The sequence below is a fragment of the Vigna unguiculata genome, chromosome 4, assembly GCF_037176805.1.
Source record: "Vigna unguiculata cultivar grain cowpea cultivar isolate G323 ecotype 2 chromosome 4, ASM3717680v1, whole genome shotgun sequence".
Classification (NCBI taxonomy): Eukaryota; Viridiplantae; Streptophyta; class Magnoliopsida; order Fabales; family Fabaceae; genus Vigna; species Vigna unguiculata.
In genome coordinates this window covers 3,639,322-3,879,420 of record NC_140795.1, presented here as the reverse complement: position 1 = coordinate 3,879,420, position 240,099 = coordinate 3,639,322, and the positions used below count along the sequence as shown (strand labels likewise).

Genomic DNA, 240,099 nt, shown 5'->3' with positions numbered 1-240,099 from the left:
CGCACTATTAATCGGGATTGGCCTTAAAATTTACTTCATAACATGGTACATGATATGAGAATCATATGTTAAAATTGATCCCAACAAAATTTATTATTTGTTGGATCTATTGTTTCACATTCACTAAATGATAACCTTTTAATAGTTTTATAAGTTTTAACTAGACTTAAAATTCAATTATTATCAAAATAGAAGAAAAAAACTTGTTAATTATTTAGGTATATATTCTTATGATTTAAGTTTGAGACAATTGTTAATATAGCATCCTGACATAATATTTTAAATTAATTAAGGTTGAATTGATTTAGTAAAGATTTTTAACCATATTGTTTCAAAAAGTAATGAAAATTTTACTTTAGGATTTTTAGTTAATCGATCTACCTAACAAAATTTCTAAATTAAATATATAAAAATGGATAAAAATACAGTTTATATCCGTTTTTTTTTACCATCAATCAAGAATGTTGACACTCTAATTTTAATGTTTGTTAGAAAGAAAGAAAGAAAAAATCCTAGATTACTTGTAAGAAGAATCAATTTAAAAATATTCATTACACCAAATTTTCTCACTATCAATTCTTTTAATGTTGACGCCCGTTACAACTTTTTAAATTTCTAATAAAACATTCTAAATTAAAAAGTATTTTGTAGTTTTTATTTACAAATATATTCTCATTATTTCGTTTTGAATCCCATTTTAAAACTTTTTGATTATCTTTTCAACGAATTCATACTCTGAGGATAGTATTTTCAAATTGACGTATCCATGACTTAAAGAAAATAAGTTTTTAAAATCACCCCCACTTCAAAATAAAGTGAAATTGGTCTTCGAGAAGATGTAGCACATGTGAGAATAGGATTTGAAGAGAAAATTATTATTTTTTCAGATAAATTTAATGGTTTAGTAGACGAGTTGAGCAAAATAATTTTGGACAATATAATTTACTCAATTTGTAAAAAAAAAAAATACTATGGGGTAGAATATAAAAGAATCACTCAAAGAAATAAATTTGCTTAAATTTAAAAATATAAATAGTTATTAATTGGTTAAAAAGTTAAGAGATAAAACATTCTACATATATAACAAAGCCTCTTTGTAAATTGCTAGCAAAGTTATATTTTTTTATCATAACCATGAATATTCTACATAAGTAATAATCCTGCTAGACTTAGGAACATTTACATTATAAGAGATTTATCCCTTGACATTTTTTCTTTTTCATTTGAATTCAAAACTATTAAAGAGAATTAAATCTTCAACAAACAAGCCATAATGTCAGAAGAATTTAAATACTAGTGACTCATTTAGAAAATAAAACTTGAAAAATATACGTGATAACTATTAATAATTCAAGTGTGAGTTTAAGTCTCACGTTGACTAAATTTGAGAAAGTAGAGTACTATATAAGAATAAATACCCATCAACTCATTGTCATGAGATTTTGGGTTAAGAGTGATGTAAATACCTTATATGATTGGACTCAGGTCTCATTGGTGTTGCATCTCTCTAGTGAAACACCATCTATAGACCTAACAATAACACTCAAAGATTAGAGGATTAATTTGAGATTAACACTAAACTATTTGCTTAGTTTCACTAAATAAGTTGAACCTTAATTTTTGTGGTAAAATTTTGATGATATAACATCAAAATCTCCGACAATATAATGTGAGAAGCAAATTAAGAGTTTACATTGCTTAATTTTTTGAATCGAATTGCTTGTTTGGATATATGAAAAAACAGTGCCTGGAATCACAAAAGCATGTGAAACAGAAAAATACGCAATAACTGCAAGTAATTGCTTCTCTCATAACGTAAATCACATTTCAGGTTAAGCATTAAAAACATGCACTAATGAAGATCATCAAGAGTGATAAGACGTGTTAAAATTAAATATGAAAATCATTCATGTGCTCTCAAACATTAATCCTCGTCAAATCTAGGTAACTAAGTTTTCAAAACAACAATTTCTTGAACCACATTAAACTCAACAAAGTTTCATGGAGGATGAGACTATGTTAAGTTTTCAATTTTATTTGAGTTAGAGATCGACATGACTCATATCCTTTCTATTTAAAAAAAAAAAATACAAGTTTAACATAATTTTAACAAATATTACTCAAGTTTTAAATATCAACCACCTTTAAGTCTTTAAAACAAAGTTATTATATAAAACATTCAAATTCTATTATAATAAAACATTGAGATGTGTTAGTAGATTAGAAAATGATCTTTTGACAATATTTTTTTATAAATTTAACAATTTTTTCATAAATAAAAATAAAATAAATTATTTTTTTATTTTTTAACTAAAATAAAGTAATAAAGTAGTATTTTTTTATCCAAAATAATAGTTTGTCAAAGTTTGAAAAAAAAAATCGTTAATCTATCATTTTTGTAATACAATATCTCGTCCTCGTGTTGTGAAAGAATGTGTTTATTTAGGTTTAAAACTCTTTTTTTTTTAATTTAAATGAAATACTAATATATGAAATAATAAATAAAGTTGAACTAATTGATTTAATACTTTAAAATTTAAAATATTATTACGATAATTTAAGTAATATTCAAAATAAAACTTTCAACAGTAATACAAATTTATAAGTAAATAACACAATCTTGAAAAGCTGATACATATATTAAAAAGAATCATTTCAAAAGGGACTGAAAATCATCAAATTGTGTGATAGTTGAACCTGAAACATTAAGTCGAATGATAATCAAAGTTGCGTAATCTCCCACCAAATTTCACTCAGATTAATAACCCTAGTTTTTATGCCCATTTTTGATTTACACTTAAAAATAAATTTTGATCTGAAAAACTCAGTTCTGTAAAAACGAAAACTTCCATCATTTCTACACTTCACTTTGCAAGCAATTCATTCAAACAACATCCTCAATCATCGTTATCATCATTCACGTCCAGACACTAATTCGCGTGATTTTATATGAACACTCTTACGTTGAACAGTGTCCAAAACTAACCCGAAGTGAAAAAAGAACTTGAGAAACAAACCATTTAGTTAAAACTACTAATTCGAATTTAAAATAAAGAAGATGAAATGATGTTTTGGAAGTAATATTTGGAAATGGAGGTCGAAAACACAGATAGAGAGAGAGATAGAGAGAGAGAGAGACAGAGAAACACAGTTTAGTTATGAGTATGAAAGAAGTTGAAAAATTGATGCATTGAATGAATGTGAATTGCTATGTTGTTTCATTTATCCCAGCTGCACGTCAAGTTGTCAACCCAAATGCAGCAAGATTTCATCTTTTATTCAAAGTTTCATTACTCTCTTCAAAATGCATGGAGCCCATTAATGATGTCAAGCCACAAAAGGTATCCAAACTGTCAATATCTCCCTGCCCCCACTTCCCCCCCTCGCATAAATCCCTCACCAACTTCTCAATTCATGCACATTTTTCTCTCTCTCTCTCTCTACATCAATATATATATATGAAAAAAAAAGGGGGTTTATTATTACACCAGAAGGTAAACAAGAACAATAATAATATGAATAACAATAATAATATTCAAGTCTCTTCACAAGAAGTCAATGCCCGAACCATACACATTTTCTATGGAGTGCTAGCTAATCAGGGAATGTATGTAGAAAACAAAAACACCCCTAAGTGTGTGTATATATATATGTGTATATATATGGTGCGTTCTTGACTTCCTCTTCTAAGACTGCAACTACTACTGTTACTACTGCTACTATAGCTATTACTATTACTATTACGACTCATAAGACTATTTCTGCTACTTGTTGTTCAAAACAAAGTATGCAAGATAACAAACAAACCATAATGTTTTTTTTTTTGTTGTTGGAAAAAAAAAAAAGCACCTTACTTAGCTTACCCTTGAAAATGAAAGAAAATAAATTGGTAGTTGGAGTGAAAGTTGAAGGATTGAAGCAAAATACAGGTCTGATCAGGTGGAGCAGTAAATAATGAGGCCTTGTGGTGTTGATGAGGGGGCATTGAAGTCCCAACTAACCCAAAACACTTCTCCCACACATTGATTATAGCAGCAGCACAAACAGCCTCAGCTCTGAACCATTTCTGATAACCATATTTAAGGAAGGGAAACAAAGTAGCACACAAGCAGGTCCTCATCAGGAACTTGGACAATTCAAGGCAGCTTTTATTTGCTGCACAGTGTTGCCGATGAGGCTATTAACAGTCGTCACCGACTCAAAGTTCAGTTTTGCAGATGGTAAGCTGCTAACTAGGATTTGGAATGCAACAGTGATGAGTGATCCACCAGAACCCCCCATCACCCTCCCTGAGCTTGTGCTGCTTGAGGCTCCTCCACCGTCTTGTTCACCTTGTCCATCAGGTGAAATGGTGAACCCTGAAGGAAGGAGGGGAATGTATGAAGGGTCTTCCCCACTCATTGCTATGTTGATGGCTGGAAGATCAACCGGACAATACACCACTAAGGACCCTGATGAGTCCACGCAGCTCTCTTGGAGGATCAGCATGTTGTTTTGACTTGTGTTGAAAGCCTACAATACAATTAATTAAGTACACATTGTAAGATCAATGCGTGCAGATATAAGATTGGAAAAAAGAGTGAGATAGGTTGTTGGTTCAATAATTTCACCCCACTATCAGATACTAATAACTAACATTGCTGAGCAATACAATTAAAGGCATGGTTTTTTTGCAACATTCTATGACTAAACAAAGTAATGTCTTAAACTGGATGATGGGGAGAAAGCATGGCTTACCCGAAGCACAGATATGCAGTTACCAGGGTGTGCACCATTTGCTATATGAGCAACCTCTTGTACAGCATTGCCATTGGAAAGAACATCCCACTAAGACAACAAAAGAAAATTGTTAGAACATTTCTGAAGAAGAAACATCAGATAAGACAACTCAGACAAACGTGTCACAACCTGAGGTCTTTTCTTTTCATCTTTGAAGAAATTGAACACGGTTTGTGGAGGGATTGGGAGCCAAATGGTGGTGGCTGCACTTAGCACGACACCGTTAGGTTGGCCAGGGTCTGTACTCTTATGCACAGTGACTCTGACTCCAATCTCATTCATCCCACTACCAGAGAGTGTGGTCCATCGGTGCCCAGCTGATGCACTGATGCTTGCACAGAAATTTGTAACCATCCTTTGTGCAAGTTTCATCATGCTTCTCTTCCCCTCAGGTGAGGGAATCACTGAAAAAAGAAAAATTTTAACATCAAGTTCAAATCATAGCTAGAAAGTTCATCACACACGAGATTGTAACAGTGCAATTTGTATACCTCCACCGAGATCGCGGGTGGAATTGCTCGTCACCATGAGACAAGCAATTCTTTCACACATCCTCTGAAGTGTAGTTAGCCATCTTTGCGCTCCAAATGCAATGCCACTATAAATCATGCTTCTGTAGAGCCTGTGAACTGGTGTTTTGTCTTCAACCTCTACATGTTCAATCCAGGTAACCTACATGGTAACAAAGAAGGGTGAACAAAATTGCACATAAATGGGTAACAAAGTAGTCCACAGCAGCATATATTAATTACCTTGGAATATCCATTGGGCAAGTCTTGGATGAAGACACCAGAAGGAAGACGATGAGATCGAAATTGAGGAGCAAATTGGTTGTCTTGAGGAAAATCATATGAAACATCCACTATTGCCCATAAGCCTTGTTCAATTTGCTGACAGTATCGCAGGAAGTAGAACTCTCTAGTAGAAACAAGTGGAGAAAGCACTTGCAACTCCTCATACATCTACATCATACATAATCAACAATTAAAGTGGAACAAAACAAGAACGAAAACTGTAATAAGATATATAATTTGGTCAAATTTTCAACATACCAGTTGCAAACAACCGCTATGACCCCCCATCATTCCAGAAGATATAACCTCAATCGTTCTTGCTATAGTGACAATGGTGGGAAACAGCTCCAACCACTTGTTCTGCAGAAACAAAATCGTGACATTTGAGTAATTTAAGGAATTGAACTGAAGGTTTCATTTTCCGGCAAATCAAAGAAGTTCTTACCGGGTCCATAAACATGTCAACCAAGGTTAAGCCATTCATAATAACAACTCCTGAATCTCTTGAAGCTTCAGCATGAACATTGGGGTTCTTCATGTGACCATTAGCCTTGGGGAACATTCTTTCATAGGTATCAAGATCAAGGACATCCCTCCCATCAGGACCTTTCATCCACAAGGGCTCATTTGTTTGCAGTAGCCTGATCATTTCTTCCATGGCGTTTGAGGCAATGTCGGACATGAGGGACTTGTCCATGTCTGAAAGACATGCTGGTTGGAAAGGAGGCACATTCGGCATGGACGATGAACTCCCGGGGAGAAGATCAAGATCAAGTGAAGGGCCACCCATCCCTTGGCTTGCAAAACTCCCCATTGACAAGTCCAGAGAAGATATATGAATAGGTTGAACAGGTGGGAGTTGAGAAATTGGCCTTCCGATGTACTTTGCTGCAATGCTAGATACTCTATCAAGCTGCAAATTCAACCAATCTTTCAATGGACAACAATCTCAACACAAACATATATATAAATTCATAAATCTAAACAAAGAATCCATGAATTAGAAAAGCATTTGCACCTCCTCTTTGAGTTGAGCATTCTCCAATCTCAACTTTTGCTCATCAAAATAACAATCGTCATTGATGGGAGGACCCCCACAAGAGGGGCAGATAACGTTTTTCAAGGCCTCCCTTATGGCTATGTTCTCACAGCGTATCTTGTCGTTCTCTTGACGGAGTGCAGAATTATCAGCTCTCTCATGCTGAGCCTGAATTGTTGTTGAATTAACCAAAAGAACAAAGCCTTATGATCATGAATGACACGTTCAAAAACATAACCACGCAAAAAAAAAAAAAAAAAAAAAAACTGAACTTTTCTATAATCCAAAGAAAAAAAATTAAAGAACTTAATATTACCTTCATCTGGGTCCTCCTGTTCTGGAACCAAAACTTGATCTGTCTAGGCGCCAAGCCTAACTCCCGACTTAACTGCATCCGTTGTTTCTCATCTGGGTGAGGACACTCCTTGAACATCCTGGGAAAACACCAAACACACAGAAAGGAAAAGGAAAAGAAAAAGAGAGAGTGTGTGAGAGAGAGAGAGTGGGACCACAAAATTAGAAGGGTGCAAATGAGTTTTCTGTGGACTGTTCATGAAGAAGAAGCAACCTCAAAAACAAGGAATGCAAAAAGACATCACATAAAACAAGGAAATGAAAACAACAAAAGTTTGAAGGGAAATGAATGAAAATCAAAACAAAAATGGTTCTTACGATTCAAGCCTCTGAATCTGGTTGGCTGTGTGACGGTGGTAACGCTTCTTCCTTCTCTGGGAATCAGAAGAACCATCATGGTGATGATGGAGATCACCAGGAGACCCACTTCCATACTCCATTCTTGTCTCTTCTCTCTCTTTCTAATTGTCTCTCTCTTGATCACTCCCACCACCACCACTTTCTCTCCACTGAATCAGCTACTCCCATGACATCATCATAACCATTGAGAAAAAAACACAACAAAAGACAGAAGAAACAAACAAAAAAAAAAACTTAAGAAACGAGACGATGGAGAAGAAGAAGAAGAAGAAACAAGGGAATTTGGAAAGTGGGTGTGAAAAAAGAGAGAGAACTTTTTGTGATGTGATTTTGATGGGTAAGGCTACAACAAGGCTATGTGGCTATTATGCTGTGTGTGTTTTGAGAAGCAAAGCAAAATGGCAAATACAATAACATCATAACATCAACAATCAAAACAACATATATAATTTTATTAATTATATATTATTCTGAAACGGCTGTGACCATCAAAGATAGCGGCATGATTTGAGAGAGAGAGAGAAACAGTGAGTGAGTTATGGCAAATCTCAAGGGATGCTGAATACAGAAGATGCTGCTGCTGCTGATCTAATAATCAACCAAGAAAAACGAAAAGAAAGAAGAAAGAAAAAAAAAAAAAAACATTCACTCACCAACATAACACCATACCTCACCACCACCACCTCTTCTTCTCTCTCTATAAACTCTTGTGTCTGTGTTTGCACCTATGAATGAAAATGAATGAATGAATGAACACTCTCACTTGTACCCTTTTAAAGTATAGTATAATATAATATTATATATGTATATGTGTATATATTGATTATATGGTGTCACAAAGTGAAAAGAAAGCGTAACTGATGGAGGGGCTTTTAAAGCGTCGTTGGGTTTGTGAGAGAAAACGCGGAGAAAGAAAGGAAGAGACTTAAAGAGGTGCTATCTAATCTCTATCTATCTACACTCACACACTGCACTACACTACTACTTCTACATCATCATAATAATAATAATAATAAAAACAATAACAATATACACACACTAACTCGCTTTCTCTCTCCTAGAGTGGTACAGCCACACACCACCAGGGTGTGCCCCAGTTGAGCCTTTAATGAGGAACCGGTTTCCGGGCAGCCGGAGCACCGGCGAAGTGCGGCGGCACGTGGCGGGGGGTTTTGGTTTCCGCCACCCTCTTTCTCTCACCTCATTTATGGTTATGCATGCCCTTGAGTCTTCTCTCTCTTGGTTTTCCATTCTGAGGTCACACACATGGTGGGAGGGGTGCCAAAAGTCAAACGTTGGTATCCCATTGGAGGAGTTAAGGATGAGGAATCATGCGATGCGAGATTTTGCACCTTTCAGATTTACCCACGAATGAAAAAACCAACCAATGCATGTTGGTTGCAGTGAAAATCAAAATTCTAGACTTTTCTTTTTTAACATAATGAACATTAAAATTAGAATTTATGATTTTATGCATATTAATTAAATTTCTGACTACTAAACGACACTAATACTTATTTTTTTTCTATTATCTGCTGGAGTTATGTTTGGTTCATTAAATATAAATATTATCATTGTGTGATAAAAAAAATGATAAGTTTTAATTGTATTAATTGAATTTTTTAGTGTCATAAATATATTATTTCAGCTACTCTCATTTCTAATCATGTTAATTGGTTCTTTAAATATCATAATTATGTATTTTCACTCACCTTTGCATTACAATATGAATTCCAATGAATTTTTTTATTCAAATTTGAAGTTGACCTACGGTGATAATTAGGAGACCTAATTAAAACTTAAGGAATTAAATCAACTAAATTATGATATATATCCTTAAGGATTAGCTCTATAATTAATATTTTTCTATATTTAGGACAAGATAGGCAGTTGAGATTGTTGTTTTCTATTTGATATGATTTAAGATAACTCGTTTTAAGAAAATAATTGAGCATGCTAAATTATAAGATCAAAATTATTCTTATTGTATAAACAATCAATTATTTGATATTAGTAATAAATGGTGTATACACTAATAGAGGAAATATTGTAATTCAATTATAAACTGCTTTATAAATAATGGCATTTAAAAATAATGATTTTGTACTGATTGAGTGTCTAATTTTGTTTTATATTAATAGAACACTAAAATTAAATTTGCTATATAATCATAGTTAATTATCTTGTGAAATATATCATGAAAAAAAAAATCCTTGGTACTTTCATGGTCTTCCTATCCATAACATAAGGAGACACAAGTTTCCAAAAAAAAATATAGATAAATGTAACAAAACATAAAATTTAATGTTTATGTTTACATTTATTACAAAAATTAGTGGTTGTGTTATTTACATTTTACTTATATATCAATCCCTTAAGCAATCCCATAAGAGAGAGACAAAACTTGCCTTTTGTCGACTGAAATGTTTTATCTAACCTGGTCTTATGAACACAATTCTGATTTTGAAATCTTATTCATTGAAATTAAATAGGAAAAAAATAAACATGAATTTTAAGGATGAGGCTATGTTATGAAATCCAACCGAACAAACCATATGTTTTCCCTTAATTTTCAATAATGAGATTTATACATGTTTAAATGTGTGTAAATGTGAATATATGAATAAATTATCATAGAATACAAAACCAATGCTTCATTACACCAAACAATATGTAGTATTCATTCTAAATCATTCAAACAATTTATTTTATAAAATTAAATGTTCAACTCCTTATATTGTTCATCAACTATTTTTTATTTTTATTTTTTTTTAATTATGATTAGGGAAGGAGCACATAAAGTGGGATTAAAAATGTGTGTAGTTACAATTTTGAACTTAACTCAGAAGAAGGGAAGTTAATTAAATTGTATATATTTATTTTATATTGAATTGGATGTGTGATATGTATTGTTTAGTTAAATTGAAATAAAGATATTTGAAGTTGGAATATAATTGTATGTTATATTATTGTGTGATTAGAGTATCCAATTAATATATATATATATATATATATATATATATATATATATGATAGTTAAGTATTGTTGAAATGTATATTTGATATTTTTTATTATTGAAATATAATGTAATCAGTAGAGTGGTGATTGAAATCATAGTGCAATGTGCAATATTGTTCTTTTGGATTTATATTATTCAAGCTGGAATATGAGGTTTAAGCGAGAGAATAAAGATAATAATTTCTTATGGTGACACCATTGTCACACTCCAAGCTCAATCAGAAAAAAAATGTCATTTAAGTATTTTGTATGGTGTGACGGTATGGTGTTTCTTAAACTTGTTGAATTAATCAAGAAGTATTTTGTTTAAATAAGAATGTAAATGTTAATAATGTAAAAATGTTTATAATACAATTATTTTCAAATATATTGTATTAAATTATTTTTAAATAATTTAAATAATTTATTTTTTAAAAATATTATATACCAACTACTTTTAAACAAATTTAAAAATCATTTTTTTACAATATATATTAAAAATGATGTCATGCTTTGTACTATTTTTTAATTTAATAAAATTTAATGTAATAGCAAATAATTGATAAATTTTAAGGTATTAACATAAATAATAATTTATATGTCAAAGTTTAAAATAATGACTAGAATAATATATTTGAAAATATAACCATTATGATAATGGAATGAAACCTTTAGTATTATTTTTGTTTATTTTATAAATTTTTTAGTCAATGTGATGTTTCATACCTCAATATTTTTTTGTTCAGTGATCTAATTTACCTAGTGAAGCGTCTCCAACTTTGTTTTATTTAATTATTTTTTAATCTTACAATTATCTTTGTTTAGTAAGATATTTTTAGTCTCATTTTATTTATTTATTAATTTTATCATCACCTTCACATTTTGAGAGGTTTCTATTTTATTTATCTGTTTATTAATTTTAAAATTATGTTAATTGTTTAATATCATATTATTTATTTATTTAATTATTTTATAAATATATTTGTCTAGTGAGGTGTCTAACATCACTAGGTTTTATTTTAAAATTATCATTGGTGGGGCGTTTCTAATCCATATTGTTATTTAATTTATATATGTGTATACACATATTAATTATTTCTTAATTTTAATATTCATTATTTTTTATTATTAAATAAATATTTTTTTATCCTCACAATTTTTCTTAATTTGTACATTTCACGTAAAAACAATAACTATTAAATTCCAAATAATTAATTATAATAAATATTCAAGATTTGATGAAACAATATATAGGTTTGGTCATATTTATTCTTATTAGCAGTTACAAAATTAATTTAAATATATTTAATGTACGATAAAATCAAATATATTGAAATTTTAAAAGTAATGATATATATATATATATATATATATATATTTTGGTTTATTGTTATATTATTTTATAATATATTTTTTTCACAAAAATAATTATGGAAATGTTCATTTACAAAGATAAATACTGAACATTCTACTTTTAGTATTTTTTAATGTAATAGTCTACATCATCCTAAAAGGTCGAAGATATATATATATATATATATATATATATATATATATATATATATATATATATATATATATATATATATATATATATATATATATATATATATATATATATATTTATTTATTTATTTATTTTGTTGTACACAATTATTATTTCACATTTTGTCAACAAAATCAATTTATGTAATAAAAAAGATTTATTTGCATAAATGTCCATCGTTTGAATATTATTTTAACTCTTGAGTGATGTTATGTGATAAGTTTCAAAAACATCAATCATAGTGTTCTCATTAATTGTTGAAACTGTATTGTCGATTAAGTATCAGCATGATGTAGTTGAATGAACTCGTATATTAAAAAAAACTTACATACCAACACTATATATCGACACTTAACTTGTTGTTTAAGCATCACTTACTCCAAAAGAGAAAATTCTCTAAGTCTTATCTTTATTCAAACCTCAATCTATAATTTGAGCAATATGTTGTATTAGTTAGCTATAGCTTAAGCAACATTGAGTGGTGTATGTAGTGATCACTCACTACTTAAATAGTAGTCTATTACTTGAGTGATAGCAACACATAAAGACAAACTTTTATTAATAGATAGTTCAATAGATTTTAACTTCAACACTATATACATTTCAAATTTACTCCAAGCTACCAATTAAATCACCAATATGATTATATATCACTTTTTTTATCTTTAAAACCATATTTCGAACTATGTGATGACTCTTTAACTTATATTCCATTTTAATCTCCATAAGTCTACACATTTAAACAATATTCATCAAATAAATGGTACACTAACTTCTCTTATATCTTATCTTAGGGTAGTATACATATTAGAAAAACCTTCTTTTATATAATTAACTCCTATGTTGATACCAATTGTTTTTCTTTGCTCTCATTTGTCTACATTGTATTGTTTCTCTCTCTTTTTTAGTTTGTCTCTCGTGTCCTATCGCATTTATTCCTCACACTTCTATAACAACAATTTTGGTTAATTTTTAAAGAATTTATTTTAAATTAATATTGAGTAACTACAAAAATGAAAAAAATAAGTTCGAAGTAAAACTATTATATTATGTATTTGATGTAGAAAATAACATGTGCGAGTGACAAAATGAACTAATAACTAGTCTGACCTATTTTGGCCTGCTCCTCTCTTAGTTTGTCAAAAATGGGTCGAGTTGAGATAGATCACCACTATAAAACTAGGGATGGCAATTAGGGCCTGGCCCGCGGGCCCGGCCCGCAGGCCCGTAAAAAAAACGCGGGGCGGGCCAGGATATTGAGCCCGCAGGCCCGCGCGGGCTCGGCCCGCATAGGCCCGCGGCCCGCGCGGGCCGGCCCGCAAGCCCGCATAAAATTTAAAAAAAAGAAAAACTTGTACTTGTGTATATTAATTACTTCTTTTATGGACTCTTGCATTAATATTTCAAATTCTTGTATAATTGGAAAAGACAAGTATTATGTAATTTTTAATGTGCTAAAATTTAAAGAATACATTGTGTATGTCATAGTATGAATATGATGAAAATGTTGAATTATCAATTTATCATCTAATTCCCCAAAGTCTTTACTTAATTTTGTGAACTTCTTAAAGTTTCCCAATTTTTAAACATTGAAAGTTTTATCATAAAAAAAATAAATAAATTAAAAAAAAAAAAAAAAAGCGGGCCGGCCCGCGAGCCAACGTGTATGCGGGGCGGGCCAGAGTATGCGGCCTGCATAAAATGTGCGGGGCGGGGCGGGCCAGCCCGCGATATGCGGGCCTTATGCGGGGCAGGCCTAAACGGGACGGGCCGGCCCGCATTGCCACCCCTATATAAAACGGATCAAGAATTACAACCCATTATGTCACAGGGCAAACTGGCCTGCCATTTATTTATTTATTTAAAATTTTTAACATTTTATTTATAAAATTTGTTTATATATATTCTTAAATATTTAAAACATATTTAATCGTATAAATATTTTCTAAAATTTCAATTGATTAATTAAATTTTTAATTAAATAAATTAAAATAATTATCATATTTACACGTTAATTACTCTATTATAACCTATAATTTGAACTTAGTTTGTAAATTTTAATAATTTAAATTATAATAATATTGTATTTTTACATCTTTACAAAAATATAATATAAAAGATTTTTTTTTAATTAACAAAAAATCAACAAATCAGTGACGGACTAACCCGTATTTGACAGAATGGGCGAAACGGTGAAATGAGACTTCCAAATCGAAAATGTCAATTTAACACATCCCATATTGCTAGGTTGATCCGTCATATTAACCCATTTTAAGATCGTTATAAATCGTTAGTTATGTTTTCATTTTAAGATTTTTTGTTTACATGTGTTCTTGAAATTCTATTTATTAGTTTAAGAAAATTTTAGAATTGATTCAGTTATGAATAACATAGAGTCGATATCATTGTCTAGTTGTGCGACTGTTTTTCCTATTACATGAGAAAACGTTTAAATCAAATTAGTTTAAAAAGAAAAAAAAAGAAAACACTGTATACAACACCCATCATATTGATTATGTCTGCTACCAATATTAAAAGTAACATTTAACTTTTTTTTCTAACATTAAAGTAAAATTTTCTACGTCAATTAATTTTTTTCATCTAATTGACATGAAAGTAAAATTTTGAACATCAATTACTAAATTTTTTTCTTCTAACTCACTTTACTTTTTATATTAATAACACCTATATTAATTTGTGAATCAACGTAGAATGTTTAAAATAAATGAGATAGAATATTTTTAATATAATAATAAACATTACAAAGTGAGATATACATTTTTTTATTCATAAGTTTATTATTTGTCATCATTTTAAAAAAAATTTCGAATTCCAATACTTTCACTCTATTCTTTTCATTGTAGAGCATGTTAATTACAATAAAGTCATGCCAACACTCTTCAACTATTTTTCCTAGGTCTGAACGTGCATAACAAATATTTATGAATACCTAAAGAGTTTGTGAATACGATAAATGCAAATTACCAAACAAATGCAAATTTTTCAATTAAATATTTCTATGTTGAACGTAAAAAATGATAATTCGTTAGGGTTAAATTCAAATTTTATAAAGGATAAATTTTAGGTGTACCTATGCGATTTATATGTTATTGTATAAAAGAATTAAATGATTAAATGTATCTTTTATAATTTTTGAAAAGAAACACGTAGAAATAATTTAGAAAAAAAATGTTGCATGGACAATTTTTTTATAAATCTTGTTGGTAATTGAATAGTAATATGAGTGTACATTTAAGAAAAATCAACATTAATTACTCTAACCCTTAAAGGTACATGTTTTAATTCCGGTATACTCGTACATTATTATCAAATTAGCGAGAAATAACTCTGCATTTCAAACCACGTGCCAAGTATTAACTAAGCAATGAAAAATTAATCTTCTTTTAAACCATCAACAAAATCATGTGTGACAGTTAATATTTATAAATGACCCATAACATTTCAAAATGATAAGTCCAACAAATAATTATATCGGAAAATAAATTTATGTTTAATTTATTTTTATAAAATTGATCTACAAAATAAGAATTATTTTTATTTATATATTTTAAATTGACTTTATTTTTATTTATTAAAAAATATCGCTAATTGAAACAGTGGTTTCACAATTAAAAAAATACACAATTTTTGTCAATTCTCTTTCGAATTTTTTTTCAGATAATATTTGTAAATTTTGTTATAAATAATGATTTGTAAAAAATTTATACCATTTTTTTTTTGCAAAAATATTTCAAATTATTTTCCTTTGGCAAAGTAACCATAAAGTTTGGTGAATAAAATCAAGTAACTAATTCGGGTAGCATATTGTTTGACTAATGAACTTGAAAGGTGATGTTTTACAAAAACTGATATCTGATCTTAATTAAAAAAAATGGAATTAATTAATATTTCAATGAGTAACTTTATGATTTTATATTATATATAAGAAGTAATGATTTTAAATAAGAACCCATCATGGCCGAAGTTAACAATAGTGCTAAGTACATCAATTAATAAAATAAAAAATAATAATTATCAATATTACAACATATTACAGTGTCACTCATATCATTAAACAATAATTAATAGAAACCAAAATTATAATTAATAAAAAAATACTTCTGAATGTATAACTCTGACCACTGAAAGTTTTTGAAGCACAACTTATATCTATTCATCAATTTTAGATACTACGTATACTATGCTTATTTAAAAAAATAAATAAAAAATATTATAGATGTGATTAAATTAGTGTAAAGATTAGGATAATTTGAAGTCAAGGAATGTATTAAAAGTCCATTGCCGCCAAACCTATTAGAGGGAAGGGCACACCTCCCCACGTGTCTTGGGTTGCCCGACTAAACAAGTATCTCAATTCTTTGACTATCATCAATTCCTCCAAACACACAAAAATCAAAACAATTTTCATTTTCCCATAATATTATATCAAATATAATTCACTCTATTCTACATAACCAAAAAAAATAAAATTGTCTGCATTAAAAGATATTAAGCGCATCAAATGCTTAAAGGAAAACTAGACCAGATGATTAATGTCAGAAATTTTATATAATAATATATAATTAAGTCAAATTTTATTTCGTAAGTAGATGCAAATTTCATAATAACTAAAATATCTCAAATAATAATTTCATAACAACGTCTAAGTTAATGCAAATTATTGTTTACAAATGACATACGTTTATAAGCTTTCAATATGTTTTTTTAATACACATTTGAATGATCAAAGCAAACTATAACTAAATAGAAAACCAATCATCATTTAAAAGAAATGGTGTAAGCAAAAGATATCTAACAAACCTCACAAGAACGAAATATAATTTTAGTCAATAATTTAAAAATAAAAAATATATTTAACCCTTTTATTTATCACTTTTCTCCAATTATTTTATGTAGACCGAAAATTTAAAATTATGTCACATCTAAACTAATTAATCTTTAAGCTATTTCTAAAAACATTATCTATGTTGAATTACCTCCGTACAACAATATATTTTCATTTTTACCACAATTTATTAGAAATTAGAATATGGGTTAGATCAATAAGAAAATAATTGTTCTAATTGGTTGAGTCACACTTCAATTCTTATAAAATCTGTTTGTTCCAATTCAATACGTATTTATACCTTCATCCCTAGTATTTTTTTTTTTTATCAGCCCCTTCATCACTAATATAATTGTTTATGATTTTCTTTATCCTTTTCAAAGGACTATTTTTAATTTTTTTTTACCTCAGTTATTATACACTAATACACTCTTGCTTATTTTAGCTCAAATATTAAATGTTACAGTTAACTATTTTTTATTCAAAAATTAAAATCCTGTTACTATCATTCTGGTTCTACATTTATTATTTAAGATTAATTTTGAAAAAGAAATCATAATTATAAACATTTTTTTTTATATAGTATTAAGCCATATAGTGAATTTAGGAGGTTTATGTCTCTTAAATTAATTATTCTAAACTTCATGTAGAAGGCAGAACTACATGGGATGCTTCTCCAAATGATGTTGTAATGACATAATCATCATCTTAATGACTTTAATTATTTGAAAGTTGAGTTAGAGGTCTTGACATCATATCTTAACATATAAAAGAACTTAGATTATAAAAATCGTTAAGAGATTCCTAATTATTTTTCTTAATTTATCACATAAAAGGAAACACAACGTACCCACTTCTTTTAGATTAATCTAAGATTGAACCTCTTTTTGTTTTTCTCAAATCTCTACAAAATAAGTGTGGAGTTTTAAATTTTATACGTTTTTATTTTTATAATCTTCTAAAAAACTTTTAATTATGCAAATCCCGAGTGAATAATATATATCTTTCTATTACACCTTTATTGAGAAATTAACTTAATTTAATCCATATCAATAATTTTTGTAGTAATATATATTATTGTTTTCAAATTTATTGTATTTAAAACCAAACCGACGACGGTTGTGTCTATTCTTATTCTCCAACATTTAGGTCACATGTTAGTAATTTATAAAAGTATATGGTAAAAGTATGTCAATTAATTAAGGATATTTTAGGGTAAAATAATTAATTTATCAAAATATAATTAAGCGATTTTATAAAAAATATGGAGAATTTTCTAAAATATGGTCTTGTAAACTAGGAGATGGAGATATCATTGAGATGGTGTTATGTGTTGTTGAATTTGATAGTAGTATCTTAAAGCACAACAAACATATGAAATTGAAATGTAGGATATTAAATTATGTGTGTGCAACCCATCTTGTAAAACATTCAATGAATTTGTGACCGAATTTAATGACAATATTATTTTCCTTTCGCTAATTATCGACTTACTAGATTTTATTATAACTTTTTAAAATTACATATACATTGTTTCATCATAAAATTTACGTTTTTTAAGTGGTGGAAAAAAGTATTATTTTTAATCTAATTTACTTTTACTCCGGTCCAACCCATTTAAAAATTATTTTATTAAAATTTTAATCAATTTAAAATTTATTTTATTAAAAATTCAATCCATTTTATTAAATTTCAATTTCAATATTGTCTACATTTTATAATTTTTATTTGGATTGGGTATCCATTCTTTGAATCCAAATTTTTAAATATAGAAAATTCAAAATATTCAATCTAAATTTTTACATGACTCAAGGTCGAGACGAGTTGGCTCTGACTGAAGGTTGACTAAAATTCAACTCCAACTGAAATTTTGGCTGAGTCGACCCTGGTCGAAATTTGGCCAAATTCAACCAAGTCGACCCTGACAACACAACTTTTAGAATATTCAATTTAAATTTCTTTTGTAATATATAAATTATAGATTTTGAATTTGATCGAAATATTTGGATCTGGATTAAAAAAAAACTAGTTCTGTAGGAAAAATGAATTTGGATCCAAAATCTGATTTAATTATTTGGATCTAAAATGGATCTGGATTGAATCTTTAAAAATTCAATCCATGATCACCCATATTTTTCAGTCTTGAACGACACATGCAAAAAAAATAATGATCTTTGTTTTGTAAGGGTTACTATTATAGTAAAGGAACATTTATCATTTCTTATGTTTTGAGAATAAATGGCTAGATTCTTACCATTGTTCATGACTCTTTAGTGGAGTTGAAATTGTGTTCACAAGGTTTTTGCTGTAATAATCCTTTCAAGACAAATCTACATTGGTGTAATGTGTTAGAATATTGTTTGATTCAAACTTTTATCATTCAAGGTTAGTATTAAAATCGTTTTTGTTTCTTCAAGAATTATAACTTATTAGTAATTCTTAAGTTGCCATCTAGGTTGATGTATTTGCTACATTTTTATTTTTATTTTTATTTATCTTTTATTTGATGAATTATTGTATCACTCATTCTTAATTAAAAATGTTGGGAATACCTTTTATTTTATATTAGAGTTTGTTGGAGACCCCACATCAATTAGAAATAAGATAAGTTTATGGTATATAAGTGATTGTAAATCATTTTATAAATTAGTTTTGTAAGACTGAGTTAGGTTTAAAAATTCATTTATTAAAATGATATGATCCTAGCGAAATTTAGTATTTGTTTGGCCTATTGTGTCGTTTGTTATTAAAAGATTTATTGTTTGTTGGATTTATTGCGTTGCCTGCTACTGGGTTACTATCAAATGAATTTCTTTTTATGGATAAATGTTAATTGTTAGTTTTTGTTAGTGGGCGGAGTTCAACCCCCAACCTCTCCCGCTCTCCTTTTTAAATCCAAAAAACCAACATTATTTCTCCAAATTTTTAGTAGGGGGTTTGAACCCAAGACCTTTTTCTCTTGTTACTTCAATCACCTTATCACTTCAAAAGTGAATGAAATCTAATATTGACAATTGTAAATATTTTATGTTAAATTTTTGTTGCACACTAACTATTTGATAAAAATACAAAAAGAGTTTATTTTTGTTTTTGTGACTTTGTTGTTTAATTAAGTTGGGGATTGTAAGAGTTGTCATATGTTTCATAAGTCTCTTGAGAGAGAACGACATTCATCACTTGTTAACCAGTGCACTTGCCATTTCGTGATAACACACATTAACTATAAATATAACGAATTTATGTATATAAGTGAGTGTAAACCTCACATTTCATATTTTGTATGGTTGAAAGAAGTTTAAAGTTTACTTCTTAAGATTTTTTTTTTTCATAATAAGTAGGACTAATTTCGAAAAATTGAAAATTAAAATCGTAGTTACCTAATAATTATATTGTTAAAAAATTTAGTTCATCCAAGAGAATATATAAAACCCATTAAAGTTATATTATTTTTTGCTCATTTTCAATCCATTTTTATATTCAATTCAATGCATTTTTCTCTAACAACAAGAACTTAAAAAAGGAAGCATTGAAGACATTGAAGCCAAAAATATAGTTCATTGTGTTAATTGCACTCACATTTGGAGAGTCATTCACAAGTCATAAGTAGTTAAATGCTGTTTTTAATTATTGTGATAATCTAATTAATTTGACTTGAATAATTTGAAGTGAACATTCTTCATGAACTTGTGTTGTCCTCTAAAAGACACCATTGGCATCTTAATCACTTGAATGTGGTTGCTAGATATTTCCTATTAAATTAGAAAGTGAAACTTTGATAGACCAAATTAAAAACGTAGCTATATTGACCATAATTAAATCTACATAATTCTAGTAATTTATATGGCCCTTTAATGAAACTTTCACATTCAAAATATTTTTCACCACCAAATGATTTAGTTACTAATCATCATCACCTATTTATTGTTCACTTACCAACAAATACTTTGATGCTTCAGTGACTCGTTTCAAGCATTTAATTGCTTTCATTAATCTTGCCCTTTCATGCTACAGAGCTCTCTGCCTATGCTAATATCTCTGCAAATCATCAATTAATTAATCTCCATCAATGAATTTTAAAATCCTAACCACTAATTCAATAGCTAAGTTATTGGGCAATAATAATGTTTTATCCCACCTCGGAATCAAATCATGTTTAAAACTGCTACTTAAAGATATGTATTTTTAATGTTTTGCAATATATTAAATAATAAATAAAATTTAAATTAACCTAAAAGAATAATATATATTATATACACTATATTTTACAAATAAAGTAATGAAAGTTAGATATTAAAAAATAGTCGTAATGCAAATACACAAAAACATTATGGGTAGAATTCAAACAGTTTTGATATAATTTTCCTTAAAATTCTAGTGGTATTAAACATTAAAAGAAACATTAAATTGTGTAAGACAATTTTAATTTCTTGTACTTTATTTTGTCAATAAAAGAAATACAATATAGGTTATACTATTTTGAACGAAATGTGGTGATGAGACTCTTTTAATTACGTATTTCCATTTATTTATTTTTTTGCGTTTAAGTTTATGTTTCTCTTATTTATTTTTATTATTATTTTTTATTTATGTATTTACATATGTTAATTTGGCAAAATAATAATATTATTTGATAATAATTTGTTGCTTCCTGAAATAAGAGATTCATGTTAGAAAACAAATAACAAAATTACTTACTATCTATAATGATGATCTAGTATCACTTTTAAATTATTTATCATATAATGTTAGCGATGATTGCTACTAAAACACACCGTAGTTTAATTAGATAGGGTAAAGATATATTTTACTAAAATAATAAAGATATTACTTATATTTTTTATAACTTCATGAAGTTCATTAAATTTCTGTAAATTTTTAAAATATTTTCAAATTTTGTGACTTCATATTTTAGAAATATATTTTCAAATATTATAATTTCGTATGACTAATTTCTTTATAAAAAAAGTTCTAATCATAAAATTATTTTAAAAAACTTACATTTGCAATCGTTTAAATTGTAAGAATTGTACTTATTTAGTTCCAATATAATCATAGTCAAGAGTTTCATTAGTAAAACACAAAAATATATATATATATATATATATATATATATATGTGTGTGTGTGTGTATGTACGATATTAGAGAGAACAAACCAACGAAAAGAACTATCAATATAATCTTTAAACAAGTTTTTCAAAATCTTCAGATGTATTTTTTTAAATGCATATTGAATTCTTTTAAAAACAATTCACTCTTTAACTATCATTATAATAATACAAATATATTAAAAAAGGAGAGTGCTAATTTATGTCCATTTTTTATTCTTGAAGATTTTATATTGAGTTTTACTTAAAGTTTGAGAGTGCAATTCACAACTACAACATTAGGATTGGGTCTTTCATTGATTATTTGCACTGAACTTCCTGTGTTGTTAAATTAATGTTTAATGACTTTACCTGCAAACCTACACATTATTTACCTGTTTTAATAATTCATATTTATGAACTGGTTGGATCCCAAAATTCTAAAATTATTTACTTAACATATCTCTCATTCAATTTTGGATTCTATTTTTTTCCTTTTCTTTAATAATAATAATAATAATAATAAATAAATAAATAAATAATGAAGCATCAACCTATAAATTAGAGACAAGGCTAAAGGGTGTATAAATTATGCTTAACAAATATTCGATATGGTTTGAGTTTGTGTTTTGAGACATAGAAAGATAATTAATGTTTTTCTTTTACTGAGTGCTAGTCAAGTAATAAGATTTTTAATTCACTTCATAGTTAAGATAATCAAACACATTTTTTATCTTTAATAATTTTTTATGTATTAAACAAAATTATGTTAATATGTAATTAAATTTGAAAAAACCATTAGAAATGGTGATTTTAATTTAGAAATCAAAAACACAAAACTTAATGCATATTAACGCTAATTTTTTTATTATACAAATATATTAATTACTAAAAGCGAAATATATGTTTAATTATCTTAATATTAAATAAAATTAACAGGATTAACATTTTTATATTAAAATAATATTTTTTATTATACTAAAAATAAAACATTTCAATAATTCTTGTACTAAAATGATTATTTATCTTTTTATAATTATTTACAACAACATATATAAATCTTTTAGACACAAGATTCCAACAAAAAAGTTTTATTATAAGAAATTTTCTATAGTGCTACTTTTTTTCTCTCTCTTTATTTCTCTATCATTTATCAATCATTTCATCATTTTTTGTTGTTGTTTTTTTACAAGCATTTGGCTAGGGCACCAGCCATTAAATGACTTCATATATAAAAAATCTTGTTTTTCTTTTAAACAGTTTCAATATGCAATGGAACACTCAGTGATTTAAATTCAGATGAAGTCTGACCAATATCTGTTGTATACATCAAAAGAAAAAGAAAAAAAAAAAAGATTAACCATCGAGTGTTCCAAGGTTTTGAAGAAGGTGTTGATGGGTCACTTTCGAGCAATGACGATGATAAAGAAGATCATTCATGTCACCCCAACAAGCACACAGAGCAGAAATGACATGGTTTATCTATCTCACACACCGAGAAGGAAACAAATTAGGTTAATTAATTGCATGGTGCCATCCCAACCTAATTCCTCTTGCCAAACACTTCAAAAAAATTATGTTTTAGGTTAATTTCATTTTTACATTACCTATTTCAGTCTGCTTTTAAAAGAATTACGGATAGAGGTTAAAACGTGTTTTGTATGCACGATTTCATTTTGAAATCGTCCATGCTATTCATATTAAAGTCGTCAATACGATTTTAGTATTTTTAAGATTGAAATTTTCAATAATGATAACTTCAAAATAAAATTATCTATCGAAACATGACTTAACCCCTATTGGTATTTTTTTTAAAAAGTGGACTCGTATCGGTAACATAAAAAGTAAATTAATCCCTTATACAAATTAACCTATGTTTTACCTCTTTCTTTGTAAAATTACTCCATGCATGTGCTTGTGATATGATTATATTAGGTATGTTTGTTTTTTTTTTTCTTTTAAAAGAAATATTTGTTAATAAAACAATAATTGGTTGCTAATATTTGAGTAAAATTATTTAAAAAACATAAAACAATGTTTTTTTCTATATAATTTTTTTACAATTACTTCTATGAAAATTACTTAAAAATAAAATATTTTTTAGCAATTACATTATTTTTTTCAATCACAAAGATACCATTGTGTAAAAAAATTTGTAAATAACATTCTTATAAGTTTCAATTAAATGTACATGTCTCCACTAAGAGTTAATCATGTTACTAGAGTGAATATGTTTAATGATGTATATAAATAAGTAAGTTAATTATAAACAATTATTTATTATTTTTCTCATTTCTGGATAATTATCCCTTGCTTATCCTAATACGGTTTCATGTTTTTGATACTAACATTTTAAAGTTTAACTCAACCTTACACAACAGATTTATTAGGTGAGGTTTGCATCCACTAATAGATTATAAACTAATCTTATTTCTAGTTGATGTGAGATCTCCAACACACCTCCTCACGCCAATGCATATATATATCGAGCGTGAAATTAAACATTAATGGGTGAATCGAAACAATTGGATAACAATTGGCATGATAATCCCAACAAACAACAAAATATCAAAAGGATAAACTCTAACCCAAGAATGATAGGTCCAACAAAAAACAAAATCTCATTAGGTTAGACTCTAATCTATAGCTCTGATACCATGTTAAGAAATGGACTTTAAGTCAAACTCAACATTGCAAAATCGACTTGTAAGACGATGTTTGCATTCAAATATATATTGTAAATCAGTTTTGTCTCTAGTCGATGTTGAACTTTCAGCACATTCCCTCACACCAAGACATATACATATCAAACATGAGACTAAACATTAGAGGATGATTTGATAACTGGTAGAACAATAAACCCAATAAACAATAAACATTGTTATGGTAAATTTTAACACAGGACTCTAATATCATGTTAAGAAGTGAACTTTAAGTTTAATTCAATATTATAAAAACCAGTTTGTTAATTAGATGAAGTTTGCACCCAATTATATATTATAGTTCAACCTTAAGTTTTAAAAAATAAAGAAACTAAAAATGTATTTTCAAATAAAATTTTAATCAGAAAAAACAGTTACGTATAATTCTAATTTCTTCTACTTTTAACCATGTTTGGCAAACCAGAATCAAAATCTCGATTATTTCATTAGTGATTACAATTTCAATATATTAATTTCGTTACTAAGTTCTTGACCCTTAATTAAAGATTATTATACAATATTTAAGAAATACTAAATGTTATTAATTAATAATATATTTGATCTAAAATACTTCTAGCCAATATCTGTCGTTTTAACTATTATTCCACGTTACAATATAGGAAAATATATCTGTTTCCACATTCAAGTATACAAGTATAAATAAAAAAAATTACATTTAAAAACTATGAAATATCAAGAGTTTAAAAATGGATGAAGGGTTTTTATCTGTTACTACTTTTAATCAATTCCTTAACTAAGTGATGAACATTGAATAGCCAAAAGAAAACCCTTGTTAAAAAAATTGTTTCAAATTCGAAAGATGATGATGATGATGATGCAAGAACAGAAACAAAAAAAAAGAAAGATAATAGAACACATGGATGGATGATGAATAGGATATTAATGATATCCTCTTTAACTGAAACTTAAATATATTGAAAACTTCATCTACTTTACCATTCATTTATTCTTTACCAGCACTTGATTGCTGAAGCATTTAATTGCCTCACTTTTCCTCTTCCTTTTTACATCACAATTTAATTTCTCTCCGATTGAATCGAGTGGGTGGGGTGCCCAATTTACAACTTGTTAACTCTTCATATATCATTGCCAATTTACCATCATCAATGTTTGTGCAAGACAAAATTAACCATATTCAATTCACATTTTTTATTTTCACAAGTCCAATGTATATGTGAAAAATATTTACACCACTACTATCAATATTTTTATTTCTCAATCAATTAATACTCCTATTCTTGAAGTTCATTTTTTATTTATTTCTTATGTTAGCAACTAATGTCTTGAAAATTAGATGAAAATTATAGGGTTAAGTACGTTTTTAGTCTCTGAACTTTGATGGGAAATTGAAATTAGTTCTTATATGAAACTTTGATACATTTTAGTTTTCAAACGTGAAAAATTAATAGATATAGTTATTTTAACTCAATTATATTAAGTTTTTTTTTACGTTTCGAACATATTTTGTGTCAGCATCGGAGTTGTTTACACCGTTTGACACATTTCTGTTTTAATATCTTATAGGAGATGTGTTCTACAAAAAGTTAACATAATTGGATTTAAAAAACTATATTCATTCATTTCTAAATGAATTTTAATTTTGGATCAAAGTTGAAAGACTAAAAACATACTTAATCCAAAATTATATATTGATAAAAAGGATATGACTGTATAGATTTTCTCCTGTCCTTTATGAGACAAAATTAAAAAAAAAAAAAATCTTGGGGGTTTTGCTATTTTTATGAGATATTAAAATAAATCTTATTTATCCTGTTTGTATCTGCATCAGTAAATAATGAGAATGAATTTTTTAAACTCAGAATAAAAGTATTTGGTCCATTGATAATATAGTAAATATGAAAGGTAAATGGTTTTTTAATATTTTAAAAATGAAAGTATTTTGATGGGTTTGTATTAGTAGAATTAGAGAATTAAAGTTTTAGTAGTACATTATATTAGGTTTCTTATTGGGAAAGTGTTTATCCAATATCCAGCTCCAATTCTTCTATTATCATTATTTACATTACTAAATAAAGAAACTGGTATTCATGAGTTTGGACACACACTTTAATCTAAGCTTTTAAACAAGTGAATTTATTGTCATTATTTAAAAACTTGTAGGCAGAGGATCCTATGTGTTTGTATTTAACAGGGTGTCTGAGTTAAAAGGTTTGTGTTCAAATTCATTAAATCAAAAGTCATCATTAAACTCTCTCTGATCACTGATCATTATTATTATTATTATTATTTTGTTATCGTAGTAGTGTGGTCATGCTAGGGTTTTTACAATTTCTATTCATCAAAATCTAACAACAAACATTCCACAAATTATCTGCATTATGGCTTAATATAGAATATTATTGTAAAGAGAAGGTACAGGTAGGTATAATTGTGGATGGTTTATGGATATGTTAAAAATGTGTGTTTCAATAATCTAATTGTTGATAAATTAATATTGTTAAATATGCATTATGGTAATTAGGAAGATGCATTGTTGAAGTTATTTTGGATTGTGTAAAAAATGAGTTAAAGTGAATAGAATGATGATGATGATTTATATAAATAGGCAAAAGAAATAAATATAGATAGAAGAATAGAATTAAATTGAGTAGGACAAGGATAGCTGAAGAAGGAAAAGTGAAAATGGATGACAGAAGACATTTGAAGAGAAACATGGTTTAAATGGAAAATAAATTAACAAGGATTAGATGAAAGACAAGCTGTGTTCGTACACTTCCAACTCTACCTCCCAACGACCAAGCATCACTGCTATCTGTTTCTTATAAATATATAAATATATATATTAATCGAACATCTTGAAGTAGAAAATACATTTTAATATTAGAAAGTTAATTGAAATTTAATTTAAGTTTAAATATGTTTTTGTCCCTCAAATTTCAGTGAAATTTGGAATTAGTTCATCTTTGAAATTTTTGACCAATTTAGTCTTTCATATTTAGAAATGTATGAATTTAGTTTTTTTTTTAACCAGACTTTATTAAGTTTATATGATGTTTCAAGTGCATTTCATGATAGTATTTGAATTGTTTATGTTGTTTGACCCATTTTTATTTAAATGTTAATTCAAATATTATCATAAAACGCTTTTGAAATTTTAAATAAACTTAACAAAATTTGATTAAAAGGACTAAATTCACGTATTTCTAAAGATAAAAGACTAAATTTGTCAAAAATTTTAACGAAGAACTAATTTCAATATTTAACCTTTAATTTAATTATTTTGTAAAATCAAATTTTAAATTATAGCTTATCCTCACTTATTTATATGTTACGTTTTGATATTACTAAAAAAAATTATTAAATAATGATCATTTTTAATAAAAAAAAATATGTTTAAAACTTAATCTAGAGATCTGTCTTTTATCTGTCAAAACTTTGATAAATAATATTACCAATTATAATAAAAATTATTTTAGATATTGATTTAGAAATTAATTATAATTTTTTATTTATAATAAAAATTATTTTAATTATTAATAATTTTAATTTATAAATTAATCATTACAAGAATTAATTATTTATAATCATTAAAATTAATTGTTATTTAATATTTTCTTATAATAGACCAATCAAGAATATCTTGAAGAGGAAAACAGTAATCATTGAGAGGTGAGTGTTTTAATTATATTAATTTCTAATGGATGATTGGCCGGACACGTTAATAAAGATAGAATGTCAAAGTGAAGGCAAACGGTAATAAATAATTCTTTTTTAAAAGCAGTGTAAATATTTATTACACGCAAGAGTTGCCAAATTAATAAATTTATGGGAGAAAAGTTTATCAAAATGTTAAAAAATTAATGAAATTTATAATTATTACACTAAAACATCAAATATCAAATATTATGGTTTAAAATATTAATGTTGAAGATCATCTAACAAGAAATTTGTGTTCAATTCTTATTATTTACAAATAATTGTTGATAAATTTAGAATCATGTAAAAGTATATATTGTCAAATCAAAATAATGTGTTTGGTAAACTTTAGTATGCAATTAATCAAGGACATGAAATTACTTATACCTGTGACTATGTTTTCAATAAACCAGCTTTCGGTGTTTGTCTGACAACATAGTAAAGAGAAAATGGAAATAATACCGATTAATGAATGCATAATCATAAAAATTTTGTTCATGTCATTTTGCATTGTGGGTCAAAAATTATACATACAAAAACAAAACCTTAAATATCATCAATCTTTAGAATTTAAAATTAAAATTTATTATATTGGTAAAGGTAATACAAAAAAACTTTCATTTTCTTTTTCTAAATTTTTATAATTAAAATTATTTTACCCTACCACCTAATTACAAATTTTTATATATTATGTTTGATAATTTATAACAACTTTAAAACCATATACTTAATGATTAAAACTGTATGAATGAATTAAGGATACTTAATAATTTAGTCTTATATTTTAGATTTTTTATTTGATTTTGTCTTAATATTTACTTTTATTAAATTAAATTTCTATTTTTATAAAAATATTTGATATAGTCTGTTTTGTTAAATCAACCTTAACACTATTTTATGTGAAAAACCTAAATTTTGATATATGGTATTTTAAAAAATAATATTAATGTCAATTTTAAGAAAAGAAACCATATTAATTTATTTATCTTTTACAGAAAAAAGAAAACTCAATTAAATTTTCTTTTATAAAAATAGATACTCAATTAAATAAAAAAATATACGAACTAAAACATATTGAAAACCTAAATATATAACTGAAAAAACTAATTAAATTAATATACTTTCATATATCGATTTAGCTTATATATCGATATAAATAATGTGCTTCACATAAAAGTTATATATCTTAATCTTATAAAATTGATCTAATATATAATACTAAAAATATTAATATCAATTTTAAAAAAAGAAATTATATTAATTTATTTATTTTTTACAAAAATAAGGACTTATTTAAATTTCTATTATAAAATAGATACTCAATTGAATAAAAAAATATGAAAACTAAAACAATTTAAAAACCTAAATATATAACTAAATTACTAATCAAAACAATATAAAATTAATATACTTTTGAGATATCGATGTAGCTGATATATGTGATTCACATAAAAGTTAGATATCTTATTCTTATAAAATTGATCTAATATATAATATAAAATTTGTCTAACCTATATATTATAATTATAATAATTTTGAGTAATAAGAAATTAGCCTTAATTAATCAATATTTTTGAAAGAACTTTATTCACTTCATAATCTCATGAACAGATTAATTGACATGTGACATGATTAATCAAAGGGGTCAAGCAAAAAAAGTGATTCATTTAAACATTGATAAGATCAACTCAACTGTTGAATTAAGAAATAAGAGAAAATTTCAACGATTCATTAAGAGATTTGCAGAGACAATCATTGCAGTTTAAAGTTTAGTGGTGAGGGAGAAGATAGAGTTATTCATTTGGTTGTTCAAATTCCAGAAGCAGCACCCATTTTTGGTTCAATAATTTTTATGAAAAGCAATGTAGCATTTACGCAGTTGGTGAAGAACATTTTCAGCATTAAAACCCTATGGTTTCACAAATTTAACCCTTATATATGCACACACCAATACAAATTATAACACTACATAAATATATGCTATCACTCATAACTCTTCCTACATCTATTTACTTTTCCTTTGCACTCCTTTAAAAACCACAACATATTAATGATTAAGAATCCTTTTTCAATTAATATTGCATGATTTTACATAATCTCATACTTCTTTTCAATCTTGTTTAAGATTTTCTCAAAAAATCAATGAATTAAATAAATTTTCTATTTTGTAAAAAAGTAATAAGTATTATCTTCAATAAAAAATAGATAAAAAAAACTTAAAAATCTTTTAAAGATGAAAATTAAAAAAATATAGGAAAAAGGTATATATTTTTTTCTCACACTTATAATTTATGAAATAAAATTTAATTGTCTGATTGATATGAGCTACATTAACATTAGTAATAATCTATACTCAAAACTTACCTAATTATTTTGTTCGTTTGCTTTTTATGTACCATCAATATTATAGAGGTGAGAGTAGATCCGATTAAACTAGTTTATTGAAACTAACATTAATTTATGAAAAAATGAGTACGGACATGAAAGTTTTTTTAAAGGATTAAATATGTTTTTTATCCTAAATTTTTAAGTCAAAATTGAAATTAGTTTATTTTTTAAATATTTGTCAAATATAGTCTCTAAATTTAAAAATATATAGATTTAGTTATTTAAAAAAAAAATTGGTAAGTTTATTTGACGTTTCAAATACGTTTGATTATAGCGTCTGAGTTGTTTATATTGTTTGACACATTTTTGCTTCAGTATTATATTGAAAAACACGTTTAAAATGTCAAATAAACAAAACAAGTTAAAATGACTAAATTCATATATTTCCAAATAATGAAATAGTAAATTGATCCAAAGTTTTAAAGATAGACTAATTTCAATTTTTACTAAAATTTAAGAGAAAAAAATATATTTGAGCCTTTTTTTAAATATTTAACTTCATAGGTATAACCTTGTTTATAAACATGCTTAAGAACCTATTTTGTTTAAGACTACTAAAAAAGTATGCGACTTATTAGTTTTATATTATTACGTGTAACATTCATTAGATCTATACTATTAATAAAGTTGTTTTTTTGGTGTGTATACACCTTTTCCAATTTATTTTTAATTAATTATTCTATTAGACTCTAATAACTAATAATAAATTTTAAAAAATATTTACTGTATAATTATTTTTTATAAAAAACATTCAATAATATTTTTATTTCAATGATATTATAACGATAATATTTTTTTTGTTATAAAAAATTAAAACACCTTACACATAAAATATGTGTTTCCACTATTATACTTATTATATACATGTATATATAGTTACGTTGGTATGTTAAATTAGATAAACCCTTTTTTACCGTAGTGAACGAATTAGGTCAAATGAAAACCTATATACCACTCATAAGCCTTTTATAGGAATTATACTTTCTAGGTACTTAAAAATTAACAAATTTATCGAATAAGTTATAAAATTTTCTTTACATACACTGGTTTTTGTGTGTGTGGAAGATGAATAAAAATAAGGGTTAAATATGTTTTTGTTTTTTAATTTTCAGTGAATTTTGAAATTAGTTTATTTTAAAACTTTGAACTAATTTAGTCCTTCATCTTTTAAAATACGTAGATTTAATCCTTTTAATCAAATTTTATTAGATTATTTGATGTTTTGTACGTATTTCAAAATTGTATTTGAGTTGTTTATATTGTTTGACACATTTTTGTTTTAATGTTAAGTCAAATACTATAATAAAACACGCTTGAAATGTCAAATAAACTTACCAAAATTTGATTAAAATGACTAAATCAACAAATTTCGAAAGATAAAAAACTAAATTAATTTAAAGTTTTAAAATCGACTAATTCTAAAATTTACTTAAAATTAAAGAAAAACAAACATATTTAATCTTAAAAATAAAATATATTGATGACATAAAATATGAATTTATTTATTTTTAAAATTGAGTGCACAGAAGAAAAGAAAATTATAGATGCAGAGTTAATTATATTAAAAAGGTCTTTTTCTTATTTTAAGAGAGAGAAGATTGGGGAGCAACCTCTGACTATGGCAGTTTGAGAGGCAGGTCGTGATCACCGTGTGCCTTAAACAACACTTCTTAAATTCAGTAACCAATTAAGTTTCATGGTCCACACTTTTTTTTTCTCTTTTTTTCTTTTTATCTGCATTCTCAAAAACAAAATCCATCATCATCAAAATGAAGTAGTTGAAGAGAAAAAATGAAAAAGGAGAAAGAAACAAACTATGAATTGCGTGTTGTCTCTTTTTGAGTTGACTTTTAATTCTCAAATTGCAACGTATCTTAGTTTTTCTCCACCACTCACCCTGCATGCTACTTCTAGGTCATCAATCTAAATTAATCTTCTTCTTCACCATTAATTCATATCAAACTTGTTCTTTAAGTCATTGTCTTCTTTTCTTTATCATCATTCTTATCTTTTTAAGAGATCTTTCTGTTTGTTTTTCACTAATTTTACAAATTAATTTTACTAAAATATATATCTTTTCTTAAATACTTTCTTTTATAAAATCTACGAGGTGTTTCGATCAATATTAATATTAATATTAATATCCGTTAAGAATTTAAGTATGAGTTTAAATTTTACACTGATTAGAAAAGAGACAGTAAAACACTATGTAAGAATAAAGACTCATAAATTTATTATCTTAAAAATTTAGGTTAAGAATGATGTCAATGTCTTATGTTATTGAGCTCAGATCTTATTGATGTTTGTTCTACTCCGCGAAATCTCCTCCTCAAAACCTAAGAATATTGCACTTTGACCTATAAATAAACTCATTTGATTAGATTTTTTTTATGTTTTAGGATGCATGCATAACTTGAATTTAATTATTACATAATTCTGACAAAGACAATGATTATTATACTATGAAATAGGATTTAATTCTAACTTAATATAACATAATTTATTTAACTTGTGCAGAATCACTAAAAATATATATAATTTTATTTTTTTATTATATTATTCTTTAGAAGAGTAGCTTCTAGACAATATATTTAAATGATCACTAACTAACATAGAATCTCACCTGGTGGTGGTTAAATAAATTAGATCATTTACATTCCTGTAATAAACAGATTATAATCAATGTCTTCTACAAAACACTTTTATGGTTCTACTTACTAAAGAAAATGGTACAGTTCATAAAGGCATGCTTATTTATGTCATGTTAATTTCTTTTAGAGTTTAGATCTAATTTAATTTAAAACTTCATTCGTGACATCTCTTAAATGAAAATTAATTTTAGAAATTAGTTATATAATTCTAATTTAAGGTTGACTTGATGAATGGTAAAAGTTTAGATGTCGAGAAAGGTTGTGAGTTAATTTTTCCCATTAATATTCGAAAAATATAAAATTGATTTGAAGAATTTGAAAAAAAAAGAATAGGTTTTGAGTTTACCTCTGTTAGGAATTCAAGTGTCAAGTGTGAGTCTAAGTGTCAAGTGTGAGTCTAAGTCTCACATTGACTAGAAATGAGAAAGTGAAGTACTATATGAGGATAAAGACCTATAAACTCATTGTCTTAAGGTTTTGGGCTGAGAGTAGTGTCAATACTTTATGTGGTTGAACTCATGTCTCATTAGTGTTGTTCTCCCCAGTGAAAGCCCTTTATAAACCTAACAAGTGGTATCAGAGCCGATGGTTAAAACCAGCTTAGACGAGTGCAGTATGATCTTTGTATCGAAAGTCATCATGACAAGGGTTTCATGTAAGTGTGTCCGTTAAGAAGAACGGCGGTGCAGAAAAGGAGTACTTAAGGTTTCAGTGAAACTCGTTCTATACACCTAACAAACTCTCACACTAATAACTAATATTTATCGATACGAGATCTCATAGATATATTTATTCACACTCAAAAATCAAAATTCTTATATATATATATATATAATTAACATAAAGAGAAAAAAAAATGTAATTGTATATGGATGGATCGATGATGCATGGGCAGAAGAAGCAGCATTAAGAGGAAGGATGAAATTGAATTGAAGTAGTTCAACTGACAAGAAACAGATAGCTAATAGCATTATATATGTAACCTATGTTTGGTTCTGTCGTGTTCCCAACTGCATGCATGTTTCTTGTTGTACTGTTAACTATGTCCATCAATATAAATAAATATATATATTACGTATTTGTGTATAGTATACATATTAATACGTATGTACGGAGAGTAGTGCACCCTTATAATTGGCTGGTAATTAATTAACACCTATTGTTGAACTACCTCTTTAATTTATGTTGCACCGTAATATTTATACCTTATTTTTTTCCTACATTATATATATACACACACAACTGTATAACAAATATCGAATCACGTTCAACTCAACCAATTTCCAATTTTTTTGGTACTTTATATTGGTACAATTAATTTTCGTAGTCCTTCAGAAACTGTATTTAGTTGTCACGTCACTTTTTTAAACCTAAATAAATTTCTGTTTTTTATTTTTAAAGATTTAAGATCCTGTAATTAGTGATTTTTATTTTATTTTGATACTTTTTTATTTTCGATAAATTGAGGGACAATGACAATGTGTGTCTAGAGATGAAAACGAAGTTAAGTCAAACTTTTTAAAGAGTTCCGAAATTTATTTGAGGTTTTTTAAGAAACAAAAATTGATGGTAAAATACAAGTTGGGAAAGTAAATTAGCTATTTAGATTATTGATTTTACAAGATTGGTGTTTACAAATTATGTAAAAGGGTGTTTTGTTCTAAAAAAATATGATTCTTATTAATAGAGTATAATTGTATCAGCATAAAAGTTTGAAATTTTCTAAAATTTACAAATTAAATTTATTTCTGTACTTAATATTTCATCTTTTCTTTTTCAATCAACTAAACTATGACCCCAACAACTTGTAAATTAACCGAACAGAGTAAAATTTTGGTTATTTTTTCCAATTATCTTTTTGTTGGTAAAACAAATCAATAATTCGTTTGAATCCCTCAGTTCCTATATTTTGACTTTGATATGGGAAAACTTCTCTCCTCTTAAATTTTGTTAATTAAAAATATATACTCCTTTTCATGTTTAGGGTTACATATGTTTTTGTCCTTTAACGTTTAGTAAATTTTAAAATTAGTAAATTTCAAAATTTTAGACCAATTTAGTCATTTATCTCTCGAAATACATGAATTTAATTATTTTAATAAAATTTTGTTAAGTTTATTTGACATTTCAAGCGCGTTTCATAATAGTATTTGACTTAACATTAAAGCAAAAATGTGTCAAACAGTATAAACAACTCAAATACAGTACTGAAATGCGTACGAAACATCAAATAAACTTAACAAAATTTGATTAAAATGACTAAATCCACATATTTTAAAAAATGAAGGACTAAATTGGTTCAAAGTTTCGAAATAAATTAATTTCAAAATTCACTTAAAGTTAAGACCAAAAACATATTTAACCCTTATTTTTATTTATTTATTTCTAAAAGTAGTTACTCGTTTAATGGTTTATATATGGGATATGAAAGATGGAGCATAAACTATTATAATATTCCCTCAATTCTTATATAATATTCCCTTAAGATTTTTTCATTCAAATTAGAAAAATATTTAATTTTTTATTTGCAATGCACTTTTAAATGAGCTATTCGGTATATCTCTTTAAAAAAAAATTCCAAATAATTTTTAGCATATAAGAAAAACGTAATTGAAAAAATAGTTCAAATTCAAACTTCTTCCAATTAACATCTTTTTCATCATATTTAAAATTGTTATTTTATTTTAAAAGTGTTATTTAGGTCTTACATGTTTCTATTGGCATGCTCATGATGTTGCTTAAAAAGAAAAATCTTGTAATATTGGGCTTCGAAACATAAAAATAACTTCACGATAGGCCCAAACCGAGAAACCCAAAATTGGCCTTTTGAAACATGAGTTCATTGTTTACTATCACTTATGGACTTAGTAACACTTTATTAGGCACACTATGATAAGATCATTTTTTTTCTCTGTTTTTTTAAGATAATTTTCCACAAAATTTAATATAGCTAATAATAGTTACACGTTTTTATCTTCAAAACATTAATTAGAATGACGTGTAGAATAGTAGTTTTTGGAATAAATTATAGTTTGGTTACTTAGATTACTGATTCATATTCATTTTTTGTTTTTATACTTAAAAAAACTATTTTTTTTCATACAAGTTATTTTAGTTTATCTGAGTTCTAGAATTAGCACACTCATTTAAGATACTATAAAAAAATAATCAATTAAATAAAAGATATAAATTCAAATGAATTTATGATTTAAAAAAAATAAATATTGAAATTAGGAAAAAGTAAACTAGTAATAAAATTTTTAAAAAAGACTAAAACTATAATTTAGTAAAAGATTTTAAATTTAAAGATAAATCCCATGATGCTTATTGGTGGTATAGGATAAGTAAAATTTTAATTTTGACTATTTCATTACATGATTGAAAAGAGATTAAGATATTGCATTTTACGTATTAAAATAAAAAAATTATTTTAACACAAAACAGTGATTATATAGTTAATTCGATAATGAAGACTTGTCAATGATCATTTATGATTAAAAATAATTTAAAGTTGTAGTTTTATAAATTATTTTATACTGCTAATTATATATATATATATATATATATATATATATATATATATATATATATATATATATATATATATATAATCAAAATTATCCATAACTAGTAAAAGTACATGTGTGTTATTTTTTATTTATGACAATAAAATGGTTAAAATAAAAAAATGATCAAATTGACTTAATTTAAAAGAAACAATGATTTAAATGTAAAATTGATAAAATAATTATTTTAATTTAAAGAAAATTATATTTAAAAGATAAATTGAAAAACGGACGTGAAAAAAAAAAATCCAACTTTTATATATAAGTATATTGTATACGCATCACGTTTGAGCGTTTAATATGGTTGAATTTTACAAGCAATGATTATAAATTATTTAAAAACAAAACAGTTTTTGTTCTAAATAAAATTAATCTTGTATTCTTTTTATTAGAATTTGAATTTAAATTTTGCACTTGAAAATTTTTGTTTCATCGAATGTTTTTTTTAGAAGATATACTTGTGGTACTCACTACAAAAATAATTATTTTTAGCAGGGGTTATTTTTGGCGTTTCTGGGGGTTTTAACCCCCACTAATGGTTTTACCAGGGGTTTTCCTTTCCCCTGGAAGAGTCACCGTAGCTAAGATATTACCGGGGGTTTTTAGCAACCCCTGGTATTAGCACAACTTTCCGGAGGTTTACAGAACCCCTGATAGTGGTGGGGGTTTACGAAACCCCTGGTAATGGCGGGGGTTTACAGAACCCCTGGTAATAGTGGAAGTTTACAGAACCCCAAGTAATAGCGGGGGTTTACAGAACCCCTGGTAATGGAGGAGGTTTATAAAACCCTTAATAATGGCAAAGGTTTACAAAATCCCCGATAATTGCAAGAGTTTGAAATCGCAATGTTGCCTACAATTTAAAACCACATGTTGCTTTTAATATCCTTATGATTGTTACGTTTTCTATAATAATACATAAATCTTAAAATGAATGAAAAAGTATAAAAGGCAAAATTTTAAAATTTATTTATTTATAATTTTCCTATAACATTCATAAAAAGATAAAAAAAACAAAATGTATAATTTTAACCATTCATAAATTCAGAGCATAAAGTATACAATCCTTTATAATTCATTTACTTCTCTTTTCCCTCTCAGTACAGTCAAATGCAAATCTGCTTGCAAGCATGATGGCAGCATTCCTTTCTCTCTTTGATTCAAAAGCTAATACAAAAGAATGTCCTTGCTTTGGCTGCCAAAAACCTCCCTGTGCTGCTGCATGTCCACCCCCTCTAACACCACAAAGCTAAAGAAAACAAGATCAAAGAAATATGGTCAACCAAATTTCAGTTTAACATAAGTTAGAAGTAGAAAAGAAGAAGATAAGAGCACAAAAATAAATGCATTTTCATGTGCACACAGATGGAATCGGATAATTCAATGCACAAGGTATATATATCAGCACAGTGATTAACATAATGTACAGAATGAGTGCAAGAAAGATGTTGGAGCATTGAGTTGCTTTGCTTTTCACAATCTAAACATAGATGGTATCAACAGTTTTAAATACATGCATTGAACTTGAATAGTATTCTTTGGCAATTGTGGTCTTTCCTTTGCAGAGTTTTATCCTCATCTTTCCAACATTAAGCACATGAATAGATTCAGTTGGGGGTGAACCATTCATTTGAGTTACAACTACCTGAAAAAGTAATAAAGGAAACTACAATATTATTATCATGTACCGTAATCTGACTAGATTTGACTTCTAAACTTTATTTTGAAATGTGAAGAACAAAGGACAAGATAACAACAACCTATGAAACCATACACCTTTGGGTCAAAAAACAGTTCAACATAACAAGGCGCGCATGTAAATAAAATTTAAAAGGAACAGAACAACATACGTTAAATTCAGTATCATGTTTGCGCACAAGTGCCTCAACATAGGTTTCCAAACCAGCAGCTGCATGAGAATACAGAAGAAATTTAAGCTCAACATGACTGCACAGCAAAACATGTCTCAATATCTTAAAAGAACATATAAGAAAACAACTTTATATTTTTAAAATAGAAACGTGTACCGAAGTAATGTCTGTCAGTGACTACTACTAATGCAAATGAGGATATGTCAAATTGAAAGCAGACCTGGATCTATTGGACCAGCAGTTGAAACTGTGACATGCTCACTTTCTGAAATAACATCAGCTTGCAATACATGTCCAACATCAAAAGGCTCAGGGCCGTAAACTGATTTGGTTGCTCCTGAAAAAGTTATATTATATGATAAGGGAAGATATAAATGAGTCTTTGTAACTTTTTCCAGCAGCAACTACTTTTACCTTCAAACTTTGAAGAAGGTTGATGTTATATGACAGTGTTTGACAAGATTAATTAATTTATACTTTATTTTTCTTATTTTCATCTACTCTAGATCTTTTATGACAACATAATTAGAGAATGCTAGTTTATAATAATTATGCCTTCTTTTTTTTTGCGTGATAAGTTTCTAGAATTGAGATGTGTAAAAATGAAATCACGATCAATATGCACCAGTCATCAAGAAAAAATAAGAAGAAAAGAAAAGAGAATATTAGGTCAAAAATATGGCAACTCATTATGATATAGCAATCATGTTCTAGCTTCTACTGGAAAAATCTAATCTATAATTTAAAGCTTACATGTACATATGATATAATGAGATTGGCAAATTTTCTGTTGGTCCAATATATTACCCTCACATTGTCAGAAACTTTGTACAGAGGTGACCACAGGATGCAAGGCTCACTCAAACAGTTTCATTATGTTTATCATTAACTTTAAAATGCTATTAATATAGATCGATAACACAAATATTTTATATTATTATTTTTTCATAAATTGTTATATAATTATTATTAACTTTAACGTCATATCTAAAATACTGTAACATTCTGCAATAGTATCAGAAACTTGCCATGCTTGGTCTCTATCTGCCAGGGCCCATGACCCCTTACATATATAACGATAAATACTCTTAAAATCTCTCCTGAAGGATTTTCCATTACCTATAAAATTAGAATGTCAACATTTTTTGTGCTTGATAAAACTAATATTCAATAAAAAAATTGTTTTGAAATTAACTACAATTTTTTATTAGTTATATATAATATATAATTGCTTGAACCAAGTAATTATTTTCCTTATTTAATTTGCCAGTCATGATTTCAATTAAACCTATATATGGGTCCAAAATAATTTGTTAGGTGAATTATACATTATAAAATAGTTTGAGTCTAACTAAATTAATCATTAGTATTTAAACAACACAAGTAGTTACATTGAGATGAAAAATGTTAAACAAATTATAGGTATATAGCTTTCTATAAATACTAAAGGATAGAATTTGCATAATCATAACTGTTATTTGCCTTCCGGGAAAGTGACCAATAATAGGAAATGCAATACAATAAGTTGAAGAAATGCATAAATCAAGAGCTAGCCAAATCGCTAGTTGAACAGAATAAAATAAAACAGAAAACATTCTGGTCTAGAACAGAAGTACAGTAATGTGTTGCTCAATTCGTGTAATTATTAATCCACCAACATAAACTAGTAATTATTAATCCATACCTTCCGATTTAATAAGTACTTGTACGATGGGAACAACAATAGCAGGTGTTATATAGCTGAAGTGTAGAAAATAGGGAAGGGGTAGAAAAAATGAAACTGATAAGTATTCAAAAATACCAAATTCTGTAAACAACAAAAAAAGTTTGAATGATGAATCCTAAGTACACCTCTCAATTACAGAATAAAACCTTTAAACAAAAAAAACGAGTTCAGTAGCTATAAGGTTACCTGAAAATTCTGAAACTTATGGTAGCCTAAAGTGCTCCAGATGAAAAGCTAGAGAACTAAGGGCCTGGAGAAAGGCCTGTAAAATAACAAAATTACCAAAACTCAGAATTTGAAGCAATAATGGTAATAACAACAACGACATATTCACTAGGAAACTAAAAAACTCGTAGACTTTTGTTGTGCTTTACTAGCAGTATTAAGTAAAACAAGCATACCAAATATGTGGTTGTCAAGACTTTTGTTGGGAAGAAACTCGTAGAAAAGGAGCCGTTCTTCTCTTTCAAAACAGAAACCAAGGAGCTTAACTAAACTTCTGTGCTAAAGCCTTGACATTAACAGATTCTTGAACTCAATATCTCCTTGGCCAGAGTTGCTACATAACCTTTTGATTGCGACTACTTGTTCATTGAAGAGCGTGCCTTGTGAAGATGTCATGGTAACAGTGTTTCATGCATGTAAAATTGGTCAACAATCACTTTTTGACATTAAGATAAATTTAATCGTAAGGGTGGAATGTTTCTCGCGCTGGGGTAGAATAAAGCAACAAATGTTGTATATTTATACTTGTAAATGGCTCTTTACATGTGCAATGCTAAGTCCTCTCACATTCATCAACTGGAGAACCAACTTGGGCGTTGCTCCAGTACACAAAATTATCAAAGAAAATGTAAGATTATGGAATGTTTGCAAAAAATCTTTCAGAAATTAAAAAGAACAAACATTAGTAACCTTATGTAACACAACACAAGTAGTCAAAGTTTGAGTTAAGGTTTTCAGTTCAAACACATTGTCTTCATTGTACATAAAAAAGAAAAAAAAAAACAGTATATGCTTGAAGAGAGTTGCACTTACTTTCTTGTCCACCAAGCCTCTCAACAACATGCACAAAACCTCTATCCTTCGGATACCAACCAATGAAATCCGGAAACAGATAGAAAACTATAAAGTAGACTAAAGAATATGAAACTTTACAAAAAAGAAAAATACAGAAGATACCAAGTATGATTTATTTGCTATATCAAATTAGCAGTGAAAAGGAAAGAAACTACTATAAGAATAAATAGTAACCATAATTTTGTCAGAGTACAGTATATATTTATTTGCAAAATTGTTTCCTTTTCAATAAGATATATCCTCACTTTGTAATTGTTCCATCTACATATAATATCATTATACGAGTATTCCATTTCCACAAATATATTTGAGCATCCACCTGAAAGTCAAAAGAGTATTTTAAAATAAAACTCTAAACACATAAAATAAAACTCAAAAATATAAAAGGATACATATAATCAAGGTCATACAGATTGAATAAGATAAAAATACAATATATTAGACCAGAATATTCAAATTTCGAATAAGTAAATTAAAAATATTTATTAAAAGAACAACTAGAATTTATTTATCTTGGAATATATAATTCGATTTTCTTTTTATATTTTAGATTATATAATTCATAATACAAAATAAAAAATATATTTCAAATTATACCGTCTAAAATAGAATTTTTTTATATTTCATATTATATACTTCAATTTTTTTTTGTATTTTATATTATATAACTCAGAATATAAATTTCGTATCCAAATTATACAATCTACAATACAAAATAAAAATGCATTTCGAATTACATAATCTAAAGTTTCAAAAGATAAAATAAACTTTCTGTTATGACCGGATAATATTGTAGGTATAATTTGCTTTATTCAACAAAAAATTAATAAAATTGTATAATCCAAAATATTTACGGATTGTTACGATTAAAACACGAAAATATAATTTTATTAATTTTGACAAAAATATAATTGAAATTAAAAAAAAATAGGGGGTTCAGGAATAAAATAAGGGGTGTAGGAAGAAATTCTCTCATCCATAGACAATAAAGCCCAATAAAAATATGACAAATAGAAAAATAGCCTAATAGAACCTATAAGTAAATAGATTTAATTGTTACTTAATTGCAAATTATATTGGATAAGTTATTAGAGGTTTAATTAAATTGTAAGTTGAATATAAAATTGGATACTTTTAATTGAGTATATTAAATTTTCTGGTTTATTGAATATTAGAATTTTTGTATTTTTGAATGGAGTATTTAATTTTGTACTAAGTGGCTAACCTAATTATTACCTTATTTCGTCATCTTGTGTAATTTCTCTAGGTATTAAAAAGATGTGACATTTTATGTTTGAAATAAAATTACATTATAATTAATATAAAACGATAATAATTTTTATTATTTTTATGGATAAGGTGTTGTATAACAAGGGACTATCGCCACCAAAATTTGTAGTGGTGACTAAAATAGTTGCGTGACCGTAGGTAATAATATGAAAGTCATAAAGAATATGACAAGTTATATGAAGGTGTTTAATTGAAAAATAAAATAAAATAAATAGTTAACAAAAAGAAAAATGGAAAATGTTTGAAAAAGTAAATTTAAAAAATCACTATTATTACAAATTTTAAAACGTGTGCTCTTCCAAACATTTTATTTTTCTTTCATTGCAACAAGACTCACATTAAGAAGTTATAAATAAGTATTTGTAATTTAAGTTATGGTTAAATATATTTTTGGTCTCTCAAGTTTCAGTGAAATTTGAAATTAGTCATTTTTCAAAATTTTGACTAATTTAGTCATTCATATTTAAAAATTCGTGAATTTAGTTCTTTTAACCAAATTTTATTAAGTTTATTTGACGTTTCAAGCACATGTCATAGTATTTGAATTGTTTACACCGTTTGACACATTTTCGCTTCAAATTTAACTCAAATATTATAATAAAATGCGTTTAAAATATAAATAAACTTAACAAAATTTGATAAGAAAGACTAATCACGCATTTATAAAGGTGAATGACTAAATTGATATAAAAGACACAAATTCCAAAATTAACTGAAATTTAAGGAACTAATAAAACATATTTAACCCTTTAATTTAATTCAGTATCTTTAAATTCGTATTACTGCACAACCATTTTAAAGAAGGCATAACATTTTTTCAATACAAATTTTCTAACAAATCTCATTATTAGATAATAATACAAAATCTAAATCATTAATAATAAAGTGGGTGAACTGAATTCATTAAAGCTTACACACAACAACACATGCATCTTGTGGGTTTCCTATATGTTTCAAATTTGTGTTGATATCCAACATGAGCATGCTTGTTTTATAAGTTAGGTTGGATCATAATAAGAAAATTCACAGGTTGTCTCAACTTCTAAAACACCCTAATGACACATTCATCATGTGTAGAAGAGGATAATTCCCTCATGAAAGGGGCACCTAAAATCATGTTCATCACATGTAATCTTTAAAGAGTTGAATTTTAACATGATTTGAAGAAAAATTTATGGTTAGGTCACCATTTCAATCCTCTATATATTATTATTTCATGGTCATTTAGATAGTTTTTTTTTTAATTATGCTATTTAAGAAAATGTTCTCACAAACTCAAATGATTACTAATAAATTTGCTTTAAGAGTACATGTGAATTCACATTGGTTTTTAAGAACTCATTTGCATAATGTAATAATCAAGTCATTTGAAACTTCCAAACTAACAAAAGTTGATAACTTTAGAAAGAAAGAAACTTTAGAAGTATGAAATAAGGTAAGTTTAAGTCAATATTAGTGTATATATATATATATATATATATATATATATATATATATATATATATATATATATATATATTTGTATAAATATTAAATTAATTCAAAAAGGGTTTTTGAACTAATTAATTAGAAATATTTAGCTATTATTAAATACCCAACCAAAGTCAAAATATATAATGTTTAGGAAGTTGAATAAGTAAAGATACGTAATCCCCTTAAATAAATACTATAATGGAGACATTTTACAATGATAAGAGAGGAAACTATATATTTAATAGATTGAAATTATTTTTTTATAAATAATTTTTTTAGAGAAGTTCGTATAAAAAAATTGTTTCAAAATTAATATACACATTAGTCAATTTTAATTTAGACATTTTTTTCTTTGTATAAATTTCTTTTTCCAAAATACTTTGATGATGATAGGAAAGAAAAGTCTTAAAAGAGAAGCAATTAGTGAGCAACACTCACAAGATTTAGGGAGAATCATTGGTGTTATAATTTCTAAGATAATAAACATGTGAACGCACATTTCAGTCATATTTTCACACCAATCATGATCAAAACCGTTTCTAGTGGACACGTTTTATCTTTTTACATGTTAGTCATGAAAATCATCAAGTTTTTCCTTTGCCAAAACCTTAGCTCACCCATAAGAATCAGTGTTCAAAACATTTTGTACATCTACAAAAATTGACATTTTTTTTTTCTTTTAATTTAATTCTAGTGTTGTATAATGTAGCAGACACGCAACTATCATTGTATCAAATATGAACTCAAATAAAATAACAAATTAAGAGGTTGATTCAACAATCTCCCTGCAGAAAATCTTGAAATGCTTTTGTCTTGTACCTAAGTGGTAAAACAGTTTTCTGTGGCACTGAAATTTTCTGCAAGTTTTCATTGTTTGATGAAATTAATGGAGAAAGACATTAGAAGTAGATTTATAAGGCAGATTATGTCAACAATATCAACAAAAACATTAAAAAGAAGAAGCTTTGAATTGTACATAGATAAGTAACCAGTTTGTACAAGTGGAATAGCCATTTATATTAGATACAGAAATAGAAGTTTTAGGTGCATACAATAGAAAACAACAATGTAATACAAAATTCATATCTTCGTAGCCACAAAAACCTGGGCTGGTTGTTCACTAAAACTTTCACACAGCCTAGTAGTGACTGTTTTCTAAACCCTATCATCATCATCATCAACACAAGCATGTTCCAAAATTCTCAGTGCATGAGCACTGCAGCTTCTTGCACAAGAGGCTGTGTAACATGCACGAAATGCTCTGCCTCTCTCTCCATCTCTTCCCAACACTTGTTTGCCCCTTTCCCTTCTTTCATCTTCTTCACAAACGCCACAAACTTCCTCCAGTTATCTGCTTCAAACAGATGAGGGTTCATCCTCAGGTATGTGAAGGCACACATCTCTCTGTCACCAGACTGTGATGCCCGTATGATCTGTTCGTGAGCATAATCATCATAGCGTGGCAGTGCATTTTCGCCGGCAAGTGGTACCTGCGCCTTCTGTGTTGCCAGAGCCACTTGCTTCACCAGTTTCTCTGGAGCACAGAGGGCGTCCTGTGGCTGCTCGTGATCGCGCATCTCGATGCAGGTGAAGTTGAAAACGGCACCGTGGCGTGCCAACATTTGAGCAATGGGGAGGTAGCCATCACGGAAACGGGTGTTGTAATAGCCTGCTGTGAGTTCTGGAGCATGAGACCTTGAACCGTAGTGCCAGTGAATCCCAGCAATCTTCACTGAGATCTTAACTCCAGTGTTGTCCAAGATTGACTTGGCTGATGTCAGAATCCTATCACCGTGCTCCAGCAGCATCTGAGAGTACCATGTGAGGAAAAACTCACCATATGGACCATCCCACCCTCCACCTTCTTTGCGGAAAAATTGAGTGTCTTCTGGCCAGTTGTTATAGTTGCCAGCATCGGTAGGGCCTGTGCTTCCCCATTCTGGCTTGCCCTGAGCTTCAGCAGCAGCTTTTAAGCTTTTCAGCATATACTGCACCACAGCGCATCATTAAGCATTAGAAATACAGAGCAAAGAAAAATCTATATAATTTATCAGCATTTGTAATGTATTTTGGATCCATTAATTTTACATTAAAAAATGGTATCTTTTATTCTTGTATTTCTGAAAAGGTGGTCCCAAGTAATATAAATAAGAAAAATCGGGTTTATGATAAAATGTGTTTTGGGAGCATTATTTTCATATAAAAATAATAATATTTTTGGTTCTTGTATTACTTAAAATGTGGTCCCAGGCCAAATGGATATGAAAAATAAGGTTAGAAATGAAGATCAACCACATTTATAAAAATATCAACCTACAAAAAAGCATACAAAAGATCAAAATTACCAGTTTTGAAATATAGGGCTAAAATAATTTGTTGACAAATATTAAGATATTTAGAACAAACAAAAGCAATTATATACAGAGGGCAAAACAGTACAAGAAAAAAAAACAAACAAGTATACCTTGTCAAAGCATTGAAAAGCACCGATTCCTGGAAATTTCCATGTCCCGTTTTGCTCCGGGTAAGAAGGGTAGCGCAGCTCACCGGCTGGTCCCATCCCAACTTGGATTTCCTGAATCATGGCAGTAACAGGATTTCAGGTAAGAAATTATGGAACTTTCAGGTAAGAGAAAAATTGTACACAAAGTGAGGTAAGAAATTATGGAACTTTCAGGTAAGAGAAAAATTGTACACAAAGTGTGACAGTTATTTACCACTATAGTGTCACCAAGGAGGTGCTTGAAAGTGTCTCGGAAAGCTCGCATGAAATCAGCATAACATTGAACTGGGGTTCGACCCTTGAGCACAGGCAAAGTATCACATCCCAGTGATACATATTCATAATTTCTTCTTCCCCATTGATCGGTGTATGCAAGATCGGAATCGTTGTTAATCTCCTCCACAACCCATTTTGGCAAGGGAATACTACACACAAGAACTACAATCTCATAAGAAAAAAAATACTAGTAGCTAGAAAATCACACCAGTAATAAAGAAGTATATTATTCAGGGATCCAGTTCGAAGTTTCAACTTGTCACGTTTATAGATTAATTTATTTAAAAAGTGAGAATTTTAAAATACTTGTTTCTTAAAAAATGATTTTAAAAAAAAGTAAGATCTCGGATACGGATACAATAAATTATAGGAAGATCCTAAAAGCTTTGTCTACTTTTTGTGCGATACGACTTGAACAGAGGAAATAGAAGCCTCACGTGGTCCCATTTTGGGACCTTCCCATAGCTAAGCCACACACTTTTCTCATGTATTTTGGATACTTTTCTCGAGAACCACAAGGAACGAAATCAAATAAGGTTAGCAGCACCGTATTCACCACGCCTCTTTGAATAGTAATATTTTTTAAAATTGTTTTTGAATTATTGTAATTAAATAAAAATATAATAATCATGTTTAAAAATTGAAATTGATTTTATCCCTGATTTTAAGAGAATGTCAACTCATTCCAAAGAGTACATACAAGGATTATAATTTAATTTTCCAATCATCATGAAAATAAAACACTAATAATTCATCTAAAGAGAAAAGACTAAATAATACTAAGACTCAATTATTTTAAGTTCCTAGTTCATTTAATAGAAAAAAACCAATAACTTAGAAGCAAAGTGATACTAGTCCACCTCACATGGCATGGGTTCATCTCCCTATCAAAAAACCCCTTTTACTAGTTTATTTTGTTTTTCCAGAAAAGTGTTGCACCGAATAACGATGAACGAAAATTTCGGATGAAGATTTTACGTAATTTCAGAAAAACGTAAAGAAACTTAAATCTGAGCCCTTAAAAACCATTGCTTCTATGTCAAAAAATAAAAAAAGAAACTCTGCAATTTTCTTTTTATTCAAATATTACGTCTCTATCTTATTTCATGTGAAATTAATATCTAGATTCCAGAACCATGTAGAACTCTTTTGCAATTGATCGAGTCACTATCACAAATTATATTTTCTTTCAAGTTGTCATAAACTAAAATTCTTTTTCCAGATCAGTCACTATATTTTACATACAAACTTAATACAAAGATTCTTAACAATATAACAACTAACAGATTAATTCAAATCAAAAAATATTAATCCTAATAATCTATTGACATGAAATTAGATTTCGATCTTTCTCATACATAAGAAACAAGAAATACTAAAAACTAATGGGTTAAATATGTTTTTGGTCCCTCAAGTTTTAACGAAATTTGAAATTAGTCCCTCATCAAAACTTTTAATCAATTTAGTCCCTCATCTTTCAAAATGCGTGAATTTAGTCCTTTTAACCAAATTTTGTTAAGTTTAGTTGACGTTTCAAGCGCATTTCATAATAGTATTTAAGTTAACATTGAAACAAAAATGTGTCAAACAGTATAAATAATTTAAATACTATCATAAAATACTATCATGAAATACGTTTCAAACGTCAAATAAACTTAACAAAATTTGGTTAAAAGGACTAAATTCACGCATTTTGAAAGATGAAGGACTAAATTGGTCAAAAATTTTGATGAGGGACTAAATCCAAATTTCGGGACAAAAACATATTCAACCCAAAACTAATAAACATTGAAACCCTAACAATTAACAGAAATGAAAAAAACGAAGAGATGGCATTACTCACTTGCAAGAATCTCCTACGTTACCGCCACATTGATGAAAGGACATAACGGCCTGCACCTTGAGGCCATGTTTCTTAGCCATTTCCATGAGTTCCACGTACCCGCCCCAGTTATACTCTCCAGGCTTCTCTCTCTCCACCAGGCCCCACCACACGTCCATCATCACCCCTTCCACTCCGGCGCTCTTCAGCGCCGCCATCGCCGCGTTCATCGCCTTCTTCCGATTCACCGTGTTCCCCGCCGACACGCTGTCCAGCGGCATCATCACGAAAACCGGCACGCCACTCCCCTCTCCCTTCTTCGCTCCCACGCCGTACTCCTTCTCTTCCGCCACCTCCGTCGCGAAGGCCTGACACGCCGCCGACAGATCCGACCTGCACGGACTCGACGGCGGCGACAGTCCCTCCACACCCTCCGTCCTCACGGCCTTGCACTTCATACCCACCGCCGGCGTCTTCAACACCACCGCCGCCGGCGAATCGCCGGTGTTCAGGGAAGAGTCCATCGCCGCCGCCGCCGCGCTGGCCAAGCTCCCCATCTGGTTAGTCATGCTCAACGCCATTCTCGAAAGAACAGTGGAATTAAAACCTTGGACAGTTTTGCGATTCACGATTGGATTGAATTGAAATTCTCTTAGATTTTATGATTTACAATAGATCGAAATCTTGTTTTGTTATTAGAATTCTCCTGAAAAAAAAATGGCAGGAGAAAATAACAACAATGAGAGAAAAAAAGAAAAGTTTTTTCGATAGAAAGTTGTTTAAGGTTTAGTGAATGTAGTGAGGGAAAAATTGGAGGGAGGGGAGGCCAATTTATAAGGAAAGAGGGAGGGAAATGAGGATAAGGTTAAAATAACAATATTTGGAGAACCGTTGGTTTGGTGCCACGTGTGTGCTGGTTGCGTGGCTGATTCGGAAACGGGTGAGGAATGGACGGTGGGATGGAGAAGGCGCGTGAAGGAGGCAGAAAGAGTGGTAGAGAGAGATCCCTTAGAGGATGGAAAGGTGACACGTGAGGGGTCACGTGGCTTTAGGAGAAATGAGTAAGGAAAAAGACAGAGAAAATAAGGGTGAGATTAAGATTGGATCAGATTTGCAACTTGGCACGTGTCAAGGTCCACGCCCAATCCAACACCCAAACACATGGATTTCATTTCACAAAATTCAAAATTATGGATATTATTAATTACCCTCCTTAATTTTGATTTCCTTCATTATTCAAATTTTATTGGACTATTTTTAAATTATTATTATTATTATTATTATTATTATTAATCATTGTTAAAACAAAGTAATACATTATTAATGAACATCGGAAGATTTCTTTCAAGGATCATCGTTTCCTGCGACAAAGAAGGGAGAAAAAAAAAAACATCGAAAGTTTATTCCAAAAAATACCTCATATCTTGATAAAGTTAGTTCTCGAAAATTCACTCCGAAGAATATTTTATATGTTTTGAAAAGTTTAAAAATATCTCACATGTTTTAAAATCTTATCCTGAAAATTCAATTTCAGAGATGATGTTTTGAAAATCACGTTCAATAAATATGCATGTTTCCTGAACAAATAAGCAGAAATCACCATGAATGCGATAAAAAAGTAAAAAAGTTGTTTTAAAAATTATGGGATGTAATTAATAATTATGGAGATGCAAGTAATTAATAATCTTTTCTCTTCTTCTACGGCTCAAAACTCAAAAGGTTTAGTTGGGTGTAGAGAATGTTTTAAATTTGGAATTTTAAGTTTGATTATAGAATGCTTTACGATTAGAGTTTTTAGGAGCCTTTCATAGTGTATTATAATGCAATAAAGATAAAAACAAGGAAACTAATTCTATTTAGATTTTGAGCGAGATAATGTTTTTTTACATTATGTTCGTGCACGTAATTAATGTGAAAATCAAATTGAGATTATGTAAAAAGTTTTATGTTAAGAATTAGGTGTTAAAGCTCAATTTTATTAAAAATGCCATTGCAGCTTTTTGAAAGTTAAATCAACAAACTAGTCTTAACTTTGAGATGTGGCACACAGTCACTACATTATCCTGTTGTTTCCATTATCTTCTCCTCTGTTTCAGCTAAGTGTATGTTTGCTTTTATGTTGGGAGAGTTCAGATTCTAGTTGAAAACCAAAATATCAAGAGACAAACTTTTCCATTTGAGTGAGAGAAACTAGGAGTAAAACCTTCACTAGCCCTAATTTGTGACTTCTATTCTTTCTTTCTGTCTAATCTTTTCTCCTTTCGTTTCTTACAATCAAATGCTAAGGTTAAAGCTTCCCCTTTCTCTTTCTTGCCCTCTTTCTATTCACAATTTTCCTCCTTTTCTTCTTTTTCATCACTTCCATTCACAATCTCACCCCTCATCCTTTCACAATCCCCAAGACGCCGTTACCTTGTTCAATGGCATGCTTCAGATGCATCAACCACCACCCATCATTCAGTTCAATCGCATTCTAGGATCACTTATGAGGATCAATCACTACCCTACAGTCATTTCCCTCTCTAAGCAGTTAGAATCCAGTGGAATTATTCCCACCATTTGCACTTTAACCATCCTCATCAATTGCTTCTGCCACCTCCGTCAAATGGCCTCTGCTTTCTCTGTGTTCGGCAGAATTCTCAAGATGGGTCATCACCCTAATACCGTAACCTTCAACACACTCATCAATGGTCTCTGCATCAGTGGTGAGGTCAAGAAAGCACTGATCTTTCATGACAATGTGGTAGCTCAGGGAGTTCGGTTGGATCAAGTTAGCTATGGAACCTTAATCAATGGGTTATGCAAGAGTGGAGAAACCAGGGCTGCTGTGCAGTTGCTGAGAAATATTGAAGGACGATTGGTCAGGCCTAATGTGGTAATGTACAGCTCAATCATTGATAGCCTATGCAAAGATAAACTTGTTGCTGAGGCTAATGATTTATACTCTGAGATGGTTGTGAAGGGAGTTTCTCCCAATGTCATCACTTACACTGCTTTGATGTATGGTTTCTGTATTGTGGATCAATTGCAGGAAGCCATTGATTTGTTTAGTCAAATGGTACTGAAAAACATCAGCCCGGATGTGTATACCTTTAATATATTGGTTGATGCCTTCTTTAAGGAAGGAAAGGTGGAACAAGCTAAACATGTGTTGGCTGTGATGGTGAAAGCGGGTGTAAAACCTAATGTTATTACCTATAATTCTTTAATGGATGGGTATTATTTAGTCAAGGATGTGAAGAGGGCCAAAGATGTATTTAACACTATGACTTTAAGGGGAGTGATTCCAGATGTTCGGAGCTACAACATCGTGATTAATGGATTATGTAAGAATAAGATGGTGGATGAGGCGGTCAATATGTTTGAAGAAATGCATCAGAAAAATATTGTTCCAAATACAGTGACTTATAATTCTCTTATTGATGGTTTGTGCAAATCAGGAAAACTATCTTATGTTTGGAAGCTTATTGATGAGATACATGATAATGGTCAACATGTTGATGTAGTCACCTACAATTGTTTGTTACATGCTTTGTGCAAAAACCATGATATAGATAGGGCAATTGAACTATTCAACAAAATTAAAGACAGTGGACTTCAGCCCACTGAGTATACATACACAATACTTATGGATGGATTTTGCAAAGTTGGAAGACTTAAGAAAGCACGAGAGATTTTCCAGAATCTTTTGATTAAAGGATATCAACTAAGTGTGAGGACATATAATGTTATGATCAATGGACTTTGTAATTGGGGCTTGTTTGATGAAGCTTTGGCCATGCTGTCAGAAATGGAAGAAAGTGGTTACAACCCTGATGCTGTAACTTATGAAACTGTTATTTGTCATCTCTTTGAAGAAAATAAAAATGATATGGCTGAGAAACTTCTTCGTGAAATGATTGCTAGAGGCTTATTGTAGGATTTAAACTAGGTGAGATCCGTTCTTTTGCCTAAAGTTATTTTGAAGTTTAATGGCGATTTTATGATATTAGAGCTTCAGATATCAAACCAAGCTGAATCTGTTATGATTATTTGGTATGGAATACTTCATCTCTTTGATTTTCAGATATGCAGGATTTGCTAATGAATAAAGGGTCAAGGATTGAAGGTTAGCATTTAAAAGGCATGATAGTTGAGGACTGAATTTATATATTCAATGCAAGGTTAGATGTGAAATTGAAAATTTGTTTACTAATTTTCTCTTCTTTGTGTCTTTTAACCAGGTGTTTCTTTTAACCAAAATGAAGCATTGAGAATTACACTGATATAATGGACATTTTTAGAACTCCTTGTCTTTTCTTCTTAAAACGAAACCCAACCTCAACTTTTGCCTTTTCTCCATGAATCCATCTTCACTGTGCCTGCTGTAGTAACCTTGAACTCAAACCTCTATCTTCTCTACAATCAGTTCATATTTGTAGCTTTATCTTCACTGGCTCATGACATCATTTTTGGAATGCTCATACCTTCATCTTCTTTGAAGGTCGTGGTTCCCATCATTCAGGTTTGTTTTGGTCCTTGATTATTTGGTTTTCTTCAATTTTACTAATTTTTGTTTGTGGATCTCCTTAACAAGAGAGCTGCGACTATTTTTATTATTATAAAATTCTTATTCATATCAGCTGTCCATTTCCTGTTTGGTGAAATGCCACAGTGGAATCAAGTTTTGTCAGAATGCTGTCATTAGAGTCCATGGACACAATTAAATGTGAGGGGTTTCCTGCTGAATTATACGTTGGTACGTGTGAGCGCTTAGATGGTTTTTTGATGAATGAAAGTTTAAAAGCATCCATTTTAGGATTCTCCAGACTTGCTTGTGTACCTATAATTAACATTTGACTATAAACTGTATAATTACTTGTAAACTTCTTTGTTCTTCTCGTTACATTGTTATTGCCAATTTTTTAATGATTTGGAATCAATACTTTAGGTTGATGCTTTGAATATAATCACTTTGTAAATATCCCATGACATAGTGTATAGTCGATTAAGGATTGTGTTTTTGCCAAAGATGAGAATGATACGGCCGAGAAATTTCTTCTTCAAATGATTACTAGGAGCTATTCTAGTTTAACATAACAAGATGGACTGTGTATTGGGTTCATTATCACTTTATTTTCATTGAAAGTCATGTATGTTATTAAGTTCATTTTCTAATTGTGATGATATTCATGGTCATGTTTTTTGTGATTTTGCTTCATTATTGTTTTTACTCAATGTACCATTGTTCTGCTTCATCTGGTTTCAAGAAATTTTCAGTCGCTGCACATTGTATTTAAATATCAACCACTGAAATGAACATGATTACTTGGAATGCTTCATTTCTTAGTGTTTCAGATTTGTATAACTTTTTAATGTAGGGTCAATGAAGGATAATAGTCAAAGGGGTAGGTTAGCATTTGAAGGCATAATGGCTGCCTGCCAATTTCACTATATTATATGGAATCTTGTTTACCAATTTTATTTCTCTCTTTCGTAAGAGTTACTATTATTTTATTTCATTGATTCTAAATTCAATATTCGATTTAAACATTCCAGCAAAGCACTGCTAAATCATTTGCTTGCATTTGGTCATTATTTACTTTTGAAAGGAAAAATTGTATATAATAGAGTCTCTGCCCATATATAAATAGGACACTTATTCAAGATTATTAAAAGAAGTTGGTTATTTTAGTTAATAATATTAAATTTATTACCTCATTGCATTGTTTTTTCAAAACTACCAATGTATTTAAATTATTGAGACCTAGTTTTGTGGAGAGAAAATAGTAGTTTGTATAATTTATCTTATTATTGTGGTAGTAGTCACAAGAAAAAAATATCTTTTTAATTTATAACATTTATTTACCAAAATATTATCAAGTAATAAAAGGTATCATGGTTAACAAAAATATTAACAGAAGAGAAAATTTGAAAAAAGTCTAACAAAAAAGACATAAATTTCTCGGAAAATTGCCATGTTCGGATGGAGTTAACAGTAGGAAGCATGGTGAATATTCTATAAGCTCATTGATTGATCTAATCGTGAGGTCATAGAATGACTTCTACGTTTCTTCCTGTATCTCCATGCCACCTGAATTCGAGTTGCTGCCAAGGATCGCCAGTAAGGTGATTCATACCTGGCATGACAAAAGATCAAATGATCATTGACAGAACCACGAATTTAGTGAAAATCTGAAACTTGTGAAAATCCCAAAACCAGGAAATAAATTACCTTAGAGATCCTTGAACCCGAAGATTCCGCAAGAATCTCATGAACCGGCTTGTGACTTCTTCAAGATCCTCTGCTCGAATTGAAAATGCCTCAACATTTGTTAGGCACTTTACTGTCCTGTTGCTAAGCCACCTCTGCCCTGGAAGCCTTACTTTCTTACCATCTGCTAGTGAAAAAATGTTGATTACTTGTGTTGTTTCTCATTTAGTGTTTTTGCTCATTTCCTAGTTAAGTGTGGTTAACAAGCATGTTGCCATTATACCAAGTATAAGCATATACCTGTGCTTACAGAAGAAGAATGTTCAAGATACCATGTCAGAAGTTCTTCACCACAAGCATCTCCTTCAGACAAGGGAACTCCAACTCCATCTTCTCCGATGCTTTCCAATTTTCCGCGCACAATAAAGACCATCTTCTCAACTAGACAACCTTGGTTCAAAATTATACTTCCTTTTATGTATGTCTTCTGTCTCAGTCTCTCACAGACGGCATCCAAGATAGGTTCATCCATCAGAGTGAAAATTCGGACCTACCAACACTTTGAATCCTCAGGTATGCATACAAATTGATATAAAGGAAAAGAGTCTAATATAATTTGGATCTTGTGTATAGTGTTGGTTTGACCATGAAGATACATGACTCTTTGCCTTCAAAATGGATTTTAAATTTAAGTTCCATCCTTCATTTCTAGTTTATTCATAGAGAGAAAAGACCCAAGGGCTATAGAACTTTAACTGAGACTTTGTGTGGCTTTGACTTTGAACTTCATCCAATATGTTAACCACAATTATTCTCATAGCAATCATGATAATGGTGTTACTATAATAAAATTATTGTGGCACAAGTACTGTAGTACATACTTTCTTAACAAATTTGAAGAGATGACGTCTTATGTCTCTCTGGAGATCTTCTGGCAAATTCTCCAGAATCATTTCCTCATTCACTCCTTTTGTTGCAGCCCAATTATATCGTTCCGCCCTTCGTACTTTCCTGCACAAGAAACATAATATCTATCACTTATATATTAATTGTGGTCCTAAATTTCCGGTGACAGGCTAAATAAAGATACAAAATTATATGCATAAGCTAATCATTATCTATTATCTATTATCTATTCAAATGTAAACTTATGTGTGTATATATATATATATATATATATATATATATATATATATATATATATATTTACTTCCTCGCAAGGTATATTAATATAATTTGTTAAATAAATTGGAAAATTTTGTACTTTCTTAGATCTTCTGGTAAACGACGATGTTTCATCCATTGCTCAACATCGCGGCCTCTGAGTTGCATTTCTAGCCTTCTGCAAGTGATATGTAAGGAAATATATCAAATGCATTGTATAAAACAACACTAGAAAAAGTAACACGTAGAAGAAGATAAGTTATGTGTGTACCTTCTTCCAAGACCTTGAAGAAAGTTATGTATGTTTCCAATAAGAACTGCAAAAAGCAAGAGTCCCAATCCTATAATGGCCATTGTAAAAAGGACCTCTCCCCAAAACCTGCTTGGGGTTAAACTACCAGCGAGAGTACTAATTTGCTGCATTAAACATCATGCAGGTACAATTGGCAAGACTTCAAATTTGCTGCGGTAAACATCATGCAGGTATTATACTACAATTACCAATGAGATGCATACCTGGAACCCCCAAAAAAGGGAATAAATATATTTGTTAGTCAAACTAATTTCCGTGGTGAGAGGTACAACATTGAGATAGATTCCATATGGGAAACCACCGGGTGAGGAATTCAAACAAGCAATGGCATCTGTGTTGTTGTTCCATAGAGCTGATGCTTGGTCAGAATAGTTGTTTCTGATATAACCTCGTCTTCCACAATCAATCACTGTCATGCATCTATCAATATGAGACTTTCCGCAGGCATCTCGCAAGCATTGATTAACCCTCTATGATAAGGAAGATATACAAAAAGAGACAGTAAGATAACACCAGATTCCTGATTCTAATGGACCACTCCTCTTTAAAGAATCCAAGACTATATATGGTAGTTGAATTTTAAAATCAATATCAATAAATTAATTGGAAGGATTAAACTTTATAGCATATACTGATATCATACTGATAAGACAGTAACACTTCATTTTGCCTGTACTGTGTGCAATATCACTTGAAATCAGATTCATTCATGTGAATCCAGTAGTATTTCTTTTGTTTTTTATACAGTGAGGGTACAAATAATGAAATTCGGCGAGGAAGAAATTCATTATTGTTTTTTCTGCTTTTGAAGAACATTTAGCAGAATAAAAATATCATAAGACTTGTTTGGTGAATTTTGTGTTGAGAGCTTAAGGAAACTGTAGTAGTGGTTTGAAGTAAGAGTGGAGAAGTCAAGGAAACAAGTTAAAAGAGAAAAACTAAATTATGTTTTCAAAACAAACAAATAAACTTCAAATGTTGTTTGACTCACCTGCAGACCAAAGAGATACCAGCAAGAACCAACAATATGGCTAGCAAGCATGAAAATGAGAAGATTAATGATGAAATTTGCCCAAGCTGACTCGAATATAAATCCTGTTGCAGATTGTCCAATTAGCAGAGGCAGGATCCTGAATAATCTGGGAACATACTGCACAAGGATCGCTGCACGAAGAAGATTCTTTGCATAGTTTGCTCCTGATGCCCCCAAGCGGGTTGGTAGGACAAAAAATATCATTATCTGCACATATTTCATTATGGCAAGGATTTTTTATGAGCATTTAGTAAACACCATATTTGATTAATTTTTTCACATAATTAAAACACTTTTTTACCTGAGGAAGAGGAAATACAACAAACAAGTCAAAAAGAAAATAACCCTTCAGGTAATGAAGTGCAATTTTCTTGGGATGATCAACTAAATCTCCAGCACCAACCACCCTTGACTCTGGAGAAACATAGGCCAGCCTAAACTGCAAAGAGAAAACTTGATAGTTATTATTATTATTAAGCTTTAAATTATGAAAAAGCACAAAAATTTTATAAAATTAAACTATGGACCATATGCAGTAGCACACTTTTTGGGAAGGTAGTTTAGTCAGAGAGAAATCACCTGGAGAAGAATGTTCAAGAAATACACAGTATCATTCAATGTTCTAAGAAAAACAAGTATTTTTCTGGTGCCCCAGTCGATAGCTATACATTTATCATCCTGCGTACAATGAATGGGAAAATGTAAAGTAAATTTGAAAAACACAGTAACATGAAAATGTCAGTACTACTCATTATATAACATATATGATTTTTTCAATTAAATGAAAGGAAAATAATCATACCTTCTGTGCATAGATTAAAAACAAAAATAACGGATCCACAAAAATTGCTCCCATGCAAAAAATGGCCAAAAGCTTGTTCCATTGTTGTACAACTTTTGAGTGAGGATTCATAACTCCAGGAACACATGAAGAGCAGAAAGAGAGAATCTTTCTCCCAAAACCCTTGGCATCCCCATAAAGAGCACTGCGGAAGTGAAACTGTAAGCATTGAAAGCATGAATGAAAACAAGCTTCATTTAGATAGAGTAAGATCAAGAATTTTGATACAAAAGAAAATAGAAAAGTTCACACAGTAAGATCAAGAATTTTGATAGAGTAAAGTTTGTCATAGTGACATTCAGTGAGTGTTGAACAAACAAGCAGACAACTGAAAATTGTCAATCGACAATGCATGCATTGACTCATTGGTGGATACAGACAATAACAAATTTGTTTAAAAAACATCCTTGTACTTTCCAAATTACATGAAAATTTTCTCTTATCATACACAATGTATTACAATGAACTTGAAAATATGAAAGTCCATGATTTCTAAACAAAGGTAGTAGTAGTTTATTACCTGAGGATCAAACACAGAAGAAGCATTTGGAAGTCTTTGCATAGAGGCCTTGAAGTAAGTTGGACAAGTAGTACAATAAGGATCATTACATGTTCCCAGTAGCCTAGACCTCACAAAGTGTTCATTCTTTCTATCATAGTTGTTATTGCAATGATTTTCATCTTTCTCACTGAGATTACAAAATTTTTCTGTCTTGCTCTCCACTACTTTGTTTCCTTCCACAACTATAGTGTGATTCAAAGGATTTTCAGTTCCATTGGTAGTAGTATGACCCACAAGACTAATTTCTCTCTCATATGGCTCCATGGAGATCACAGGAACAGAAATTGATGCACTTCTTGTCCTTGATACAACCTTTACAAACCTAGAATGTCCATTATGTTGTGCATGTGTTTCGCATGAACTAGGCTCCCCAGTTTGTTCAAAATTAGCCATGTTTCGTTGTTGATTTCTGCACCATATCAGTTTTAAAATCAAACACTTCAATGTAAGCTGACTTGAAAGGGGAGAAAGTAAACCATAAACAACCAATATTACTATATAACCAGTGCTGTATGAAAAGTCAAAGATTATACCATATGGAACAATGCATGTCAAGGAATATCATAATTCACAACAAACAATTAAGAAATTGTTGAAGTAACAGGTGTAAGTAAAAAAGTTCTACATCCAGTAGAAATATGCAAATTGAGTATCATATACGTGAGAAAGATTAATACACCTAAACTTTTTCTGTTATTTTTCTCTTCTACAAGTTTTTATAAAGAAAGATTAACACAGCAATGCTCAAAACATTTTCAAACTAGATGGAGTTGTTCACATATGCATGAATGAAACGATGCCATTGTGTTTTGTCGAAAGCCAGTACTTTGGGAAACTTCCTTGAATTCTGGTGTACTACTTCAATAATTTTACTTAAAATCTTTCTTAGTCTATCTATAACTTTAGATATTGGAATATTCTGGATATATGCATGAATGAACAGGAATAACTAAGAAAAACAACAGAGAAAAGAAACACAGAGAGTAATTAAGACCTGACTGAAGAGAAATTCCCAGTGAAAAGTCCACCAACTATGTTTTTGCCATTGAAGTTAAAGGATGTGTTCTTGTGAGCTTGTGATTATGGAAAAAATGGAGAGGTTAATGTGTGTAAATATGAACAAGTTCATGACTTATAATGCAACAAAGTGAGTTGAGTTGTAATGCAAGGACGGAGCAAGAAAACATCTTTGTTGGATGTCACTTAGTTATCAACGAAACTGCAACAAAGCTAGTGAGTTATAGATAATAGCTAGCATGGATTTGGATTTTTCAAGTTTTTTTAATGTTTATGGATTTTTCAAGTGTTTTTAATGCTTATGGATTTTTCTCTCATTTAAACTTGATCCTTCAAATAAAAGTTTCTAGATTTGAATATGTTTCTATTTCTGTAAATAGAAGAATATTGGTTTTACTCTTCAAAATAACTGTTTCGTTTTTAATACATATGTTAGATATGATCTTTGTAATTTAAAAAAAATGTCTCTTTTTAATCTTTTTTCCTTAAAATAAAAATGACACATTTTTATACATCTTTTAGTATTAATTATGATGATCCCTTGTGCTAATCAATTTCATTTCCTTTTTAAACATCTATTCATGGTTGCTCAGGCTATTTATTTTTTGGAGTATGAAGAGTACTTAATATATTTTAAAATTAATCAAGAAAAAACCATTGATATACTAATCCTATTTAATGAGAAGTAATTTTGAAATAACAGTTAAAAAAAGAAAGTAACCCAAATAAAGAAATGGTATTAAAAACAAATACCACCAGTCACAACATACAGAGACCATAAACCAAATAAAACAACTAAACAGAAAATGCTTTCCTTATTTTATTTTTAAACATTTTAATTCATGGTAGATAGGGATGTTTATGGAAGAGCCTTTGTGGCAATTCAAAATAAATAAAAAAATGTTTGATCAGATTATTTATTCAAACATCAATTCAACTCAATCAAGACCAACAGTATGTGAAACATGATAAGTTAACTCAACTTAGTATAACATTATATATTGTTAATAATATAATTCAAAAGCATTCAACTATATATATAGAATAATATATATATATATATATATATATATATATATAATCATGTTATTTTTTTATGTAAATACATTCGTGCTATTATACAAACAGGTTCAGGTTCAAGGCATCTTCAGTATGACAAGGTGAATCAGGGAAACATGATCATGAACTTCTCTTATGATTCAATTAGCATATTTTAAAGGGTTAAATACGATTTTGATCCTTTAGCTTTAGTTAAAAATTGGAATTAATCCCTTTTAGAAATTTTGGTTCGATTTAGTCCTCCAACTCTAGAAGGATTTGGATTTAGTTCTTTTAACAAAATTTTGTTAAGTTTATTTGACGTTTCAAACGTGTTTCAAGATAATTTTTTAGCTACCTTTAAAGTGGAGATGTGTCAAGCGGGATAACCAACTCAAATGCTCTCATAAATTACGTTTAAAACACGTTAAATAAAGTTAAAAAAATTGGTTAAAAAGACTTGATCCAAATATTTTTAAAGTTGAAAAACTAAATTAGGCCAATATTTCGAAGAGAACTAATTACAATTTTCACTTAAAATTAAAATTAAAGACCAAAAACATATTTTACCATATTTTAAATACTCGCTGGGTTTAAATAACATCAAATTAAAAATAATGGCAAAACAAAAAGCAACGACCAAAGACAAAGATTCAGAGACCCAACATTCTACACACACAAATATTGAAAAGAAAAACATGGGAATGTTGAAATGCAAATATTCAAATTGTTACCTTCACAAAGGCCTAAGAGAGTTCTTCCTCAACTTTTTTCTTTTCACTTCCAAAACTTCAAATCTGTGTTTAAAATGTCATGAAAAAGCAAAAGGGGTGTGTGGAAACTTCACTAACAGTTGCAGATTCTTTCTGTGTATACAGAAAAACGCGTTCCTCGTACCTTTGTGTTGTGTTCCAAATGCTTCTATTCTAAGTTGTGAAGTCAAAGGAAAAAAAAAAAAAAGCAGAATGAAGAAGAAAAGGTTAATCAGCAGTACTTGCTTTCTGTGTAAGGAATGCAGTAAGAAATTTTGAAAAGAAGCGAAAAACTCTTTATGGCGAAATTAAATGCTAAGGAAAAATGAAAGGTAATTAGATACACTACTTTTTAATTACTCTCTGACTTTGGGGTAAAGACTTATCATTTTTATTTTTAATGCACGTGTAAGCTTTTGGTACATGAAATAAGAAGTTAATTAATATTTTAGGTTTTATGAATGATTAAAAAATCCATTAATATTTTTTTGGATTCAATAAATATGTTATCTTCTCTGTTCTAAAGTTATTACAATTTTAGTATTTTTTTTAAAAAATTATGAAGCAGCTAATATTCCCGATTTTTAATGAATTTTTTTGTTCTTAATTCTTTTTTAAATTAATCAATTTCTCTGCTTCAATAAAAAAAATACTGTATTTAACATTGATATAATTATTTTAAAAGGAGACATATTTATTATTATTATTACTATTATTAATTTTTGGGAAAAAAATTATACTACAATAGGAAATGATGTTGTGTAATTTCTTAAGATTTTTAATGTTTTAATCGATTATTCATTTACTTTGTTAATATAATATTTTGATGCATGAAGTATTAATAAGGTCTGATCAAAGAAAATATTTAATACACCTCATAAACACATAAATTTTAAAAGAAGTGTCATTTTAGTTTTTAAGACAAATACAATATTAACTTATTAAAAAAGTTATATTCTTAATGAATAACACCACCACAACCACAATTTTAAAAATGAATAATCAGTAAAACATACAAGTAAATTTCTAAGAGAATGAATAACTTTAAGAAAAATATATTAAGAAAAATATATTAATAAAATGGTTATATAAAAAAATGATTTTATAATAGTCACTTTTAGTATTTGACTGATTTATTTTTATTTTTTAATTTAAAATATAATTAGTTATAAAATATTATACTTTCTTTATATATTGTTATGTTTCTTATTTTTAAAATATAACTAAGAATAAATAAGAATACGAAATCTGAGAAATTTTTGTATATATGGTTATAGAAAACAATGTTAAAAAGTAATAATACAATGTTTCATCGATATTATCAAAGGCAATTTCAGAAAGACAACATATTTTTTTACAAAACTGATTAATAATATTAACTAAACTAGTTATTTTCTTTAATTTTGGCGAATTAGTTAATTGGATCTTAAAACATTACGAGCCAAAGTATTTATTTGAGGCGAATATTCTCGAACACAATATTTATGGCTGATTAGAAAGGTTGAAAATTACATTAGTATGAGAAATACTTATTAAATAAGACATGAAACTTAGAAAAATTGTGACATGTCCACAAAAATTAGAACAATAACCAGTATTTGGAAAATCATTTTTTTAACTGTTTTTCTATGACAACAAGTGCCCCTATTTTGTAATCTTGAATACAGAAAAATATAGTGTCACACCATACACTACATTTTATTTCACGGACCAATTTAACCCTTTCACAGAATTAATATTACAATAATCTTACGATGCACTTTACTGCATAACATGCCATTTCAAGAAATCCTCGTACAATTGAAACTTCTTCTTTCTTTCTTTCATTGACTGTAACACCAAGTTGACTGAGTCAACTCGTTTGACTACATATAGGATAACTTTATCCAGTGACTGACTTGACTCAACTTATTCATCTATTTTTTTTTAAATTACCTCGTTTCAAGTAGTCAATAAAGTCAAAATAAATTCTTAAATTAAAAAAAAAAAATCTTGAAATCAATCAAGATATTCTCTATCAGCTGAAATGAGTTCAAACAATATCTACAACAGATATGAATTTATTTGTCATATCATATATTTTGAAATGAATGCAACATGTACATGGAAGAATGAACTTGTGAGTACTAGTAATGATTTCGGAAATAAAATATTGTTCAAACTATAGTTTGATCTTGGCCCTAATCTTCACTTAATATTGGGAGCTCTACTTTTTTTTTTTTTTTCTTAAGATAAAGTAAATATTGTTCAAATTATATAACACAACTCTAATCTTGCAGTAGCATTTACTAAAGAATAAATAGTATATACAGTGATGAGTACAACCTATGACCTCGTGTGGCTAATGAGTACAACCTAAACATCAGAATGTTTGATCTGATTGAGAGGTATAGGCACGACTTAGACGCTTCTTTCTGTATCTCCATGCAACCTGAATACGACTTGCTGCAAGGGATCTCCAATATGGTGATACATACCTAACATCATACAATTTTCAAATCATTTGTTTTGAAAACTTATGAGGCATAAAAAGCATCCTAGTTACATGCATATTATGGTCATTCTAAGAAAAAAATATGGATTTGAACACTTTCAAGCTATGTAACAAAGTTGTAAATGCTTCCTAGACATGTCAAGAAAACGTAATGGAAGAATGCTCTTCAAGAAATGATACAGTTGAATGATATTCATTTTGAGGCGACAGCATAACTAAGATATCAAAGTTCATAGTGATGCCTAATAATTATATAGTCTTATTTGGAATGATGTTCATTTTTGTATGTCAGAAGGTTCAAGGTTAAGTTGAAAGATAAACCAGAATACAACATGGAAATGGAGTGAAATGAAAATACCTCAGAGCTCCTAGAACATGAGGGTTCCGCAAGAATCTTGTGAAAAGAATTGTGAGTTCCTCAAGGTCTCCGGCACGAAGTGAAAATGCCTCCACATTTGTTAAGCATTTTACCGTCCTGTTACTCAGCAACCTCTGTCCTTGAACTCTTACTTTTTTCCCATCTGCAAAAGACAAGAAAAACATTGGTTAAACATGTTTCTCATTTTGTAGTGAGGCCAAGTTGTTGAAAATTGCAACTTCTGCTGATGTCTACTTTAACATGCATGTTATCATTGTACCAAGTATGGTTGTACCTGTGGTTACAGAAGAATGCTCAAGATACCATGTCAGAAGTTCTTCACCACAAGCATCCCCTTCAGATAAGGGAGCACTAGTTCCATCATCTCCAAAGCTCTCCAATTTCCCTCGAACAACAAAGACCATTTTCTCTACAAGACCACCCTGAGTCAAAATTTTACTTCCTTTGATGTATGTCTTTTGCTTTAGTCTCTCGCATATTGCATCTAGGATAGGCTCATCCATCAGCGCAAAAATGCGAACCTGAAGTGTTCAGATCCTCAGAAAATTAAATTCTCATAACAGAACTTACAAGTGTGTTGAATGCTTTGGCTTTTGATGAGTCACAGTTCTGGTTTCATGATGAATAAGAATAAAGCTTTTTCAAAGAGGTTTAAGTTTTTCATATTCAACTTCTAGTTAAAATCTAGTTGGTTACAGTAGACAGACACCTACAAAAGAACAGAATTTAGAAAGAAACACCCCTTTTAAAGTTTCAACATAACAATTAATCATATTTTCATTTAAGCAACAAATTTTCTGGGGGCATACTTTCTTAACAAACTCGAAGAGATGACGTCTTATGTCTGTCTGGAGATCTTCTGGCAAATTCTCCAGAAGCATCTCTTCATTTACACCCCTTGTTGCTGCCCAGTTATATCGTTCTGCTTGTCGTACTCTCCTGTATGGAAGACAAAGTATTGAATCAACCAGTAGACAGATATCTTTCTGAAAATGTGAATTTTTGAATTGTGAAAAGAATAAGAACATTTCTTACCTTCTTAGATCTTCTGGCAAGCGACGGTGGCTCATCCATTGTTCAACATCACGACCTCTAAGTTGCATTTCTAGCCTCCTGTAATCATGATGAAAGAAAATATATCAAGCACATTATGATCCTTACAGAAATTAAGGATATCTAGATGTTGTGATTCCGTGTGTCACACATGTACTGTACAAAGAGAATTAATCATAAACACAATCAAATCCCAAATTAATGATTAACATACAAATATTAACGCGTCTGTTTACCATGGGTAACATGTCATAATTACACTGACACATCCCTCCATCCCATTACTTTTAAATTTTCAAATGAAAGAAATGGTAAAGAGAGGTTTATTTTATGGAAATAGATTATTTTAGTGTGTTTTATCCAGCTTACTTTGAAGAAACAAATATTTTTTTCTGGCTTTTAGAGAAGTCTTTTGAGGGAAAAAGTTAATATAATCCATTTAAAAACATGCATTAAGAGAAAAACTGTCATCAACACGGGGTATGGCAAATAAAATGGCAAAAATTTCTACCTGCGTCCAAGAGCCTGAAGAAAGTTCTGTATGTTACCAATGAGAAGTGCAAAAAGTAAGAGTCCCAAACCTATGATGGCCATCGTAAAAAGGACTTCCCATATAAAATAGCTTGGGGTTTGATTACCAGCCAGAGTACTAATTTGCTGTAAGAAATATGACAAATGTATAACTGTTGAGGAATATCATATTAAAAACCACTATATACAAGACTTTGTGCTTCTTAGATCTCAACAGACATAGATCAATTGATCTTACATGGGTAATCTTAGAGGAATTGATCCTGACATACACATACATTGATCTATGTTGGATTCACATAAAAGAGGATTCATTAGGGAGAGATTACATAATTGTGACCTGAACTCAACCCACGTAAAAGATTGACACCATTCTAGGTCTTCTTTCTTATATGATGCTCAACTTTCTTATTTTTACCTAATGTATAACTTAAATTCACTCTTGGATTTCTAATAATCTGACAAGTAGTATCTTCATAGATAGACAAACATTGACATATATCAGGTGAGACCGTCAGTGATTAGAGGAAATACTCTTAACCATCATGTAAGATTGAATAGTCAATATTAATTCATTTCAAGCTCTCACTTGATATGTGCCCCCTATATGTATGTATGTATTTTATTAAATTTATTTGAATTTTCATAGCTGTAAACAATTACCATAAAAGTAAAAAAATAAAAGAGAAGAATGAAATACACACCTGGAAGCCCCAAAACAGTGCAAATACATATTTGTTGATCACCTTAGTTTCTGTAGTAAGTGCTACAGCATTTACATAGACTCCATATTGAAAAGCACCGGAAGTGCCATTCAAACATGCAGTGGCATTCACATTTTCGCTCCATATATCTGACTTACGGCCAGATAAACGACCACAATCAATAAATGTTGAGCATCCACGAATATTAGAATCACGGCAGGCATTTCGCAAGCATTGATTAACCCTCTGGAAGAAGGAAGAGGAGGATAAAAGAGAAAGTTATAATTCAATATGACCCTTCGTTTACGGAATCAAATTCCTGATTCTAAACAGTTCATTTAGCATGTAGGGAGACAACAATTCTGATAGTTGAATGCCATTATCAACATTACAAAAGTTTAGAAGGAGTAAATTTCTTAGAACATACTACTTTCATACTCTATTTTTGCTCATACTCCCTGTAACATATTACCATATTATTTACAACCAATCCTCCTTTTCCATGCAACATGAATTCAGAGTAAATTATGAAAGTTAGATAGGAAGATGAGATTTTGTACTTTCTGAAAAATGAAGCTTTAAATAACAATTTTACTCACCTGTAGACCAAAGAGGTACCAGAAAGAACCAACAACATGGCCAGATAGCATAAAAATGAGAAGATTTATAATGAAATTTGCCCAGGCTGACTCAAAAATGAATCCTGTTGGAGACTGGCCAATTAGCAGAGGCAGAAACCTGAATAATCTGGGAAAATACTGCACAAGGATTGCTGCACGCAGAAGATTTTTAGCATAATTTGCTCCAGATGATCCCAGGTAATTTGGTAGGACAGATAATATCATTACCTGCAAATATTTCACTACATGTCAAAACAAAGAATTTGAAAAGTACACAATAAACCATTAATCCTTTTCACGAATTGTCAAGTACATTTTTATGTCAATTCTCCACAGACTATTTATTCATCAGAACACAACAAAAGGTTTGGTTCATTTGAATTTGAACAAGACAGCATAGAACAAAGCAGTTTATAAAGATAAAGAAGACATGACAACAAAAAAATTTCAGAGCACTTAAAACATTGTTCTGCTATAAATATCATTTCTACCCTACAACTAGCAGCTTAAGCTTTTAAGATAGTTGATTGTTAAACAAGTTATCACAGCCTTTACAACTAATTATAAATGTTAGATCCTCAATGCTCTCGTTTCTTAATTTTAATTTCAACAAAATAATAAGTGGGCCTATGGAATATACATGTTTCAAGGTAATTGGATATTAGCGAGTCATAATAGCCTTTATGAGAAACTGTAAAAGATAGATCTACAATGCTCTCATGTTCTTATTACCTGGCAACAGTAATTAATTACAAAAGATTCTATCATAGAAAACTTAATAGCTAGTTTCAAGCACTCCATATTTAATCTGAATAATAAAAACACAAGTAAACAACTGATATTTTGAAAGAACCAAGAAAAAACTCAACTTCATACAAAATCCAAATCCCAGTATTGTGTTCTCTTTTGGGTGGGGAGATTTGAATAATATTTCAATATAAAAATATCTTATGAAATCCAAACTCATCATCTCAGTGAATGGCAACATCAAAGAACTTCATGTTTTCTAATTAATAAAAAGATACAGAACTACTGAAATGAAGAGAAACATCAAGCATTCATAATCAATTGTATGGATGGAACATCTTATACTTCATAGTAAACTTTTCGCTTTGTGGCACATAAAACTAAATACCCAAAATAGCAAGTTACAATGAGCAAACTCAGGCAAGGAAACAATATAAAAAAAAAGTTACCACAAATCAAAAAGGGTGAAGGTAAGAAGTTTACCTGAGGAAGAGGAAATACAACAAATAGGTCGATAAAAAGATAACTCCTCAGATAATTAAGAGCAATTTTCTTGGGTTGGTCCACTAAATCTCCAGCACCTACTACCATTGACTCAGGAGAAACATAAGCAAGCCTAAACTGTAAAAAGCAAACAAGACTATAAAACTCAAAAGTCATATTTAAGATTTAGGATGCATGTACTTTTCTTTTCATTTTGACCTGAACTAATTATAAAAAACGGTAAGACATACACAAGATGCAGCGATATATTATCAATAAGGTCAAGGTCCAGCATTCTATATCATCTAAGTCATTGTCTTCCAGATTTGACACCATATTGCTAATTGCCAAACATTAAAAAATATATAAAAAAAAGAACTTTTAGGGGTTCGTATCTAAGTGGAAAAAACTCCTGCAACTAAAAGATTTTCTGCAACAAATGTGGCAATAGGGTGAATGGGTGAAATTTTGACAGGGAAATATTGAAGTTTAATGCCAAATACCCTAAAGTATGTCCGGAATTGCAGCAGTACAATTAATTAGTACAATTACAATATATATCTTTGGTACTTGGTCCTCCACCAGATAAGAGTAAGTGTATGACCTTCATTTTCTGAATGTATAAAAGATGGAATTCTAGTTTATTTTTTTTCTGGTTTAAATATAAATGTGCTCGTAGTTGTTCATTTTAACCTGAAAGTTTAGGAAATTTAGAGTAAGTATCATAAACAATCTCATGCATTGGTTAGCAGTTACTTCAAGAGAATCTTTATCCATGAATCATCACATGCTCATTTATATCTGTGTTTTCTCATGAAGTCTACTAAATATACTCTACTTCCACCAGATACATGTTCTTGCACTCTCTATCTATTAAGATTGTCTGCATGCATTTATCCAAAAACAAAAAAGAGAGTACAAACTACAACATGAAGCACTCTGTAAACAACGCTGTATCTTTAAGTTAAAAGTGATGTATACAAAAACAAAAGATAATTTCTATCTTTAACAGGAAATGCTTAGCACACACGAGGGATCTCCAATGATCTTATTATTCCTCTAGTGAATATTTATGTATGATTCAAAGCAACAAAGAACCTAAACCCTGTTATTCTGTTGCTAGAAAATTGTTCTGGAATACATTTGACAGTATATTTACCTTCTCAAAAACAGAAAAAATGAATAATAAACACTTGTTGACAAGGAAGGATCTTATCAAATAATTCAATCCAACGAATTGGCATCATTATTGTATTTGAACATAAGGGTATGAGGGGAATTCTAAAAAGTAGTTACTGAGAAATTACCTGGAGAAGAATGTTAAAGAAATATATCAAATCATTAATGCTTCTAAAAAAAACAAGCGTTGTTGTCATTGTCCAATTGATTGCAATACATTTATCATCCTGCACATAATAAGTGGAAAAATATAAAATTGCAGAAATAGTAGCAGGGCAAGACAAATATCTGCACCTAGGAAGATTTAATTAAATAAAAGGAAAAGAATCCAGACCTCCTTCACATATATTAAGAAGAAAAATAATGGATCAACAAAAATTGCCACCAAGCAAAAAATGGCCAAGATCTTGTTCCATTGTTGTACAACTTTTGCATGAGGATTCATAACTCCAGGAACATAAGAATAGCAGAAGGAAAGAAATTTTCTACCAAAACCCTTGGCATCCCCATAAAAAACATGGGGGAACTGCAAACATTCAAATTGCAAATGAAAGTGAGTTTGGTTATGAGAATGACATCATACAAGTGTCTATTAAAACAAATGGAAAGGTCACAAGAATATGAAGTGTAAGGATACAGAAAAGTCTTGATAGTAGTCTTCAGAATTTAAGTGTTGCATAAGTAATGAAACATTGTCTGCTGAAAATACTTCTATTGCCCCCAAAATGGACAATGACATCAACAAAAAGAACAATATACATAGTTCATCTTGAATACATTTTCTTTTAATTTGAAGAGCAAAATCATAAGCATTTAATTTTACTAAGTGATTATACAAGGACACATAGTGAAGTTGTGCATAAGTATGACAAATGCTACTTAAGAAGCAAAAAAGTTACAGTATAACTCAATCAAATGTCTATAAATCATTAGGTTAATTAAATCATCTATCCTGAACACCTGAATTTGGTCAGAAAAGAAAAATGAATATGCAGTACAAAATCACATCAGTGTAATACATGGTTATGCAGCATATTGTTAAAGTCAACTTCAAAACATAGAAGACAATGTTTTCTTAAATTTAAGGAGAAATAGAAGTATATTTTAGGAAGAAAAGTACCTTGGGATCAAATATAGCTGATGTTTTTCGAGTTCTTGGCTGAGCAGCCTTGAAATAAGTGGGGCAAGTAGTACAATAAGGATCATTACACATTCCCAGTTGCCCAGACCTCATTAAGTGTTCATTCTTTCTGTCATAGTCATTATCCCAACGATTTTCATTTGTGCCATTGAAAGTAGAGAAATTTTCTGTCTTACTCTCCACTACTTTGTTTCCTGTCGCAGCTATATTCTGTCCTGAAAAATTTGAAGTTCCATTGGTAGCATACAGTGGACCACTCATCTGCACAAAGGGGGTCTTCCTCAAACTACGAAGGGGACCGGTATGTCCCACAAGACTAGTTTCTTTCTCATATGATTCCAATGATGCCATAGGAATGGACATTGAAGCACTTCGTGTTCTAGATACTAGCCTCCGGAAATTAGAATCCACGAATTCATCAGATAGTTGACCACGTGTTTCAGACAGCATAGGAACCTCATCTTTTTCAAAACGAGCCATGTTTCCCTGGTGATTGTCCTTTTTTTATTAAACTAACAAAACATCAATATATACATTTCTGCAACACATCAGCAATTTTAAAGCAAAACAATCCTATTTAGCTCCAAACTTGAAAGGGCAAAGCATAAATTAATGTAAAAAGAAAACAGAAAATGAAAGACCAAAGACTATACTGTTCCTAAAGTAACAAACTTAAGCATAATCACAAGGAAGATTCTTGTTCTATAAGGCTGAGGGTTAATTATAAAATGATATATTTGTCTATACATTTTGAAATTTTCTGAATAACTTATATCAACAGACAAGTGACAAATCCCCTTATCTTAAAGGAAGTAACCAATTACTAAATTGACCTAAACTGGCAATACAATCATTGAAATTGATCTACCATCCAAGTTTTAAGAGAATTTAACAGTTTCCAAACACAGTTATACCTTTTCGACAATGTCCCTACCTATGCACACATAAGTGCTTGTGTATAAACTTTAAATTTAACACATATACACCAACTTAAAAACAATATGAAGCACCATAACCTATTGTGACAAATTGCAACTGGGATCAGGAATCAGTTGAAGAATTCCAGTATAATGTAATAATAATCAGTAAGCCCACTTTGCAGAAAATGCCATGAACAATAATGAAAAAAAAAAAAAAAGCAAGAGAGAAAACAAACCCAGAAAGTGCAAGAGCTGATTCAAGGGGAATTGAATTCCCAGTGAAAACCCCACCAAGAATTCAAGTTGAAAAATGCAATTTTGGGAGCTTGGTGATCATGGGGAGAAGCAGAAAGCAGTTTCCAACAGAGAGAAGTTGAGCTCAGAAAATAAAGAAAATGAAGTGTGAAAGTGAACACTTAAATACGAACAACCGTATGAGAAAGAGATTGTGAAGAGGAAGACTTTGAGTGCTTGACAAAGTCAATTGTGAATTTGTCTGTGCGTGTTTTATGTTTTACTTTCAACAGACCAAAACATTGCAAACTTTATGTTCATAAATAAGTAGCAGTTTCATTTTAATAATAAAATACGTAATACCATTGTTTTAGATAATGATGTCACTGTTAGACGGTAATCTATCGAGATATTTTAATCTATCGATATTTTAATTTGCGTCTTTTCGATATGTAGTTTTGTAAGATATTGTATTTGGGTAAGATATTATTATGATACTACTAAATTGTTTAATGTATAAAATAGTAATATTTTTATAAAAATAATAATTTATAATTTATTTATGTTAATAATTTTAATATTACATATTATATTTCATAATTTTAAAATAAATATATCGACATATTAAATACATATTTTATAACGTATAGGATACCTTATTAGGTGTTGGACAATAGAAAGAAGAGTTTTAAGAGTTTTTATCCATGAAATTCTAGGATTTCTTTTTCATATTATTTTTAATCTATTTTATTTTATTTTAAATTATCATTTTTTTCAAAAAACTATTAGTAGTTAAAATATCATGGTTTACATTTTCTTTATAAAATTAAAATATTTTATTTATATTATTATAACTTATATTTTAAATTTGTTATTTGTTATAAGAATCCTTATATGAGGCAAGCATTAATGTTATGCAGTACAAATAATAAAGTACAGTATATGTCTCTTTTATCAATATTTGAAACCTTGTCAATATCTCAATATTTATTTTTAATTAATTACTCCCAAATACATATGGTTGAAATAGTAGGAGTGTAATGTTCCATACCATCATGGTATAAATTTTCTACCAACATATAATTTTTAAACATAAAATTAACAACTTTAGCATATATAATAGTTTATTTAAAATCATATCTACAAAGCAAAAGTCTAACTATATGGGAACATCTTTCACCAAAACATGAATATAGATTTATGTAGGTTGACTTGAGTTTTATTGAATTATGGTAGGATTAGATAAATTTATTCTCCAATCAAATAAAAAAAAATCTGACAGTTGAATTTAATTGATTTTTTTAACTATATTTAATTCAATTTTTGAAAGGGTTAGATAAATAAATTTCTAGATTATAATTAAAATTTTAATTTTAAATTATATTTTTTACAATAATATAATCTATTTACTGATATTTAAATAGTATAATATTTTAAAAACATATATTTAATTAATACAATAATAAAATAAATTAACTAATGATGATCTTACTATTTAATCATTTTAATTTGATTGAATTTCAAATAGTACTTACCCAGTTAATTATGTAACTCTTGAAAAATTGGATTACGTTTGACCTAATTATAAAAGTTTAACTTAATCTATTTAAGTTGAATTGGTTCATCATGTTCCATTTCATTATCATATATATAATACTGTGTGGCCTGCAAAGCGATAAGAATGTCTTAATTAAGGAATGGTTCGTTGAATGTCACTTTTTAAATGAATAACCAAAGAAAAACTGAGTCAATAATATATATATATATATATATATATATATATATATATATATATATATATATATATATATATATATCACTTTTTTTTCCCAGCAATGTTCCTAAACAAAATTACTTTATGGAATGATATTTTTTCAATAAATTAAAGATTCTAATTAAAAAGTTTGATACATAATTTTTATGATTTTAAATAAAACTTGTATAAATATTTTTAACAACATAAAACCAAATGTAATAATTCATAAAAATCATAGTTCCAGTTTTACAACGATACATTATCCGGTTCTAATTTAATGAAGTGTGTTTAAAACATGTTTCTGCTTTTAATAAAAGATCCCTTGAAAAATAGGAAAATAAATTACTTTTTACTTCACATTTATTCTTTTACAATGCTAAATATATTTATATATGTGCCAGTGTGAACAGTGAAATAGGGGTGTGAATAGAAATGTCTTTGGTACATGTTTTGCCGGCATTTTTCAAGATGGATAGCAACCAGGGTGGGTTGGATGAAGGTGAGTTGTTAATTGTTTCCTGCACCCATCAATTTCTTCTTGCACTCCATCTATTTTAAAAAATAACCATTTTAATCATAATAAGATTTTTAGAATTTTTAGAATAATATTTCCAAGACTTTTGAATAATATTTCCGAGACAAAATTTTCGAAATAAAAATTTCAAAATGCGTGAAATATTCTGAAACATTTTAAGGGTAGATTTTTGGAACAAACTCATATAATACCTTATGGGAAATTTTAATAACTTTAATAATAAGGTACAAAACTAAGAAAAATAAAAGCTATTATTTTAATAATTTAAAATGAAAACAATAATAAACATTGGAACAAATATAAAATTGAAGATGAATATTTCATCCCTATATTCGAGTCAAAAAATCTCCACTTAATACAAAAATTTCCCTTTAAAATTGAAACGAATTTGAAGTATACGAATGGAGACACTTTCATTATTGGTTTAGTACACGCAACTTCGAGACAAAAGTCAACATGAGACATGTTTGAACTCAAACAACTAATGTGTCCATGCAAAAAAAAAAAATATTTTCCTCATAACTATTTTATTTTATTTTTTTACAAAATTATTAATATTTTTTTATGATTAAGATTCTTATAAGAATATAGTATAAGAAACACAAAATTATAGTTATAAGTCAAATGGAGGACATATAATAATAATAATAAGATTTAATTATCTGGTGGTACCCACTTTAATAGAAGTGTGTTAATTTGAAATTTCTTAAAAAAATTAACGCACTCCTACCAAAATGTGTATCATCCGAATAATTAAATCTAATAATAAATATAGCAACCAAACTGTGTGAACGATTTTTCTTTTCAAACGTAAATTAATTTATAGAAGACTTTCAAATTTTATATGAAATCCTAGTGTTTTATCTTTTCTTGCATATTTATCTTACTTTTCGATTATGTTTTGGTTGACTTGAATTTAGTTGAATTACATTTTGATTGATATTTATGAGAATTTCTTTTTAGATCAAAATCAATTATAATTACTTTTCAACCAACATTGCTTATAGGTTAGACTTATTTATTGACAGATATTAATTAATTTTTTTATCAGTGTTAGTAAAATCATTTCCTAATACAGACCAATTAAACTTTTCAAATCTAGGCCCCCGGTGTCTGTATTGTTTGTTGAGTTTATTAAGATTGATATTTAAGGCTTATAAAGACCTCACTCCTTTCATATTTTTCTTTCATATGTACCTGTTGCATGAGCAGAAGAGGAACCTGCTCAGTGAGAGTTGTTCGGGATATTATTGGTGGATCTTCTGAAGATTGACTCATGGATAATTTCTATTAATATCTTTAGGAGATGTTAAAAATATAGAAAATCTTCTATTCTGATGTAGGACTCTTAATATTTAACAAATATATATTTTTGTAATATTTCATGAACAATTACATAGATGCAAACTACATATATGAATATGAAGTTATGTTATTATTAATGTTCTCTCAAGGATAATCTCTAAAAAAAAAAAATTGATTCCATATCTTTTTATCAAATAATAATTATTTAGTATAATAGTCAGGGTGTCACAGGGTCGCCCAGGCGACCCATTGCACTTTTGGGCGAGCGAACGTCTCGCTTAGGCGAGGAGGGTCTCGCCTAAGCGAGAACGCGCGCATGGTTCTAATTCTGGAGGTCGAGCTCTCGCCTAGGCGAAGGGAGCTTGCCTGAGTGAGGGTCCTCCTCGCCTGGGCGAGACTCTTCTGCCTGAGCGAGATGTTGGGCGAGAAGGTGGCTGGAATTGATATTTTCTTTGATTTCAAAAGTGGACAACATGCTTGTATGAGTATTCTTTTAAGTTTATGAACTGGATGGCCTTTGTGAATGAGGTGGTGTATGAGTTATGATTTGTGGGCTTTAACATGATGTGAGCATGACGATTGTATGAGATGATTCATGAAAATGAAATGATGAGTTTGGTATGAGTTCAACATGAGATATGAAAGGGTTGGTATCAATGTGACATGGTAATGGTATGAGACAGAGCTCCATATTCTGGGCTCGAGAATAACGAGTTGGCAAGGTTTGGTTGGGAATACGAAAGATGCGGACAATGAGAAATTGTATGAGATGTATATGTATATGTATATTGTGTGTATGCATGCTGAATTTGTTTGATTGATTAAGAAAGCTTGGTCCGTGTCAATGCGTAAGTCCTTGGGATCTCTAGGTGAGATTCCCAGGGTCGTGCTTCAGTGGTCGGGACGTAATTCCACGGCCCCTGTTAGTGGGTGTCCATGGTGGTGCCCCATTTGTATAACTAGGAAAGGATTCAAGGTAAGGACTGCATCCTGACACTCTAAGGGGCCAGTTAGTCTCACTTAGAGCGGACTGACTCCTGTGGTGAGAGTAGCAGGAGGCCTGAAATTCATTAAGGGCTAACCTTGTGGTGAGAGAGATTTGATTCATCGTAACACTTGTAACACATAGCTCGGAGATGAGCAGCTCAGGGTCGAGCAGGGGTATCCACCACAAGTGCAAGCATCCGCTGAATCCGACCAAGTTATACGTATCCGGATGAGTCGAGTCAAGTCGTAGTGTATTGAATGAAGAGTCATAACATGCTTGGTTGTTATATGGATACTGAATGATGAAATATGAGTGACTATATGATGATTATGTTATTGGCTCTAGCTTACCCTGTGTATTGTATGGTTGTCTTGTATGTGGTTTTTCTTTCTTGCGATGATTATCAATTTAATTGATGGGAGCAGATGGGCGAGGTTCCAGGAGTCAGCAAGGAAGTGGAGACTCTGCTGCATAGTCACTGGTTGCTATTCCTGTATGAGTTCATTTAGGGTTGCAACCCATGTATCTGTTCGTCCTTAGTTTTATGCACTCTGATTAGCTTTTCCTCTAGTTTCTTTTAGGCATCGTGATATGCCATGGGTTGTATGGAGTTGATCCCAGACCGCATTTTTATGTTATCTTTATTGTGACATTCCTTTAATTTCACGTACTTAATTAAATGGGGTGTTATAATTTAATATTTTAAAAACATATATTTAATTAATACAATAATAAAATAAATTAACTAATGATGATCTTACTATTTAATCATTTTAATTTGATTGAATTTCAAATAGTACTTACCCAGTTAATTATGTAACTCTTGAAAAATTGGATTACGTTTGACCTAATTATAAAAGTTTAACTTAATTAATTTATTTAAGTTGAATTGGTTCATCATGTTATTCCATTTCATTATTATATATATATATATATATATATCACTTTTTTTCCCAACAATAATTAAAGATTCTAATTAAAAATTTTGATACATAATTTTTATGATTTTAAATAAAACTTGTATAAATATTTTTAACAACATCAAACCAAATGTAACTATTCATAAAAATCATAGTTCCAATTTTACATGAAATTCTTTTGTATAAGAGTTCCAGATTTACACCGATACATTATCGGGTTTTAATTTAATGAAGTGTGTTTAAAACATGTTTCTGCTTTTAATAAAAGATCCCTCGAAAAATCGGAAAATAAATTACTTTTTACTTCATATTTATTCTTTTACAATGCTAAATATATTTATATATGTGCCAATGTGAACAGTAAAATAGGGGTGTGAATAGAAATGTCTTTGGTACATGTTTTGCCGGCATTTTTCAAGATGGATAGCAACCAGGGTGGGTTGGATGAAGGTGAGTTGTTAATTGTTTCCTGAACCCATCAATTTCTTTTTGCACTCCATCTATTTTAAAAAATAACCATTTTAATCATAATAGGATTTTTAGAATTTTTAGAATAATATTTCCAAGACTTTTGAATAATATTTCCCAGACAAAATTTTCGAAATAAAAATTTCAAAATGCGTGAAATATTCCGAAACATATTTTAAGGGTAGATTTTTAGAACAAACTCATATAATACCTTATGGGAAAATTTAATAACTTCAATAATAAGGTACAAAAATAAGAAAAATAAAAGCTATTGTTTTAATAATTTAAAATGAAAACAATAATAAACATGAAACAAATATAAAATTGAAAATAAATATTTCATCCCTATATTCGAGTTAAAAAATCTCCCCTTATAAGAATATAGTATAAGAAAAACAAAATTATAATTATAAGTCAAATGAAGGACATATAATAATAATAAATAGCAACCAAACTGTGTGGAAGATTTTTCTTTTATAACATAAATTAATTTATAGAGGGCTTTTCAAATTTTATATGAAATCCTAGTGTTTTATCTTTTCTTGCATATTTTTCTTTCTTTTCGATTATGTTTTGGTTGACTTGAATTTAGTTGAATTACATTTTGTTGATTGATATTTATGAGAATTTCTTTTTAGATCAAAATCAATTATAATTACTTTTCAGTCATCATTACTTATAGGTTAGAGTTATTTATTGATAGATATTAATTAATTTTTTTATCAGTGTTAGTAAAATCATTTCCTATACAGATCAATTAAATTTTTTCAATGCTTGTAAGTGTTTTTTGTTATCAAATGTTACCAAAGTTAGTTTTTTGTACAAAGTGGGTCCAAATTTATTCACTATATTGATTAGAAAAACTCTAAACCAATCTTAATGCTAGTCATGAGAAAATTTTTAAACCAATCTTATGCCAGTTATGAGAGTTGAAATTAATTGTGGTTGTCACTAATTAAACATAATGTCATTCAATCATAGAAAACTTTGACATCAAACATGTTTAAGCCAAAATAATAACATCAATGGTTAAGTAGAAGACATACATTTTTTTAATTATTAAAAATAAGTTATAATGATAATTGAAATATTTTGTTTGAAAAAAGAATTAAAATTTAATATCTTATCCAAACAAAATACTAAAATAAATAAAATAAATATACTGATTTCAAAATCTTTTGAAGACGCATCAGATGAACAACACAGAGAAACCTAACAATAGATAGAAAATCTAAATCCAAAGAATTCCAAATTTATTCTCTGGCTAACATGGAGTAGGTCCTATCAATCAAATTCATGATGAACCCTCAGAGTTTCTTTCAATTTGAATGCTAATGCTATCTGTTTCAACAGAGCTTCTTCTCCTCCTGTTTCTCCATGCAGACTGAATCCGTTTAGCTGCATGTAATCTCCGATGAGGCAATTGATACCTAACATTATCTCCAATCCATGGTTTTCAGAATAGAAGTTAAATAAGGCATAAAAAGTAGAAAAGCAATTTCAAAACACTCATCATTTCTCTTTATTCATGTGTTTTTCAATGAACCATGTTACTTAAGTGTAAGTTAACATCATTTTTAAGGAAGAAAGATGAAAAGTGTGAATATTATTAGGTTGGAACATAAACTTAAATGCAATGATAAAGAATAATAGAAGACCTTATTGCTCCTTGAACACGAGGGTTCTGCAAGAATCTTGAGAAAAGACTAAAGACATCCTCAAGGTCTGCACGCCCAAGCGTAAAGGCCTCTACATTTGTTAAGCACCTTATTGAACTGTTGCTTAACTTTTCACAATCTGCAAGAGAAAGCATATTAGTGAGTCATGCATGTTGTTACTATAACTATGAAAACGTACAATTTTTTTGTGATAGCAATAAATAATGAAATTATAACTATAACAATAAATATAAATAATATTTACACTTTAATTATAGATAGTTTTTATTTATTTAATAGATGATTTTTTTTATTTAATTTAGAAAAATAGTTAAATTTGAAAAAAAGTTAATTTAAATAAAATAATAATTTGAGGAGTAAAAATGAGATAAAAAAAGGACACCAACATCAGAAATCCTAGATAATGTTCTATGTAAATATTATTTCTATATCTTACTTTGTACAAAAACTAATTCATACAGTAATTTAATAACTTCTTGTAGAAAACAAGGTTAGATATGATTTTGGTCTCATAACTTTGAGTGAGAATTGAAATTATTTCTTCCTTGAAATTTTGGTCCATTTTAGTTCGCAAATTTTAGAACTCTATAAATTTAGTCTCTTTTTAACCAAATTTTGTTAAATTTATTTGACAGTTTCAAATACATCTCATGATAACATTTGAGTGTTTCCATGGTTCAACACATTTCCGTTTTGATATTAATTAAGAAACTATCATGAAACTTGTTTGAAATATCAAATAAAATTAACAAAATTTGGTTAAAAAGACTAAATTTACAAAATTCTAAAATTAGAAGACTAAATTGAGCCAAAGTTTTGAAGAAGATCTAATTCTAATTTTCACTAAAAAAAACAAAAACATATTTAATCAAAAAAACAATTAAGAATTTATCACTATAGATCCTTGTAGTTTAGAGAGGAAATGATGATCGTTATAATCAAGGATTGGCAAACCTGTCCTGACAGAATCAGGGTCAAGATACGACGCGAGAAGTTCTAGTCCACAAGCATCACCAACCGATAGAATTCTAGTTTCATCTGCTGCAACGCTCTCTAACGTCCCACACACAACAAAGATCATCTTCTCTACAAAACCCCTCTCACTCAAAATTTTACTTCCCATCATGTATCTCTTTAGTTTTAGTCTCTCACAAATGGCACCTAACATTGCCTCATTCATCAGGCTAAATATTTGAACCTGCACATATTTTAAATCCTCAGAAAGTAAAATCACCATACATATGTTAACTTCTAAATCACACAGATCTTAAATATTTCACTCAACAACTAATCATACTTTATTTAATTGTTAATAGTCATTTAAGCCACAAATTTCTAGGGCATACTTTCTTCAAAAATTTGAAGATATGGCGTCTTATGTCTGTCTGGATATCATCTGGCAAAGTCTCCAGAATCGTTTCTTCATTGACACCCCTTGTTGCTGGCAAATCAAACCGTATAAATATTCGTATTCTCCTGCATTGCAGACACAATATCTCTCAGTTGATTATTATCCGTAATTCTTATAGGCTCTGTTTAGATACAAACTAAAAATGTTTCTCAGATTTTCTTTTCTCGAAGTGTTGAGAGTCTTTTGTGATTTCTCTACAACCTACAAATATTCTAAGTACAAAATTAAAATATATTATTATTGTCAGAAACATGAGATCTAACTGTAAAATTTATATGAAATATTAATCTTCCTAAAATCAGGAAAAAGATGATATTTATAATACTATAAACAGATAATACAGCTTATAACAAACTTAATCCAGATATTGTATCCGTTAAGATGTTATAATCATGTTAACCAAAAGACAAAACATTATAGTAATAATAACTTTATATAATAAAATTATATAAAATATAACAAACATCTCATACCTTCTTAAATCTTCTGGTAATCTAAGACGGTTCATCCATTGCTCGACATCACGATCTCTAAATTCCATTTCTGTCTTCCTGTAAGTGTTATGGAAGAAAAGAAACATGTGAAGCACATTATGACCAAGCAAGAGTATTGTTACAAGTTTGATGGATACCCAAAATGTCTATCAATATTCTGGCAAAAATGAAAAAGTAAAAGAAAGAAGCAAAAGCCGAGATTAGAAAAAGGAGCACCATGGGGATATCTGTCAAAACAAGTTTATGCTGTTTGTTACGTCTTTAGACGGAAGAGATTTACGAGGATATCAATAAGATTTGAGTTCAACCAAATAAGATATTGACATCGTTCTCGATCTAAAACTTTAAAACAATAGACTTATCGGTCTTATTCTTATATAGTATTTTATTTACTCATTTTTACTCGATATAAAACTTACACTCACTTATATTATAATATTATAGCAATAAGTTGTACCTGCTTTGAACGGCCTGAAGAAGGTTCTGTATGTTTGTAACGAGAAGTGTAAAAAAGCAAAGTCCCAATCCCATGATGGCCATTGTAAAATACACTTCCAACGGAAATTTTGAGCTTGGAGTTAGATTATCTGCTAGAGTAATGATTTGCTGCATCATAGATCACGAGGGTATGCTTATCAGTAGATGAGAGGAAATTTACAGTAGGATATAAAAACTATATACATATAAGAGAGAATTAGTTTGCAGTATATTGAAGTGGTAACACTCAAGGTAGAAAAGAAGTTAGAAAGAAATAAGAAAACAACGTACCTTGAAGCCCCAAAACATTGAAAATGAAATTTTTTTTGTGAGACTAGTTTCAGTAGAAAGTGGTACAATATCTTGAAAGATCCCATAGTGACTAGCGGAAGAGGAACTCAAACAAGCAGTGACATTTTCATTATCTTTCCAGAGGCCAGGTGCATCGCTACTGCTACAATAAGTAAATGCTAAGCATGTAGTTTTAATGGAATTGATATTGTTGCAGGCATTTAGCAAGCATTCATTAACTCTCTGCAACAAAGAAGATGAAGAAAAAAAGAAGAGACATCACAACTCATCTCAACAATTATCTTCAATATACATAAAAAACTGTAGAGAACACAGAAAGAGAAGAAAGAAATAATGAAAGAAGGAAAACAGTGCCCTTCTGTCAACAGTGATCGATATGGGTTTCTTTAATAAAATCATTTATAATTATATAGTTATTCACTCTTATTTTCTGTTCACTTTCATATTTTAATTTTACCTTTTATAATATAATTATGTATTAAATAAATTATAAATGAAAATAAAAATTTTTATTTAAAAATATATTACAGTAATGAAATAATAATTAAAAATATTTATTATATTTAAGACACAATCAATAAAACATAATAATTTGCGCTGCAAATCATCTAGAACGGACATAAATGTCTAGTCCACCCCATATTTTATTAAAACAAACCAGTCTGTATAACCCACCCCGTTAGGAAATTGCTTCTTGCACCCCTCGAACTTGAATTGCATCTCAAATGTGTAAAATATGATAAATAATTTTACGTGTTTCAAATTTAATCATAAATTTTATCTCTCTTCTCCGTTCTCATCTCTCCTTTCCCCCTACTTCCTATGATTTTATCCCAAAGTAATTCTATTTTTCATTTCTTTTTTATTAGGCAGCACATTGTATAGTAATTTTAAGTTGAAATTATTTATTTCAAAATATTTAAAATATTTAAAATCGAAGTCGACTCATGATTCTACGACTTCAATTTAAAGAGAACTTCAATTTAAAATATTCAAAACTAAATTCATATACAGCTTCAACTTTTAAAATATTATAAACTAAAATCGTGTTATTTTAGTATGACCTTATATAACTTCATCACTTTCATAAGTATTTCAAACCTGTCCATTTCGGTCATCTTTAAAATTGTACTAGAATAGTGTTTTTTCCGATAAAAGAGATCAGTTTCAAATAAATCTGAAAGTAAAATTGAAATTCCAAAATATGAGAGTGCGGGTAGAAATTGATAGGGTGCAGGAAGCAACTGCGCATTACCGTCATTTAAGGGTTAAATATGTTTTTATCTCTTAAGTTTTAGTAAATTTTGGAATTAGTTTCTCTTTGAAATTTTATACCAATTTAGTCCTTTAAAAATGTGTGAATTTAGTCATTTTAACCATTGTTAAGTTCATCTGACGTTTCAAGCGTATTTCACGAAAGTATTTGAATTGTTTATCCCGTTTACCACGTTTTTGCTTCAATGTTAATTCAAATATTATCATAAAATGCGTTTAAAATGTCAAATAAACTTAATAAAATTTAGTAAGAAAAGCTAATTTCATGCATTTCTAAATATAAATAACTAAATTGGTATAAAATTTTAAAGAGAGACTAATTCTAAAATTGGTTGAAATTTGAGGGACCAAAATCATATTTAACCCAATATTTAAAGCAGAGGTATGAAATTTAATGAGGCTTCAAACACTCACCTCTATACCAAATACATACCAGATGGAACCAACAACATAGCCGAATGGCACAACGATGAGAAGATTTTTAAAGATTTTAGCCGGGGTTGACGTTTCCCTTGTAAACCATCGAATTCGCAGCAACCTGACTAATCTCAGAAAATACATCGTAAAGATTTCTATTCCCCGATCAAATATGATGCTAGTTTCTTCAAAAAATCCCAGGTCATAAAGTGGTCCTAGCAATAACTGCATGCAAATATTTCACTATATATGTTAAGGAATTTCAAGAGTACATTCACTATTGAAAAGTCTTTCCTTCCTCACATTATTTATGATTTGTGTTGGGTTTATAACAATACAAAACACATAGTATAAACTTGGTTATCTTAAAATCCTTTTTTAACTTTCTTTCTCGTACACAGTTGATACCAATTGTCAGGTTTGAAAATGCAGAATACAAAATAATCGGGAGCAAATATTGTATTAAAAATAGCAGATTGTGTATGATTTGTTAGAAGAAGATGTGAGAATTAGAAGAGAGAACTTAATTTTCTTGCTTGAAAATCTAAACTCTTTACTAGGAGTTTCTTTGATTAAGATTTCAGTACGGAATTTTCTACATCTTTCTTAGTTATAAACTTTCTAATTTTCATAGACTTTATTTAAGAAAACTCAAAATACATTCTAGACTTTTTTTTTTTTATTTCAAATTTCAATAACATGATTATCTGTAGAGAAAACATTGATATTAAGCTTTCATGTTAAACAATAATGACGATATAAGTTAACCTTCTATTTGGACGAAACATTTCAACAATGCTAAGAAATGCACTGTATTTGAATTACTTGCAATTAAATTTCTTTTATTTTCTAAATAATTTATTTGGACAAAGAAATTAAAATATCTTACATTTCAATTTCTTTTTTGGATAAAATAATTGAATTTCTTGTGAGATAAAATTTCATTTTATCAATATTTATTTTAAGTTTAATTATGTTTTGAGTTCATGATAAATTTGAAACGGGTCAGTCAAGCTTATCGGGTCAACATGTCAGTCGGGTCGTTGGGCCTGCCTGACACGTTTGGGTCGTCAGGCCCGTCTGACACCTCTAGGTCATTTGGCCTGCCAAAACCGTGTGGGTCACTAGGCTCGCCAATCCTGCTTGGGCCATCAGACCCGCTGACCCGTCTTGGTTGTCAAGTTGGTTCAGCCCGTCTCTGTCTTCCAGCCCACACGACTTGTTTGGGTCGTCATGCCCGCCCGACCCGTTTATGTCGTAGGGTCAGTCCAATCTGTCTAGGCCGTTGGGCCAGCCCAACACATCTTAGTCATCGGGCCTACCTGGGCAGGGTGGGTTGTTGGGGTTGACCGACATGTTTGAGTTGTCAAGCTCGCCCGACCCATATGTGTCACCAAGTCACCCCCCATTCGTTTAGGTCGAGCCCTCTTACATGTCTAAGTCGTCGGGCTTGCTTGACCCGTCTGGGTCGTCAGGCCCGCCTAACCCGTCTGAGTCGTCGGGCCGTCTGGATCATTGGGCCGCCTGACTCATCTAGGTCGTCAGGTCCGCCTGACCCGTTTGGGTCATCAAGCTCGCCTGACCTGTCTGCGTCTCGGGCCCGCTCGACCCATCTAGGTCGTCGGGCCTGCTCGACCTGTCTGAGTTGTCAGGCCTGCTTGACCCGTTTGTGTCGTTAGGTTGGTTCGATCCGTCTGATCATCTGGCCAACCCAACCTGTCATGGTTGTTAGGTTTGCCGAGTCCATTTGGAATTGAGTCAAGAGTGTGAGGTTGAGTAAGAAGAATTTCAAATTCCACATTTTTTTAGGGTATTTGAATTTTTTCTAATTTAACTAATTGAAATACTTCAAAGAAATGCATGCATTTTAAATGCTTTTCAATTTTTCTATCCAAACAAAGCATTTCATTACAAAGAATTTCAAATTCTCCAAATAAATGAATCACTTTCTTGAATTGTCTCATCCAAACATACCATAAAGAAATTGCAGCGAGCAAACTCTGCTAAAGAAATTTAAAAAACTGAAAATTCACAAAAAAAAAAGAAGGGAAGAAATTTACGTCAGGGAGGGAACCCGCAATGCATAAGTCGATTAAAAAATAAGTCTGCAGATACTTAAGCGCAGTTTTCTTGGGATGGTCAATTAAATGTGCAGCTCGTGAAGATGACTCATGAGAAACGTAGGCCATCCTAAACTGCAGAGAAGCAATTTAACAGAGTTATTTACGCTTTAAATTATGAAAATGAAGCAAAGTACAGCGAAAAAATATCCTACTCCCCATCATTTAATTGTTTTCATTAGTTTACTCTCTTCTCACTCACACTTCATCACCTACCATGGTTGATCATGAGTCTAACAATATAATTTTTCTCATACATGTGATATTATTAGGTATCAACATAACAGCATAACAGCACACCACAGTTAAAAAGTTATTCCGTGATCATAGTCGTGACTGTTACACGAACCTTACAAGAAAAAAAAAATGATAAAAATGGAAGCCAAGTTTTAAATTCAATAGACATTTTTATTATAATGGACAAATTTTAGGTATGATGCAAAAAGGAAACAAAAGCATGATTCTGAGACTGTTTAAACGAAAATTCAGCAGATTATGTTATATACACTAACAGAGAAAGCAGCTTAAATATATGTCTCAAAAGTAACAATATAGTTATAAGATTGAAAGAAATAAACAACCATGAGAGAATTCTTAAGAGTTACCTGCAAAACAATGTTTACCCACTGCATGGCAGTATTCAACCTCCAAATTGTTTCAGAAAGCAGAGAATCAGTTAGGTCCGCAGAAATACACATATTTTCCTGCATTCAACAAGCTAGAAAAAATAACCTATGTGTTTGGATGAAGCATTTCAACAATGTTGAAAAATTGAAATACATTTTATTTGAATTGTTTATATTTAATTCCCTTCATTTTTTAAATAACTTGTTTGGATAAAGAAATTAAAATACCTTACATTTCAATTTCTTGTTTGGATAAGACAATTAAATTTCTTGTGAGATAAAATTTCATTTTAACAATATTTATTTTAGGTTTAATTATGTTTTGAGTTCATGATAAATTTGAAAACGGACTCGACGACCCAAATAGGTCGGACCGACCTGATGACCTAGTCGGGATGATTCGACCCAATGACCTAGTTGGGCCGACCAGGAAACCCAAACAGGCTAGGCCGATCCGACGATCCAAACAGATATGACTAGCCCAACGACCCATACGGGTCGGTCGTGCCCGTCAATTTCATAGACCTAGCCTAGGTCTTTGGCCCGGATTGGCCCTACTAGGTTGTCGGGCTTGCCAGGTCCATTTGGATTGTCTGACTGAGCTAGCCCGTTTAGGTAGTCAGGACAGTTAGGCCCGTCCTGGTCATCGGGCTCGAATGATGGTCAAGTCATGTTGGGCCGAACTGAGATGACCTGGGTTGGCGTCAGAAGGTTCAATAATATATTTTTCATGTTTAAGAAAAAAGCCCATGTATTGTCCATGACCCACAAGGCTTTTGTGGAGTTTTTGGTTTTATGGGCTTCTTTAATGTGTGACTTTTTGGTTATGTGGACTTTTTTGGCCCTAGCCCATGTGGGTTAGTGTCAAGTCCCGTGCATTAGGTCAAATTGAAAACTCTACCAAAGAGTCCATAGTATGAGATTGAGTGAGAAAACTTTCAAATTCTATCTATTTTAAAGATATTTGAATTTTTACTAATTTAACTAATTGAAATACTTCAAAAAAAAAATCTGTTCAAACAAAACATTTCATTATAAAGAAATATAAAATCTTTAAAAAAATAAATTATTTTAGGCCATAATATTTATGCCATTGTTATAAGTATTTGTTGAAGTGATCAGAGTTTGTATCATTCAAACAAAGATTAGTAACCAACTAGATACAACATGCAATATTTTAAATAAAAAATAAAGAGGAGACCATACCTTCTGCAAATAGAGCATGAAGACATATGATGGACCCACAAAAACTGTCACCAAGCAACAGATATAAAAAAACTTATTCCATCGTTGAACCTGTTTATTATGTGGATTCATAATTGGAAGATTTTTAATGAACAAAAGGAGCCTTTTTGCCCTACTCCTGCTGGCATCCCCATGAAGGGTATTGGGAAACTGAAAGTTTTCAAAGTTGAAATATGTTGAGCAACAAGCGTTAATTTTGTCTAAGTGATTCACTAGATAAAATCATTATTAAACTCGATCGCAGAAGCATCTTGTGCATGATACACGCAAAAGCTTTAAGAACCATGACACACAAAGTGTAATGTTGGCAACTTCAACAGGAAGTTGAGAAAAAAGGATAGATGGTGTACCTTATCATTGAACATATCCGAAGGGTTTGAATTCCTTTGCAGGGTAGCCTGGAGGTAAATTGGGCAAGTTAAACAATATGCATCATGACACATTCCCAGTGATCCAGACTTAACTAAATATTTATTGTTGCTATCATAGTTGTTGAGAAAATCATTTTCTGGTGTTTGGGACTGTGGTGGTGCCTCCATATTTTCCTGAAAAAGGTTTCCAGGTAAAGCAAGGGTGTTATAGAAAGAGGGGTAAGAGATGTGACCTGTGAGAAGGAACCACCACAAATTGTTTATAGTTTCAGAGTGCAGATATTGAAAGTAAACCAAGACATATATAAGAAAAGAGTGTGAAGGGTTCATGAGGGAGTCTTCTTCTTCGTCTTCGTCTTCGAGGAAATAACAGTGAAAAGAAAGTACATTACTTGCGCGTGGGTCCTTCCCTCACAATTTATCTGCTCTTTCTTCTTTCGGTGCACCTGGGCAGCTTCTTCTCATGAACTATATATTTTTTGAATAATGGTATGTGTGAGGATTTGTGTTATTACAATTTTATAATTTTTTTTTTAAATTTTAGTTCTTTTATAATTTGATTTTCTAATTCTTTAAAAAGAATCAATTTAATTTTCTATGTTAAATTGATGTTGTTATCATTTTGTAGAATTTTCCTTTTTTAATTTAAAAAAAAATTAGAGTAAAATATATTTATAGAGAAAACTTAGAAACTATGGAGGTGCGTGAATAAGATAATACATTTCACATTGCATAACCCCAGATGTCAAGATAAATTTTAAATTTTTAAATTCATGGAAGTATAGATTGAAACTATATATGGAGGTGCGTGAATAAAAATGTCTAGGAAGAAGAACTGTGAATGTCTGAAATTGAAGTTAAAAGCTTAAGATAAATGTTGAATGAAAAAAACAAAAATTAAACTGTGATGCACATCTAACTCTGTAATTTCTCTTAAAAAATGTAAAGGTTCACAGCTCACAACTATGTGTAGTACCCATAATTTATGTAAATCGACCAATTATCTAGTTCAATCATTTTCGTTGTGTTTAAAATTTGTATTTATTTATATACTATAAATTCATCTAAAAATTTTCACTTTTTTTATTGATTTTATTCTTGCAAAGTGTTTGACATCGATATTCATAAATGTAGATGCTTAAAAAAGACTGTAAACTTAATGGTTGGAATAATAGAATACAGATATGATATTTTAAAATATTTATTTTTTATGAAAATAAAAAAGAAATAAAAATATAAACTTTTTTAAAAAGGTTTGACAAGAATTGATCATTGCTATTTTTCATTCGTAAAGAAATTAAGATTTGCGTAGTTTTATATGAAAAATTATTTAAAAATATTTTTCAATTTTCTTTATTTTGTGAACAAGATAAGAATAGGTATTTGGATATTCTTTTCAGAAACAATAACTATGAAAAAAATGGTGGTTACCGTATACCTGAAGACGAATATGCCATACGACAAAAAATACTCACCCCTTAAAAGAAGATTGTTGGAAATAGTCTAAATGTGAGTCAAAGTCTCACATTAGATAAAATAGTTAAAGCTAAAAACTACATAAGATAAAAATACTCATGAACTCACTATGTTGGATTAAAAATGGTGTCAAATATCTCATATATATATATATATATATATATATATATATATAACTAATGAATTGCTATTTGTTTGGATGTTGATTTGATTTTTTTTTTCATTTTAAATTTTTTATGTCTTTTAATTATTTAAAAATGGACCTACAGACACCAAAAAGTAAAAAAAAAAATATTTTTTCATTTTTAATGTCTTTTATACTTTTTCATTTTTTTTAAAGAAAAGGTATATTTGAAAAAGTGAGATGTCATGGTAAAAAAGATAGTGATATGAGGAGTGAAAATAGGGTTATAAAAAATATAAAATAATGGGTGTAAAGAGGAAAAATGTAGTCCAGTCAAAAAAGAAGGGAAGTGCGCGACTTAGTAAAGAGAAGTAAAGACCCAAAACATATTAAAAGAAAAGTAAAAGAGAGACGTAGATGAATAAAACGAATAAAACGTGGGTCTCACCACCATACTAATTTAATCCAATAAATACATAAAACCCCGCGTTAATCATCACAATTCCACTCACAATTGAGCCTAAAAGCCTTCAAATTAGACAACAGATTAGTGCATCAAAGTAAAGCATCCAATAAAAAAAAAGTGGGGTCCTTCCGCCCTATATTTCTTATTCGCAAACAAAACTTAAAATGACAAACACATAAATGGTTCAAATCCTATGAGAATAGTGAGAGATAAAAATTATTCAAACCAAATCAGCATTCATCTCCGAAATATGATAAATTTAGCAAGAAATAGCCAATCCAATTTAACCTTTGCAAATTTGGGGAGAAAGTGCTAAAAAGTCATGTTATCATATTTATCGTTTATTCACATCTCTAGTTTCCTACAGATCTCCATCTAATCTAATATCAATCCACAATCATCTCAATGTTTATTTTGAAAGTCTGAATTAACATGGCTTAACCGTTTCTTTTTGTATCTCCATGCAACCTGAATACGGATTGCTGCAAAGGATCTCCAATAAGGTGATTCATACCTAAAATAACACAATTATCAAAGATATCTCAGTCATAAACACATTGAGCCAGAGTTAATGAATTAGGCTCAATTGTGGAAAGTTAATGAATTAGCCAGTTTATAGCTGTTTTTATATGTTTTGAGTACAACGGTCAGAAACATATGACTCTATAAATTGTATTGGTGATCGCATAAATAACCAAAGTTGAATCAAGTTTTTTCATAATCCAGAGTTTGATGTCTATACTTTTGATCTCTGATTTAGAATGTTAAGTCATCAAGCACATTACCCTTGCACCAAGTAATTCTACAACATGTCTCTAACAGAGTAGTCTCTGAAGGAGGATCCAGGTGAAAAACAAAAGAAAGAAGGTATATTGCTATATATTGCTATACCTGCGCTGACAGAAGAATGCTCAAGATACCATGTCAGAAGTTCTTCACCACAAACATCTCCTTCAGATAAAGGAATTCTAATACCATCTTCTCCAATGCTCTCCAATTTGCCACGCACCACGAATACCATCTTCTCTACCACACTACCTTGACTCAAAATTCTACTTCCTTTAATGTAAGTAGCTTGTCTCAGTCTCGCACAAATGGCATCTAAGACAGGTTCATCCATCAGAGCAAATATTCGAACCTGAAGATTTTAGATCCTCATGTCATGGTTACAAATTGTTAGAGTAAGAATGTAAATATACCATCTTCAAAAGCTTTCATGATTGTTCACACAATTGCCTCAATACATAGATTCATCATGAGGGCATATTGTTTTTCCTTCAAAATTGTTCTAAACTACATATTGCAAACCATTCAAGTGTAAGCATGATAACTAGTCATCTATGCAACAGATATTCTAGTGCTTACTTTCTTAACAAATTTGAAGAGATGGCGTCTTATATCCATTTGGAGGTCTTCTAGAAAGTTCTCCATTAGTGTTGCTTCATTCACCCCTCTTGTTGCAGTCCAACTATATCGTTCAGCCTCTCGTACTCTCCTGCGTGACAAACATATCTTTTATTTACTTTTACATCCGTTTGATCCATTATTTCATATGACAATGAAGGGTAAGAAGATTCACCATAGAGACACAACACCAACGATACTCAAGCCAAACCACATAAGAGAATAACACCATATTCAATTCAAAACCTTAAGTTTGTTTTATGTTGCTCAACCTTCTTTTTTTTCACCTGAGATTCAAGACTCACATTTGGATTTCTAAAACATAATAACTAGATAAAATGACAACAGTAAAATTTTGGCCTATAGACATTCTACATCATAGAACTGTGATGTTTTTCAGTTTGTTTAACTTTTAACAACTTAGATTTTGGGTCATGAGACATTGCCAAGAAGGGAGTTGTGGAAGGGGGTGGGAGTTAATAATCAATGACTTGAATCAAAAAATAGACAAATAGTTCATTGATAATGTTGGAGTGATTTATGAAAAAAAAAAATGGGAAAATATTATACCTTCTGAGGTATTCTGGTAAGCGCCTATGACTCATCCATTGCTCAACATCACCGCATCTAAGTTGCATTTCTAGCCTCCTATAAAAGAGAATGAAGAAAAAAAAAATCAAGCATGATTCAACACCAAACACATTAGCACTTGATCATCAAGGTTTGCTTAAAAGTTGCAGTATAAGGTAAGTTTTACCTCCGTCCAAGACCTTGAAGAAAGTTCTGAATGTTTCCAATGAGAAGCGCAAAAAGCAAAAGTCCCATTCCTATGATGGCTATAGTAAAAAGGGTTTCATACACAAAGTCGCTTGGTGTTTGGTTACCGGCCAGAGTACTGATTTGCTGCATAAAGATCAAATTGGGTATAATTTCTATACATATTAAACCATTCATATGCATTCACTAGTTTGATACTGAGTTAGTAAACCATTTATATGCATTTGAGATTTCTACATTGAGTTACATAGCTGAATAAAAAGAAGTGCATACCTGTAACCCCCAAAATAGAGCATATATGTATTTGGTGACGATGTCTGTTTGTGTAGTAAGAGGAACAGCATTGTTATAAATCCCATAAGCAAAAGAACCTGTGGAAGAGGAATTCCAACATGCAATAGCATCTGCATTGTTGTTCCACTGGTTTGATGATAAGCCAAGCTGATTGTCCCCAACATGGCTATGTCCACAATCAATGAATGCCAGACATCCAGGGATATTAGAACTTTGGCACGCATTTCGAAAACATTGATTAACCCTCTGGAAGAAGAAGAATCATACCAAGTCAAATGTTAACCTCCATTTACTGCATCAAAATCCTTGATTCTGATTGAATCACTTCTTAAATGGCTTAATTAAGGAATGGTTCGTTGAATGTCACTTCTTAAATGAATAACCAAAGAAAAACTGAGTCAATAATATATATATATATATATATATATATATATATATATTTCCGAGACAAAATTTTCGAAATAAAATTTTCAAAATGCGTGAAATATTCCGAAACATATTTTAAGGGTAGATTTTTGGAAGAAACTCATATAATACCTTATGGAAAATTTTAATAACTTTAATAATAAGGTACAAAAATAAGAAAAATAAAAGCTATTGTTTTAATAATTTAAATTGAAAACAATAATAAACATGGAACAAATATAAAATTGAAGATATAAAAAAGATGACTAGTTTTGAGAAAAAATTATTAGAAATAGTCCAAATATGAGTCATATAGAGATAAAATAGACAAAATTGAAATACCTATCATTGTGTTAAAGTTTTTAATAAATTTTAGATTAAAAATGATGTGAAATATATAAAATATCAAAAATATGTGTAAGATTAATGAATTATGGTTTGTTTGGATATTGATTTGATTTTTTTAATTTTAATTTTTTTAATTTTTAATTTTTAAAAATAGACCTATAGACACGAAAAAGTCAAAAAAGAAAAACATTTTTCATTTTTAATGTCTTATATACTTTTTCATTTTTATTTTAAAAAAAATTGTATATATGAAAAAGTGAGGTACCATGGTAAAAAAGATAGTGATATGAGGAGTGAAAATAGGGTTATGAAAATATAAAATAATGGGTGTAAAGAGGAAAAATGTAGTGCAGTAAAAAAAGAAAGGGAGGTGCGCGACTTAGTAGAGAAAAAGAAAAGTAAAGACCCAAAACATATTAAAAGAAAAGTAAAAGAGAGAAGTAGATGAATAAAACGAGGTGTACGTCTCATATTATTACCTTTTAGAGCTTCTGTTCTTATCACAGTTTCAAGATTCTGTTTCTTTACTTTTCTCAATAGTTTGTCTTTATGTTGAATATGGTATCAAGAGCACAGTTCGTCCTGTGAGAGTGCATAGTCCTGCGAAAGGCAATCTTAAAGAATATCAAGAAGCGGTGTAGGTATCAAAGATTGATAGGTTCTTGCATTCACAGAGTCCAGATGGCTGGGAATGGAAGCACAATCCAAGGTGCACTACCACTGTTTGATGATTGGAAAATAAAGATGAAGGCTGTGTTTCAGTTCCAAGATGTGGCAGACATAATTGAAACCGGTCCTGGAGAGCTTGGCAGCAAAGCAACATAATTGAAACCAGTCCTGGAGAGTGTTGGAAGGGTGAAGGTGCCAAGAACAAGTCCAAGAATCAAGCCAATTTGGCTAAAGATGAGGCTGCCTCTTCAGATTCAGATGTTGTAATGTTGATGGTCAAGACCAATGATATTAGTACAGATGAAAAATCCTCATGGTACCTAGACTCCGAATGTTCCACACACATGACAGGTAGAAGAGATTAGTTCATTAAGATTGATGCAAGATTAGATTTGCAGATGACAGCAGCTTAAACTCATAAGGTGTTGGTCGTGTGGTGTTGAGAGACTCTAATGATAGAGAAGTGGTTATTGATGATGTGCTATATGTGCCAGGTTTGAAGACAAACCTGTGAAGCCTTGGCCAACTGCAGTAGAAAGGTTTCATTATGGAGATGAAGGAGAATGGACTGAGTGTATATGATAGCAAGAAGAACGTTCCGAGTTGCTATGAACACTCGAAGGCACCAATGTTTTGCCACTTCAATAGATAAAGATGAGTGGTTGTGGCATAACAGATTTGGACACTTGAACTTTCAACATCTGCACCAACTAAGCCAAAAGAAAATGGTTATTGGGCTGCCAGAAGTCAGAGTTCCAAATGAAGTTTGCAAAGGAGGCATTCAATGCAAACAGACTAGACCAAGATTCAAAAAGTTTGTTCCAACCAAAGCCACTGAGAAACTTGGTGTGATTTACTCTGATGTGTGTAGACCAATGCAGGCTGAGACACCTAGTGGAAACAGGTATATAATAACGTTTGTTGATGATTTTACCAGGAAAATGTGGTCCTACCCGATAAAGAGGAAGAATGAGGTGTTCTCTGTGTTCAAAAGATTCAAGAAATTGGTTGAAAGGTAGAGTGGATGTAACGTGAAGGTGTTGAGGTCTGATGGAGGAGGAAAATATGCCTCAACTGAATTTGCTGATTTTTGTGAAAAGGAGGGAATTATTCATGAGTTCACCCCACCATATACCCCTCAGCACAATGGAGCTGCGGAAAGAAGGAATAGGACGCTCCTAAACATGATAAGGTGTATGCTGAAAAATAAGAACTTACCAAACTATTTCTGGGGAGAAGCAGCCAATGCAGCCACATATGTGATAAACAGATCTCCCACTAAACGGCTGGAGATGATGACTCATGAAGAGACGTGGTCAGGAGAAAAACCAGATGTTGCACACCTAAGGATCTTTGGTTCTTTATGCTTCAAACACGTACCCGAACAGTAGAGGAAAAAGCTAGATGACAGAAGCAAACTGCAAATTATGATTGGCTATCATGAGACAGGTGGCTACGAGGTATATGACCCCATTTTGAAGCAGGTGTCAGCAAGTAGGGATGTTTACATTGATGAGTCATCAGGCTGGAGTTAGAGAACTAACATAGAAGAAGTGAGTGGTTCAAAAATCATGATGGAAGAAGAAAGTTCGGCAGGTCAAGATAACTCCACTACGCAGACCACGAGAAAATCAGGGAAGGTATGACAACTTCCCTCTTATCTTCGTGATTATGACATGTCTCATGATGCAACGGTAACAACAGAGGGAAACCTTGTTCACTTTGCACTAATTGCAAAATCTAAACCCATTTCATTCAAAGAAGCAGCAAGATATGGTCATTGGTGGAAAGCTATGGAGGAGGAAATTGATTCTATCAAAAGGAATCAAACTTGGGAGTTAGTGGAGCTTCCACCAAACAGGAAGCCCATTACTCAAATGGATTTACAAAGTCAAAGTGCACGCAAATGGTGATGTGGTGAGGCACAAAGCCAGGCTTGTGGCCAAAGGCTTCATGCAGAAAGCTGGTGTAAATTACGGTGAAGTCTATGCGCCTGTGGCCATAATCGAAACTGTGAGATTATTAGTTGTGGCTATGGCAACAAATGAGAGTTTGATTTTACATCAATTAGATGTAAAATCTGCATTGTGGTGAGGCATAAAGCCAGGCTTGTGGCCAAAGGCTTCATGCAGAAAGCTGGTGTAAATTACGGTGAAGTCTATGCGCCTGTGGCCATAATCGAAACTGTGAGATTAGTTGTGGCTATGGCAACGAATGAGAGTTGGATTTTACATCAATTAGATGTAAAATCTGTGTTTTTGAACGGTCCACTACAAGAGGAGGTGTATGTTCACCAACCTAGTGGCTTTGTGAACGAAGTTGGAAAACATAAAGTGTATAGGCTAAAAAAGGCCTTATATGGGTTGAAGCAAGCCCAAGGGCTTGGAACAAGCGGATTGATGGGTTTCTTGAGAAAGTTGGGTTTTTGAAATGCATGTCAAAATATGGGTTATATGTGAAAAACTATGAGAACAACATAGTTGATTGAAGAGTCATCATATGTCTCTGTGTTGATGATCTTTTGATCACGGGGAACAATGAGGGTTTAATAAAAGAGTGCAAGGAGGAGCTGATGAAGGAGTTTGAAATGAATGACCTTGGAAAACTGAATTATTTTCTAGGCATTGAATTCACTGAAATATCAAGTGGAGTGGTTATGCACCAAACTTAATATGCGCGTGACTTGCTCAAAAAATACAATATGCAGCATAGCGGAGTGGTTATGCATCAAACTAAATATGCGCGTGACTTGCTCAAAAAATACAATATGCAGCATAGCAACACTGCCACCACTCCTGTTAAATCTGGTTTAAAGTTGGAAAGCAACTCTGAAGAAGAGGGTGTTGACCTTGTCATGTACATAAGCATGGTTGGTAGCTTAAGGTAATTGTGTAACACAATGCCTGATTTAAGATTTAGTGTTGGTGTAGCTAGTAGATTCATGCAAGATCACAAGGTCTCACATCTCACAGCTGTGAAACGAATCTTTAGATACTTACATGGGACAGAAACTTTTGGAGTTTTGCTGTTAAGGGGAAATGAAGAAATGGTTGGATACTCAGATGCAAATTGGTATGGGGATTAGAGGTGTCAATTTGGTCCCTAGCCCATAGGTCAGCTCTGGTACACTCTTCATAAACTCCTCTTTTAGGGGGTTCAAATGAGGGGGCCAAGAAAAAGCCCCAACCCCCGAAGCCCCCTCTCTAGTGGGTTAGGGCTAGGTGGGTTAGGCCCCCCAAATAATGCTACAATAAGTCAGAGTCAGAGATCAAGTGGAGCAATCCGGACGGATCCGAAGACCCAAACATGCCCGACGAGCCAAACATGTCCAATCACTCAGACAAGTCTGAAGCCCTAGATGGGCTCGATGACAACGAAAGGCCCGACGATCCAGAAGACCTCAATGATCCCGACATGCCCAACGACACGGATGAGCCCGCAAACCCGAACGGATCCGACAATCGGATGATCCGGATGGGCACGACGACCCGAACGGGCCTAATGATCCGAACGACCCCAATGACCCAATGATTTAGACGGGCCCGACAATCCAGACGGGTCTGATGACCTGAATGGGCTCGACGATACAAAAGGGCCTAATGACCCGAATAGGCTCGACGACCCGGACAACCATGACGACCATGACAGGTCCAACGAATTGGAAGGAGCCGATGACCCGGACGGGCATGACGACCCCGACGGGCCCGACGAAAAGGACGGGCCTTACGACTCGGATGAGCTTGATGACCCTGACCGGAGAGACTATCCGGACAGTCCCAATGATCCGGACGGGCCCGACAATCCAAACGGGTTCGACGACCTGAACGGGCCCGACGAACTAGACGGGAACGACGACCTAGACGGGAACGACTAAATACCTTACGGCCCGTTTGGATAGTCTTGCCCGTATGAGTCGTCAGACATGTCCGGGTCGACGGGACCGTTCGGATTGTAGGCCCCGTCTAGGTCGTCGGGACCGTCGGGGTCGTTACGCCCGTATTGATCGTCGGGCTCGTCATGGTTGTCGAGACCGTTCGGGTAGTGAGGCCCGTTCCGGTCGTTGGTCTTGTCCGCGTCGTCGGGCTTGTACGGATTATCGAACCAATTTGGGTCGTCGAACCGGTTTGAATCGTCGGACCCATTCGGGCCATCGAGTCCGTCCAGGATGTCGGGTTCGTCTGGATCGTTGGGACCGTTCGGGTCGTCAGGCCCGTCTAGGTCGTCGAGCGCGTCTAGGTCATCGGGCCCGTCCGATTTGTCGTGCCTATCCTAGGTGTCAGGTTCGTCCGGAGCGTCGGGACTATCCGGGTCTTCGGTTTCGACGACACGAACGGACTCGACAAGTCGTACGGGCCCAACGACCCGGACGGTCTTGATGACCCGGACGACCCCGACGACCCGATGTGCTCGACGACCTAGACGGGCCCTTCCAAACCTCAATTTCCGCTTTAGATATTTAGTCGTTGGACCACTCGTTTTTCGGTGTTATTGTTACCTTAGCCACTCGAGCGGCTCAATATAAAGTATACTCGAGTGTCGGTGTTTTTGGCTAAGTTTTTTTCGAAACCCAATAGAGGCGTTAGTCTGACAGCGCGTGTCACTATTGTAACCTATTAGGGTTTTGACCGCTCGGGTGTGTGCTATTCGACCAGGGCTTTTGGGGAAGCTCGCCCTTTGATTGAATATGCTTATCTAGTGAGGTCCCGTAGAGACCATTGTTCAGCCTATCTTTTACTGCACTTCAAATTAAATGTGTCAGTCAATTGGAAGAAATACCCTCGTTTATTGATTCGAATAGCTTGGTCCCCCTAAATGATGCTACAATAAGTCAGAGTCAAAGATCAAATCGAGCGACCCGGACGGGCCCGAAGACCCAAACATGCCCGACGAGCCAAATATGTCCAATCACCCGGACAAGTCTGAAGCCCCAGACGGGCTCGATGACCCGCACGGGCCCTAAGGCCTGAACAGGCCCAAAGACCCAAATCTGCCGAACAAAATGGACGGGTCTGAAGACCTAGACGTGCCTGATGACAACGACAGACCCGACGATCTAGAAGACCTCAATGATCCCCACATGCCCAACGACACGGATGAGAACAAAAACCCGAACGGATCCGACAACCGGATAATGCGGATGGGCACGACGACCCGAACGGGCATAATGATCCGAACGACCCCAATGACCCTAACAAGCACGACTACCCAGACGGGCTCGACGATTTGGATGGGCCAAATGATTCAGAAGGGCCCGACAATCCAGACGGGTCTGATGACCTGAATGGGCCAGACGATACAGAAGGGCCTAATGACCCGAATAGACTCGACGACCCAGACAAGCATGACGACCAGGACGAGCCCAACGACTTGGAAGGGGCCGATGACCCGGACGGGCACTATGAGCCCGACGGGCCCGACGAAAGGATGGGCCTTACGTCTCGGACGAGCCTAATGACCCTGACGGGAGAGACTATCCAAACAGTCCCAATGATTTGGACGGGTCCGACAATCCAAACGGCTCCGACGACCTGAACAGGTCCGACGACCTAGACGGGAACGACGACTCGGATGGTCCCGACGACATGGACAAACTCGACAACTCGAACGAGCCCGACGACCCCGACGGTCTTGATTACACAGATGGGCCCGACGTCCTAGACAAGAGCTTCCAAACCTTACGACCCGTTTGGATAGTCTGGCCCGTATGAGTCATCAGACATGTTCGGGTCGATGCGACCGTCCGGGTTGTCGGGTCCGTCTAGGTTGTCGAGACCGTCGGGGTCGTTACGCCCATATAGATCTTCGAGCTCGTCTTTGTTGTCGAGACCGTTCGGGTCGTTGGTTCTGTCCGCGTCATCGGGCTTGTACGAATCATCGGACCGGTTTGGGTCGTTGAACCGATTTGGATCGTCGGACCCATTCGGGCCGTCGTGTCCGTCCAGGATGTCGGGTTCGTCCGGATCGTTGGGACCGTGCGGGTCGTCGGGCCCGTCTAGGTCTTCTAGCGCGTCTGGGTCGTCGGGCACGACAGGGTTGTTAGGCATGTATGGATCGTCTGGCCCATCTTGGTCGTTGGTCTTGTTTGGATCGTCGGGCCCGTTCGGGTCGTCAGGCCTGTCTTCGGTGTCGGGTTCGTCCGGAGCGTCGGGACTATCCGGGTCGTCGGTTTGGACGACACGGACGAACTCGACAACTCGTCTGGGCCCAACGACCCGGACGATCTTGATGACCCGGACGACCCGAGGACTCGATGTGCTCGACGACCTAGACCGGCCCTTCCAAACCTCAATTTGCGCTTTAGATATTTAGTCGTTGGACCACTCGTTTTTCGGTGTTATTGTTACCTTAGCCACTCGAGTGGCTCAATATAAACTATACTCGAGTGTCGGTGTTTGGCTAAGTGTTTTTCGAAGCCCAATAGAGGCGTTAGTTTGATAGCGCTTGTCACTATTGTACCCTATCAGGGTTTTGACCACTCGGGTGTGTGCTATTCAACCAGTGCTTTCGGGGAAGCTCACCCTTTGATTGAATAGGCTTATCTGGTGAGGTCCCGTAGAGACCTTTGTTCGGCCTATCTTTCACTGTACTTCAAATTAAATGTGTCAGTCAATTGGAGAAAATACCCTCGTTTATTGATTCGAATAGCTTGGTCCCCCCAAATGTTAGAATAAGTAAGAGTCAAAGATCAAGTCGAGCGACCCGAACGGGTTCGAAGACCCAAACATGCCCAATCACCCGAACAAGTTTGAAGCCCCAGACGGGCTCAATGACCCGAACGGGCCCTAAGGCCCGAAGTTGCCCAAAGACCCAAATCTGCCCAACAAAATGGACGGGTCTGAAGACCTAGACGTGCCTGATGACAACGGCAGACCCGACGATCTAGAAGACCTCAATGATCCCCACATGGCCAATGACACGGATCAGCCCGACAACCGGATGATCCGGATGGGCACGACAACCCGAACGGGCCTAATGATCCGAACGACCTCGATGACCCTAACAAGCACGACTACCCAGATGGGCTCGACGGTTTGGACGGGCTCAACGGTTTGGACGGGGCCAATGATTCAGACGGGATTGACAATCCAGACGAGTCTGATAACCCGAATGGGTCCGACGATACAGAAGGGCCTGATGACCCGAATAGGCTCGACGACCCGGACAAGCATGACAACCAGGAAGGGGCCGATGACTCGGACGGGCACGACGACCCCGACGGGCCCGACGAAAAGGACGGGCCTTACGTCTCGGACGAGCTTGATGACCCTGACGGGAGAGACTATATAGATGGTCCCAATGATCCGGGTTGTTGGGCTCGTCTTTGTTGTCGAGATCGTTCGGGTAATTAGGGCCGTTCGGGTCGTTGGTCTTGTCCTCGTCATCGGGCTTGTACGGATCATCGGACCGCTTTGGGTCATCAAACCGGTTTGGATCGTCGGACCCATTTGGGTCGTCGTGTCCGTCTAGGATGTCGGTTTCGTTCGGATCGTTGGGACCGTTCGTGTCGTCGGGCCCATCTAGGTCGTCGAGCAGGTCAGGGTTGTTAGGCATGTATGGATCGTCTGACCCATCTTGGTCGTCAGGTTCGTTTGGATCGTCGGACCCGTCCAGATCGTCAGGCTTGTCCTGGGTCTCGGGTTCGTCCGGAGCGTCGGGACTATCCGGGTCTTCGGTTTCGACGACACGGACGAACTCGACAACTCGTATGGGCCCGACAATCAAGACGGGTCTGATGACCTAAATGGGCCTGACGATACAGACGGGCCTGATGACCAGAATAGGTTCGACGACCCGAACAAGCATGATGACCAGGACAGGCCCAACGACTTGGAAGGGGCCGATGACCAAGACGTGCACGACGTCCCCGACGAGCCCGACGAAAAGGATGGTCCTTACGACTCGGACGAGCATGATGACCCTGACAGGAGAGACTATCCAAATGGTCCCAATGATCTGGGCGGGCCCGACAATCCAAATGGGTCCGACGACCTGAACAAGTCCGACGACCTGAACGGGCCCGACGACCTAGATGGGAACGATGACTCAGACGGTCCCGACGACACCGACAAACTCGACAACACGTACGAGCCCAACGACCCCGACGGTTTTGATGACCCGGATGGCCCATTTGGATAGTCTGGCCCCTATGAGTCGTCAGACATGTCCGGGTCAACATAACCGTCCGGATTTTCGAGCCCGTCTAGGTCGTCGGGACCGTCGGGATTTTACGCCCATATCGATCGTCGGGCTCGTCTTGGTTGTCGAGATCGTTCGAGTAGTCGGGTTCGTTCGGGTTGTGTGTCCTATCCACGTCGTCGGGCCTGTACAGATCATCAGACTCGTTTGGGTCGTTGAACCGGTTTGGATCGTCTGACCCATTCGGGTCGTCGTGTCCATCTAGGATGTTGGGTTCGTCCGGCTCGTTGGGACCGTTCGGGTCGTCGGGCACGTCAGAGTTGTTAGGCATTTATGGATCGTCTGGCCCATCTTGGTCGTCGGGCCCGTTTGGATCGTCAGGCACGTCCGGGTTGTCGGGCCTGTCCTGGGTGTCAGGTTCGTCCAGAGCGTCAGGACTATCCGGGTCGTCGGTTTTGATGACACGGATGGACTCGACAACTCGTACAGGCCCAACGAACCGGACGATCTTGATGATCCGGAAGACCCGACGATCCGATGTGCTCAGCGACCTAGACGAGCCCTTCCAAACCTTCCAAACCTCAATTTGCGCTTTAGATATTTAGTCGTTGGACCACTCGTTTTTCAGTGTTATTGTTACCTTAGCCACTCGAGCGGCTCAATATAACCTATACTCGAGTGTCGGTGTTTTTGGCTATGTTTTTTTCGAAGCCCAATAGAGGCGTTAGTTTGACAGTGCGTGTCACTATTGTACCCTATCAGGGTTTTGTCCGCTCGGGTGTGTGCTATTCGACCAGGGCTTTCGGGGAAGCTCACCCTTTAATTGAATAGGCTTATCTGGTGATGTCCCCTCAAATAATGCTACAATAAGTCAGAGTCAAAGATCAAGTCGAGCCGAGCGACCCGAACGGGTCTGAAGACTCAAACAAGCCCGATGAGCCAAACATGTCCAATCACTCAGACAAGTCTGAAGCCCTAGATGGGCTCGATGACCCGAACGGGCCCTAAGGCCCGAATAGGCCCAGAGACCTAAATCTACCCAACAAACTGGACGGGTCTGAAGACCTAGACGTGCTGATGACAACGACAGGCCCGACGATCCAGAAGACCTTAATTATCTCGACATGCCCAACGACACGGATTAGCCCGAAAACCCGAACGGATTTGACAACCGGATGATGTGGATGGGCATGACGACCCGAACGGGACTAATGATCCGAACGACCCCGATGACCTTGACAAGCGCGACTACCCAGACGGGCTCGACGGTTTGGACGAGCCTAATGATTCAAACGGGTCCGACAATCCACACGGGTCTGATGACCCGAATAGGCTCGACGACCCGGACAAGCATAACGACCAGGACAACCCAACAACTTGGAAGCGGCCGATGACCCAGACGGGCACGACGACCTCGACGAAAAGGATGGTCCTTACGACTCGGACGACCTTGATGACCATGACGGGAGAGACTATCCAGACAGTCCAAATGATCCGGGCGGGCCCGACAATCCAAACGGGTCCGACGACCTGAACGGGCCCGACGACCTAGACGGGAATGACGACTCGGACAGTCCCGACGACACGAACAAACTCGACAACTCGTACGAGCCCAACGACCCCGACGGTCTTGATGACCCTGATGGGCCCGAAGTCCTTGACGGGAGACTCCAAACCTTACGGCCCGTTTGGATAGTTTGGCCCGTATGAGTCTTCAGACATGTCCGGGTCGACAGGACCGTCCTGGTTTTTGGGCCTGTCTAGGTCGTCGGGGTCGTTACGCCCGTATCGATCGTCGGGCTCGTTTTGGTTGTCGAGATCGTTCGAGTAGTCAGGTCCGTTCGGGTTGTGTGTCCTATCCACGTCGTCCAGCCTGTACAGATCATCGAACCCGTTTAGGTCGTCGAACCGGTTTGGATCCTCTGACCCATCTGGGCCGTCGTGTCCATCCAGGATGTTGTGTTCGTCCGACTCGTTGGGACCGTTCGGGTCGTCGGGCCCGTCTAGGTCGTCGAGCACGTCAGGGTCGTCGAGCACGTCAGGGTCATCGAGCACGTCAGGGTTGTTAGGCATGTATGGATCGTTTGGCCCATCTTGGTCGTCGGGCCCGTCTGAGTCGTCGGGCCTGTCCTCGGTGTCGAGTTCGTCCGGAGCATCGAGACTATCCGGGTCGTCAGTCTCGACGACACGGACGAACTTGACAACTCGTACAGGCCCAACGACCCGGACGGTCTTGATGGCCCGGACGACCCGACGACCCGACGTGCTCGACGACCTAGACGGGCCCTTCCAAACCTTCCAAACCTCAATTTGCGCTTTAGATATTTAGTCGTTGGACCACTCGTTTTTCGGTGTTATTGGTACCTTAGCCACTCGAACGGCTCAATATAAACTATACTCGAGTGCCGATGTTTTTGGCTAAGTTTTTTTCGAAGCCCAATAGAGGCGTTAGTTTGACAGCGCGTGTCACTATTGTACCCTATCAGGGTTTTGACCGCTCGGGTGTGTGTTATTCGACCAGGGCTTTCGGGGAAGCTCACCCTTTGATTGAATAGGCTTATTTGGTGAGGTCCCATAGAGACCCTTGTTCGGCCTATCTTTCATTGTACTTCAAATTAAATGTGTGAGTCAATTGGAAGAAATACCCTCGTTTATTGATTCGAATAGCTTGGTTACAACATCAACTATAATACATTTTCAGGTGCGTGGCATTTCAAGTGTTTGATATGTCCTTCCCGCTCAGGTACTCCAACCAATAGGCTCCATTGCTCAGGTCCTCGGTCACTTGGTATGGTCTTTCCCAGTTGGGGGCCAACTTCCTGTGGGCGAATTTCTTCCTCGCACCGTTGGTCTTTCTCCACACCAAAACTCCTTTAGCGAAGCTCCTTGGCTTGACCTTCTCGTTGTACCTCCTTGCCACCATTCTTTTGCAAGCCTCTGCACGTACAGTCGCTCGACCAGCAGGTCCAGCTCTTGCCTTATTTGCTTGGAGTTGACGTCCATATCCTGTATTCCCCGCCTTATTGTTTCCTCTCCTACTTCGACCAGTAGCATGGCATCTATTCCGTACGTGCGATTGAATGGAGATTCTCTCGTTGTGTAGTGCGATGTGCAACGATAAGCCCATAGTACGTGCGGTAGTTCGTCAACCCATGCTCTTTTCGCTTTTCCTAACCTCTTTTTCAATTCTGCCACGATGATTTTATTCATGGCTTCCGCCTGGCCGTTCGTATGAGGATGCTCGATCAAGCTTGTCAAGTGTCTGATTCACACTTGTTTATAGAAGTCTCTCAGCTTTTTATCGATGAACTGACATTCGTTGTCCGTGTTGACCCTTTATAGACCCGCGTAGCTCATATTTTAGGCCAAACTTTGAGAGATCCACCGACTAGGCTAATATCCTTCTCGCCAGATTGGGTTTTCTAAGGATTTTAGCAATAGGATGATCGGTTCGGACGACGATATGATGACTTTGGAAATATTGGCAGAGACGTCGAGCGACCGTCAGCAAGGACAGTGCAATTTTTTCTACAAGTTGGTACCTTGTCTCCAAGTCCTGCAACATCCAGTTGATGAAGTACAGTGGTCGTTGGTCTGGGTTTTCTTGTACCAATGATGCACTAATGATGTCATCCGACACCGATAGGTATAGCTACAAAGGGAGATTGGCGACCGATCGACACATAATGGAGGGCTGACAATCATGGCTTTGATTTCTTGAAACGCGTTCTCACATTGTTCGTCCCATTTGTCAGTTGTTTGCTTCTTCATCATCTTAAGGATAAGCTTAATCCACTCTGTCAGCCTGGGTAGGAAACGGGCGAGCGACGTGAATCGACCGATTAATCGCTGGATCTCCTTGAGGTTTTTCGGGCTCCTCATGTCTATAATGGTTATGCACGTTTTAGGATTGACTTCTATCCCTCGAGCGGTGAGCATAAACCCGAGGAACTTTTCGGCTAGCACCCTAAACACGCACTTCTCTGGATTCAGCCGCATGTTGTATTTTCGAACTTGGTGGAAGATTTCCTCTAGGTTGCGGGCATGCTCGCCGATTGTCTAAGATTTTACCACCATGTCATCAACATAGACTTCCATGATCCGACTAATCTGATCGTTGAAGATCCGATCCATGAGACTTTATAGGTGGCCCCTGCGTTCTTTAGACCGAACAATATTACATCGTAGAAGTAGTTCACCTGATCGGTGATGAACGCGGTTTTGGATCAATAAGGGGCATACATTGGGATCTGGTTGTATCCCGAGTAGGCATCCATAAAACTTAGAAAATTGTGCCTAGAAGCCCCATTGACCAATCGATCGATGCTCGGCAACAGGTAGGCATCCTTCGAGCACGCCTTTTGAGGTCTGTGAAGTTTGTGCACATTCTCCACTTCCCACTAGATTTCTTCACCATCACCACATTGGATAACTAGGTGGTGTACTTGATTTCCCAGATGAAGCCTACCTCCAAGAGCTTCTTCACTTCTCCTTCCATCATCTGCCTTCGCTCCTCGCCCATCTTCATTTTCTTCCGAGCCACCGGTCGAGCTTCTTTGAAGATTGTCAGTTTGTGGGACATAACATCCGGATGGATGCTCGACATATATGCGGCTGTCCAAGCGAATAGATTCTTATTTCTGTAGATCACGTCGGCTAGGAGCTTCTCCTCGTCAAGATTCAACTGACTACCCAACTTTGTTGCCTGCTCCGCTTTCGTTCCAATCGACAGATCCTTAGTTTCCCGTATTGGTCCGCTGGTCCAGATCAGTCATCGCGACTTCCAATCGGTGATGCTTCCTCGGTCGGGTGTATGGGACAACCTTCAATTCGGTCGCATAGCATCCTCTCATGATCTATTGATCGGCATGTACTGTGCAGATGGTCTCCTTATCGGATGGGAACTTCATTGTCAGGTGCAAAGTGGAGATGATGGCTCCAAAGGCGTTCAGACGCGGCCTTCCTAACAAAACATTATAGGAGGTGTTAGCCTCAACCAACAGGTATCAGACTCTTACCTCTCGGTCGTCGTGCCTCGAATTGATTCTGGTGTGTAGATCTAAGTATCCTTGTGTGTCCACCCGTTTGCCCGAAAAGTCAACGATTTGCTCGTTGTAGGGGACGATCAGATCCTCGGATATGATTATCTTCTGGAAAGTTTTCTAATATAAGATGTTGACGGAGCTTCCCTGGTCCACCAGAACCTTCCCTATTTCGTACTCCACCACCTCGATGGAGATAACCATCAGGTCATCATGGTCCGGATCAGGCGCCTTGAAGTCATCGTCGGTGAAGGTGATTAGCGGCATGGATCGCACTTTCTTCTCCATCAAGTGTAGAGACTTCAACGCTCGGACATGTCTCTTCCGGGTGGATGAGCTGGATCCTCCTTTGACGAATCCTCCAAAGATCGTGTTAATGTACCCTCACAGAGGTTTGTCTCGACTTCTGTTCTTGCTTCTGCTCCGACTGCGGTGTCGTCTTCTAGAGGAACTCTCCCTCTTCTGCTCGGACTCTCTCCTTGGTCAGTCATTCCTGCTTGACCAAAAGGACGCTCGTATTGGACTATTCTTCCTCTCCAGGCTACGCTTAGAGCGGTCCTGCTTGACATATTTTTTCAACTGTCCTGCTGGATAAGCTCCTCTATTTTGTCCCTGAGGGTGTGACATTCCTCCGTCGTGTGACCGATCATTCGATGGTACTGGCAATGCTTGCTACCATCGGCGTCCAAAGGTGGTGGTTTCTTTCTTGGAGGTGAAAGAGAATCAATGTTGAATGCTTCTTGTAATATTTTATCTCTAGGAACGGCTAGCGGCGTATAAGTGGTGAATTTAGGGCCCTTTCGTTCGGCTGGTGTGGCAGTCGGTTTGCTTGGCCTCGGGGCATTCTTCTCGACGATCGTGTACTCCATTTCCTTATTTCGGGCCCTAAAGTTTTGCATATCCTCCATCTGGATAAACTATGTCGTTCGTTCCCTCAACTCCTTCATGGTCTTCGGCTTCTTGCAACTTATCTTATTTGCGAAGACACCGGGCTGCAGGCCATAAGAGAAGTGGTGTCGGGTGATCTCGTCGCTAAGGTCTTTGATTTTGACTGACATTCAGTTATATCGATCCAGATATCTCCTTAAGGATTCGTCGTCCTCCTAACAGATGTTAACTAGGCCCTCCGGCATGAGAGTGGCCGGTCGGAGCGGGGCAAACTGGGTGTTGAACCTTGCTTTCAGCGTAGCGAAACAATCGATGATGTTGGGTGGTAACTCAGAGAACCACTCCAACGCTTCCCCTGTCAGGGACGATGAGAAAATGTGGCACCAGATTGGGTCGCTCACCGAATGAAACATCATCTGATAGGTGAAAGTCCGTAGATGATTATTCGAGTTGGTTGTCCCATCGTACTTGTCAAAAGTCGGCACCTTCCATCGATCGGGCAGTGAGGTTTCAAGGATGAATGGAGTGAAGGGGAAACGACCTTCTGCATGCACTACCACCCGAGACGAGTGCCCGCCCTGGCTCTAAAGCTTTCTACTACGGTGGGGATTGAGATTCCCCGAGAAACTAAGGTTTTCTCCACTTGCGGCCGTTGGATCAGTCGATCCTAGTAAGATGAAGGCGACTCACCTGATGCTCCTCTTCCACTCTCGATTGCACCCGGCTCAGTCGAGCGGGATCTGACATGGTTGGGGTTGAAGGAATGGGATCCCTTTTTGCCTAAGAGTGAAGTTTTCTTCTTGCACGATACGCAATTGCACTTCATAATTCCTCTACATATCATTCATCCTCTGTTGTAGCATCTTAATCATCTCCCTGGTATCTACTTGATCGTTGGCCATTCCTCTTCCTTCAACGTTGCTTGTCATGTTATATGTGTATGTTGTTTATCAATAACTGTTCGGCCCCATGGTGGGCGCCAAAATTTTTTGGGTATAGGGGCCAAGCACCTATCTCCAACACTTAAATTATCCTTAAGTCTTTTGTACAACTTTCCACCGTTCGATCGCTCCTCCTTTCTCTCGTTCGATTTCTTCTAGCTTTCACCCGCTCAGTTGTCCAGACGATCGGGGTACCTGTCTATAAGGTTCTGATACTTAAGTCAGTTCAAGTCCGTTCGAGTAAGTACAATTAATGTTGTAATAAATGCGAAGAAAAAGTCCTCACCAACTTACCTTGGGCTCTTATTTATCGTTTTTGACATGGGCCCGTGATTAGGGTTTTCTTAATCATGGTCCAATTGCTTTTTAAACTTGATTACTGACTTGTATTACTTTAATTTACTGATTCAGTTTTGGTGCGGCCGCCTGACCGGAGGGTCATACGTCCTAGCGGAGGTTCCCATAATTGTGGAGACAAAGTTCAATTGGAATGAACGCGGAGACCATTCAATCGACCTCCTTTAAAGCACTATGGAAAGATTGACACATCAACAACCCAAGGAATTGTCCGCCTGTAGTGAGCAGTCTTCGACCGCTTATTCTTGGTTGCCTGACCGATGGTCTAGCTAGAGATGTCGATAGATCATACAGTACAATATATATATATATATATATATATATATATATATATATATATATATATATATATATATATAACCAATTTGACTATAATTCATATGAAAAAAATATAAAAAACCCAACAAAGTGAAATAATAGAATAATATGATAATATTTAAATAGCCGATTTTAGTTCGATTTGATTTAAATTAGTTTGAAATTTTCAAACCGGGATCCAAACTTCTCGATGCTAGAATGAAAGAAATATCTAAATCAATCCGAAAAAACTTCACTTTTAATCGATTATTAATTTTCGATTTTTTTTTAAGTGACTGGATTGTGAACACCTATGACTATCTTTCCATCATTGAATTCAATTGTTGCTTTCACCATTGACATTGCAAAGCAAAACTATACAGATACTAATTGGTTTAAGAAGTTAAAATCAAGAAAGAGATTTATTATTTGGTGACTTGAATTATTTCTACTTCCATAAATAGATTAATGTTTTAATGTAAGGAATGGTCAAGAATAAGAATGTTTTACTGTTGCTCATCACGTATATTGTATTTATTATAAATAAATAAGATGACATAATATTATTCAATTGAAATAAAACAAAGGAGTTCAATCATATGAGAATAGTGAGAGATAAAAATTATTCAAAAAAATAATTGTAGTATTTTTGTGCTGTTAATGGAAACCAAATCAGCATTATTCATCTCTGAAATATGATAAATTTAGCAAGAAATAGCCAATCCAATTTAACCTTTGCAAATTTGGGGAGAAAGTGCTAAAGAATCATGTTATCATATTTATCGTTTATTCACACATCCAGTTTCCCACATATCTCCATCTAATCTAATATTAATCCACAATCATCTCAATGTTTATTTTGAAAGTCTGAATTAACATGGCTTAATCGTTTCTTTCTGTATCTCCATGCAACCTGAATACGGATTGCTGCAAGGGATCTCCAATAAGGTGATTCATACCTAAAATAACACAATTATCAAAGATATGTTAGTCATACACTTCAAACTTATGAAGTACAAACACTGAGCCAGACTTAAAACTTCATAATGCACATAATGTACTAATTGTTCTGAAAAGAAAAGTTGAGAAGACTATGCTGAATCACAAACATAGATATAGGAGAAGGGAATGACCTTAAGGCTCCTTGAACACGCAAACTACGCAAGAATCTTGTGAAAAGGATTGTGACTTCTTCAAGGTTTTCTGCTCTCAGTGAAAGTACTTCTACATTTGTTAAGCATCTTACTGTTCTGTTGCTAAGCAACTTCTGTCCTGGAAGCCTTACTCTTCTGCCATCTGCATACTCAAATTGATGAACTATGCTCTTATAAAACTTTTTGTTGGATTTTGAATAAACTTAAATGATTTAACTATGAGTAGTTAATGTATTAGCCGTTGTAGGTTATCCGCTGAGTGTGATAAATGTATTAACTGTTGTGGATAGTTAATGAATTAACCAGTTTATAGCTGTTTTTATATGTTTTGAGTTCGACGGTCAGAAACAAACATGTGAGTCTATAAATTGTATTTGTGATTGCATAAACAACCAGAGTTGAATCAAGTTTTTTCATAATGTAGAGTTTGTTGTCTATACTTTTGATCTCTGATTTAGAATGTTAAGTCATCAAGCACATTACCATTGCACCAAGTAATGCTACAACATGTCTCTAACAGAGTAGTTTCTGAAGGAGGATCCAGGTGAAAAACAAAAGAAAGAAGGTATATTGATATATATTGTTATACCTGCGCTGACAGAAGAATGCTCAAGATACCATGTCAGAAGTTCTTCACCACAAACATCTCCTTCAGATAAAGGAATTCTAATACCATCTTCTCCAATGCTCTCCAATTTGCCACGCACCACGAATACCATCTTCTCTACCACACTACCTTGACTCAAAATTCTACTTCCTTTAATGTAAGTAGCTTGTCTCAGTCTCGCACAAATGGCATCTAAGACAGGTTCATCCATCAGAGCAAATATTCGAACCTGAAGATTTAGATCCTCATGTCATGGTTACAAAATTGTTAGAGTAAGAATGTAAATATACCATCTTCAAAAGCTTTCATGATTGTTCACACAATTGCCTCAATACATGGATTCATCATGAGGGCATAATGTTTTCCATCAAAATTGTTCTAAACTACATATTGCAAACCATTCAAGTGTAAGCATGATACCTAGTCATCTATGAAACAGATATTCTAGTGCTTACTTTCTTAACAAATTTGAAGAGATGGCGTCTTATATCCATTTGGAGGTCTTCTGGAAAGTTCTCCATTAGTGTTGCTTCATTCACCCCTCTTGTTGCAGTCCAACTATACCGTTCAGCCTCTCGTACTCTCCTGCGTGACAAACATATCTTTTATTCACTTTTACATTCCTTTGATCATTATTTCATATGACAATGATGGATAGGAAGATTCACTAGAGAGACACAACACTAATGATACTCAAGCCAAACCACATAAGAGAATAACACCACATTCAATTCAAAACCTTAAGTTTGTTGTATGTTGCTCAACCTTCTTTTTTTTCACATGAAACTCAAGACTGACACTTGGATTCTTAAAACATACTAAAATGACAACAGTAGGTTACACCATCTGAAATTTTGGCCTATAGACATTCTACATCATAGAACTGTGATGTTTTTCAGTTTGTTTAACTTTTAACAACTTAGATTTTGGGTCATGAGACATTGCCAAGAAGGGAGTTGTGGGAGGGGGTGGGAGTTAACAACCAATGACTTGAAACAAAAAATAGACAAATAGTCCATTGATAATGTTGAAGTGATTCATGAAAAGAAAAAGGGTTAAATATGTTTTTGGTCCCTCAAGTTTCAGTGAAATTTGGAATTAGTCTCTCATCAAAACTTTTGACCAATTTAGTCTTTCATCTATAGAAATGCGTGGATTTAGTCCTTTTAATCAAATTTTGTTAAATTTATTTGAAGTTTTAAACGCGTTTTATGATAATATTTGAGTTAGTATTTAAGCGAAAATGGGTAACAATTCAATACTATCATAAAATGTCCTTGAAACATTAAATAAACTTAACAAAATCTGGTTAAAAGGACTAAATCGATACATTTCTAAAGAAGAAGAACTAAATTGGTCAAAAGTTTCAAAGAAGGACCAATTCCAAATTTCACAAAAACTTGAAGGACCAAAAACATATTTAACCCAAAGAAAAATGGGAAAATATTATACCTTCTGAGGTATTCTGGTAAGCGCCTATGACTCATCCATTGCTCAACATCACCGCGTCTAAGTTGCATTTCTAGCCTCCTATAAAAGAGAATGAAGAAAAAAAAAATCAAGCATGATTCAACACCAAACACATTAGCACTTGATCATCAAGGTTTGCTTAAAAGTTGCAGTATAAGGTAAGTTTTACCTCCGTCCAAGACCTTGAAGAAAGTTCTGAATGTTTCCAATGAGAAGCGCAAAAAGCAAAAGTCCCATTCCTATGATGGCTATAGTAAAAAGGGTTTCATACACAAAGTCGCTTGGTGTTTGGTTACCAGCCAGAGTACTGATTTGCTGCATAAAGATCAATTGGGTATAATTTCTATACATATTAAACCATTCATATGCATTCACTAGTTTGATATTGAGTTAGTAAACCATTTATATGCATTTGAGATTTCTACATTGAGTTACATAGCTGAATAAAAAGAAGTGCATACCTGTAACCCCCAAAATAGAGCATATATGTATTTGGTGACGATGTCTGTTTGTGTAGTAAGAGGAACAGCATTGTTATAAATCCCATAAGCAAAAGAACCTGTGGAAGAGGAATTCCAACATGCAATAGCATCTGCATTGTTGTTCCACTGGTTTGATGATAAGCCAAGCTGATTTTCCCCAACATGGCTATGTCCACAATCAATGAATGCCAGACATCCAGGGATATTAGAACTTTGGCACGCATTTCGAAAACATTGATTAACCCTCTGGAAGAAGAAGAATCATACCAAGTCAAATGTTAACCTCCATTTACTGTATCAAAATCCTTGATTCTGATTGAATCACTCACCTGTAGAGCAAATAGGTACCAGATAGAGCCAACAACATGGCTAGCTAGAATGAAAATGAGAAGATTTATAATGAAATTTGCCCATGCTGACTCAAATATGAATCCTGCTGGAGATTGACCAAACAGCATAGGCAGAAATCTGAATAATCTGGGAATATACTGCACTAGGATCGCTGCACGCAGAACATTCTTAGCATAATTTGCTCCCCTCAATGATTTTGGTAGTACAGACAATAACATTATCTGCATTTATTTTGAGAGAGATAGAAGTTATTCAAGTGTGTGCGTTATAGCTATAAGTTTTTAACAATTAACAGTAGTTGCTGCAGATTCTGTCATAGTATCAGCTTTTTTCATTAGAAGAAGCATATCATAACTGAATAACTGATATCTCAAAATACACAAGAAAGGAAATTGAAACCTCAAATTTACCTGAGGAAGAGGAAATACAACAAACAAGTCAATAAGAAAATAACCCTTCAGGTAATGAAATGCAATTTCCTTTGGATGATCAACTAAATCTCCAGCACCAACCACCCTTGACTCAGGAGAAACAAAAGCCAACCTAAACTGTGACAAGGCAACTTGGTAGAGTTATTTAGCCTGAAATTTTGCAAAGGAAGAAAACTAACTTAATAACTATTGTGATGCCTGGTAAAAAAACTGAGAAAGTCCTAATATAGAAAACTCTTCTGACTCATTTATCAGAATATTCATTCATGCAAAAGCCAATAACATTGACTAACAGAAAATGTTTTTCAAACTAAGAACTGTTATTCTATGAATATATGGATATGAAAAAAGTTAGAGAAGGGGAACTTCTAAAAAGATGCTTATTGGGAAGTTACCTGGAGAAGAATGTGAAGGAAATATATGAAGTCGTTCATGCTTCTAACTATAACAAGTGCTTTTGTCAATTTCCAGTTGATAACTATACAATTATGATCCTGCACCAGAGAAATGCAAATTTTATTTTCACAGTTGCAGGGAAAGATATGTCATTAGAACTTATAAAATTTGTGTAATTAAATGAAAGGAAAATAGTTATATAACTCATACCTGCCGAACATAGAGTAAGAAGAAAAATAATGGATCCACAAAAATTGCAACCAAGCAAAAACTGGCAAGAACCTTGTTCCAATGTTGTATGAATTTAGAGTGAGGATTCATAACTCCAGGAACAAAAGATGAACATAGAGAGTAAAATTTTCTGGTGAATCCTTTGGCATCCCCATTAAGAGCATTCTGAAACCGTAAACATTGAAAACTGAAGTACAATTGGTAATGTGAAAATGATAGCAAATGATATATGTCTACAAAGGAAAATGGAAAAGTATACAAATTTTAGCAGTAAAGTGAATGAAATGCTCTAAAGAACTTAATAATTTTGATAAGATTATAATACTAACGAAAGTAGGGAGTGCATAGAGTGGTATCTTTGTAATGAACTCAAAGAAAGGTAAGAAAGTAAGATATAAAGCACAAAGACCAACATCTAGAGGAAATTCTTTTACTATGTTTCATGTAATCAAAGGCAATTGAAACAATAATTTATTATAGGAAGAAAGACAGACACCTTCGGATCAGGTATATTCAAAGCTTTTGGATTTCTTAGCTGAGAAGACTTGAAGTAAGAAGGACAAGTAGTACAATAAGGATCATTACAAATTCCCAGTTTCCCAGATCTCAGTAAATGTTCATTTATGCTATCATAGCTTTCATCTGTGCTCTCCTCTGTTTTGTTTCCTGTTACAACTATACTATGCTGCATAAGATTATCAGTTTCTGGTGTAGCATACAATGAACCACTATCTCCCACAAGACTAGTTTCTATCTCATATGACTCCATGGGAATAGAAACTGATGCACTTAAAAGCCTTTGAAATTTAGAATGCAAAGTTTCATGATATGGTTGTACATCAGTTTCTTCTGATATCTTCTGCAGCTCACCATTTTCAAAACTAGCCATGCTTCCTTGACAATTCTGTAATTTTCTTACATTCAGTATATATATTATGAACAATAACAATTTTAAAATCTAATAATGCAATTCAGCTAGAAACTTGAAAGAGGAGAATACAAACTATAAGTCTGTAACTACATAGTTCAGCAAGCCAAAAACTCTACAACTGTTACAAAGACTGATAGATTTTAATACAACATAAGGGAACTAAGATTCTTGAACCATTTCTAAAATTTACTGCTAACATTTTTGCTGATAATGAACTCGCCTATTCAAAACTATAGAACACAATTTTATCAACAAGGTGGTGTTTAAACTAAATATAACCAAGAAAAATAACAAAGGAACAGCAAAAAACAGTGGTAAGACCAGTTTGAAGCTTTCTAAGTGAAAAGTCAACACCTTGATCCCGTCAAGGTTACATTACAGCATGCATTTCTCAAAGTCAACACAATTTTACAAGACACCTTACCTTAGGGCATGCTAATATACCATAAAATTTAAGATCTCAGATATTCAATAAAATCGTTGCGTCAAATGAATAAAAAACTATTCTTTGAGTTTTTGAAAACTTGAAGTTTGAATAAATGATTATTATGACATGAGTTTTGTAGAACTGTGGGAAAAGAATTATAAAAGGGTCTTTCAAATGATGTGATATAATGGTACTCGGATAAAGTAAAATAGCAACCCTTGCATTGGAGATGAGAGTTGAAGAGTTTGAAAATGTCAGTTCTGACATGAGATTGTGAAGGATAATGAAAGGGAGTTGGAATAGATTATGTGTTCAAACTTGCAGCATTAGTGTGGATTGTTTTGAATTTAAAAACTCAACATGAAAGCTTTTAGTTTACTTTATAATTTTTCTATTTGTCTAACTTTGTTTTGTTCTCTCTAAAGATTTGATAGAAGTAACGTAGAAGAAGGAAAGATTGTATATTTTGGAGCAAAGGGTGGTTGTTTCGGTTAATGTCGAAGCGAGAAAGTATTTATTTATATCAAAAATTTAAATACAAATTTGAAATACATTGAACATAAATTAACGTAATTGAATTAAAAAAATATATATTATTTTTAAAGTTTGAGAACAAAATATATTAAATTTTTTCATATAAATAAATTTTAATTTTACGTCAAAATTCAAAAGTTAAAAGTATATTTAACGCATACTTTCGTTTTTATTCTCGGTAAAAATTTATACTGTTTGAATAATTTATGTTTTAAAGAAAAAATTTAATCATTTTAAACATTAAATTAATTATATATAAGAATAAGAACTAAAAAAAATTATTAAAAAGTATCCTGATTTATATTTAAAAATATTTTTGCAAGAAATAAAAATATGTTTAACCATCGTGATTATTGGTGCAAAGCTTTATGGACAAACACTTTATATGTATGCCTGACCGAATGAAACCGTATCAGCTAATACCTGGATCACTTACACAACTTACGTTATAATTACAATTTCTTAAAAATAATTTTTTTTTTTTATTTCCATTTCACTTTCTAAATCAATTTTAATTTTAATTACTGATGCTTGTTATTTTATCATATAAATGCAAGCTGTGTTAGATTGAAGGGTGAGCATGTTTGATACTATTTAATCCATATAAATATGTAAACAAGAAAGAGTTAGGAACATATTAAAATATTTATTTGAACACATATTTTTTTTATTGAACAAAATTTATTAAAAACATTAAAAAAAATTGAGTCTTAAATCCAGTTTAATAATGGCTTTTGCTTCCTGCACCCTATTATTATTAACTTCACTCCTATAATAGTGAAAAAACTAAAATACCCTTTCTCATTATCGCATCACTGCTGTCATTATTGTCCTCGAAGACAAAGGAGAACGTTATACAGAAGAAAAAAGAGAATTCTTTGTGGAGAAAATCTCATTCTAAAAAATTCTTTCTGAAATGTATTTTGAATATTTCAGAAAGTCAGTTCCAGAAAATTCATTTTAGAAGATATTGTATACATTCTGAAAAGCATTTTCCAAAAAGCTTGTTTTCAAATATACTTCATGTGTTTCAAAAATTTCATTCTGGAAATCTCATAATGAAAATCATTTTCTGAAAATTCCAAAAGTATTTCAGAATAAATTATTTAAAAGCCACTTTTACAAAGAATAAAATGGTTCCTTCTCCTTATCTCATTTACATCATTTCGAGCTCAGATTCTTTATTAAATTTTTTTGTTATCCTATGTGGTTTCAAAATACACCGATATTAATATTTTAAAATTCTTTTTAATATATTTAAAAACATTAAAGTTAGTATCTATCAATCTATTTTAAAGATACAGCAAAAGAACAATACAGAACAATCAAACAGAAAATTCAAATTCCAAAATCCCCTAGTGCAAATGTGCTATATCTATTTGTGATTAACAACACATTTCTCTTTTTCAAAATACAATGTATTGAGTGTATACACAATAAACTTGGAGGTGAAATTAATTTACACTTTCGTTGCTTTAATGAAAAATGAGGCCCCTGTATGAGGTAACAGCCTAGTGAAACTACTATATTGGGTTGAAGATCATAAAAACTCTATGAAATGAAACATAAAAGTGGACCCAAAACCTCAATGTTCAATCTGCTGGGGAGGAATTAACACGACTTAGACGTTTCTTCCTGTATCTCCATGCAACTTGAATGCGGGTTGCAGCAAGGGATCTCCAATAAGGTGACTCATACCTAATGTAACACAATTTCAAACGATTAAGAAATTCCTTGATTTGAAAACAGATATTGAACCTTTTATGGTTGAAAATCACAAACTTGTTTGATGTTACTACTTGCTACATGTGGTTTAAATAACTTTTTTAATCACAAAGATTGTGAAGGATTTGTGAGTATAAAATGTGTGCAATTACTATAACTGGTTTGGTTACTCTCATTTTTGTTAGCCAAAAAAAGTTAAGAAGATGAAGTTGAACCATAAATCCATATAGATACAAGAAGACAAGGGAGTGATTCACCTTAGGGCTCCTTGGACGCATGGACTCCGCAAGAATCTTGTGAAAAGGATTGTGACTTCTTCAAGGTCTGAAGCAGAGAGTGAAAATGACTCCACATTTGTTAAGCACCTTACTGTCCTGTTGCTGACCAATCTCTGTCCTGGAAGCCTTACTTTTCTACCATCTGCAAGAGAGATCAATCGTTGAACCATTCAGTTTCTTATTTAGTACAGGCCTAGGTTGTTGATTGTTGCCAATCCTTCTGGTCTACTTTCAAATATTAACAGGGATTATGACATAGCTTATTGATATACCTGTGCTGACTGAAGAATGTTCAAGATACCATGTCAGAAGTTCCTCACCACAAGCATCACCTTCAGATAGAGGAATTCTTGTTCCATCTTCTCCAATGCTCTCCAATTTACCACGCACCACGAATACCATCTTTTCTACCAGACCACCATGACTTAGAATTTTACTTCCTTTGATGTGTGTCTTTTGTCTTAGTCTCTCACAAATGGCATCTAATATAGGCTCATCCATCAGAGCAAAAAGCCGAATCTGCAGATAATTCAGATCCTCAGATTATGGATTCAAATTGGTGCAAAATCTAAAAGAAAATTAAACCATCACTATAATGAACTTGGTTGACATGGTTTGGCTTTTGCTATTCATGGATTGAATTTCATGATGAAGATGCATAAAACTTTTCCTTTAAACTGGCTTTCCATTCAAACTATTACCCAGAACTAGCAGCTTACACGTAGAGACCTAATGGAAACTAAAATTTAAATAAATCAGTGACTGACATTATGAAGTTTGCATTACATTTAAACCTCAAAATTATAATATACTAGAAGTGCAAGAATGATAAAATAGAGTAGTTATCACTCATTTAAGACATAGGTGCGCATACTTTCTTAACAAATTTGAAGAGATGGCGTCTTATGTCTCTCTGCAGATCTTCTGGTAAATTCTCCATAAGCATTTCTTCATTCACCCCCCTTGTTGCAGCCCAACTGTACCGTTCAGCCTGTCTTACTCTCCTGCGCACAAGATATGATCCATAATTTCAAGTCCCAAGATACACATGATACCTGAATAAAAATGAAAGTAGTGCACATACTATTTTTCTAAGCATTGAAGCCTATATACATGTAATACTATAAGAAAATTGGTTGCTTCCACATATATGCATGCTGGATTAACATTCATGTGCTGCACTGAGTTATATTATATTAAAAAAAGAATTTGATATTTAAAAATTTAAATTATGTATTATATTAATGAATTATTTCCATCAGAAAGACATTAAATCAAAATTATAAATTATTTAAATTTAAATCTACATTAAGTAATAAGATGTTGATGAGTTCTTTCTGCCAAGATACTGATGTATTCGAATTTTGAATTGTTTGTAATAAGACAATAATATAATTTCAAACTTTTAATATTTTTGGAATAATTATTAGGCATGGCACAGGAAAACTGAGATGTGTCAAAATTTTGGGAAGACACTAGTGTCAAAAGTTACCACTTCGTAGAATTTATAAACCATGTTCTCCTTTTATATATTATACTGATTGACGGTCTAAATCACCACATAATTCAACAGGATACCCAATAACATGTTCAGACTTTACCTATTCTGCAAGATTACATGTACTACTAATGTACAGAATAATAATATCTAATAAACACATATTAAGAACAGATACAGACAGATACAAAAAATTCCAAATTTCCATTGTGTCTCTTTAAAATCCTTCTGAACCTGCTAACTTAACTTTGGCAGGTAGAAGAGCCTTTGTATCTTTGAAAATGTGCAACAGAGACGTTTAAAATTTCAATAATTGGCTGGAAGAGGATGGAAAATAGCAACCAAGCAGTGACTTAAATAATTGACAAATACACCTTTTGGCACTGCTGTCATAATTCATAATAAGAATGAGAAAATTTTGCACCTTCTCAGATCTTCAGGTAACCGCCGATGGCTCATCCATTGCTCAACATCACGGCCTCTAAGTTGCATTTCCAGTTTCCTGTGAAATGAATAAAAGAAAACATATCAAACATATTACAATAATAAAAGCAATAGAACTAACTATCAAAGATTAATCTTGCAGCATTAGGTAAGTTCTACCTCCGTCCAAGAGCCTGTAGAAAGTTCTGTATGTTACCAATGAGAATTGCAAAGAGTAAGAGTCCCGATCCTATGATGGCCATAGTAAAAAGGACTTCCCATACAAAATAGCTAGGATTTAGATTACCAGCCAGAGTACTGATTTGCTGTATCAAGAACATCCAGGGCATAACTATTAGATTAGATATTAAATCATTGATGTGGCTGCTTTAGTATTTAGGAGTATCAGTACAAATTAGAGTTTCTGTGACCTATTTAGCAAGGAGTTCAACTTTTTGTATAATTTCTACGCAAGGGAGAGAGAGAGAGAGAGAGAGAGAGAGAGAGAGAGAGATGCAAACCTGGAATCCCCAAAAAAGAGAATACACGTATTTGTTGACTACACTAGTTTCTATAGTAAGTGGTACAGCATTCTGATAAATCCCATAAGTGAAACCAGAGGAATCCATACAAGCACCAGCATCAGTATTGTTGATCCACAGATCTGATGTGAAGTCAGTATGGCCACGTCCACAATCAATGAACTTCATGCATCCAGGTATATTAGAACTATGGCAGGCATTCCGCAAACACTGATTAACCCTCTGGAAGAAGAAAGAGGAAGAAAAGCAGAAAGTAAATTGAATGCTAACTTTCATTTACGAAATTAAATTCCTGATTCTAATTGAACCAGCCACTTTAAAGCATCCTAGGAGACATAATATATTTTGTAGATCAATTTCATTTCAGATATTGCAATAACAATAGAAGGATGTCATATTTATATTGATATGTTTTGATAAATCTCATAGCATATAATAATAATAATATTTATGGTTATGATTATTGTTATTATTGTTTTATATTAATACACAACCACATTGAAATATGCATTCAAGTGAATCGAGTTTTATTTCTTCTGCCTTTTCCTTTTGCTCTTATCATGTTCCGAGGGCAGGCATGCAATTTGTAGCCTATGCTACTCATTAACAACATCATTGGGGAGATGGCTCCTCTCCAAGGAAAGGTGAGAATTTAATGGACATTACATTATCATATACTGAGGACAAAATTCAATATTTTTTAAAAAGAAAGTTCAATGCTATGTCCCTCACCTGAAGACCGAAGAGGTACCAGCAAGAGCCAACAACATGACTGGCAAGCATAAAAATGAGAAGATTGATAATAAAATTTGCCCAGGCTGACTCAAAAATGAATCCTGTTGGAGATTGGCCGATCAGGAGTGGCAGAAACCTGAATAACTTGGGAAAATATTGCACTAATATCGCTGCACGCAGAAGATTCTTGGCATAATTTGCTCCCCCCAAAGAATTTGGTAGGACGAATAATAACATTATCTGCACATATTTTACCACATATGTCAAGGAATTTGGTGAGTACACAAGCTCCTAATAGGTTTATCTTGTTTTGCAGATTGAAAGCTCTTCATTTGTAATGCCATGCACGTGCTAATATCCATAGCAGATGATTCCTCAGGAAGACACAGAGAAAGGAGAAACCATTTTGGTCAACTCCAAGCCAATCACACATGATATCATAAAAACCGAGAAGTTTAATAACAAAGACAAGCTTCTGATGTAAGACCAGTAATTCGATCGGTGAAATTGGATTCAAAGTTTAATAGTTGAATATTGTTGACACAGTGCATAATTAATGAGTGAATGTGTTAAACTTATCATGCTACTTTTTGTACATAATGTTATCATGAATCCTTATAGACAGTATTTTAACATTTTAAGCAAGTTTTTTATTAATTTAAAACCATAATACTGATTCTATTAACATATAGAATAACAGCAGGCTATTATAGCATATAAAGCATGAAATTGAATATAATATCAAGAGAAAGTGAAAATCATTTCTTTTTACAGTACGATTATTAAAATAAAGTATCAATTAATTATAGTAATGAAATATATATTGATATTATCTTAATATTATACATTTAAATGTTTCTTAATTAAAAATAATTAATACATAATTTAGTATAATGTAAAAGGTTAGCACTGCCAAAACAACCAACAATAGTTGGTTGATGTGGAGACAGTTGTGCTTTGGGAGACCTATGCTTGACACCTTATTTAACATTGTTCAATTAGATTGATTTCAACGGGTTTGAACTGTGACCATTGGGCATAATTTGACTGGTTCACATCCATAGTGGCCGAAACCAGATTTACAACCAAACCAGCTTCATGATTTTAGAACACTAAGCATAAAGATAGAAACGAGACGATATAAATCTAATGATAAGAATCATTTATAATTCAAATGTAACTAGAAGTTCAAGCTTTTAGGTTAATTGATTAGAAGGTGTCAGCTTTGAATAATTGTGAACTGTGAAGAGATAAATGGGACTATGGCACGTCTGTAAAAAGAATTGGCTCGTGACAACAATAAGTACAATGACACAATCATAGAAAACCCTAATAGCATTTTACCCAGATCCCTTATTTAACATATAATAATTCATGTCTTAAGATAGAATTGAAAACTCAAATTTATACGGACAACCTAATGCTTGAATTCTCTGAGTGCAGAATTTTATTTACAAAATCCCAATCTAAACAGATAATATAGGTAAAATGGCTCCAGACACCGAAGACCCTCCAGTTTTCCCTTATTGTATGACAACTGAAAATTTAGATCTGGCAAAAGCATAAATCTCACGAGATGACTAGAAAACAGAATTTGATGATTGCCAGGAAAAGGAAAGAAAAAACGAGTAAATCTTCATATTCGGATGCTAGGCTAGTATACTACCATGTAATTCAAAATAAAAGTTTTGTGGCCTTTACAATGAATGTGTGATATACTAAATCTAGACGAGCAAACTCAGAGGAAACAAAAAGAAAATGAAAACAAATTCCATAGGGAAAAAGCAAAAACAGGAAGAACTTTACCTGAGGAAGAGGAAATACAACAAATAAGTCAATGAGGAAATAACCCTTTAGGTAATGAAGAGCAATTTTCTTTGGATGGTCAACTAAATCTCCAGCACCAACCACCCTCGACTCACGAGAAACATAAGCTAACCTAAACTGTAAACAGGCAACTTCATAGAGTTATTGAAGCTTTAAATTTTGAAAACGAAACAAACTAGGCTAAAAACTTAACCATGTTTAAGATTCAGGACAGTGCTATTTTTATTTGTTTTTCCTTTTGAACTTAACTAATAGACAACAAAGTACAAGACACATGCGAGTACCTTACACTATCAACAAGGACACAGTAAAGTCTATTTAGCATTTGTGCCTTTTAATCATTTCAAATTTTTTTATTCTCATCTAGTATTATTAGAGATAAATAATTCTATTACATTTCTGTTGTAATCACTAGTTGAGATAGTTTTCTGTTTGTTACAGTTGTATATAAAACCTTAGTTTGATCAATAAAATTCACCACATTCTTTTCTCTCGCTCCAATATGGTATGAGTTGAAACTTTTCCTCCATGCTTTGATTCTTAGCATGTTTCTGCTTATCTCTTAGATTCCTCATGGCTATCATGACACTGTATGGTTTATTCAACATCAAATAATATATATACTATTGGATTTGGAAAATGCAAGAACAAGGCTCTATACCTGATAGATATATGGAGCAATTGTCTTAAACGGGGTGTGGTTAAGTGAAATTACGGATAGGTAACCAAACAGGATGTAGACATACTTGCAGAATGAGATAGTAACATCTTATTTGAATAGAATAAACTTCCTTTAAGTTGGCTTATATGAAACTAAACTCTGTTTTTATGCTGAAGGACCATCAGAATATATACCTTCTTAAAACTAAGAACAAAGATTAATAAAAACATGGCATCAATGACAGAGTTTGACCATTATATGAGGAAAAGGATTTGAACAAATTAAAATTCAGGGGGTAGGAAAAAGGGTTTACGAAAAGGTAATTAATGAGAGATACCTGGAGAAGAATGTTAAGGAAATAAACAAAATCATTCACGCATCTAAATAAAGCAAGTGCTGTTGCCAATGGCCAGTTGATAACAATGCATTTATTATCCTGCATAAAGAACAGGAAAAATGAAGAGTAAATTTGTAAATAGAAAGAGTGACATCTAGAACTTGCTACTTTGTAGTTAATGGTAGAAAATAAGCGTACCTTCTCCACATATAGTAAAAAGAAAAACAATGGGTCCACAAAAATACCAATTAAGCAAAAAATGGCCAAAAATTTGTTCCACTTTTGTACAATTTTAGCATGAGGGTTCATAACTCCAGGAACATAAGAAGAAAAGAAAGAAAGAAGTTTCCTCACAAAACTCTTGGCATCCCCATAAAGAGCATTATGGAACTGCATTCAAAATATGAACAAAAGTAGACTTAATTATGAGAAAATTGTCAATGACGAATGTATACAAAAGAAATGGAAAATGTAACAATAAGATTAATGATAATGATACAGTAAAGCTTGTAGCAAATAACAAGTATTGGATAAATAATGAGACAACTTAAAGTTGCTAATTGGCAATACTTTGATTGCCCCTCAAAGTGAACCAGGACAAATAGTAATAGCCTAAGTGGTAGCAAAACAATGTTCATTGACATAGCTTGAAAATAAGAATTTTGTTAAAAGTATAGTAATAAGGACAAGCTTGAGGATTGCGAGAGTGGTTTCTTGCAATGTACCCAGATTAAAAGGATATAAGGATCATATGATAGTATACTATAAATATACCAATTGTCAGTGTAAGGCACCACAAATTAGTAAATCACAATTATTCAGGAGTTTCCAACACCCACCCCTGCCACATATATGTCCGCCAGAACAGAATACTCTACCAGAATAGGTGATTGACTGAGATGGGCTTAGAACCAAGTGGCATTAAGTGAAGTTGTCCAACAAATATATAAGCAACACCCAAAAATTGAGACAGACATATGTGGAACTTCCTAACACTCCCTCCACAGATTTTTGTCAGAATAGGCTAGCCTACCAGAATGACTGATTTATCAAGATGGATTATATGCTGTGATACTTTGCCAGAGTTCAACTTAAAACCAATTGATTTTAAGTTCTCCAACAGATATGTAAGTAGCACTCCAAGAATTGACACAAACAATGTGAAACTTCCTGACACCCCCCTTCCATAGATGCTTATTAGAATAAGTAATTGACCAAGATGTGCTATAGGATCTGATACCATGAAAAAGTCATCTCAAAACCAATTGATATTAAGTGATGTTTCCCAACAAATACAAATAGCAACTGCTGCTAATTCTGACCTAAACTTCTAATTACTACTACCAATAGCTAAACTGACTCTTGTGCTACATTGGTTTGGTCCTTGGTAGCTCCTGGCCCATTCCCCTTCTTCCTAAAGTAGACCTGTTTAACTACAGGTCTATCTATTAACAGCCTACTTAGAAATTGCATTAGTAAAACTGAACCAAATACCTACAAATTATTATTATACCATAGTGACCTCCTGATCATTGCCAAAATAAAGGTCTACAACATGAAAACAAGCATCTAAAGTAAAATGTTTGTCTATGCACTAAATAATTGAAAGCAACTGAAATTATAATCTGTTTTAGGATGAAGGATAAAAACCTTTGGATCCCATCTAGCAGAAGATTTTGGATTTCTTTGCTGCGAAGCATTGAAGTAAGTAGGGCAAGTAGTACAATAAGGATCATTGCACATTCCCAGTTGCCCAGACCTTAGTAAGTGTTCATTTTTTCTATCGTAGTCACCATTTTGGTAATTTGAACTTGAGCCATGGAGAGTAGCAAAATTATCTGTCTTTCTGTCATCTGCTTTGTTTCCCGATACAACATGCTTCTGCAAAAGATTTCCAGTTCCAGTGGTAGCATATAATGGACCACTCATATGCATAAAGGGTGTTTTTCTCTTGCTCTGAAGTGGACCAGTATGTCCCACAAGGCTAGTTTCTTTCTCATATGACTCGAAGGAGCTCATAGGAATAGAAATTGAAGCGCTTTGAGTCCTGGATACCATCCTTCGGAATTTAGAATCCAAGGGTTCATCGTATGATTGTGCATCTGTATCTGACAGCATTGGGCGCTTGTCATTCTCAAAATTAGCCATGTTTTGATAGTTCTGCATTTTATTACAATGTTAGCAAAACATCCAATACATATATGTTTCTGCATCATATCAGCAACTCTAAATCAAATACTGCAATTTAACTTGAAATGTGAAAAGGGGGAATGTAAAACTGAAAAGTGATTTAGTGCAGCATAAGGGTACCAGTATTAACTTTCCCTTGCATTTATATTCCACATTGATTCTTTAACAAAACTCAGTAGGCTGCAATTCATTTTCCAGAAGAAGACTTCATTTCAGGACTATTAAACAGCAACAAGATGATAAAGTCGTGTGATCAAACAGCGATTAAAAGGGGTAATTAATCTAGTGTTGCAACTTACGAAAACAACTAGTGAAATCTAGTTATGAATTTATATCTCCCCCTAACTCACTAGAAATAGAAAATTTATTTATTCAAGATAAAAATAATCAACTCCCTCATCTAAAATCCTCTGGAGCTTGAAAGGAACTAGATAATGAACCATTGACCAAAACCAATGATACAAAAACAGTGATGCATGAATCAGCAACCTCTACATGCATTCCAAAAACTTAGCATACATATACATACTGTAATATACAGCATTGAAAAATAGCAATAGCTTTGGAATCAGTAGAAGAATTCTAGCACAATGAAACGAGGCCAACAACATTGTGCAAAGGCAATGATCAAGCAATAATCAAGGAAAACAACACTGATCAGAGTCAGACACCACCTGGTGAGGAGCGAATTTCCCGGTGAAGAGTCAAAACCCAAAACACCCACCAGCTTTTTTGCATCCAATTAAGAGAAAGATTTAACTTTTGAGAGCCTCTTCATCATGGGGGGCACCGGAGAGGAGATTCTCACAAAAGGGTGAAATCAGTTTAAGGATAAAACGAGAAATGAACAGAGGTAAACACCAAACTGAGAGGTGTAAGACTGAAAATGTGAGTTTGATGTGAAGTGAGCAGTGTGTGATGAAGAATTGAAAGTTGAAGTTAGAGTTGGAAATGAAATTGGACAGTCATTTGTGAGAGGGATGGCTTTCTTTGATTTTATTTCAGATTTGTTTATTAGTCCTTGGAATGTGCGCTACGGCAAAGAAACATGTCAAAGTTCTATCTTTTTCAAATGTGTTCTCCCAGAACACATTGATTTTCCTTTTCTCGTTAACTTTAACTTTAACTTTTATTTATCTGTATACAATATTTGTATATTTAAATATGAAGAAAGTTTCTAATAAAGATGATTAAACATAATTTAGAAAATAAGGAAATCAACAAAATAAAATAAGTATTACTAAGATTCTACCAAGTATAAAGTTAAAAACTGATATAAATTGAGACTTCCTTTGTACAGCAATCCCAATGAAAGTAGAATCTTTTACCTTATTATACACATTCTATCAAAATCCAGCACCAAACTTTCTACTTTATTGCTTTGTCTTTGGTTCTTTGATTCTTTGGTTCTTTTCCTAGAACTTGCCTACCAACAAAGCAACGAGTTAGAGTTAAGGTATGTTGTTATACACAGAGTAGTAGGTAAATTAGTCAATTTTATTGAAATAAAAAAAAACTTATATATATATATATATATATATATATATAATATTTTTTTTAAATGGCTTAATGTAAAAAAATCATTTTAAAAATATAAATTATAATTAAAAAAATATTATCAAATCTCAGTAAAAATTATATTTTAAACTAATAATATATTAAATAAATTATTTGCAAAATATCAAATTTTAAACTATTTTATTTTTTTATTATTTTCATATTTATATTTGCATTTACATTTTTAGTATATTTCTATAGTAGAAGAAAAGTTATACTTCTATATTTTAATACATAATATTATAATATATCAATAATATAATTATTGAAAAAATATTTTATAATTTAATATAGATAAATATTTATTATACTATGAAGGATATTTTTCTTTTCATGTCCATATTTTTTTTTCAATTTTATCGGTTGAATAATTTTTTTTGATTAAAATAATTATTTTATTAATTTTATCCTTTAAATGTAATTTTTTTAATTTAGTCATTTTTATTTAACCGCTCTTTTAACCTTAATCATTTTATTAATTTTTATTTCACTATAAAGATAACAAATTTTAATTTAACTATATTTTTCAATTTGATATTTTTTTTCTAAAATTTAATTATTTTTTAAACTAAAATAGTTATTATAATAAAAAATATAAAAAAGAAAAACAATACCTAAAATAAAATTATAAAAATCATTTAAATTATCTTTTATAATTATAATAATAATAATAATTTTATTATTTTCTATTATCATAAAAAATTAAATAAATAATAATAAAAATATAATCTTGAATCGGAATTTGTAGGATGGAAAGTTTATTGTTCAACATTATTTTCTTTTTTATTTTCAATTTTATTTTATCTATTTTGTATCCACATGAATAGTAAATCATCATAAACAAAAATACTGCAAAATTAATTTTTATATAGTTTAAAAATCAACTTTTAAAAAAATTGTGTCTGCAAGTTAGTTATTTATAAACTAAATTTACTTTATAAAAAATTATTATTTTGTTTTTCTGTTAATGTTTTAAGAAATTATCCAGGTTATAACTATTTACAAAATAAAATAATAGATACATTTATTCAATATTTGATTATAACACTGAGCTTAATTATCTATCAATTGTACAAAATTTTGTGATATTTCTACTATACTTTTACAGCATGCGATTGTTTTCTAATTGGCTTTCCCCCACAGAATAAAGAAAAAGAATATATAAAAAAAAAATGACAGTTGGCAAAGAAAATTCCCTTCCAAATAAATATGATGTTTTGTTTTCACATTCACCAAACTCATATAGGACACATAACTAATATTTTTAATTGCATGTTGTCGTTTATTAATTTAATATCTTTATGGTTAAATAAATATTAAACTCAATAGTAACGTATGTCAACATATATGTAACAATACATATGTCATTCATAAAAAATAATATAAACTATTGAATTTAAGTTAAAACATTAAAACATAGTGGGTTTATTTATAACTCACTTCGATGCTTTAAGTTGTCAATCATATTTTAAAATGTTTCAAAATTCTTGTTAAATAAACCCTATAAAATATTAATAGAAGTATTAAAGAGTTGTATATGTATTTTTCAATGATTTCTAAAAGATTTGTTTCTCGTTCTTAATATATGGATATTAAATGTGGTGGAACTAAAAAAGGTATTATGGTAGATCAACCTAAATCTAAATATAGATAGTTTACATGATTAAGAGTGTGGAAATATTAAGATAAAATCTCTATTGTGATAAAAATGTAATGGTAATGATTCAAATAATCTAAAAAGAAACTATAACAATTAATTTGAAATATACAACTGCTTTAGTTATGAACTCGTATAACTAAATTATTATGATATCACTATTAACTTGTATTTTTAATAAGTATTTTTAATAAGATGTTTCATTATATATATATATATATATATATATATATATATATATATATATATATATATATATACCGTCTCACCCTAAACATAGGTCACAGGACGTGTTGAAACCTCAGGGACAAAAAGCCTCGTAAAGAAGACAAACAGCTCGTCATATGGGTGTACAGGTCCCTTCGAAGAGCCACAGAATCTCGGTGTAAGGATGAGCATATATCTTGGAGTAAAGATAGGAAGCTCGGCGTAGGGACGACCAGGTCTCCTGGGAGAGCCATATGAAGCTCAAGGCAAGGACTAGGGCTGGGCAAAAATAACTGCACTGTACTGAACTACCAAAAACTGCACTGAACTAAAAAACAGTTCGTATGAACTGCACTGAACTGAAAAACAATTCGGAAGAACTGAACTGAACTGTTTTTCTGAAAAATAAACTGGACTGAACTGCACTGTACTGAACTGCACTGCACTATAATATGAACTGTACTGAACTGTTATGAACTGAACTGTTTTATGAACTGCACTATATCAGAACTGAACTGCACTATTTTTTAACTGAACTGCACTATTTTTTACTGAACTGCACTATTCTTGAATTGAACTGCATTAATTTTTAACTTAACTACACTATTTTTGAACCGTTTTTGAATCGAATTGCACTGATTTTGAATAAACTTCACTATTTTTGAACCGAATTGTACTATTTTTGAACCGAATTGCACTGATTTTGAACTGAATTGCACTATTTTTGAACTGAATTGCATTGTTTTTGAACTGAATTACATTATTTTGAACCGAATTGCACTAATTACATATGATTGTAATACGCAATAATAATATAAAGTTTATAATTTGAAAGTGCTTAGAAAATAATACTTGAAATAAGCCTCATACTTCAATACACCAAAATCAAATATTTATACATTTTAATACATAGGTTCTCCAGTAGGTTCTCCCATAAACAACATCAAAATGTTAATACATCTTAATACATCTTCAATCATCTAAATTAATTGCACTTGAAGGTCCCACTTCGTCTTGAGAAGTTATATCTACAAAAAAAAAATATTTTAGGCTTTCATATAAAGTATCAACTAAAAAGTATATAAAGTTTTCATATAAACTCACCTTGCTCAAATTCATCAAGCTCTTTAGGATCCTCATTAAAAAGTATAGAGAAAGGTGTTCCTCTTAACCAATCTTGTGTGCAAACAAGTACTTCCACTATTTTAGGCGTTAGGCAACTACGATAAGGATTAACCACCCTTCCTCCTGTACTGAATGCACACTCTGATGCTACGGTAGAGATGGGAATGGCTAACACCTCTCGAGCCATGTTTGCAAGGATAGGAAATCTAGTTGAGTTGACCTTCCACCAATGTAAAACATCAAGCTCAACTGACTTTGTATAAGGTTCAGGATCCTCTCTCAAATATTTATCAAGCTCTGATATATAATCAAATTTACGTCCTGTAGCTCTTAGGTAGAAGCTCATGCCATGAGGATCATCATCTTCATCATCTAGTTGGGATTCTTGTTGGCTACTTTGAGAACCCTCCTCAACCCCTTGATATTGATCATAAAGTGTTTTTAAAGATGACAATAATTTTGATTTCAATCCACTGGCCATGCTAGGTTCAAATATATAGTCAATGAAGTAATTAACAAAATCCAACTTACTCCTTGGGTCAAGCACAACAGCAATCAATAATAAGATATTAATTCCATTGGGATTTCCCCAATATTTGCCATACTTACCCTTCATCCTCATTGCCATCAATTTTATGCTCACATCACTACTCTCAGAATATTGTCGAATCTTTTTACCAATTCCAAACACTTCCTTCATATACATATGACTAGTGACGTAAGAAGAACCAGAAATCCGCATGGTAGAGTCATAAAACATCTTTAAGAATGGTAGAACAGACCTCGCATATTCCCAATCCTCTTCTAGTGGCACACCACTACTTTTGGCCATTTCAGCACCAAACTTCTTATCTTGCATATCTAGCAAGACAAAGGCATCTTTGTACTTCAAGCTTGCCTCTAACATTAGATAAGTTGAATTCCATCTGGTTTCAACATCAAGGCAGACAAGACCTCTATAAGAAATTCCCTCTTGTTCAACACAGGCCTTGAATCTAGCAAATCGAGCTGGAGAAGATTTGACATATTTAACTGCACTTCGAATTTTTGAAATTGAATCTTTTATCTCTTTTAACCCATCCTTCACAATCAAACTTAATATATGTGCGCAACAACGCATATGAACATATTCTCCCTTTAAGACAAGACAATTCCATGATAACATCCTTCTTTTGAGGTATTGGACCCCAACATCATTTGCTGTAGCATTATCCACAGTGACACTAAGGACTCGCTTCAACTCCCAGTTATTTAAACAAGCCTCAACATGTTTAGCAATGAGCTCCCCTGAATGACCTGTTGTTTGAGAAAAATTCAAAATTTTCTTATGAAGCTTCCAATCTTCATCAATAAAGTGAGCTGTTAAACTCATGTAGTTTAGGTTTTGGATTGAAGTCCATGTGTATGTAGTTAAGCAAACCCTCCCACACTGCTTTGATAGAAAAATTTTTAACTTTGCTTTTTCCTCTTCATAGAGTTCCCACATTTCACGCCTCAATGTAGTGCGGGATGGGACCTCAAACCGTGGCTGCAAGGATCGTACAAAGTCACGGAAGTCTTCATCTTCCACAAATCAAAAAGGAAGCTCGGACTTCACAAACATCTTCACCAACTTCATTCGAGATGCATTTTGGTCAAACTTAGAAATTGTTGGTGAAGGGCCAGCACTAGCCCCTTCTGTAGTTGATGATGACATTTTTTTCCTTTTGAATGCTTCTCTATTTGGATTTTCCTTGCATCTTATCAAATGATTCCTCATCCCACTTGTTCCAGCCAAATATTTAATCAAATCACCACAGTAATTGCACTTAGCCTTCTTCTCAGAATAAGGATCTTGTTTGGTAAAATGCTCCCACACATCTGACCGACCTTTACTATGCTCAGTTGATGATGTAGCCATGTAAGGAGGTAAAGGATCAATCCCAGAAGTAGCTGGTGTAAGAGTTTCGACAGTTTCTGGCAATGTAAAATCCATCTGATCCAAGATTGCAGCTTATAAACTTGACTGTTTTGTTCTCCAACCTGATTACATATTTATATCAGTAAAAAAAATATTCCAAGAGACCCATCCACTCAAGTAAAACACACAATTACTAGTGAAATCTGGGCAAGGCTATGAAACATGATATTTCTAACGGGCTAGATAGTCACGCCACAATACGACAGCATGGTCTGTTCCTCCGGTTACAAAACTGGTATTCTCCTCCCAAGGCAGAAAAGCAATGCTATTTATGACACCCGTCACGTGAGGTTTGTCCTCTAAGAAACTTACATGGTTCGCTCTCTGTCAATTACATCCATGTTTTGCATAACATCAACAATCTCTATGAAAACAAAATTCTAAATTGATATTTCTAAACTAAGTTACTGGGTTATGTCCTATACGGTAACAGTACAGAACAACTAAATAGAGAATCCAAATTTCTTACCCCGTCAGTTTTTACTCTACCGAAATCCGTAACTGATATTTGAGAGTCTCGACCATCAGCACTATATACCGAGAGCAAGGTGTTTCCGTCTGGGTGCCAAACTATGTCTTCTGGCCATCTCTGCTGTGGGGATATACAATTTGTACTTCGGAGAAGACAAGCTCCAGACCTACAAAATTCCGACAAAACTTCATATATAGAATGGAACAATACAAGATTATTTGATTTGTGATAGTCGACAACTATGTAGCTATAACAATACAAGAACAATTTTAAAACAAAAAGGCTCAAAAGAAAAACGAAGACATACTGTGACGAATGAATTTCCCACAAGTTGACCACTCCATCCAAAGCACTGCAATCATTCACAAAAAAAAAAGAAGCAAGCATCAAATTATGTAACAGACTTGTTTTTACCAAGAAAAATGTTAAACAGATGATAAAGAAATGACAAAAAGTTATGATTCCATTAAGGAGCTCTATACAAACTTTTAAGAGATAAAAAAATAGGAAGAAAAAAATAAATTGACTTCTCTATTAACTAGAGAACTTCTACATGTCAATTTCATTTCTTTCTCTCTTAACATATCACATAGTAGTTTCATTAAATGAAAAAACCATAATCAAATGAAAAACATGTGCAAAATGCTTTCACGAAGAATGATATTATTTTAAACCTGGTGACAAATTGGTGATCATTTACAGGACACACAGCAATACATCGCACTCTCCTCTTGTGTTGACTAGAGAAGTGATTGCTTGCTTGATAAAGCACTGATTCTGGTGAAGAACTTTTACATATCAACGGTATCACTTCCTCAGCCTCTTTCTGTTCTGAAAAGAAAATGAATTACATGCCAAAGTGAGCCTAGTTATCGATACAAGTAACCAAATTTACACCAAAACAACAATTAAGTTACCAAAAAACCTCCTTTTGCATCCTCTGCCTTGGACTTCAATGCTTTCATGTTCAGCAGGGATTCTCTGAGTGTTATCAGACTTTACCGTTGACCTAGCAAAAGAAGAAGGTGCCAACGGTACTGAATGCGAAAATTTTGAACCCACACGAACAAGGCGTAACTTAGACCGAAGCTGGTTTTTGGAAGAACCGTCACTTTTATGAAAATAACCGATTTTTGATTCACGTTCTATCTTCACATGTTCACTTTTTCTGGGGGTTTGAGTATTCTTCTTAACAGAAGTCTCCACGGCAAGATTAACTGGTTCAGGCTCGGGGGGTTTATGGTGAAGGTTGTTTTCTTGTTTGGATGTTAGGTTGCTTTCAGAGTCAATGGAAAAGGGTCTGGTGTATAGTAAAATGCTGGGTCATAAAAGGTTCATCGTTCAGCACTGTAAAACTAGGAGGGAATAGAAAAGGTGCAGAAACCAGAAACATGCAGCAGCAAAACCACTAGGATAATCAAACACCAACTCTTTTCGAGAAATTGGACTTTTATGTTGGCACATGGACTCACTCAAAGGCACAGTGAATATTATTGCTTGTTTCGGTTATAAGCAAATAATTTTCTTTTATGTTCTAACTAAACTTAGTGTCTTCTGATCATGTTGGAAAGGTAAGTCTCGTGAGGATTGGTCAATGGTAATTAATATAGCTAAGATGGATGATTCATACGTGAGGAATGAGATGCAAGTATATATGTGAACCTGATTCTAGCTAGGTTTTCAAGGTCGTGGAACCCTTGATTTCTATCATGATTCACAAAAGCTGGTGAAGTTAGTGTCTGATATGCATTCTTTTATGCAGACTTTGACAAACTTTGGTTTAATATTTGACAATAACCTGCAGAGAAAGATAACCTCTCGGGAGTCTAGTAGGGTATCTGAGAAAGCAGTACAAAGATGTTCATTTCCCAATGCCTGTCAAAGAAGGAAACATACTGACTAATAAATACCGGCCATTGCATAAGCATTATCAGATCCAACTCAAATGCGAACACCAACCTTTCAACAGTGTGTGGAGAAATAACACCAGCAGATGTTAGAAGTAAAAGGGAAGAAATAACACCCTAGTCAAACATGACTTGAAACCTTCAAAAAAAAAATGCTCCCTTATAAGCCAAGTATATGACATCTATTAATATCATCCCATTCCGCAATGCTGGATACGGTAATTTTCCCAGCAGCATAAGGAAGATTTGGTCTATATTTGAATAACTATTTCAACACTGCTAGAATTATTTTTAACTCAAAAGTAACCAAGAGTTTCCTTCATCCTACATACTTTCATTGTATTTTCAGCTCTGCAAACAGTTACCCAAACAAGCTTTGCCTGCCAATCTAAACATAAATCCACTTCACCTGTCTCCAATAGTTCTCCAAATATATAAGTTTCTGAGAACTTGAACAAAACTTGAACAAAACATCTCCAGAACAGACACAAAGAATCACACCAAAACTTGAACAAAAGCAAAACCACGATCAGGGAACTAAACCAACAACACCAAATAAATAACAAGCCTATAATTGCAATGACAAAACAGGATAACATATCTCACCTACCCTACTTTATCTTACCTCACCTATTATAGTAAAATATGCAAAGTTTGTTCAGGTGCAATGTTTCCAGACCTCTCAAGTGCAATCTCATAAATTTTTGGGTTTGGTTTCTCAACGCCTTCAAGACCAGAAAACACACCAAAGTCCCACTCAAATCCCTGCATCATTAAACATCATCATACTAGCAATCAAACATTCTTGTCTCTGGGTAGGTGTACAAGACAACAAAAAGACATTCTTATCCATTTTCCATTCACATATACATAAAGTGGAATTGCTTGTAATCAATCCCTTTAATCACCATCACCCTAACATTAAACTTTCAGATCAAGCTCAATTTTTCACAACTTTTGATGCTTCACAATTCTGTGTGTACACACAAAAATCAAATTTGTTCATTGATGGGTCAAAATTATACAGAATGGTTGAAGGGAAAAATCGAATTGGAGAAAAAAGAGAAGTGAAATGAAAACCTAAAGCCAGAAAGAGATGAACAGCAACAAGAGATATCTCAGGAAGGACGACGCAACCTTCGACGGCGGCGGCACAACCTTCAACGGCGACCTTCGACGGCGGCGAGGCAAGATCTGTCTCGGTGGTGATCGAATCAATGTGCGTCACTCTGCTTGTGGACCCAATTTGATTCAAGGGATCGAATGAGATTCTAAGAGAAATGAAACCACAGTTAACTGTACTGGTCTAAACAGTTAACTGTTTTCAGTACAGTATTTTAAACTTTAACTTAAAAGTAGTACAGTTTAATTTTACTATTAATAATTCAGTTATTTTTAGTTTAAAACAGTGCAGTTAACTTAAGTACAGTACAATTAAGTTATTTTTGCCCAGCCCTAGCAAGGACGAGTAGGTCTCTTGGAAACACAGGCACTCGTCTTGGAACGTTACTTATCCTCCCTTTGCACTCGTCTTCTTGCATATGTCAATCTCACAAAGAATGATTTGTCTTTCTTCTTCCATTTCCGAGTTTCTTCCTTTACTTCCCAATCATTCTTCCTTCTCTTCCATTCACTTACATTTTACCTCTCAGTCTTTACTTGACCATGACAACGTTCACCACACAATCTCCCAATTTGATCGCATACTTCATATACACCCTAGAGACGAGGTGAAACACCTGGGAAGCAGCTCATCCAAAGGATGAGGTCTTCCTCCTAATGACGAGGTCTTCATCCTAATGACAAGGTGAGGCACTTGGAAAGCAGGTCATCCAAAGGATGAGGTCTTCATCCTAGAGACAAGGTGAGGCACCTATGAAGCAGCTCATCCAGAGGATGAGGCCTTCTGGGAAACAGCTCATCCAGAGGATGAGGTTTTCATCCTAGTGACAAGGTGAGGCATCTGAGGAGTAGCTCATCCAAAGGATGAGGTATTCATCCTAGACACGAGGTGAAATAACTAGGGAACAGTCCGTCGAAAAGACAAGGTCAACCTCAAAGAGATGAAGCGTCGGGAGAGCACCTCGACTAGAAGATGAGACTAGCCAAAATGCATTCATAACGAAGGCCGAAACATATGAAAATCACACAACAAAACCCAACCTCAGCTCATAAGCCCATACTCTAGCATAAATATCTAGATATCCCAATATTTAGGAAGGTGGCCTGAAATTTTCACCACTAGATAAATCACGATTTCGCTAGTTATAATTGTCGTATCCCAAATCAAAAGGAAAATATCCCGATGTAAAATTAACTGTCCTTTGAATTATAGGATTTTAGTTTAAAAAGCATTATGAATATCTGTTTTCGATAAAACAAAAAAAAGCAAAATATTTGTAATTTGACTTTAATTCTTAAAAAATATGTAACGACTTTTTCACCGGTGCCTGTCTCCCACCATCATTACACTTTATAGTATTAATGAAAGAATATGTTATTCTATTAATATTTTTACAATTTATTAATGTGTAATTTTTCTAAATAGAACTAAATAGAAATTTAAACATTACATTTATTATTATAATGTTGTCACAATTGCTCACGTGACATACGTTTACCATTTTATAGCTTTTATGATCAATATTTATTGTCATTATTACTTATTATTATTATTATTATTATTATTATTATATTTTAATATAGTTTTGTATTAAGTGAGTTTTTGGTGGAGTGAGATAAGATCAGTGGTGGAGTAATTTTATTAAATTTTAATTTACAACAACTTTTAAAAACTAAAAAACAAGAAAATAAAACAAATATAATGCACCTTATACATTACATTAAAATCTAAATGTTCATACTTCATTTGATTATGCAGTTTTAGAACGACGAAGACATTTCATTCTGTATTTCCATGCAACCTGAATGCTTGTTGCTGCAAAGCATCTCCAATAAGGTGACTCATACCTATCATCATATAATCAACAATACAGAATAATTAATTTCATAATTAAATGCATGTTTAGGGAAATCTATCTAATTCCCATTATTTAATACGGACTAACATTATCAAACATTTTATTTTTATGTTAGGGCATAAAAAATAATGGCATTTAACGATAAAAAAATAGCTTAAAACAAGAAAAAAGGGAAAAACTATAAGAAATAAAAAAAAAAAAAAGGTTTAATTTCTTGGAGTGATTTTCATAAGCTAATAGCTGTAGCATTCATCATTATATGGCTTTTAAGACAATTGACTAATTTTTATAAAAAAGACGATTACTATTATAGCTATTGATTGTTTATAGTATGAAAAATGTTAACACTGACAGTTTTTTTTTATATATATTGTTACTGATAAATACATTTTTATATTATTAAATGATAAGTACATAAATTATTTAATAAGAGTTACATAAATTTGCAAAATAATAAAAGTATGTAAAAAGTGTTTATACTTTATGTTCTTCCACATTTTTTTCCTCACTATCAATTTTAAAATAGGAGGTATGAAAAGACATTAAATATAAACATTTATTTTAGTAAGAATTTAAGCCTAGGTCTTTCCCCTTTATTATGTAATCTTTTATTTGTGTTTTATATCATTTTAGTTCTATAGTGACTTTTGACAAAGTTCATGGACAAGGGGAACAAGTTTAATATGTTGGACTTTGTGAAATCAAAATTCAAACATGAAAGACTGCACTACACTGGACAATTTACTTTTATTCTGTCAAAACTTTTTTTCCACAGAAAGACTAATTCAGAATGAACCAGATTTTATAAACATATAAAGGGTCGACAGCAATATTATAAAAGTAAATGATCTATGATCGAAGTAATAAGTTAAAAATAGATTAAAATATCATTATTCATAAACAAATGTACGAAGAAACAAAAAATCAGATATAAAACAGGAGAAGATGATAACCTTATGGCTCCTCGAACACGGGGACTCCTAAAGAATCTTGCAAATAGGCCTGTAACTTCTTCAAGGTCTGCTGCTCTGAGAGAAAATGCCTCCACATTTGTTAAGCAAATTACTCTTCTGTTACTAACCAGCTTTTGCCTTGGAATCCTTGCTTTTCTGCAACCTGCAAGACAAATTTCAAACAAGTTGAGCATGCCACTACTCTAACCATGGAACATGCCCCTATTCTATAAATGATATTGCCAATGAGAACCTTAAGTCAAGTCAACTATTGTTTGCTATATCAACACATTCATGCTGACAAGTCAACATTCTTATTAATAGTGAAAGTTACATGGACCAAAAACTTGCAAAATGATGATAGGAAAAGATATCAAAAGTCCAAATAAGGCTGAATAGTTCAAAGTAGGTAAAAATGTAAGCATTGAATGATTATTGTATATTCCATATGATAAATAGTTCCAATTTTTCATGACAGTTTGTACTTTTATATCAAACAGTACCTTAGAGCAGTTCTTACTTTTCTAATGTTTGCTTTCTAGAAATGAAATGTACCTTTGCTTGTTAAGGGATGCTCAAGACACCATGTCAGAAGTTCTTCGCCACAGACACTCCCTTCATAAAGGGGAGCACTGATTCCATCTTCGCCAACGCTCTCCAATTTTCCACGCACAATAAAAACCATCTTCTCTACCAAACCACCATCATACAAAATTTTGCTTCCTTTGATATATGTTTTCTGTCTTAGCCTCTCACATATGGCATCCAAGATAGGCTCATCCAATAAGGCAAAAATTCGAACCTGCAGCATATGAAAAACAATGTAAGATCCATTTAAGCTTGAAGTGTGGACAATGCACAAAATCACCTTATCTTGTAATAAAACTCAACCGATTTGCGTATTTGTGTCCGATACTTTATGATATTTACCGATACTCATTAATAAAGTATCTAATATATATAGCAACACTTTTATGATAACAATAATTTATAGTGTATTCTATCCGATACACGTATCCTGTCCATCATATATGAAAATAATAAGGATCAAATTCTAGAGCTCATGAAAATAGAAGTATATCACTTGCAAAATCTATATAACCACTAACTTTCTTAATAAATGTGAAGAGATGACGTCTAATTTCCCTTTGGAGGTCTTCTGGCAAATTCTCCAGGAGCATTTCTTCATTCACCCCCCTTGTTGCAGCCCAGTTATATCGTTCAGCCTGTCGCACTCTCCTACATGACAGACCAAACATATAAGTGGAATGGAATCTCTCTTCCTTTATATCATGCAAACAAATCATATGATTTCAGTGCCTGTATAAAAGTGACAGATTGTGAAACCATTTTAAGCATTAGCTCAAACAAACATGCAATAGCCTCCTATAGTGTGGCAATGATTAGTAGCTTCTCATAGTTTTCTTTGATCATATTCCACATTGGTGGAGGCATGACATTAATTCAGAGGAAGGAATTAGGCTTCTGGAAAAATAATCATGCAAAAGTGTATGGCAGTTCTATACTATATACACTAGTACTAAGGTTGGTAAGTAGTCTCTTTTTTGTAGATAACCCTTTTCCATCAACACTCTTTTCCTAGACACTGCATAATGCTTTTTAGCAAAACAAAACATGCATTCAGGTGGAAGCATAAGAAACACATATATGGAGATTCAAGAAAATTAAAATTATCCGGGTAAAAAAGAAAAACAAACTATCATAGGTCACTCAGTAAAAGATTCTCTAATAGTTGTTAACTTGAGTCCATCTATTTTGACCTGTGGAGTAGTAATATTTTCTACTTGAAGTTAATATATACATTGCCAAAAATGGTGCTTTGGAAAGGAGTAGAGATATAAAAAGAAAATTTTAACCAATTTATGAGAGAAATACAAGTCTGACCATAATGGGAAAGAATTGTACCTTCTTAGATTGTCTCCTAAGCGCCGGTGGCTCATCCATTTCTCAACATCACGTCGTCTAAGTGACATCTCTAGGTTCCTTTAAGAGAAAGTAAGAAGATGAAATATACATAAATATATATGTATGTTGTTAAATATTTAATATATAACAAGTGGCAAATTTATTAGCCATAATTACTCTAGAAAAACTACTAGAATATAATATACAAGGGCTCTTTGGAGTCCAGAAATCATAGTTAAAACCATCAACCCCAAAAAGTCCCAATTCCAAAATCATGAAACCGGTGATGGACTTATATTCAGTTACATTTAGATCAAAGTAAAGGCAACAACTTCAGAAAATTCTGTATTAACCCAACTAGATACAGGGGAGAGAAAGCAGTGCAACTTATTTCCCTCTATGAAGCTCACAAATCCTTCAGTATTCAAGGTAGATCATTAGATAACTTTGTAAACTATTCCTTAAAGGAACTCTAAAAGAACACTTATTTAAGAGAAGAGGAGAGAAGACAATGACGTCCTCAAACAACGCTTGTTAGTCATTATGCTGTGTTTTAGGTGTAAACTCAAGAGGTTTTCCATATATGAAGCATGGCATTCTACCTGCGTCCAAGAGCCTGAAGAATGTTCTGTATGTTTCCAATGAGAAGAGCAAACAGCAACAGTCCTGACCCAAGAATGGCCTTAGTAAAAAGAATTTCGGGAACAAAATAGCTAGGGACTAAATTCCCAGTCAGTGTACTAATTTGCTGCAGAAAACACAGGCATAGAGCATTAGTAGGATTTCATGTATTTGAAAAATCAAATATTGAATTAAAAGGCATGCCATTTATATGCAAAACAAAGTATCTTGTTGCCAATATAATTTCAATGAGGCTTTTCCAGATTCATGGATATTCATTTTTAGAATTTCTTGCTCTAGAAGACAGCAATGTGCATGCTATCTTGCCTCAATTTTCAACACTGGGAAAGCTTTATGTCTCCTAAGTTCTAACAAAAACACACCTCACAAATATACTGGTAACATGATAAACTTGAAGACAATGAACACAGTTACCTGAAATCCCCAAAACGATGAATAGAAATATCTAGTAGACAGATTAGGATGTGCGGTAAGGTTGACAGCTTTGAGAAAGATACCATAACCATCACGAAAACCATCTTCAGTAAAACAAGCACTTGCAACAGCATTGTTTGTCCAATTTCTCCAACTTTCATTATTTTGATATGCTTCAGTTTTTCCATGTCCACAATCAATGAATTTTGTGCATCCAGGAATATGTGTGTTTCCACAGGCGTCTCGTAGACACTGAATAACCCTCTGGGAGAAGATATAGAGAGAATGCAGAAATTAATAACTGAATATATGAACCTTTACTTGATGTAGCCACCTAACTGAAATTTCCCAACTTTTAATTGAATCTCTCATCATCATTTCATTATTAGTTGGTATGTAAAGGAAAGGCCTTAACCTACCTGCAAACTGAAGAGGTACCACCAGGATCCAACAACATGGCCAGACAGTACAAAGGTGAAAAGATTTATAAAGAAATTTGCCCACGGAGACTCAAATACAAATCCAGCTGGAGAAAATATCATAGGAAGAAATCTACATAGTCTAGGGATATGCTGAACGAGAATCACAATACGCAAAAGGTTATTTGCATAGTTTGCTCCTGTTGACCCTGTCCCTAAGTGCGTTGGTAGGACAAACAATATGAATATCTGCAAGTATTTCACAGAATTATACCATTATTCACCCAAAATTGCTTTCATCTTCATAAAATGGTATAAACCCAAAGTTAGAGACAAGGAATGAAAACATGGTGTAGATTGTATACTTGATCAAGAAAAAATCACATTAGATGCAAAGGATACTGCTGTGAAAATAAGCAGAAAGGGAAATGGAGAGAAATTTACCTGAGGAAGTGGAAGAACAACAAATAAGTCAATGAAGAAAGATGTCTTAAAGTAATGAAGAGCTATTTTCTTTGGATGATCAACTAACTCCCCAGCACCAACCACCCTAGACTCAGGAGCCACATAAGCCAACCTAAACTGCGGAGAATCAATGCGAAAGAATTAATTGAGTTCTGTTGCATTCAGCAGATTATGTTATATCCTCTTAGTCTCTTACAGAGAGAAAACTTGAAAATACATGTCTCAAAGTAACAATATATTACTCCGACTTAATATAAGAAAACTAGTTAAACAACAAAGAAATAAACAACCGTTAGAAAAGCCTTAAAAGTTACCTGAAGAATAATGTTTAGGAAGTGTATGAAATCATTCATGCTTCTAAGTGCAACAAGAAGTTTTGTAAAACCCCAGTTTATAACAATACATTTATTTTTCTGCATAAGAAAGACAGAAAACTTAGAGCACGTTAGACACTTCATAGAGATAACAAGAATCACATTGGAAATAGTACAGCAAGCAATATTTTGAATCATAATAAAGGGCTTAAACCATACCTTCTGCACAGAGAGCAAGAAGAAAAATAACGGATCCACAAAAATTGCCACCAAGCAACATATTGCAAAAAATTGATTCCATTGTTGTACAAGTTTATTGTGAGGATTCATAACTCTAGGAACATGGGGAATCAAGAAAGTAAAAAGTCTTCTCGCCCAATTCTTGGCATCCTCGTAAAGAGTATTCCGAAACTGAAAGCATTAAGAGTTGAAAATCGTTGAGTAAATGAAGCTAATATTGTCAAAGTGATTCATAAGATCAAATGTCCACAAATGGCAAAAGAGATTTCAAAATGTGAAAGATTATTGCCTACACAACCAAAAAATAGACCATAATTAGAACCGCAACATATATTTTTTATGCATATACATGCATCACAAAATAGCATGTAATTCCATTTTAGGTCCAACTGCAGTAACAACTGAAAAAATATTTTATGGAAACAACAAAGTAGTCCACAATAAGAAGAAAATACACCATGATATTATGTATAAACATAGAAAACGTTGTCTGATTCAGAAGTTGTAGTTTCAAACGATTACCTAGGCATCATTAGAAAATCATCATATTAAATCATAAGCAATTCTTATAATTAAACTCTATAGCAGAGGCATACACATGTATAAAATTCTTGATTATGATAGATGCAAAAAGTAAAGAACCTTGACACAAAATGTAATCTAAGGAAACTTCAACATGTAGCAGTCATAAGCTTCTTAAGAGAAAGGAAACTATAATTTATTTATACCTCATGTTTAAATATACCCGAAGCATTTGAACTACTTTTCTGAATAGCCTTGAAGTAAGTTGGGCACGTTGTACAATATGGATCACTGCACATTCCCAGTGGACCAGACCTAACTAAATGTTCATTCTTGCAAGCATAGTTCTGCAAATCATTTTCACCCATGACGCCACAGCATGAAGAAAAATTTTCTGTCTTACTTTCTTCTGCTTGTGACTCGGGTGCCACTTTATTCTGCCGAGAAAGGTTTCCAGGTCTATTAGTAGCATGCAATGGACCACTCATCTGATTAAATGGAGTTATTCTCTGAATCCGTAAGGGACCAGTGTATCCCACAAGATTAGTATCTCTTTCATATGGCTCTGTGAGTGTCGCGGGAATAGAAATTGATACACTTCGAGTCCTAGATACATGCCTTGGGAATCCAGAATCAACGACTTCAACTGATACTTGGGGATGACAATCTGATAGAATTGCCACATCATCTCTCTCAAAATTAGCCATGTGGTCTGCAAATTAGAAAGGAAAATTCATCATCTCGATTTCTATGTCAAAACAGTGATATCAAAGTCAAAACGAATCCAACATATGCAGAAAACAATGAATAAGTGAAAAGGAAACAAAACATACAGAGAGGTAAGAAAAGCACTCAAACACTGTTCTTTCATCAAACACAAAGGGAACATGGTAACTGGCACTACTCCAGGAAGAATCCATACATGATATAGTAAAGGGTGACCAAAGCAAGCAAAAGGGTATGAAGAAGTAAATGAATAAAAGATTGATTTTTCCAAGTATAGAATAGCAACAAAACTAAGGGTGAGACCTGTTTAAGGTATCAGAATACTCAGAAGTCAGAACCCCACTAACTGTTGACAATGTCACAATGCAGCCATTTGAAAAATACGGAATGGCACAAGAGGAGAGGAGAGGAGAAGAAGATTCTCACTGGTATAAATAAGAGTCATGAGTGAGAAAGAGAGAGAAAAGGTGACTGAGTTTTAGTCTTTGAGGCAACTCTGAGGAAAGAACGGTGTGAACCAAGGTAGCAGAAAGTAGAAAATAAACAAGCATAGTGTTGTTTGGTGTGTGTTTTTCCCACACACTTTCCTATTTGCTCCTTTGAACAAGTTTGCACCTTTGGCTACGACCTTGTTAAGTTTTCCGACAAAATCTAGATAACGATTTTTAATGATATCCTATTTCTCCAACTACTTAGTTCTAAAACAACCTAATATTTTTGTCAAATCAAAATCAAATATCACGAGAAAGTTTGTTAATTTCGGTAAGGTAAGATGTTAGTATTAAAAAGTGTATTTGATTGAATACCAAAAAAAAAAAAAATATATATATATATATATATATATATATATACTTTTAAAGTTTAATTTTAGAATTAAGTATATTTTTGTCCCTAAATGTCCATGGTCGAAACTTTGATAATTTTTGGTCCTTAAACTTTAAAAATGAATATAGTCCTTTTAACTCAATTTTGTTAATATTTTCTTAGGTTTTGAATGTATTTCTCAGTAATATTGAGTCGAGAATGTGTCAAATGGCGTAAATAACTCCACTATTAACATGAAACACATTTCACGGGTTGAAAAAAGTCAATAAAATTGGGTTAAAAGTAGTATATTCATTCATTTTTAAATTTTAGGGATCAAAATTTATTAAAGTTTCGACTAGGAACGAATCTCAATTCTTAACCAAAATTCAGAGATTAAAAATATACTTAACCGTTAATTTTAATATTTTTTTACTACTAATTATAGTTTCCAGAACTAAAAGTTGTACGTATTTTTTCACATATTACCTTAAGAACCACCATGGTTAGTTTATGATTAATCCTGTAAATAAATCTACACTAATCAAGTAAGATCATAAAAGAATTTTTATTATTAATTATTTTTCTTTTTATTGTATTACTAACTATCGCTCTTGCTTAGAGTAACATCTAACATTTTGCATATCCAATTTTTTATTTATTTTAGATTTAGTACTTTTTTTTTCGCACAATTGTCATTAACAAAGATGAAAGTAGTTATGATTAAATGAGAGTAATTTTTGTAGGGTAAATAGTTTACAGTATTAATTATATTTTTTAAGTATTATATATAGAATAATTATTATAAGTTAAATAATTAGGTTTCTAATTTATTTATTCTAAGGTTTTTTTAATTCATCATATTTTTAAGTAAAATGAATTAATTTTAAATACATTAATTTTACTAATTAGGAAAATTTTATATAGTATTATTAAATATTATAATTATTATTTTTTACATATAAACTAGTTACGGTGACTCCAACACTATTATTGTAATTAAGTAATTTTAGACCGCTGTTAATCGTATAATTATTAATAAAAATATGTTTTTGTATTTTTAATAATATTAGTATTAATTATTTATTCACGAAAAATTTAAATGTTAATATTAAAATTTAAAAACGTTGTTATCCTCTCTAACTATATGAATAATATTATTATTAAATATTCTATTTAAAAAAATAGACTGAATTAAATAAAAATAATAAATATAAAAATTAAATTAATTTGATAGTACATTCATACATAACCATACTTTAAATTAAGAAAATTTTAAAAAGAATAAAAGAACTAAATTAAAAATTGGAAAAAAAATTAAAACTATAAGTAAAATAATAAAGTTGAATTAAACAAACTCAACAAAAACTGAAGCAAATTAGTATTTAACCTAGATAAAAATTATTTAATTTTAAAAAGCTTAAAATACAACCATATCATTACTTTTATATATATATATATATATATATATATATATATATATATATATATATATATATATATATATATATATATATATGTATGTATATTTAAATTTATATTTATTTAATAATTTTTCATGTGGGTTCCATCCTCTGAAATGGTCAAAGTAACGTGAAGAAGACACATGGCTTTTCATAACATACTTGTCCTTACACAGTCTAACGCTAACGCGGTGTATTTATTTTACTGTTATAAAAGCTGACAGTGTTTTGTTACTTTTTATTATTAATTATTAAATTGAGAATTGTATTAAAGTCATAATTTTGTTAAAATAGATAAACAAAATGACATAAAAAGTAAGAGGGTAATGAATACAAGTTAAAAAGAGAACAAACTATAAATTAGTTTGATAATTACTCTCATTCATTTTAAATATAAGAAAAAAAAAATGTAATTTACACTTACTTGTGTAAAACTAATCTACAATTCCTAGATTATATTCAGGACAAGTATTTAAAAAAAATGGTATTGATAGTTATTTTTCATAGCTTAATAATGTAAAATTTTTGAATTTAATAGGAATACGTTAATATGTGTTTCGGGTATAGGGACCAAGAGCCTACTAAAGAACCTCTTTAAGCTTATTCCACTTTTCACGACAACTGTAACTTCTCCAAGAAAATCCACTCCTTAGCTCGATCGGCTGGGATGACGATCGGGGTACGTGTCTAAGGGGCTCCGATGCTTAAGTCAGTAAAGGACGGATCGGTATATCAGTGTAACTGCTGTAATAAATGCGAAATTAAGATTCTCACCAACCTACCTTTGGGTCCTACGGTGTGGGCCTATGATTAGGGTTCCTTAATTACGGCCCAATAATCCTTTAATCAAGATTACTGACTTGTTTAACGTTAATTAACCCGGCTGACTGGTTGTTTGACCGTGCGACCGATGGCCGCTTGACTGGATTAGTTATACCCTGTTTTTAACAAGTGAACGATTCGTGTATGGCTGATCGACCGATGGACGTATGTAAAGGACTACGCGAATCTAAAGAGATTGATCGACCGATCGACCCGATGGTTGATCGACTGATTGTCCTTTATTAGGTTAAGGTGTTGTTCGTGTGGGGCTGATCGACCGATGTCACATTGGGGACCAGAATGTCACTCGTTTGTGCGTTACCGATTGACCGATAGGCCTGAACGTGGTTTGCGAAACCGATAAACCGATTGCTTCTGACGATATAGTGACTTATTTGTATAACTGTTTCACCGATGGTCTTACAACTTGTTCACCAGGTCGTTCGACCGATGGTCTCCTAACGTTGCTAGATGGTTTGTTTGTAGAACCGATTGACCGATGGTCATACGCAATTTATTGACCAGGCCGTTCGACCGATGGTGTTTTATATATGAGTTTTTCCAATCTTGTCCGATGGCCTGAGGATTGACTTTGGCCGATTAACCGATGGGACATACAGTACAATATATTATGGAAAAAGTTAATAAATCTATCTTATAATAAATGTACATAATTTGATGAGATGTGAAACTATTTTACTTTACGATATTATTTACTTTGCATGTAATTATTTTCTTCTATCTCAAATATAAAAACAAAATCAAGTCTCTAATTAAAGATGATTTGTTAGTATCGTTTAATTATTCAAATATAATTTATCTTTATTTCGAAACTAATTTATTTCTTTTGTTTTCATTATAGAAGAGGTACACATTTATTTATTTTGTTTGTGTCAAAAGATACACAATCTTTGACTTTGGTGTGTTTACATTTGACAAGAATAATGTCCATAAGTCAAAAAGGGGTTCTGTTCCAAGAAATTGTCCCAAAATTTGGTAGAACATAATAAATAATTGTGGGGATTCATGAATCATGATTCATACGTTCAAACATTTCCTTTCCTTGTGACGTTTAAAGTCAAGTCTTCCTTATGAAGATTTCTCATTTCATTGAGGTAAGTAATTATAACATTGTTCTAAGAAGAAAATGGAAGATGGATATGGCATCTACATGTGTTTGGTCCATGTTTCTCATCCTACACAATCCTATTAGATATAAATAAATCTATTTTACTTTGAAATGATTTGATCGTAGAGAAGTTGTATCACTTTATTACAATATACAATTTTAGTACAGAACATTTTAAGTTGAAGTTGTGTTATGGTAATACGACTTTTGACTTTAATTTAGTGTATTTAAATTAAAGTTGTACCATGATAATATCATTATTGTTCATGTAACAAAACTTCTTCAGAAATTGTATTATCTTGGTTCTTGGCATAACTTATTCATGTTTATAAGTTTAATATCAAATTTAGTCTTCTAATTTTCTTTGAATTTTTAAAAAAATCTTTAGTTTTTTATTTGTTTAATTTAGTTTTTCAATCTTTTCAAAATATTCAATTTGATCATTTTCGTTGGACTAGTTTTTAATTTAGTCCCCTTATTTATAATTTTGATTCAATTTAATATTTTTTTTCTTTTAAAATGAAGCAATTTAGCCCCTCTCAAATTTGATACCAAATTAGTAATTAAACTTAATTACAACTTATACATATATTTATATATTCATGTTAAATTTAAAAAAAAAATATATATATATATATATATATATATATATATAGCAAATCACTCCAACATATTCAAATTACTTTTTTTTTTTACATTTGTACATAAAAAATCCCTATTTAAACTTATAATATTTTAAAAATATTAAAAATATAAATATAAAGTGACACTTGTCACATTAAAAATATTTTAACATGTTTATATAAGTTGTAATTAAGTTTAATTACTAATTTGATCTCAAATTTGAGAGAGACCAAATTGCTTCATTTAAAAAAAATCAAATTAAATCAAAATTATAAATAAGAAGACTAAATTGAAAACAAACATTATCATATAACAATAATATGACACGTAAAAATATACAGACATGACGTTAATGTCAATCTAAAAAAAGAACAAATTGAACATTTTTAAAAATTAGAAGACTACATTTTGAACAAATAAAAATTAAAGGTCTTTTTTTAAATCCGAAAATATCATCTTTCTTTTAAAAGTTGTCCATTTTGATAAATTAAAAAGAAAAAAACGCTACCTTGATTAAAAAAAAAAATAAGCAAAACATTTCTTATATGACAATATGTTTTAAACCAATAAAGGACCACAACGAAAAATGAATAAAGAGCAATGAATAAAAATTTATATCATGTTAACTTTGTAACAAAATTAAACGTGCAACACACTAGTTCATAAATAATTCCTATTCAATATCAGTCCTATTATTAAATTTTCTAAAGATAATATCCGCAAGATTACACTCGCTTGCGACAAATGTTCCGTCACAAAGAAAAAATAAAAAAATCTAAATAACCTTATCTTTTTAAGGTTGTTGGAAGTGCACCATTGACAACTTTCATTATATAAAAACGAACTTTACAAGTCTATTCTTATTTATAAGAAGAATTCTTTTGAAGGTTATACTTTGAAAACTTTGTCACTAAAATCCGATGAATTTAATTGACATCTTAATTAATTTACCAAGAAAACTTGTTTACATGGGATAACCTTTGTTGTCAATATCATCATAGTCTCCATTATCTATTATCGACAACTACGTGCATTTCAATTGCATATTTTAGTTGTTTTATTTATTATTATTTTTTCTCTTTCAATTATATGTTCTTTTTGCAATAAATTAAAGTGACATTGTGTATTCAAACAACAACTTCTTTCTTTGTAAAAGTGATTATTTGAAATATAATTTTCATTTCCAATTATCCTTTCAAAACACTGAAGTAGAAGGGTTGGTTTGAGGATTTTTGGAAGTAAAAAAGTGTAAATTATGAAAATACATTTTTTACTTTGATTGGAAACCATATCTACAGTGCTTTTTGATACTATGATTTTTTTTTTTATTATCGGCTTAATTATATTTTTTGTTTCTATATTTTATGAAATCCTTAATTTTAATTTTTTCTGGTAATTTCATTTTTAATCATCCATAATTTTTGTTCTGAATTATAATGAGGTATCAGTTTTGTGGGAAATGCTTTTTGCCAACTGCAGATGATTCTTTTAATGCATGCACAATTCAACAAAACGTTAATTGCTAATTGCTTCAATATTTTCTGAATTTTGACCAATATTGAAATTACGGAGGATAAAATGGTTATTTAAAAACTATCGGGTGCAACTAGAAATTATAGGGATGAAGGAAGAAAAATCCTTTACCAAGTAGGTTTAGAGACATTTTGGCCTTATCACACTCTTAGACACCATAACTTAGAAGTTTTACATGGAAAAAATGCACCTGCATTATTAGCCTTAGTTCTTGAAAAAACAAGTATGCTTCTTGAATGCAGAATCTTATACTAGTCAAGAGTAGTGTTACTAATAAACCGCATAATGAATAATCAAAGCCCAAAAATCAACTGCAGCCAAGCAGGTGAAAAGATTCAGTAAAAAAATGAACAAAATCTCCAGAAATTGTCATGCAGCAGAAGTTAAGGAATCACGTCTCCAAAATTCACAAGGCATCCGTAAAAGGTGCCTTCATACCCACATAAAATTACAGACACTTAAAGAACCCGCATTTATTATGATAAATATTTTAGTCCAATGTCACAAGAACCTAACGTAAACAGAAGAAATATATGCTCTGCTCCAGAGAAAAAAACATTCTGGAAGGGGGTCTTGAGCCTATGAAGACTCTGAGAAGTATCACAAATCAACATGTGTTTGAATCTACTAATTGATGTGAAATCAGGTATTTACCACTGACATGGACACAGCGACCCTTGCAAAGGAAAGTCTAGGGAATCAGACCACGAGTTGTCAGAAAAAATCCTAGATGATCTGTTTGACAATTCCGTATACAGTTTTCTTGGAATTCTTCTTCATCACCTGTTTCCTCGATCTAGCTGATAAAAACATATTAAGCCTTGAAAAGGAGGGCCCGTGTCAAAGGAAGAGAGCCATCTGCATTAACATGTCAATAGCTTTACAGATGTTCAAGTCTCAAACCATAAGAGACTTCAAATAATAGAAAAATATATAATTAGGCAGTTATAATGTTAGAGTTCCTCAAATTTTCTGCTCGCATAGTTGCATCCTGAGTCCTGAAAGTTGTCTCCTCTCCATCCGGCTACTATAAATCTTGATTACAATAACAAAGGGAAGAGAAGATAAATTTTTACCAGTTGAAAACAACTGAGAATTATTCAGCTTCCAGCCACCAAAAGATGAAGCACACGTGTCTTCATTCTCGAGATGCTTAACTACATGGATGGCATCAAATTCTTGGCTGCAAATAATCATGATTATAATACATTCTCTCATCCACAGGGTGGATCCACGGCAGAATTTTGACCCCTCTTGAATATAAGTTCCGATAAAACCATGGCCATTTACCAAAAATCTCCACATGAACAAACACCGTCTTTGATATGGTGAAAACGATTTGTGTCCCTTATATAAATTTCTCTTCCTTCCAATCTGCTTATTGCTTTTATCACAGCATGGCAGTCATCACATATTCTCAGGTTTTTAATTACTTGAAGAGGTTGTCCTGGACTTGTGTTGAGTAGCCCTAATACTACAGCTAACTTCTCACTGTGCCCGCACAATATTTGCTCCTTATCCTGTTCCTCCACATCTTGCAGCACAAAGTTAGTCTTGGGGAGGTAACCAGACTTCTTCATCTCCATATTCAATTTATCCAACTTCTCCAAGATATCTTTCATCTGTGGATGTGATTGGTCACCGGCAAGAAGCATGTGCACTTTGTGTCCAACTTCAATCCAACTATATCCAGGGTTTTTCCTCAATCCCTTACTTTTCATCATTTCACGTATTCTATTTTCTTCCTCCCACAAGCCCTTTGAAGCATAGATATTGGACAAAAGAACGTAGTTCCCAGGGTTTGCTGGTTCTAACGGAAAAAGCTTCTCTGCAGCAATTTCACCTAAACTCAAATTATTGTGAACTCTGCAAGAACTTAGCAGGGCTCCCCATACACAAGCATCAGGTTCAAATGGCATTTCCTTAATGATAGAGTAAGCCTCTTCAAGTTTTCCAACACGACTGAGCAGAGTCACCATGCAAGCATAATGTTCCATTTTAGGCTCAATGCCATGTTCTTTGGACATACTATTATAATAATGCCATCCTTCTTCAGTCAAGCCATTTTGCGCACATGCTGATAAAACACACGTAAATGTAATCGAATCCGGCTTCTGGCCACTCTGCTGCATCATATGAAACATCTCCATTGTTTCCTTAGCCTTTCCATGCATTGCATATCCACTCATAACAGCATTCCACGAAACCAAATTTGGGGCCAACATATTGTCAAAACAACGCCGGGACAACTGAATTCTCCCACATTTGGCATACATATCTATCAACGCACTACCTACATATACGTCATCAAAAATCCCCTTTCTAAGAGAAAAGCAATGAATTTCCTTCCCGTGTGTCAAGGCTGAAATATTCCCACAAGCAGGAATCAAGCTTGGGATTGTCACAGCATTAGGCTCCACCCCATAAGCCTGCATATCTCTAAAAAGCTCCAAAGCCTCGAAATCCTTGCCATTCTGGGAACAGCTAGCAATTACCGAAGTCCATGTCACAACATTCAACTCCATTTTCTGGTCCTTTAACCTGTTAAACACCTCCAACGCGGCGTCAACCATACCATTCCGCGACAAGCCAGTAAGAAAAGCATTCAAAGACCCGATTTCCATTTCCTCCACTTCATCAAACACCCTACTCATCTCCTTCACACAGCCACATTTCCCATACATATCAAGCATAGCACTAACCACAAACTTGTCACATAACAGCCCCTGCTTGATCACATAACCATGAACCTGAGATCCCATCACCACATCCTCCAAGCACCCCACAGAAGGAAGCACACACGAAACAGTACTCCCGTCAGGCAAAAACCCTTCCAACAACATCACCCGAAACATCCCCACCGCCTCGTCATACAACCCATTATTACTAAGCCCAGCAAGCATGCCATTCCACGTCACCAAATTGGGCTCCACCCCAGAACTCCTCATCTCACCAAAAAGCCCTCTGGCCTCATCCACAAGTCCAAGGCGCGAGTAGCCAGCGATCATGGCACTCCAGACAACGACATCTCTCTCAGGCATTCTGTCGAACAGTTTCCTTGCATCGAGAATGCGATCACATTTGAGGTACATCTGGATCAACGAGGAGGCGACGATGGAATCCGAGAGAAACCCAGATGCGAGGGCGAAGGCGTGGACCTGTTGGCCCTGGTTGAGGGCGCGGAGGATGGCGCATGACTTAATGGTGGTGGGGAGGAGGAAGGCATCGGAGACGAGGCCGCGGGGGGCGAGGTGGGAGAATGCGGTGAGGACGTGGGGGAAGTGGGAAGAGCGGGCGAAGGCTTGGATGAGTGAGGAGAAGGAGAAGAGGGTGGGGTGGGGGAGGTGGGAGGAGAGGGTGAGGGAGAGTTGGGGGGTGGAGAGAGAGTGGGTGTTGGCGTAGAGAGAGAGGAGGGTGGTGGTGAGGTGGGTGTCGGAGAAGAGGTTCAGTTTGAGGATCAAGGCGTGGGCTTGACGCGCCTGCGACAGGGTGGCCGTCGGAGACGACAGACATTGTGAGAGGACGTGGAACATAGCACCCTCACTCACTCACTCTTCTCAGTGATGTCTGATCAAATATTCGATGACATGCTCATGGCAAAAGGGGAAGAGGGTTTGGGTTTATTCAACCTTTATCACTTTATTTTAGTAACGTAAAAATATTATTATTATGTTTACCTAAACAACATAATTTATTTTATTTTATTTTTTATTTAAATAACTCTAATTATTTTCTTTACTTCCTTTTTGGTAGATAATTTAACTGTACTAAAAAGCTAACATTTTCTCTTAATAATCACTCATTATAAGCATATTTTAATCATGTTTTTATTGTGTAATTACTTTTAATTACTATTTTCTTGCCTTTTGGTCTTTCATGACTAAGTTGAGTTACAAATTATTTTTGATAATGTGATTTACTTACATAAAAAATGTGCGTGTTTAGTAGGGGTGGGCATGGATTAGATTTGTCGTTCCCGCCTAACCTGTTCATGTCTTTAGGTCCGCCCAACCCGTTTTGGTTGTCAAGCCCGCCTGACCCTTCAGGGTCGTCGGGCCTGTCTTGTCTATACAGGTCATCGAGCAAGGCCCATCCGAGTCTAAATTTAGCCTAGTCCATCTCAACCTTTAGTCTAACCCAACTAAAAATTTAAATTGAAATTTTGAATTTTTTGGATTATCCATATTTGAAATTTTTGATTTATAGAATGAATACTCAATCCACAAAATATATAAAATGTAGATTAGATTGAAATCCATATCTATTCAAATAAATTTTAAATAAATTGAATTTTTAATAAAATGTATTTTAAATGGATTGGATCGGAGCAAAATTGGATTGGGTCCATTTTTTTTGTCACCTCTAATATTTAGTTTCTGTCAAAGTTGTGTAAAATTAGTTAAAATTGATTTTCTTTTCTAACTTAATTATGATGTGTTTAGTTTCCAAAATTAAATAAAGGATACAAACATTGAATGATAAGGCAACAATTTCAATAAAAAAATTTACATCCATTGATCGAAAGATCAAATGGATGAATAGTTTTCCTAAATATTATGTGCTTGAATGATTTAGATATTAATGATAAAAATAAACGTTTAAACATATTTAACGACAATAAATACAAACTATAACATGTTGATTATAATACTATGTACTTAAAAGAATCAAATATTAATATGCATCGGAGAGAGATGAAATACTTAATTGAGATCTTTGCTCATTTTATATAAGATTAAATCCATACACGAATTAAAAGAGGTATTGATCACGTGATTCAGTTCGATTTTGAATTAAAAATTATCCAAAACAATAGAAGAAACACTTGTAACAAAATTTTGCCGTTAGTTTGAATTTTATAATTTTGAAATAGGTTTGTTTGATATTATTTGTTGAAAAAATATTTATATTCGCAATAAAATAATCAGACTCAAAAGTTCAATTAATTATATACTACACTAGTTAAAAAGTTCAGTGACTTAAAAATTAATTAATTCTATACCACATTGATTTAAAGTTTTCGAACTTAAAAGGTCAACGACAAGAATATGATATTACATTTTTAATAAAAGTAATATTGAGAATGAATTGAATTTATTAATGCAAATATCTACATCTTGTATAAAATAAAACTCATTCAAATTTAATCATAATAAATTAATTTTTCTTGTATTTAGCAACAATAAATACACAAACTATGTGTTCGGCTTACACAACACTTAACTTACTAACTTTTGTTTATTTATTTTCAACTAAATTGGCTAAATTTTCATATGAAATAACTATTTATTATTTATAATCAAATAATCTATATGTATAATTAGAGGAATAGGTTAAAAGATTCACTATTTTATTCAAATAAGATACTCGACCCCACTTATAACATAATTTTTTTAGATTTAATATTTATTGATCTTGATTTTTCTTATATAATGATCGAGTCTTACCCTAATGTAACATTATTATCTCTACCTGAGTCGGAAAACGAGATAAATCGTTGGTTTTAATAACATTGTTGGAATTTTTTTTATTAAGATTAATCACCTCTAATATATAAGTTGTTTACGTAAAAAATTAGATATTATTTTCAAATTAAAACCTTAAAATTTAATTTTAATTTTTTTAACTATGATCGGTTAAATTTTCAACATTCATACATATTAGTTTAACGAGATAACTATTTATTATTTTTTAAACAATATTAATTTTTTACTGGGATAAAAGGAAAAATTGACAACTTCTAACATATAAATTGTTCATAATAAGAGATGCTTAATGCTTATGTATCTTGTTTTTCTTATACAGCATTTGAATCTTATGATATGCTTGTTTTCGTATCAGTTAGACATAAAAACAAATAATTTTAATATATTGATAAGAAAGTTTTTCCTTAAATAAATTTGGAAGATTAAACTTTTTAAAACATAAATTGCCTATATAAAAGATTTTTTACATAATTTCTAACACAACCACTTTATGTTTATCAAATATTTAACTTTCTTATTTCTACCCGTATTAAATTTTTTAACTCATATTTAAATTTATATAATTTTCATCTATTAATATGGTATGCATTGCATTAAAGTTTCTTTGGGAATCCTAAATTATGCTACTCAGGTCTGTCTACTTTTAAAGTCCAAGCAGGTTGTAAGATGATAATGGTAACTGACATCCCATTTTTATTTTATTTTATACAGCTCATTATTATTTTGTAATGATATTAAAATTTAATTTTTAAAAATAATTACTAAACTGTTTTGTATTTTTCTTCTGTGATGAAACAAATTAGGACAAAATTATCCAGTGCAAAATGTAAGGCCCATTTTCTGTTTTTCTTTTTTTTTTTTGTTGTGTTTTTCCAGCCACAAAGATTAGTGGGCTGCCCCTAAGTGGGCCTAAGGGTTGGCCCAGGGTATATAAGTCTTAGGTCTGCCCTAAGCCAGGGTACCCTACACTTCAGAGAAGGACACCCTGCCCTTACCTTGAGCCGCAGCCGCCACACCCTCTGCTAGGGTTCCGCCCCCACCGTCGTTGAGCCGTTCGAAGCTATCCTCTACCCCATGTAAGTACTATGCTAGCCATCCTCGTCTCCATGATCCTTCTCGTTTCTTTCCGTTAGAGTTTCCAAATAACCCATTTGTGCTCCTGTTTCTCTATCCTTTCAGTGTTCCATTCGCCCCTTGAGCTGCTGTGCTCGTGTGTTCGGTGTCGGGGGAGTGTCGGAACGTTTCGCTAGCTCGAATCTCAGGTACGGGAAGTTAGGGTTCTAGTTTTCGAGTCCTTTGGAACTGTTTATGCGTCGTTTGTTGATTTCGTGGTTAGATCTGTTGTTTTGATGTGTGGAGATACTTTGCATGCGTTGTTTGATCAGAAAACTTGACTGTTACAGTGGTGAACAGTGGCGAGACCTGTAGATCTCGCCCAAGCGAGTCAATCTCGCCTAGGCGAGATGAAACAGGGAGATCTCTGCACGAAATCTCGCCCAGGCGACTCGCTCACCTTTTGAGCGAGCTGGCCACTCGCCCAGGCGAGAGGGATCTCGCTTAAGCGAGATCCCGTAATTGCCACACCCTTGTTTTTGTGCTCTCGCCTAGGCGAGGGGAGGCTCGCCTGAGCGAGACATCTCGCCTGAGCGAGGCCCCTCAGCCTGGGCGAGATGCTGGGCGAGGCTGCGCTATGTTTTGGACTTTCAATGCTTCCCGTGTGATCTGTTTTGATTGGGCATGATTGTGTGATGATGTATGGGTATATAATGGAGTATGAAATATATGTTTGGCATGATTCATGAATTGTGGAAGAATGAGTTGGTATGAGGCTTAACATGCGAATTAAAATGGGTGGTTTGAAATTAAAGGAACATGATATTGATGTGAAACTAGGCCCCAGACTCATCGGGGTGGTAATGATCAGAGGTAGGGATTGTGAGAGGATTGATATGAGGATTGAACTTCAAAGGTTGAGATGGAATTGGAAAAATATAATTTAATATTCGCAAATTGCTGATGTATGAACGTTGGTCCGTGTCAGCGTATAATTCCTTGGGGTCTCTAGGTGAGACCTCCGGGGTTGCGCTTCAGTGGTCGGGACGTAATTCCATGGCCCCTGTTAGTGGGTGTTCATGGTGGTGCCCCATCTGTATAACTAGGTAAGGATTCAAGGTAAGGTTGCATCCTGACGCTCCGAGGAGTCAGTTAGTCTCACTTAGAGCGGACTGACTCTTGTGGTGGGAGTAGCAGGAGGCCTGAAACTCATTAAGGGCTAACCTTGTGGTGGGAGAGATTTGATTTATTGTAACACTGGTAATACATGGCTCAGGATCGAGCAGCTCAGGTTCGAGCAGGGGTACCCACACAAGTGCAAGCATCCGCTGAATCCGACCAAGTTATACGTATCCGGATGAGTCGAGTCGAGTCGTAGTGTAATGGATGAAGAGTCATAACATGTTTGGTTGCTGTGTGAATATGAGATGATGAAAATATGTTTGACTGCATGATGCATGTTGTTAGCTCTAGCTTACCCGTTTTGTTGTATGTTTGTGATGTATGTGGCTGTTCTTCTTGCGATGATCATCAACTCGGGTTGATGGGAGCAGATGGGCGAGTTCCTCGTGGTCAGCAAGGGAGCAGCGATCCAATAGCTTAGCCATCTGGGCTGGAGTGTCCTCGTGTTTATTCAGGGCCACGGCCCATGTATTTTCTTTCCGTATTTCTACACTTCATTCTACGTGTACCCGTATTTCAGCTTTCCTTTATCGGCATCGTGGTGTGCCTAGTTTCGTAGGGGTAATGTTAAGGAACCCTGGACTGCGTTATTATGCCTTTATCACGTGACGTTTCCTTTAATTTTACGTATTAAATTAAATGGGACGTTACATTTATGGTATCAGAGCGGTCATTCCTTAGGTCTGTGGACTTGGATGTCCGCTTAGCTTTCTCTGTGTCTTCTGAGTATTCTTAGTTAAATTCTTGCCTTTGTCGAGTCTAACCAAGTGATTTTCTCTGTGCCAGTGGACTATGGCACCTCCTCGCCGGACTTCTCAGTCATCCCAGGGGGACACATCAGATATCGCCAGAGCTATGGAGGCGATGGTAGCAGCGATGACGCAGCAGAGTGCTGTGATGATGCAGCAGCATGAGGCATCCATGCAGCGACAGGCGGCGTCGCTCGAGCAGCAGCAGGCAGTGATGCAGCAGATGGAGGCTGCAAGGGTAGCTGCTGAGGATGCTCATAGGCAGCATATGGAGGCCCTCCGCCAGATGGAGGAGAGCAGGACGACGACACCTGTGTTTGGTCCTGAGCCACGACCTGCGGTCAGGGAGTGGAGCTTGGAGGACTTTCTGAAACACCACCCGGCGAAGTTTGATGGGAAGGCTAGTCCTGACGCCGCAGACCAATGGCTGAAGGACCTGGAGCGTATCTACGACGCCAAGATGTGCCCTGCAGAGGACAGGTTGGCGTTCTCGGTCTATATGCTCACGGGAGAGGCGGAGCATTGGTGGAGCAGCACCAGATCCATCCTGGAGGAGAGGGATGAGCCGGTGACATGGGAAACCTTCAGGGAGAGGTTTCTATCCGAGTACTTCCCAGACAGCATTCGGTACGCCAAGGAGGTGGAATTCCTCCAGTTGACCCAGGGAGGGAAGACAGTGGCAGAGTATGCTGAGAGGTTCAAACACCTCAGCCGTTTCTACACCCTACCGCTCGATGAGGAGTGGCGATGCAGGAAGTTCGAGAATGGACTTCGCGGTGACATCCGCTTGATGGTGGCCCCTTTGTCCATCAAGGACTTTGCCGCCCTGGTAGAGAAGGCCAGGGTGATGGAGAAGATGAAGCGCGAGGTGGAAGGCCAGCGCCCACAGCAGCCACAGCCGCCCCAGAGGATTGGTGGACCATCTGGGTCCAGGCCCAGACAGGAGGAGCGGAGGAGACCGTATGATAGACCACACCATCAGCCTCAGGAGTCTAGGAGCTTTCCTCCGCAGCAGGGTCGAGTCCGGTGTTACTCGTGTGGAGGACCCCACCCGAGGTATGCGTGTCCGCGTAGGGAGGGTTACCGTCGGTGCAATAACTGTGGCAAGGAAGGGCACTTCGGGAGAGATTGTCCCAACCTTGCTAGGGCGGCGACACGACCTCCAGTTCAGGCACCCCAGCAGCATCAGGGGAGAGACAGAGGCAACAGGCCTCAGGTGACGGGCAGAGTGTACGCCATGTCAGGGGCAGAGGCATCAGGCTCAGGTAACTTGGTTATGGGTAGTTGCATGATAGCTGGTTCTTCTTGCTGTGTGTTGTATGATTCTGGAGCGACACACTCTTTTGTGTCTTTTGCTTGTGTTGAACGGTTGGGTTTGCCGGTGCGCGAGCTGCAGTGTGAGCTTGCGGTGTCTACTCCGGCATCGGGTTTGGTCAGGACGTCGTCCTTGTGTGCTAGGCTTCCAGTGGAGGTAGAGGGGCGCAGGTACAAGGTGAACTTAATCTGCCTACCTCTACAGGAGTTGGAGGTGATCTTAGGGATGGATTGGCTCTCTGCCAATCGCATTCTGATAGATTGTCGGGAGAAGAAGCTGTTGTTTCCCGACTCGGAGGAGCATGAGTTGGTATCCTCCCAGGACGTTATGAGAGAGCTAAAGGACGGTGCGCAGTGCTACGTGATCTTCACACACATGGAGGTGGAGAGAGAAGAGACGACGTCTGTGATACCAGTCGTCCAGGACTTTGTGGATGTGTTTCCGGAGGAGGTACCAGGGTTGCCTCCCAGTAGGGAAGTGGAGTTCTCCATTGATCTAGTCCCAGGAACAGGCCCAGTCTCGATGGCCCCATATCGTATGGCTCCAGCAGAGTTAGTAGAGCTCAAGAAACAGATAGAAGACCTGATGGAGAAACAGTTCATCCGACCCAGCACTTCACCTTGGGGAGCACCAGTGTTGTTGGTGAAGAAGAAGGACGGGAGTTCACGCCTGTGTGTGGATTACAGGCAACTGAACAAGGTGACTATCAAGAACAAGTACCCGCTCCCGAGGATTGATGACTTGATGGATCAGTTGCATGGGTCATCGGTGTTCTCGAAGATAGATCTGCGATCGGGTTATCACCAGATTTTGGTAAAGGCTGATGATGTACAGAAGACAGCCTTCAGGTCGAGGTATGGCCACTATAAGTATGTGGTTATGCCGTTTGGTGTGACCAACGCTCCGGCAGTGTTCATGGACTACATGAACAGGATCTTCCGACCTTTCCTAGATAAGTTTGTCGTGGTCTTCATAGACGACATCCTTATCTACTCCAGGACGCATGAGGAACATGCAGAACACCTGAGATTGGTGCTTGGTTTTTTGAGAGAGAAGCAGCTGTATGCCAAGCTGTCCAAGTGTGAGTTCTGGCTGGACGAAGTTCAGTTTTTGGGGCATGTGATATCCGCCCAGGGGATTGCAGTGGACCCAGCGAAGGTCGAGGCAGTGGTAAGATGGGAAAGTCCTAAAACAGCCACAGAGATCAGGAGCTTTGTGGGGTTAGCAGGATACTACAGGAGGTTCATAGAGGGATTCTCCAAGATTGCGGCACCTCTGACTTTGCTTACCCGGAAGGACCAACCCTTCACCTGGACGGATAAGTGTGAGGAGAGTTTTCAGGAACTAAAGAAGAGACTGACCAGTGCACCGATACTTGTGATCCCGGATGTCGGAAAGCCGTTTGAGGTCTACTGTGACGCCTCCCGCCTTGGACTTGGATGTGTTTTGATGCAAGAAGGGAAGGCAGTGGCATATGCTTCGCGACAGCTTAAGGTGCATGAGCGTAATTACCCCACTCATGACCTTGAGTTGGCAGCGATAGTTTTTGCCTTGAAGATCTGGAGGCACTATCTGTATGGTGCTCAGTTTCGGGTGTTCAGCGACCACAAAAGTTTAAAGTACTTGTTTGATCAGAAGGAGCTGAATATGAGGCAAAGGAGGTGGATGGAATTCCTAAAGGACTACGACTTTGAACTCCTATATCACCCAGGGAAGGCGAATGTAGTGGCAGATGCTTTGAGTAGGAAGACGGTACACGCAGCACATCTCATGATAAAAGAGGCAGAGCTACTAGAGAAGTTCAGAGACATGAGACTACAGGTGGAGTTGGAGTCCGAGTCTATTAGGTGTAGTACCCTTACTATATCTAGTGACTTCTTGGGCTCGGTCAGAGAGAGACAGTTGTTGGATGCTAGTCTGAACAGAGTTAGAGAGCAGCTTGGATCAGATGAGGCTAGAGACTTTGCTGTGAGTGATGATGGCATACTGAGGTTTCGAGGCAGAGTATGCATACCTGATGACGCAGAGTTGAGGAAGTTGATCCTTGAGGAAGGACACAAGAGTCGTCTTAGCTTGCATCCTGGCATGACTAAGATGTACCAGGACCTCAAGGAAACTTTCTGGTGGCAGGGGATGAAGAAAGATGTGGCTCAGTTTGTATCAGCTTGTTTAACGTGTCAGAAGGCGAAGGTGGAGCATCAGCGACCCGGTGGCGTTCTACAGTCGTTAGAGGTACCAGTGTGGAAATGGGACAGCATCTCCATGGATTTCGTGACTCATCTTCCACGGACTTTTAGAGGACATGACACTATCTGGGTGATAGTGGATCGGTTGACCAAAAGTGCACACTTTCTGGCGATGAACTTGAGAATGTCTATGGCCAAGTTGGCCCAGCTGTACGTCAAAGAGATTGTGAGGTTGCATGGAGTACCTTCGAGCATAGTTTCCGACAGAGACCCACGGTTCACATCCCGGTTTTGGCAGACGCTGCAGAGTGCTATGGGTAGCAAGCTCACCATGAGTTCAGCATATCACCCTCAGACAGATGGCCAGTCTGAGAGGACGATCCAGTCGTTAGAGGATTTGTTGAGGACTTGCATATTGGATCATCTGGGAGCTTGGGATGAAGTGTTGCCTTTGATAGAGTTCACCTACAACAACAGTTTTCATGCGAGCATTGGCATGGCGCCATACGAGGCTCTTTATGGCAGGAGGTGTAGGACTCCTCTCTGTTGGTATCAGGATGGAGAGGCAGTGTTGGTTGGGCCGGAGTTGTTAGCACAGACCACCGAGAAGGTGAGGATGGTGAGAGATAGGATGTTGGCTTCGCAGAGCAGGCAGAAGGCTTATGCGGATCGCAGGAGGAGGCCGTTGGAGTTTGCAGCAGGAGATCATGTGTTCTTGAGGGTGACCCGAACCACGGGCGTGGGAAGGGCTCTCCGCTCAAGGAAGCTTTCACCCAAATTCCTTGGCCCGTATCAGATCACAAGGAGGATTGGACCAGTGGCTTATGAGATAGCCTTACCCCCGCAGTTGGCGAACCTTCATCCAGTGTTTCATGTGTCACAGCTGAGGAAGTATGTATTCGATCCGGCTCACGTGTTGGAAGCTGAGGATATACAGATCAGGGAAGATCTCACAGTGGAAGTACCACCCATCGCTCTTGAGGATAGCAAGGTGGAGGAACGTCGTGGAAAGACCGTCAATCTTGTCAAAGTCATCTGGGATCGGAGGACGGGTGACTCGACTTGGGAGTTAGAGGAGGACATGAGAAAATCACATCCACATCTGTTTACCTGGTAAGTCCTTATTTTCGAGGTCGAAAATTTTCTTGTTGGGGAGAATGTAAGGCCCATTTTCTGTTTTTCTTTTTTTTTTTTGTTGTGTTTTTCCAGCCACAAAGATTAGTGGGCTGCCCCTAAGTGGGCCTAAGGGTTGGCCCAGGGTATATAAGTCTTAGGTCTGCCCTAAGCCAGGGTACCCTACACTTCAGAGAAGGACACCCTGCCCTTACCTTGAGCCGCAGCCGCCACACCCTCTGCTAGGGTTCCGCCCCCACCGTCGTTGAGCCGTTCGAAGCTATCCTCTACCCCATGTAAGTACTATGCTAGCCATCCTCGTCTCCATGATCCTTCTCGTTTCTTTCCGTTAGAGTTTCCAAATAACCCATTTGTGCTCCTGTTTCTCTATCCTTTCAGTGTTCCATTCGCCCCTTGAGCTGCTGTGCTCGTGTGTTCGGTGTCGGGGGAGTGTCGGAACGTTTCGCTAGCTCGAATCTCAGGTACGGAAAGTTAGGGTTCTAGTTTTCGAGTCCTTTGGAACTGTTTATGCGTCGTTTGTTGATTTCGTGGTTAGATCTGTTGTTTTGATGTGTGGAGATACTTTGCATGCGTTGTTTGATCAGAAAACTTGACTGTTACAGTGGTGAACAGTGGCGAGACCTGTAGATCTCGCCCAAGCGAGTCAATCTCGCCTAGGCGAGATGAAACAGGGAGATCTCTGCACGAAATCTCGCCCAGGCGACTCGCTCACCTTTTGAGCGAGCTGGCCACTCGCCCAGGCGAGAGGGATCTCGCTTAAGCGAGATCCCGTAATTGCCACACCCTTGTTTTTGTGCTCTCGCCTAGGCGAGGGGAGGCTCGCCTGAGCGAGACATCTCGCCTGAGCGAGGCCCCTCAGCCTGGGCGAGATGCTGGGCGAGGCTGCGCTATGTTTTGGACTTTCAATGCTTCCCGTGTGATCTGTTTTGATTGGGCATGATTGTGTGATGATGTATGGGTATATAATGGAGTATGAAATATATGTTTGGCGTGATTCATGAATTGTGGAAGAATGAGTTGGTATGAGGCTTAACATGCGAATTAAAATGGGTGGTTTGAAATTAAAGGAACATGATATTGATGTGAAACTAGGCCCCAGACTCATCGGGGTGGTAATGATCAGAGGTAGGGATTGTGAGAGGATTGATATGAGGATTGAACTTCAAAGGTTGAGATGGAATTGGAAAAATATAATTTAATATTCGCAAATTGCTGATGTATGAACGTTGGTCCGTGTCAGCGTATAATTCCTTGGGGTCTCTAGGTGAGACCTCCGGGGTTGCGCTTCAGTGGTCGGGACGTAATTCCATGGCCCCTGTTAGTGGGTGTTCATGGTGGTGCCCCATCTGTATAACTAGGTAAGGATTCAAGGTAAGGTTGCATCCTGACGCTCCGAGGAGTCAGTTAGTCTCACTTAGAGCGGACTGACTCTTGTGGTGGGAGTAGCAGGAGGCCTGAAACTCATTAAGGGCTAACCTTGTGGTGGGAGAGATTTGATTTATTGTAACACTGGTAATACATGGCTCAGGATCGAGCAGCTCAGGTTCGAGCAGGGGTACCCACACAAGTGCAAGCATCCGCTGAATCCGACCAAGTTATACGTATCCGGATGAGTCGAGTCGAGTCGTAGTGTAATGGATGAAGAGTCATAACATGTTTGGTTGCTGTGTGAATATGAGATGATGAAAATATGTTTGACTGCATGATGCATGTTGTTAGCTCTAGCTTACCCGTTTTGTTGTATGTTTGTGATGTATGTGGCTGTTCTTCTTGCGATGATCATCAACTCGGGTTGATGGGAGCAGATGGGCGAGTTCCTCGTGGTCAGCAAGGGAGCAGCGATCCAATAGCTTAGCCATCTGGGCTGGAGTGTCCTCGTGTTTATTCAGGGCCACGGCCCATGTATTTTCTTTCCGTATTTCTACACTTCATTCTACGTGTACCCGTATTTCAGCTTTCCTTTATCGGCATCGTGGTGTGCCTAGTTTCGTAGGGGTAATGTTAAGGAACCCTGGACTGCGTTATTATGCCTTTATCACGTGACGTTTCCTTTAATTTTACGTATTAAATTAAATGGGACGTTACACAAAAGAGATAACAAAGTTGGAAAGGAATGGCTAAAAATCAGTTAAAAAACATATTGATTATAAATTGCTTAATGTGATGTAGATTTAATTAAAGTTTTGGAAAAATGTGAACATCCTAAATACATGAAAGAAACTTGCTACCTCAGCATTGGGGATTTTCTTTGGACTGGATTAGAAAGAAAGAAGAAAAGAAAAATAATAAAAAAATGAATTATTTAAATTAAAGGAAAGAGAATTAAAAAGGAAAAATAAGCAAAAAATTGTAATTAACGTGATTGGTGCAATAAAATATTTTATATGTTAATATATTTATTAAAAAAAATTAAATATAATTTGATGTAGAAAATTTTTAAATATAATTTGGATATCAATACTTATACTTTATACACATAATTAAGATAATATTTTTTTATCTAATTAATTATATTTTAAATATTTTTTTATTGACATTATTATTGTTTACGTATATAATTGACTGTTAACCTTCTTTTTCATTTTATAAGAGAAAGTTTATCTTCTAAAACTTGTCTTCATTCGTGTAACTTTAATTTTAATTTTCATGTTTTCGTTTTTAATCCTTCTGCTTGAACAGTATTTAGAACAAAATCTTTTTCAATTTTCATTGATTGAAGACTCACATTATGAACAAAATAATTATTAATTACTGCTTCTGTAGAAAAGAAAATCTACTCCACTACCAAAAAATTGTTTTCTAAATTTAGAACTCATCATACATGTGTCAGAATAATAGATGAACCTGAAGGTCAAAATCATGCATAAAAGTGACAACTATGTGTTCACCTGTCACCCATCTGGGTCCTTTCCTCAATTCACAGGTGCAATTTCTGATCCCGAATTCAACATGCATTGCATAATAGTGTGTGATATCTTTTGAATATAATATAATATAATCAGTTTCGTTACCTACCAGCAAGTTCTGCATATTATATTTCACAGTCAAAATATTTTGAGCAGCATTTCAAAGATAAATAAAACATGCAATGAAAAGAAGTAGAAAATGGAATGAATGAGGTAAGAGTGAAAAAAGTAGTGAAAGTTACATGAAAATATAGAATGAATATCATCAACATGGTTGAAAAGTGGCAGACATATAGCAAATAGGGTAATGTTAAAAGCAAGAAACTTTTTTTACCATGATTGAAGGGAGTTTCTCCTTCTAGATTTTACTCAAATGGAACTGTTAAAAGTGCCTTTTCTTCCTTATTTATTGAATGTTACTAAAACAGGAGAGAAAACTCCACTCTTTTATACTGTAAGCGGTGTGATCCTATCTCTTTATAGTTCTGATTTCACACTTTGTACAGGAGCATTTTCTCAGAAGAAAACATCCAAAATGGTGATCACATCCACTGCTACACACCCAGATGAACAAGCACAGAGTATATTTTCTACCTTTGCTTCCAGATATGTGCGTGAACCTATTCCCAGGTATATCTTCCCTACTTTTTCTTAGAACTTCACACTTAGTTTAGTTGGGAGAAAACATAGAGAACAAGAAAATAGGAAGGTTTGGTTTTGATTTCTGAGGTTTCTTTGTTTTGATGGGTTTGGGGTGGAAATGAATTCAACAGGTTCAAGATGCCAGAGAAATCAATACCAAAGGATGCTGCTTATCAGATAATAAACGATGAGTTGATGCTGGATGGCACACCAAGGCTCAACTTGGCCTCATTTGTGACCACATGGATGGAGCCTGAGTGTGACAAGCTCATAATGGCTTCACTTAACAAGAACTATGTTGACATGGATGAGTACCCTGTCACCACTGAGCTCCAGGTTTGTGTGTTCCTTGCAATATTGAGGTTTTTGGGATCTTCACGATCATGACTCTTCCTTGCTCCCTAAAATTATCATTCTCTGATCAAGTTGTCTTTTCGATAAAATGGATTTTTTCTAAGAACGTGTAGGGATGTTAAGAAACAAAGGAGTACCCCACATAAGATTCTACTGTTTTTATAGCCCTTTCTTCTGAAAAGTTTGTGTCTCGGATGCCAACTTATTGGATATTATGAGCTTCTGATGTTCACTATAAATTTGAAGATACTGTATCATTTCATGGTTATTTTTGGGATGAAGTGTGAGAGTTAAAGACTGATTAGTTTCATTTTGTTAAATTCTGCAGAACCGGTGTGTAAATATAATAGCAAATCTATTCCACGCTCCTATAAATGAAGATGAGACTGCAGTAGGTGTGGGAACTGTGGGGTCATCAGAGGCAATAATGTTAGCAGGTTTGGCTTTTAAAAGGAAATGGCAGACCAAGAGAAAAGCTGAAGGAAAACCATATGACAAGCCTAACATAGTTACTGGGGCTAATGTGCAGGTAGGTTGATGCTAAGAACTTTCAAACAACTTTTAAATTGTGATAGCTGCATGATCATATCATGGGAAACAGGCACACATAAATATGTAATCCTGTGTGTTCTTTGAAATTTTCTTCACAGGTTTGTTGGGAAAAATTTGCAAGGTACTTTGAGGTAGAGCTGAAGGAAGTGAAACTCAGTGAGGGATACTATGTGATGGACCCTGTGAAAGCAGTTGAACTGGTGGATGAGAACACTATCTGTGTTGCAGCCATTTTGGGGTCAACTATGACTGGAGAGTTTGAGGATGTGAAACTTCTCAATGAACTTCTCACAGAAAAGAACAAAGAGACAGGTTGGGATACCCCAATTCATGTAGATGCTGCCAGTGGGGGGTTTATTGCTCCATTTCTCTATCCTGATCTAGAATGGGATTTTCGTTTGCCATTGGTGAAAAGCATCAATGTTAGTGGCCACAAGTATGGTCTTGTCTACCCTGGTGTTGGTTGGGTTGTCTGGAGGAGTAAGGATGATTTGCCAGATGAACTTGTTTTCCACATAAATTATCTTGGTTCTGATCAGCCAACTTTCACATTGAATTTCTCTAAAGGTATAATGAATTGAGCAGCAACTACCTTATTCAGCTAAGTGTTATGTTATGTATCTGATTCAGTATTACCCCTTGCTGTCTGAAAAAGATGATGCTATATAGGGAATTGTTGATGAAGTTGCATGTGATAATTTTGAATTTGATAAAGTGCTAATGTTGGTTCTGTACATTGATCCAATTCTTTAAGTATTTTGATCATTAGATGTTTGTAATAATAAGCATTGGGACCTCAATTAATGTTATTTGGTTCTTATTCCAATCATCTAAATATCTTATGATACTTTTCTTTTCTTTTGTCCCTCCCATTTCTTTGTATTTCTTTTGACAGGATCCAGTCAAATTATTGCACAATATTACCAGTTTATCCGGCTTGGCTTTGAGGTGAACATGTTATAATCTTAGTCCAGCATCTTTACTTTAAGTTCCAAGACATATACAAAGACATAATTTACCATAAAAAAGAGGTTCTATGTATATATAGAAATCAACATCAATATTCTATATCCATGCAGTGATGTATCAGTTTTCCTGGTTGTTTCTCCATTTTCTCTTGTCCTAATGAAGATGTCTTTGAACAGGAGTTTCAAAAATCACCAAGAAGTTTCCTCAATTAAACTGCTAGACAAAATTACAGAAATAACAACTGCATGATAATACATGACATTAACAATGTCCTATAATTGCTTCATTATGTGAATTATCATGCACTTCATGTTAAATTAGTACTTCAGTGCAACTTCTTGGATTATCTGTTTTCTGTTTTCTGTCATTACATTTGGTTATCCTTGTGAACATAAGGGTTACAAAAACATCATGGAAAATTGCTTGGAGAATACAAGAGTTCTGAAAGAGGGAATTGAGAGAACAGGGAGGTTTAACATCATCTCCAAGGATATAGGGGTGCCCCTTTTGGCCTTCTCTTTGAAAGAAGACAGTAGCCAACACTCAGTGTTTGAGATATCAGACCAGCTGAGAAAATTTGGGTGGATAGTTCCAGCCTACACAATGCCACCAGATGCACAACACATTGCAGTTCTCAGGGTGGTGGTGAGGGAGGATTTCAGCTGTGGCTTGGCTCAGAGACTTGTTTCTGACATAGAAAAAGTTATGAAGCTCTTGGCCTCACTTCCAAGCACTGTCTCTAACAAAACTGCTCATGTCACAGCCATCACCAATGAGACTAGTGAGAAGATAAAGAAGAGTGCAACAGAGACTCAGAAAGAGATTGTTTTGTACTGGAAGAAACTTGTGCATGGCAAGAAACTTGGAGCATGCTAGGGTTACCAAATCTTGGTTTTTGATAACCCTGTTGAGAGTGATGGTGGTGGTGCTTTCATATTTATGTACATATGTGTGTTTGTGATTGTGATGGCTATGTAGCAATAAGAAATGGCAATGCATGACAGATTCTTATTGTCATTGCTGTTTTTGTCTGAGAAAATTTTCTCTATCTGGTTTTTGAGGTGGTGGTGATTTTCTGTATCTGTTCTTACCAAGACTTATATACACTTTTTATGAATGATATTTGTGCTTTTATCCGATTAAAATTAGAGTTGTTGTACCATAATAGTGCACGAACAGTCTCTATAAGATTTTGGATTAAAATTTGTAAGATAAAAAAGAGTTATTAGAAACAGACACTTGTAGAGGTGGCTAACTTTTATTATGGTGTTTAGTTATGAACCTGATGAATCTTTCATAGTTACAATACAGTAAGAGAAATATCAGAACTGTGAAGACATTTATGGTGATGGTTAGTGTTGTAACGGTGAGTTCCTGTTTCAGAAGTTGTTTTGATGAAGGGCCAAACAAGTATATTGTTAAGATGGATGACAACACAGAGATAAGTATTCGTAGTCAGAAATGTTTTTGTGGAACTTACATTTGAATGAGAGGTTATTGAGTATCTAAATGTAAATATAAGTTTCATGTTATGAAAAAAATGAGAAAGTTAATTAGATATAAAAAAAACTATATATTTTTTAAGTTTTAAATTAAAAATTAAGAAAGTTAATCAGATATGAAAAAAACTATAAATTTGATTTTTAAAAATTTTAAATTAAAAATATTATGAATCCTAAATTGGTCTCGTATCTTACCGCGGGACAACCCGCCAAAATAGGACCGAACATGTTGGAATTTTCAAACCCACCTGGTTCGGTCAACTTAACTGGTTCGGTCCATTTATTTTAATTTATTTGATTAAGAATATTAATTGATCAATTAAAAATTTTAAAAATATTTATTTAATTAAATATGTTTTGAATATTTATTTATAATTATATATCTAAACAGATTTTATAAATAAAAATTAATTAAAAAATAAAAATAATAATAATAACATGTCAACCTATCAAACTATTCTGTGATCAAACAGATCGTAATTTTGACTCATTTTTGGATAGCAAGTCAGTCCAATCCAATATTTTCTAGCGGACAAAACCGAGTGTGATTTGCCACTCTACGTAACTTAAGGACTTCTTCTTGGACCTCCAAACACTTCTCCAAAAAAAGATTCTCACTTTATCTCTTAATTAAAAGTAATTATATTATTTTTCTCTCTAACCGATCCATTTTTTAATAGATGTCGACATCCGATATCTTGATTTGTTTTACAAACGTAATATTTTACTTTTTTTATTTTTAAGTTTTTAACTGTTACAAATATCGATATATTACGAATATCGATATCTGGTATTATGTCTTTTTTTCATATACGAATGTTGAGATTATATATATATATATATATATATATATATATATATATATATATATATATATATATTCTTTCTTTTAAATTTAATTTATTTAAAATATTATTTAGTTTTAATATATTATATAAATATGTATTAATATTTTATTTTATTCTTATATTATATATTAAAATATTAATCAGTTAAAAAAAATAATAATGAAAAAATTTAAATAAGAAGAAAATACATGTATACATATATATATATATATATATATATATATATATATATAAAACTGTATGAATTCTTTTAATATGTATTTGAATTGGATGTTTACCGTCGTAAATGAAAAAGAAAAATACAATCCTAGGTGTTGACATATGTAACATGAAAAAAATTAACAAAAGAAATAAAGTATCGACGACATTCATATAACAAAACTAAATATCAGATGTTGATATTAGATGAAAAAAAAAAATACATAACGCTGAATATTGATATCCGTAACAAATAAAATCTTTAAAAGAATTAAAATATTGAATATTGACATCCATATAACAAAATATTGAAAATTAATTAGTTAAGAGAGGAAAAAAATGTTATTAATTAATTCAAATAAATTTTAGGAAAAGTATTCGGAGGTGGAGGGAGAAGCCCTATCTCAATTACTTTGGTTCACTCGAAAGACCATCAATTTTGAAAAATGTATCTCTACCCTACATCTTTTCGGAAGTGTTTTGCTTAGTGAAAGTAGGTTTTGAGTGTTAATCATTGAGCTTGCCACTTGTAAACACTGCAGTGGATACTTAAAAATAACTTTACGTGGAGAAAGAAAGAAACAGAGGTACAAAGAGTTCTGATGTCGTTTTCACACCAAACTTTATATACCTTTTTTACGCTAGTTTTCATATGGTTGAAATGTTTTAAGATTAGGGTTTAATTATTTTCTTGCTTTTTAAATTATTTCCTAAATTATTGAGAATTATCAAGTATTTCTCTAAATTCATAACCATATAAATTCGGGATTATTGATCCTATATTTTTTCTGATTGAAACTTTGTGATCTGATTGCACACCATTATCTTTCACAAAAGATTCTCCTTAAACCTGTTTCATACCATACAACTGTGTTTTTTTACGAAACAAGGGCATTTAGGATACGTCGAAGAATAAATATCTCACTGAAAATTTTTATATTAGAGGAGAATTTTTTTACAAATTTGTTAAAAAAATATTTTTTTTTTATTTTTTCTAAGAATTTTAATTGATAGATAATTTTTTTTATGAATAATTATTTTTTATAAAATTATAAAATTTGTAAGTATTTTTTATAAAATTTATTATGAAAAATATTTTATACAAAATATTTTGTAAAAAAAATGATAGCAATTTTCTATAATTTTTTTTCATAACAAAATTTATAAGTATTTTCTAAAAAAAATCAAAACAAAATTGATAGGAAATATGAGTTTTTTTAGTAATACAAGTTTTAATATGACAAATCAAAAGTAGAATCTACTGCTAACTCATTTTTTAATTAAAAATTAAACTAAAAAATTGGTTTAAGATTTTTTTATATTATATTCTTTAAATGATAAATGTTTACTATGAGGAATCACTACTACAAAAACTCATATTTCATACCAATTTTGTTTTGATTTTTTTTTTTTGCAAGAAATACTTACAAATTTTATTATGAAAAAAAAAATTGCTGCCAATATTTTTGCAGAATATTTTGTTTAAAACACTTATCGCAATAAATTTTGTAGGAAATATTTATAAATTTTATAATTATGTATGAAATAATTACCCACGAAAAAATTATCTGCCAATTAAGATTTAAAAAAAAATAGCAGGAAAAAGTCTATATATAAGAATTTTTAGTAATGAATATTATAATGAATTTAACAATTTCCCAAACACATGTGATTAAAATGAGACCGTAAAAAATGGTACTATGAATGCATGTATTTCCCAAAAAGAGTTTTATTAGATAAATGATGTATTAAATTTATAAATAATTTAATACTTATCAACTAAATTTAATTGTAAATATAAGATATTTTTTAACATAAAAAATTACAATTATGTGACTATTTAATTATAATTTGTAAATGTTAAAGAAAAACTAAACAACATACTTCTAGGCTAAAAAGTTCCTCAAGGTACATTAAAAAAATTTATATCTTTTGCTATTATGCTTTCAAAATGTAACTATGAACACTAACTTTAATATTTTAAAATATATTAATTTTTTTAATATATTTCAAAAACAAAAAATACAGATAATAAAAAAAATGTAATAAAAAAAATCTGAATTCACAATTGTTTCGATCAAAAAGCACGTGATCAACAATAATAAAGTTATAAAGTCATAAAGGACAATGTTCCATTGGACCGACACTGACCCATATACATAAGTCTTGCTTCCATAGAGATAACATCAAAATATTTATGGAAGCTATAAAAACTTGGTTGTAATAGTTGTAATAGAAGGACCATTTTTATAGATGAAAAGTACCTTACTGCGAAAAAGAACTATTCTCATCCACACGACTCAAAAATATCTGGATCGAAACAAGAAAACACCAATCAATAAACGCATGTAAATTGTATGTCGTTTGTTTTTATCATAATAGATGATGCACCATGACTCACACTAATCATGAGCGACATTATCAGTCACAAACTTCACTTTCCTGTATTTTCACTCAACTCCATATTTCTGAACTTAAAATATCGACTTTTTTTTTTTTATTTCTGGGTCATTTTGATCATAAATTTGTAAAATATACATTTATAAAATAGGATTCTTTGAAAATTTTATTGTAAAAATGGGTTAAGTCATCATGAAAAGGATGATAATATTAAATGTAAAGTCGTCATCCACTCAGTTGATCTCTTTTTATTTTTTTCAAAAAAAAAAAATTGTCGAAGTAGGGGACAGTTTCTATTAGTGTGAACTGAAGTCGTCGTCTTATATAACGACTTCACTTTTAAGTTGTTTTTAAATGTTGCAAATTTATATTTTTTTTTCAAAATTTTCATTTTTCAATTTTTTAACAGTTTTTATTTTTTACAAAATTTTGTTAATACTATATTAATGTTTATTTTTATTTTTATTCCAATTTATTTTTACCACTTATTGTTCCAATAAAAAAAAAACCTAAAATTGAAATCGTCATTTATGATGATGACTTCACTGTTCACATGAACAGTAACCAAACATTTATATGACGACTTTATTTTTTTAAGAAAAAAAGAAATAAGAAACCGGTTGGATGAAGGACGACTTTACCTTTAATATCGTCTTTTGTGACGACTTAACCTTATTTCACAAAAAAAAAATTAGAAGGAACTTTTTTACAAATTCGACTTAAAATCAACTCCCAAATAAAAAAAACCTAAAATATCTCATGTATACCTACGGCTCATGTATTTTGACCATGAAATATTAAATATAATTATATAATTTAAAATATTATATTTGCATTCAAGCGTCAGAAGTTTTAAACAAAATAAGTTAATTTTTTTAATTGAGTGAAACTTAAAATTTATTTTTTAACATAATATCAATCTGTTAAAATATATTCTAATAAAATTTATGTTGATTGAGAATATCATTATACTCGTCATTCACTGATTATCAAATCATTTATTAATATACAATTTTATGCACAAGATATATGTAATTTGATATAGAAATTTAAGCCAAAGTGAATAATAATCTATTAGGATAGAGGATCAGCTTCGTGTTGAAAATTAGATTATATGTTAGAGTGATACTTTTATAGTGATAGTGTATGCTTGCTAAGAGATAGGGTAACAAGAAAAGAAAAAGTAGAAAATGTAATAAATGAGATAACGTAATAAGAAAGACAGAAAAAGGGTTAAGTTAAAGCTAGATGAAAAATACAAGGTCAGCAATATCATCGTACTGTATTCAAGTGGCAAACAAACATATGTAGATGTGCATGGACCACACAAAGTTGAACAGGTACAACTAAAGCAAGAAAAATATCTTACCATGATAGCAGCAGGGAATTTATCCTCGTGTAAATAGTAACTAAAAAGAAGAGAAAATCCCCAGCTTCAAATATAAATGGAGATTCTATCTCTCAGAGTTCAGTGTGTAAGAAGAAACCAGAATCAAAATGGTTATCACATCCGCTGCCACACACCCAGATGAACAAGATGAGTGTCTATCATCAACGTTTGCTTCCAGATATGTGCGACAACCTATTCCCAGGTATGTGTCTTTTTCTTGGAACTTCGCATTTAGTATGTGTCTACTAGACGAGGTTTCTTTGTTGTGATGGGGTGGAAATGTTTAATGCAGGTACAAGCTGCCAGATAATTCTGTACCAAAGGATGCTGCTTATCAGTTAATAAACGATGAGTTGATGTTGGATGGCTTACCGAGGCTCAACTTGGCCTCGTTTGTCACCACTTGGATGGAGCCTGAGTGTGAAAAGCTCATCATGGCCTCACTCAACAAGAACTATGTTGACATGGATGAGTACCCTGTCACCACTGAGCTTCAGGTCTGTCACTTTTCCTAGTAATTTGGTGCCTTCATGTGATCAAAACACATTGGCCTTCATGGTACATTAAAAGTTTTGTTCTTTAAGATATGTTCTGCAACCAAAATCTTGAATGGACTGCAACATCAGTGCTTTTGGAGTCTTTTGCAATGACTGGTACACTAAAAGTTTTGTTGGATTCTGCAGAATCGGTGTGTGAATATAATAGCAAATCTATTTCATGCTCCTCTAAGTGAACAAGAGACTGCAGTAGGTGTGGGAACTGTGGGATCATCAGAGGCAATAATGTTAGCAGGTTTGGCTTTCAAAAGAAAATGGCAGACCAAGAGAAAAGCAGAAGGAAAACCATATGACAAGCCTAACATAGTTACTGGGGCTAATGTGCAGGTGGGTTGATGCTATGAACTTTCAAACAACTTTTAAATTGTGATAGCTGCATGATCATATCATGGGAAACAGGCACACATAAAAATATGTAATCCTGTGTGTTCTTTGAAATTTTCTTCACAGGTTTGTTGGGAAAAATTTGCAAGGTACTTTGAGGTTGAGCTGAAGGAAGTGAAACTCAGTGAGGATTACTATGTCATGGACCCTGTGAAAGCAGTTGAACTGGTGGATGAGAACACTATCTGTGTTGCAGCCATTTTGGGGTCAACTATGACCGGAGAGTTTGAGGATGTGAAACTTCTCAATGAACTTCTCACAGAAAAGAACAAGGAGACAGGTTGGGGTACCGAAATTCATGTAGATGCTGCAAGTGGGGGGTTTATTGCCCCATTTCTCTACCCTGATCTAGAGTGGGATTTTCGTTTGCCATTGGTGAAAAGCATCAATGTTAGTGGCCACAAGTATGGTCTTGTGTACCCTGGTGTTGGTTGGGTTGTCTGGAAGACTAAGGAAGATTTGCCAGATGAACTTATTTTTCACATAAATTATCTTGGTTCTGATCAGCCAACTTTCACATTGAATTTCTCCAAAGGTAGTGTGAGTTATTTGATTTTCAATGCTGAATGTTTCAGTGTAATATTCTTTTCTGTAGTGTTTCTCATTTGAGTGTGTTTCTTTTAACAGGATCCAGTCAAATCATTGCTCAATATTACCAATTTATTCGGCTTGGCTTTGAGGTAACCATGTTATCATTCTCTTGGTGCTGAATCTTTTTATGCAGTTCAAGCAAAAGAATCCTATTTTGTCTTATGCTTTTTGTTATTCTTGTTGACAAAAAAGGGTTACAAAAACATCATGGAAAATTGCTGGGCCAATGCGAGAACTCTGAGGAAAGGAATTGAGAAAATAGGGAGGTTCAACATCATTTCCAAGGACATAGGAGTTCCAGTGCTGGCCTTTTCCTTGAAAGACAGTAGCAAACACACAGTGTTTGAGATATCAGACGAGCTGAGAAAATATGGGTGGATAGTTCCAGCCTACACAATGCCACCAGATGCAGAGAAGATTGCAATTCTGAGGGTGGTGGTGAGGGAGGATTTCAACCATGGTTTGGCTGAGAGACTTGCTGCAGACATAGACAGGGTTGTGAAGCTCTTAGACACACTTCCTAGCCTCAACACAACCAATGCTGCTCATGTCACACCCATCCCCGCTGAGCCTAATGAGAAGGTCAAGAAGAGTGAAAAAGAGACTCAGAGAGAAGTTGCTGTCTACTGGAAGAGATTTGTGGAGGGGAAGAAACTTGGGGCATGCTAGACTTTTGGCCACTTTGATGTGGTGTGAGTTAAGGTGGTGATTTATTATCGATGTTCTTGTTGTTTCTGAGTGTGTAATGGCTATGTACAATAAGCAATGTCAATGCATGACATATTCTAATAGTCTGTGTTGTTCTTGCCTAAGACAACTTTCTCTTTTCTAATAATAAAATGCCACTATTATAAGTCTATATACACTTTTTAACATAATAATAATTGCTCTCTCAAATGTGCTTATCATTGTTCCAAGACTGTATTTCTTGTTAGATGTGGCTAGTTTCACGTACAATGATAACTCTCATTATTTACTTCGTGATTTAATTTGAGTCCTTTATTAATATATTAATATTTATTCTTTTAAAAGAATTAACAACCCATATTAAGTCATCTCAAAAAACAAAAAATATAAATAAAAAAATGAGAGTCAAAACATAATTTTTCTTCGCATGATAATCATCAGACAAAATAACCTATTTAAAAAATAATCGAATGACTCCATTGATTAAGGGTGTTTTTGGATTCCCGTTTGAGATTTGAAACATAAGTTAAAAAGTCTTAAAAGTTAAACCTATTTGTTTGTTATAAAAATATTTGTTTCATTGAATGTTAAAATGTTTAAAATAGTCTGTACCTTCGAAGTAACAATGTTTTTATTTTTACGTTTTTGTTGCATTCAACAAAACTGACCATGGTCAACGAAATTCCAAACATACATTAAGATTTAACAAGTGAGGTGTAGGCAATAAAAAATAGAATTTGCATGAAAAATATTAGTTCAAAGAAAATATTTAGATATAGAGGTAATAACACATGTTCATATTCAGAGATCTAAGATAGCTCCAAAATCTCAAATTGAATGAAGATAAATATTATAAACAATATAAATTTATTATTTAAAAATTTAGATTGAGTATGCTATTTTGTGAGTTTTTTTTTCTCTATAAAAAGTCTAATTAGTGATGTCAAAAGTAATAAGTAAAAGAATCACCCTATACTTTAGTTTTAGAGTCTAGGCATGTGAATATATATTATATGCAAAAATTAAAAAAAAATTTATAAGACTATATTTTTGTTTTAGAAACTCAAATTAAATTAATTTTCCTTGTACTCAACTATAATCCATAACTTGAATTGAGTTGATTATAGGTGAATGGAGTAAGTCATTTTTTACTGTGTACAATAAATATGATCCAAGTATAATTTTAATTTTTAATAAAATTTAATTAAAATAACTAAATTATATATTTAAAATTTTAAATAAATTTAAAAATTTAATTAAAAAAAGTTAAATTTACATATTTAAAAAAATGAAATACTAAATTTAAGATAAGAAGAAATTTTGATTTAGTGAAAATTGATAAAAACATATTTAATTTTTTCTTTATTTAAAAAAAATCACAAACTCACGTACAAAATCAAAATTATATTAAAATAATAAAATGTCAGAAAACATTGCTCTAACACTTGCATTTCCGTCGCCCCCTTCTTGTCGTGGAAGCGATGCCGTTTTGAAGCATCAACAAGCATCCTCCGCAGTAGGCTCTGCTATCTCTCGTTCCCTCTGCTCCTAATAATCACTGAACGGCAATTCCACACATACCCAGATATAAAAACTCCATCTTTTTCATCTACTACTTGTTTCTGAACCCCCTCTCACTCTCCTTTCATTGTCTTCAACTCCCACACCAAGATTACAATTATGGGTATGTTTCGTAGGTACATAAATTCTCTGAAAACCCCTTCATTTTCACTGTGCATCCACCATTATCGTCACATCTTCAGAAACAAAGTTCTCGCACAAGTTGAATCCACACTTCACTCAACAAGGTTTTCACCCTGTCATTTCTCTGTTCATTGCCAAAGGCCATCTTTATCTGATAATAAAACTTCTTGTGTGCGCTTCATTCAATACTCATTGCCCTTGAACTATCATATTGCTTGTTATATCCCTAAACGTCATTACTGTGCAGAAACTGTTTCCATGAATCAGGATCTTAGTTGTTGTGAGAGTGAAATTGATCAGGTGTGTAGCACAATGGTGGAGGGTAGTGGTTTAGAAAGTGATGTTGGCAAGGTGTATAGCACGATGGTTGAGGGTAGTGGTATAGAAAGTGATGTTGGCAAGGTGTATAGCACGATGGTGGAGGGTAGTGGTATAGAAAGTGATGTTGATAAGGTTTATAACACTATAATGGATAATTTAATTGGGTTTAACAATTTGGAGGAGGCTCTTGGCCAATTGGGGATCCCATTGTCCACTCCTTTGGTCATTGGGGTGCTGCATAAGCTTAGATATGATGAAAAAATTGCATTTAGGTTCTTCACTTGGGCTGGTCATCAGGAGAATTATTCACACGAGCCTTGTGCTTATAATGATATGATGGACATCCTATCTAGTACTAGGTACAAGGTGAAACAGTTTCGGATAGTTTGTGATATGTTGGAATATATGAAAAGGAATGACAAGATTACTGTTCCGGTTGAAGTTCTGATGACTATTTTGAGAAAGTATACTGAGAAGTATCTTACTCATGTGCAGAAGTTTGCAAAGAAGAGGAGGATAAGGGTGAAGACACAACCGGAAATAAATGCATTTAACTTGCTATTGGATGCTCTATGCAAGTGTTGTTTGGTTGGGGATGCTGAAGCTCTATACAAGAAAATGAGGAAAACGGTCAAGCCTAATGCAGAAACGTATAATATATTGGTTTTTGGGTGGTGTAGGGTTAGAAATCCAACTAGAGGGATGCAACTACTGGAGGAAATGATTCAACTGGGTCATAGACCTGACAATTTCACATACAACACAGCCATTGATACATACTGCAAAGCTGGTATGATAACAGAGGCTGTTGATCTTTTTGAGTTCATGAGAACAAAAGGTTCAACTATGTCTTCCCCCACTGCCAAGACTTATACGATTATAATTGTGGCTCTTGCTCAAAATAATAGAATGGAGGAGTGTTTTAAACTTATAGGGCATATGATGTGCAGTGGTTGTCTTCCTGATGTCACAACATATAAGGAAATAATTGAGGGAATGTGCGTGTGTGGAAAGGTAGATGAAGCTTACAAGTTCTTGGAAGAGATGGGAAACAAAGGTTATCGACCTGATATTGTTACTTATAATTGTTTTCTCAAGGTCCTTTGTGACAATAAGAAATCTGAGGAAGCACTTAAATTATATGGAAGAATGATTGAATCGAGTTGCATTCCTAGTGTTCAGACTTACAATATGCTGATTTCAATGTTTTTTAAGATGGATGATCCTGATGGGGCATTTGAGACTTGGCAGGAAATGGATAACAGGGGTTGCAGACCAGACAGTGACACATACTGTGTGATGATCGAGGGGCTATTTAGCTGCAATAAGATGGAAGATGCTTGTTTTCTTTTGGAAGAAGTGATAAACAGGGGAATAAAGTTGCCATATAAAAAGTTTGACTCCTTTTTGATGCAATTGTCTGTGATTGGTGATCTCCAGGCGATTCAAAGGCTCTCAGAACATATGAGGAAATTCTATAATCATGGCATGGCTAGACGTTATGCTCTAAGCCAGAAGCGCAAGAGCATGAGTTTAAGAGGGAGATAATAGTTAAAATTTTCTTTCTTGAGTTTGTGCTATCTGTCAGGAACTGAAGGGGCAAAATTAAGAGGGTTCTTCTCATGATAGGTCAGACAAAGATTTTCTGCAAGCATGGCAAGTTATAATAGCATTCACTATTGCAGATACTGCCTTAAAGCTTGCCTTGCATTACATATTGGACTCATTCATTGTGATAACTAGTTGCATCTCTGAACATATTCTATTGGTCATGCTGTTTGGTACCGATAATTTTTGCACGAAGAACTGTAGGTCTCTTTATCTTTTCTACTCTCATTTTTAATTCATCTAGAGAAACAATGGAAGCTGCCACAGACACATTTTTTATTGAACAATGTTGGTTAGTTGATGCAGCCTAAAGATGGAAGATCCATGTATGTATTTATTGTTACATTTGAGGACAAAGGTTACACTTCTGCATGATGTGGTAAACTTTATTACCTTCAGCATAAAAATTATACCATTATGAGATTTTACATTGCATTTTGGGAAGCCATAGTTTACTTGGACTTTTTAAAGTACAATCGTAAGATATTGTCTTGTAAAATTATTTGTAACATTCTATTTTCTTCTTGTATAATACTTGTCCCCGTTTGTTTTGATGTTTCTTTCATCTAGGAGGCTTGTTTGTTTTGCTGAAGATCCAGTGGTGGTAAAGGGTGGAGTTTGTTAAAACATGTCTGGCCAGTGATTTGATATATGTGATTAAGATTAAGATCATTCTCTGTGAATGTTTTCAGTGTTTATAAACCATACCACAAAGATATGGTTGTACATTAGAATGTATTGTTAATCGTTCTATCATGTTGTAAACTTTGTTGAAAGCTAATATGTAGCAGCCATTCTTAATTTAGCTCTTACATTTTCACAGTAATCCAATGTCAATTTCAAAATGTTATAAGGATAATCAAAGAGATATAGATGTGTTTTAACCTATGGGGACAATGATGTGCTCTCTCTATTGAATGAGAATGTTTGTTGAAGATAGTTTTTTAACAATAATATTTTAAAAAGTTTCTTAAAATATGTTTTAAGAGAAAATTATTTTATGTTTTCTAAAAGTTCTTATGGAAAAAGTTGTCCAAATTGTCATATTAAGGAACAAATTTGTTTCCCAGCTGTTAGTTTTTTTCAAAATAAAAAATTATAAATTTAATTAAATTTAACACTCATTTGAGTTGCGTCAATTTTGAGCGTTTGAACTGCACCATTTTTCTTATTTTATTTTGAAAAAAACACATTTTGTATTAGTAAAAAAAAATCATAAATGAGTAGCACAATTAAACAATAAATTTAAAAAATAAACAAATTATAATTTAATAAACAAACTATTCATGTAATCTAAGAGTGCATTGGTGAAACCATTAGGATTTTTTTTTTTTTGGTGTCGTCGAGATCGATACTAGGAACTTATGAAGTATTTAAGTTGAAAAAAAAAATACTGGGAACAGTATGTAAATATTTTATTTAATAATATATATTAAATATAATTTACATTTAAAAACATCAAATATATGTTTTTTAATGAAACTATTTTATCATTAAAATGTAATTTTAGCATTATTTTTTCACTAAAACCATGTATTATTAGGTTATATTATTTAAGGATTTACACATTAAGGATTAAATTTACTATGTTTTACATATTCAAGAATTAAATTGATTACTTATTTATTTATTTTAATCAATAAACTTATAAATAACTTAATATTTTAAAGGCAAATAGATGATGTGAGAGATTTTTCTCCCATTCTCGAAACATTTAGTTAGGTTAATTGAAATGGGCTCGCGCGTGGCTTTAAATGGGCTTTCTAGTATTCGTTTCTTTCATTTTCCCCCCATTTCTTCCAAACTAAGGATTTTCTAGCGCCAAACCTAACCCTCCTCTTCTGTTCAACACTGGGATTCCAGAGAGAGAAAGAGTGTGTGACAGAGAAATGAATGCTTCAATGAGGAAAAAGGTTCAAAGGAAGTGTAAGATAATAGGATACAATCTCAAAGTCGATGCTCTCGACGAGATCCTCTCCTTCGCATCTCACTTCGAAGGCAACGAGGACGAAGCAATCGATGTCCTCCTCAAAGAGCTCGAAAAATCTCGTAATCACTCTCTCTCTCTCTAACTTATTTATTCAATTTCGATTCTATTTCTGAAATGCTGAACAAATTGCAGTGAAATCCACCATAATCGACAAGGAGACAGTGCACCGTGTGGTGAGCCAACTGCTGGAAGTTGAGGCGGACGTGGAGGATAGCTCCGATCCTGGCACCAGCACTTCTTCCGCCTTGCGCGTTGTCGATGCGTTTGACTTCCCGAAGTATAAATACGACACTATCAGAAAGCAGTTCTACGAGTAAGGTTTTTCGTTCTAGTTTTTCCTTGTTTGGTTTGCTCTTAGGAATCGAAGGTTGGCGGGAAGTTCCTTTAACGTGATTTTTTTAAAAGAAATTTGAAGATGCATTTGCGGTTTTCATACAAGCGAAATAGAGCTTTACATTTAAAGGTACATCGATAAGTGAAATAAGAATGTTTAATAATTTGATTGCAAACTGAAAATATAACAGAAAATCGCAGCAAAAGCACTATTGAAAATTCGGTATGTTCTTTTTTTTTTTTCTGGGTTTTCTTTTATATTTGCCTTGTGATTGAATTGGAATGTACTAGCTTTGGTGGTTGTTGGTTTTATTGAACTCTTATTCCAGAAAATGGAAGCTTGGTGGAAAAAGAAGTTGGATATTTAACCAAAAGCTGGGGAAATAGATGTCATGTTGATGAGTTCTATCGTGTATTGTACGACTCATCATCTTCATCCTATTGCAGAGCATGTTGTAGTTTGATTGTATATTTTAGATGACCACAGTTAAGCAATTTATAAGTTTTTTTTTGTTGGTTGTTGTCTTGCACTTGGACTTGATTAGGGCCATGCTTCTGTGTTTCTTGTTTTTGTTCCAGGCACACGGGCACCTTGTCTATTCACGGAGAAGCATCTGCAAAAGCAGCTTTGTACAGGGATAGGTTTCTGTTGTTGTCCCAGAGGCTCTCTCGTGACCAGCATTTTTCCAAACCTGCTTTTGAATCTGAATTTTCTCATTTCGGGAGTTGTGAGGTACTGTGGGTGTTTCAATTGGCTATGAAATCAATCTGTATGTCAGAGTTTATCCATGGTTGAGAATTGTGTTTTCAAATTCTTACATCCAGTTTTTCTTTTTGAGGAGAATTAACATGCGATTTTTTGTTATGCTGCATCAGATATCTCCTATTCAATCTCTGGTTGGGCAAACAGGTAGAAAATGGGTGATGGGCGTAATATCTCAGCTGGAAGATGGCCATTACTATTTGGAAGACCTTACAGCTGCAGTTAAAATTAACTTGTCCAGTGCAATATCCTTTAGCGTTTTGACAATATTTTCTTGTATATATTTTGTAAGAGCTATACAATTTCATTAAATGCTTTAAACTAAATTGCATTTTTCTTCCTTGAGAGATGCTTAAATCTAAGTAATCGAAGGACCTTGGTGCAAAGAGCTAAAAGTATAAATGTCATATTTTCATTAATTTTTTGCTGATTTTGTATGCTATAACTCATAACAGCTCAAATTTTACATGAGCTTGGATCTATAATCATCTGTTTCTTTGACTGGCAATACAAGATAACTACAGGACTCTTTTCAGAGAACACTATAGTTGTGGTTGAAGGGGAGATGCTCGTGGAGGGTATTTTTCAGGTTCTTGTTAGCACGCCCTTCTCATTATGTGCTTCGTGATATATTTATTTTGTAAAACTAATGTATCAATTATTTTGTAACTAAGAAAGCAATGATTTGTAAATTGTATCTATTATTTGGAGAATTTAAACTCGTCATATTTAGGAAAACAGAACTTCGCATATAAATATTAGGTAAACATCAAACAGGAAAAAATTATAGTTTTTGTACTCGAAAGATGCTAAAAGCTAAGGAATTAGTTACTTTAACTTCCGTTCTGGCATTCCAAAACCTATGTAAGAGGCTTAGGAAATTGTTGCCTATTTAACTTAAATCTTGATAAAAACTGCTTAAATTCCTGAGCTTGTTTGAGTTTTTTAATCACGAGAACTTAGACCAATTTATTCTGACTTCTGATATTTCCACTCTGATTTCTGCATAATCATTGCATTTTTTTTCTCTGCAGGTCTTAACATGTGGATTTCCTCCACTGGAGGATAGAGATAAGTCGCTGAAAGTACTTGCAGGGCATGACTTTTTTTGTGGTGGTACTTTAACGAAAGAGGAAACTGTATCCTTATGATGCCTTCCTTGTATTCAATTCATCAAGTTTATTATTATTATTATGAAACTTGAAGTTCTTATGGTATCATACTCCAATGAAATTGCATCTTTCCTAAACCTTTTTAATAGATTAGACTGGAAGAGATGGAGAAAAGAGCAGTAAATGACATGTTTGTCATACTTTCTGACGTTTGGCTAGACAATGAAGAGGTACTTTGCAACGTAGATTTGTTTCTCTTCTTTTCTTCATTTCCTCTAGCATCTTGTTATTAATATGAAACTTGATGTAATCTTGATGGTTTTTTTCCTAGAGAAGGCTTTGACAAAGCTAGAGACTGTTCTGGATGGTTTTGAGAGTGTGGAAGTGGTTCCTTCCTTATTTGTTTTCATGGGAAACTTCTGTTCTAGGCCATGTAACCTTTCATTTCATTCTTATTCGAGCCTCAGGTGAATTTCACTTCCTATGTTTGTATTTCATTCCGTAACAGTGATAACTAGAAGTCGGGAATTAGGATGTTGAATAGTTAGGCAGATCACATTATTTGATGTGTCATGTGTCATTATAATTAGTTTTAATAAAAGCATTGTTGTTACTACTTAAAAAGGGATATTTATTATTACGTAAGGATATAAATAATTAGAAAACTAATATGCAGAATGCAGTTTGGTAAGCTGGGGGAAATGATTGCTGCCCGTACACGGCTGAAAGAGCAGAGTAAATTCCTGTTCATCCCAGGTCCTGATGATGCAGGTATTGACATTGTTGATAGTTATTGCTCTCATCGCTATTTCCTTTATGCGTTATTCATCACTTTTAGCAACTTCTTCCAGGTCCTTCTACTGCTCTTCCTAGGTGCGCTCTACCAAAATATTTAACTGAAGAGCTCCAAAAGCACATACCCAATGCGATATTTTCAAGCAACCCTTGCAGGTTAACGTTACATTTAAATATTATTTCATGAGACATTCATTAATTGTGCATTTTGGGCTCGATAGTTGCTTGGGAAGCTGATTTTAACAACTTGCATCTGTTTGGCTACAGGGTCAAATTTTATACCCAAGAAATTGTATTTTTCCGCCAGGATATGCTGCATAGAATGCGTCGCTCATGTCTGATGTCTCCTTCTACGGAAGAAACTGATGATCTTTTCCAACATGTAGTTTTTCACTCGGGTGTTTTCTACTTTATTTTCTTATAGGTTTTAGTTTCTGGAATTTTTTACAATATTAGCTTCTAAAATCCAACTCACGAAATTTTGGTTTAAATTGCAGCTTGTTGCTACCATAACCCATCAAAGTCATCTCTGTCCACTGCCCCTAACTGTTCAACCTATCATTTGGAATTATGACCATTGTCTTTATCTTTATCCAACTCCTCACACGGTACTGCTCATATTTGAAATTTTGTTGTGGCAAAGATATTTAAATCATGTTAGGAACATACAAGTCTACTTTGCAAGCTGACTGCATATTCCAGTTTTTGGGTAGTGTCGGAAATGAAAGGTCGTAGATCAAATTTGCATGCAATACTGAATCTCTAAACTCATTTTCATTTTTTTTTCTTCATGGGGTATTTGTTAGAATGCAGTGGGTAAATTCTGGATATCTGTTTATCTTTGAGCCACTACATTTTTTAACTTAAGGGAATAGTATATTTGAATAGTTAAACTCTTGTTGTTTTGAGAGAGGAAAGCCAAAATTCACCCCCCCAAAACTGGAAGTATTAACAATTTTTTTATATCTTTACTGGTCTATTCTATTTGGCATTTCGCATCTCACATCTCTAGACCTTGAAATAATTCGTAATAAAGCAAGAAATGTTGACCGTAATCTGACATTTTCAAAAACGACTGGTTTACTTTATCTTGATTTGTCTCAAAGCCATAAAAGAATGTTCTTATGCTGATTATGTGTGGTTGTGATATCTTGATCCAGATAGTTTTGGGTGACAGAAGTCAGCAGAAAGCATTCAAGTACACAGGAATCACTTGTTTTAATACTGGTTCCTTCTCTATTGACAGCACGTTTGTGGCATATCGTCCCTGCTCTCAAGAAGTTGAATTGTCAGCCTTGTAGTAAACTTGGCATAGTTATTGTTGGTCTCATCCTCTGATCATTAGCATCTCGGACATGCGGGCTTTGCTATTCTTTCGTGAGACATACAACCATTAATAAAGCTGGAAATCTGGAATTGCTTCCTTTTCCACTTGAGAAGATTGAATTCACAGCCGTAAGCTGTAATTCTATTGTATCATATAAATTACATTGTTAACCAGGCAAAATTGTTGTATGGTAGGTGTCTGCTAATCTAGATCTAGTTGAAGCTGTGAATTTTTATGTAGATAGATACTACTTGTTAGTGCATACTACAGAAGATGTGTTTTATATATATAGACTTAGCTACGATATGTAATTGTTGAGTTATCAACCAATTATTTCATGATTTGTTCACAGGCATAGCTTGGTAACAGACTCATCAATTTCCATCATCCTCATAATTTTCAAGCTTTCCAGTATGCATGTTATGTTCTTATTCCTAGTTTGAAAGTTTTGATTATTCTTCCGATGAATTGTTTTGTTACACTAGTTTTTTCGGACATGGCGATGCTACCAGCTTACGTCTTCTTTCCTTTGAAGGCCACGTGGGTTCTCATGTATTGAGTATTATTACAAGGTGAATATTCTTTTTCCAGCTGTATTTTTCATTGACAAGACTAGGATTCGAATCCGATCAATTTGGACGTGGTTAAGTAATTGTAGGTTCTCTTGGATAATGTATATTTTGTTTATCGTACATATTTAAAATGAGCATTTTTATAGAATGGTTGAATTAAATAGTTGATCATTCTCATGTGGTCTGGGTTCAATCCTAGTGAAATGAATTTCAGCTTGAACGTTATACCAATAGGTAGACGACCATGACATAATTTCCATCAACATCGTCACTATGAAAAGATAATTCTCAAGCTTTCCGGGTTGTTTTGATTAGTAGTTTCAAAGTTATGCTAATTAACAATTTCGGTGAGTATTACTCCCGAGTTTTGCATTCATGTCTATGACGAGTAAAATAATTTAATATCTTCGTTTTATTAAATCAAGAAAAATCATAAATGTATTTCGTTACTTAAAATTAAGAATAATTCTCTATCAGATGCGTATAACAAGGATCAGAATAAAGGGTGGATTGTTCTTATGAAAAATTGTCCCCTAAGAGAAACCAACAAGGGAAACTAGTCCCCCATAGCTTCATTCCGAGGACTGATTTTTATCACATAATGAATAATTTAAGACAAAAAAATAATAAATTTAATGTTTCTTTGAAAATTTAGCACAACACTTAATATAGTTTTTTTTCGTGTTAAATCACCCCTTAATGGAGTATTATTTTCTAGAACAAACCATTCCGTTTATATTTTGAATTTTAATCAGATCAATGTATTCTGAACAAGTTTAATCCTCCGAGTAATTGATTGATTAGTTTTACAGTTTGACAGTAATTCGAGATTGTGACTGCAGGAAGAGATTTTGGTGGCAAGAAAATCCTAGAAGAGATGCAGCAGAGGATACATGATATACAATGTAATGGTAGTACTGCTGCTCATTAGTGACAATTTATTTCTCTAGCTTTTAGCCTTTTTGTTGCAGTGACACCTTGCAATACTGCAAATGTTGAAGCATGACGCAGTCAAAAGCCGATACCTAAAAAACAGAATCCTTTGTAAGTAGTAGCTAAGCTAAATTTTACACATTTGATTGAACATGCTGACCAGAGAATCTCATAATCATTGCCAGCGATAAAATCAGTAGGCTTGCAAAAAGCCCCATGAATAACATGCAACAATCTAGTCCAGACCACGAAAAACCTATTATGGAACACTATCTAACCCCAATCCTGACTTTCATTTTCAGATGCTGCACACAAGAACAGCTGCATATAGTGAAAGGGGATGTTGCCATAGCCACAAGCTGAAAAGCAAGCACTTTACACCTCCACCTATGTGAAACAAGGATCAAAACTGTTCCGAGAGAAAAATGGTTCAAACTTCCTTCATTACTTGGAATACATGGTGACAGAATATCGCTCGGCACACTGAATTTACCAGTCTTCATTTCACAAATGGCACCCCTGACCCCACTCTTTGAGCATATCGCTCATACTCTCTTCCAAAAAACTGCCTCAAAAAGAATTCTTCGTAAGGTATTCGCTTGGCGAAAAAACGCCAGACAACAGCTGCAAATGCAATAGTTGATATGGGATTGCAAAGCATTATTTGAGTACCAACAGACCAAACTAGAAACCCACAGTACCCTGGATGACGAATATATCCATATATACCATGGGTAATCAGCTTGTGATCATTGTCGTGGTATATCTTTATAAGATGTGTAAAAGCTTTCCAAGCTGTCAAAATTCCCATCTTCCTTATAATCTCCCCAATCACAACCAGTGCCAGACCCAAGTCACTGATCACCCAGTGTTCCTTCATCTCAGGTACCAAAACAATCTCAATGCTGTATTCAAGCACCGAAAAGATCATCGCCAGAACGTAGTGTTTGCTAAGCAAAAGCGACCTCAGAGTTATATTTGATCTCCCATGAATGATAGCTGCTAGAAAATACTCAGAACTGTGAAAGAAGACAATTGCAAAGAACATTTGAGATAACTGTCTGCAAGCCGTGTAGCTAAGGATTTCTGTCATTTTGTTCAAACAGAGTCAATCAGTTATAGCTTGTTTGCAGTCTGGTTAGTTTAAATGTAATTTGATATGCCACAAAAAGACTTGGCTGATGAGGTACAAGTCAGACCTGAAAAATGCAATTTGTAATGTAAAATCAGTATTGGAAATTCAATTCCATCACCAAGAAAATGCTTCAAGTAGGGCATCTGTAAAAAATTAGATAAGGATGGATCAAAACAATAGAGTTAATTCTCAAACAATAAATTCTGGGTTTGTTTCAATGAAGACAGGATCTTTTAAGATAAACTTCTGCAAAACCACTTGCATGAAAAAAAAAAAATGCGTATGTTAAAAATCAACTTCTGGAGAAGTTAGTGTGATAGAATATTTGCAATGCATGTACCCACTTTAGTTTTTAACTTCAATTTTTCTTCTCCTATAAGTGTTTCTGGAGTAGTTTATGCAAAATATAAAGACACAGGTTCCAAATTCAGAATACTGTCATGGTGTTTGGAGGGCATTACCACGATTATCAACAGATTCTTAAGCCAGATAAATTGTAACAGAGGAAACCAAACCTTACTCCACAAGGAAGGGTTGCATGAACAGATCAAACAACAATACACGATTCTATGAAAGAAAAATATATTTTTCAACATATGTCATGCCATAATATTCAATCACAACCACCAACAAAAGAAAAGGGCTCTCTATAAAGTGCCCAACCAACTTAGAACTTCGTCAAATATTCATGACAAGCTAAATAAATCAACTTTCAAATTTCAGTAGCATCAATTTCTACTTTTACCTCGTTCTTTCGGTAAAAAAAACATCGTTTCCTAGAAATTAACAAGGGTTATCTAAAACAGCTTTAAAAAATGAAATTACCCACAAATTTACAGTATAATCACGACAACACATCACATGAATTAACCAAAAATGCACACGCCAATTATCAACACGATAACAGCACTTCCACAATAGGTGAATGAATAAAAAACAAAAGTAATCTATTTCATAGTCACTACTGTATAACGAATACCCTAGACCCTTGCCAATTCCCAGAATTATAGTTGATTAAAATATATAATGAAAAGAAAAAAGAAAGAAAGAAAAGGTGCCTAAGAACCTAAACAACAAAAAGAAGAGAAAAAGGAATTTCAACAGGTATCTGGTATAAAAATCGAAACTTCCAGATTCGTACCTTGTCGGAAATGTTCGAATCGCAACCTGGTAGAAAATGAACCATGGCGAGTGGGGGAGAATTGGAGCCAAATAACTGTTGAAAACCCTAATTCAGGAACAAGAAGATGACTTGCACAAGCTTAATGGTCACATACCATTTATTTAGAAATAGGTTTCTTTTTTTGCACTTTCTTATAATTTTTTTTCCTAATATAACTCTTGAAATCTTTTGTCGTATGTTACATGTGTAAGTAAGAGTAATATTTCCGAAATATATATGTGTGTAGTATTTATTTAGAAAATATACACATGCCTTAAGTTCATTTTTAAATATTTAATAGCATATCAAATATGATTTATTAAATTCAAGTAAAATTATTAAATATATTTTAAATAATAATAGATCCTAGATCAATAGGAAGGTTTGCAAAATCAATGACTGAGTTCTTCAGACTTTGATTACATGCAATCGGCACTGACTTGTCAATATTTCAAGACCTTTTACATTTTTCAAATAACTCTAAGCTAGATTGATCAAGTAAATTCTTAAAAGCATTAATACCAAAACAAATATTTGAACGAATCATTTGCAACAAAACCATGTTGGCTGTGATAAATAAAAGGCTAAAATTCATATTCATTCATCATATTCAATAAAAGGCTAATTCTTTTAAAATATTAATTAATCATTATCTTAACACGATATATTATTGTCGGGATATTATTTCAGTTTTATTTATAAATATGTATATAATGACTGTTATCACATAGGATTCTTCTCTTTTGCGTATAAAATAATTCATATTTCTATTTTAACTTTATAGTATAATTGTTGTTAACCATTTTTTTTAAGAATAATTATTATTTTGAAATTTGATGAATAATTTTTTTTTTCTCTGTTTTCTTTCTCCGTCATACCTATATCCAATAATTTTGTGTCAAAATTTGAAATGAGATTCATATAATACAACCTTTATCTTCCCTGCGGCAAAGAAAGGAGTCCTAATGAAACGGTCTTAAATTAAAATTAAAGATGACAATTTGGGGCGGCCCCACCAGCACCTGGCCTATAGGCCCACACAATATTTCTTTTGGGCCTCCATGTTTCTTTGTTGGGCTTGCTATGTTTGTCATCTGTGACTCCATTTATTTCAATCCTCTTTCTATCATTTGCCACAACACTCAAGAACCCACACAATACGTCACACCATCCAACAATGTTGTGTTATCTATTACCAAATTTTCTGTTACCTAAAATAATCTGAAGTATCACCTACCTATTCTTTTACATAGCCCATTTTAAACATATATCTTCAGCATCAGGTAAAAGTCAATCAACCGCTGATTAAAATTTTAATTATTGTGACTCATAATAATCAAAATTTAATTCAATAACTAAACAATCTTAACACAACAAAACAAAAGCTACTGGTGATTCTCCATGAATAAAGAACAGTTTTATATGGCAAGTGATGGATGTACGTGTACATCAGGTGTACAGATCACTTTTGATTTTGTTAAAATTATTATTGAGTATCTGAAAAAAAATATTTTGTTCTCTAATTTTATGTATTTTAACTTGTTGACCGCTATCCTACAATAGACTTATGTTTGTATTTAAGAGTATACAAATACATCACTTAATTTGTCCTTACAGATCTTAGATTTGTCACTTATTACTGACTCATTTCGTTATGATCTACTTTTGTTACATAAGTCATTATTAAAAAATATATATTTTCTGCTAATTTTGTTTTGAAAATTTTTTTATATGGAATACTTATAAATTTTGTTATGAAAAAAAATTAATTTTTTTGTAAAATATTTTATATAAAAACACTTTTCGTAACAAATTTTGTATAAAATACCTACGAATTTTATAATTTTGTAAGAAATAGTTACCTATGAAAGAATTACCTGTTAATTCAAATTCTTAGAAAGAATAGCAAAAAAATATCTTTTCTTACAATTTTTTTTAACAGATTTATAAAAAAAATTCTATGTAATATAAGAATTTTTAGTAATGAGTTATCCCCGGTTGAGTGCACGTTTGGTTTCTTCCAATTTGTAAGGTAGAAAATAGTTATTAGTTAGAGATTATATGATAAAATATCTAATCAGATAATGTTATCGTTTGAAGATTTTAACGCAAAAAAGTAAATATTGGATGCAACGGATGAGGTGTACAGTTTGACAGCACTTAGGATCATTAAACTGCACTATGAGTTTGTAGTCAAAGATAATGTGATGAATATAAGCTTTGTTTCAGTGCATGCATGATAGGAATTACAGACAAGTCTCACAAAAGTAAATTTTCAATACACTGCGTAAGAACTTTTGTATTTAGTATTATTGAACTTTGACTGCTATATGATATCAGAACAAAAATATCCCTCAGGATCACAGTATAAATCCGTGAACATTCCTTCATCTGCGTTCTAGGTTTCAATAATTTCTCCCTTTGTGCTTTCCAACATGGCATAGAATTCAATTTCAAGTTCCTAACATGTGGAAAATAATGTTTGGTGAACAAGTTCGTGGAACAAATTCAGTGACTGCAACACTGTATCTGATGTTAACATCAGCATGATTATCCTAGTGGGGTTGTTACAAAGAAATTGAGCTTTCTATGACTCCAATATATATATTACAAAGAAATTGTTGCAATCATGCTAAACCTGTTATTTCATCACTCAACACTTAAGGCTAAAGATATGGTCATAATGGAGTTTATATGTTCTATATGCTACTCATAAATTTCATTACTTTCTGTTAACTACAAATCTTACACAACAGTGGGAGTTCCTTATTTAATGGAACAGTTCTTTTTCTCATATTTGGGTTGTTACACGTCACTGTGTGCTTATATCATTATAATAAATAAATAAATAAATAAATATATATATATATATATATATATATATATATATATATATATATATATATATAGTGATTAAAATTACAAAGGTGTTATATTCCCGTCAGTCGATGTATAGACCTATAGAATGTAAACCTGTCCTACATGGACATTGATATCTCTGTCCTATACCTAATATCCATAACCTTATAAGTAAGTTGCACTCAATATAGTGCATTCATTTAATCTTCATTTCACTAGCAAGCTTTTTTTTACTATTAGTTAATTAAATGCAGATCAATCAAAATAACGATGAAAGAGACAACCATGTGATATTTCTAAGTTAAAAATGGAACTAGAGATGTAGGAAGTGGGAAAATTGAGGTCCAACTATATGATGGGTGGGTGCACCATTCTTGGGTCATGACATGATAAAAAGGAAATTCCTTACAACATTTAGAAAGTTGGTTTTCAGTTTTCAGCATTCAGAAACAGTTCGTTGGTGGATATAACTTCCTAAAACAGAAACACTTTCTTCTACATTTAGGTGACTGCATCAAATCAAAACATCTGAACCAAGCAGGGAAAATGAAACATAGTTTTAGTTCAACAAAATGTGTTCTTTTCCCTTAATCTTTTTTGTTTTCTTTGATAATTACAAAGGGTAACTTTCTTTGTTTTATTATTCAAAATTATATGTATTTTCTTTTAATATTGTTAGAGATTTCACATTAACCATTAACCAGAGATAAGACAAGTTAAATCTTATCTTATAAACCGGTTTTGTAAGGTTAAATTAGGCTTAAAATCCATTTTTTTAATATGGTATGTCATGAGTTAGAGTCTATTATGACGAAATTTGTTTGTTGGTGTTAGGATTTAGCCATTAGTCAAAGCGCAACTTTTTTTACTTAAGAGTGTAACACAAGTCCAAGTGTCACGATTCATTTGATTGTGACCCAATCCATTTGGACTCTGTCACGGGACAATCAATGCCACATGCAACGGTTAGATTTATCATGTCACCTATATAAGTGAATGCAAACATCATCTTACAAGTCGATTTAACAAATATATTACATAAAAGCTGACACATAATAATCTAAATATTGAAAGAGTGAGTTTTATGTATGATTCATTTCAATGAAGATTGTCATCTGAAGAAGATATCTGCAATGTTTAAGAAAATTGAGTTAACAAAAATTTCTTAGGGGACAAGGAAGTTATGTTCTGGTTTGGTAGGTGATGTCAATGTAAGGTTGATAAAAAATTGAAGTGGTGAGAAGTATATTCTCTCCTAAAAAGCAAAGAATGACTGTAGAGTTTTCTGAGTTGATGAACCGGCATGGATAATCTTTGAGCAGAAGCTTGAGCATTTAAGCATCACAATCTACATTGACCTGAATTTGGGATTTGTTAATTAATTGGTTGGAATGAAAAAAGAAGGATGAAAAGTTATTAATTTGGTCTCCATTTGGTTGTTATGTTTGTTGATGAGTTATGTTCCTTGTTAGGAGAGACTAATGACAGAAGAAAGTCCTATAATGATATTTCTAAAATTAGCATGGAAGTACATCAGAATTGAAGTTCTGGTACTACCAAAACCAATTCCATGTAGCAGCAAAGTTGCCACACTTTATAAGGAAAAAAAAAAAAAGTAGGTAAAACAGGTGAACAGTCAATAATCTACTTTCTTCATGAAAGTTCAGACTATTCCATATACATACTCTATCACTCTGCCATGTGTATATCTATATATCTATCTATATATATACAGATGTAAATACTATAAGTTGATGAAGGAAATTATATGAGCATGATAATATGTAATTGAGAATGATTATAATTATATGAAGTTTTTATGAAGAGAATGTTATGTTGTTATGTGGAAGGAAGAGAAATTAGGTTGAAGTGTGTGTGATGAGAGAGAGAGAGAGAGAGAGAGAGAGAGAGAGAGAGAGGGTTTTGTTGAGATTTGAAGAAAACGGCTAAAGAGAAATGTTTTGGAGAAGAGAAGGTGGGTGAAAGATTTAGGTCACTTTTTAAAGAAGCAATAATTGTGGAAGAAGAGGGAAAGTTAGGCCAACGGTCAAAACTCTCATTAAATATAACGGAATGTTTACCTTCACTTTAAGTCTTTTGTATGTGCCCTAAATCACATCTTACATTATTTTATTATTATTATTATTAATATAACTTAACTCTTATCCATAATTATTTTTCAAATTCAGATTGTCTACTCAATTTTTTTTTTGTTTCCTATGTTAAAAATTGTATGGTAAAAACTATTTTAATATATTTTCAAAAATTAAAATCAGTGACCATTTTAAAAAATCACAGCAGAGAAACAACATAAAAAACAAATAAATAATTCACATTCCTATTTTTCATATTATCATCTTGTTACACAAAATTTATGAAAACAAAAATAAAATTGCTTAATTAAGTTTTAATTCATGACATATTTGGATATTTTTAATTCATTTATTATTATTATTTTTAATCTCCATACTTAAAATTTGTATATTTTTAATAGAATTTTTGTTATTATATATATATATATATATATATATATATATTATCTTAATTGGTGATATAATTTTTTTTATTTCATCAGCTTGTTTACTTCCTCTCGTATTATATTGTTAATATAATGTTGATATTGTGATGATTTATACTGCTTTTATTAAGAATTAACCAAAATGATCCCATCAATGACATTTATTTTTTAATTAAAAATATGTTTGATAACGAAATTATCATACTTCCAATTCCATATCAACTCTGCTGTCTATATTTGTTCGAAATTTATGATTGAATACAAATTTTGCTTAAATAAATTGCTTACAAAATTTACTCTAGAAATAACCTATTTTTATTATTAGAGAAAAATACTTGGATATGAGATTTTTGTGTCCGTAATATAGTTTGATCCCTTGTTCTATTCTACCCAAATTATTTTCTTTTAAAAAATATATGTAGACTCTTAAAAATCAACATATACACTACCCTACATATTAATTACCTCAGGTAATTTTAATTAATTAGCTAATCAGCCACAAACTTATTCAATTCACTATCAATGAACGTGGGTTTTTAGTTTTTTATATTTTCAATATAATTTTAAAGCAAAATGTTTTTGGCGAAAAAACCTTTTAATTTCAATTTTGAATTACTATTCTACATTTATTTCCAAAATCAAGAAAAATGAGTTCAGCTTTTACTTTTAGAAGACACTTTATTACAAATAGCATCGGCATACATAAATGCCTTCAAAAAATTTTAATAAAATAAATATTCATAGATCTAAAAAACTTATGATAATTTTAAATTTTTTAAAACATATATATACTAGTAAACATAATTTTTTACTTGGATATCTATATATATATTACTATTTGATTATAAAAGGTGCTATGGATTAAATATACTTTTAATGAGTCTAAATTTGTTATGGAAATTTCGTTTTTATCGCTTTGTTGTGTCTTTAAAACATACTAATTATTGTGATGAGTGATTAATTAACATGATCAATGTTATGTGTGAATATAGAAAGAATTGTAATTAAAAAGCAATTTAAATAAAATATTAAGGAGTTGTTGGAACCTGTTTATCAAGAAAAGGGAGTAATTATGAACACTAATTTAGTCAATTAACACATTCTCAATCACTTCTTAACCGAATTGTGGCACCTATTTATCAAATATAATCATTTTCAATTTTCTCTAAACTATATATATAATAAACATCATTTTCCATGGTGGGTTACACCATATATTGGTCAGATATCCATGTACAGTTGATACATGTTTTAAACAAATTTCACGAATAAGTTTTGTAACATAACTTTTCTATTAGCTTTCTTAAATTAAGTTTTTGTTTCTTTTCAAGTAAATATTGAAATATCTCACTTTATAGGTTGTGCAACATGGAGTGAAATATAAACAAATAATATAGATCTCCAGACAGTGAAAGGACGTTTAAAAATGAAAAAAAAAAATTATAGCAAGATTAGAGATATTATTTTTTTAGCTTTATCTTTATTTCATTGATATAAAAAATTTTACTTTTTCATGTTTTTATCCATATAAATAGATTTTTTTTAATATACTATCTTTTTTCTTTTTCATATTTTTCTATATATATCAACAAAATAAAAAGATATTTGAGCTGGCAATAATATGTAAATAATCCAATCTTAAATTCAATACAATTCAATTCGGACATGGAATTCAAATTTTGGTTAAATTTTTATACTGTTTTCTTCTATTATGCTATCAAAATATGTTAATTTTAATATTTTAAAATATATTAAAAACTTGTTTAATATATTAAAATAAGTGTGACAAAGATTATGAACCCGACAACATGTCAAATATCAATGAACATTATTCACCTTTCAACAAATACTAACATAAAATTCTCATATTATATAAGATTTTTATTGTAAATTTGTTAAAAGAAATTGTAAGAAATTTTTTTTTCTGTCATTTCTCTAAGAATTTTAATCCATGGATAATCATTTCCTATAAAATTATAAAATTTGCAAGTATTTTTTACAAATTTTTTTGTAAAAAATGTTTTATACAAAATATTTTGCAAGAAAATTGGTAGTAATTTCTTGCAAATTTTTTTCTTAACAAAATTTTGTAAATATTTTCTACGAAAAAAATTTCAAAACAAAATTGGAAAGAAATATGAATTTTTTTATCATGGAGTATTTATCACTTACATAAAAAAAAGAAAAAATATACCATTTTAATGGTTATATTTATAATTTTCAGAAAAAAACATAGTTCCTTGTATTTTAATTGTATCTATTTTATGTTTTTTTTACAGCTGAATACAACACTTTAAACAGGTTTAAAATTGTCAATTATTTACCATTAGAAAATATTTTCTGTGACGTGACGACATGTAGCACAAGCATACAAGTCGCAATTGAAATTTGAAAAGGCTGCCATAAAATAATTTATAATTAAAAAATATCTGACAATTAGATATAATAACGCTACACTTGCAAGCAATTTAGTTATTAAACTATTATTATCACACACATCACTTTCACTTTGCAATTGCCTAGTTAAACACTTCACCTATATTATTTTCTGTTCCAATTTGAACTTCATTTCCTTGCATTGCATATTTCTTTAATTATCCCCAACAAATGTTAATTATCATCATCAAAAATATTTCTTTATTTATATATCATTTTGCTAGCTTAAAATATAAGTGATGGGAATATGTTCCGGAAATAATTTTATTAATTTGAAAGACAGAATATTAATTAATAAAATTTCAAGTTGTTGTACACCAGAAAAATAAGATTTCATTGTCTTAACAAAAATGTGTTTATTTTTAAATATTTTTATGAGAGACCAAATGTGACATATACATGACGATTAAGAGCATATATAGTTACATAATTTCTCTGTGTAACTGTAGTATTTGAAGTCTCTCTCACACACACATTTTATTAATACATTTAAGAAAACTATAAAAGTTTATGCAAATAAAAAACATTGAAAAAGTTAAGATATAGGCCTGGTGTTTGTAACACGTTTTAAACATAAAAATATTTTGCAGAAAGTGATCTTGAAAAGTTATCAGAATTTACATGTTTTCAGATTTTGAGTTTCTAAGAGTTACTAATCATATTTCTGGAAAAAGAAAAAAGAAAAAAGAATCTAAATTCCATAATTTTTGTCTCTTATATATTCTGTATTTGAAACATATAAAGTAAGGGGGAAAAGAGGAGAAGAAAGGAAAAATATTGAAGTTGAGAAATATTTTGATTGTTGGATTGAGTATAATTATAAATAAATATTCAAAAATTAGATGGATTACACAAATATAATTTATAAATGAATACCACTTTATGTAAATTTTATAAAATATATTTAACTTAATCAATTTTTTTATCATAAAAGCATATGTAACATAATAGGCAATGCTTTTGTCGGATAATTATCATAAGCTTAAAAATTATTTTCTATTTTATTTTTATTCTTTTCTAGTTTCAGATTATTTTTTATTTATTTTTTCTAAGACTAAACAGGTTTATTTTATTATTATATTTATTACATTTTTTCTTACCAACATACAATTAGGGTCGATTCAAAGTTGATAGTAAAATTTTTAATTATGACTCTAAAACTTAATTTTACTTGCGAATATTACCTTTTTTAAAATAATTATAATTAATAAAAATACACGTGACACTATTATTAAGCAAACTGGTTATCACATCACAACTGCGTTTTTTTTTTTGTTCTACGTCATCACGAGGTTACGATCACGAAATGTTACCTTTTATTATAGGACATTAGAAGTTTAATTTAAATTAATTTTATCATTTTTTTATTCAATTCGATAAAGCTTTTTCTAATTAATAAATTTGGTTAGGCAAATTAATTTGTTGTGTTTACTTCAAATGATATATATGTATTTTTGCTATTATTTTTAGATTTTTAATATATAATAACCTTAAAAAAAAAATCAACTGAATAGAAATATTTATACGTAAATGTCAATGCATAACTACTCCCTCATATAATTAAGCATGATTCCTCACGTCAATGTGATTTTATTTCAAATATCTGTCGTTATTTTCATACTTTTGTACCCTTCTTAAAGAAAATGGATAAAACATGATGTAATTTCTCTAAAATAATGCTTGACATCATCGTGCAATTACACGGTGATATTTAATTACATAGAGAAAGAGATTGATTTCTAATTTGTTTACAAACATAAATATAAATATTATTTACTAACAAACACAGTTATTATATTAATTAATTTCACCGTTTATCATAGTTTAGGTTTAGCTAAATTTATATTATATTGATATAAATCTATATTAATATTTTAATTTAATGCTCTGATAAATACACATAAAATGTATATATAAACACAAATATATGTCATTTAGATGGGGTTTAAATTTCTGTAAATTAAAAAAACTTTCGTATGGTAGTTATAGTTTTTTTTTTTTTTTTTTTTTTTTTTTACCGTTTTAAAATTTGAAAAACTCTATTTTTAGTTTAGCTCATGTAAGTGAATGAATTTGTATTTATATATATGTCTGTAATTTCTTTTTTTAAATTTGAAAATCAATATTTTTGTCCTTCACACTCAACTTAATATAAGTTAGTAATAGTTAAGGATCTATTTATTTTATTTTGTTACTAATAATTAGTTACAAAATATAATTATATATATAATAAAAAAATAATTTCCACAAGATAAATATTATATTCACAAAGGTTAACTTAGAAATATCTTTTGTAGGTGAAAAGCAAGAGAATTTTTTTATTAGTTATCTAGAAGATAATTGAATCATTCATATGTAGAGAGACGGATATAATTATTTGTTGTATATTTTTATGTGAATAGGGTTAGGAGACAAGAGAGGGTAGACCAGATGTTTGACTCAAAAGAAAAAAAAAAGTTTTAATTATTAAATGATGGAATAATCTTCAACACGTGCACATGTATATATATGTAAAGGATTCCAAAGCAAAATAATGTAGTTAGTTATGCCCCACAAAAGTTAATCAAATCAAACCTAAAACATATCCATCCCTATGTATGTAACTTCCAAATATAGCCTAACAATAACACCAACCTCTCCCAAAGATTAATCTTTTCTTTCATGTAAAAATATAAACTATTCCTCCAAATTGTTATTGTTTTGCATGTCACACAAACAAAACCTAGTCATTTGTATATGTCAAAACTACTTTTCTTAGGTGAATACTATGTATCTGTCCCCTGAGTTGAATTTTTCCACGTACATGCACGGCTAAAATTATTAAATTATTAAACCATTATTAATTTTATTCTTATTAGAAGTTAGTGGGTGATTCGTTAGTAGTTCGATATCGGGTGGAACAAAATGTCCAAGAAAATTCGCTAGGATAGGTTCTAACCTGGTTCTGATACATGTTAAAAGTGGATTTTAAACCTAACTCAACCCTACAAAATCGGATTGTAAGGTGAGATTTGTACCTTATTTGTATATTATAAAATTTTATGACCTAGGACTTACAACAATTCTCTCCAAAAGCACTTTTTAGTCTGGATGGCAAAGTGATTCACGTTTTATCTTGATTGTTGTCGCATATATAAGACATGCCCATTTTGTGGAAAATTGAAAACCGTATTCCAATGTCAATGTAATTCCATTAGCAAATACATAAAATATGGAGAAAAAAAAATAAGCACGATTGGTGGGTTATAAGTAGACGTTGTAGGTTAGAAACTTAGAAAGATGTTGAAAGCAGAACCAAACTCGCTTCTCTAAGCAACCTCTCATATGTATATAATAATTTATGTTTATTTGTGTGTTTGAGTGTTACTTATAAGAGGGTTTGTTAGCCAAAACGTTTGCATCAGTCGCAGGTGTAAGAGGTTTGTCCAATCCCTCCAACTCTCTAACGGAAAACACTTTCCCATCTTCCCCCACCATATATTCTCTTCTTCTGTCTCTTTCTACTTCCTTGTCTTTATTCTTATTTTCTTATCTCTCTCTCTTTCTTTCTTATACCTTCAATATTCCATACTCAGATATAAAGATCTTCACACAACAGAGAAATTAAACATACCCTAATCTTGAATTAGGGTTTTTCTTTTCCCTCTTTCTGTTCTTCTCTGTGTGTTTTAGCTTCTAGACAGAAGTAATATGTGCAGTAGAGGCCATTGGAGGCCAGCTGAGGATGAGAAGCTCCGAGAATTGGTGGAACGCTATGGACCTCATAATTGGAACGCCATAGCTGAGAAGCTTCGAGGAAGATCAGGTAAAAGAATCATGCCATGTATTAAACACCTTGTCATCTTCCTCTTGCTCAATCAACTTTTCATATCCATCCAAATCAAACACCTTCATTAGAAAAGTTACAGCACAACCTAACTGGTAAAATTTTCACCTGATTTATATATTATGAAATTTTCTTATATCTAGTCATGAGCTTTCAACCATTATTAGTCTATTAAACTTCAGATTATTCTGTTTGACAAACCCATTAGGGTTATAACACAAATAGACTGTGAGTGATTGAAAAAAAGATGAATGTTCTAGGGTTGATTAAAGATCTGTGAGACACTAACATTGATAAAGATGATGAATTGTTGTTGTTGTGCAGGGAAAAGCTGTAGGTTGAGATGGTTCAATCAATTGGATCCAAGAATAAACAGAAGTCCTTTTACGGAGGAAGAAGAAGAGAGGCTTCTTGCTTCTCACAGGATTCATGGGAACAGATGGGCTGTGATTGCAAGACACTTCCCAGGAAGAACTGATAACGCTGTGAAAAACCATTGGCATGTGATGATGGCGAGGATTCGGAGAGAAAGGTCCAAAGTTTATAACACCAAACACCCACTTTTCCCTCCAAACCTTGACACCGATTTTCAGACTGATTCTATCCCTTCTTTTGTTGAGAAATATTATGAAAAGTTCAGTCATCACCACCACCACCACCACCACCCTTGTGTCACACACACACCTTTTCACTTTCCCAAGAAGTTTCACTTTCAAGATCCAACTTCTGCTTCCACACTGCCTCCAGGTATGCTTTCTGCAACTTCATTCAACATTTCTTCGGGAAAATATAAATCAAATTAAAAGATGTATATATTATAATGAGGACGTGGTTGATAAAGCTGATTTACAAATGTCATCAAGAGTTTAAAAGTTTGTTTGTAGACTATTTGATTGAGTTGAAAGTTTTTTTTTTTTCGGAGAAGCTTCTTTTTAAAAATTTCTAGTGGATAAGAATAAAATTATTAGTTTGTTCACAGATTAAAATTAAATTTTGTATAAATTAAGAAATAGAAAACTAGAAGAAACATATTTAAAATATAGTTTATGAGATTACTCATTTAAATAGCTTATATATAAAATTAAGTTTAAAATTACCAAAATAAACTCGTATATGTCAGACAAATTTGCTTCATTCAAATCGGTTCATAAACTACGTGAAAAAACGTATAGATTTGTGATTCTGATATAATGTAGCAACTAAAATTATCTATTAGTATTAATTATCAACTAAGTTCACAATGCTCACAAATTTATTTTAAAGATTAAATATATTTTTAAGTCCCTCAATTTCCAGTTAAATTTGAAATTAGTCTTTTTTCAAAAATTTTGACCAAGTTAGTCCTTCATCTCTAAAAATGCGTGAATTTAGTCATTTTAACCAAATTTTGTTAAGTTTATATGATGTTTCAAGCGTATTTCATGATAGTATTTGAATTGTTTACACAGTTTGACACATTTTCGCTTTAATGTTAACTCAAATATTATCATAAAATGCGTTTAAAATATTAAATAAACCTAACAAAATTTAGTAAAAATGACTAAATTTACGTATTTCTAAAGATGAATGACTAAGTTAGTATAAAGTTTTGAAGAAGGATTAATTCCAAAATTCACTGAAACTTGAGAGACAAAAATATATTTAACCCTTATTTTAATAACATATTTACTATATATATGAGTCGAGAAGATAACATTTTTGGATCAATCGATATATTATTCCTCTTAAAATTTAGAACTCTTTCACAAATGACACCTCAAAATTTTGAATAAAATGGGTATTTAAATTTGCTCTTGACCAATACAATAAAACAAGAAGTCTATGAAAATATGTTCTGTATATTTATATCCAAGCAAGATATATATTTATATCCAAGGGTTGTTCTAAGTATAAAGTTTCCTTCGAAGATTACACTAGAAATCAGACAAGTAGAATATCATAGTTTTCGATGCAACTTTCTTTTGTTGTCTTATTCTTTGTCCTTATTAGGGTACTATAACAATATTTCTCTTGCAACAAACATGCATTGAAGTGAATACTGATATTTTGCATTGGGGTGATGAGTTAATGATGAGAATGTTGGTGTGATAATGTTGCAGAGAAGAGTGAATCAGTGGAGTTCTATGATTTTCTTCAAGTAAATACCGATTCCAATAAAAGTGAAGTGACAGACATAGCCAGAAGAGACGAAGAGGAAGTGAGTCAAGAAGATGGTGTGGAACTGAAGAACATTGGTGTTCCATTCATTGATTTTTTGTCTTCTGGAACCTGCTAACACAACTGCGACAACCTTAATTACCCATTATTCTCCTATCATCATTTCAGCCTGACCATCGAGAACAATATCTCGACTTTAGAACCATTCATGTAACTTCCTTCTCTATTATTCACAAAAGAGTAACGTATTTAAGGAGACATGTACATTTATAACATGTAAAAAAAGGCTTATGAGAAGCTCCATGCATCAAAATCATCAAAATGTTGCATCATGTAAACCGAAAGAAAATCACAAGTTCCATAGATGCTTGCATCTTCAAAGATTATATGTTATGAATTGGGTTAGGGACAACATGTGGGGTTGGATATTGGATACTAGTCAAATATATAATTAACTATCTCTTAACCTAATATCAAACTTTAAATCTAGCTAAAGGAATTGAGGTATGAATTTAATCAACAACAATTTTTAATGATACACACACACACACACACACACACATATATATATATATATATATATATATATATATATAATGATTTATATCATTTTATTGGACAAAAACCAAATGGTGCATTATTTTTGAATTATGAAAATGAACGTATTTAAAAAAAAACGAAAATGGACAGGTCAAGCCAACTTTGTAGAGTTTTATTGTGAACAAGTCGTACCAGTTTAGCATGGCTTTTAACTTACTAAAGTTGTACTTGCCTGGTACAATTTCGATGTGTTATAATTTTTTTATTTATTTTCATTTAAGTTGTTTTTGCATAACACAATTTCAGTATATTTTGATATAAACTGAAATCATACTAAATTCGTAATACTTTAATACAAATTGAGAAAATAGAAAATAGTAAATTTTGCACATCACAATTTTTATTTAGTATGAAATATTTAAATGTAAATATTTGATAAATCTTTATTTAATAAAATAACACATCACAAAAATTTTCTAAATTTTCTAATAAGTATAGGTATATCAACTAAAAGACTAAAATATAAAAACAAAATAAAAAAAAATAGTAGTAAATGAAGAGTTTCAATCCGAGCTTCTTATCAAAAGTTAGAAGCATTTAAAGTTTTTCTTTACAAAATTTTTTTATCTCAAAATCTAGGACTATTCTATTAAATGTAATAATTGCCCTATCAAATATATATATATATATATATATATATATATATATATATATATATATATATATATATATATATATATATATATATATATATATATATATATATATATAAATATAAAGTTATCATAAAAACAAAAAATTAAGGCAAAAATCAATTTTTAATGGTTTTTAATGAACTTAATAAAGAAGAGAAGTCCTATTATACCAGCAGTAAAAGTTAAAAAAAAAACACACACACATACTAAGGGAATATTATACCAGCTGGTGATTGTACGAATTTTGGATTAATAATAATAACAATATATAACTACATAGTTCTGATTAAATATTAAAAATAGAAATGAAGGGTTGAAAAAAGTAAAAGAAAAAACCAGTAACTATAGAATAATATAAATGGTGCAATTAGTTATTAAAATAAACAGTAAAAAAACAACTTTACCTTGTGTACAAAAAATCTATAAACATAAAAAAGTAAGACACTCTTTTTTTTCTAAAATGACTTAAAATGAAGTCTCAAAAATTTATTACAAAGTATTGGAAACTTATTAAACAAAAGATTAACAAAATCAAACAAGTTTCTCAAGTAATTAATAAAAAAATAAAACCGATTAAAAGTATTTGTCAGAAATACACTATCAATAGGAATACAATTTCATCCTAAAATATTTTGAAGTAAAATAATATGTGGAAATAATTTTATTTCCTATTTCCCCTAATATGTATGTTATTTTTATAAAAAAGAAACACCTTTTTATTTTAACAAACTCTTTTTATTTCTAGATTGGTGTAATCTAATTTAAGCATTCTTTGGATTTCTTCTTGTAATTTGAATGAAAAATTATTTTTAACAAATTTTGTTGAAATTTTTTTAAAAATACACGTGATAGTACCTCGATAAATAAAAGAAAAGTGTGATATAATTTGGAAAGAGAAAAAAAAAAGTTTGATGTATATTAAAAAATAAACTTCATCAATTTGTCAAAATATCATATTCTTCATTGTAATTACACTGAGTTTGGTTCAATCGGCCAATTGGAAGAAAGTCCTCAATAAACTCAATGTCGTTGTTTGTTTCATTAAATGCAATTTAATAGTGTTGTCTATTCTTTCACCACTAATTAATGAATGAAAACGTATTAAAAAATATCTTCCCTGTATTTTAATTATACACTAGTTATATTAAGTTCTCTTAACACATCTGCTTTTGAAAAATACTAGATTTTTGTCAACATTATTCATATTATCTCTCAAAATTAATTGTTCACGGAAAATCATTCATAATTAAAGTTTACGAAAAAAAAAATCATATTAATATAGAACCCTTTAAATTTTAATTGAGAGCACAGAAACACCGACAAGCATATTAAGCAAATGGGAGTTGTGTCTTGGTGCATCTATAAAGTAAAATAATCAATATTTTTGTTTTATCCTTATTTATCGGTAAACCGAACTTGTATATTATTTTTTAGGAAAAAAATTGTTTTTTATACGTAAAATTGAAATAATTCTTTGTCAAAACTTGTGTTCGGTTTAGTTCTTGGATTTTTAAAAGAATTAATTTTGGTTCCTATTGTTTTAATGGAATCCAAGTTTATCCGACCCGACGTGACAACCAATACGTCATGTATTTTTCATTTTTTACATAAAATAAAATACTAGTATCGGTTTAGTCCGCATTTTTTACAATTAATTTCAAAAATAAATAAAAATAGTTAAAAGCCCAACATTTAAAATAAAAAAGTAAATGAATTGACTTACCCAACCACAACCTTATTATTATCATTTTAATTAATAATATATTACTAATAATACATAATAATAATAATAATAGTATTATTATTATTTTATATTATTATCAATATTATTATGAGCAGTAACTAATAATAAAATTAAAGAAGTAACTAATAATAAAATTAAAGAATGAGTTAGGATGCTCCCGATTCATAAACTTATTGGGTTAGGGGCACGAGACCCGTGACATTTTAATTATACCTGTTAAGTTTGATATCCGTTGAGTTTGGGTATGTAGATGAGAATAATTCTTTTTAAGAGAATAGATATAAGATAGCGAAACTCATCCCCTCCCCTATTCCTATGTCCAAGTGGTGTCTTCTGTTTGTCAAAGAATCTACGTAATATTGTATTATTTAAATTGGGCATTAGAATAAAGATTACTTTATACATATATTAAATCATATCTTTGCATACGATTTTGGTTATTGTATTTTATTTTAAATTTATTAAAATATTTATAGTTTATAAGATAACTTAGAAAAATTATTTTTATTATAATTTTTTGTTTCATCTTGAATTATTGTTTTGTCTACTTTATTTCTTTTTGACTTGTTAAATATTTATAAAATTCACTCGAATTTTAGAGGTGTTTTTTCTCTCATTATAATCTTTATTATATATTTTTTTTTTCATTTGCATAGTTTTGTCTAAGTTCGGACGATGTATTATATTTTAAGAAATACAAACCTTCATTTTATTAAATCAAATTGTTTATAGACACTCATATTATTATTTATATTCCATTTCAATATTTATTATTTTTTTTAAATTAAAATGTTTCACTCTTAATTTGAATTTACATGAACTCTTTGTTTAGTTTATTAATTAATATAAAAGAAAAAATTTATCTTTTTTCTTCTCTTTTAAGTCTTATTTATTTTCACTTGAAAAACCTTTATTTTGTTAAAAAACTCATATTTTTGTGTTCTCTTTTATTCATGTTTTCAAAGTATTTTATCTTTTCATCAGAAAATTCAATCTTAACATCATAGAATTAAATTATTTATAAAACACATATTTAATTATTTTTACCTTTTTCGGTATTTTTATTCATTGTTTATTTATTACATTCTAAAGAATGAATGATATTACCTTTGATTGTGTCTCTTTTACTTGGAATTCGCAGTGATATAGCTTTATTTTGATTTTTCTAACTTTTTATCAAGTTTTCATCGTGTTTCATTTACCATGAATAACAAAATTTATTGTTTGAATATTTTTTATGGACATCCAATATAATTTTTACATTTAAACGATAAGAAGTGTACTTTTTAAATGATGAGTCTTTTGATATGATTTATCAGACTACTTTTTTAATTATTATTAGTTAACATTACTAAACATTTTTATAAATTAATGAATGTTCTCATTGTGGTACAATTTTAGTCAGGCGTAATTATTTACTATTTTAATTAAAAAATAAATATATTTTTAATTTCTCAATTTACATACGAAATTGAAATCCATTAATATCAGAAAATTTATATAAAACTCATTCATATACTTTAGTAATATAATATATGAAATACATTCTCTTAATCGAATTACGTTAAGTGATCGCGCATGTGTATGTATTTTTTAAATACGTATGATATTATATGATATTATATTATAAATGATAATATTATATTGTTATTAAGTTAATATATAAATTAAAATTATATTTATTAAAAATAAAGTAAAATATATCGAAACAGATAAAAGAATAATCATTGATAAATAAAGAAAAAGAGAAGAAATAGAGACATCCAATTTTATAAAAAGTTTGTAAAAGTAAGGCCAATTTTTAAAAGTAGACACAAAATCATGCTCTAATTTTTAAAAGTACTTATTTTTTACCCATTTTTTTCGAAGCAATATAATTTATTCTTGTATGTGGCTTTTCTACTCTCTAAGAGATCATAAATCATGTTCTAATTGTTAATCAAACTCTTCTTCTAAATTATATGAAAACAAACACCTCTGGAAGGTACTCTTATACCCATATCTAATTTTTCGACATCTGTCCAATTTTTTGGTTTTTTTGTCATTCTCTTCTTTTAACCTTTCAACTTCCCTTCCCGCTCATCTTTTGGGTTTTGTGACTTTCGACGATGGCTTACGAATTTCAAATTTCTTCAAGTTTGGGATTTATGTTTTTTCCCAGATTCAACCGTTAAAATTTTTGTGTTAATTTTTTACGAACTTTTGGTTTTGAATTTTGTAGCTTTGGAGAAACAAGACTTGGAGGTAAGGATTTAAGGTGATTTGTAAAAGGAATTAAAAAAGATTCAATTTTTAGCCTTTTTTTTTCCTTTTATGTTTCAAATGCTTCTCATTTTTTCCTTTTTCTAAACTTTTGTAGGTCGTTGTTGACAGAGGAGATTGTTGGAATATTTTTCAAGTTTGGGGCTTTTGTTTTTTCCCAGATTCAACCGAAAGTTTTCTGTTAATTTTTTGGGAACTTTTGGTTTTGAATTTTTCAGGTTTGGAAAAACAAGGCTTGGAGGTAAGGATTTAAGGTGGTTTGTAGAAGGGAATTAAAAAAATTCGATTTTTAGTCTTTTTTTATTTTTATTTTTATGCTTCAAATGCTTTTCATCTTTTCCCTTTTCTAAACTTTTGTAGTCACCATTGACATAGGGGATTGTTGAAGTAAATTTTTTTTTTCTGTTGATGGGAATTTTTGTAAGGTGATTTTATTTTTGGTAAAATGTTGTTGGTGATTTCAAGTGAAATGTTGCAGCAATTTAAATAAACACCTGCACAAATAGGTTTTATTCTTCACGGTAAGCTTGATTTTATTTTTAGGTTTTCTAGGTTTTGTTTCCTTATTTGATTTTATTTCATGGTTCATTGGGCTTTTTTGGAGAAGTTCTACATATCAAGGAAAGTTGTGATATCGAGGACGAAGACAAGAACATGCGTTGGCTCCAATCTTGGTGGTGCTCGGGATCCTGCTTCCTTTTCTTTTTGTGAGGATTGCGATCTTGATGCGGGAATTTGTTAGGGCATGTTTCTAGGTAATATATCTTCTCCTGTAACTTTCTTTGCACTCTGTAAAAAGAACATGTCCATTTTTCAATTATTTTATTTGAAGAAATAACTTTTTCATCCCATGGACATATTATGGGAGTGATTTATCCCATCTTCGTTTATTGTGGTTATGGTGTTCCAGGTTTCATCATCTAAGATCCAAGGCCATTTGGCTACTTTAATATTGAACAAACTTTGAGTTTTTTGGTATTGGAATTTAAGTAAAGACCCTTTCTATTTGTTATTGAACTTCATTTTTTTTATTGTAATTGATATAGATGATTATAAATTTGCAATTTTCATTCTTTGCTTTCCTAAAATTTGGTTTTTTAATTTTGTCACTGTTGACATGATTTTAACTTTGCTTTTTTCATATGTTGAAGTCATGATTCATTTAGATAGTTTGTTATGCAATGAGTATGGTTAACTTAATATTTTTAAATTAATGCTTCAATTATTAATTGATCCTTATTGTTATCTTATAAAAGCTTGATCCTTATTGCATCAGGGGAATCTTTCTGCATTTGAAAGCAAGGTCTATTGCAATTAAGAATGCACATGGCAAATTTCAGAATCTTAGGTTATTTTTCTACTTGCTTCCAATGTAATGTAGGATGAAAATTTAAAACTGATACAATATAATAAATTGTCCGGAAGGAAATGCATGTTATTTAGTACTTCGAACTGAAGATGTGTGAAGGCTCTAGGTGATTACTTAACAGAAAGAAATATCATGAGAATTTGTGAGTAGTTTATGTAAAAAGATGTTTTGCAAAGAATGTTGTTCTCTACAATCCACATAGTTTTATGTTTTGATTTCTGATTTTGATGTTCCTTCGTAATGCAACAGATAATGTTTATACGCAGATTGTCACAAGATGGAAGTCTTATTGGTGTTTTCAGCATGGAGAATTCCAAAATCGATGAGCAACTGCTTCAAATGTCTAAGTCATGGGACATTGTAGGTAAGTCATGGTATTGAAATATACTTTACACCGCAATTGATTGTAACGATGAGATGATGATTATTACTTATTTGTATATCTTTGAATTCTACAAACTTTTTCATTATCATTTTGACATTCAAATTTTGGTTGGATTTTAGTTAATAAATCTGCAACTCATAGCCAATGTGTAAGATGTACTTGTGATGGGATTGAGTCCCACAATGGAAAGATAGAATTATAGTTAGGTTTACAAAACTTTGGCCTTGAGTCATTTTGGAAGGAGGTGGCATTTGTCTTGCTTTACTTTGTTATTTTTACATATCAGTGAAGAGTTTGTATGTAGTAAAATTATTGTATTATAATTTATTCTAGACGATGTTGATCTTGAATGGTGTTGGTGAATCTGACTTGGACAACCGATAATATAAAATATGATCCTAAATTTTTTTAAAGTTGTGAGGAAATTATAAATTTGCTTATAAATAATAAAAGTTAAGGAAGTAGAGGAGAAAACTAAAGGTGGGATTTTGCTTCATTGAACCATTAAGGGGTGAGGTGGTTGTTGTATCACTTATTTCTTAAATGAGCTTAATGAAATTGTTGTATCTTTGTGTACCTGAACCATCAATCTGGTCTTTACCACATCAAGAGGAGTTGTGACTGCTCCAGTTATGGCACTTGTCATCAGGTATCAAATTCACCATTCTCAGTTCAAACAAATCAAGTTCGGCAGAACATAGAGGTTTTAAGAGATAGGGTTAAATATGTTTTTGGTCCCTCAAGTTTCAGTGAATTTTGGAATTAGTCCCTCATCAAAACTTTATATCAATTTAGTATTTCATCTTTTAAAATGCATGAATTTAGTCCTTTTAACCAAAATTTTGTTAAGTTTATCTGACGTTTCAAGCACCTTTCATGATAGTATTTAAGTTAACATTGAATCAAAAAATGTGTCAAATAGTGTAAATAATTTAAATACTATCATGAAATGTGCTTGAAACGTCAGATAAACTTAACAAAATTTGGTTAAAAAAACTAAATTCACGCATTTTGAGAGATGAATAACTAAATTGGTCATAAATTTTGATGAGAAACTAATTTCAAATTTCGCTGAAACTTGAGAGATAAAAAATATATTTAACCTTAAGAGATATGTAGTATCAGTCACTGCCCCAAGCATAGCATTCTATGGATCATTAGGATCTCTTTTTGCCTGTAAAGAAACGAAAATTCAGGAACAATAAAATACCTCTAGCGAGCCTTTTGTTGTAACCTCATTCAAGCAAAGAGAAAGAGCCGGTTGTAATAATTCCGATAGTATTAATATATATGCTTGAAATCCTTATTCCTGAGTTAACTACAATAATAACTAATTTTATGCACTTCTTTTCTTCATCTCAAAATGAGATTTACAATTTTACATGAAACAAAAGCTTCATCTTTTAATAGATGGTTTAAAATCAAAAACAACTTTTAATAAAATTTCATAAAAATCAATTGATACTTCAAATTGCAAGCTTACCGCTAATTTATACCCAATACCAAGCTGCTCATAAATGCACAATTCTATGTCATCAAATGGTAAATCTCGCAATAAGAAAGATCCATATTCCTAAAATATAAAAAAAAAAAGTTCATTATAATATTCAAATAGCATGTAAAATGGGAAAGGTAAAAAAATAATGTAAAAAGACATCAAGGTTCTGATCACTCGCAACATCATATCTCTTCTCACTTGCATAAAACTGCCTTTCAGAGTTCTCTGAGTAAAAGGCTCCACAAGGAACAATATCTTTAAAGCAGAAATCATATATGGTACCCAGAAATTAGTAACTAATGATTTATAGTGGTAGTTTTGCATTTAATTTTAACTATTTTACTGTTTAACTGTTGATTCAATTGTTACTTTTTAATTTTAATATTTATCATCTAAAAAAAATAATACCTTTGATTTTATATATCAATATATTTTAATATTTTTGTATTGTCAATATCTACATGTGTTACATTAATTTTACATTATTTTTATTTTGTACGGGACCATATTTCGATTATGTGCATATTTTCTATATGATCATATTATTATTTGAATTAATATAAACAGTAATATTAGGAACATTATTATTATTGAGATTATTATTATTAGTAGCAATAATGTTAGTACTATTATCTTTGATTTTATATATCAATATATTTTAATATCTTTATATGTGTTTGTCGATATTTGTATGAGTTTCTATTTATAAATTTTAACATTAATTTCATGTTATTTTTATTTTTTACGGGACCATATTTCGATCATGTACATATTTTTTACATGATCATATTATTATTTTAATTAATATAGCAGTAGTATTAGTAACATTCTTATTATAAATTAGTAGTAATGTTAGTACTATTAGCTGTGATTTAATATATCAATATATTTTAATATCTTTGTATGTGTTTGTCGATATCTACATGTGTTTTTATTTATAAATTTTAACATTAATTTCATGTTATTTTTATTTTTTATAAGATCATATTTCGATTTTGTGCATATTTTCTACATGATTATATTATTATTTGAATTAATATGAGCAATAATATTAATAACATTATTATTATTATTATTAGTAACAATAATGTTAGTACTATTATGTTTGATTTTATATATCAATATATTTTAATATTTTTGTATGTGTTTGTCGATATTTATATGTGTTTCTATTTATAAATTTTAACATTAATTTCATGTTACTTTTATTTTTTACGGACCATATTTCGATTATGTGCATATTTTCTACATAATCATTTTATTATTTGAATTAATATGAGCAATAATATTAATAACATTATTATTGAGATTATTATTATTAGTAATAGTAATGTTAGTACTATTATTATTAACATTAACATTATTATTATTATTATTATTATTAGCATTGATATTAACATTATTATTATTATTATTAGTTTAAATTTTTTTATAAGTCGTCACTTTGAATTGATACAAGAGTTCAACTTTTAACTTAAACTTTGTATTCACTTTTCTAATATTAATTTCATGTTGGATTTATGTTGTACAAGATCATATTATATAATATGCATACATTTTACTCTAACAATAATCCATGCATACACATTCTATTTTAATAAAAACATACAAGCATATGTATATCCTGTTTCTATTTAAAAATTTTAACATCAATTCCATATTGTATTTATTTTGTACGATACTATATTACACACTATGCCTACATTTTACCTTAACAACATGTGTATATGCATTTCCTTTTAATATAATATACATGTATTTATTCTACATGTATTTTTATTTAAAAATTTTAACATCAATTTCATGTTATATTTATTTTGTACGGGAACATATTACACAATATATCTACATTTTATTTTAACAATGACCTTGCATACACATTTTATTTTAATATAGTATATAACTCAAACGTATAATTTAAATTTTAATCATGTAACTTTATTACAAATTACTAATTAATTACTGTCTATTTTATGATTTAAAATAAATAAAATCATATTTAATTATTATTTTTTAATTTTATTATTTTTAATATAACAATAATTATATTAATTATATAATAGTAGAATATAATTACATAAATAAATAATTTATTCAAATATAATAATTATTATATTAAATTTTTTATCCGAATAAAAAAAACAAAACAAAAAATATGACCAGTGCATAGGGACGGGTCTCATACTAGTATTTATTATGTGGTTAGGGGCATGTGTTTATTATGTAGTGTAAACATAGAGACTATCACGCCTGTATATATACATTTTTAAAATATGTGTGTTAATATATTAGTAGGTGATAAATTATGATGCAGGCGGGAATAAATAGACAACAATGAATTTGTCCAAGTGGGGACGAAATTTGTTGATACTTAATATAGGGTTTATATTATCATTTAATTGGATAAAGATTTTTGGACAAAGTTTTAACAATATCCACATGAACCACTCAATTGGATCAATATTTTTTTTTTAAATAATTTATTATGGTTTGAAAAGAGAAGACAAATGTTTGATGAAAGATTTGTCAAAGTTTGTTAACAAATATTTTTTCAAAGTATCAAAATCCTATTTAATTATTACTTCTACGAAAAATATATAATAAATACGATTTCCTACTAGATATTAACATTATCAAAATTCATATACAACATTATTTTAGCATTCGTAAAACATAATTTTAGCAATTTAATTCTTCATAAAAATCAAAGAAAAGTATTAGAGTGGGACATATTTGGTGAAAGTTATTATTAAGGGGTTGGATCCTCTTATATCTAAGTAAAGCCCCAGCGAAACACACACTATATTTGAATGTGGTGTTGAAGCAATTTCGTTTTCATTCAACACTGAGTCTTTGACTTAAATATATTAATGATTCTATCACATCTAATAAGAGGAAATAAACTGAACACGGTGGTACTGTCATAAATATAAACATTCTACGGCAAATGATGAAAGAGCTGCTCAGTAGCACAAAGAGCAAGAAGGGAATGGAACATACAGTGTTGAACCAAATCAGAGATGTGTCCCACTTAGCCGAGGATGTCATCGACATATTCGTGGCCAAAGTTTCCATTTTCAAGAGGAGAACCATTCTGGGGAGGATGCTCCTTGGCTTTGGCCAAACAAGGTTGCTCCATGACGTAGCCGAAAAAATAGACAAGATCAAAGCCACTCTCAACGAAATACGCGACAACAAAAGCAAATATGATGCTTTCAAAGAAACCAATAATCAATCTGCAGCAGAAGAAGAGGAAGAGGAGGAGAAGGAAAGAGCAAAAGCACTGCACAAGCTAAGAAGAAATGTGGAGGAAGATGACGTGGTTGGCTTTGTCCAAGAATCCAAGGTTGTCATCAATCGACTCCTGGAAGGTGGTTCAGATCGTAACGCTGTCTCGACCATTGGCATGGGGGGATTGGGGAAGACCACCCTTGCCCGAAAGGTCTATAACAGCACCCAGGTGAAGCAACACTTCAAGTGTCGTGCATGGGTTTATGTGTCAAACGAGTGCAGAGTTAAGGAGCTTTTGCTTGGCCTTCTTAAAACCTAAAAGAAATAAACATAGCTCTTATTTTCAGCTTTAACTTTAAAGTAATTTATACACCCAAAGAAAAACTGATCTAAACACAACCTATATGGTAACAAATGCAGAAATCAATATTATTAGTTATGAAGATAAATGCTCAATGTAATAATTCAGTAACTTTCTGAACTCCAACCTTCTCAAATTCAACACATCAGATCTTGTTATCAGTAACTTCCAAATGCGAAATGAATGAATGTGGAAAATAAACATTTTTCAAACAATCCAGACTGCTCAGGGACGTAGAAACCACAACAGAAAAAGACAATAACAGTTTGTTTGCCTCCTCACCAAATCAAAATCTGACGGGACTAAGCATCACTAAACAAAAATTGCTACTACCCATAACTAAAGCAGTAATATGAAGTATTTTAAAAGGTAATATCGAATAAACAAAAAAGCCTATATCATTCAAAATGTGCAATAGAAGATATAGGACAAAAACTTTAACTAATCATCCTATAAATAAAATTATAAAGGCAATAGAAGCACTAACAGTGTTTCAAACCACCATCACCACCTCTCTCTCGTTGTTCAAAGAATCAGAGCATGGAAGAAGGTACGAAGCAACACCAAAATCAAAATCAAGCATGGAGGGCAGCAACATGTCACTCCATCCATCGTCTCATCATTTATCTCCTTGATTGCCTCTTGCTAATGCAAAACAAATACACAATTACATCAATATATTTTATTCACGACACAAATTGCAACCAATTATTCCATATATTTCAAAATATCTAACTAGGAAGAAACTATTATGAGGTCCAAAACCATGAGGTTCCAATTCTAAAGTGAAGAATGCGTTTACATGTGTGTAGTATACTGAAGATTGGTTGGAATCTCATGTTTTTAAATCATTTAACAATTTCTCACTTAATAAAGCCAAGCATTTGAAAAGATAGAGTTAGATACTACCTCTGGATCTTTATTTTGTTTCACCACTACACACTTGGAAGCACTAATACTAGCACTTTTTAACAAGCTACGCGTACTGTAGTTTGATCTGGAGGTTCCATTTTGAGAACCTATCGCATCAGACCCTGGAACATTTTCAATATTGTTCTGTTGTTTACTTTCATCCTTGGGAGCACAAACTCTCTCTCTGCATAAAGTGAAATTGCATATAACTCCCACAGTACCATAGAAAAGGTTCACAGACTTGTCTACCAATCTCATCTAAGAAAAGACACTAATAAACTGGACATAAGATTAAAATCCATGAGTAATAACAAATATGAAACCAACGAAATCTCCAAAAAACAAAAAAACAAGACAAATACTGTTTAATGTGTAAGTTGGTAATCCAGTATTTGGACATGTTGGACAAGTTTGAACCAAATGTTTAACCAAGACTTGCCTAGGTAAGAAGACATGTTGTCTCTGCAATGGAGTGTTTCGTTCACTGTTCCCATAATGCTCCTCAAGATGTGCAAACGGTCTCTTGAACCGATCAACCCCACTATGCAACAAGATAACATAGAATTACCAACTAATAACCAAAACAATGACAGCTTAAATTTCAAAGAACCTCTGCACTCCTGGACAAACACAAATGAAAACAAAAACTATGAAACAATTTACAGATTTGGATTGAATCCTTATCTCACTACCCAGCTGCTACTGTTATGAACCAGAAAAAAGAACCAATCAAAGCTTTAAAACTCCAAACATGTTGAATACAGGTCAAACATATCAAGCAAGCAGTATTCATTCAAACATCAGTTTATAAATCAGCACAAACAACCTCATAGTCAGTATATAACTCATCCTCTCATGTGTTTCAGGCTAGTGTTTATCTCTCAGCAAAGCACATCACGAATTAGCTCTAGCATAGGCTTGAAGAGCCTCTAACACACTACTCATCATCAATACAACTCAAGATCAATAGGACTTATTTTCAGCTTGTAATGTGGCCAAGGTAAAGGGTAAGATATGGAAAAAGATTCAAGGCTAAGCACTAAAGAGAAGTGAAGGAACAATGGGTAGAAATTTGAAAAAATCAAGTGTAAGGTCATGCTCCTCAAGACATCACACAGATTCAGACATCACTCTCTTACTTTCATTTTTGCCCTTCTCATTCTCTATTTTTTTTTCTCTCTTTTCAGGTACAATCAAACAATTTATTTTTCTCTTTCATTTTTCTTTTTTTTTTCTTTCTCAAGCCACTTTCAAACTTTTCAGCACATTACAAATGATCTCTGTAAGACCCACTTACATTGCTGCCCTTATTTTAAAAGGCTACCCAAAATCAGTTGGGCATAGGGCTAGCCCAAAGGGAAACCAGACCCTAAGTCTGTCTTAACACACTCATTCTACTCATTTTCAGAAACAACCCCTTCTTCCTTAGAATCGCAGCCGTCTCTCTCTGCTAGGGTTTGGTACGTCAAGCAAGTTCGAACTCAGTTCATTTTTTCCACATAAGTTGTTCCCTCATCCCGTGCTGGCATTTTTCCTGCTACTGTTACTTTGGGTAACTTATGTCTCTAATGTTCCTTTAATTTTTCCAACTCCTTAAGTTATTCCTTGAGCTGCCTTGCCCCACTGTCTAGAGTCGAGGTCCTATTCTAGCCATTTCCAGGTAAGGGAAGCTAGGATTTTTTGTTTAAATTCTATTCTTGCTCATTTGCCATTGTTTTTATGATTGTATGGTTGTTGTGCTACTGTAAAATGTTGAATGGACGTGTATTGCTTGCCTGGGCTACACATGCAGCAACGTGCCTCAAGCCCCATGCGTCCTCGTTTAAGCGAGCCTCTCTCGCCTGAGCGAGATGGTGTCTCACTCAAAACGAGAGCACTCTGCTTGAGCGAGAGCTCGAGCGCGAGCTCGGACCTGTTTCTGCAAGTCTCGCCTAGGTGAGACTAGGTCACTTGGGCGAGAACGTCAGGTCTCGCCACTGAAGCAACAGCCACCATACAATCATACCCCAAACAGCAATACACGTCCATTCAACATTTTACAGTAGCACAACAACCATACAATCATGAAAACAGTGGCAAATGGGCAAGAATCGGATTTAAACAAAAGATCCCTAGCTTCCCTTACCTGGAAATGGCTAGAATAGGACCTCGACTCTAGACAGTGGGGCAAGGCAGCTCAAGGAACAACTTAAGGAGGTGGAAAAAATGAACTGAATTTGAACTTGCTTGACGTACCAAACCCTAGCAGAGAGAGACGGCTACAACTCTAAGGAAGAGGGGGTTGCTTCTGAAAGTGAGTAGAATGAGTGTGTTAGGGCAGACTTAGGGTCTGGTTTCCCTTTGGGCCAGCCCTAGGCCCAACTGATTTGGGGTAGGTGATGGTTCCCCAGCTTAGCCTCTGGACTGGCTTCTGTTTTTGGACTTTCCATTTAGGGCTAAGGCCCATGTATTGTCTTCTCTTGGAATTTATTTAAATTATTATCACTCTCTTACATTACTTTGTATATGGCATCGTGGTGTGCCTCTATTATCGTCCTTGGGATATCTATAGGAGTGGCATTATACTCCGTTGATCTTGCTTCTTATATTATACCGTGTGAAATTCCCTTTTAATTAGCTTTATAAATTAAATGAGGTGTTACAATCTCAATGTTACAGCAACTTGCACCACACACTTGAATTTTACCAAAATCTCCCAAAACACTTCCAAAGCCCCCTTCACAGCTCAATAGCAAGGTACATAGAGTTTTTCTGGTCCAAGGGCTTGAAATGAGCAGGTCAGTCACAAAAACAGGTCAAAACAGGCTCAAAAATTGGGTTCAATGGTAAATGATTCAAGGTAGGCTTTATTTGGTCAAGTGGCTAAAGAAACAACAATGGCCTAATATCATCTCAAGAGTTGCAATTGAAAACAAGCTATGTCAACTAGAGTCAATTCAAGTTTTGCCAAAAACTAGAAATCATGAGCGCATCACACACATTAAGGAAACAATATGGCTCAAGTCTGACAAGGTCAAAAATGTCATACTGATCTAGAACTGAAGTTATCATGAAAAATTTACTATACTTAACAATGAATGATTGCATCAAACAGTTTGAAATATCCAAACTTTGAAAGTTGGCAATGTAACATTATACCCATGTGTAAAATCAGCTTAGGTAGCGAGAATAAGGCTCAAACATATTGTAACAAGTTTTAAAACAGCACAAGGAGTTCAAAATCTAAAACCTGAACTCAAATCAACAATAAAGACTAAAACTCACCTTAAAACCAACAAAAGAAAGTCAAAAGTAGACTTAAAACCCAAGATCAGCATGTAAGTAATTCAAGTTGGAACAAAAAATCAAAATATGGTTAAAAATAGGTTTAAGTAAAAAAAATAAAGAAACAAATAAATAAGATTACTCAAATATAAAACAACATTACTCCAATAAGGTTAAATAATTATTGGTTCAAAACAAACAATCATAAAAATAATATAAAACCACTAATCACTCACCTTGTAATGTTGAATTTAAGACACCAAGCTACACCACAAATAAAAACAATGAGTAAAACAGAACAGTGAAGAAAGTAAAAGCAGGACAACTTTAGGCTATACATAAATCAACAAAAAATAATAAGAAACTGCAAGTAACAACAAAAGAAAGTTAAAACCAAGGTTAGATATCCACAAACAACAACAAAATAATAAAATCTTACTACGAATCTGCAAGTAACATTCAAGATTTGAGTAAGAAATGAAAACTGCACTTTAAACAGCAAAAGAAATACTAAGCAAATTGTCTAGCAAGTTTAAAACATAAAAAATGAACCTAAAACCAGGATTACCTACTCAAAATACAAAGGAAATCGCAACATCATATATGCAAATAGGAAATCTCAATAAAAAGGAAAAGAGAACCATAATGTAACTCTACAAGGATCGTCTTCAAAAATTGGACTGCACTGCTATTAGTTACGTGAATCAACCTATAACTCCTGTATGATCAAACTTAAAACCAAATCAAACAAAAGTGAAGTATTAGTTTAGTTAGTAAATTGTAGAAAGTCAGTGAAAAGTTAATAAAAAGGAGATGTGCCGGTAAACATGTTAATAAAACTAAAACAACAAACTAAATCTAAATCTAAATTGAAAACACTTTCAGGATCAAAAAATTGCTTTTAAAACCAACCACACCATCGGTCAAATCTAATTTAACCCTAACTGCAGCACGAAGTGGAACAACACACCTAACTATACAAAAACCTGTTCTTGAACCTGTGACCATCAGTATTCCAAAAATTAACCATTAACCTCAAAAATTCACTCTGAAAGGAGGTCACACCTAGCAACATTCGATGCAAATTAAGAAAGTAAAATATGAAAGCAACATACCACAACACAACACACAACTCAAAACTGAAAAACCACAACACCCTAAGCACAACACTTCGATTATCCTGAGCAAATTGTCAATAATCTCAACGTACAAAGACATGGACAGATAGAAGCCCTACAATCTTGTACTAGGTGCCATTATCCAAAACCCTGACCCCTAAAACATGACACAACGCACACAACAAAACAAAGGACACAACAAACAATTAATAACACATAGCTAATAATACACAACACATAACTCAAAACACAAAAATACACACCAAAACACCCCATGAACCATAAGCAAATTGTCCATCATCTCAATGTAAAAAGAATAAGTATGGACAGATAAAATGCCCTATACTTTTGTATTAGGCGCCATTATCGAAAACCCTAACACTTAAATCCCCCCTTACCCGTAACACTCCCTCCCCCCAAACTCCCATAACTGCTCAACCTTTAAATCCCCCCTAACCCTCCCACCCCTAACCCCCCACACTCTAACCCCTAAATCCCCTTAACAAAGAACCCCCCCACTCCTAAATCCCCCTCTCCCCACCTCCTAACCCTTAAATTCTAGCAACCCCCACCCCTAAATCCCCCTAACCCCTACATCCCCTAATTCCTAACCACTACAACTACCACTGAATGCCCCTAACCCCTAAATTACCATAACTCTCTAATCATATATGACACGATGGATGATACATGCGTCAGTCCGTAGCCGACAAACAAAACACAGCATAACAACACAATATCACACAACAACACATAGCACACAACAAGAGAGCAACACAACAACACATCAAAACACAACAACACAACTGCACACATTAGCACACAAAAGCACAACGCACAACACACAACACACCACACAACTAACAACACACGACACACAACTCAAAACACAAAATCACACACCATAACACTCCAAGCACACACCCCATGAACCCTAAGCAAATTGTCAATCATCTCAACATATAAAGACTGAGTATGGAAAGATGCCCAATACTTTTATATTAGGCTTCTTAATCGAAAGCCAACCACCTAAGCATAATATTACTCGTATAAGATCAGACAATTATTAATTTGAAACAAATTGACATGAGAATAACATTAGATAATTAATCATTCACTGCTACAAAGGACACAACAAACAATTAATAACACAGATAATAATACACGACACACGACACAACTAAAAAAAAATACACACCACAACATCCCATGAAGCATAAGCAAATTGTCAACAATCTCAATGTAAAAAGAATAAGTATGGACATATAGATGCCATATACTTTTGTCATATAGACAACAAACAAAACACAGCATAACAGCATAACACAATATCACATAACAGCACACAACAACAAGCAGCACAACAAGAGAGTAGCACAATAGCACAACACAGCACATAGGAACACAACAGCACAACACATTAGCACAACACAACCACAACGCACAATGCACAACACACAACACACAGCTAATAGCACACGATACACAACTCAAAACACAAAATCACACACCATAATACCCCAAGCAGACACCCCATGAACCCTAAGCAAATTGTCAGTCATCTCAACATATAAAGACCGAGTATGGAAAGATGCACAATACTTTTATATTAGGCTTCTTAATCGAAAGTCAACCACCTAAGCATAACATTACTCGTATAAGGTCAAACAATTATTAATTTGATACAAATTGACATGAGAATAACATTAGATAATTAATCATTCATTGCTGCAATTGAACAAAGGACACAACAAACAACTAATAACATATAGATAATAATACACAACACATGACACAACTCAAAACACAAAATTACACACCACAACATCCCATGAACCATAAGAAAATTGTCAATCATCTAAATGTAAAATGAATAAGAATGGACAGATAGATGTCATATACTTTTGCCATATACTTTTGTATTAGGCGCCATTATCGACAAACAACACACATCACAACAGCACAGCAGCACACAACAACACACAACACACAACTACAAGCAACACAACAAGAAAGCAGCACATCAGCACAACAACACAGCACATCAGCATAACACAGCACATCAGCACACAACAGTACAACAACACAACACATCAGCACACAACTAATAACACATAACAATCAACACACAAGTAATAACACTCAACACAACACACAACACACAACTCAAAACACAAAATTACACACCATAACACCCCAAGCACACACCCCATGGACCCTAAGCAAATTGTAAGTTATCTCAATGTATAAAGACTGAGCATGGACAGATGCCCAATACTTTTATAATAGGCTTCTTTATCGTAAGCCAACCACCTAAGCATAACCTTACTCGTATAAGGTCAGACAATTATTAACTTGAAACAAATTGACATGAAAATAACATTAGATGACTAATCATTCATTGCTGCAATTGAAGAAATTGTTTGCCTGGGGAGCCATGAGACATCAATGCCAATAAGGGTGGGTGCACATGAAAAAATAACATTTGAAATACCTCGTTCAATGTATAATATGCATTAAGGCCACCAATCTACACCTTAAATAAAAAAACAACGATACGAGAAAGAAAGTTCCATCATAAATAACATATAAAACTAATTATATTTAAAGGAAACTTACAATTGATTTCCTTTGACCACAGTTCAAAAGATATCTCATAAATCCTCAAACATCACATACGAACAAAAAATCAACCACTGGATAATGTTTAGAGAATAAATCCAATCAATAAAAACTCATATCTTTCAACTAAGAACTTAAAAATTTATATCAAATGATGAATTAAACACCTTATAATTGAAGTTTCATCACTCATTTCTTCGATTGAAGCCCTCTCCCTCTCATATCTCCAACTAAAAATAATTTCAAATTGAACAAAACATTAATAACAACAAACGAAACTATGGCTCAAATTTCAATTTTTCTTAAACAACGAAAAATTAATATAGTTAAGATTAGTGGTGCATGATAAATTTTACAGAATAGTCGAATACTTTAAAAACTATTTACTTTAGGAGCTTATAATACTTGACCTTATACTTCAGTAAAGTCAAAATAGATAGAAATAGAATAATTACTAAGTAGAGGTTGAGAACCATAACTGCTTCGACTCAATCCCTGCAATAACAAAAGCAATACAAGCATGGCAATAATGATGGTGGAAACACAGGAAACAAGTACAGAAAGTCGACATTTGCCTTCTAGTGTTGAATTCAAGCCACCAAGCTACATCACATAAAAAATAATTAAATGATAAAAAAATTTCTATCATAAAGGACAAATACAACATATATGACTGATAATATTACAAAAAATAGGTAATTGAATGTAACATAATACCTTAAGAATGATCTTCAACCAAAAGATTAGTAAAATATTGATTATTAACATTCAATGGTGAGAAATGGATAGAAATAGAATAACTAATAAGTAGAGGTTGAGAACCATATCTGCTTTGACTCAATCCCTGCAATAACAAAAGCAATACAAACATGGCAATAATGATGGTGGAAACACAGGAAACAAGTATAGAAAGTCGACGTTTGTCTTGTAGTGTTGAATTCAAGCCACCAAGTTACACCACATAAAAAATAATGAAATGATAAAGAAATCTCTATCATAAAGGACAAATACAACATATACGACTGATAATATTACAAGAAATAGGTAATTGAATGTAACATAATACCTTAAGAATGATCTTCAACCAAAAGATTAGTAAAATATTGATTATTAACATTCAATGGTGAGAAATGGATAGAAATAGAATAACTAATAAGTAGAGGTTGAGAACCATATCTACTTCGACTCAATCCCTGCAATAACAAAAGCAATACAAACATGGCAATAATGATGGTGGAAACACAGGAAACAAGTATAGAAAGTCAACGTTTGTCTTGTAGTGTTGAATTCAAGCCACCAAGCTACACCACATAAAAAATAATGAAATGATAAAGAAATCTCTATCATAAAGGACAAATACAACATATACGACTGATAATATTACAAGAAATAGGTAATTGAATGTAACATAATACCTTAAGAATGATCTTCAACCAAAAGATTAGTAAAATATTGATTATTAACATTCAATGGTGAGAAATGGATAGAAATAGAATAGTTACTAAGTAGAGATTGAGAACCATAATTGCTTCGACTCAATGCCTACAATACAAACATGGCAATAATGATGGTGGAAACACAGGAAACAAGTACAGAAAGTTGACGTTTGCCTTGTAGTGTTGAATTCAAGCAACCAAGCTACACCACATAAAAAATAATTAAATCATAAAGAAATCTCTATCATAAAAGACAAATACAACACATATGACTGATAATATTACAAGAAATAAGTAATTGAATGTAACATAATACCTGAATGATCTTCAACCAAAAGATTAGTAAAATATTGATTATTACCATTCAATGGTGAGAAATGAATAGAAATAGAATAATTACTAAGTAAAGGTTGAGAACCATAACTGCTTCGACTCAATGCCTGCAATAGCGAAAGCAATACAAACATGGCAATAATGTTGGTGGAAACATAGAAACCAAGTACAGAAAGTCAACGTTTGCCTTGTAGTGTTGAATTCAAGCCACCAAGCTACACCACATAAAAAATAATGAAATGATAAAGAAATATCTATCATAAAGGACAAATACAACATATACGACTGATAATATTACAAGAAATACGTTATTGAATGTAACATAATACCTTAAGAATGATCTTCAACCAAAAGATTAATAAAATATTGATTATGAACATTCAATGGTGGAGCCAAACACTAGGTTACAATTCCCACTTCTGCAAGTATCTTATTCTTCACTGACCTTATCAGTTCAATTAATTTTCAGCAATAATGAACTGGAACAATTCCACAATGAAAATAAAATAAACTCACAATAAAGACCAAAATTTCTTGTCTCAGGAATTAGGAAACAAAATGCAAAATCCAAGGAAGTTCAGAGTCCATGAATTCAACTTTCACCATTCTAACCTGAAGTGTGAAAGCTTTTTTGCAAAGATCTTCAAATATATTGCAACATGGTTCAATCACCTATAAAAATGAAGAAACGAAAAATGTAGTAAGATTATAATAACTTGAGTCAGCATGTAATTTTGGAACTTACAATTCATTTCCTTCGACCACAGTTCGGAAGATCTCCTACAGATCCTTGAAAAATGCTAATCACAACCCACTTTTAATGTTTTCTTGACCAAAAAGAAAGAGTTCGAAAATAAAAATCATAATCTTTAACAAAGTACACAAAATTTTGGATCAGAAGTTGTATGAAACACCTTATTATTGAAAATCCAACTTCCATTGCTTGGATCTAAAAAACCTCCCCTTCTCCAACTAAATGCAATTTCAAAATTCAACAAAACTTTGATAAGAACAACAAACGAAACTACATCTCAAATTACAATTTATAGTAAGAAAATAATACCCTAAGTCAGCATGTAATACTGGATCTTACAATTCCTTTCTTTCGACCACTATTCAGAAGATCTACAAATCCTCGAACACCACATCCTTGAAAAATGCTAATCACAAACCATTGTTCATGTTTTGTTATCTAGAATAATGCCTAGAGAAAGAGTTCAGAAAAAAAATCATAATATTGAACAAAGGACATAAAAAGTTGGATCAAAAGTTGAATTAAACATCTTATTATTGAAAATTCAACTCATGTTTCTTGAATTGAAGTCCTCCCCATCTCGAATCTGCAACTAAACGCAATTTCAAATTCAACACGATGGTGATAACAACAACAGGCGAAACTACATCTCAAATTACAATTTTTGTAAGACAAAGAAATATACAAATAAATAAGAATGATAGTTCATGACAAAAACTACATAGTTCTCACATATGAAAAAAACAATTTACCTTACGAACTCGTAAAACTTGACCTTCTACTCCAGTAAATCAAAAATGATATAATTCTGCTTGTACATAATACTCGAACAATTAAAAGATAATGTATCTTAAGAACCTATAATATTTAACATTTTACGTCAATAAAGCCAAAATCAATATAAATAACAGAATTACGAAGTCTAGGTTTAAAACCACAATTATTTCAAGTAAATGCCGAAAACAACAAAAGTAATACAAACATGACAATGAAAACCTATAACGCCTAACTACTAACCCGTAACCCCTAAATCCCTAACCCCTAACACATATATCATATATTATAGGCTCTGTGCACAACATAAAAAACATAACATAACACAACAAAGTAGATAAGACACAACTAATAATAAAGAACTAATAATAAAGAACGCCCAACACACGACAAACCACACAACACATAACACAATTAATAACACATAACACATAATACACAACCCAAAAAAGAAAAACACACACCACCACACCCCATGAACCATAAGCAAATTGTCAATCAACTCAATGTACAAAGACTGAGTATGTACACATAGATATCCTATACTTTTGTATTAGGCACCATTATTGAAAGTCGTAACCCCCTAAATACCCCTAACTCCTAAATTTCTAAACCATAAATCCTCCTAACTTATAAATCCTTCTAATCCCTAAATGCCTCAACCCCTAAATAACCATAACTCATACATCACAGATGATACACTCTACGCATAACAGACAAAAGTTGAAACAACGAAAAAAACACAGCAGACGGCACACGCAGCATGCGTCAGCCCATAACCAACAGACAACACAACACAACACACAACATAGAACAAACAACACACAACTAATAAGACGCAACATGCAAAACACAACACACAATACACAACTAATAACAAACAACACATAACCCAAAACTTAAAACTGAAAAACACACACCACAACAAAACAAAACATAAGACACACAAAATATAACACAACTCAACAAAGAAAACAACATAGAACTAATAACAAAGAACACACAACAGACGACAAAGCACACAACACACAACACAGAGCACACAACTAATAACACATAACACAATACACAATGTAAAATAGAAAAACGCACATCATAACACCACAAACACAACAACTCATGAACCCTAAGATAATTGTCAATCATCTCAATGTACAAAGATTGAGTATGGACACATAGGCTCTGTGCACAACACACAAAACATAACAATAACACAACAAAGTAGACAACACACAACTAATAATAAAGAACGCACAACACACGACAAAGCACACAATACACAACACAATTAATAACACATAACACACAATACACATATGCAAAAAAGAAAAACACACACCACCATGAAACCTAAGCAAATTGTCAATCATCTCAATGTACAAAGACTGAGTATGTACACATAGATGTCCTATACTTTTGTATTAGGCACCATTATTGAAAGCCCTAACCCCCTAAATCCCGCTAACTCATAAATCATTAATGATACGCTCTACGCATAACACACAAAAGTCGACACAACGAAAAAAACACAGCAGACTGCACATAGCACACAATGTACAACACACAACACATAGCTAATAACACGCAACACGCAAAACACAACACACAACCCACAAGTAATATAAAACAACACAAAACTCAAAATTGAAAAACACCACAACGCAACAAAAAATAACACACACAAAACATAACACAACTCAACAAAGCAGACAACACAGAACTAATAATAAAAAACACACAACACACGAGAAAGAACACAACACAATTAATAACACACAAGTAATAACAAACAACACAACCCAAAACTCAAAACTGAAAAACTCACATCACAACGCAACAAAACATAACACACACAAAACAAAACATAACACAACTCAACAAAGCAAACAACACATAACTAATAGCAAAGAACACACAACACACGACAAAGCACACAACACAGAGCACACAACTAATAACACATAACACACAATGCACAACGTAAAATAGAAAAACGCACACCATAACACCAAAAACACAACAACTCATGAACCCTAAGCAAATTGTCAATCATCTCAATGAACAAAGACTGAGTATGGACACATAGGCTCTGCGCACAACACACAAAACATAACATAACACAACAAAGTAGACAACACACAACTAATAATAAAGAACGCACAACACACGACAAAGCACACAGCACACAACACAATTAATAACACATAACACACAATACACAACGCAAAAAAGAAAAACACACACCACCACACCCCATGAACCCTAACCAAATTGTCAATCATCTCAATGTACAAAGACTGAGTATGTACACATAGATGTAATATACTTTTGTATTAGACACCATTATCGAAACCCTAACCCCTAAAACATAGATAATGGGCTCTGTTCACAACGCACAAAACACGGCGCACAACGCACAACACACAACACCTCATGATACCTAAACAAATTGTCAATCATCTCAATATACAGAGACTGAGAATGGACAAATGCGCTAGTCTTTCATTAGGGGTCATTATCGATAACCAACCACCTAAGCATAACAACATTACTCATATAAGGTTAGACAATTATTGGTTCGAAACAAATAAACATAAGAACAACATAAGACCAATAATCAATCACCGCTGCTGTAATTGATGGAATTTTTTGCCCTGAGAAGCCATGAGACGTCATGCCAATGAGGGTGGGAGCACACGAACAAGGATGGACAAATCATGTTCAGAGTATAAAATTGCATTCCGACCACCAATCTGCACCATAAATAAAAAGTGCATAAAATATAATAATAAAAATAAATTCATACATTAATTACAACAGTTGCCATCTTTATTGCTATAATTCCTTTATTGCATCTAAATAATTATCTTTTATGGAGAAAATTACGTTTTTTAGTGTTTCATGTGTGCAAGGACATTTTTTATAGTGGATATAAAGTTGTAGTCCGAAACTTAAACTTATATTTCTTACATAAATCTTATCTCAATTGTAATTTCTTCATTTGCTTAATTTCATAATCAATTCTCAATGTCAACAATTCTTTTTCCTATTATTTCATATTAAATTATGATAATTACAAAACTAAACATCAACTGAAGCACCTTCTTGAAATCGCCATCTTCTTTAGCCAAACCCGCGGATGCACACCTCACGAGGCTCACGGCAATGTCAACTATCAACGAACATAAGTCTTTACTGCCTCCGCCGCCCTTGTCTATTTCAGGGAGAAGCTTGCCCTTCCTCTTCGGCTGTCGAAGCCTCTCAAGAACTCCCAAACCCTCGACTTCAGCTTCGGCGAAGAGTGCGCAGGACTCGAGACAGTGCATGAAGCGAAGTCTCTGGAATTCGACTGAGAATGGCTTGGAAGCCAACTGAGAAGCGACAGTGTCCAAGCAATCGAGGCAGAGCCTGTAAACGCGGAGCAGTTCGAGTAGCAAAATGGCGTCGTTGGACTTGGAAAGCTCCGGGAGGCGTTTGGGGAGGACGGATAGAGAAGAGTTGAGGAAGGAGAGAAAGCGCTTGGCGAGGGAGCGAATTAGGGTTGGGTCGGGTTTGGATTTCTTTGTCGCTTTGAGATCTGCTAGGGGACGGAGGTAATCGGAGACTAGGGCGTGGATGCCGGAGGAATCGGAGGACTGAAGCTTCGAAATGAGAGATGATTCGGATGGAGCAGCCATGGGAAGAGAGTGAAAGAATGGATTCAAGAACCGCAGAAAAGGAGTCTGAGCTAATTTACAAGGCGCCAAAAACACGCTCTACCTCTTTTATTTCAAACTTCGGAGATGGAACGGAGCATCATATATAACGGTCTTTCTTTCTTTTAAGGAAAACATAATATTGATATCACCAAAATTGCCAAAAATTTTCAAGAGTAATTTTTACGCTATTTTCTGAAAATTTTGTTTTCTTGAACAAACGTTCCATTTTTTATTTTGTATCTTTCATATTTCTCTTTTAATTGTTTTAGTTTTTATTGAGCAACAGTGTTAAATTAATAATCATGGAAGTGGGAAATTCAAATAGAAAAAGAAGACATTTGAAAAAATATTCATTTTAAATTACTGGTACAAATTATAAGAAAAAATATTCATTTTAAATTAACTCGTGAACAGTCATTCGTTAAATCTGTATTTGCATTTTTTAATTTTTAAAAAATTTAAAATTAATAATAAATATATAAATTTTAAAATAGTTGTTAAAACAATATTTAAATAATGATATGTAAAATAATTGTTAAAACAATATTTAAACAATATTAAAAAAAATAAGATATTTAAAATAGGTTTTAAAACAATATTTAAATAATATTAGAAATAAATAAATATGTAAAAAAAATTTAAATAATGATTTAAAACAAAAGAGAATTAAAAAGAGATTTGTAAAAAATATTAAAATTTAAAAAAAGATTTGTAAAAAATATTAAAAGTAAATTATTTATAAAATAATTAATTTTTAAAATAATTAAAGGTAATCGGTGAAGAATGAGTTAGGATGCCCTCAATTAATAATATAATAAAATTAAAGAATGTGTTGGCCCTGTTTAGAAAATATTTATATTTATTTTCTAAAATATCAAAAACATTGTATTTACTGTTAACTTTTACTATGCCATGCAAAGCACGTGTAGCTTTTCAGGTTCAGACACTTATTCTCTTGGCCTTTAGCCAAACCATAATTTTAAACTTGTAAATTAAAATTGCTATTTCTCGCCCATATAACTCTATCAGGTGTGCAAGTCACATCCCACGGACTTGCCTCTTTTGCTAGCATATTTGCTACCTATTTCTTTCCCGAAATTGTAATCTAATCTTTTGTTTTTCTATCTCTTCTTACCAGATAGAGATTATTTGTTTAGTCTGAACCTGTTTACGGCAAGAATTTCATGATTGAATGATAAGCGTTTTCTGTCAAAAATAGGTACTCACAGATAATTCTGATAAGATTTCTAAATCTTTTCATGTAGAGAAGTTCCAAACGTGTTACAACATGGATTGACCATAATCTCTATGGAAAACTTAAAATTTGAAGAACGTTCGTTCAAAAGGACCAAAAAGTATTGCAATAGTTTGGTTAAAGATATGGTAGTACACAGACGTTATCCCCAAAAGACCCCTTTGCCATCTAACAAGTTGCTCTGGAAGCTAGAAACCCCCCACAACCCAGCTTCCCTTATAGTACACAAAAGAACTGCAAAATTACTATAATTTTCTACAGAATGCCCTATGAAATGAAGACAATAGCTCTAGTGGACTCGAGAGGACAAAATGCCTACTCACACTTGATGGATCGATAAATGTGGCGGACAAAGAGCAATGCAGCACGGAATCCTACAGTTCCCAGCATCAAGAAGAAACCATAGCATATGCAGGCCATGTATCCGAAAAAAAATGAGGTCTGCATGAATCCAGACATGTCGGAGCGTGCGTAGTAGTAATACAGACAGTAGGCATAGATAAATAACCCAGTTGAACCACCACATAGGAATGATCTGCAAGGAAAATAACAACACAGGTCAAGCGACTTAAAAGCCAAAAATAAAGTGGAAATAATATAATAGTCAACAAACAGCACTACTCATAATCCTTTCATTCCAATACAGAATAGTAGCATCAACATAAATATATAAAGAGACACATAAAACCATGAAAGTAAGAATATCTATCCATGCCTGCTCATGAGTCAGACGCTTAAAAACCATCAATAAAGAATTAGCCAATTCAGAAATGAAGTCCTAAAGTTGGAAGTAGCTTGTCAAAAACAATATTACCAATATATCTGTCTGGGAAAGTTAAGCTTTATAAATTAGCTTATTTCATAAACTATTTTACCTTAAAAGTGAAATTAATAAAAATACGTTTGTATGATAAGCATTTACTTATTAAGTACCTAATTAACCATTACCGACCATTATAGATCAGTTAAATCATCCAGGATTCTAGCAGCTAATTCAAGTCAGTTAACATCTCATTCACTAACCAGCGACAAGGAATACAAACACCAAGCCATGAGAAACAAGAAAGAAAATTGTAATAAACGGTGATTTCATACCTCCACCACCACTCGTGATCCTCAGCAGCAAGCTGAAAGTATGTCAATGCCACAGTAATGAAAGCAGTAACAATCAAGAGAATGATGAAGACAATGAACAAGATGCTGTAGATGGTATAAATTCTGTGGCCCCAAACACTGGCAAATATATAGTAAAGTTCAATGTATATAGCACTAAAAGGCAAAAATCCTGCCATCGCCATCTGAGGAACTGATCCACGATACCATGGCAGAGGTGGAATCTCCCTTGGATATTTAGTTGTGCGAACAGGAGCTTGAAATTCAGCCTTGCTGTTCTTGCCAGCAATTCCTCCCAATACAAGCAAAGGAGATGTAACAAGTGTCCATATGAGAACTATAACCACAATTGTTCCAAATGGGAGGGCAGCAGTAGCATTGTAAGCAATTGCAACAGTGTTCAAAAAGCAGAACGTCAGAAACAGAGGACCACAGAAAAGGCATCCAGTCAACAGCAGATTCCTAACCTGTCAGAACAAAATCAAGAAAGTAAAACCATTATTCTCTGAAAACAAACGCAATTTTATGAACATGGCACCTAGTAGAAGAGAAAAAAAAATCGTAAGCAAATACCCAGTTTGTTCCTTCCAGCTGACAATAAAATGAAGTTGCGGTATACCCAGCAATCCCGGAAGTAAGTGCATATATGACAACGAGTGCAGTAAATAACGCCCCTCGATTGTATGGATAAAACACGCCAACAAGTGCCAATATGAATATGAACACAGTACTGCAAACCACACATAATTGCAACTCGTTCAGATAGATAATAAATTATCACAATTTAGTTTTCCTAAAACAACCTTCACTGATAGACACAATTGAAACAGGCCAGTGCAAACTCACAGGGTAAACAACTGAGTGCCAGATCCAAGCGCAGCTGCGAATACAGACTTAAACTTGGGAAACCTAAACACATCCCCGTGGATATATTTCCAGCCAGTCTCTTCCTGATCCTCCGCAGTCTCCTCATCATGTGCATACCTATTCGCAATTCCAACAAAAGCAATATGCATAATTAATAATTAACCCCAAAAACCAAGGTTTTAAAAAGGTCCATAACCACAATCCTAGCCATGTAAAAGTTGTTTAGGTCTCCAAAACTACAATTGAAGCCACAATTATCCACATTGTCAAGGATAGCAACGAAATTGCAGTAGCAATTGTGGCAATATTCATCTGCAATTTCCTACAATATTAAGCATCGTCACAATAAAACTGTGACTGCAATTTTGGTTGCATTGTCCACAATATCAACAAATGCAACTGAACCAACAATTTGTCCATACTTCCCAGCAATATCAAGACGGACAAAACTGTGACAGCAATTGTAGCTGCGATTTCATGCAACAAGAATTGCAACAAAATTGCAACCACAACTGTAGTCGCATTTGTCTACAATTCGTCTTGAGTTTCATACAATAACAAATATCATGACAAAAATGTGACTACAATTTAAAACCTCAACACACAGAAAGAACTAATATCACGTACTTGACAAAATCGTTCTTGAGCACCCTCATCAAAATGGTGGTGAGGAACCCAGTCAAGAGTAGCACCGTGACACATGAGTTGATAATTGAGAACCAGTGGATTTCCAAATGATGAGGGAGCGATGACGACTGTGAGTACTTATCCATCCTCTTCTCAAAGGGCGTGTTGGTCTCCTTCCACTTCACCGTATACAGAAACTCGGCATTCACCTCAGCATCCTCAGTGAGATCCACGAGGGCATTGGGATCAGTGCGTACATTGATCTCGATGACCCTGTCCTTGTTGTAGAACACATCAAAGTGAATGTGCTTATACAGGTAATACCTATAGTCACTAGGGTCCTTCCCCTCCTTGTCCACCTTCCCAATGAACCCCCAAATCGGAAGGTCGTCATAGTACATCTGGAAGTAGTAGTCCTTACGGACAGCAGATCTGAACCTCGCCACATCCTCTTTCGAAAGCTTAGTGTTGCAAACAGGAACCGACTCCTTGTCCCGTTGAAATTCTAAAACGTATGGCGCGCTAACCAAACGGTCCCCATTCAGCACCTCCCCAAGCGCCTCCTTTTTTTCTTTCAAATCACCTGGTAAGTAATCACAAATCATAAATTAATAAACAAATGAAGTAAAAATGCATACATACATACATACCACCAAGCAAGTGAATCAACGAACAAAGGTTATTCCAATCCAACAAAATTTGACTCATCCTAACCAGATGTAATGAATTTGAATCAGCTTAAGCAAGTTACCAATGTATCATACTCAAGCCAGCTTAACTAACGGTCACGAATTTGAGACATCTGAACCAATGGTCTCAAGTTAGAGTCATGTTGACCAGATGTCATGAATTCAAATCAGCTTAACCAAAATCGAAATAAGTTTTTTTTTTAAACTAATTGTCTCAGATTCAAGTCAGCTTAATGAAAAGTCCAGTCACTGTAACCAGCACTCCCGAATTCGAGCCAGTGACCCGAGGTCAACTGGTTACATAAAAAAAAAAATGACGCATTAAAAAAAAACGAGAGAGAAACAAACCTGGAGGACAGAAAGGAAGGTCGAAATAACGGTAGGTTTCGCTGAGAAAAAGAAAAACGAAAACAATAAACAATTGAAGGAGAAAAAAAAACGAGAGGAAATGCAGTGAAATGGTTTGAGATCTCGGTACCTAGGGTTGTGGAAGGGGCCAACTTTGTTGGCGTAGAGAGGGACGACGTCGCCTTGTTTGTAGCGGTGATCTGAGGAGTCAGATCTGACGGCGGAGAACGCGGCGAAGGCGGTGAGGAGGAGGCAGAAGAAGGAGGAAGAGGAAGAGAAGAGGTTCTTCATTGGGAAGAGGTTTGGATCTCAAAACCCAACCCCACCGACGAAGAAGAGAAGAGACGAGGGAGAAGAGGTGCGGTTTGAGTGCTAATAAACGGAAAACGAATGAGTATGAAGTGACGTAGACTCACCGCCACACTGTAACGTTTGATGTTTTACCTCACGCACACAATTCATTCTTCTATTTTTTTTTTTTCTTTATTTTCATTCTTTCATTTTCTTTGATCAAATGCTGCTTTAACCACCCATTGTTTGTGTTCTCAGTTTGGTACACTCTTTGTTTTTCTGATCTGTTTTGACTCGCTTCCCACTCACTCAAATTCGGTGGCACTATGACTCAATTACTTTTAGTTGCTACGTTTTAATTATTAATAAATAACCTAAATTATAAACTTCTGTTTTCATCAATTGATTTTTAATTATTAATAGAAACAACTCCGGAGAAAAAAGGTTGTTATATTATTTTATTATTTTATTATTATTGTTATTGAATTTTACCGCGAAAGTTTAGGTATAAAAATGGGAAAGTGAGTGATGGAGTGGGATTCGTAGTCAACTTCTTGGGGCACGACCACAAACGTGATTTAGAACCAAACCAGATCTGATTTTGGATCCACGTTTTGCCGAAGCCGCGTGTAGATAAGTGCTTATGCGGCAGAAAAAAAAACATATAATAAAGAAGAGTGAGAAAGAGATGGAATGCATATACACTATTTTGTTTTTTACTTTTAATTTTTTAATTATTATAACCAAATTTGTAAGAAAATGGTGGAAGATTCTCTTTGTTTTAGTTTTTCGCTATTTTTCTAGATGTTAAAAAGAAAATTGTTAGAAATAGTACACAATTATGTTAAATGCTTTAAACAAAATTAAGAGAACGTTCGGTAGAAGATTTCTTTCAATGTCGGATTACAAAATTGTGTTTTATGTTATGTTTGATTTA

The 240,099-nt window shown here is 32.7% G+C and overlaps 21 protein-coding genes and 2 long non-coding RNA genes across 45 annotated transcripts; 9 read left to right on the top strand and 14 right to left on the bottom strand.

Annotated features, from left to right (window-relative positions):
- Positions 1 to 3,451: 3,451 nt before the first annotated feature.
- Positions 3,452 to 8,281, bottom strand: LOC114181554 (homeobox-leucine zipper protein HDG11-like). 2 transcript variants are annotated; one of them, XM_028068033.2, is made up of 11 exons: positions 7,980 to 8,281; positions 7,285 to 7,484; positions 6,929 to 7,046; positions 6,592 to 6,780; positions 6,019 to 6,486; positions 5,832 to 5,933; positions 5,532 to 5,741; positions 5,271 to 5,451; positions 4,909 to 5,183; positions 4,738 to 4,827; positions 3,452 to 4,512 (listed from the first exon to the last, which is right to left on the bottom strand). In XM_028068033.2, the coding sequence occupies exons 2-11, from the start codon at positions 7,404 to 7,406 to the stop codon at positions 4,120 to 4,122; spliced, it is 2,148 nt and encodes a 715-aa protein (XP_027923834.1). In that variant the 5' UTR covers positions 7,407 to 7,484; positions 7,980 to 8,281; the 3' UTR covers positions 3,452 to 4,119. The 2 variants fall into 2 exon arrangements, with proteins under 2 accessions (XP_027923834.1, XP_085528293.1); XM_085672167.1 differs by having other exon boundaries at positions 7,996 to 8,281.
- A 29,450-nt stretch (positions 8,282 to 37,731) lies between these two features.
- Positions 37,732 to 40,745, bottom strand: LOC114181660 (uncharacterized). Its single transcript, XR_014994453.1, has 5 exons — positions 40,570 to 40,745; positions 38,878 to 38,994; positions 38,637 to 38,695; positions 38,300 to 38,431; positions 37,732 to 38,035 (listed from the first exon to the last, which is right to left on the bottom strand). It is a non-coding gene; the product is annotated as an uncharacterized LOC114181660 (long non-coding RNA).
- Positions 40,746 to 45,177: 4,432 nt separating this feature from the next.
- LOC114182192 (beta-amylase 1) lies at positions 45,178 to 49,632 on the bottom strand. The gene is made up of 4 exons (XM_028068993.2): positions 48,849 to 49,632; positions 46,944 to 47,154; positions 46,691 to 46,801; positions 45,178 to 46,214 (listed from the first exon to the last, which is right to left on the bottom strand). The coding sequence occupies exons 1-4, from the start codon at positions 49,406 to 49,408 to the stop codon at positions 45,429 to 45,431; spliced, it is 1,668 nt and encodes a 555-aa protein (XP_027924794.1). The 5' UTR covers positions 49,409 to 49,632; the 3' UTR covers positions 45,178 to 45,428.
- Positions 49,633 to 50,851: 1,219 nt separating this feature from the next.
- Positions 50,852 to 57,207, top strand: LOC114181882 (uncharacterized). 5 transcript variants are annotated; one of them, XR_014994553.1, is made up of 6 exons: positions 50,853 to 52,758; positions 52,894 to 52,935; positions 53,051 to 53,331; positions 53,482 to 53,565; positions 55,333 to 55,593; positions 56,622 to 57,207. XR_014994553.1 is itself a non-coding variant. In XM_085672522.1 (1 exon), exon 1 carries the CDS (start codon positions 51,106 to 51,108, stop codon positions 52,744 to 52,746), a length of 1,641 nt encoding a protein of 546 aa, XP_085528648.1. In that variant the 5' UTR covers positions 50,852 to 51,105; the 3' UTR covers positions 52,747 to 52,949. The 5 variants fall into 5 exon arrangements, 1 of the variants encoding a protein (XP_085528648.1); XR_014994552.1 differs by having other exon boundaries at positions 50,852 to 52,935; XR_014994554.1 differs by having other exon boundaries at positions 50,852 to 52,935; positions 53,450 to 53,565.
- Positions 54,647 to 61,990, bottom strand: LOC146886655 (putative cyclic nucleotide-gated ion channel 20, chloroplastic). Of its 3 annotated transcripts, XM_085672519.1 has the most exons (14): positions 61,723 to 61,990; positions 59,928 to 60,006; positions 58,892 to 59,342; positions 58,333 to 58,530; positions 58,110 to 58,208; positions 57,832 to 57,969; positions 57,489 to 57,737; positions 56,701 to 56,967; positions 56,456 to 56,601; positions 56,285 to 56,362; positions 55,902 to 56,031; positions 55,321 to 55,570; positions 55,042 to 55,204; positions 54,647 to 54,946 (listed from the first exon to the last, which is right to left on the bottom strand). In XM_085672519.1, exons 3-14 carry the CDS (start codon positions 59,324 to 59,326, stop codon positions 54,826 to 54,828), a joined length of 2,274 nt encoding a protein of 757 aa, XP_085528645.1. In that variant the 5' UTR covers positions 59,327 to 59,342; positions 59,928 to 60,006; positions 61,723 to 61,990; the 3' UTR covers positions 54,647 to 54,825. The 3 variants fall into 3 exon arrangements, with proteins under 3 accessions (XP_085528645.1, XP_085528646.1, XP_085528647.1); XM_085672520.1 differs by lacking the exon at positions 59,928 to 60,006; XM_085672521.1 differs by lacking the exons at positions 59,928 to 60,006; positions 61,723 to 61,990 and having other exon boundaries at positions 58,333 to 58,516; positions 58,892 to 59,166.
- A 1,801-nt stretch (positions 61,991 to 63,791) lies between these two features.
- On the bottom strand, positions 63,792 to 72,512 carry LOC114182037 (putative cyclic nucleotide-gated ion channel 20, chloroplastic). 3 transcript variants are annotated; one of them, XM_028068779.2, is made up of 13 exons: positions 72,228 to 72,512; positions 71,051 to 71,557; positions 70,265 to 70,456; positions 70,059 to 70,157; positions 68,752 to 68,889; positions 67,501 to 67,749; positions 66,902 to 67,147; positions 66,178 to 66,323; positions 65,649 to 65,726; positions 65,423 to 65,552; positions 64,888 to 65,134; positions 64,593 to 64,755; positions 63,792 to 64,217 (listed from the first exon to the last, which is right to left on the bottom strand). In XM_028068779.2, the coding sequence occupies exons 2-13, from the start codon at positions 71,549 to 71,551 to the stop codon at positions 64,103 to 64,105; spliced, it is 2,304 nt and encodes a 767-aa protein (XP_027924580.2). In that variant the 5' UTR covers positions 71,552 to 71,557; positions 72,228 to 72,512; the 3' UTR covers positions 63,792 to 64,102. The 3 variants fall into 3 exon arrangements, with proteins under 3 accessions (XP_027924580.2, XP_085528843.1, XP_085528842.1); XM_085672717.1 differs by having other exon boundaries at positions 71,051 to 71,583; positions 72,228 to 72,503; XM_085672716.1 differs by having other exon boundaries at positions 71,051 to 71,569; positions 72,228 to 72,503.
- Positions 72,513 to 79,347: 6,835 nt separating this feature from the next.
- Positions 79,348 to 89,071, bottom strand: LOC114182036 (putative cyclic nucleotide-gated ion channel 20, chloroplastic). Of its 2 annotated transcripts, XM_028068778.2 has the most exons (12): positions 88,604 to 89,070; positions 88,215 to 88,403; positions 86,988 to 87,086; positions 86,323 to 86,457; positions 84,260 to 84,487; positions 82,550 to 82,792; positions 82,239 to 82,387; positions 81,761 to 81,838; positions 81,223 to 81,352; positions 80,831 to 81,074; positions 79,856 to 79,994; positions 79,349 to 79,627 (listed from the first exon to the last, which is right to left on the bottom strand). In XM_028068778.2, exons 1-12 carry the CDS (start codon positions 88,952 to 88,954, stop codon positions 79,492 to 79,494), a joined length of 2,121 nt encoding a protein of 706 aa, XP_027924579.2. In that variant the 5' UTR covers positions 88,955 to 89,070; the 3' UTR covers positions 79,349 to 79,491. The 2 variants fall into 2 exon arrangements, with proteins under 2 accessions (XP_085528617.1, XP_027924579.2); XM_085672491.1 differs by lacking the exon at positions 88,215 to 88,403 and having other exon boundaries at positions 79,348 to 79,627; positions 88,604 to 89,071.
- Positions 89,072 to 91,268: 2,197 nt separating this feature from the next.
- Positions 91,269 to 93,454, bottom strand: LOC146886654 (putative cyclic nucleotide-gated ion channel 20, chloroplastic). The gene is made up of 6 exons (XM_085672608.1): positions 93,449 to 93,454; positions 93,145 to 93,411; positions 92,852 to 92,997; positions 92,665 to 92,742; positions 92,056 to 92,185; positions 91,269 to 91,828 (listed from the first exon to the last, which is right to left on the bottom strand). The coding sequence occupies exons 1-6, from the start codon at positions 93,452 to 93,454 to the stop codon at positions 91,493 to 91,495; spliced, it is 963 nt and encodes a 320-aa protein (XP_085528734.1). The 3' UTR covers positions 91,269 to 91,492.
- Positions 93,455 to 111,003: 17,549 nt separating this feature from the next.
- Positions 111,004 to 116,692, bottom strand: LOC114181881 (putative cyclic nucleotide-gated ion channel 20, chloroplastic). 2 transcript variants are annotated; one of them, XM_028068511.2, is made up of 12 exons: positions 115,867 to 116,692; positions 115,350 to 115,535; positions 115,139 to 115,237; positions 114,723 to 114,860; positions 114,291 to 114,533; positions 113,941 to 114,207; positions 113,649 to 113,794; positions 113,462 to 113,539; positions 112,465 to 112,594; positions 111,992 to 112,238; positions 111,382 to 111,565; positions 111,004 to 111,207 (listed from the first exon to the last, which is right to left on the bottom strand). In XM_028068511.2, exons 1-12 carry the CDS (start codon positions 116,257 to 116,259, stop codon positions 111,096 to 111,098), a joined length of 2,223 nt encoding a protein of 740 aa, XP_027924312.1. In that variant the 5' UTR covers positions 116,260 to 116,692; the 3' UTR covers positions 111,004 to 111,095. The 2 variants fall into 2 exon arrangements, with proteins under 2 accessions (XP_027924312.1, XP_027924314.1); XM_028068513.2 differs by having other exon boundaries at positions 111,382 to 111,544; positions 115,867 to 116,688.
- A 1,927-nt stretch (positions 116,693 to 118,619) lies between these two features.
- LOC114181876 (putative cyclic nucleotide-gated ion channel 20, chloroplastic) lies at positions 118,620 to 128,499 on the bottom strand. 5 transcript variants are annotated; one of them, XM_028068493.2, is made up of 13 exons: positions 128,153 to 128,497; positions 126,939 to 127,448; positions 125,487 to 125,678; positions 125,289 to 125,387; positions 124,270 to 124,407; positions 122,461 to 122,703; positions 121,708 to 121,950; positions 121,367 to 121,512; positions 121,188 to 121,265; positions 120,140 to 120,269; positions 119,538 to 119,784; positions 119,245 to 119,407; positions 118,620 to 118,960 (listed from the first exon to the last, which is right to left on the bottom strand). In XM_028068493.2, the coding sequence occupies exons 2-13, from the start codon at positions 127,434 to 127,436 to the stop codon at positions 118,855 to 118,857; spliced, it is 2,283 nt and encodes a 760-aa protein (XP_027924294.1). In that variant the 5' UTR covers positions 127,437 to 127,448; positions 128,153 to 128,497; the 3' UTR covers positions 118,620 to 118,854. The 5 variants fall into 5 exon arrangements, with proteins under 5 accessions (XP_027924294.1, XP_027924293.1, XP_085528677.1 ...); XM_028068492.2 differs by having other exon boundaries at positions 125,289 to 125,678; positions 128,153 to 128,498; XM_085672551.1 differs by lacking the exon at positions 124,270 to 124,407.
- A 10,598-nt stretch (positions 128,500 to 139,097) lies between these two features.
- On the bottom strand, positions 139,098 to 146,546 carry LOC114181878 (putative cyclic nucleotide-gated ion channel 20, chloroplastic). The gene is made up of 13 exons (XM_085672124.1): positions 146,392 to 146,546; positions 145,446 to 145,951; positions 144,697 to 144,888; positions 144,478 to 144,576; positions 144,143 to 144,280; positions 143,699 to 143,947; positions 143,280 to 143,543; positions 142,826 to 142,971; positions 142,224 to 142,301; positions 141,407 to 141,536; positions 140,853 to 141,099; positions 140,298 to 140,460; positions 139,098 to 139,333 (listed from the first exon to the last, which is right to left on the bottom strand). Exons 1-13 carry the CDS (start codon positions 146,408 to 146,410, stop codon positions 139,237 to 139,239), a joined length of 2,328 nt encoding a protein of 775 aa, XP_085528250.1. The 5' UTR covers positions 146,411 to 146,546; the 3' UTR covers positions 139,098 to 139,236.
- A 6,252-nt stretch (positions 146,547 to 152,798) lies between these two features.
- Positions 152,799 to 155,945, bottom strand: LOC114182345 (Pentatricopeptide repeat (PPR) superfamily protein). Its single transcript, XM_028069206.2, has 2 exons — positions 153,417 to 155,945; positions 152,799 to 153,198 (listed from the first exon to the last, which is right to left on the bottom strand). Exon 1 carries the CDS (start codon positions 155,871 to 155,873, stop codon positions 153,627 to 153,629), a length of 2,247 nt encoding a protein of 748 aa, XP_027925007.1. The 5' UTR covers positions 155,874 to 155,945; the 3' UTR covers positions 152,799 to 153,198; positions 153,417 to 153,626.
- Positions 155,946 to 161,036: 5,091 nt separating this feature from the next.
- On the top strand, positions 161,037 to 163,851 carry LOC146886653 (uncharacterized). The gene is made up of 3 exons (XM_085672603.1): positions 161,037 to 163,206; positions 163,321 to 163,619; positions 163,837 to 163,851. Exons 1-3 carry the CDS (start codon positions 161,079 to 161,081, stop codon positions 163,849 to 163,851), a joined length of 2,442 nt encoding a protein of 813 aa, XP_085528729.1. The 5' UTR covers positions 161,037 to 161,078.
- A 4,915-nt stretch (positions 163,852 to 168,766) lies between these two features.
- Positions 168,767 to 172,013, top strand: LOC114182353 (glutamate decarboxylase-like). Its single transcript, XM_028069218.1, has 6 exons — positions 168,767 to 168,981; positions 169,125 to 169,329; positions 169,676 to 169,876; positions 169,998 to 170,466; positions 170,795 to 170,847; positions 171,265 to 172,013. The coding sequence occupies exons 1-6, from the start codon at positions 168,887 to 168,889 to the stop codon at positions 171,742 to 171,744; spliced, it is 1,503 nt and encodes a 500-aa protein (XP_027925019.1). The 5' UTR covers positions 168,767 to 168,886; the 3' UTR covers positions 171,745 to 172,013.
- A 5,158-nt stretch (positions 172,014 to 177,171) lies between these two features.
- LOC114182739 (glutamate decarboxylase 5-like) lies at positions 177,172 to 179,597 on the top strand. Its single transcript, XM_028069673.2, has 6 exons — positions 177,172 to 177,408; positions 177,499 to 177,703; positions 177,890 to 178,090; positions 178,214 to 178,682; positions 178,775 to 178,827; positions 178,931 to 179,597. Exons 1-6 carry the CDS (start codon positions 177,314 to 177,316, stop codon positions 179,405 to 179,407), a joined length of 1,500 nt encoding a protein of 499 aa, XP_027925474.1. The 5' UTR covers positions 177,172 to 177,313; the 3' UTR covers positions 179,408 to 179,597.
- A 1,258-nt stretch (positions 179,598 to 180,855) lies between these two features.
- On the top strand, positions 180,856 to 183,884 carry LOC114180335 (Pentatricopeptide repeat (PPR) superfamily protein). 4 transcript variants are annotated; one of them, XM_085672144.1, is made up of 3 exons: positions 180,856 to 183,258; positions 183,365 to 183,437; positions 183,629 to 183,884. In XM_085672144.1, exon 1 carries the CDS (start codon positions 181,106 to 181,108, stop codon positions 182,996 to 182,998), a length of 1,893 nt encoding a protein of 630 aa, XP_085528270.1. In that variant the 5' UTR covers positions 180,856 to 181,105; the 3' UTR covers positions 182,999 to 183,258; positions 183,365 to 183,437; positions 183,629 to 183,884. The 4 variants fall into 4 exon arrangements, with proteins under 4 accessions (XP_085528270.1, XP_085528269.1, XP_085528268.1 ...); XM_085672143.1 differs by having other exon boundaries at positions 183,356 to 183,437; XM_085672142.1 differs by having other exon boundaries at positions 183,365 to 183,884.
- A 957-nt stretch (positions 183,885 to 184,841) lies between these two features.
- Positions 184,842 to 189,727, top strand: DPB2 (DNA polymerase epsilon subunit B2). The gene is made up of 13 exons (XM_085672711.1): positions 184,842 to 185,107; positions 185,181 to 185,361; positions 185,961 to 186,114; positions 186,258 to 186,390; positions 186,657 to 186,733; positions 187,179 to 187,283; positions 187,406 to 187,486; positions 187,593 to 187,723; positions 187,933 to 188,027; positions 188,108 to 188,207; positions 188,319 to 188,433; positions 188,549 to 188,659; positions 189,212 to 189,727. Exons 1-13 carry the CDS (start codon positions 184,948 to 184,950, stop codon positions 189,350 to 189,352), a joined length of 1,584 nt encoding a protein of 527 aa, XP_085528837.1. The 5' UTR covers positions 184,842 to 184,947; the 3' UTR covers positions 189,353 to 189,727.
- A 1,122-nt stretch (positions 189,728 to 190,849) lies between these two features.
- Positions 190,850 to 193,332, bottom strand: LOC114181981 (protein-S-isoprenylcysteine O-methyltransferase B-like). Of its 2 annotated transcripts, XM_028068709.2 has the most exons (3): positions 193,160 to 193,332; positions 192,083 to 192,161; positions 190,850 to 191,969 (listed from the first exon to the last, which is right to left on the bottom strand). In XM_028068709.2, the coding sequence occupies exons 1-3, from the start codon at positions 193,202 to 193,204 to the stop codon at positions 191,383 to 191,385; spliced, it is 711 nt and encodes a 236-aa protein (XP_027924510.1). In that variant the 5' UTR covers positions 193,205 to 193,332; the 3' UTR covers positions 190,850 to 191,382. The 2 variants fall into 2 exon arrangements, with proteins under 2 accessions (XP_027924510.1, XP_027924511.1); XM_028068710.2 differs by lacking the exon at positions 192,083 to 192,161 and having other exon boundaries at positions 190,850 to 192,082; positions 193,160 to 193,331.
- Positions 193,333 to 204,402: 11,070 nt separating this feature from the next.
- LOC114181494 (transcription factor MYB52-like) lies at positions 204,403 to 207,357 on the top strand. The gene is made up of 3 exons (XM_028067963.2): positions 204,403 to 204,798; positions 205,144 to 205,566; positions 206,919 to 207,357. Exons 1-3 carry the CDS (start codon positions 204,684 to 204,686, stop codon positions 207,092 to 207,094), a joined length of 714 nt encoding a protein of 237 aa, XP_027923764.1. The 5' UTR covers positions 204,403 to 204,683; the 3' UTR covers positions 207,095 to 207,357.
- A 5,380-nt stretch (positions 207,358 to 212,737) lies between these two features.
- On the top strand, positions 212,738 to 215,247 carry LOC114180982 (uncharacterized). 2 transcript variants are annotated; one of them, XR_003603713.2, is made up of 4 exons: positions 212,738 to 212,972; positions 213,494 to 213,565; positions 213,853 to 213,950; positions 214,582 to 215,247. It is a non-coding gene; the product is annotated as an uncharacterized LOC114180982 (long non-coding RNA). The 2 variants fall into 2 exon arrangements; XR_014994198.1 differs by having other exon boundaries at positions 213,836 to 213,950.
- A 3,027-nt stretch (positions 215,248 to 218,274) lies between these two features.
- LOC114180404 (mitogen-activated protein kinase 12-like) lies at positions 218,275 to 234,229 on the bottom strand. Of its 3 annotated transcripts, none has more exons than XR_014994549.1 (7): positions 233,376 to 234,229; positions 232,900 to 233,027; positions 223,474 to 223,501; positions 220,409 to 220,514; positions 219,971 to 220,153; positions 219,549 to 219,702; positions 218,275 to 219,015 (listed from the first exon to the last, which is right to left on the bottom strand). XR_014994549.1 is itself a non-coding variant. In XM_085672511.1 (7 exons), the coding sequence occupies exons 1-6, from the start codon at positions 233,390 to 233,392 to the stop codon at positions 219,587 to 219,589; spliced, it is 582 nt and encodes a 193-aa protein (XP_085528637.1). In that variant the 5' UTR covers positions 233,393 to 234,079; the 3' UTR covers positions 218,275 to 219,015; positions 219,549 to 219,586. The 3 variants fall into 3 exon arrangements, 1 of the variants encoding a protein (XP_085528637.1); XM_085672511.1 differs by having other exon boundaries at positions 219,549 to 219,706; positions 233,376 to 234,079; XR_014994548.1 differs by lacking the exon at positions 223,474 to 223,501 and having other exon boundaries at positions 219,549 to 219,706.
- On the top strand, positions 218,417 to 219,046 carry LOC114191490 (putative disease resistance RPP13-like protein 3). The gene has a single exon (XM_085672512.1). The coding sequence runs from the start codon at positions 218,417 to 218,419 to the stop codon at positions 219,017 to 219,019; it is 603 nt and encodes a 200-aa protein (XP_085528638.1). The 3' UTR covers positions 219,020 to 219,046.
- A 976-nt stretch (positions 234,230 to 235,205) lies between the features above and the next one.
- LOC114181852 (transmembrane 9 superfamily member 3-like) lies at positions 235,206 to 239,337 on the bottom strand. Its single transcript, XM_028068459.2, has 7 exons — positions 239,002 to 239,337; positions 238,872 to 238,912; positions 237,835 to 238,417; positions 237,187 to 237,324; positions 236,914 to 237,070; positions 236,323 to 236,807; positions 235,206 to 235,762 (listed from the first exon to the last, which is right to left on the bottom strand). The coding sequence occupies exons 1-7, from the start codon at positions 239,160 to 239,162 to the stop codon at positions 235,543 to 235,545; spliced, it is 1,785 nt and encodes a 594-aa protein (XP_027924260.1). The 5' UTR covers positions 239,163 to 239,337; the 3' UTR covers positions 235,206 to 235,542.
- Between the last annotated feature and the right edge of the window lie 762 nt (positions 239,338 to 240,099).

Excerpts from the sequence above, each read along its gene's own strand:
- LOC114182739 (XM_028069673.2), top strand. The coding sequence starts at position 177,314 with ATGGTTATCACATCCGCTGCCACACACCCAGATGAACAAGATGAGTGT. Across the intron at positions 177,409-177,498 it reads GTGCGACAACCTATTCCCAG|GTACAAGCTGCCAGATAATT; the intron begins GTATGTGTCTTT and ends TGTTTAATGCAG. Across the intron at positions 178,091-178,213 it reads TTACTGGGGCTAATGTGCAG|GTTTGTTGGGAAAAATTTGC; the intron begins GTGGGTTGATGC and ends TTTTCTTCACAG.
- LOC114182345 (XM_028069206.2), bottom strand. The coding sequence starts at position 155,873 with ATGTTCCACGTCCTCTCACAATGTCTGTCGTCTCCGACGGCCACCCTG.
- LOC114182036 (XM_028068778.2), bottom strand. The coding sequence starts at position 88,954 with ATGAACCCTTCACACTCTTTTCTTATATATGTCTTGGTTTACTTTCAA. Across the intron at positions 88,404-88,603 it reads CGGATATGTTCAATGATAAG|TTTCCCAATACCCTTCATGG; the intron begins GTACACCATCTA and ends GAAAACTTTCAG. Across the intron at positions 79,995-80,830 it reads CCCTGATTCTGTCAGGACAG|ATTGTGAAAAGTTAAGCAAC; the intron begins GTTTGCCAATCC and ends TTTCTCTTGCAG.
- LOC114181554 (XM_028068033.2), bottom strand. The coding sequence starts at position 7,406 with ATGGAGTATGGAAGTGGGTCTCCTGGTGATCTCCATCATCACCATGAT. Across the intron at positions 5,934-6,018 it reads TTGACATGTTTATGGACCCG|AACAAGTGGTTGGAGCTGTT; the intron begins GTAAGAACTTCT and ends TTGTTTCTGCAG. Across the intron at positions 4,513-4,737 it reads ACTGCATATCTGTGCTTCGG|GCTTTCAACACAAGTCAAAA; the intron begins GTAAGCCATGCT and ends ATTGTATTGTAG.
- LOC114191490 (XM_085672512.1), top strand. The coding sequence starts at position 218,417 with ATGATGAAAGAGCTGCTCAGTAGCACAAAGAGCAAGAAGGGAATGGAA.
- LOC114180335 (XM_085672144.1), top strand. The coding sequence starts at position 181,106 with ATGGGTATGTTTCGTAGGTACATAAATTCTCTGAAAACCCCTTCATTT.
- LOC146886655 (XM_085672519.1), bottom strand. The coding sequence starts at position 59,326 with ATGGCTAATTTTGAACAAACTGGGGAGCCTAGTTCATGCGAAACACAT. Across the intron at positions 57,970-58,109 it reads TCTTGAACATTCTTCTCCAG|TTTAGGCTGGCCTATGTTTC; the intron begins GTGATTTCTCTC and ends TTCTCTTTGCAG. Across the intron at positions 56,363-56,455 it reads CTTCAAGGTCTTGGAAGAAG|AAGGCTAGAAATGCAACTCA; the intron begins GTACACACATAA and ends TATCACTTGCAG.
- LOC114181881 (XM_028068511.2), bottom strand. The coding sequence starts at position 116,259 with ATGGCTAGTTTTGAAAATGGTGAGCTGCAGAAGATATCAGAAGAAACT. Across the intron at positions 114,861-115,138 it reads TCCTTCACATTCTTCTCCAG|TTTAGGTTGGCTTTTGTTTC; the intron begins GTAACTTCCCAA and ends GCCTTGTCACAG. Across the intron at positions 112,239-112,464 it reads TCTTCAAATTTGTTAAGAAA|GTTCGAATATTTGCTCTGAT; the intron begins GTAAGCACTAGA and ends CTAAATCTTCAG.
- LOC146886654 (XM_085672608.1), bottom strand. Across the intron at positions 92,186-92,664 it reads TTACCAGAATACCTCAGAAG|GAGAGTACGAGAGGCTGAAC; the intron begins GTATAATATTTT and ends TTTGTCACGCAG. Across the intron at positions 91,829-92,055 it reads TCTTCAAATTTGTTAAGAAA|GTTCGAATATTTGCTCTGAT; the intron begins GTAAGCACTAGA and ends TAAAATCTTCAG.
- LOC146886653 (XM_085672603.1), top strand. The coding sequence starts at position 161,079 with ATGGAGGCCCTCCGCCAGATGGAGGAGAGCAGGACGACGACACCTGTG. Across the intron at positions 163,207-163,320 it reads GTATGCCAAGCTGTCCAAGT|CCACAGAGATCAGGAGCTTT; the intron begins GTGAGTTCTGGC and ends GTCCTAAAACAG.
- DPB2 (XM_085672711.1), top strand. The coding sequence starts at position 184,948 with ATGAATGCTTCAATGAGGAAAAAGGTTCAAAGGAAGTGTAAGATAATA. Across the intron at positions 186,115-186,257 it reads CTCATTTCGGGAGTTGTGAG|ATATCTCCTATTCAATCTCT; the intron begins GTACTGTGGGTG and ends ATGCTGCATCAG. Across the intron at positions 187,487-187,592 it reads TTTGGCTAGACAATGAAGAG|GCTTTGACAAAGCTAGAGAC; the intron begins GTACTTTGCAAC and ends TTCCTAGAGAAG.
- LOC114180404 (XM_085672511.1), bottom strand. Across the intron at positions 223,502-232,899 it reads TTCCATCAATTACAGCAGCG|CTTGGTGTCTTAAATTCAAC; the intron begins GTGATTGATTAT and ends TTTGTGGTGTAG. Across the intron at positions 219,707-219,970 it reads AACAAAATAAAGATCCAGAG|CAAGAGGCAATCAAGGAGAT; the intron begins GTAGTATCTAAC and ends GTTTTGCATTAG.
- LOC114181494 (XM_028067963.2), top strand. The coding sequence starts at position 204,684 with ATGTGCAGTAGAGGCCATTGGAGGCCAGCTGAGGATGAGAAGCTCCGA. Across the intron at positions 204,799-205,143 it reads GAAGCTTCGAGGAAGATCAG|GGAAAAGCTGTAGGTTGAGA; the intron begins GTAAAAGAATCA and ends GTTGTTGTGCAG. Across the intron at positions 205,567-206,918 it reads TGCTTCCACACTGCCTCCAG|AGAAGAGTGAATCAGTGGAG; the intron begins GTATGCTTTCTG and ends ATAATGTTGCAG.
- LOC114181882 (XM_085672522.1), top strand. The coding sequence starts at position 51,106 with ATGCTAAGGTTAAAGCTTCCCCTTTCTCTTTCTTGCCCTCTTTCTATT.
- LOC114182192 (XM_028068993.2), bottom strand. The coding sequence starts at position 49,408 with ATGGCGTTGAGCATGACTAACCAGATGGGGAGCTTGGCCAGCGCGGCG. Across the intron at positions 47,155-48,848 it reads AACGTAGGAGATTCTTGCAA|TATTCCCTTGCCAAAATGGG; the intron begins GTGAGTAATGCC and ends TCTTGTGTGTAG. Across the intron at positions 46,215-46,690 it reads CTTTTCAATGCTTTGACAAG|TATATGCTGAAAAGCTTAAA; the intron begins GTATACTTGTTT and ends GCTGTGGTGCAG.
- LOC114181876 (XM_028068492.2), bottom strand. The coding sequence starts at position 127,436 with ATGGCTAATTTTGAGAATGACAAGCGCCCAATGCTGTCAGATACAGAT. Across the intron at positions 119,408-119,537 it reads ACATTCTTCAGTCAGCACAG|ATGGTAGAAAAGTAAGGCTT; the intron begins GTATATCAATAA and ends TCTCTCTTGCAG. Across the intron at positions 118,961-119,244 it reads TGCGTCCAAGGAGCCCTAAG|GTATGAGTCACCTTATTGGA; the intron begins GTGAATCACTCC and ends GTGTTACATTAG.
- LOC114181878 (XM_085672124.1), bottom strand. Across the intron at positions 144,889-145,445 it reads CGGGTATATTTAAACATGAG|TTTCGGAATACTCTTTACGA; the intron begins GTATAAATAAAT and ends TAATGCTTTCAG. Across the intron at positions 144,577-144,696 it reads TCTTGCTCTCTGTGCAGAAG|AAAAATAAATGTATTGTTAT; the intron begins GTATGGTTTAAG and ends TTTCTTATGCAG.
- LOC114182037 (XM_028068779.2), bottom strand. The coding sequence starts at position 71,551 with ATGGCTCGTTTTGAAAAAGATGAGGTTCCTATGCTGTCTGAAACACGT. Across the intron at positions 70,158-70,264 it reads TCTTAATATATGTGAAGGAG|GATGATAAATGTATTGCAAT; the intron begins GTCTGGATTCTT and ends TATTATGTGCAG. Across the intron at positions 67,750-68,751 it reads TTGTATTTCCTCTTCCTCAG|GTAATGATATTATCTGTCCT; the intron begins GTAAACTTCTTA and ends AAATATTTGCAG.
- LOC114181981 (XM_028068709.2), bottom strand. The coding sequence starts at position 193,204 with ATGGTTCATTTTCTACCAGGTTGCGATTCGAACATTTCCGACAAG. Across the intron at positions 192,162-193,159 it reads ATTCGAACATTTCCGACAAG|ATGCCCTACTTGAAGCATTT; the intron begins GTACGAATCTGG and ends AATTTTTTACAG. Across the intron at positions 191,970-192,082 it reads TTACAAATTGCATTTTTCAG|AAATCCTTAGCTACACGGCT; the intron begins GTCTGACTTGTA and ends ACAAAATGACAG.
- LOC114181852 (XM_028068459.2), bottom strand. The coding sequence starts at position 239,162 with ATGAAGAACCTCTTCTCTTCCTCTTCCTCCTTCTTCTGCCTCCTCCTC. Across the intron at positions 237,071-237,186 it reads GGCACTCAGTTGTTTACCCT|TACTGTGTTCATATTCATAT; the intron begins GTGAGTTTGCAC and ends TGTGGTTTGCAG. Across the intron at positions 236,808-236,913 it reads AGCTGGAAGGAACAAACTGG|GTTAGGAATCTGCTGTTGAC; the intron begins GTATTTGCTTAC and ends TTGTTCTGACAG.
- LOC114182353 (XM_028069218.1), top strand. The coding sequence starts at position 168,887 with ATGGTGATCACATCCACTGCTACACACCCAGATGAACAAGCACAGAGT. Across the intron at positions 168,982-169,124 it reads GTGCGTGAACCTATTCCCAG|GTTCAAGATGCCAGAGAAAT; the intron begins GTATATCTTCCC and ends TGAATTCAACAG. Across the intron at positions 169,330-169,675 it reads CTGTCACCACTGAGCTCCAG|AACCGGTGTGTAAATATAAT; the intron begins GTTTGTGTGTTC and ends TAAATTCTGCAG.